General features: G+C 37.4%; 15 protein-coding genes and 2 long non-coding RNA genes across 31 annotated transcripts; 9 read left to right on the top strand and 8 right to left on the bottom strand.

Moving 5' to 3' along the window:
• Nucleotides 1-767: 767 nt before the first annotated feature.
• rxrgb (retinoid X receptor, gamma b) lies at nucleotides 768-18547 on the bottom strand. 4 transcript variants are annotated; one of them, XM_043219104.1, is made up of 11 exons: nucleotides 18377-18505; nucleotides 16629-16699; nucleotides 5982-6214; nucleotides 4223-4367; nucleotides 3936-4115; nucleotides 3342-3502; nucleotides 3066-3195; nucleotides 2104-2236; nucleotides 1908-1999; nucleotides 1370-1475; nucleotides 768-1271 (listed from the first exon to the last, which is right to left on the bottom strand). In XM_043219104.1, the coding sequence occupies exons 3-11, from the start codon at nucleotides 6162-6164 to the stop codon at nucleotides 1124-1126; spliced, it is 1278 nt and encodes a 425-aa protein (XP_043075039.1). In that variant the 5' UTR covers nucleotides 6165-6214; nucleotides 16629-16699; nucleotides 18377-18505; the 3' UTR covers nucleotides 768-1123. The 4 variants fall into 4 exon arrangements, with proteins under 4 accessions (XP_043075039.1, XP_043075038.1, XP_043075037.1 ...); XM_043219103.1 differs by having other exon boundaries at nucleotides 16629-16756; nucleotides 18377-18499; XM_043219102.1 differs by lacking the exon at nucleotides 16629-16699 and having other exon boundaries at nucleotides 18377-18547.
• LOC122324574 lies at nucleotides 18480-22095 on the top strand. 3 transcript variants are annotated; one of them, XR_006247201.1, is made up of 4 exons: nucleotides 18480-18603; nucleotides 19491-19557; nucleotides 20743-20920; nucleotides 21006-22095. It is a non-coding gene; the product is annotated as an uncharacterized LOC122324574 (long non-coding RNA). The 3 variants fall into 3 exon arrangements; XR_006247200.1 differs by having other exon boundaries at nucleotides 20706-20920; XR_006247199.1 differs by having other exon boundaries at nucleotides 19491-20920.
• Nucleotides 22096-23002: 907 nt separating this feature from the next.
• On the top strand, nucleotides 23003-54332 carry atf6 (activating transcription factor 6). 2 transcript variants are annotated; one of them, XM_043219300.1, is made up of 16 exons: nucleotides 23003-23257; nucleotides 23747-23826; nucleotides 24030-24117; nucleotides 24280-24377; nucleotides 25823-25949; nucleotides 26028-26231; nucleotides 28792-28973; nucleotides 37326-37511; nucleotides 37742-37833; nucleotides 38083-38223; nucleotides 39891-40001; nucleotides 40869-40968; nucleotides 43133-43203; nucleotides 44275-44386; nucleotides 48354-48438; nucleotides 52701-54332. In XM_043219300.1, exons 1-16 carry the CDS (start codon nucleotides 23167-23169, stop codon nucleotides 52901-52903), a joined length of 1971 nt encoding a protein of 656 aa, XP_043075235.1. In that variant the 5' UTR covers nucleotides 23003-23166; the 3' UTR covers nucleotides 52904-54332. The 2 variants fall into 2 exon arrangements, with proteins under 2 accessions (XP_043075235.1, XP_043075234.1); XM_043219299.1 differs by having other exon boundaries at nucleotides 43130-43203.
• Nucleotides 53318-61348, bottom strand: olfml2ba (olfactomedin-like 2Ba). Of its 3 annotated transcripts, none has more exons than XM_043219297.1 (8): nucleotides 60870-61348; nucleotides 59628-59891; nucleotides 59385-59492; nucleotides 59140-59307; nucleotides 58243-58426; nucleotides 56995-58014; nucleotides 56090-56266; nucleotides 53318-56018 (listed from the first exon to the last, which is right to left on the bottom strand). In XM_043219297.1, exons 1-8 carry the CDS (start codon nucleotides 61023-61025, stop codon nucleotides 55399-55401), a joined length of 2697 nt encoding a protein of 898 aa, XP_043075232.1. In that variant the 5' UTR covers nucleotides 61026-61348; the 3' UTR covers nucleotides 53318-55398. The 3 variants fall into 3 exon arrangements, with proteins under 3 accessions (XP_043075232.1, XP_043075231.1, XP_043075233.1); XM_043219296.1 differs by having other exon boundaries at nucleotides 56995-58017; nucleotides 60870-61343; XM_043219298.1 differs by having other exon boundaries at nucleotides 56995-58017; nucleotides 59628-59820; nucleotides 60870-61004.
• A 1121-nt stretch (nucleotides 61349-62469) lies between these two features.
• On the top strand, nucleotides 62470-78471 carry fam102bb (family with sequence similarity 102 member Bb). Of its 2 annotated transcripts, XM_043219651.1 has the most exons (11): nucleotides 62479-62975; nucleotides 67512-67632; nucleotides 67728-67757; nucleotides 68740-68856; nucleotides 69365-69411; nucleotides 69915-70018; nucleotides 71369-71464; nucleotides 73023-73227; nucleotides 73331-73467; nucleotides 75465-75534; nucleotides 75971-78471. In XM_043219651.1, the coding sequence occupies exons 1-11, from the start codon at nucleotides 62842-62844 to the stop codon at nucleotides 76011-76013; spliced, it is 1104 nt and encodes a 367-aa protein (XP_043075586.1). In that variant the 5' UTR covers nucleotides 62479-62841; the 3' UTR covers nucleotides 76014-78471. The 2 variants fall into 2 exon arrangements, with proteins under 2 accessions (XP_043075587.1, XP_043075586.1); XM_043219652.1 differs by lacking the exon at nucleotides 71369-71464 and having other exon boundaries at nucleotides 62470-62975.
• Nucleotides 78105-81055, bottom strand: henmt1 (HEN methyltransferase 1). The gene is made up of 6 exons (XM_043219650.1): nucleotides 80862-81055; nucleotides 80643-80758; nucleotides 80359-80493; nucleotides 80083-80265; nucleotides 79806-79977; nucleotides 78105-79139 (listed from the first exon to the last, which is right to left on the bottom strand). Exons 1-6 carry the CDS (start codon nucleotides 80943-80945, stop codon nucleotides 78651-78653), a joined length of 1179 nt encoding a protein of 392 aa, XP_043075585.1. The 5' UTR covers nucleotides 80946-81055; the 3' UTR covers nucleotides 78105-78650.
• A 119-nt stretch (nucleotides 81056-81174) lies between these two features.
• ppil6 (peptidylprolyl isomerase (cyclophilin)-like 6) lies at nucleotides 81175-83554 on the bottom strand. Its single transcript, XM_043219654.1, has 8 exons — nucleotides 83445-83554; nucleotides 83265-83360; nucleotides 82985-83173; nucleotides 82806-82868; nucleotides 82534-82681; nucleotides 82372-82431; nucleotides 82102-82237; nucleotides 81175-81911 (listed from the first exon to the last, which is right to left on the bottom strand). Exons 1-8 carry the CDS (start codon nucleotides 83520-83522, stop codon nucleotides 81800-81802), a joined length of 882 nt encoding a protein of 293 aa, XP_043075589.1. The 5' UTR covers nucleotides 83523-83554; the 3' UTR covers nucleotides 81175-81799.
• A 265-nt stretch (nucleotides 83555-83819) lies between these two features.
• On the bottom strand, nucleotides 83820-95128 carry ak9 (adenylate kinase 9). The gene is made up of 38 exons (XM_043219649.1): nucleotides 95041-95128; nucleotides 94712-94840; nucleotides 94466-94529; nucleotides 94331-94383; nucleotides 94133-94229; nucleotides 93897-94009; nucleotides 93608-93784; nucleotides 93233-93355; nucleotides 93075-93149; nucleotides 92497-92598; nucleotides 92274-92413; nucleotides 91870-92192; nucleotides 91744-91788; nucleotides 91602-91634; nucleotides 91112-91242; nucleotides 90883-91027; nucleotides 90659-90776; nucleotides 90209-90288; nucleotides 89836-89883; nucleotides 89519-89713; nucleotides 89305-89429; nucleotides 88949-89152; nucleotides 88428-88733; nucleotides 88222-88343; nucleotides 87835-88054; nucleotides 87635-87724; nucleotides 87340-87555; nucleotides 86981-87199; nucleotides 86687-86900; nucleotides 86380-86581; nucleotides 86149-86295; nucleotides 85501-85718; nucleotides 85216-85412; nucleotides 84968-85137; nucleotides 84723-84821; nucleotides 84519-84621; nucleotides 84193-84307; nucleotides 83820-84045 (listed from the first exon to the last, which is right to left on the bottom strand). Exons 2-38 carry the CDS (start codon nucleotides 94829-94831, stop codon nucleotides 83822-83824), a joined length of 5373 nt encoding a protein of 1790 aa, XP_043075584.1. The 5' UTR covers nucleotides 94832-94840; nucleotides 95041-95128; the 3' UTR covers nucleotides 83820-83821.
• A 1287-nt stretch (nucleotides 95129-96415) lies between these two features.
• Nucleotides 96416-122213, top strand: rock2b (rho-associated, coiled-coil containing protein kinase 2b). The gene is given in 35 exon segments (XM_043220564.1): nucleotides 96416-96983; nucleotides 100383-100464; nucleotides 100993-101093; nucleotides 101518-101655; nucleotides 102316-102576; nucleotides 102820-102964; nucleotides 103069-103207; nucleotides 103939-104030; nucleotides 106639-106801; nucleotides 107831-107915; nucleotides 108336-108424; nucleotides 108706-108754; nucleotides 108829-108964; nucleotides 109389-109480; nucleotides 110302-110548; nucleotides 111548-111654; nucleotides 112334-112493; nucleotides 112905-113065; nucleotides 113340-113524; nucleotides 113765-113834; nucleotides 113955-114058; nucleotides 115300-115486; nucleotides 115627-115720; nucleotides 115825-115919; nucleotides 116051-116233; nucleotides 116329-116500; nucleotides 116716-116799; nucleotides 116802-116915; nucleotides 117555-117622; nucleotides 117708-117796; nucleotides 118343-118421; nucleotides 118508-118772; nucleotides 119390-119666; nucleotides 121044-121139; nucleotides 121457-122213. Coding segments are annotated over 34 exon segments (4491 nt in total). The 5' UTR covers nucleotides 96416-96884; the 3' UTR covers nucleotides 121123-121139; nucleotides 121457-122213.
• Nucleotides 122214-122512: 299 nt separating this feature from the next.
• On the top strand, nucleotides 122513-124908 carry LOC122325537 (leucine-rich alpha-2-glycoprotein-like). The gene is made up of 2 exons (XM_043220573.1): nucleotides 122513-122913; nucleotides 123843-124908. The coding sequence occupies exons 1-2, from the start codon at nucleotides 122577-122579 to the stop codon at nucleotides 124499-124501; spliced, it is 996 nt and encodes a 331-aa protein (XP_043076508.1). The 5' UTR covers nucleotides 122513-122576; the 3' UTR covers nucleotides 124502-124908.
• Nucleotides 124909-130254: 5346 nt separating this feature from the next.
• On the bottom strand, nucleotides 130255-132670 carry LOC122325536 (potassium voltage-gated channel subfamily F member 1-like). Its single transcript, XM_043220572.1, has 2 exons — nucleotides 132526-132670; nucleotides 130255-132011 (listed from the first exon to the last, which is right to left on the bottom strand). The coding sequence occupies exon 2, from the start codon at nucleotides 132004-132006 to the stop codon at nucleotides 130537-130539; it is 1470 nt and encodes a 489-aa protein (XP_043076507.1). The 5' UTR covers nucleotides 132007-132011; nucleotides 132526-132670; the 3' UTR covers nucleotides 130255-130536.
• A 135-nt stretch (nucleotides 132671-132805) lies between these two features.
• On the bottom strand, nucleotides 132806-135204 carry LOC122325535 (potassium voltage-gated channel subfamily F member 1-like). Its single transcript, XM_043220570.1, has one exon. It carries the CDS (start codon nucleotides 135074-135076, stop codon nucleotides 133598-133600), a length of 1479 nt encoding a protein of 492 aa, XP_043076505.1. The 5' UTR covers nucleotides 135077-135204; the 3' UTR covers nucleotides 132806-133597.
• A 583-nt stretch (nucleotides 135205-135787) lies between these two features.
• Nucleotides 135788-140848, bottom strand: drc1 (dynein regulatory complex subunit 1 homolog (Chlamydomonas)). Of its 2 annotated transcripts, none has more exons than XM_043220565.1 (16): nucleotides 140521-140848; nucleotides 140278-140365; nucleotides 139832-139944; nucleotides 139548-139731; nucleotides 139336-139473; nucleotides 139103-139189; nucleotides 138870-138992; nucleotides 138611-138750; nucleotides 138124-138258; nucleotides 137706-138042; nucleotides 137099-137188; nucleotides 136707-136802; nucleotides 136517-136614; nucleotides 136288-136440; nucleotides 136080-136182; nucleotides 135788-135966 (listed from the first exon to the last, which is right to left on the bottom strand). In XM_043220565.1, exons 1-16 carry the CDS (start codon nucleotides 140649-140651, stop codon nucleotides 135913-135915), a joined length of 2070 nt encoding a protein of 689 aa, XP_043076500.1. In that variant the 5' UTR covers nucleotides 140652-140848; the 3' UTR covers nucleotides 135788-135912. The 2 variants fall into 2 exon arrangements, with proteins under 2 accessions (XP_043076500.1, XP_043076501.1); XM_043220566.1 differs by having other exon boundaries at nucleotides 135828-135966; nucleotides 136076-136182.
• paplnb (papilin b, proteoglycan-like sulfated glycoprotein) lies at nucleotides 137939-149444 on the top strand. 3 transcript variants are annotated; one of them, XM_043220568.1, is made up of 14 exons: nucleotides 137939-138065; nucleotides 142468-144124; nucleotides 144360-144469; nucleotides 144561-144621; nucleotides 144709-144811; nucleotides 145434-145564; nucleotides 145640-145737; nucleotides 146890-147091; nucleotides 147183-147359; nucleotides 147446-147596; nucleotides 148009-148089; nucleotides 148204-148345; nucleotides 148604-148679; nucleotides 148773-149444. In XM_043220568.1, exons 2-14 carry the CDS (start codon nucleotides 144065-144067, stop codon nucleotides 149049-149051), a joined length of 1671 nt encoding a protein of 556 aa, XP_043076503.1. In that variant the 5' UTR covers nucleotides 137939-138065; nucleotides 142468-144064; the 3' UTR covers nucleotides 149052-149444. The 3 variants fall into 3 exon arrangements, with proteins under 3 accessions (XP_043076503.1, XP_043076502.1, XP_043076504.1); XM_043220567.1 differs by having other exon boundaries at nucleotides 137973-138109; XM_043220569.1 differs by lacking the exon at nucleotides 137939-138065 and having other exon boundaries at nucleotides 140965-143978; nucleotides 144071-144124.
• Nucleotides 149445-149826: 382 nt separating this feature from the next.
• erh (ERH mRNA splicing and mitosis factor) lies at nucleotides 149827-151608 on the top strand. The gene is made up of 4 exons (XM_043220607.1): nucleotides 149827-149982; nucleotides 150634-150721; nucleotides 150804-150924; nucleotides 151013-151608. The coding sequence occupies exons 1-4, from the start codon at nucleotides 149980-149982 to the stop codon at nucleotides 151113-151115; spliced, it is 315 nt and encodes a 104-aa protein (XP_043076542.1). The 5' UTR covers nucleotides 149827-149979; the 3' UTR covers nucleotides 151116-151608.
• A 1530-nt stretch (nucleotides 151609-153138) lies between these two features.
• Nucleotides 153139-163483, top strand: smek1 (SMEK homolog 1, suppressor of mek1 (Dictyostelium)). Of its 2 annotated transcripts, none has more exons than XM_043219275.1 (15): nucleotides 153139-154190; nucleotides 154276-154331; nucleotides 155642-155740; nucleotides 155828-156445; nucleotides 157994-158071; nucleotides 158161-158277; nucleotides 158496-158612; nucleotides 158688-158819; nucleotides 158922-159024; nucleotides 159172-159330; nucleotides 160435-160604; nucleotides 160691-160833; nucleotides 161420-161631; nucleotides 161743-161954; nucleotides 162040-163483. In XM_043219275.1, exons 1-15 carry the CDS (start codon nucleotides 154049-154051, stop codon nucleotides 162157-162159), a joined length of 2478 nt encoding a protein of 825 aa, XP_043075210.1. In that variant the 5' UTR covers nucleotides 153139-154048; the 3' UTR covers nucleotides 162160-163483. The 2 variants fall into 2 exon arrangements, with proteins under 2 accessions (XP_043075210.1, XP_043075211.1); XM_043219276.1 differs by having other exon boundaries at nucleotides 153140-154190; nucleotides 161420-161610; nucleotides 162040-163183.
• A 4971-nt stretch (nucleotides 163484-168454) lies between these two features.
• On the top strand, nucleotides 168455-181608 carry LOC122324490. Of its 2 annotated transcripts, XR_006247186.1 has the most exons (6): nucleotides 168455-170202; nucleotides 170423-170466; nucleotides 175330-175452; nucleotides 179261-179962; nucleotides 180118-180237; nucleotides 181519-181608. It is a non-coding gene; the product is annotated as an uncharacterized LOC122324490 (long non-coding RNA). The 2 variants fall into 2 exon arrangements; XR_006247185.1 differs by lacking the exon at nucleotides 181519-181608 and having other exon boundaries at nucleotides 180118-180522.
• The last annotated feature ends 45917 nt before the right edge of the window (nucleotides 181609-227525 follow it).

Genomic DNA, 227525 nt, shown 5'->3' with positions numbered 1-227525 from the left:
ATATGGGGTTAAGCTGAAGCAGTAACTGGCTACTAAATTTATTAGTCAAATAAACATATTACAGTAATCTAAAAAAAAAAAAAAAAAAGAGGTTTATGATTTCTACATGCAAATCATTGGATTATCTGTGATACAACGCAGACAATCATCGAAATAAACCCCAAATACTGAACTGGAGTTCATGTTATATAATGTAGTTACAAGAGGCACCTAAAATTAGTTTATTTGAATGATGAAAAACAATTACTTGTAATTGATGTCTCGTAATTTTTATGACCAATGTATATTATTTTCAAAAACACATATGTTCTGTTCCTAAACACATAACGAACACATCTTACAGAAAGATTTGATGTTTAAATAATTTTAAATTAGCTGAGAATGAAGCAGATTTTATATATATCATTGGGGTAAGAAATATATATCTCTTACAATCTACTTTCCCACATGACACTTATTTATTAACTTATTTAGCTTTAGAGCAATCACAGCCTTTCCACACTGAAAATGAGAAAGCCACCACAGACACACGAGTTACATTTTGGTTTGAATCGTTGAAATGGCGCCATCTAGCGGACAACGTAACGCACCAGCTAAGGAATATAATAGTGTTTTGCTAAATTAATATTGATTTATTTAAAATTGGACAACAAACAATGGCCTGCTTTAAAGGGAAAATACTGCTCCAGTTAAACAAGGACAGAAAATAACAACGTCATTATTTTTTATTAAAAAAAGGAAAAAAGAAAAAGAAAAAGGACATAGTATTTAAATATTTAAATATTTATTTGAACAGAATTCTAAACTTCAACTTTTATTGTTTGGGTTGATAAACACTCCTTGCATAAAATATAATTTCTTTATTGCATTGTCTTGCCACAATGAATACCTGATATTAGTTATTTACAGAAACATTTCTTTTCAAAACCATACGAGTAAAATTAATTTCATCTGCGTATTTTCAGACTCGCTCCTCTCGTTCCCCTGCCAATACGTTTTTAAAAGAATAACAATTTGTGCTTGGTATAAAATATGCAGCGTACTGCAATATCTTCAATCAACTTCGTTATTATATTAGTTACATAAGAATATGTACAAAAAAAAAGGTCCATTGGAACTGGTGTCACGTGATTTGATGGGGTGCTTCCAGCATCTCCATTAGGAAAGTGTCTATGGGTGTGTCTCCAATCAGCTTAAAGAAAAATAGGTGTTCCAAACACTTGAGTCCGATGGATCGGAGGGCAGGAAGACGCAACAAAAGTTTAGCAAACCTGTAAAGCAGGCAGGGAGGGAGGGAGACAGCGGAGGAAATTGAGTATGTATAAGAGATATGATCAGTATTTACAGAACAAACAGTGCGTGACTGTACCTGCCAGGCTGGTCGGGGTATTTCTGTTTAGTGTAGGTCTCCAGTGAGGCGTAAACTTTCTCCCTCAGTGCCTCTACCTCTGCTGGGTTGGACAAGCCTTTGGCGTCTACGAGAAGAAACAATCTACTATCAAAAAACGTATTGTCTAACACATGTGGTTACATCCAATCTAGTAAAGCTCCCATTCACTGCAAAAAAATTATCAGTCAATTGTGACAGAATTAATTTATTTTTGGGGGGTTAAACATGTTGGATCTCTTTAACTATTATATTATAGTATATATTACACATTATATAATATATTACAGTATATATACACACCATCTCTTTAACTGGAGTAATATTATATAATATAAAAATATTATATGGTCTTTAGAGAAAAATCAGTCTTCACAATTTAGAGTTTATCATTATAATCTGTGCCAAGGCGTTCCAAAAATTGGAATGTTGGAATGTAAATAAATGGCAGAATTTAAAATAACTTTGTTTATCAATGCTGCAGCAGACAAGTGCATATAAATGGCAATGAGAGACAAACCAGGGTTGAAGAGGACGATGGCTCTAAGGCAGCCTAGTTCTGTCTTATCCATCTGCATATCCTTCATTTTAGACACCAGCTCAGTCAATACCCTGCCACACAAACGCGCAGCTTTCGTTTGCACACAATAGTTGTAATAAGAATAAGACGCGTATTTTACGATCATTCTGTAAGTGCTGAATGTGGAAATAGTCACCTGTTAAAAATGGAGCCGACACCTGCACTGTGAGCACTGCTCCTGTGGACATGGAGGCCTGTGCCCAGCAAGATGCCGTCTTTAACTGTGATTGAGCGATGAGAGAATGAAGCGATGAGGAGCTCGTTCCATCCTTTAAGAAAAACCACAAATATTATATTCTTTCTTAATTCAACAGTGGTCTTCATTAGCAAAGCTTTGCGATGTACTGTGGTGGCTGCTTCATGAAAGCGTGCAGTGTTTGACCAGCAGAGGGCAGCATTCCCACTTACATAACCAACACAGGTCTTCCTGACCCTTTGACCTTTATCAGACAGAACTACCAAAAACATTTTTGAATCTGGATTGAAATAAAGCTGAAATGTCAGCGTTAGATTAAAAACATAACCTTAAAATACCTATTAACTTTAATACCGATAATTTCTGCTTCGGCATTCAGACTGATATATATTCAGATATTTAAAAAAATAATAATAATAATAACAACAAACTCAAATGAGAATAAAAAGCTAATTTTAAATATTAATAAAATGCAATAATATATAAATAAAGTAACACAACATTGGTGGTAGTTTTATGCATGTTCATAAAGATGATATTATTGTGATGCCACTTTACAAGAAACACAAACACGAAATGTGGCAAGATAAATGGCATCAGCAACAAAAGTTTATACTTCAGTTATGCTTAAACAAAAAACAAAATATGTACTTTATCAGTATTTCACAATTTCTATCTGCGTATCATTTCACAAGGACCTAGTACAGACATTTGGACAATTTCCTGTTTGATCATAGGTCATGTACTGTAGCTGCGCTTTCTAAGACAAAGTCAGCCATTTGAACGGATAAAATCAGGCAAGCTCTTTAAAATGTATCATATTTTGTGTCAGTTCCCAGGTTTTTCTTGGGAAAAACGTACAAACTGCAACTTATCCATGCATGTGTATGAGTATCACATACCTGCTCGAAGCAAAATGACCTGATCATCCAGAGGCAGATCAGAGAAATGAGGTATTCTCTTGGCCCACTCCACCAAAGTAAACAGTTGTTTGTCAGCTGCATGGCAGATATTAGTGACTGGGTCGTTTGTCTGGAGCAGGAGAACAGAGAAAGAATGAGAGAGAGTATTTAAGGTCTTTACTTTCTCAAAAATGCAAAAAAAGGTTAGCATGTATGTACTGTCCAAATAGTATACATAATAGTGATTATATATATACATAAACGTCTTTGTCTTACTGAGTTTCCTGGACTGTTCTCTGTGTATGTCTCAGTCTTAGGTTCTACTGCAAGTTCTGCATCCAGAATCTTATCCACAGGCATGTCTTCATTAAAACTGTTGGTTGATTCCACCTCATTATCACCTTTCTCCTTCCCACGCTGCCTCTCTTCCTGGACCGCTGTGGGGTTGAGCAGAGCAAGGAAACGAGTAGATTATAAATCATTATGTGTGTGTGTGTGTGTGTGTGTGTGTGTGTGTGTGTGTGTGTGTGTGTGTGTGTGTGTGTGTATATATATATATATATATATATATATATATATATATATATATATATATATATATATATATATATAGCAACAGGGCATTATATTTATATTTTTAATTTTATATTTTTACATTGTACTTATATTTTTAAAAATGCCTATATGTAATTACATCTGTAATTAATTTCTGTAATTACATTTACCCATATCCCACCACAAAAACAACTAAAATGTTTAACTATACAATACGACCACAATAAGTGCATAGTAGTTAACGCCATCTAATATAAAGTGTGACCAGCAATTAAAAAAAATGAATTACGGATAAGAAAACTTCGAAACACAAACCTTCCCGCTTCATGCCCATTGCCAGGCACTTCTGGTAGCGGCAATATTGGCAGCGGTTGCGTTGGCGTTTGTCAATCAGGCACTCTTTGCTGTCTCGACACGTGTAGGTCAGGTCTTTTCGGATGGTCCTCTTAAAGAAGCCTTTGCAACCTTCACAACTGTAAACACCATAGTGCTTCCCTGCAAACGCAACCATAAAGAAAATCAGAAGAGACAGAGAAGTATCTTGCATTAACTTCCGAACCAAAAACAAAATGCGACACCTAAAGGTGCGTGTGTTGTCGTACCTGAGGACCGGTCCCCGCAAATGGCACAGATGTGTTTGGAGAGGGATCCAGGGCTGCTGCACTGATAGCTGCTCATGTTGCTCAGCGGAGCCAATCCTGGTGGAGGCTTGATGTCTTCTGAGCTATTCACATTTAAACAGTTCATCTGTGAGACAGGAAGAGAAGTGAAGAGAGAAGGAAACAGCTTATACAGTGTAATCAGGAGTAGACTTTTATGTCACAATACAGCAGCAGACTGTTTTTTGTGTTCTAGCAGCAGAGCAGACACACGCAGACCCAAGAAAACCCTCACAAACGCACAAAAACAGACTCCACCCTTGCAAGGCCATTACACAAGTATCTGTGAGAGCGCTGACATAACATTTAAAAGGGGAGGGGAGATTTGTGCCTCTCTCCCTCTCGGGAGAATTTACCATTTTTCTGTCACATGTTGTTTTCTGCACCGCAGCATTCAGGCTGCAGATGGCAGTACATGGCCAGACCTCAGACATGAAGAAAACCAGTCGAAATGGGAATATAATGCAGCGAGCCTCGTTTTCAGTGAATTAGCATCATATGTGTTTTTATATGGAAGTTTCTTTTGTGAAAAATACATTGACTTTTCACAAATAATTTCCACCACGTCTCAAATGTTTCAAACTATGATGTTAAAAAGTTTTTAGTAATCGAAATTAATCTGAATAATCAAAATAAATGTGAATGTGTGCTGATGCTACAAATATAAAACAAACTTTTTTAAACGTAAATGAAAAAGAGAAATGTGACTTGGCAACTAACTGAAACGATTTTGAGCAATAAAAATCATAATAAATACAACCATAGCTTTATAGAAATAATAAATAAATGACAAAAGCTAAATTTATTAAAAAATAATAATGCATAAATAAAAAAGCTAACTCAATATGTAAAATACTTTAATAGTAAACAAGCATATAAATCATTAAAATAATGGTTGGATATCATTCTTTGACAGAAATTATACTGATGGAAATTGCATTTTAAATATTGAAGTCCTTAACATGGCAGACATGAACAGCTTATGATCTCTTAAACACTTTAAAACACTAAAAAAAACTTTCTCACTTTTTTATAACAAAATTACAGCTTGGTTGGAAATAATACAAAAAAACCATTGTCTGATATGATTTAGTTTTTAACAAGTAAAAATCTGTTTTATTTTATTTATATTTCACTCTATGATCACCAAGTGTTTAGAAAGTCTAATACATACTATTTGATTCTATTCTATTCTAAGATCGAATTCCGCCTGGGACAAAAAACAGGCCAGTGTTAAAAAAAAAAGCACCCATTTGAAGGATTTCAGAATAAGAATCATCGCTATGCACAATTAATGATACCAGCATGTCAATATCATTTCAAGTACATTTAGACCTTGTATGTCTATCATGATTCATAACACACACTCACTTGCCCCATATACAGTAAGCTCACAGTTATTGATGTCCTTTCATTGGACTAAAAGCCTGTAACGTTTGTCTGAGTCAATGGCTTTCTCTGGCCTCCAGGGAGAAATGAGACACACATACAGACGCTCATAAGTTGACCTCTTTTAACACCAGGGCATCCATATAAAGCCGTCACTGGGTCGGCACCTTAAAGTACAAAAGCTAAAAGGTACATATTTGTACCTCACTCGCCTCTATATGCTATTACTGGCAGATTTTGACTGAAGTTTGCGGGACAGATCGCATTGTCTCCGTCAGAGAGAGCATTGAGAGAATTGTGGGAAGCGTCTTACCTGTGGGCTGCCGAGAGTGTTAAAGCCCATACTGGGAGTAGAGGGCAAGGAAATGGACGGTGAACCCAGAGACGGGCCGATGACCGAGTAGGGTGAGGACAGGCCATTCATAGATGAGCCCAGGGTGTTCACGGGCGACTGCAGAGGGCGGGACGAACTGATGACGGACGGATGACCCACCATGGAGCTCAGGGGTGGCGGCTGAGAGGGGGGTGAATTAAGTGCACTAGTGTCTGTGAAGAGACGAAAAGAGAGATTAATATTACACAGGACAGGACCAATTCAAATTTAGCACTGATCATAGACAAACTTCTGGTCCAAAAAAATGATCAATTAAGATATTTAATGCTTTTAAATAAAGAATCTTATCATACCTTGCCACAATTTAATCATGCGATGATGAATAATGGAGTAATGCGTAATGAAAATTCAGCTTTGCATCACAGGAAAAGTTTTATTTAACTGTAATAATTAACTGCATTTAAAAAAAAAAAAAAAAAAAAAAAAAAATCAAATAGCCTTAGTGAACATGAGAGACCTTTAAAAAAAAACACTATTGTAAATGTTAATTATTAAAAACCTGACTCGTAATGTATAAATCAAGCAATCATAAAAGTCAATGTAACAGGTCTCTATAAATATGCAGTGTTTTTATTTAGAGGGTGCGGACAGCAGAGAACAGAATAGAGTTGGAAACAAAAGATTTTGCAGTCAACGATCCATTAACCCTGTTATTAAGGCCTAAAATTAAATAATATGCCATTTAAGTACATAAATGGACACTTCACTAAGTGAACATATTAAGGCCTGCTGCTTCAACCATTGAGTGCGCAGCTGATGCTACATACGAGTACCTGCTAATGGTAGTTTGTACCGGCACAAACACATATAATCTGTCTAATGTAGTACAAGGACACACACAGGGCAAAGGTTGCACCTTTTTGCCAATACTGATAATGTTGCAATCCGCTACCTTGTTTCATCATTCATCAAGATGAAGATCAAATCAAATTAATCTAAGATTAAAGTAGGATGATCACAGCTTCAAGCAGCTGCTGTCATCAAACTTTATCAATAATTTGGTCAGATCTTCTGACAAGGTGACTTTAACTGTTTATCTCTTTATAATGCATTACTGCAAAATAAGCCCAGACAGGGTTAAAAGTGGTTAAAGTGGTTTAGTTTCAGCTAATGAGTCCACCTTATCCTGTTTATTTGTATAGCTGCTTACCAAATAAATAAATGGATATTTAATGTTGCTTTAAGCTGAAATGATTTTAAATGTGAGAAAAGAGACAACAGAGCACTAAAACATATAAGAAACTACCATGTTGTCACAGCACAATAGAATTTAGCAGTAAAAATAGTGCAGTAAAATAGTTCTTTAGCTCTTATTTTATTACATGACTGTCAAGGTAAAAACCTTTTGAATCATTATCTGCAGTTAAGTCATGTGTTTTATTCTCATGCGGAGAATGACGGGAAATGTAGTAGCATGAATCACGCGAACTAGCTAAATGAGAAGTGTTTTACAAATAGGGTACAGGACTGTACATCTTTACCCCTAAATAGTACATATCATTACCTTAAAGGTATATACGAGTACTTTAAAAGTACATATTTATACCTAAAGTGAAAATATAAGGATGTTTTAAGGCGTACTGCCCCAATAACAGTTTTGCACCTTATTGTAGGAAGACATCCACTGTATGTGTCTGAAAATAGCTTCTTAGCTTCTGTAATATAATTCACTAATTTGCTGTTTCTCCAGGATGTATCGATAACTATCTAGGCATAATCATCAATTTCAGCACTTAATCACTATAGTATGTTGTAAACAAACAGTCTGCAATGGATGTATTCTAGTTGTAAGCTGGTTGCATGTGTGTGTGTCCCAGACTCGGGGCAGAAAGGGGAATTTCTGTGGCAGATGGCCAAGATGCCTTTGGTAGGCCGGAAGCACGGTAATACTGTGGTCCGCACATCGCCCTATCCTTAAATGACCCACCTGATCCATTACATTTAAAACAGCCCACAGAGTTCCAATGCTTAATACAGACTCCATAAGGCTACAAACAAAATCGGACAAGATAAAATGACGTAAAGGCTCCAAGTAGTATAACTGACACCCTACACACACACACACACACATACATATATGGCAAGGTTATAGCATCTCAAAAGATTGAAATTTTATACGGTTTAGATGATTCAACCTTTAGCTGATAATTCAGATCGTATTTTTCCTGAGACGTCCATGTGCCAGACATTCATCAGGATTTCACAATGACTCTCGGCAATGCCCATGACCTTTGTACAGCTGTCTGGGAGCAAAGTGCAGCTATTGCTATCAAGTTCAGCGAAGACCACATGAAATCGCACAGGTCAATGCGGGCACAATCACATACATAAACCATCATAGCCTGTTTGATGCAACTGTAATCAATATCCTCAGAGATACTCTGTACACCAAAAACAAAGAAAGCTGTGTACAGTTTTAATGAACAGCGGAATTGGTGCATCAGTTCCATTAGCTGGAACACAACAGGATTTGGTGAAGGATAGTTAAAATCTTTTAATTGTTAATTACTGGTCAGCTGAGGTGTGGCGTCTCCAGCAGGGCTCTAATTCATTAAGCCTCTCACACAGCAACTTGTAAAACATTGTTGACTGAAAGGATGTAATACAGAAAAGGGACAGATCATGAAATACCGTTTCATTTAATTTAATTTGTAATAATATTTTTGCCTTACATACACACTTGTTTTTTTGATTGCTTAATTTGTTGGTTTGTTATTATTGTTTCACTGACCCAACAAATGCAAAACACAAAATAAAATAAAACCTAGTTATAGACAAAATCAATGTTCCCTCCTAAGAGAAAATTACAATTAAATACAGTTATTGACTATATTATTATTTGTCATTCATTTTAGCGACAAACCTTAATGTAGAAGATCAAACCTGGTCTGAATTTTTTTATGATGGACAAAAGTTTCAAGGGTGTGTAGATGTGATTGACATGTGAGGTCGTATTTAATCTTTTAAACGTGTGAATATTTTGGACTTAAATTTCGGACTATGTGTACAACGTGCCTTTATTGCTAAAAAGAAACGTTCAGCATTTTCAGAATAAAAACAATACTGAATCCAAAAACTTACATTAAACTAGACTGTGCCAATAAAATGCTGCTAAATCTCAAAACATACTTTTGGGGATGTCCCACTATTGTATGATACTAAATAACGGAACATCCCTAAAAGTATGTTTTGGGATTTAGCAGCATATTATTGGCTGGAAACACACACCCACTGCTTGAAATAAACAATGGTTATGACAACAGGTTCTAACCCCCCTATTTTAAACAAAATCTCTTAATTCTTCCCTAAACGATGTTGACAACTGATCAATAAAGACACTAAACCCTCTTCTCATCACTGACAAATATTTTCAACCACCTGTCAAGAAGACGGGGGTTGTAGGGAGGGTACCAGACAAGGAAAGGTGGAAGGGGGTCGAAGTGATGAAGAAATGGGACACTGTCCCACTCTATCCCAGTCTGCCGTTGAGAGCTGCAGGACATTAAATCAACCCTGCTTACCGCCATGTGTCTATAATCCTCCAAAGCCCAGGACGGCGCACACACACACCTCACACTTCACTCACCAACATCGCTTAATCAACCATATCATAAACTAGTTTATCAGCACACACTGTCATTATATGTGAATAATTAACTTACACACTAAGAATAAATTACGCAGGTGGCAACAATCTTATCTTTACTACCTACACATCTCATTCACCATGGTTTAAATGAATAAGCATTCATTATGCTACACACATACACACACAGATGTACAAAGACACACAAACTCATGTTTTTCTTATCAGAACTGCTGTAATAATGCAATATGTTAATGCTCATGTCCCTAGGATTGCTGACAGAGGGGAAAATGAGGTGGACTCGTGCAGGCATCAGGAGGTCTGGGATATGTTGGGATTATTTTTGTTTATAGCGGTATGGAGTACTTACTAATGAAATGTAATTTTTTGACTTAAGTGCGTGTTCTCTAGCAAAACACGCAAAAAAGCCTACAAACGCTGCTGTATGTGGGTAACAAGTCAGTATTTGAAAAGGTAAGAGTGAAGTGAATAATAAATAATATAGAGTATCAAGTAAAGAGACATCACTGAGTGAGCTAGGCACCAAGTCGATGAACTCTGAATGTGTCCTGTAGTAACCTCTCTATTACTGAGTTCAAAACAAGCACATTTTGTCACATGCATCAGTCATTTCGAATAACTTACACTGAAGACTGCTTAGTCATGGAGAAAATGAAGTAAAATAAGGACAGACAATACTGTACACTAAACATTACAGTCTACAACTGGACACCAGAAAAATGCTGACTGGGTTGATAAGCTGATATTTGGAAAGCATTCTCACAGGAAATGAAGGAGCATTAATCAGTTTCAGAACATCCTATGATATTGTGATCATATGACAGCAGATATTCAGCACTGAGGATGAACTTGTTAAAAAAAAAAAAAAAAAAAACCTGAGTAATGTTTGTGACATCTTACATTTGTTAATGTCACAATCAGCAGAGATCAGCAGGGACTGTTCCACTGAACATTGCACAAGAGTTTGTGAAGTAACTGTGTTCAACCAGACCTCTTGTTTATCAAAATGAACTTGAAAGCAACAGATTCTGAATACTTTAAATCCTAATTGAGCGTAAAAACGATTAAAAAGCAGCAGCTGAATGCTGTGAAGACAACACTTCTCACGATTCATTGTCTTCACTGGCTGCAAAAATACACTTACAATGCAGCAAAACTGAGTAATAAAAAAACGAATAAAGTCAGTTTTTAATAATTAAGAGCAGCCTTTCACTGGTATAATATTGCTATAATTGGTTGGTCTAACATTTTTTTGTGATCTGTATGAAAAAACTGATTAAGGGTCACACTAGCCAGCTTAAGTAGGCAAGCAAATTACCCAAGACAACAACAATTTCTGTTCCAAAAGTCCTGAAACTGAACTTGTTCATAGCTTAAAGGTTTAACAAAGGATGCATGAGAGAGACAAGAGACATAAAAACATCCACCCCAATACATGTGAACACCTCTCACTCTCAACCTAAAGTAAACTTCCTAAAAAACAAGCTGCCTTGGGATGTTTGAAACCAGCTGTCTCAATCAAAATATAAAGACAACTGATCCTTTCTGTTTTGCTCAGAAAGGCCTCTTAACAGAGAAACCTTAAAATGTAGTAGCATAATTTTTACGACTTAAAGAAAACATTTTTTCCTTAAGGCAACTACCCTACACACAAACAAAATGTTATCCAAGGAAACTAAATGTTAGGTTACAAATGGGATCTAACAGCATAAGACATGTGAGAAACCACAGTGTAGTCAGCCCTGCACATAACCTTCAGCAAAAAAAAAACTGGTAAAAAGAAGAATTAAGAAGAAAAAGTGAAGATGAGGGAGGCTCGGTCTCTAGTGTTCATATCAAATATACAGAACAATGTTGAAAGGCCATCCAGTTAATCTCAGCACTTTCAAGTCTTCAAGTTCAAAAAACATGCCAATACCTACTGTTTTGCAAATTCAAACATGTACAGTTTCCAGGTGAAATTAACACTATATGCAGTACTTTCTGTAAACAGTTTTCTGAAACAAAATATTAGCACAAACTAACACAATATGCAGTTTTCTCCAAAGAATACCATCGTCACTGTTGACATGCGCCATATTGCATGACAGCATGCTTTAGCCTGCAAGTAACTTATACAGAAATGATCCAAAGAAAAAGCAAGAGATTAAACACGCCATATGGATAAAGCATGCAGACACCACACCCGTATGTGCTTCTTAAATCACAAAAACCAGGCATTAATACTTGTCCTCCCTAACGGCTTCCACTCTTCTGGAAAGGTGTTCACATACATTGGAATAAAACTACAGGGAATCACAAGCATCCGTGAGGTCAGGTACGGATGATTGGGTCAAGCTCAGAGTCATTGTTCCAATTCATCCGTAATAGATTTCTCTCTTTTTTTTGTCCATACAAAGTCAGTGGGGTCCAGTGTTGTTTTGATTTTTACGGTGTGATGAAATACAGTTTCTTTTGTGTTCTACAGAAGAAAGAAAGTTCTACAACTTTAGAAAGACATTTAATATATGTCATCACTGGAATTAAGAGGCCTAGATGAACCCGTTAAGGCATGTCCACATAATTGCAATGTATGTTCCAGCTGTAATTTCCCAAACGATATATAAATGGTATATTAAAGACACCTAGATGCACTCCAAATAAAAGTAATCTTATGCAACACTGCTTTCTAGAGTGAGACACAAATGCACAAAACCTTCCATGCAGGCTTCCTTACTTACTACGCCAAGTTTTATTTGTGGTGTCAACATTAACACCTCTTTAAAAAGATAGAAACAGAAAGAGAAAGAACAACGGAGAGTGACCATCAATCGCTTTCTATTGTGTGATCAAATGTCCTTGTCAGTCCAAGTGTTTACACACAGAGAGAGAGAGAGAAAGAAGAAACAGAAGAGAAGCAAAGAAGCGAGTGGGTGAAGTACCGCAAGTGTGTGAGATATAAAGGGATATACTGAAATAGATTGATCCAAGCAGACTTTCTTAAAATATCCGCAATACTCCAGTGCCACCTTACCCTGATCTATAACAGCTGAACAGCATTAGAGAACAGAGCCTAGCCAAGTGCTCTTACTGCCAACGGATGAGAGCAGGGGTTACAGATTAATTACACACAAGCTACGACTGACATGCCAAACAAGTGTTTAAAGTGTCAAATCAACTTATATATTTCATAACATATATAACATTTTTGTTACTTTTGTTAAATTTGTCATGAATCACTTACCCCCATAAATTTTCATGTTGCGATTAATTGCTAATGCATTTATCATGGTATTATAACATAAAACAGTATAACAGGATTAATACCTTTTTTCCTTATAACTAAAATATATGAAATTTAAGTGCAAAAATGAACAAAAAGACCAATAGGTATCAATTTACAGTAAGATATCATTCAATTAACTAATGCATTACCATTATCAATGAACAAAAGCTACATTTGCTACAGAAGTTATTTATCTTTATTAAAAATAAAACCTATTCTTTATTAAACCTAGAGTTGATAAAAAAAGCATTTTATATGTTATGTTTAGAAGATTTTTTTTTATTGGGAGTTTATTTTAACTAATTTATTAACTAAAGGTATTTGGCGCTGTGAATAAACGCAATTTAAAACATTTTGAAAGAAAACCAGTAGGCTTGTGATGGTCCCATTGACTGCCAAGTAGCCTAAATAACCTAAATGTCAAGATACAGAAATGTATAAAAGCAATCGTCAGATTAGTCCAGCCATCAGTGGTTCAACCGTAATGTTTTGAAGCATCGAGAATACTTTTTGTATGGAAAGAACACAAAAATAACGACAAATTCTGCACCGTATCTTCACCGTAGCACCATTTTGGAGAGCATCACTGCATGCAAATAGCATATGCTGCCTGGTTTTCATCCAAAATATCCTAAATTGTGTTCTGAAGACTAGAGTAATGGCTGCTGAAAATTCAGAATTAACACCACAGTAATAAATTCGATTTTTAAAAAAATGCATATTTTACATTACAATAAAAACAAAAAAATTAAAACAAATATGGATGCGAGCGGTGCATTCCCCTGCTTAGAAATAACAAACAATATAACAGCTTCTTTACTCCTCAGCCACACGACACACCAACACATCTCTAAAATGCACGTATCCATGTATAATTTTGAAATCGGTCAAACTTTTTTCCCCCAGTTGATTCCAACAGCACAACCGTCTCATCATCCTTTACGATGCACCAGCTTTGTGGCTAAGTATTAAAGGAATATCTTGCAGGGTTGCACCAAAATTTCGGCAATTCAGTTAACAATACATTTATTACAGTATTTATAAATCTGTCTTAATGTTAGTTAATGATAATAGAGTTGTTCACCGTTAGTTCCTGTTCATTCAGAGTGCATTAACTGCTAACAAGCACAACTGATTTTAATAGCTAATGCATTAGTAAGTGTTGCAATTAACATTAACCAAGATTAGTAAATTAATTAATAAACTATTGTTCATTCTTAGTTCATGTTATCCACAGCAGTTAACTAATGAACCCTATTGTAAAGTGTTACCATTATTAATATGAATTCTGTCGAGTTTTGTTACTTCAGTAAAAGTGTGGTTATTTTATAGGCTTGTGTTTTTTTTTTTTTAATTATTCAGTATCATACAAACTGTGTTAAATTACAAGATTTCTTTTCTATATATTTAATTCAAATAAATAACAATTACAAAGAATTTTCGGTTTCGGTTTTTGGCCAATTACATCCGTTTCGATTTCAGCCCAGAATTTTCACTTCAGTGCATCCCTAATATCTTCTTATCGGATACTCACAGTGGCTGTAGTGACTGCCATCTCTGCCGTGACTCTGACCATGAAGAGGTAACATCGCCGGATGCCACATGACTGCGAGCACCACTCGACCAAACCTCGCCAGGCACAGCAGAGCACCTGTCCGAACAAATACCCGCTCTGCTGATGGAACAGATGGGATATGAGCGAAACAGGACAGCCGTAGGAGGAGGATCCGCAGGGAGGAGTCTGCTCATTTATGGGATTACTCGGATTATCAACGATTGAATCCAGCAGGAACCGTTTACTGCCACAAAGATCAGCCTCTCTCCAAGCTTTGACAAAACTCCTTCTGCAAAGACCATGCTCTGCCCGGACAGAGGCTCTGAGTGTCATTAAACCTATCAGCCCAGACGGGCCACCTGTTGCACGCCCAGAGATGAAGCATGTTTGAGTGTGTGAGGTTCAAAATAAAATAACAGTAAGATGGGCACATCAGTGCTTCTATTAGAGCAGTATCTCTCACACACACACACACACACACACTATAAGCACAGTTTACAGCAAAGCCTGGCAGCTTTCGCTCACACACCAGCATGTGTGTTCATAATGCACTTTCAGCTTCAGACACTGCTTGTTGCTGCATAATGCTGCATAATATTATAATTAGCACTGAACCGGTTACAGTCAATTAACCAAAAAGGAAATATGTTGAAAATTAAAAAAAGATTATATTACTAGATACTACATACACACTGCTGTTCGAGAAAAAAATTCCAAAGTATCATAGCTTCCACCAAAACATTATGCAGTTTTCAAGATTAAAAATAATAAGAAATGTCTCTAGAGCAGAAAATCAGCACATTATAAGGATTTCTAAAGCATCATGTGACATTAAAGATTGGCATTATGGCTGTTGAAAATTGAGCTTTGCCATCACAGCAATTCTGTAATTTATTATTATTATTTTAAATATGTTCAAATAATGTCAATATCAATGTGGGTCAGCTCATCTCTGCGTCAAGGGGACTTTGAGCCAAATGAGATATTGCAATATGCCTTAAAAGCATACAATATATCAATCCTGATTCCATTACGGTTTCATTGAAAGCCAAGCAGTAGAGAGAGCTGACTTAATGACAGAATGCCTTCAGGGTGAATCTAAAAAAGCCTCTTTAATATGTCATCCTATAAAAGCAATGCCCCACATGGATCAGTCAGTATGAAATGAGAGTTGCGATCACACAGAAGATTGACACAATTGGAGCTGCCTGAAGAGATATTAAGAGCCTCATCACCAAAAGAACTGTATTAGATTTTCTGTCTTCATAAATTTATTTTGCTTATCTATAGTAACTTATCTTTTTGATGAGCCTAACCATGTGTTCTTCGAGAAAATCTATGCCAGAAAAGGTTGAAAAAAATAACGTTATTATCATCTTTCATCTATAACAAGCCTTCAGGCTCAGTATCAGAAGTAACAGTAAAGTCTTTGTTGCAAAACATTTCTATGTCACATAAATGTTGTTCTGAAGACTGGAGTAATGGCTGCTGCAAATTCAGCTTTGCCATCATAAGAATACTCAAAAAGAAAACGGTTTGTTGCTTGTTTGCTGTATGTTTGATCACCTAAATGCACCTAAATGTCTTAATGAACATACCAATTTATTAAATCCGTTATGTTAATGTTATACGACATATGCGTATGTGTATATGGCAGCTGACTTGGAGGATCAAAGATGTGACTCTTAGCCAGTGTTGACAAGCATGTGAACACAGTTCAACCCTGCTACTGTGAGGGTCCACATCTAACATTTCAAAGCAGGATGTCCTCTGAGAAGCAGTCAGGGCACAAATGCATCCATAGATCAAAATAGATTTCCACCCTTGCCCCAGTCTACTTTACCCCAGACATAAATTACACCAGAATGACTATAAATCCAGCTAGTACACAGCCCAAAACAGCATCTCTGTTAGCTCATTTATCTACAGCCGTTGTAGTAGCGGCTCCACTGGGTTATTGCTTTGTGTAGGAATTAAAAGTGCCGCTAAAAAGGACAATAATCATTTAATTTTAATGGAATAAATACATACACCCGATGACAAAGGACCATGACAAAAATACTTTTTTTTTTAATCACCCTAAAAGGTTGGGCCATCTAATGACCAACAGGCTAACATTTGCGAAAAGTATACACTCACCCTTCCAATATGTTCTTTTCACACGGACTACATATCCTCTGTTTTCTCCTGGTCGGGCTTCTCTGACTCTCCTTGTCACGAAAGTGATGGTAAGGGCAAGGCAGCACAGTGAGTCACATGTTGAAATCCTGAAGCACATATAGGAAATCTACAGAAACCACCGTGTGCGGTTTGAAAGCATGTGTACCGCCGGCAATAACAAAGGTCTCAAAGCCACTCCTGCCTGATGACTGAAATAAATGAGTTTTTTTTTTCTGTGTCTTCGGACTTGCAGAGTGGGTTTGCTTTGTTAAAGGTTGAGGAATGTTGTCAGCTATAGGCACTTCTCAGAAAGCCTATATTTCAAAGAGCTGAGAACGAACGCTCAATGATCCCTTCATAGACATTAAAAATTTCTGCAGTTTTAACAGGAGCACATGGCGTAACACCAATGTCATGGGCTCGACTCCTAAGAAAAAGACCAAATATTCAAATGTGCACACATTAAATGCATCGTAAGTCACTTCTGGCAAAAGTATTAGCGTACCGTGAATATAATTGAAAGGAACTGAATGTGTATAGCTGTTCGCTCCAAAAGCAAAAATGTAATTAACTGTGATTAATCTAACCGTGTTAATGTTCAAAGTTCAAAACTCTTAGCACGTCGGTCTGATTCTACAAGCAACCCAGACATCGTGGTGGCATATGAATAAATCATACGTTTACAGCATAAATCTACTTTTATTAATGATTATTTCCTATTTTTACTGCATGATACGCAAGAACACAGCTTTATATTATTCTCAGCTTTAACACTACTTATTAACACAAGACATTATTGTTGTGTTTGCACTACAGAACTGCTGACCAGGAGTGAAAACGCATTGTATCGGGTACATATTGTTCATCGACAATACGTAATACATCTGATATTAGTTCTAAAGCAAATGTACAGTAGGCTGAATTCTTGCTCTGCAGGAAAATCCAGCTTAAGCTAGTAGATGTGGAACATGGAAGATAAGATTGAAGCCGGTCATTAGCTGGTGTAAGCTGGTAAACCATATTGGTCACATTAGCTTAACACAGTCCAACTATGTTTCTGGACAAGCTTTTAAGTAAAAATCGTTAATTGGATTTTCCAGCAGAGTATAATGCAATATGCTAATTCCAGGTAATGTTTAATTGCAATAATTAAATACAACTCGACTTTAAAATGTCATGTTGGTCTGAACAGCATCAAGCACTTTAAATAGGGGTGACAAATGGGCAACTCTTTATACGAGTCTTATGACTTACGCTCAACTTATGACTGCAACGCTACAACTTGCTAGAGTTGTCTGTGACTTCGCCTAGAATAACATGCCATTCGCACTCACTCCTGAAACGAGTCGCAAGCGTTCAAACACAAAGTTTGTGTTTAAATACAAGCCTATACGCACACTCATTCCCACTCGAAGCGTACGCGCTATACCGGGCTGGAAGCCGCCTGAAAAGCAATAAATAACGATTCCGACACAACAGGCGTGCTTTGAAGGCGATCGATTACATAAACGCAATTAAAGTGCCAACCATGCCTGTAAACCGCGGCGCGATCACCTGACCGATGTCAAAGCACGCGGACTGATAGGGACTATAATCTGTCTGAAGTTCACCAGCGAAGTTGTTTCAGCGCTTTCGAGGCACGCACGCTTCAGTCAAACTACGCGGACAGCTGCGAAAACACGACACGGCGGAGCGGCAGCAGGAAATTAAGAAAGACGGCGACTTACGGAGATGTAAATACGTGTCGTGGGTATCCATTCCGAGTCAGTTTGCTGTCGGCTCTCGTCCTGGAGGCGCGCGGCACCCCTCTCGATTCCTCTCCCCAACCCAAGTGAACTCCACTCTGCGGCGCTGCTGCTGGCTCGGGGCCCAGCTCAGGGGGAGGCAGGAGGAGGGGTTTCAACGACGACAACGATCAGATAAGACACAGCGCAGGCAGATGACTTCAGCACATGTGTGCATGTGTTTTTTTTTTTTTACACAATAACATTCAGGCGGTAATAACATATATTAACAGTGTTTTTTTATAATTTGACCTGCACAAATAAAACAACGGACAACAATCTGGATTACATTTACAACTCTGCATTTGACAGATGCTTTCGAACAATTCAACGCATTGCATTTTTTTATGCATTTTAACTGAGCCTAAGACCTTGGTTATAGCTATGGAACCATTTAACTATCAAAATGAACAATAACCAACTGGGATAATTAAACTATTTCAAAGAATTAGCATTTTGTGTTTTCCAAAAGCGTTGTGAGACTTGGTTTTAAATGGCTATGCTTAAACATTCGTGCAGCTATCGGTAGCAACAAGCACAGGTAACACACTAAAATGTTTTGGCAGACACCTAAAAATGTGTGACAAAAGCGTACAAATTTTATATAAAGAACTTACTATGACTGAATCAACTAAATTAAGTTACACTAACATAAGTAATTCTAAGTTATATTTTTCACAGTGTGTGCCAAAATGAACATCATTCATTCATAGCATAGATTTTTTTAAAGTATGCATGACAGTCTAAACTTGTGTGAGCAGACGTATAAAAGTGTATGAATGTGACTGTACAAATTAGTCACTAATTTGCCAGTGTAATACAATGTAAAAAAAAAAAAAAGCAAATTGCCATGCGAGCATGTTGCAGTTTACTTTACTGTGTAATATATAATTGGCAAAATATTATGCTTATTTTAAGTTCACTATATTTAAGCGTATTTGTTTGCATTCACCGTAATGGCTGTTAATGCAAACCTCTATTATGTCAACATTAAGAGCTAAAATAGAAAACAAAGATGAATAAAATTATATCTGTCTGTTTGCCTGTTTACACTCAGTGTGGTGGCTCAAAGACTCCTCGCGATTCCCCCCAGACTGTTTCTCAGAGTGTGGGGTCATACAAGGGTGAGCTCTCACTACCTCCGAAGGTTATTCAGAAGTCACCAGCATTCACCAGTCTTGAACTAGTGTGGGGTTAGTGCTCAAGATGACCAGTGACTTCACAAGGCCCCTCCCTGTAGGTTTGAGGATAAGCCCACCCCATCCCACAACCCCCACATACTCTGTCCCCTCATTGTAAATGACCTATTAAAGAACACAACACCACGGTAAACAAGATGAATGGCTTTTTTTCCAACCCATCTCACACCAATCAAGGCTTTCTGTTTAAACCCCCTTTCTTAAGTCTATTAGATCATGTTAATTTATTAAAGTCAAACTGAAGAATTAAAATGGTCATTTGTCACTGCTGTCTTTGTGTGGGCTTAATGGTGGCACATGGTGTAAGGCCTGCAATTTGTTATCCTCTCCTTTTTGTTCTTTTTTAAGCCTTTTTTTTGGGTTAAACATGAAAAGAAATCAAGCTGCACTCAGTTTCTTGTGGCATAACTGTCTGCTAATCATACATTTTATACATTTTTATACTTTGCTCAGTCGTTTCGGTGTTATTGACGGTACACCCAAGTACACCAAAAATTCTATTTGTGTCGTCCTTGTTCCAAATCTATATTAATTTCTTTTTTTATGCACACAAAACAAAATATAATGGATGGTCAGTGGCAATATGGGTAAATGGGAATATAAACGGTTTGCTTACCAACATTCTTTAAAACATCTTCTTTCAGGTTTGACAGAAGAAAGTAAGCCATACAGGTTTATTCATTTAATTGCTGGGTAGACTATCCCTTTAATTTAATTTGTTGTTATTTTTTCTGCCTCTTTCAACCTCCATCATGTTTCTTTTGCCACCTTATCTCTAAGATAATCAGCCACACACTCTTTCTTACACACTAACAAACACACTCACAGTCAGAGCTGTCAGTGAGCCAAACCGTATGCAGTAATCCCTTTGTATTCACAAACCCATCCAGACAAACAATGTGTCCCAGCCTCGTCCCACCCCCAGCACACCAGACCTAGGCCACCTGCTAACTCTACATCATCCACACAAACACAAACCAAAGGATGAAGACCAGCAAGTTTGTGTCAGTGTGTGATTTACTGTAACATATCTCTCTGACACGTGTGCATGTTATGAATGGTCTTTCTATTAGGAAACTGGTAACCCGTGTGCAAATACTCTCCTTCCAGTCTGTTCTTCTTCTCTCCACTCCGCTCATACGTTCTCCAAATCCTCCACAAATCCCCCTCACACAAGCTGAGATGATAAGTGATCCTCTTCTGTTGTCGCTCGGAGGAGACAATGCTCAACAACTGTGTTCAACATCATCAATCTCAGAGGACATCCATCACACAAACAAAAGATGAAGTGAGCAGAGGGCTATGTTTGTGAAATGTCTGTTTGCTTACTCTCTTCTGCTCTTTTCTATCTTTAACCTCCATTTTTTGTTCAGACCTCTGCTTTCTCTCGAGTGAAAACACCCACAGAGATGCAAGTGCAGAACAGAAACTGAGGGGTGGGAGTGATTTTATGGAATTTTGATGACAGGAATCCTTCAGCATCCTTCATCCTACATCGCTCTTCATATGTTTTCCAGCAGGAAGTTCTAAAATGTTGCAATATGCTTTACTTTTATTGCATAACTCTCTGCTCGTTTTCTGAAATCTCTCACACTAACGTTAAGTTGGGTTAAGTTGGGTGCAGAAAGCCTGATTTTGAACAAACATGTTCCCGTGGTGACAAAAAGACATGGTGGTCGATGCTCTAATCCGTTCCGAATGGATGTTCTTGACGTGAATGTTACATTAACCTGTTAATCCTCAGACTGTTTGTGGGAGGGGGCTGCTGGGTTTACACACAATTAACCTGAATAGACCATACTGCCTTATGATTGGACGAAAGCCTCAAAACCCTCTTACTCGAATGAGTTCATGTCATTGGAAGCTTTTACCTTAAAACACTCTAAAATGAATGACTTTTATATTGCTTAACATGGCTGTTTTTGCCATAAAAACCTAACCTATGTTCACATAAACCGATGAGTACAAGCAAAAAGATAATATTATTTTAATCTGACGCTCAATCTATGAAGGTTTTGTTTCATTTTTAGTAAGCAACTGCTTTATTTTAAATAAATAAATAAATGTAGGTTTAGGCTTTTGAAAACACAAGAACAGGCCATGGGTAAAGTGTGTAAAAGGGTCAGATCCAGCCGAGATTGTTGTAGACCACCTCAGGTTAAGCTGACAATGTCCTGGGAAGACCAACAGGATTATAGCTATGAACACCTGTTACAGATCTTCAAACCAGCTAGTGTGACCTGATGCTTGACATTTAGAAACTTAACAAGGAAGATGAAGAGCCAATGAATATGCAACCTGTTCTACCTGTTCAGATAGTTGGCTTTGCAAAACAGTTTTATTATTCCTAGAATTTTTTATTTCATGCGTTGTGCAGTTTCTATTGTCAGTTTGACGTTGGCTAACTTCTGTGCCTGTTAATTGTTTTATTGTGTTTGGCTGTCACTCAAAAAGCAATTACAATTATTCTTCTTACCGTGTGAATTCATAAGCTTCATATCTTGTATCATTTATTCAACACTGATGCTTAAAATATAATATCATGTGGCCAGGTTTGTCTTAGTAACACATGTCAGAGTGCCATCTTTAAAGCAGTGATTGCATATTTGCAAACAGACCACACTATCTCTAATAGGTTTCAGTGATTAACATTTTTTTATTTTTTAACGTTTTTTGCAATTCAGACGTAGCAGTGTAAAGATTGAGTTTAAAAAGAGATTTGATATTAAAATAAATCGATCAGGCATAATTTAATATGAATCTTACTATTTGATCATAACTAAGGATGGCAAATGAATCGGTTTTTTTTGTGAGCCGATTCTTTTCGAATTGATCAGCATTAACGATGAACAATTGAATCAAGAGTCGGTCCGAGTCATTGTATCGAATATGAATATTAGAGCAGAAGTTACAAACAAAACAGGCTCTGTTTATATCAGGTTTGCAAACGCGCATAAAAAGATTGGTTTATGACATTTTGTTACAATGTGAAAAGGAGATTATTTTACCGTTTAACCTGAATGCAAATTATGCCTATCATTAAGTTCTAAATTGGTTGAACATAACTGCAACAAACGGAAGTCTATACAACAATGTCATTAATAAACAGGGGCTTTACTGAGACGTTTCATAAACGTAAACATGCTAGAAATACGGAATATAGTCCTCTTGATGGCTTAAAGAACAACTTTTTAAACCGACCGGCTCTTTACATTAACTGTTCAAATGAACCGATTCGGCAGAATGAGACGAGTGAAGTAGAGTGAGAACATTTGCTGGGAGACCGACTGTCTACTACCACCGTGTGGTGTAACGTTATAGACGAAAACCAGCCGTTTAAAAGAAGGCCTGCGTATGACCCACTTCGGCATCCGTAGAGTTACCGTAAAACTAGACGTGTACTTGCAGCATTGTTGTTATGTAGTTTCATCAGAATCGGGAAAGGCGAGTGTTTACAACTTCGCAAAAACTCCTCGATAACTAGCGTTCCTCACCCGACTCACTTTTAATCCTCACTAATGTGTTCGTGGCACGATGTCGTCAAATTTGATGTTAGATTTCGTAAATCCATCGATGATGAATAAGGAAGCGGGGGATATTTCCATCGATCAGGATGGAGAGTGGGGTAAGATACGCTTTCTAGAAATATCTGTCACAGCGCGTTCTGCTCGCGATAAACTTCTGTATTTACTTGCAGTGAAAGTGTTTGTATGTGAAGAGTGTCTGACTTACATGTGTATACTCTTTTTTTCCCATGTGCTGTAGATAAATGACTGGTGAACCTGTCTCTCGCTCATCCGTAGTATTTTTATGGCTTCAACTGTAAAATGTAGTTGAATAAAACATATATATATATATGTGTTCGTATTTATAGTTCATGTCGAATTGTGAATGCGCGCATCTAGTTATGTCAGTTAGGGTTTGGTTAACATATAAAAGAAACTGTAATTGAAACCAAATTAGTTGTTACATAACACCTCAGGGTGAATGGTTGCATGTAGTTTGACCTGGTTACCTGCAACTCCAAAAAAAAACAACAACTTTACTTATATGTTTTGTATCAGTCTGCCTTTGTTCGTTCTTCACTTCACAACTATGTCTTTTACTTGTGTAGATATCAGTTTGTTTGATGAGCTGGAAGATCTCGGGGGTGCTGACGAGTTTCTGGAGGCTCTGGTGGAAAGTGTAGGCTATGTAAGTCAAGCAAAGACAAACCCGTCAAAATATGCTACGTTTATCGCACATTAGTTTAATTCTCTTTTTTTTAGAACCGCATTTTTAAAATCAGATTGCATCTTTGGTTTTTTAGTTTGAATGTGGCTCTTACCAGAGATTTGTAGAAATGTGTAAGCAATTTTAGCATACATCAAAAGCATTTTGGATCCGTTCTCTGTTAGGACACCTCTGTTCCTGACCTGAACTTTGGCATTGAGCCCACTGCGTGGAACTCCGATGCCTGGAGAGAAAACGGTAGCCCGCAATCAGGTATTAGTTTTAAGTTGTCAGTGGACTGGACAGTCCTTTCAAACGTTCCTGTGTATAGCAGCAATCAATTCATAGTAACGTGATATTTGTGAGAATGTCTTGAAGTGTTACAAAAGGAAAAGCATTACGAAAGCATTTCTATCTGTTCATCTGCTCTCACAGATGGTGATATAACCGTGGACTCCCTGTCACCAAACCACACGCTCAGTTTCGTGTCCTCGCCAGCGTCGGTGGAGCCCCACTCACCGTGCTCCACACATGTGAGTCAAACTAAACCTTAAAACAAATAGTTTTTCTACCCACTGAAATTTGCATCTTATTTGTTAGGGTGTGATTTGAAAAATTTAGTGTTTTTGGACTACACACTGTTTGCAATCACAGAGAAACTCACCTACACACATTTATTTATTTTTATTCATTATTAATTTAATGAATTTCATTATTGATTAATGTTAATTAATTATTAACATTTTATTTATTTATTAACTATTTGTATCAATATACAAAAAGATATGTAGTGGGTAATAAGACGCATTTTATTTCAATAAAAATCAAAGTGATTAAGTCACTAAGAATAAATAAAAAGATTGTGTGTGTATATAACAAAAAAGACATTTTATTTAAACATTTTATTTAAAATTATACAAAAGTTACATTTAATGTCTTAGAATATACTTTTATAAGATACATCAAATATCATTTTGAAATAAAATTGTAAAATTTTTGTTATATACACACATTCTTTAATTCTTTAAAATTATTTATTGACTTAATCAGGCAGAGGCGCAGATGGAGTGTGTTTGAGCTTCCCTGATCCTGCCAGCTGCTGTAGTTCAGAGATCAAGAGGGCAGACACGCACATACACCCACGTGAATTAGGTGTCTAATTAAGACTCCAGTGTGTTAATGAATGTCTTAATCGGCTCTCAGCACATCATCAAACTAATTAATCAGTCTCATGTTGAGAAGTGTCCGGTCTTATTTTTCAATGTGTGTCGACTCAGTTAGTGTCCCTTTCAAGGTTTAGAAGCACTGAAATGTCACTGACAAATAGACGTTGTTTTCGTTAAATCCTAAATACTTCAATCTTGATAAAAAAAATCTGTGTTATTTAACATGCCATATATTATGCATGCAATAATGCAAACTGTTAATTATAGTTTGCATAGCATACACTAAATGTTTACTTGTTCTTCTGTTACCGAATGATGCAACTTCCTGAAAAGGAACGTATAGGAAGCACGTTATTGTTTTCTGAAACTAGATGGATGGCCGAAACTAAGCACTGGGGACTAAATGCATTTACTAAGTATTTTCAGTATTAAGTATTTCAGTTTTTTTTTTTTTTTTTTTTTTTTTTTTTATATTTATATATACATGTTTGAAGAAATGACACACATGACTGATTAAAGTCATTTAAAACATTAGATAGTAGTGGGTGGTATCACAGTTGTTCAGTAGGTATTTATGCATTTAATGATCAGTTGTTTAATACGTGCAAAGTTTGCAAACCGTTAAATAATGACATGTACACTTAATCTAGACCATCTGGATTCACACCCCACTATTCATAAGGTTGTGTGCACTTTCAGTTCTCTTTTTTTCTATGTAAGGGCACTGACGGCTTTTCATGATATTCCTACCATATGCTGGTATACTCAGGTTTTTTTTTTTAAACTTATTATTTTCTTATGCTTTTTTTAAGGATGAGGCACTGTCTCCAGTCTCCTGGCGTTCTGAACCCTCTCCACTGTCTGTCTGCTCTGACTCGAGCGGCTTTGCTGAGGTGTCTGCTGAGAAAAAGCCTTCCAAGAGGACCAGTCAGTCAAAAGGTAGGTGAAGTACATTAATGTGCTCATTTGAATCATTCGCCTTCAGTATGTAATAAAATGACACTTTTGTTTGCACAGCCAAACCTCTCCAGCCAGCGAAGAGGCCCATTCAGTTCAGCCCCAAGGTCTCCATTCAGCCTAAACCGCTCATCACGGCAGTACCCATGTCCCATGCTGCAGCTCCCCTTCAGACTAAGACCATCATCATCCAGCCTCTTCAGACTACAGTTCTGCCTGTAGTAAAACCTCCACCAGTCACCATTCAACCAGCACCCCCTGCAGGTAACGAAGAAACCACACATACATTTCTGATATGTAATAGAAAGTCTTGGTATGTTTGATCACTTTTTATTTTATTTTATTTTTGTTGAACACCATTCATTTCAACTTGCAACAGAATGGTGGGCTTTTTTTTTTAGTTTGCATTACAGCCCTTGATGCATAGTTACCAGAAAACCAGCAGATGGCACTAGACATCAATTTGTTTGTGCTATTGGTGGGAGTCTCATTTTAGGCAGATGTGAATTCTTCTTGAACTGCTGGTGCATCCTTTTGTGTCAGTAAAGTCTGTTTTGCTGCTTGTTCTTTAAAAAAAGTAGATGTGAATGACCTGATTTTTTTTTTTTTTTTTTTTTTTTTTGAACCGCCGATCACTCTTGATCATTTCTTGATGCTTGTTTTATGTGATTTACTTGTGTGACTGGTAGTTGTAGAATTTTCGCAGATTTACGTTTTTTTGCTCTAGCAAAATACATTATCTTATAAATTATTCAGTACCCTGAATTTTGAGAATTGCTTTTTGTTGTCTAAAATACTGCTTTATGCAAGGACATGATAAACATAGTACCTTTATAACAAAGTGCAATATAATTATTTTATTGAAATTCATTATACAACAGCAACAACAATAATAATAATAATAATAATAATAATAATAATAATAATAATAATAATAATAATAAAAGAGAATAATTATTTTGATATAATATTATGCTTTAAAAGTTATGTTATAAAATATATGCATTAGACCTGTCAAAATTATTTATTGTGATTTAACAGTTCACAATATATATGTATTTATTTTATTTATAATTTATGTATGTACTTATATGTAAAAAACACTCATTACACTACGAATGAATGCACTCATTCAAACATAAAAATATACATACTAATATATTATATGTATATAACATGTGAATTCTTCTGGCGACTGTTAATTAATCTTTGTATGTTTACATTAGCACATTCATTTTTAGTGTAGTCAGTGTTGATTTATTTTGATTGAGTGTGCTAGGAAAAAGATCTCCGAGTTCTCTGATGAAATAAGTGACTCTGTTTAATGTCTCGAGTGTCAAACTGTGGCTGTCAGGAATCAGAAAGCTTCGGGATCCGTTTCCTTATGCGTAGTATAAACATTTACCTCACACACCTGGAAACACAAGTGGAGCAGAAAGCTAGAGCAGACTGAACTGAAACATTATCCTGTACTCATCTTATATGAAGCGCTAGAGACTTGGTACTCCGATGTGTCTAAACAATCACTTCTCATTCTTTTTATTTTTTTGTGTGATTGTATGACCTGTTTCTCAGAGTAAGTTGTCTGGTTTATAAATAGTGCATCACACATAAAAGCACAATTTCTCAGTAGGAGCCTTTTGCAAAAAAGAGACAAGCTGCTTATATTATATTGTATCGTATCCTTCTGTGCAAAAGATTGTGGAAGTGCACTTTGAACTGATTGCGTTCTGCTACAGTAATTATTTTCTGGCTAACCGCAGAGTTTCGATGCGAGGTTAATTGTAGTTTGTTGGGAGACTTATGGGTAAGTCAGTGGGTGGCTGAGAGAATGGAAGTCGTTCAGAATGACCCCTGCCGGGGAGGCACTGCGAATTCCTTTCATTTAACTCAACACCAACAGCAACCCATCACGCCTGACAAATTGTGTTTGTCCGTGTTACCTGGAGGTGACGTGTTTCGCTCTGGGTGAAGGGTTTTCCTTCTTTTTGATTAAAACCGGTGGGTTATTGAACCAGCTTTTGCTGTAAAACCTTAATTTCAGAGTGTTGTCATTTAATCGCTCGCCCTCACGTTTTTCCAAATCCGTAAGACCTTCATCTTCGGAACACAAATTGAGATGTTTTTATGTAATGTTAATCAGAGAGCCATCTCATCTGAAATGATCTCGGATCCAAAGACGTAGTAAATGCTTCCGTAAAACAGTTCATGTGACATCAGTGGATCATTTTCAGTTTACTAGGAGAATACTTTTTTTTTTTTTTTTTTTTGCGCAAACAAAACAAAAATAACATGATGTACTCAACCATTCTTCCTTCCCAAGTTACGTCTTCCACCGTTTTGGAGAGTATCTCAACATGCACGCTTTAACATGTTTGACGTAATTAGCCTTGTTTTAAGTTCTGGGTGGAAAGCACTCGTGTGAACGTAATCTGCTATCTTGATACTCTCTAAAATGGATAACATAAGAAGAATATTTTTTTTTAATAATAAAGTAATAAAATAAAGTATTCTCGTGGTCGCAAAACTGAAGTTGAGCCCCTGATTTATCAATGTATTTAGTTTCTGGATCTGGGATTGTTTTGGTTGTATTGCTATCTATGACTCTCTGATTGCATCAGAAATATCTTGTTTATATTCCCCTGTTCTGAAGATAAACGAAGGCCTAACAGGTTTGGAATGACATGAAGGCAAGTAATTAATGAAAGAATTTTAGTTTTGAGGTGAATTGACCATTTGAGAAAATAGCAACAAGTTGCACTCAATAGATTTCTGGCTTTATTTGAGTTGTGATGTGTATAAGCAGCGTATGTTTCTCTTGCAGGTCAGCGAATGCTGCTATCTCAGCCTACTCAGGTGGTCCAGCTTCAGACGCCTCAGGCGGTGCCCACGCATGTAGTCACAGTGCCAGCACTGGCTCAGGACCGATCTGTCTCTGTTGTTGCACCGGTAACGGCATCTCCTGTGGTTGCCATGACACTGCAGAATTCCACCCCTGAGGATGATGTAAGTTTCTTCCTGACCGCGAAACGCTTGGTATCAAAGAGTGCTTTTTGATGTATTTTGTGCATTCTAAATCATCACTGCATATGGTTCCAATCAGCTTTCATTCAGCTAGTTTAACGGTGTTCAACAGGCTCAGTTTCGATATTTTTAGCAGCGAAGCTAATGTGCTGACAGCTTGCCTTGTTTTTTTTTGTTTTTTTTTTTTAAGACTGCACCATCTCTAAAAAGCTGTGTAAGATGATTGCTTAGCCAATTCATTTATGGTAACTCGCCAACTAGTTATTTAAAAAAGTATCCAAATTTATTTCTAGATGTTCTCCCATGTCCAGATCTGCCTCACGATATGGCTGTTATGAGGATTTTTTTTTCTTTTTTCCAGATATCTAGGTGCTTGACAGTGAAAGTAAAATACTTGGTGGTATTCCATGTAAAATGATGAGATCAGAAGAGCATAATTTTTGTTGAACGCCAGTGGACTGATGTACAAGCCAACATGCCTTGGTTTGTAGATTAGATGGCAAGTGTGGTTTGCAGTCATAATAAACGTTCATTGAAGTATTTGCAAATATTTAAGTTTTAATAGCAGTAACTGTTGCATGGTCAGATTATGAATTCTTTAATCATTAGGAATTTTAAATATCACCTATCAATGAATCGTATGACAATAAAATCCGGAGTACCTTGTTGCACAACATTTTTGGCCTAATAATTCAATTTGTGCCTACATAAAAAATATTAAGTAAGCTAGTATTTTCTGAAGATACACTAATGTTCGTGATTTAATAATTAAATAAAACTAATGTCTGTTTTTAAAATGAACTCTCTTATTCTCACAAAGATTGCATTAAAAAATGTTGAAATATTACAATAAAACATTGTGTATGTGTATATAAAAGTACAGTACAATCACAGTATTTAATACAATATTTAAGTAATTTTTAGCTTGGCGTATTTTCAAAATTATTAATAATATTACAGAAATCATAAATATTTTTGTTGCTTTTGATCTGTGTAAAGCATATATCAAACAAACACACGCACACACATGTGCACACAAAAATTACTGATCCAGAAACTTAGGTAGTTTAACTGGTAAAAAAAAATCTCAAACTTTCCAGGAATTATATTGTAACTGTAACATGTAATTGTGATGAAACATTATTTTTCTTTGGACTTTTAATGTGTAATTTCATTATGGAAGAAACCCAGTAATAGTGCTGCATCTTAGTAATGTTTAGTATAGCATCAGTCTCTAATTCTAGTGTATTTGCACGAAGACTTGCAGCTGCTGCTGTGTTATTTCCCCTCCCAAAATTTTTAATTGATTGACGTCCCCAAAAAGTGTGACTGCAGTACTTTCCACATTGCTGTGTTTGTTTGGGTGTCTCAACATGGCAACACTGGCTCGACCAATAGCGCGAGTTCGGGGTGTGGCTTTCCTGTTTTCTGTACAGTAGAATGGGGTGATTTTTGGAAACCTGTTTGGTAATAATGATTATAGTTTAATAGTGCTGGTTTTGTGAAAAGCTAACTGTGTCTTTAAATAAATATGGAGAACAAGAAAGAGTGGGAACCTGAATGACCATGGATCTGGTCTTACTTTGATAGTATTTACTCATCAAATGGTTTCATAATCAGAAGCATGTGTTTTTCCATATGTGCTGTCCTGACATCAGCGAAAAGCCCTACCCAGATGTGAGAAATTAGACTCCGAGTTTATAGTTCAGAGAGGAGAAAGGGGTGTTATTGTAGAAATAGGAGAGAGACGCATATTAGGACCTCTAGGTGAGAAGAGCACATATTGCTATAGTAAGATTAACATTGCATAAAAAGGCAAAGAAGGAACCCCTGTTACATATCTGGCATATAATGTACTATATAACGGTGATTATTGTATTTTGTCCCTTTTTCTTAAATGATTTGAGATCAAACAATAATTGGCAAACTCCCTAGGGGTGATGAAGATCTTGTTGAAAACCCCTTTACTTTGACATTAATGGTAATTTTAAAATGGAAAGCGGTTATTTTAAATTATAATAATATTTCAATATATTATTGTTTTTACTGCTTCAGCCCCTGTTTCCTAAGTTACAGACCAACAGTGAGCTCATTATTTTCCATTAAAGTATTTGTTCCGACATACTGTAGATTCAACTGACCTCTGATTAATTAAATAGAGTTCAGGATTAGTCCCAAATTCCTGTGCATTCAGTGCTGTCTTTTCCACATTGGGGGTTATTACAGCTTTCATTGCCAGCTCTTTAAACAAAAACAGAGCACCTGTGTGTACATAAGTTTGGTTAATGTGTTGGGTGGCACTGATTGGGAGAGAACGGTGAGGGAATGAACCTCCATACTGATAAACACAGACCATGTAAACATTGCTGGGTAATGTCAGGAATTACTGCAATCAAGTGTCAGGCAAATGTCAACAGTTGTGTGAGAAATCACAGTCAGCCAGATAAAATGAAATTTAGCCAGTAGACCTATTTCACCGTGTAATATTTGATATTATTATTATTATTATTCTGGCTCTTCCAACTAACCTCTATGCCTTTGCGGGGTTATCGCATGTCTTCTGAAGCAGTTTGATGGTTTTTTTTTGTTACAAAAATATTTCTAGTCTTAAAATTGTACTGTAAATAACTGACTGATGGACTGTCATATACACCTATGATGGCTTCAGGGTGAGTAAAATATGAGAAAGTTTTCATTTGTGGGTGAACTATTCCTTTAATATAACTCAAGTATCATAATCACCCTAGTATAAACTTTTTTAAAAAAAAAAAAAAATACATTTATTTCATACTAGGTATCAATAGTCAACATTTGAAGAGGTTCAAAAAAGTAAATAAAAGTTGTCCTAAGACAAGAATGCATTTTGGTTTTAGGACCGTTTTAATGTAAGGTTTAGATAAACTTCAAATGTTGACTACTGTATTTTTTTTCTGGCATATTACTTGAGAATTACTGATATAAAAAGTACTACTGGAGTACTAATTATGCACATTTGTTAACATTAAGCTTGAAAATTGTTTTAATGTTAATACTGCATTAAAATGTACATGCATTTAAGTAAAAATTATTTTATACCAATTTAGCATACTTATGTTTAAGTATACCAGTTCATTATACTAAAAGTACAATTGTGGGGGGTAGCTTATATTAAGCTCATAAATGTAAATGTATTTATAGTATACTTGAAGTAAATGTATTCCAAATGTTTATTTTTCATTAGGGGATGCAATGTAGTATGTTGTCTACATTGTACACCCCGATAATGGAGTCTCATGAATACATTTATTGGCGTGATAATACTGGACTTAAATGATATTTACATTGCAATAATTATGTAGCACTTGGAAGCACCTTAAAGACATATGGCAGAAAAAAACAGGATACTCGCATTGCAGCTGCCTGTTCCAAATCACCAGGAGCATCCATCCATAACTAATTTTATTGCATGCACAGAAGCATTATTCAGCATATGCCGTTAAAAACGCAATGTGGGGTAGGACAGTTGTTGTGAATGAGCGTTTAGTGCTCTGGTGTTTCTCAACTGAATGGGTCATGTATATAAAGTTCATATGTTTAAAACTCCCTTGGTGCCCCGTCCTGTAAGTTCTGTTTCCGAATGTGTTAAAATATGACACGTTGAGTAAGATCCATATTTTATCAATATTTAGTGGATTAGTATCAGCTATCTAGCAGCCCCAAGCATGTGCATTTCATTCCCATCTGCACATTTATAAGGCAGTTCATGGCCTGTGTGATTTTAATACACAGTGTTCAATGTATTCAGTTCACATAAGCTGTCATTTAGACTCGGTCGTGAATGTCTGGGCAGAAAAAGAAGCAAAACAACTTCACACATTTATAGCAACAGTTATTGTCTCCATATACACCAGTGGTTTCCTTGTAAAATCCACATTTTCTTTGCATGTTGCAATTCTTCAGGTTTCAGATTTTATCCTAGTCTGTAATTATAAATCGTCTTATGTAGTTTTAGAAATATCATTCTCCAAAATAAGTTTAAAATGTGGTCATGTGATATGTTTAGAGGTGTGAATAGGTTAAAGAATATCTAATGTTTTTAGTATGTAAGCAATGACTGCATTGGATTGATCTGACGTTTATGATGGGGAATATGATGAAAGACTTGCCTCTGTAGCCTCAATGCCTGTCAGCTTTCAGAAGGAAAAAAAAACTTTTTAACACAGCGCAGCCACATGTTCACTTTCTCTCCTGCTTCTGGTTTTGTCCTTTATTCTGAGCTCCAGACTCTTGGTTGGGGTATTGTACTCCTACGTGGCAAACACACACACTATGCATGAACTGTCACACTCAAACAGGCCACTATATGCAGAAAAAAAGGAAACAAGTAATATGCTTTTATTCATTTCATACGTGTATGTATGTGTGTGTATATGTGTATGTCTGTGTGTCTGTGTGTGTGTGTATGAAACAATCATGATTATTTCTTTTTTACACACTGCATTAAGTTAAAATAATAATGTCGACCCACCCATGTCACAGACAGTGACGTAAGGATTGTCATTGAACTGTTTTGTAAAAATATTTATTTAGTGGATTGTATCCCTTGGTTAAAAGCCAACAGGTTTCGTGGGAGAAACTGTTATCTTCAAAAAAAAAACTTGAGGCCAATAAATTAATTTCAAGAGAAGTATATTAAAATAGGTCAGTCTATGTTTATCTTTCCTGTCTTTTTTTTCTTTTCTGTGCTAATGTCATGATCATGCAGTGGTAAAATGTGAAGGCCCATTGAAACTGTCACAGCCCATAGAGAGCTGTTGAGTGTGTGTGTGTGTGTGTGTGTGTGTATTTGTGGAGAGTTAGCACAGCTGTGGTTTAACTAGGGCTTGCTTGTGGTTTGGCCTCAGAGGAGGCTTTGGGTTTGAGGGGGTTTAGGAGAAATTGCAGTGCAACAGTAAAACTGGCAGGTGGGGCAGGTGTCTTTGTGTGTGTGTGTGTGTGTGTGTGTGTTTATGTATGGCTGCTTGTGAGTTATTGCGGTGTGGGATGTTTGAAACAGCTGAATGCTGATGTCGGTGTAGCAGATTGTATGTAATGCTTTGTTATAGCAGTTTAAGATTAATGTTCTTTGGCAAAACAGTCTGTGCAGCATCAAGCAGATTTTAGTTCCCTGCACTACAAGACTGTAGGACTTTTCTTTTACACATTTATTGGAAAAAAATATATATTACCTGACCGATTAATTGACCGATATTTGTTAATTGCTCACCAAGTCTTGGTAGTATATAAAAATATATGATTTAATAATATGATTTATTAATGTCATGGCAAAGCAGCCATTATTACAGTCTTCAGGGTCACATGATCCTTCAGAAATCATTCTAATATGATGACTGGGTGGGCTGGCTAACTGTAGTGTATTTTTTAGGAAGAATAGAAATTATATATTTTAAGGAATAGAAACTTCAAAAGAACAGCATTTATTTGAAATGGTAATGCCTTTGATGTCAGTTTTAGTCACTTTAATACACTAATACTGACTGAAAGTATTAGACCGTTATGTTGTAAATGTAGTAAATTAACACTGACCACTCTTCTCTCTAGATATTAAATAATCATAGTCTTTCTTGATTAAACTGGCAGCTACATAGTAATAGGAAATGACAATGATCTGAGCAAATGGGTAATTCTGGGTTACCGCATCATCAGGTCTTTACCCTCATCATCAGACTGTTAACCCAATAAAAGTTATATATCACCTACTTAGCTCTAATAGATAGTTACATACCAGCCAAGACATAAAAAGGATGGACTACTTTTATGGCACTTTAATAGTACTTTTTGGTCTGTGTGAACTATGATTGTATGGAAAAGGATATGTGAGAAGATTCTGTAAATTTTCTGTATTTGTGTTTGATGGAAAAAATAACAACGTATGGGTTTGGAACAACATAAGGGCGAGTTAAAAATGACACAATTTTCATTCCTGGTTAAATTGTTCCTTTAATTATAGCTTTGGTTGTCAATGTTATCTAGAAGCTATCTGCTCCAGAATGCACATTTAGAGACTATTTGATCTAGATGATGTTAAAATATTCTTGTGAGTTAGACACAGCAGGCAAATGTATTTGACTTTGTTCATGATTTTGGTATTTTTTTTCTAAAGCACATAGAAATGAATAGTAAAATATTTTTTTCCTTTGTCTCACAGCACTCAGCGTTACGAGTAACTCATTTTAGCACATCTTTCCTAAACAGAGGATCCCTTAGGGTAAAATAAATTAATGTGTTTCTGAAGGCAGTGCTAAAACAAACAGCCAGTTTCAACAGTCATTTTAGTGTAATACTGCTATATAGGCTTAGTGAATTTTTGTTAGCTCATGGTTATTACCCAAAATCACAAAGAATGTGTCAGAGACTTTGTTAAATTGGTTTGACATGTTTTGAGCCCACTTGGCTTTGCTATTAAGGTTCCTTAAAATCACTCGTATTTGTAATTTATCAAGTGGCTGCCATTAGTCTGAGTGTTGGGCGATTGACGTTTGGTTTGGATATATTGAGGTTTTGGTTAAAGGACATTTCCTCAGTCATATATGGGACTGAAATGTCATGAACATTGTTTCTACACAAATCCTCAGTAATGCAAATTTTTTTTTTTTTTTTTTGGTTATTCTGTGCCAACATCCACCAATCCCTGCCCTCCCACCAGATTCGATCGCCATGGTGATGGAACCCCACTCTCTTGTAACCAAACATGTTATTCATTCCCAGGCCCTGGCCATGGCCCGCTTCCCAGTTTTAGGAGCGCTTTCTCATGAGATGGGAGCACAAACAGACACATGGAGATCCAAGCGGTTTAATCACCAGGACTATTAGGCCACAGTCTTAAAATGGTGTGGCTGTGAGAACGGTCAACCCCACCCCACTACTGCTGCTGATTTTCCTTCAGTCTATTGCAGTAAAGTTCTTTTGTGCACCTTAGTCTTTCCCCTTTCTTTAGGGTGGGGTTTGTTCTCAGACATGTCTGCTGCTAGCATCTGACCCCTGAGTCTTGTCAGGTCTGGTTGGTGGTTTGATTATGTGCAGACCCTGCTTATGTAAGCTTAATTAACTATGTTTAATTGGGTAGGAGTTTTAATCCTGTTCCAGTACATTGTTAATGTGGAGCACACATAAATTAATCACTTGTTTAAAGGCTCATTGTTATGTCTGTGCCTGGAAAATGTAGTTGTTTTTTAAACTTTTGGCTAAGAGTGTAGCAGCGATATCCAATTACAACTGCTGTATACTTGGAAGAAAGCTGAAAAAAGAAAGGGAGCTTATTTAGGTAACACTTTCAATGACCAATAAAATACATACAGTTTTGTTAAAAGTTTGGATTTAGTAAAAAGAAATGTCTTATGAATATGAATAACAATGTAAAACAGTTTAGTTTTTAACGCATCTTAATTTAAAAAAAAAATTTTTTGTGGAAACAATGACAGTTCTTTGAGTATTCAGGTTTCTTTGAGTAATAGAAAGTTGAACAGAACAGCGTTTATTAGAAATATAGTTTTTGGTTACGCGTCTATTTTAAGGTGTCTTTGTTACACGTTACATGTACTTACCTTTATGATAAATTTAGAATATGGTTATTAGGCATATATTATGTCTTTTATTCTACATAAGTACTAATAATCAGCCAATATGCTAGTAATACGCATGCTAATAACCTACAAGATAATATGAGAAGAAATGTAAGAGAGAAAATGTAACTATAGTGTGTCATGAAGCTATGTTTTTGTATGCCATTATTTTAGACTGGAAATATTATACTTATACAATATGTTATTTGTTTTTTATTTTTCCTCTTATAATTCCAGCCTGTAATGAGCAACAGAAACATTCTTATGGCTTTGAATGGAAAATAGAACATGAGGTCTGTCTCTGTCTTTTCACATTCCTCTATACTGGACAGTATGCCAGATGGTCCTGTCTGCTATTATCTTTAGGTGGAGTGTGTGTGTGTGTGTGGATAGGGGCCACAGGCACATATGGATGTCCAGCCATGCTCCATTTGTCTTGACAAAAGCTAGAACTAGTGCAAAAATAGATCCTAGTCTTAATGACTTTTTTTATTTGCTTGCATTATAAACAACCTTTAGTATGACTCCGCCATGTTGCCTAAAAGTCATTGTGACCGTTTTCCTGCAAGATTGGTTAGTCTTTCTCTGGTACAAACGCCTGAAACAAAGATCTCATTTGTGTGATGGAAGGGAAGTTCAACAGCGAACTACCTTGCCTGTGAGTCACAGCTCATGAGCAAAGACTAGCGTAATTACTAGTTTTGACCTTTTTTTTTTTTTTTTTTTCTTCCAGTCAAGTGCGTCTCGGAGACAGCAGCGCATGATAAAGAACAGAGAGTCTGCTTCTCTCTCCCGGAAGAAGAAAAAGGAGTATTTGTTGACATTGGAGGCCCGTCTGAAGGTGGCGCTCTCTGAGAACGAGAAGCTGAAGAATGAAAATGGCACATTAAAAAGACAAGTGGAAGGACTGATGAGTGAGGTTAGTGTTCATCTACCTTTTGATCTGCTAATAATCGAAGATCTTTTTTTAAAGTCAACATAAAATGAGAATTCACTGTAACCAAATGCATTCTATTGACCATATTGTGAACGGTTATTTGTTCAGATTTTTTTATTTTAAATTATTTCTAATAATGTGTATTAATGTCTTAATTTGTACTTGTTGTAAAATTACATGTTAACCTTCACTAATATTGCTTTTCTCTTAAGAACACTGTGCTGAAAGCAACTGCTCCAAAACGGAGAGCTGTGTGTCTTTTGACGGTCATGGTCTTCTTGGTCTTTAACTTGGGTCCAATGAGGTAAATAATTTATATATTCAATTTCTGTGTTTTCGTTTTTCTTGAACTGTAAAATTACTGCACTTTTAGGCTTGGTAAAGGAATATTAATTTTAAATGAATCTGTATAGGAAAGTATATGGTAGCACAAGGAAAACTTGGTGGTCCCATTGCAGCCCATATGCACCTGTTCTGAAGGATCCAGAAGGAATGTGTTATATAAAGGTTTATTTAATATCCTGACTTGTTTCCTTTTGTTTGTCCCACCCAGTCTACTTGGAGGAGACAGAGGGTCTACATTTCCTGCTGCCCCTGCTTTCAGTGGCAGACACCTGCTGGGCTTTTCCCCAGAGTCAGAGAGAAACTTTGAGTCAGACAGGCCTCAGACTGATCCCTCTAACCCTGTGAACAGGTAATGCTATTCTGTAGTTTTCTACATTGCATGAACACTAGTCGTGATTATTGCTCTGTGTTTGGCTGGAAACATCTGAGACCCTTACCCTTCAAATCTTGTAGAGTCCATTAATGTTTTGGAAAACACGTCAGCACTGGTGCTAACTGACTCTGTCCAAATGCCTGCGGAAGAGAACAGGGCTCTTGTTCTGCCCCACACATGAGTTTACATGCTATGACTGGATAACTAGCTAAGTTTGTTATTTTTATCTACCCAGGGCGATGTTTTGAAAGGCAATACTGGTTTCTCACATCCAAGAAATTGCTTCAACAACATAAAATTCGCAAGAGTTCAGAAAACCCACATGAAAAGACAGATATTTGAAGTCATGATTACATTTAAAAACCTGTATCTGTGTTTTCTCAAAGATATTTATCGAGCAGCTAGTCAAATTTAAGTCACTTCACTCCGAGGCTCATGTTTCCAACCTCCCAGGCTAGACACGATCACCAGCGTTGCAAAGACTGTGAGAATTTGTTTGGGGGTAAAACAGGTGGTGTTCCACGAGGATCGATTTTGGGTTCATCATTATTGCCTTGCTTTGTGACAGAGTAGTGTTTCCATTTCTGCAGTTTTTTCCACTAACATTCGTTTCTACGCAGTGCTAAAGTTTTCTTTTCCATCTTAAACTGCAATAGGTTCTTTGAAAGGAATCCTAGGATTAGATTGTTTGAAATGGTTGGTTTTTTTTACTGTCTAGAGAGCAAAGAAGGAAATGGAATTATGTAATTTTTGCATCAAAGAATAAATGAAAGCATATAGATTGAGATCCAGATGTTGGTTTTCCACAGGGGCTTCATAAACACCTGCAAGAGTTTTAAAATATCCTGTGAAATCTCTTACTCCTGGATCATTCATAATGTGTGTCACATTCCTAAAGGGTTGTATCCTCGGTTTGCTGCCCGTGTCCCAGTCTGAGTTTGGATCTGTGAGGAGACTGTAATTCTAATAGCCCAGGATTTGTCCTATGTAAAGTATTTTTATTGTTGAGTATTGAATATATTAAAAACAATTTAGTCTGCTGTTTTAATTTATGGCCTTCTTAAGACCACAAAGTAATCCAGACTTCCCTTCTTCTGTGAGATGAGCTTCTCTATGTCAGTAAAGATTTGTGAGACATAGATCCAGCTTCCCAGAGCTTTAGTGTCACTCATCTCCAACCAGATGTGCTTGAGATGTCCACATGTTTCCTATTGCATTAAACTGTAAATGACTACATCATGGAGATTTAGTATTTTGTCGTTCATGACGTCTATATTCACTGTACCTGTGCTAAGCATGAACTTGGCACATGTTGCTGGCATCGTTGATTTTAAAGATCCTGTCTTTTCCTCTAGACAAGATAAGGAACTATTTTGGCTTACACACTTGCACATGGGTTTCTTTTAGATGTTAAGCCAACAGCGTACCAAGAGATGATTTAAATCAAGAGCCTTATAAAATTCTTTGTTTCATGGGATTAAAACATCCTTATAAAGATTCTGTAGCCCATTTTCAATTTTTCCTTTGTTACTTACACTTTTGACTTTTTTTTTTTTAATTCTGTTTTATTCTCTCTCTCTCTCTCTCTCTCTCTCTCTCTCTCTCTCTCTCTCTCTCTCTCTCTCTCTCTCTCTCTCTCATAGGTTAGAGGATGTAGTATCAGAGCAGAAGGCACTGATGGTGGTGAAGAATCCTCTCTATTTAAGAACCCCACCACCCTGCCAGCCACCTGTCAACAGGACCAAGTGCATGAAGTCAGTACTGAGCATGTTTTACATGAGTATATATTTAAATGCTGTTTGGATCTACATTTAATAGTGTTAGTGTTATCTGGAAGTCCTGTGACAAGCCAGTTCTTCTCAGATTTAGATTGCAGAACATCTGGTCCGCAGTACCCTAGATTTGTCCAGTCTGATCTGATCTGATCTGATCTGAACTGAACCGAAAAGGAATTTTTATTACAATAGCCCTAAACAACAGCTCTGGTGCATAAACATCTGAGGTCTGTTGTGATGACCGTAAAAGATAATTGTAGCAGTCTTTGAATCAACCAAAATCCTTTTATGAAACAGTTCCGCTCATTGATTATGATTGGCTGAGTCATGTTTGAAGCTGTTGTAAAATGCTCCATAAACGCACACCTGTGACCTCATTAATCAGTATCATGCACAAATTATTTGAATTATTTTGTTGTTAAAAATTAAACATTTTTGTCGCTGTGTATTTGTAGTAACTATAGAGCAGGTAGGAAAGTGTAAACCACAACTTCTTTGAGTTTATTACATTAATAGGCACCAACCAGCAATTTTTTTTAAAATTCTGATTACAGTGCAAAACATAAAACAGAACGTCAAAAATGATAACGGCAACAAAATAAACTACATGTAGTACAGAAAACAACTACTATATTTTCTTGTTCTGTAAATTTTTTTTTTTATGTAGTTTGCTTACAATTTCATATCCAGTGTCCAGTCATTCATTACAAAATTCATGAGACCACAAAGATACATTAACCATACCTTTTTTATACTAAACAGTTTTGGATGATTGATGATGAATTTTTTTTTTTTATTATAATGCAATAAAATCTAAAATGTTGTTTCTGCTCTTCATATCTATAGGATAGCGCATGAGCTTAGGGGCTGGGTGCATCGTCACGAGGTTGAGCGGACCAAAACTCGCCGCATGAGTAACACTCAACACAGAGGCAGAACCATCCTGGTATGACCTAACAGCATCTAGATTCTAGATTGTTTTTCTTTCTGATATTGTTGATTGTCTGTCCTAAAAAAATTATTTTTGCAAACCACATCATTTATGCAAGCGAGAGACACGTAGGGGTCTTGACATCTTCCAGAGCCTTGTTTCTTTCTCTTTCAACTTCAGCATGACATCTGTTTTGGTGTGGCTCAAGTGCAGACACTGATTTGCATACCTCCAACCCAGATACAGGCTGCTGAGAACCACCAGGATATAAAGCTGTTTATTTTCTTTAAATAGATCTTCAAAATGTTTACATTAGGGATGAGACCCCTCTCTTTGCACCCTTTTCTTTCACACTGCTCATCTCTTTCACTCCTTTTTAACCCAGTCTAAGAATAATCCAGTAGTCTTGGGAAAGTAAACAGCCCCTGCCCCTGTCTGCTGAATCTACTTTCTCTCTGACTTATTTATTTATTTATTTATTTTTTATAGTAATTTCCAAATTAATTATCTTCAAAGTAATTATCAGTCTGTCAATTTATGTTCAAACCCTCCCAGTAATCAAAAATCAGAGGTCAGTACATTTAAAAAATGTAAAAGTCTGTATTTATTTGATTAGAAATACAGTAAAAAAAAAAACAACCCTAACAAAATTTAATTCTATAAGGCAAATGTAATGTGGTCATTCTAAATATGTATTAATCTTATTGACTCCAGACTTTTGACCAGTAGTGTCTCAGGCTGACTATTTAATACACAGAGGGAGCTTAAATTTATTAACATTCAAATTGGAATTGGTGGGAAAAGATGAATGCATTCAATTTATGTGCTGTGAGTCTCATGCACAAAAGACAGAAAGTGCTGAACGTCATGGCAACAGCACAATGTGGTCTTCTACTTCTGTTTGCCTAGTTGTCCAGGTTTAGTCAAATTGTTAGCTTACACTCGCATGAAAAGTCAGAGGTGACAAGGTGTTGTAAAAGATGTCAAGAAGTCAAAGAATGGTCCTGAAATGTGTACACGCTCGCATTTTGATTCCTAGCCATACAACATAGAGCCTGCTATAATTTATACTAAAGGCCACAAATCTATGAGACACTGTAAGAGCAGAGTTTAGCCACATGGGTGAGGGTGGAGTAGCTAGTAGTTTAAGATCTGGGCTGGAAACCCGAGGTTTAAACCCTAAAATTAGGAATTTGTAATCTAAAACCATTGTTCATTTTAGCAAGATGCTTAACCACAGTGTTACTCCAGAGAACCTGATCCTGCAAATTATCAAGATGCCTTTCAGTGTTATAACATCACATAAATGTTTCAGAAACTTTGCCAGCTTGGGTTGTGCTATTAATAATTTTACTAAACTGGATCCAGAAACCTTTCTTTTAGCCCCATTCTGGCTTATTGTGGAGCTGCATGATTTATGCTAGCAAAATTAATCAGGCCGTACTTGTTTGCGTTAGTTTCTTATCATTTATTTTATCAGATAACTAATAGTTAAAGCAGTTGGATAGACGGCTTGTTATGCTTTAGAGAAACATAATGTGCAGCAAGTTGATTGTTTGAAAGGCTGCTCTGTTTTTGAAGTGTCTGCCTTATGTTGGGAAACTGCTTTGACAGACACAAGCTTACACACAGATCCACTGATAGCCATTTTCCACAGATAGGTTCCCATCGCCCAATTTGGAATCCTTCCATGCATTTCCACCACATTAAAGACTTTCAGGTCAGGAAAAATCTCCAACCTGGTGGTCTCAAACGGGAACTTTTAACTCCAGAAAAATAATGTCCTCACCATAAACAACAAAAACAACTCCAAGAAAACAAAACTAGATTGCTTCCACTATTATGCTCCGGTACCACCACATTGTTTGCTTTCCGTCACCAGGATCGAGGCTCTATGTAAATACTGTCACGCAGGGTGCTGAGATGTTGGGTGATTGAAGATGGATGGGTTTGTTGACGGATGGCTGTTTCCAAGATTCTGTACACTATCCACACAGAGCACACAACTAAACAAGTTCAGGGAGAGATGCTGTTTATCAGCATAACACACAATGACAGGAGCTCAAGTGCAGAGATATAAAAGCGAATGTGAACTCGTGCACGTTTCCATGTGTTTTACTGTGCGTGGTTTATCAAATCGGTTAAAGGAAGTGACATTTTTGTTTTCTTTGTTTAGCAGAAAGCAGCAGATAAACGGGCTGAAGTACCACAGATTACAACACAGATCCAGTACACAGATTCCTCTGAAAAGTAAGTTGTGTGAATTTCTTACGCCATCCAGGCCTGTATATAAAAACTGTATATTTAGTTCCAGAGAGTCAGTCATTGGTTATTGAGTCTGCTGTTTTGGATTAGTCCTGCAAAGCCTTTTTCATGGGGCATTTGCTTATGTGTAAAAATATTTGTCTAATTATTTATAATGCAAACATTGTGTAAATGTTGTAATGTTCACTGACGTGCGTTCTGAGAAACGGTCAAAGGACAATTTGAATTTATTTATTACAAGTTTGAAGCCCAATTCATGATCTGCAAAAGTCGGAGGTAGGTTTTGCAAAAGATAGTGTAGTGTAGAGCTACGGAATGTGATTACAGATTTCTTTCTTTTTATTTTTTTGGTTTTTTTAGGTAATTTCAGTCATGCTTGAGGGCTGTTTCAAACTATGCCACACGTAATTCGATTTCTTTTCTCATCTTTTTGTGACGTCACAAAAGATTTCAAACTGCACCCACTTTCAAAATCAGTCTTATCAGTTCCAGATGTGTAAAATCAAGTCACCTGAAAACGTCACATTACAGTACAATGAATTAAGAATGGCTTTCCTGTTGACTCAAAACCTATCCCGGGTTAGACGCAGACATATCCTCCTGCATGTCTTTTTGTTTGTTTTTCATTTGTTTTATCTTTTTATTTAGTTTTTTTTGGGTGAGCCACTTGCCGTCCCTCAGGGTAAATCATATTTCTGGCTGCTGTAGTTAGGCTGACCTCAGCAGTGCATTGGGCCAGAAATCAAAATGGCTGTCATTCCATTGCTTCACACTGACAACCGGGGAAAAGGCCACATTCACACAGGAAAGAAAATGTTTTATCAAGAGATTCGTGAGAACTGTAATTAGACTTTTCACTTGCTCTGGGTTACATGGTATTTTATTACTGTAGGTATGCAGAGTAAATTCGATACAGCTTTTTGAAACGAACATAAGCTGTGTGTATAAAATTTCTCTTATTTTTTTCTTTTTTACCCGCACCAATAGCATAACAAGCGCATGCAGTTGCTATCAATGGCAAAACGAGTGTAAAAAGTGTTTGTGTTCTGTTTTCAGGACTCCCAGCAGCGAGCTGCAGGTGTATTACGCCCCTCGCCGCACTTACAATGACTTCTTTGATGAACTCAACAGAAGAGGGGACACGTTCTATGTGATCTCTTTCCGCCGGGTAAGTTGACCTCCCCGTCTATCTGCTTTTTATCTGCCTGTGGCCACACACGGATGTGGTTAATTGGTTTTAGAGCCCACACAGCATCATAAAGGGACACTTGAGACTCTTCCACCTTAATGGCATGTCAGAGAATCTTCTAGCATGTGTTAGATCTTGGGAGGTCTTTTAAAAACTTCAGTTTTTTTTCAGTTTGTAAACGATTATTCTTGCACAACATGGTTCTTGTAATACCAACTCCATTAGTATCTCGATGATATTCAAATAAATATATACAAGCTAACAAGCTGATCTTTGGGAGGGGGGGTTTCACCTGTATAAAGTATAATAAAAATAATTATATTACAAAATGTATTGCACTAATGATGCTGTCTGCTAGGTTTGAGGACAATAATAAATTAACACTTTTATTTGACCAGTATGCATGTAATTAAAGGAGACAAAGATGTATAATGTTGCAAAACAAATGCTTTTTTTATCATCGATAAGAAGATGAGCAGCAAATCGGGACTTTACTGTGCAGCTTCTGAATATTGCTTATTAACAATATTGCAGCTTATGAATTTAACTGTGAAATGTGCTACAAATGTTCTATTCCTACTACATTTAGCAATGAACTTCTGAGTTTGACATTCTCGGGGCATTTATGATTCAGTGTCTGCACAACCGAACAATTACTCTGTGGGTCTTGCCAAAGTTTGTGAGATTCATGGCATAGAATCATTCAGATCTATTCAAGAGATTTGTTTGAGGCTGTTCGCACTTTTTGTTATTATTTTTGGGCTCGTGTGCATCATTTCTTTGCTGTAACCACTTTGCTGTTAGCATTATTTATTGTTAGTGTTTTAAATGTCAGTATCACGAACACAATACACAATACATACAAAAAGTGAGCTGTGATTTGGCTATTTTAGTGCACAGTTATGGTTTGTTTTATATTTAAAACACTTTATTTTAGTCCCTTATTTGCACTGCTAGTTTTCATCTTTGGGAAAGACGAAAAGACTTTAGTCAGCTAAGAATTATTCAGATGACTCAGGCCTAATTTTTTGTGCACATGTTCATGATCTCAAGCTGGGTGTCATTTAGTGCCAGACTGTATTTGTAGTAATCTGGTCATTTTTTGCTGTCTAATTGCACATAACTCATCAGTTCCTTCCTTATTCTTTGTATGTTTAATCTTGTCCCCTATACTCCCAGTACCTGTTTTTGATTATTCACTCAGAAGATGTGAATAATATTGGCCGACATATATGAAAAAGAATCTTAAATCTCTTTAGTTACGAAGAGAACATCGGATAGGCATATCCACATTTAGACGAACCACAGTGGCCCAAAACAAAAAAGCTAAATTGGTGTAATGAAACATTTTACCGGTTTGCATGGGATGTGAGAGTAAATGGTTATCAATTTCTCTTTTCATCTTGATTTTTTTTCTTTTTTTTTCTTTTTAATGGCAAACAGTTCTTCACTTTCTTTTTTTTTTGTTTGTGAAACTTAAACAAAGAAATGACTCATGTCAGTGACTCATAATCAGAAAATAAAGATGTTTTTGTAGCAGTTTTGCCAACTGCTTGTCCCCCATTTTTTCCAAACTAAACTTGATTTAAAGACTCAAAAATCAAAGTTGTCTTTTTGTTTTTTGTTCATTAATCTCAACCAAACAAAATGAGTCCCATCATAGATGGGTTGAGCCAGAAGATATTTGATTGGTTTAGTCATATTCGGACACGGCCCTGTTTTATGTTTGGTTAAGTTTGTAGATTTATCCAGTCTTTTGGGGAGTTAGACTTTCACAGCATTAACTCGGCTCCTCCAGAAACTTCCTCAGATGTTACCTAAAAAAAAGTCAAAGCTTAACATAAAGTTGCAATTCTAGCCATCGAAATGCATTAACCTCCAATATATGACATTGTTTAGTAATAGACGGATTAAAATAACTTCTTGTTTTGGACCCTAAGTTTTCTTTTGAAGAAAAAAAATATTGTAGAAAACCTCAGAAGTATAATATATTGGTATTAGTATTGCTGTTTATCTTAAAATACCTTTATTGAGAGATAAAGAGAAAGAATTCAGTTAAATAATGTTTAAAATAATAATTTCTATTTTCTTGTTTTTGTTGATTGTTTCAGTAAAAAATGAGAGCATCAAAACATCACTGATGTATTTTGTTTCCTAGGTTGCGTTTTGATTTGAGATTTTTGCTTGTCCTGTTTTGTTTTTCTTTTCTCCCTTCATGTGAGTGCCCTGCATCTCTTTCTGGACTGTGTTTGCAGTCTAATAGTGTTTATTTCATTGTTCTATTGAGCCAAGCTCTCTGATCTCCTGAGTTGTTTCAAACTTTTAAACTGTTTCCATTGTCATCCTCTTGTAAGCCGATCGTAATATCCTTTCCTTGCAGCTCCCTTTGAGCCTATCACACCTCAAAGTTGGCGCAAATTCATATCTGTCTGATGAGATTAGTATTCCTCATCTCATACTCCAGTCACTTAACCTTTTGCTCTTTTATTTCACTCTCTTTTTCCACCTTCCCTCTCACCGGCTCTAGAATTGCGCCCACTGGTTTCAGAGATGTTCAAGGTCACCTGCTGGACACAAAGAAAGAACTTGGCAACTGCTAAAAAAATAAGCCAGTATAAGGTGTAACACAAATGTTGTAATCTTTGTGATATTTAATGACATCTTTGACGTGGCAAGCACATCTTTTTAATCAGGAACAGGACTGAACACCCAAAAGTAAAACTTTTGTCTTCATTTACTTACCACGAGGGTTATGTGGGTCTTAAAAGGTTTTAATAAATCTTAATTCAGCCTTGAATTCAATTTGGACAGTTGAATTGGAAAAAAACAAAGTTCTCAAGAACAACACCGCTTTCTGTAGTATTATCAGAATGTACAGTACAAATTGTCTGTTTATTCAATCATTCTACTGGTCAGGAACAAGCATTAAACCTTAAAAAGTCATTTAGATCTCTTGGGAGTAGCAAAATGTTGCCAATTCAACTCATTGTATGCTCCTTTGACATTTACATTTAAATATTATGTATTGTGTTGCCTATTGTGTTCCTTCAGTATTTTAGTATTAGTCTCAAAAGAGTCAAAAATCTTCAATTAAACCTGAAAACTGTTAAAAAGGCCATTTTATTGAATGGGGAGCTTGACTCAAGAACTGAAAATAATACTGATTTGGAATGACATTAAGACGTTTAATTTAATTGCAGAATTTTTCATTTGGGTAAACTGTTTGAGTTCCTGCACATCTTTAGTACAGTGACAACAGATGGTATTAAGCTCAAACACATTTGCTGAAAAAAATGTCACAAATCTATCACCAGTTTCGCATCCATAGCACAGACATGAGTGTTATTATAATCTCATGCTCGTGGGCTTTCCTTTCCATATGGTTTCTGTCTTCAACAAGTGTGTGTCCTGACTGGAGAATGTCTCCAATTGGTACAACTGAGTTGTGTTCTTTGACAGATTTCTGGTCTGATTCTAGAAGTGTTAAATAATAATCTTCAAAAATCAGTTTGCTTGCACTGAACAAACTGTCTGCTTTCTTCAGCGAATGTTAATTTATATGTGCATCAGAACCTAAACATTTGGGAACATGGGGAAAAAAAATTATAGTGGCCTTTAAGCAAAAATATTAAACGGCACAACCGCTTTGTCCATTTAATATTAATAGAGGTTATTAAGCACCAAATCAGAATATTAAAATGATTTCTGAAAAAACATGCAACACTGAAGACTGGAGTAATGTAACAGTATTTAATTTTTTACTGCTTTTTTTTTTTTTTTTTTTTTTAATAGTGTCTCACTTTCCATCACAGTTAGACTTTTTCAGCAACCAAATTGATGCTACACTTAAATAGTGACCTGAGCAATTTACCAATGTCCTCAGCAATGTAATAAACTGCATGTGTTTTTTGTGTCTGTCTGATGGCTGTTCCTCTTTTGCTCACAGGATCACCTCCTTCTTCCCGCCACCAACCACAATAAAGGCAGCCGCCCCAAGATGTCTGTGGTCCTGCCAGCTATGAATTACAATGGTAAGAGAAAAGAATCGTTTTCTAATGAACTGTCATGCTAATAAAAATCATTATTCCTTAAATTTATGTTAAATCTTGCCTTTATTGTGTTGATTTTGACTTTGTATTTATCCAAAACCTTTGCTGTGGGGGGCATTATTGCATATTCCATTTTTGTTTTATGAATTTAGTATAAAAAAAGAGACGTATTCATACGTGACTAATACATTTTTGTTTTTTGTGTCACACAATGAGCAATGCTTCTTAAGTTTCCTTGTTAAGTTAAACTTGGAAAGAAACCTGTTTTTTTTTTTGACTGGCAAAATAGATCTCGTTTGATATTTCAACACTCATCCTACACTCAAAACCACCATAGCCCAGACTTGCCCTGTTCTCAGACCGTTGCAGTTTATGACTGTGAGCTAATGAGATCACAGTCAGATCCTTGTCCTTAAAACCAGAATGGTGTCTCCACTCACAGCAGGCCTGCAGCCTCTGATTACAAAGCTGCTGGGTGAGAATGTTCCACTCAGAGTCTTGACAGGGGACCTGCACAAAAGAGCTCCCAGAGTTAATGACACATTAATGAGCCCTGCAGGAGACTGAGTTCTAGCATCTGATTGATTTGTGTACTTTGTGTGTTAATTTATTCACTATGTCATAGTATTTTTAAATCATTTGCATTCATATTAATATTATACTTCCTATAATTTAAATGTATAATTTAATAATTTACTATAATTGTAATATTACAGTAGTAATATGATAAATCGGCAATTATTGATAATAAATAAAGACTAAGGCTTTTTGTATGTTCTTATGAAGGTCAAAGAGAGAACTGTTTAGAAATGTTATGATTGTCATTTCTGTGTCCAAATGTCTATGGATGATCCGAGTATCAGATTATATTAGCCCATATTGAACTCAAGAAGGGAAATGTGATATACTGACCTTGCAGTGTGAAGTGTAGTGTCTTGTGAGAGCTTAACAGAGTAGTGAACAATTCTATCTGTTAAAAAAACATGTTAAAGTTCTCTTAATGCAAGAACCCATTATGGTGTTAGGTTTTAGGGCAACTTTGAAAGGGTTTAATTCACTTTAAATGCTAACTAGTATAGTAATCTCAGTTGCTTTATTTGAGTCTCTATTCCAGTGTATGCAGTCATGAGAATAATCGCAGATAAAAGGTCGGTTTGCAAACCTGTTTTTATACGGATTGAAATCTTTCAGACCGGTCACCAGGTGTGCAAACTGTTTTAAGTTATAGAGCCACAGCCGATGTAACTGTGAAAAAGAGAAGTATTAGGAAGCAGGGTTAAAAAGAAAAAAAAGTCTCCAAAAATGAGGGCATGTGCTTACGTTGTTTAATGACAAGAATAAACATTTCTAGTTGCTATGTGCGTGAGCTTGTGTGAGAATGCGACGTCTGGGAAGAGCTTGATCTTGTAATTGACGTACACAGTCTGCGATTAGTTGTGCAGTTTGCACACCACCTCGACAGAAAACAAGAAACCTGACATATTTTAAAGATCTTAGACTTTTTTTTTATGTAACCCAAATGTAATATTCTCTCTTGCGAGGACGGACGAGCAGAGTATGCTCTGCATGAGTTTTTTTTTCTGTCTCCATCCTGTGTTGATTTAAAAATGCATGTTGAAAGTTGGGTTTCACATGGTTTCATTAAAACGGCAACTTTTGGACAACTGCGAACAGAAGTCTAGTTTTTGAAATTGCCCCCAGCTGATTCCGTTTCCAGCTTGTGTTTTGGGGTCGGGTGTTTTCCACAGCATGTGATGCTTGGGTAGAAGAAAAACCTTTGTTATTCATCAGCGTTTTCAAGGTGGTTGATTTCTGTCTTGAAAACAACTTGAATAACAAAACAATATATATTTTTTTTCTTCATCAATTTTATGTTTGGTTTGGAAACTATTGTTGCAGTGCCTGGCAGTGTCAGTACATATATTATCTGTTCTCGTTCGCTATCTTCCCTGTGGGAGTTCTGAGTCAGCTTTATAATCGTTTGTGAATGTTGGAGATGATGATCATCATCATATTCCCTTTTCTTTGTTTGTTTGTGCACTGAACACATTTCGAAATCATATCATGATCATTTTTGCTCTTTCGGTCCTAGGCGTTGGTTTACAGGCAAAAGCCTAGTGAAAAAAGCAAAATTAAAAAATGTTCAGCCAAAAATGGACACAAAAAGAGAATTTGTCTAGTTCATAGTGAAAATACAAGTCTTTTGAAGTCGTACTATAGCTTTAAATTTCCTGAAATGTCAGAAAAGATATTGATTTACTCATAATCTAGTCGTTACCTCAAGAACCACTGATCAATGAGTCTTGAAACCAAATGATCGTTAGTTTAAAGTAGTTTTTTATTAATGACCTGGTGTATCTGTTTCATGAATAATTCGTATTGAATCAAAGTATGAGTTCTCATTTTACATTTGGTTAATTCTTTTGTTTTTGGACATCTTAAACTGTCAGTTACGGGGGAAAGTGAGTTTGGCTGGAATCTCAAAGCTTCACAACCACAGCCTCATCAGGAATTTACCCTTGAGTCCACATGTTGCCTTAATCAGTATTTTAAATGGCGTTTGGAAAGTCGGGCACGGTACCAGACATATCTAAAGGGAATTCACCTAACGAAAAGACTTCTGTGAGAATGGAAAATGACATTTCTGACATATTGGAAACTTAGTGTATATATAGGATGGAGAAGATTGTATTTTAATATGCGATGACGTGTACAGCTCAGCAGTTCGGTGTCATTTTAGTGCTTGCAGTGAAATACAGTGAGATGATTGCTGTAACCCATCATCTATGATGATTTCTGCAGCACTGCTGAGGTTTTTTCTTTTTTTTTAAGCACCTGTGAAAATACACATTTTGTGAGATATTGAAATTTTATCCCATAACATCGACTGTTCAGTGGTGCATTAGAGATAGATCGGGAAGATTTTGGTTTCAGGAACAGACCCTGACAGTTGGGTTTACTATAAATCGCTGGTTTTGAGTTCATGATTGTGGGTGTGCGGCTGAAGGTCTCTTAGTCTGGGATGCGTAAATGTATTCACCAGTTAAGGCTGGAAAAGCGCTTTAGATTGACCTACCGTGATGCTCTCCAGCCTATAAAGTTTTTATCAGTGCTGGAGCGCAAGTCTGCCGTAAAAGTTATTTTTCTGCCGCCCATATGCTGTGCGTGTATGTGAAGTATAGAAAGCTGTCCAAATAGAAGATAGACCATTGAACATCTGTAGTGAGTGTAAACCATCATGCTTTTAATGGTTCCTTACAAAACGAGTGCTTTTATGAGTTTGTCAAAACATGTGAAATTAGGTCACGGCCTGACCTTTGCTTCCAGGGAATAAGGATGATGGGGCATCCCACTGTGTTAGTAAAACCAAAGCTAGATCTGTATTATCACATATTTTAGAACACAAGCTGGTACCAGTAGATTTGGTAGTAAATGTGTTATTGCTATTTAACCTTTGTATGGTACTGCAATATTATTATTATTATTATTTTATTATTATTATTATTATTATTATTATTTTAATTTATAATTTCTCTTCTGTATTATCTTATTACTTTTTTAAAAAAATAATTATTGTAGTTTTTAACTATTCAAGGTTTCTTTAATGTTGCTTTCAACCTTTTATGATCCCTACATTTATGGAAAACCTGGAAATTGCCAATATTTTAAAATTTAGGTTCCAGGCCTAGAAAATCATACGTAAAAAATTTTGGGTTTGTAAGATGATTAGTAAGTTCAAATATAATATTAGGTTGTATTTATTACGTCAAAAATGGTGTAGAAAAAAAATTATTATTATAATAACTCAAGATATTTTAAAAAGTGATTTATTCCTGCTATGGCAAAGATTCATTTTTAGCAGCCTTTATTTCAAGTCCCATATTCCTTCAGAATTGTAATATTCTGATTTGATGCTTAATAATTTTTTTTTTTTTTTTTTTTTTTTTTTTTTATGAGTCAACAGTGTCATCATCTGTTGTGTTGACTGCTATGTGAAGATGAAGGCCAGTGTTTGACTGACCTCTGTAAACCCTTTGTGTGAAAGAAGCTCAAACTTTTGAAATGCCTTTTCATAACCCCCACAGGCATCATCCTGCCATGTGAAGATAAAGGCCACCTGCACCTCTTTAAACCTTAGCATTACTTTCACAGAACTGAGATATTCCACCCGGCATATCACCTTTAGCATTTTTATATATTTACATTTTTAGTACTAATACATTGACTTTTGTGTCTCACCGCAGAGAGCATCATTAAAGACAAAGAGTTTGAGGTGATGATGCAGATCGACTGTGAAGTCATGGACACCAGGATACTCCACATCAAGTCTTCTACTATTCCACCCATCTTGCGGGTCAATCAGACAGACACAGACTCTTTCTATCACACGGCCCCCAACAACAACCAGCCGGCGGCCCCCGTCGGTGTCCTCATGGGTTCTTCTTAGTCTCAGCTATATACATCTTATCAATTTCGTTTTGTTTGGACTTACCTGTTTTTTCACCAACATCTGTTTTGTTACATAATAAGCATTTTGTTAATTTTTGTGACTTTTATTCTAGTGGCTAACCAGTATCTTGGCAGTCCACTACCAAATCACCAAGATACTTAACAATAGTCAAGAATTCCACTTGAAGGCACTTCTTCCAAACGCACCATGTAAGCCATTTAATACTGATAAGCCATTCAATACATTACAATCTTTATTACAGGATATTGATTTCACCAACAACAGGCATTTACACTTTATGCAAAGTGACTTGAGTTTGTTTGTGCTCTACCAGCTGAATTACAACGACTAGGTGCAGTCTGACTCGATTTATTGAACATTTTTCTGCTATATGTGGTAGCTGTCAAGGAGTTGTTTTTTTTTTTTTTTTTTTTTTTTTTTTTTTTGCACTTTGCTTGTTTATTAAAATGAATTCAAATGAATATTTATGAAGGTTTAATATTTGTACCAAGCTTGTTTTGGTAGACATTTAATGGTCGTGTTCAGCGACACATTTTTTTTTAATACCACTATCCTCAAACAAACTGCATTGTCAGCGAGTTTTGTTTTTCTGATTTATGATATTGCTATTGAATAGAAAAGTTAGAAGATTTATTATTTACGCTTGAGTCTATGTAATTGACTTTCCATTTGACTGATATTATTCAGGACGGTGCTGTAAATGTATATCGAAAAATATATATTTGAAAGTATTTAGATAATACTTCTGCTCTATGCTGGGTCTTTGAAGGGTAATCATTTTAGACTAATTCTAATTGGAATAGCAGTTTGGGGTTGGGGGTCTTATGCAACATCTGTCAGTTCATTTTAATGTGTTTCATGCCTCCGTGTTTTTCTTAGTGGCTTAATTGCACTTTAAATGAGGTGTGCTTGACATAAATACAGTTGTTAACATATTACTGGCTGTTCATTTGAAGTTGTAGAAAAGACCTAATTGTTATTTGTAATTTGTATCCCATCTGTCCTTGTTCACTGTATGTCTGTCTCTATTCTAGCTTATTTAGAAGTGCACTTGTTTCTTGTCCTGTTTAGGATGACGATTAGTCAATTATCAGTCAGTAATCTGTGTGATCGTTAGCTTATTCTTTCCCATCCGTCATCACCTTTACCGGAAAAAAAAAATATATTTAGAATTTTAGTTTTTAAACTCAACTCAGGTGAATCTTTGTCAAAATGTGGATGATTTATTAGTATTTTTAGTGAGAATTTCACATTTTGTCCTTGGCATCACAGTAGAATTGTCTCGTTTATTTTTCTTTCTGGCAGCGTTTTTGTTTTTTATATAATTAATTTCTGCATTTTCGCAAAGATTGATGGCGATGAAAGCCGTTTTGTTACAATGCAAAGAAATAAACACTGGACTCAAGGTCGTGGGTGATTCGTGTGCATCTTTTGTTTTTAGGACAGAGCCTTATGTCAGTCTGAGTTTGCTCTCTGAAATTGAAGGTTTGTGTAAATGTGGGGTCTGAGGCGCTGTAAAGTGCTGATTATAGGTCATTTCAAAGACTGGGGTAAACAGTGTTTTAGGGTTAAAGTATGGCTGATGTGTTTTGTTTGTCCGGATTTAGCTCTGCGGATCAAGGGGTTTACGGTGTAGCACTTTGCTCTCATCTACACTAAGTGACCAGTAAGATCTATGCTGATAACACACTTTCACTTGACATCTTTACTATGAAAGGACAACCGGAGCCAAATGTCTTATTTCAACCCATTTTATTGCAGCCGTTTTCTGAGATTTGAATTTCTTAAGTTCTAAAAGATGAAATGAAATTGCAATAAAATATGCATAAAAAGATTACATTGATAAAACGTATCAAACTTGTTGCTGAAACAAACAACACACTGAAAATGTGCCCAAAACACTGTCTACTCGTTTTACTGAAAAGATGCAATTGCAAATGTTTTTACAATTTAAAATTTTATCACATATGCGAGTGACAGCTCGTAAAATAAAAAAAAAACAGCTTTGCGATACGTTTGAAAATACGAATTGTATTTTTTACATTCATCGATCCAATGTTTTAGCTTTTATATTACAGTATATACAATGTATTCTACTGGATTTAAGAATACGATGCCTCAAAAACTCTGCTAGCCTTAGGAGAGGTATAGCTATAAACATTAAGAGGTTCATTTTCATAGTGCAAAAGCAAGCGACAATGTCTAAAGAAGTGGGCCTCAACGCAACCTGCAAAGCTTGTATAGCTGCAGCATTTGGGTGATCAGAAATCCCGTTAAGGAAGTTGCTTTTCTTGGTTTTCAGCATAAATGTAACAATATGGGTCAGTTTTTACATTTCGAAAACATAACGGCACATTAATAAGTACAATAAACTAAATGAAGTTAAGAAAAGCTGAGTGAACTGATCCACAATCCACTTGAACACGTTTACGGTTTATTCTACTTTGTGCAAAGGACGCACTTGCTCTGGTCTACAGTGGGTCTACATACGCAAACTGAATATTATACGTGACCTGATGTCCGTTATCCCAAGCGTACAGGACCCTCTCTTTAGGGTTGTAATCGATCTGAGTGATGTATGTATAGTTGTTGCTGAAAGGCAGGTGAGGGATCACCTGAGTGTTAGTGTGGGTGTCGAAGGCGTAGGACAAATTGGTGTCCTGCTGATTGTAGCTATCCGTCGCGTACAGAACGCCGCATACGATGAAGCAGTTGCCGTACCGATTGCGTCGAAGCCCGGTCCTCCACGTGGTTTCACGCTTCATGCTTAGATCAATGGGGTTCAGGCGGCTCAACACGATCATTTCCTGCAAGAAGCCTTCGTCGTCCAGCGCTGGGTAGATCACCCAAAGTCCGCTTTCGTCGACGGCCAGATCCATGTCAGAGTTTCCTCTCCATCTCCACTCGGACACGTCGTCATTATCGAACACCGCATCATGCAGCATGTTCCAGGCAGCCACGTAACGCAACCGTAGGTCGTACTTAATAATATCTCGAGAGAATGCGCGGTTGTAATAGAAAGAACCATTGTAGACCACGTGACCCGTGCCGATCCAGTTATAAGGCAGCTTGTAAGAATTGGTGAAGCGACCTTAATTAAAAAAAGACAAAACCAGTAAAATTGCTTATTTATAATGATTATCTGAAAAAAAAAGCCATTACCTTGTTTGAAGACCTCCATGTTGCGGAATTCGAGAAGGTTGTTGCCATAGTAATAGTTTGTGACATAGATCTTGTCATCTCGAGCCAGTGGATCCTTCATCCAAGCGCCCTCATTACGACCGTATGTATTGTGTGTGATGGGCTCTGAGATTGTGGCCAAAGTGTCTTTACACATTCCTGCAAACAAAACCCAGAATTATTTTGGTGTTTTATTAATTTTTGTGCCAAACCATGCAAACATTTTTTTTAAGTTTTATAGCTTCATCAGTTTAAAGGGATAGTTCACACTAAAATTTTTATTCTGTTGTTAATTACCCTAATTTTGTTGCAAAAACGTAAGACCTTTGTTCATCTTTTAAACATAAATAAAGATATTTTTGATTAAATATAAGATAGTAAGGAGAGTAGGATTTTAAACAGACATTATTCTTGTAGCTTCGTAAAACTGTGATTGAACCATTGAATGTCACATTTGAACTATTTCCTTACTATGTTTCTGGCTCTGGAAAGGTTTCAGTTGTGCTGCTGCCTTAAGATGGTCAAAAAGCTCATGGATTTCATAAAAATATATATATTTTTGTTCCAAAGATGAATGAAGGTCTTACAAGTTGAGTAATTAATGACAGAATTGTATTTTTTTTTTTTTTCCATCATCACTTAATGGAATAGTTCACCCATTTTTTATTATAATTAATTAGAATCATACTATTCGTAAAATATATATATTCACAATTTTTTTTTTTTTTTAAAAAATATTCCAAAAAAAGTAATTTTTTATACATTTTGCATAAACGTATACACATAATTCATTTACATTTATTTGAAAATTAATAATAAAATGATAACAAATAAACAATAATAACATAAAAAAATAATAATATAACAAGAACATCATAAAGCTATACCTGGCTTCTTTTGAGGTCCCTCCACCACTTTCTCTTTAACCAGAGTTTTTACAGCTTTCTCTCTTTCCATTTCTTCCGTTTCTACCGCTACCTCTTCCTCTTCATCCCAGCTTATGCTATATTTACGTTTACCAGGTTTGCTTGTGGTTGTAGTTGCCATTGTGGAAGTTTTTGTGGTGGTCATCACAGACGGCACTGAGGTCAATGTCTGTTTAGGAGTCATCTTGGGTAAGTGGGTAATTGAGCCTCTCTTGCTTTCAATGACATGAGGTGACATCACAGTGGTGGTAGCGGCTCTCGTCTGAGCAGTTGATCTCAACGAGCCTTCTGTGACCGTTATAGAGTCTGAATGAGGAGTTGGTGGTAATGATGTTATCCTCCTAAACGTGCTTTGAGTTAAACTCTCCATTGAAGGCGCTGAAGCATTTTCTTTCAGATTTTCCTTGGTAACAATTCCATTTTCTATCACAGGAGATACAGATGTTTTCTTTTCAACAGTCCCGTTGGTGGTAATCTCTGTCAGGGTTGGCTCTGCACCCACCACTTTAGCAGCAGCTGCTGTGACTGACTCATGTGTTTTTATGTGGCCCAGATTGGATGACCTGACCAGCATGTTTTGAGCTTGTCTTACAGATGGAGTTGAGGGCTCCTTGTTGCTTCCCTCCTTTTTTTTGATGATGGTTTGAGGTATAACATGCTCCTTGTGGATGGTGACCTTCAAATTATCCATCACAGCAGGTGTCTGTGTGGTTCTTTCATCTCCTGTAGAGTTGTTTGTGGTGGAACGACTGGTTTGAGTCTGAACGGATATTGGTTCAGTAGGCGTTTTAATTGGCAAAGCAGAGTCCAACAGTCCAGTAAATGGGGTTTGAAAGTCATCTCCCATTTTTGAGACTTCGCTCTTGGGTTTTGGGCGGACAGACCACGCTTTGATGACCGGCCTAAAGTGGCGAGCTTTGTGATGAAGAAGCTGCTCGTCAGCAAAGAGATCGATTGGGCTGTCACCGCTGTGATTTTCATCTACTGAAATGAAAAACGAAAAAAGAGCTTACACAGCAACCCCATTGAAGAACCAATTTAGGTTTTTGTAATCTAAAGAACTATTTTTGTTCAACATAAAAGTTGTATAGGTGTTAAGCTTATTCATGGAACCACAGTTACCAATAAAGAACATTTTTAAGAGTGCTTTTCCAAACTTCTCCATCCGGGATCTTTGAATGCAAATGGTGAAATCAAAGTTAAACTTACAGTTCTCCTCTGTGTCTGGCTCATCCACTGGGTCAGATTTATAGTATGTGATCCCCCTAACAATTATTTTCGGTTGCTTCTCCCTTCCTTGGCGCTCTTGTTCTTGCAAAGCTGCAACAGCCTTGTTTAGATCTGATCTGCTGCTCTTCAGGAGATCCCCCACAAACTTTTCCTCATATTTACTCTGTTAAGTACATCAGATGATACTGTGATAAAGCAGCCTTTGAGTTATGTAATAAAAAAATAAAAAAATAAATAAAATTCTGCCATTATTCTGCCATGAGCTTCTGTGTTTACCATGTGATGTGCTCTACATACATACTTAAGTCAATTATTGTTAACATATTAAAAAAACCCAGTTCATTATATAAAACAACTGTATTTTTTACTGAACTTGGATTAAACTGCTTGATTCATATACAGTAGATTTATTTTACAGTGCTTTCATGTTTTAAATGCCTGGACTTTCAGTGAAAGGGACAGAAATGTTTGGGATTTCATTAAAATACTTGTGCTATGAAGATTAGCCAGAGTCTAACAGATTTGGAATGACATCAGGGTGAGTAAATGCTGACAAGAATGAATTGTTTTGGTGAACTATCCTTTTATGGTATAGATCATCTGCTTTGGATCTCCAAGCTTATAGTCCAAGCTTTCTGGCTCTTTTCATGCCAGCTTATGTAAGAGTTGACAGTGGGATAAATTAGTGAGAGTTTCAAGTCACAACATGAGGTCACTTTTGACTCTGAGACAGCGATCCTAAGTAAATAAATAAACGCTCGCAGCAGGTGGGCCATTCCGCTTCGTGGCGTAACATAATGTTTGGATTGTTCCATTGCTACGTATTAGCCACGATACTTATGTAATTCAACATTTGTTTTAAATAGCACCTCCCACCTCTATGTGTTGAAAAGCAGCTGCCTCGTCATTCTGCTCCCTCAGACTGGTCCTCTTCTCCTGCGTTTGTGGAGGCAGTAGAGTCGTAGAAGAAGATGTGGGCGGCTGCGGATTTGGAGAGGTGCTGCTTGTGTTCGGCTTCTCCTCGGTCTGGTTGTTCAAAACCATCTGTCAACAATAAACCGCATTAATAATATGTTTAGCATAAGATACAAGATAGGAAAACAAACAAAAACACCACTTACTTTTTCTATTGTTTCCATGCGATCCAGAAGCTTTGCGGTGACCGAGTGCAGTTTTAATAGATCCATGCCATAGAAGGAACCCTCCAGCAATTCCAGTACAGTTGACAGCTGTAACGATGAAGTAAATTCCGTCATGGCAAGAGCTGGTTTTATTTAAGGGGTATGTAATGTTATGCATTCATATCCTGCCATATTCTGAACTTATTCTGGTCTATGAGATCCAACTGCAGATGATCTGGTCACCTTGATATTATCTTTCCCAGCCTGCTGCAGCTTCTTCAAGCGGAAGTCGCCCTCGCAGGGGTTTAAAGCCGACGGCGGCGCGACGCATGCACATTTGCAGTGGGGTCCTGAGGCGATGGTCTCCACCGTGTAGAAATCCTGAGGCGTCGCGTGACCGTCTCGAATCCGCTGGCACGCGCTCGCGCTCAGAGGTCTGACAACACATTTACAGCCACAGTCAGAGCCTTCCGAAAGCGCTTTCACTTTGTCATAATCACCCAGCAGCTACGAAGAAAAGAGGACGGATGCATTTTCCAGCCAGCCAGCTTTTTGCATTGTTTGTATATTGATGTGCATTTTAACGTTTATTAATGATTTTCAGTTACCATGTCTATTGTTTTGTTTCTGGCACATTTTTGAGTAACTTTCATTAACAACATTAACAAATTTAGCCTATCTAAATTAAAAAAAATATGCGAATTGCACTGTTTTAAAAGGCTTGTGTTGGTAACACTTTGCTATAAGATGTCCTTGTTACACATGTACTTTCTATTCCTAGCAATAAGTATGCATAGCCTAATTACATGCAACTAACCCCAAACCAACCCCAAACCATAAACCTATAGTTACATGTTGTCAATTAATATTAGCCTACTCACTTAAATGCATAATTACATTTTAACAAGGACCCGATGTTTTCCCAAGCCTAATTTTCTGTGCGTTTCACTGAACATATATATATATATATATATATATATATATATATATATATATATATATATATATATATATATATATATATATATATATATATATATATATATATATATATATATATATATATATATATATATTTTTTTAACAAAACACAATTGTACGTGATGCATGTGATATAAATCACTTTAATGCATTAAATAATTGTCAGAAATTTTATTTTCGTTTATTTTTGTTTCGTGTACGTCCGCTCCAGCATTCCATTATCGCCGGTCACTTTCTCGTGTCTATTCGCGACCGTGTATTCATGCTCTGAAATTAATTTTCTTTCAAATCTGTGCTATACGCCTATTTAAATAATATATATATATATATATATATATATATATATATATATATATATATATATATATATATATATATTAAACGCTATTCATATTTGAATTTACTTGAGAAACGCATACGTTAAGCATTACGACCGTCGATAAGTTATTAATGAAAGTTACTAATAAAGAAGCTACACAGACGTAACCGTATCGAGACTCTTACCTGACTTAATATATTTTCTTGATTGTCTCTTTCAACCTGCAAAGTGTCGTTCTGTTCATTCGTGTTCTCCACAAGCCGCTGGTGCGATTTCGGAGCGGCTGAAGCGAGGGCGAATGCCACGAGCCACAAAACGCACCAAATCCCCGTCGCAGTCATCGCGCGCAAGGTGTGTGGATTAATCCTGTTAAACGTGCGCCGGTGTAGCTCGCGCTCGCGGATCGGACTTTTTTTCCTCTTCAAAGACGACAAACAGTCAAACAGATCTCCATTCGCACTGCCCTCCAGGTGAAATGACCGAAACGGAATGAGGTTTTTTTGCAAAAGTCCAGAAGAGGTGAAGTCCAGATGAGGGCAGGTGCCCGGTCCTCAGCGTGAAACTGGTTTGAGGAGAAGCAGGAGTGACGTGACATTTGAGCTGAAACGAGAGGGCTGGATGGAGAGACGCACGCGGAACGTTGCGCGCACGCATCCATAGCAGCAAACGCTCACAGGAAAGCCAAAAAGGACCATGTCCAATGAATTTTATTTCTAGCCATAACTATGATTTTCTTTTAAGAAAGCAAGAAAGTAAATCCACATATAAAAAATATTATTCATAGCAAACTCCATTTTTAAACTATATGTGACCTTTATTAAAGTTATATAAATTATTTACGTGGAACATCGTAAATGCAGCTATATTGCCTAATAAAAAATATTTACATTGACAATACGGAGCTCACCTGAGCAATGACGGCATATTGAGTCAATGACCCCCAAATATTTTGTTTGAATTTGTCTCAGTAAATGTGTGCATTTTATGCGAGTATGAATTAAACGTTTTAGCATTCAATGCATGCATGCTGTTAACTTTTGTGTGTGTGGCTGGATCAGAACATGCATTGCAATTGAAATGTTACAGCGCCACCTAGTGTGTTTTAAGACGCAGAAGAATGCAAATACTCAGTACAAGATCCAGGTGTTACACTAATATTATCAACCAATAGTGGTCAGTGTTGTTCCATATTACTGTTGTTACTGCACGACATAGAACCAACCAACTCTATAGGGTCCTTAGTGGATAAGTTTAATCTTTTTTTTTTTTTTTTTTACCTCCAGAACTGGTGGTAGTAAACTAAGTATAGGCATAATATGTCACTAAAACAAGTAACTTAAAAAGTAACACCATAACAAACAAACAAACAAAACAAAAAGAAAAAAAAAGAAAACTATTCACATTAATCAAATGAACCAAACTGTTACAACAAAAAGCTCCTTTATGAAAGTATGAATTATATAATTATATAAAGAAAGAAAGAAAGAATAATAATAGTAGTAATAATATTATTTTTTACAGCAACATTTTATTTATTTATTTATTTATCATCTAAAAGTCACAGTGAAAACAAGTGGTTATCATGCAACCCAGTGCAACGTCAAAATAAGTACTGCACCTTAAAGTCACAGTGTTATTATGTTATACACGGGAACATCGTAATGATTTCTCTTTTTGTGTAGTATCAAGCTTATATACAATCCTTAACTCATTTATTACATGTATTATGTACATACGAGTTGTGCTTCGTCCCCTTCTGCACTTGAGCTTTATGAACTGACTGGCCCTTTAAGAAGCGTCGCTTGTGTCTTCACTACTACACGACAACACAAAATACAGCAGCACTACACAAGCCTCCGCGGAGCGGAACAGACTCTCACCCACAGGCTACATATCCACGGACGAGCATATCCATTTTCAGGAACGTTTTTGATTTAAACGATGTAGTTCGTGACAGAGGAATCCGTCAAGACTGTACCATTATCGTCGTTAGCGTAGCTTTCTATCACGCGAAGGGGATTCCAGCAGTGGCTAACGGCTATCAGCTCTAACAACAGAGGTTCAGCCGAGATGAGCAAATAAAAGTAATGCTCCTCCACAGCGTATGACCGAAGGCGTTATCGAGCGGTAACAGGACTGCTGTGAATCGACGTCAAGATGATGAAGAAAAAGAAGTTTAAGTTCAGAGTTGATTTTGAGCTGGACGAGTTGTCGTCGGTTCCGTTCGTCAACGGAGTTCTGTTCTGTAAAGTCCGCCTGCTTGACGGCGGGTTCTCGGAGGAGTCGTCGCGGTAAGGAGGCTGTGATATTCAGAGGGATGGAAATGGTTTATTTTGTGCTGTTTTTATCCTGGATTGCTTTTTAATAAAGCGTAACCAGAACGGCATATGCAATAGCGCGCGTATGTAGAGCTGTGGGATGAAATGTTCAATTTCTTAAAGATTATTCGTCTTCTACGGTCACGTTTAAGATGTATAATTTAGTGAAGGTTGAAGCAGTTTTTTGTAGTTTCGATTACTCCAAAGCAGACTTTTCATTTTATGCGACATGTCAAGTTATTACACAGAGAATGTTCATCTTATAGGGTGTTTACTCAAATTGAATTAATTTCATAATAATATCTAGGCAGAATGAAACCTCAGCTGAACTTCAGGTGTCAAAAACATTGCCCAAGCTACCTGAAAAACAGAATGACATTTTATTACATAAGAGAAAGTTCAGACATTTATAGCATATATATACAGTGCATGCATGCTTGCCCTACATGACTTAATTTTTTATTTAATAGGAAATGACCCAGTGCTCTAGAAAGCTGACATGTCATCTGTGTAAAAGATTTCTAAGCAATTATAGTATATCAGAGGCCATGATCATAAAAGCATGATCATGAGTAAGTGGACTGCTCTTGAAATTTGTCAGTGTGCAGATGAAGATGTCACTGACGCTGTCAGAATGTAACACTAAAACCTAAACTAAAAGCCAACAAAATGTTTGGTCTAAGCTTCCTTACTGTGATCATTTGTGGTTTATCAATAACTGCAATATATTAAGCATATCCTGTGTGCTTTTTGCAGTTCACTTCATAGCAGTTCATATGCTGAGTCACTTAAGGCCACACGTTATAACTTTAGATATGTGTGTCTGATGTGTAAATGAGCCGTGCTCAGGTTGACCTGTGTGCAGGATGTTAATGCGTCGTGTCTGAGGGGGTGGGTTTAAATGTAGAGCAGTGAAGAGAACTGTGCAGTAATTCAGATTATTACTGTCTTTTACGATGCCATCAGAGGTGCAAATGTGTCAGTCAGTCGCTGGGCCTTCCAGAATTACTCTACATTTATTTATGCATTTGGCAGATGCTTTTAAGCGAGTTCCGTAGCATTCAGGGCATTTATCAGTTTGTGCACTCCCTGAGAATCAAACGCTTGAGCATTGCTAACATCATGCTGTTTGCGCTTCAAGACTTTTATCTCGCTCATGCATCTAGTCCCATTTTAGTATCCCAGTTCAAAACAGACTGGATTTTTAAAAAGCCCCCGGGGCATTGAATATTATGGCTGAACATTAGCACCCAGCAGAAGGGAAAAAGGGCTGCAAAATCAATTATGAAGCTGACTACAAATTTAGTATTAATTAGTCGGATTTTTGACTTAATATTGTAAATGTAATATTTTGACACTAGTAGTATATTGCATATATTTAGTAGACTCATACATGCATTGATCAAGATGCTGAATATCTAATAATAAATAATTGACATATTAACCAAGGCCTAAAAATTGTCTTCCCTTCTCTGTGTCTTACTGCAACATTTGTCATTCACTCTTTTTTTTTTTGGAGCTCCGCAATACAAAGGCTTCCCACAGTTAAATATTAATATGTCAGGCAGTGAAAGTGGGCTGTCAAACCTCACCGTGACAAATTCCTTTCAAACAACTCCCTGACAATGCATAAGCAAGTAGCTTATTCATCCGAAAAGAAAGACAACTGTAGACCAAAACCACAGCAGCTTAGAAGATCAAGCTCGGGTTTTGCGTGAGTGCTTTTCCTTTCCGTTATGCAGTTTGCAGGGAGTGTCTAAGGTTTGTGAGTTCATTCTCCCTCCAGACCTGAGTTTGCTTCCATCTGCCTGTGGTGATCCTTTTGAAGAACTCGTGTTTCATTGCAGACATCCTGTGGGAGAACCTAAGGAAAGAGCACACTGAACCAAAGCACTCCTGCTCTCTTTCGCTCAGCTGACTTTACCATGGCAACGGCATATATTCCAAATACGGAAATCAGACCGGTGACTTGTCGTGGTTCTTTATTACAATATTAAGCCTGTTGCACATTTTGGCATAGGCATTGCTTTAACAGCTCGTTATTCCAGCGGGATCAGTGATGCTAATGCCTCTAGCACATGCATGCTGCACTAATTGTCTGATGGACCACTGGAAAAAAAACAGTACTTTGCCATTTTTACAGGAAGATAATGAGCACAAATATGGTAGATTGTTTTCATTTGTGTCGGTAATGCATACCATTAGTATCTAATGCTGCCGAATTCATTATATCCTTTGTGTTTTCGCATCATTAGGGCTTTGTAGGGAAGGTATTAATGAGTCATTGTAAAGGCTGAACTGTTCCAGTAAGCCAATAGAGCTTATTAGATCTGAGAGTCAGAGATTAAACATTATTCATTATGAGATAGCTGGAAAGCAAATGTCTGAATTTGACCTGCGGTGCAGTTATTACGAAGATGGAGGTCTCCTGTATCGATCGGAGCTCTGGCCTTGCTCGGGTTGTGTGTCTGAATTATGAGTCTGCCGCTTTTCGTTTATAGTCTCACTGCCAGTAATTTGCCTATAATCATATTGGTAAGGAAAGGAGTTATATTACTTGCCATTATCATCTCTTCCTATTATTATAATTTGCAGTGCCACCTTTGTGTTGGGGAGAAGCAGGAAAGCAGGACTTTGGATTGATAATGGAGCTGATAAAAGAGAAATAACAGTTCAACTCAACATGATATCATAGTGTAATATGATTTGATCTTGATTTGACTAACAACTTGATCCACCTTGAAATCACTTTTGTTTTTAGCAGACATCACTATGTGAGTTATTGGTTATGGTGTTAACCATCAGCCAAACAGCTGTTTTGACTTAATTTTTTTGGCTACTGTTGCAGATTCTAAAATGACTTTTAATATCAAAAATATGATATTACAAGTAGTTAAAATTCAGTTTAATTTACATGCGATTAAGCATACTATTCAAGATATTAATATCAATGCTACAGTTTGTGTTATTCTGTTTACTGTAAAATATGTCTCATAACGGAAGTAAAATGGCTTTCAAAATGCAAATGCATCGCACATTGATTTTAATCATTGTTTGTTTTCAGTGTTTTTATATATATATATGCATGTCAAGAGCTTAATTCAAGGGGAAAGTTGCTCTTGTTTACAGTGAGTCAGCAACGTTTTGTAGTTTTTTTTTTTTTTTTTTTTATACCAGTCTAAAATACTTTTAAGTCCTTTGTGGTCTCTATTACACAGCAGGTTTCTATTCCCTCTGCCCATCTATCGCAAATAAAAAAGTGTGATATTTTGAGCGTTTACAACCCTTGCAATTCAGCTGAACAAGCTTTTGTTTGTGTATTTGTGTTGTGAGCGTGAAAGAAACTTTCACACTGTTTATTTCCTTAGAAACCATGTTCAGAGGAAGGAAAATAGTTTTTGGTTGGTAGGAGATATACGACAGCATTGTTTAGAGAAGTCATAGGCCTCTGCTGCTATGGTGACAAACTCAGACTTGAAGGTTTCATCCAGCTGTGGTTCATTCTGGTTCATGCATTAGAAACAGATTTTTATTTTTTTCACCCAATGATTCACTCGGCACGAAGCGCGAGCCTTATGGAAGGGAATCTCCCCATCTGGATTGGGAGGTGCCCGATTATGTGTTGTTTTGGCTTTGTTTTCCTAACATGTCATTGTGGACCATTAGGAGATGATAGAATATAAGGAGAGATTCTGTGTGTTTATGTAAGGACATTTGTTTTTTTTTTTGCATATATATAAATGTATTTTTGATCAAATAAATGCAGCTTTGTTAAGCAGAAGAGATAAAAAAAATCACAATCTCAAACTTTGAAGATTATTAAGTATATGTGCTTTTAGTGAAACATTTATTAATATGATACACTTCCTCCATACCATTCATATTAATTAATTTAAAGGGCACAACCTTGCATTCGCAACATGGCAGATTTTTTGGGATTATAACAGGGGAAAACACTTTATTCTGAAATGTACACTCTTGCAGCGTTGTTCACTGTCTTGGATGTGCATACTAGCGTCACAATTTCCCTGAAGTCCATGTTATTGCCTTGTATCTCTTCAAAAGCCCTCTGGGCCTCGCTCGTCTGCCCTGTCTGCAAACATCTGTCTAATTAGGAAGCAGAACACCTGCATAGGGAAGTCCATTTTCAGATGGGAAATTAATTAAACTTCTTGTCGTCAGTGTGGCCTTCTGACTCCAGGCTCTAATTAATCACAGAACGTGAGTCAGAGTCTTTTAATGCAGTCGACTTGAAGTGAATATTAAAACTTGCTATGAGGCTGGATTATGTGACTCATTCTGTTGTGAAATCATTGCAAAATCTCCCTGAGGAGCAATACTGCAGGAACTGTCCAGCCCGTTGGATTTTGCAAACGCAGATCTGATGGGCTGAGAGAGGATTCACGTTGTTTTGGACGAGTGATGTTTGTTTTAACGTCTTGAACCACGTTTGTGTTCTTCACAGTGACGCCTTGCATTAACAATCCGGTGCATGTTTGCTTTTCACAGCGAGACGGTCCAGGCAAACTGTGTACGCTGGAGAAAAAGATTCTCCTTTCCCTGTAAAATGAGCGCTAATGCTGGAACCGGAGTCCTCGACCCCTGTGTGTGTCGAGTTTCAGTCAGAAAGGTGCAGACTCACTCGTGCACACTTTTTGGTTTACAACAGTTTGGAGTTAAAATACTAAAAATAATTTTTATTGTTTGTTGTTTTTTTTGTAACAGGAACTGAAAGGTGGAAAGACGTATGCAAAGGTACTTCCTTTTACTTTTTTGAACGATATATACAAACACTATTCAGTTTGTTTGTGTGCAGTTGACAAAGAACAAAGTGTGACATTCCTTAAGTCATTTAATATTGCATTAAGACTAACATGACACCTTCAGAGTCACAATATGAAGGAGGTTTCATGTAAGTTTATGACAACTGTCATTAATATTATTCACTTAGTTGTCATTTTTAATGCAAAGATGACATTATTTGACCTAACCCTTCCTCTACCCCCTACCTCTTACCTTAGCCAAATAAATAAATAACAATAAAGACATCTCAAATAATGTCATCTTTACATTAGAAATGACGTAACTGGGTAAATGACATGGAATGGCAGTTGTCAAAAACATGCATAAAACCTCCCTCATATTCATGACACGTGTCATGTCATGATCTTATGCACACCCCTTCAAGTAAAGTGTAACCAAACATGTATTCATTATTATACATGTGTTTTTTTATAAAGTGATGTTAATTTTGAGCCTGTGGATTAGAAGATTAAATTACTCACTCTGCAGGACTGTGTAAATAAACTACATAAAAATCTAAATTGAAAAAAAAATTAAATAAAAAAACATTTATATGTACATTCATGTATGTTTTAAAGTAAAAAGCTTCATCTTGCAAAAAAGAGAATCTAAATTTAGCTTTTATGAATAGAAACAGGGCATTGGTAATTCATCAAGTAGGCAGTTCTGTAGAGGATTATAAAATATTGATAGCAAAGGAACAGCTGAAAATAGATCACTCTGGAACACTGTGTTTGGATTTTGTTTGTCTATGAGTGGTGCACTTCTGTTCATGAAAGCATTAACTTTATCTTATTTATCTTATTAGATTTATTACATAAATCATATTTTGTATTATTGTTGTTGTCGTTATTATATAAAGCATCAATGCCTTTTGTTTTTAAATGATTGTTCTACTGGCAAAAACATTTTTTCTTCCTGAATGTCTTTCCAGCTGGGTTTTGCTGATCTCAACCTGGCAGAGTTTGCAGGATCAGGTAGCACCACACGCAGGTGTCTGCTGGAGGGTTACGACACCAAGAACACTAGACAGGACAACTCCATCCTTAAGGTTCAAAACTACTCAGACTTTCTTTCAGGGCCTTCGAAGCTATTTCTTTTTTATTCCTAATTGCATTCTCATTGAATATTGAATTGTATTATTATTAGTGGTGCTTTTGTTAACTATTAGTCTTACTCAAAAAGTAGGGAGATCAAAATCAATAATTCTTATTTTTATGCAATATTGTAGTATTCATTATACATGCAGATTTTGTGTGTGCAGATCATTCTCTTTTTTTTTTTCTGATGACGTGTTTACTGGTGCAAGGGCGGCAAAACCTGGCCTTTTAAATGAGTTGGCAAACAAAAAGTCATTCAGTCAGATTCAGTTTCCGATGATAAATATTAAATCCTGAAGAAAAAGACTATTGCAACTTCTGTTCATCCCTTTAATAATCTCTGCCTTGCAACACCCTGAAAAACCACCCAAAACACGGATGTGAATTTTGCACGATCACATTCTCAGAAAATGTAAATAAATAAATGTAGTTATTTTTGTCATTTGCCTTTGCCTGCAGGTGATTATCAGCACACAGCTGATGTCTGGGGACCCCTGTTTCAAAACGTGAGTGCTTTTGAACGTGTTATAATTTGGTAGAAGATACTCCCGAAGCCAGAGAATTGAAGTTGGATTGCACTAAGGACCTTTTTTTATCTCTCCACCGCCATAGCTGCATTTTTTTTTAAATTTAGATTTACGACCCGCAGAGACCTTTTCCTGTTAAACATTTGAAGTCGCTATTAAAGTATTTTCTCAGAAATGGCCCGTGTGTGTGTGTGTGTGTGTGTTGGGAAGGCGTGTGAATGAGCGCTCTGGGGAAATCAGAGCTTTGAACACAGATTTGCATACTGGAAACCAACGCTGTCCACCCACACATGTACACAGTGTGCGTGAAGGCAAAAACCTGCTAAAAACATTCATGTGGGTTGGAGTGTGGGGAGAGTATGGAGTTCGGGGATTCTGGGGGCTGCTTTTGCACCACCGTCAGTGGGTGGATTCGGGTTTAGTTCTTTAATTCGGCATTTTTCAGTCTGTTCTTTCCTGATTGCGTGTTCTCCATGTAATAGGCCTCCATCCACCGCAACGGTAATAGGCATTCAGGGTGATGCAGAGAGCTTGCTGGAAGACAGGAAAGGAGGAGACACACAGAAACCTTTTCTGAGTCTCTCAGGTAAACCTCACACTGGTCAGTGTTTGCAGTGAACCATGCGCGTTTGTCTTTTATGTTTGCTTTAAATGTATTTGCATTTCTTGTATTTTTATGTTGGGTGCTCTAATCAACTGTCCAAATCAAACACACTTTGAGAAGCTTCTCATTAATTCTGCATCTAGTCTTGCAGCAAAAAACAGGACTGTATGTTTGATTTGATGCTGCTGAACTAACGGGAGCTTGAAAGAGTGCTCTCTCTCTTCCCCCACTCTCTCTTTTATCCTTTCTTTGCCCTCATACATGCTGCGTGGCTTTTCTGTCCAGAGGCCAGCGAAAGCATCAGTCTTTAATGTATAATTTAGCCATATACTGCTCTTGAATTTGCTTTCATATTCATTCACTATGACTAACTGCTTATGATGTAGAGCAGGCGTGCAATTCATAAAATATGATTGGCTTACCAGTCTCGGTGCCGCTTCTGTAGTGATTTTTATTTGCGATAATAGAACAATATTAAAGCAGTATTAAGATTCATATTAGGCCATTTAATATGAAAGGTTAATGACATAAAAGACAGGATGCCAAAAGTGGCTTTGTGTTAGAGGCGGCTGATGAATTAATAAGTATCGCCATTTGTTCAGAAGAGTTATGAGTTTAATATGAGTTGGTATGGGATTTTAGCAGAGAAACTAATTTGATTGGTCAGGATGGGTAACTAGTCTTGTAACATCTGAGATGTCTGTTATTGATGCAGATATTTTTATTGCTTTTAAAATAGTAAACATTTTAATTGCTTTCAATTTCATCAACTTTAAAAGGATTGTATTGAGGTTTTTCATTTATTAGTTTTAAGGCCATGCATATGCTAGTCAGTATACTATTGTTGAATTTATTATTGTTTTGATTTTGAATTTCCATTGTAATTGTAGTTCAAGATTTAGTTATTTTATTACATTATTTAATTTTATATATATATATATATGGAATAATTTCTTATTTTTAATAATGTCTTATTTTTAGCATTTTTTGCATTTTTAACAACACTGAATCTAAATACTCTGAATATCATATCATTAATATTTACATATAATATAACATTATTTTTCACATACGACCAAAATGAGTAATGACAAAAAAGTGATTTATAACAAAATAAATAATTATTTTTCTAATCAGCAGTCCTAATTTAAATAGTTAAATCATATTAAATGCCTTAACACTTCAGTGTTTGAAAGAATGGCTACATTCGGCATACAGTATAGTATATTTCAAGGTTGATAATAGTAGAAGAACAGGTTTGATTGGTGTTGAATCTCATCAAGTGATTGAGCAGGTTTAATTAAGACTGAACTGAATCCCTTATGTCCACAGAGACATCAGGGAAGTGTGGTTCTCTGCCTGATGAGCTCGGGCTTTGCGGACACTCTCGAACGTCCAGTTACGCTAGTCAGCAGTCCAAAGTATCAGGTAGGCTTTTCCTTTCCTCTGTTTCCTCTCTGATCACTTAATCGTGAGTCAGTGTGATTCTACTGTCTCGCTGGACTAGAATGCATGCCTGATTAGTATTGTCTGTAACCCTGGCTGTAACATTATCAGGCTGTCAATCAACATGGTGCCGTGGTATCGCAAGATGATTAACAGAATTTGTAATTTTGCATGTTGGCTGCGCATTACATGTCTCTGTTCTGTGCGATGGAGTGAAGATGTGTGATATGAGAGAGAGAGAGAGTGTGTGCAAATCCATTAGCTCATATTATATTTTATTACAGTAGGTTGCACTTTCCCGCATATAGGGTACAGTGTGGTGTTCCATTACTTTGATTAAAGCATTAGAGACACAAATCCCATGTTTTTTGGTGGGAGAAATATTAGATGTTTGGTCTAGTATTATCCATTGTGGAAACACTGACCTAAAAATATTTTATTGATTTAAGTTTTTATGTAGACTATTGTTTAAAGATTTGGAGTAATTAAGTTTTTATTTATTTATTTTTTAAATATTATTATTTTATTTTATATTTAAATATACAATTTAAAATATTTTTTTTTGTTTTAATATATATTTGAAAATGCCATGTGATGACGAAGCTGAATTATCAGCAGCCATTACTCCAATCTTGTATGATAATATGCTGATTCGGTGCTCAAGAAACATTTTTATAATTATCAAGGTTAAAAACAGTTAAAGCAGTGCTGCTTAATATTTTTGTTGAAACTGTAATAGTTTTATCTGATGAATAAAAAGTTTAAAAGAACAGTATTTAATTATTTTACTCCTGATCAATTTAATGTCTTTGTTGAATAAAAATGTAATAAATTTAACTGACCCAAAACTTTTGTTTGTAAAATACCTTATATAGATTGAATAAAACGGTTCATATAATATTTAGTTTGACTATCAACTGTTTAAGCGCCTCCTGAACATTTTCCTGAACATAGAAAAAGATTACATTTTTAAGCATTCCAGGCCCTGTTTTATTCCCTTTTATGGAAAGTGCTATTTGCTTTATTAAATAATCTGAAATTAGGCTTTCAAAAAGATTCGGTGGCATTGCAAAATAGCTGGATTAAATGTCCCAGATCTAATTTGATAACACTATTTCCTCTAGTACTTCCAGAGACGAGACAGCACTCAGTCCTTATTTCATTAGGCCATTCTTCTAAATTGGGTTACACATTGCTCACTTTGACCTTTTGCGTTAGATCATCACAAAGTGTAAAGTTAGTTTTAAAGTCCCACAGAGCAAACAGAAGTGTTCATTACAAATCCGTCTCTGACTGGTAACCGGAGTCGTTGTGTGCGTATACATATTCTCTTTAGTGGCTGCCCATACTAGAATGATCACTTTTATAAACCTGAATAGCAAGTGTTTGATGGTAAATGACCATTACATAAAGTGATCGATTGGTTAATCTGAAGGTTTTTAACCTTTACATTACAAGGGTAGATCAACTGTTTTCCTTCAGAGAAAAAAAAAACAATATTGCTAATATTAATTGAAAACAATGTTTTGTTGTTTCTCAGGCTATAGTACAAGTCACTCACGTTCCTCCAGTCTGTCGGAGTTCTCCCACAGGAGGAACACTTCGATTGGGAGCGCTTCCACCGGCATTGCCAGCATCCCTGAGCCCAGTGAGGAGAGTGACCAAACTGCAGCGCCCCCTACAGCCCCGGGGGTCTGCGCGGCTGTGCCTGAAAACCCATCAACCCCCGACAGAGCTGCCAGCAGGTCAGACAGACACTGCTACTTCCTGCTCTATATTTGTTAAAGCTTTAGATTCAGGATATGAAATTATTGTGGATTTATGCGGATTTCCTCATTTATATACAAGGTATCCAGTGAAACAAGACTCTATGGAGTCTCAACTGAAAAGGGTGGATGCCACACGAGTAGATGCCGATGATGTGGTGGAGAAGATTCTTCAAAGCCAGGATTTCACCCACAGTTTGCTAGATTCCAGTGCTGAAGGTAATAAAGTGTTTATTAACAGACGTCACTCGTGGTACTAAAAGCACATTTCCATTGGAGTATACGAATAGCGTTTATAAAAGTTTAAATAAATGCTGCTTTATATCCATGAATTCAAACATCCTTAAAAAATGTATTATGGTTTCCACAAAAATATTAAGCAGCTGTTACCTTGAGCACTAAATCAGCATATTGAAATGATTTCTGAAGGATCACGTGAAGACTGGAGTAAAGGCTGCTGAAAATTAAGCTGTGGCATCACAAGAATAAACTAAATTTACTCCTAGAAAACAGGTATTTTAAATGGTCACATTAAAAAATGTTGCTGAATTTAATTTTTTATCAAATAAACTCAACCTTGCTGAGCATATGATAATTATTATTATATTTCAAAAATGTAACATTTTAGCAACCCCAAACATTTAAAAAGGTAGTTTAATTCATGTAAATACCCATGTAATATTTAGTTTTCAACAATTTATGAATCTTTTCGAACCTCTTATTACAGTAAATTTAACATAAGTTTTAAAAAACTGTGTAAAATGCTCAAATTCCAAATGAAAAACTAAATATGAAGCAGGCAACAACAATCAGAGAAGCTGCTGTTACCATAGTAATGAGAACTGCAGTGAGTGAGCTGTCATAAAGATCTGCAAATTATGTAATCAAGTTAGTCTTTTTACAACCTTAAACATCTTATGTTACTGTTTTGCCTATTTTGCAATAAACTTGAATTATATTGCATTTTATGTTTATAATAAATGGCTAGAGATGAATATATTTTATATTGTACCAGTACCACATTTTTTAATCGTTTACTTCAGCTTCATGGGATTAAAGTTTATTCTCTTATTTAAAATGACTAAACATTTCAAATTGTTAGTCATTATATTTCCATAATACAAATGACATCTTTTTTTAATTCTGACTGCTATTGATAGTTTTCATGTGACGTCACAGTCTTGTAGGAACGCCCCTGGCTGGCGAAACAAAGCTTTTCTCCACTGACCGCCAGTCATTATGTAATTAGTAATAATCTAGTGAAACGCAGACATTAGCATCAGCAAACACCTTATTGATGATATATATTTTGTACAGGCGAGCAGAATATAAACGCAACATGCAAAGTTTCACATTAAGTGCTTTCCCATAGAAAACCATTGTAAGGAAAACACAGAACCATTAAGTGCATTGTGTTCATATTCCGGCCTCATCGGCTTTCCTTTCTAAACGACTATACAGAGATTACTGAATTTGATATTTAAATATTAATGTTTTAAATATATAATGGCACTTGAAGTGTTTCCACAACGTTTTGTCGCACTGTTTAGTGATTGAAATATTTCTGTGGGAGCTTAATATAGATTGCAAATGGTCAAAACTTGAATTTTTTTATTGTTTTGAGAGGTGATCTGAATATTTGCGGCTGTGAAACAGATGGAAGATTGACAAGCTTTTGCAGCAGGATGGATATTATATATTCTGCTATTCTTCTTATAAATCATTTTAAGTGTTTAAGTGTTGTTTTTCAAATTATATTTAATAAATTCCATCTTTTATTCTAATTACTAACACTGAATTTCTACTGCTGTGAAATTTAATTTTGGGCCACTAACTTGCTTGTGATGAATGGGCATCAGTGCAGACTTGGAAGTTAGATTGAGAGCAAACTAAAACAACAGACACAGGGCTAGAAACAGGTTGTTTAATTGGTGGCAGTGTTTACAGGTAGCTTCTGCATCTCAGTAGGTTTATTGAAGTGTCTCTGTGCCAGAGCACGTCTCTGTGTGTGTGTGTGTGTGTGTGTGTGTGTGTGTGTGTGTGTGTGTGTGTGTGTGTGTGTGTGTGTCCTATATTATTTTTAGATGACCTGGCGACAGGTTCTCATTAGAAATGGACCAATTTGGTTTTTGTATCCCCAGAGAAGAGTCGTGACTTTGTTCATGCAGAATGGAGGCGATATCTATTTCAAGTGTGTGTGTGTGTGTGTGTTTCAGAGGAAGGTCTGCGTTTGTTTGTGGGTCCTGGTGGGAGCACAGCACTCGGTAGCCATCACCTTCCTGCCAGGTGAGGAAAATTTCAGGCAAATATTAAAACTCTGTTATTATTCATTTACTAAAAGCTTATTTCCTAACCACATGGCTTTCTTGGAGCACAAAAGGAGACGTTTAGTATAATATCTAAGCTGCTCTTTTCCATGTAAAAAAAATTAATGAGGGCATAGAGTCTGTTAAGTTTTAAAATATTACCAGAAGGCCCTAATAAATGTTTTTGTCTTTCAAAAAAAACAAGTATGATGAAGACATGAATTATAGAGCATCTCTTACTGCATTTTATATTATTCAGACAAACAGGTTTGGACTATTTCAACTATTTTAACATTTGGGTTACTGTCTCTTTAAATAACAGCAAAATGAACAGTGGTATTCCCCCGTGGTCTATAAAAATATATATCAGTGCATTGACCGGGATGTATGTAAATGCCTATTTCTTCTCTTTTCAGGGTTGGAGCTGGTGCCTACGAACAGGTGGTGATCAAACGCTAGAGTTGGGAGATGCCAGAAGGAGAAGTGTCAAAAACCAAAGTCTGTTTCGTGGGAGGAGAAAGGGACGAAGAGCTTTTAGACATGTTGGTCTCCTCTCACTTTAGGAGTGTTTGTCACGAACCAGTTTCATCGTTTCGATGAAACGGTGTCCTCTGCTGGTCACATAAAGAAGTGACAGCTGCTCTGTATGAGGCTGCCATTATAGGTGTCTGTGTTTCACTGTGAGGTAAAGTTTGTCTCCTATTACGTCTGCATTGAAAATCAAAGAGCTTTTCTCTACTTTCCTTGCTGATTTTTAAGAATATATATATATATATATATATATATATATATATATATATATATATATATATATATATATATATATATATATATATATATATGTTGTTTTGTTTAGTAAGATCTCTTTATTTTTACCTATGTTTACATGTTTATGAGCCCTTTTAGGGGTCTGTCAGTGACATATTGATGGATTGTATACATCTTTTACAATACGTATAAGGTGTATACTGTCTCTGCAGATGAAGGTGACCTCTTTACAATTTTTTTGTTGTCATCTCATTACTGTCAGATTGGAAATCAAACTGTCCTCACCCACCCGCGGCATCTCGCTTGGTGCGTGTGAGAAGTCGTGATGCATTTTGACAGATGGAGCCGACTTGAAAAATTCATTCGAATAGCACTTTGAATTGAAGGACTTTACACGGGCTTTCTGTGCATCTCCATCATTGTAGGAAGTTTTAAGGTTGAGCTGTTGATCGAGGTCATCCATACACAGAAATGTTTATTTCTTCTTTATGCGTCGCCAAAAGCAACTTTCGGTTGGAGAACTTAAATGTAGATGAAGCTCACACAGCTGAATGGGACTCCTTCGCAGTTCAACGCATGGACGCATTAGCTACCTAAAATCCGAGCAGCTGAATATCTAATTAGATGAGTACATATCTGGCATCATTAATGACATCACGTAAATGTATTGGCTTTCATGCGAGGACAAAACGAGCCAAGATGTTCTCAAGCTACAATTAGTAACTTGGCAGCACAGAATGAAGCATTTAACTGTTTCAGCAGTGCTTCAAACGTTTAGCACAAGGCTCTCGAGCAGCGTGTAGCTCTTCATATCCTCTCCATAACACTACGAAAACTTTTTACCCACGTTTTTGTAGTTACTCGGTGTATCACTAAAATGAAGGTATTTTAACGATTACTTTAATGGTATCTCTGTCAGCTCTAAAGCATATCAGAATCGTACATTAGTGCTTTTCAAGTTTTATGTGACCGTATGCCCATATCTACTCGGAAGCCATTCACTGTTTTATTAATATCAACTCACTTGCCTCTGCGATTTAAGAGTGTGTGAGGATTCGCAGCTGAACAAGTGTGTATACAAACTATTTGTAGCACTCGATCGTCTCATAACTGTCTAGAGTTTTAGTGTAGAAATGCATGGGTGTCACACCTACTCAATGTGTCCGAAGCATTTTGTGTAGTCTTTGCTATTTCCATCGGATCGATCCAGGTCTGTCGATATCCAAACACTAAAAAAAAAAAAAAAAACATTGACGGGAAGCTTGGATTCATCTCGGCCACACGTCTCAGGTTTATTATTTTATCTTGCGCATTTACTGCACAAATATCAAAGCACCACACTGCAAATGCACAGAGCCCTTAAAGACCCACGTTGATATGTATAAATATGAGATTGGAGCACAAATTATGTATCAGTGCTTTTGCGTTCTCTAGCAAATGTTTTGGATCGCTTACAGAAACGTAAACAGAGCGCTAAAGATGATTTTTGCATGCAAACAAGTTTCTTGCAGAAACGCAAAACATTTTGCAATAAAATGCTGAATGTCTTGAGAATTACAGTGTTTTTGAAAAATATTTTGACTTTTGTGAGAAAATACAAAACCATTGATACACTTTTTTCCCCCCATCTCATATTCTTCATCATGTCCCTTTAAGAGCTCTGTAGTGAATGTTTTCAAATACCAGTATATTTAGAGATTATCTGCGATATTTCAGCTTCATTACTTTTCATCAGACACTCAGCAATGAGCGAGTTATTTTAAACTTGATTTTTTTTTTTTAATTGATCTACTGCCAAAATGAAAGTCTATTTTTATGTATTTGAGCTTTAGTGATACTGAAATTGTGTGAAGACTCACTTCCCCCCTCCCCCTCCTTCCATGTTTCCTTAACTACTCTTACATATCCTGTAAGTAGGTCCTGGTACTTTACATGTTGTAAAAACATGGTGGCTTTTATCTCTTCTGTGAAGTTTTTGGTCCTTGTAATTGTACTGTGTCTGACGTTTAAAAGTGACATTGCTTTTTTTGACTGTCTTGCAATGTTGTGTTCTAACTTTTGACCAACGGTGGCTTCCATGCCACGTGTTCTGTTACGATGCTGGTAAAGTATGAACCATGCACTGTTAAATAAAACCGCATTTCAAAGGTGGTGTCGCACATTTGCATTTTTATTAATGACATGCTTTATGATCGTCTCTTCCCATCAATCACAGTTTCGGAATTGAAATGTGTCCTTGCGATTCTACACAAAAGAAAAAACATCTTAAGTGCATCTTTCTTTCTTTTATTTTGCATACAAAGCTTTCTGGATCTGTTATACATTTCACTAAGACCCGAGCTCCCCATCCCAGTCCTCCTCCACGTTGTTTGCTACAGCTGATACTGCTTTCACATCTTCCTCTTCCTCCTCTACCACCACCTTCTCCTCCTCTTCCTCCTCCTCAGCAGGCAGGTTTAGCACCGCTCCATCAGGGCTCATCCTCACTCGCGAGTCCACCAGCAGTTCCTCCCTGAGACGCTGCACACTCCCACACAGCGCTCTCACTCTGGGACTGGACCACACACATGTCAAAGGAACGCAAATAGTGCCACCTTGCTGATAGACAGGCCGCCAGTCACGTGTACCACCTTCAACCCCATGCTGGAGTACGTCCATTAACGGAGGAGCACAGAAGTGTGCGTTATTGTTGGAGCCCATGTTCATTCTGCGGAACCATTCCTGTCTCAGGTGTTGTGCCTCATACAAGACTTCATTAACTAAAGTTCTCTGGTAGATGTTGTTATCACTTAGGCTCGGATACACAACTTTGTATATCTAAAAAAAGATCAGAAAAGAAAGAGAAGAGACTAGTTTTAAGAAAAAAATAACTAGTTTTAGCTTAAATCTGTGAAGTCAGGATTATAAGAAAAGTTAACCATATTTTCAAAAATGCCATATTATTGATCTTACTGCCCAAAATTTGTGTATGTTTTATAATTTGACCCCAACCTTTCAATTGACAACTAATGGGCACAATAAAGTTACCATCCTAGATTTTTTATTTTTTTGTAGTTTTTCCATGGCTGTACTGAAACTACCAAAAGGCCTTTGCTTCCATTTTGTAGTGTTCATCGGAGTTAAAATGAATGATGGAATCTAAAAAAAGTTGAATTTATTGGTTCTTGATTGAATGATGGAAGGAGTTGAATATTGGTTCTTGATTGAAAGAATATCTGATCACACTTCTTCGGTCAGGGTCAGGTTTTAAACTGACTTAACGAGGAGTCTGTCACCGGAAAATCAAGTTACAAGCCATTTTAAATTAAAAACTGCATGGATCAATTCATGTCAACTTTACGCCAAGATTGAATTTAAGTGTTTTCTGCACTTTTTAGCATTGCTAAACTGAATTGTGACTGCTTAGTACAAGTTATAACCATTTAGAATATACAATGTGACTCCTTTAAACAAATATTTCTAATAAGAAAAAGCCAGTCTCACCAGTTTATAGACTGAGGGTTCCATGCGTTTAGCATTGCTCATGGTTTCATGAAAATTCCTTTGGAACACAGCAATCTGGGTGCAGAATCCCACGGCTCTCCAGTGAACAGCAGCTTCTCCAACTCCTGTGAACTGCACGGAGTAGCCATAGTCTCTACAAACCTGGTGAGCCCTGTTAGAAAAATAAAAAGTAATTTTTAACATGAACACACCTATGAAAATCCAATCCAGATCACCACCGGAATGCGTTTTCACTACATTGGTAACATTTACTTACCAAGTTTGAAACTCTGCTCTGGTCCATTCGAACTTGTGGTCATGGTTTCTGAATCCCCTCAGGCCCGGCAGCAGTGGGTTGAACTCCGCGTTTGGTGTGCTTACGATCACGGCACCTGGTGCCATGTAGCCAAACACCACCTCAGAAAAGCTTGCCACCTCCACAAGCTCCAGGTGTTCGATTCTTAAAATGGTAGACATGTTTGCGTAAGCTCAAGTTGAGCATAGGGTTTGAAGGTAACTTTTAAGTTCATTTGCAAAGACGCGACACCCTTACAACTCCACACAAGTCACAAGGTCAAATCCTCTGGTGCAGGGCTCCCTTTCTGTGACAGAGCCTTGGTATAACTCAATGGTCAAAGGCCCATCGCTTGGCTGTAGATAATCGCTTATAAGTGGAGCCAGCGTGTGCCTGGCAAAAAATAAATAAATCGCACAAAATTAATAAACAAAGGAAGCCTGATTTGCACATTGTGCGGCAAAAACCGTTGGCCTTAGAACTGTCTTTTTAATACCATCTTCACAACAATGCAAGGTTTGCAGGTAAGATACTAAACTTACATTCTCTTCAATAGGACGACACTATTGATATCAACTCCCACTAGCAACTGTACACCATTGCGATGAAACTTCAGCTTTTTTAGCAGGCAACATTCTGCGCATCCGAAATCGATAACCTGCGGTAAAAAGCCACTAGATTAGCACGCTAACGTTAGTACAAGAACAGCTTCTAATGCCATCGCGGCTTATCTTTACAACGCCATTCGTATGTTTATTTACCTTTTTAGGTCGGTATGTTTTCACATAATCGATAACAAACTGGTATCGCTGCATATAAAGCGGAGGAGAAAACGGCGTGGCCATGGTGAGTGTGTCGGGCAGGTCTGCTCGGCTCTATGCTCATTAAACACATGCTCGAGGAGACGGCGCCAGAAATCTGTAGGACGGTAGTAACAGTTAGCTCTTCAGGAAGAGGGAGACCTCGGCTTTAAAGTTTACGATTCAAACAGCCGTTTGTATTTCAAGAATTTTGAGCGGCGAAACATTTGCTTTATGAAATTGTATTAATAATCTAATCTTTATTTTCTCTGGGATGACCGACAGCCCACTTATAAGACAAATACATGAATGGAATTACATTTTATTATTTTGAGATCAAATTATTTTCTTCAGGTAGCAAGTTACATCTACAGTAGTCACCATTTGAAGTATTAAAAAGTTGATCAACGTTATCCTAAGACAATAACTCATTTTGGTGAAAGGCTTTGATCCAAATACAGCTTTGACTACTGTATTTGAATGTATTTAATGTTCTCCAGGTTTACTCTGTAGACGTCTAATATCCAAAACATACAGGTCTGAAGGCATTAATTGTTCTTCAGATTCAGGTGATTTCTAAAAATGTCTCTCTTCTGTAAAATCCTCTCCAGTAATCCTAAACTCTTCTATTTCATACTCTGGACAGCATTTTGGCTCTTTTATAAACCGCTGTATCAAGGGAACCAAATCCAAAAAGGCAGCATAACAGGATGCTGACATCCAATTGCCATGATGGTGCCTCAAAAAGAGCAGTACAGGCGGTGTATAAATTGAGGTGTTTATTGCCTTTATTTTTAACCTTTACATAGAAAAGCATAAAAGTATTTCTACATATAATGAAATGGTTATTAAAATGCTTCTTGTATCGCTGTCTTGATCTATAGCCGGTGTGGGATTACTCAGGGCTCAAATACTCCACATGCTGATATTTTGCAGTCCTGTTTGGGTCTCTCATTGTAGGTCGGCAATGCCTCTAGTCTCTTCAGAACCTCTGTGCCCTCAACAAGTTGCCTGGAGAGAAAGAAATGGCTATGATGGAGATTTAAAATTTTGTAAGAACGGTAAATAGCAAAGATCTTAATTAAGCTTTTACCTTTTGGATACTGTATGCATTATTAACGCAAAGCCAAATATCAAGACAAGCTCTCATAACTTGGGCTTTCTTGTGTGTGTATGTGTATAATCAGTATGGAGTCGTTACCCAAAAGCGACATATTTGTGGTCCATCCAGGAGGCTGGCTCCAGTGTGATGTAGAATTGAGAGCCGTTGCTATGAGCACCTCGATTAGCCATTCCCAGAATGCCACGCTTGTTGTGGGTTACCACAAAATTCTCATCTAGAAGTCACCAAGAAATCAAATTGACAGTTATCATTTTAATGCAATATTATCCATCTTGTGAAAGTGTTCACGTTAATTAGGCCTTTAACGACCAAAGTATGCAACACAATTATGTGGCACAAACTCTGTACCCTGAAATATTGGGCCATAGATAGACTCCCCCCCAGTGCCTTTCCTTTCAGGCGAAATATCTGTAATCAAAATCATCAATATGTCAATGAATTACATTACATTACATTCGCAAGGTTTTTCTTCCTACTATTTCGATACAATTATGATTATTATTATCTTACCTCCACCTTGCAGCCAGCCATTTGGGACAACTCTGTGGAAAATTGAGCCTTTATAGCTCAACTCAAGATTACTCTCGGACAAACCTGCCTCTCCAGTGCACAAGGCTTTAAAGTTCCTACACGTCTTTGGACACAAGTCTGAGAACAGCTGACAGGTTACATTTAAAACACTTTGAGGGTGGAGAACAATGAAGTGGAAACGCATTTCCACAAGCAATCAAATGATCAATCACCTTACATTTACATTATCAAGAGGCATAACATCTATTTACCTCAAACAACAGTCTGCCAAATGTCTCTCCACCGCTTTCAATATCCATATAAACAAAAATATGCTGCGTGGAAGAGAAAGCAGATGTTGCACACCTTGTAGCTATTATGTGAAATTATAGATAGTTCTAGTCTAATTAAATATGATGTGCGTTTATTCATTCGCTGGATTAACATTTACCCCTCTGCTTCTCAGGTTGCTGGTGTAATACTCCTCAGCCAGGGCTTTATAAAGCGCCTGAGGTCGATGGAAAGAAAACTTCCACTCTTTCTCTGCCCAGCTGGACAGTTTCCTTTCATCCCCGATCAACTGACCGTTTGCGAAGGCCATTAGACAGCCGCTGTACTGCCAAACCTCCCCTTTCAGCTCCTTGACGAGTCATCGTACGCGATTATTACTAAAATAATAAGCTTCGGGAAACAAGCGAGCGGGATATAATTGAAGTAGTAAAGTGCCTTACCCTCTTTTTATTCGATAAATATTCGTGCCAGTCGCATTCCAGCAACGGCCGAATAGTTGGATCATCAAATGACTCCGAGAATTTATTTTTCAGTCCCTGTAAAGACGTTATGGATTTTTAACAATTTAATCACGTTAAAATAATACATATAAAGTGAGTTAGCCTCTTAAAAATTTTTACCTCGACAATGCTTTTGGCTATTTGAAAGTTGTGTTTATTTAGAAGACCGACGATCTCTAAATGTACAGTGGATGCCATGTTGTGTGTGTCTCGTTGTCAGGGTAACCGAGGCGAATGGCGCACAACGATGACGAATCGTTTTGCATATTTACTCATGCATTCAAGTATGTGTGTTTTTCCATTATCCATTAAGTTCTTAATAATAAAATCAACAACACCAACACAAAAATCAAAATCAAATTGTCCATTGAAATAAACACTTTAACAAACTTCACTGAAAATGTATATGAATTTTACTAATGTAACATCAACCAATACTGTCAAATATTGTGATGTGCTGAGTCTGACTTGAGGTTTTTATTATTTGAAGCTATGCTCTAACTTCCCCCAAGCTGTATCAGCCCCGAGGCTGTTTTGGTGGACTTCTCTAGAGCCAGAAACCTGTCCAGCTTCTGTGCAAAATCAGGGGGCAGGTTGTGAGGGGATTTGTATGTCTTCATGGTGGTACTCAGGTATGAGATGAGCTCACAGCTTTCCTCAAACTTTTGAAGTTTCTTTTTGTACTTCTGACGTATATAGTCTGGATTCCTGCTGTTGAATGCTGTGGGTGTGGAAGGGTAGAAAGAAAGGGTAGAAGAAAAAGTGTTTACTTAGACTTGAAATACCATACATTCAATGAATGAGTTTATTAACAAATTCTCGTTTTAGCTATTCTAAAAGCAAGCTAAAATAAGAGATTCAAGGCCACCTTTCAAATGAAAGGCCAGGTACAATATAGCAGATTTCTTCACACTGAGAAAAGGCAACTTTGGCTTCAGCTGACCAACAGCAGCCATGGCTTTGATTATGGGTACTGCCACACTCTGAAAAAGAAAACAGAGATTTTTTAATACATGTACAATAATAGCAAAATGCAACTGTGATGAGATAATTCAATAAATTTTCACAAAAAAACAAATATTAAAAATATTTTACCACTCGTTAAAAAATGGTTTACTGATGGTTATACAATTATGTGACCAATATTTAGAGTTAGACGAAAGCAGCAGATTGTGTGCTTCAGTGTCCTCTTACTTGTTCTAAATAGCCCAGGATTGGTAAAGAGGTTAGTGAGACTGGATCTTCCAGTGGAGGTAGTTTGTGTGGAAGTTTTTGCTCCCAGTAAGTCTCAGGAGACCTAAGAACAGTTCTTATGTTTTTAAAATGTATTTTATTAATGTAATGGCAAAGTAAATGCATTAGCCAATCAGAGATCCCCTCTGCAAAACGAATACTCACTGGAGAAATTTTTCTCGTTTCTTGTCATTCTCAAAAATATAGATCTTATTTCGGTACTCAACAGCATACTCAGTGTTTCCACGCACCAAGGCCTCGTACCTACAGGCGAAGAGAATTCATTTGCAGGAATGTGTTTTTACTTGGAATGAAGTAAAAATGTAGCGTATTAATAATTGCAGTGAGCAAAACTGCAGTAAAATTAAGGTCATTCATTCTGTAAGTGTTGTAGTGTGTCTTTGCTGTACCTCTGTTGACCATCCAGATAAGTGACAGGGCAGAAACCCTTCATCTCTACCTGTTGAGGGAATCTACTCTTCACCTGGCCTGCATTGAGTTTATAAGGCAGGAGTGAAGGAGGAGGTAACGGGTATGGGCAACCTGGAGCCACAAACTGTTCCGGAGATTCTAGAAATCTCTTATTAAACACATAAAGAGAGTTGTAAGTCAGTTAAACCAATATTTCTGTCAGATGCTGGACTTTCCGATCCTTTACCTCTAGAAAATCCCTGCTGGCCATTTTGTAGAAGCGGCCCCTGAACTCTGCAGCCAATTCCAGTGAGGTATTATGTGAACAGTCCTCCAGATGGTGATGAAGAGCTAAGCTAACTGGACAGTACTGCCCAAACTCCCCTAGCCGGGACTGCAGCTCTCGTGGGGTAATGCACAGTTTGTCTATGCAGGCTGCCCGGCCTGTGAGAATGACAGAACAAAGTCACCTTACAATGGATAACACTAGTAATTCTTGTTCGACGACTGTGTGTCATTTGCATGCTCTCACCTTTGTGAATCTTTTCCAGGTAATCATGAATGTGTCTCAAGCTAATGCGAACCTCATCCAAAACTCGCTCCCACACCCACCACTTGCTCTTGTGAGCATCAACGGGAGTCCAGTTGTGATACTGTTGATGAAAGTGTAGCCTGAGAGCTTCAACTTCCCGCCTGAAGCAAGAGTTGCGAATGTTTAAGACCTGGGGGCTGTCATGCATTGGGTAAGACCTGTTGGAGAGAGAGAGCTGCCATAAGCTTACAAATTTTGAACATTTGCATTTAATATACATGATATGCCAGACCACAATACCACAAAATTTGTATCACTGTCCACGGTAAAAAAAACTAAACAAAAACCTTTACACTGTACACGTTGTTTTCAGCAGGTGTGTATTCTAGAAAGCATATAAAAACTGAACTCTCGGTTTAATAACTCAAACCTTGCTTACTCATTTCAAAAACTCATACAAATACAAATAATTTTCATTAATTAAAAAAATCTATATTATGAATAGAAAATGCTAAAAGGAAATAAAAATTATATAATATATAATAATGTAAAATACACATACATATATTTCATAAAATTACTAAACATGAGCTAAAATTTAAAAAGCAAACTGAAAATATAAAATCAAATAAAAAATGTGCTGGTGACCTGTTGTTTTTTTCTCTGTCCCTTAAGCCTCTCCGCAGCACTTCCGCAGTGTCCAGTTGCAGTTCGATCACTAGCATAGGAATAATGCTGCACGATTCCAGCAATTCAGCCTGATGCTTGGTCACAGGAAAGCCGTCCAACACAAACCTGAGAATCACAATGTATAGTGACACACATGTTATTTTCTTGCAGGAATATATTCTTTGATTGGGATATAGCTGTGGTCCTCACCCACGTGTGCTGCAGACCAGGCTCATTACTGCCACTTCCAGGCACTGGATGGCTAGTTCATCAGGTACAGTCAAGCCCTGGTTCAAATGCTTTTGCACTTGATTAGTCAGCTCAGTTTTGGCCTGGTTGTTGAGTACCATACGTATTGCATCCCCAATTGAGAGGCGAGCGAGACCATACTCGCGTGCAAATACCCGGGCCACTGCGTGTACACACAGTTAAGAGGCCATTAACTACTACAAAAACAATTGCCTTTTATGTATTATATATTTTTGAGTGCCTAAAAACACTCAAAGTAATGACTGACCTGTGGTTTTGCCTGCTTTGGGTGGGCCAATGATAGCCAGTTTGATGGGAAAGGAAGGATTTGGCTTTGGTTGACGAAGATATTTGATTGGGTTGAGGATAAAGGTATTGCATGTCTCCTTGGATGAAAAAAAGTAGATGAATTGGTGTAGGATGACAGGGAAGGTGGCGTTGAAAGGGCCCTGCAGAGGCTGGATCAAATCCCCTTCTGCGTACTACAGAACAGAGATTTCCTTAACTTTATTTTTAAGCTGTTTTATTTCCAGTCATTGAAAATTTGTATATCCACCCTTACCTTAACAGGATCCCAGCACCCGAAGGCACTGGGATATTTATAGGATCTGTACAGGAGTCTTCTGGCAAGACTGTAGCTGATTGGCTGGCACATTTGAAACAGCGACTCTCTGTTAACAATCAGTGGTTCGATTGCCTGTAGGAGCTGATACCTCACAATCCGAGGCGGACGGCCTGCACTTATAACCAGACGGGGTATTTGGTTGTCTGTTAGAAAGTCCTAAAAAACAATCCATACTTTATTTAATTGAATTTAGTTGAACAAATGCATAAAAATCTTCCAAACAAGAAAAGGCAATTTCCTTAGGAATTAAGTGGCAGAATCATTTCTAAAATGTCCTTTCAGCATCTTCTCCTTACCATCATACTGGTGAGGTTGTTGTCATCTTTCTCAAACCTCTGACTGATCTCCATTTCCAGCCTCTCTTCTGCACCAGCTTCTGTTTCTTCATCCTCTGCCTCCTCTTCCTCCACAGCAGGAAACTCCTCTAGCAGCATGGCCTTCATCTCCTCCAATTCCTGCTGTTCTTCATCCATCGCCTCTGATTCTTCTTGCACCTCCTTGTCATCCTCATCCTGATTGTGGAACAAAAGTCCAGTCAGAATCTGTCTGTGCCATTCATCGAAGCAAGAAACAATGGCCGCAATCAATGACCTTTTCTTTGGGCCTCAGAGTGAGTGGGCTGTTTTTTCTGGGTGTACGTTCAGCCATAAGCTCAGCTCTTCTCTGTATGATGGCCCGCTCCTGTATTTTGACACAGACCAATGAATATTTAGTAAAAATGAAAAGTTTCACCTGCTTTACGGTCCATATGAGCTATTTATTTTGCCTTTTTGTTTCGGATAAACACTGACCCTGAGTTCCCTCCTCAGCTTAATGACCAGACGCAACTGTTCTTGTCTGCGGTCTCGTCTCTCTTTCCAACATGTGAGCCGCGAAGGCAGGAGACGCTTGACCACGTCAGAAACCTCTACCGACATCGTTGCCACTACATCTGGAAACAAGTGATGCTCCACCATGAAGGACACCTCCTCTTGGTTTTGGGGAAATCCCTCCAGAATAAACCCTGTGGATCTGAGAGAGAAATTTTCATAACTTAAAATATTAGAAAAACTAGCCACGAGAAAGCACATAATAGTGTAATAATGTGTCAAATTGATTTTTATCCTTTGTTTCGTTTCATTGTTAAGCTACATTTATTTAAAACATTATAGGCAGATAATGTGTGAATGAGCAATTACTTGTAGGGTTCCTGGTTCCACCACTGTAATAAAACCATTTCCAGTATCTCTGGTGGGAGAGGATCTCCATCCTGCAGGTATGCCTTTATGGCCTCTTCATCTTCAGTCAATGCTTGTTCTTCCTACAAAAATACAATTACAGTTACTCAGTGGAAATTGCTTCAAGATAAAAATATAAAATAAAAATAGAAACATCACTCTTTTACCTTTGTGTCAGGATCATCAGACACAGTATCCTCATGACTGGGCTCATCGTTCTGGTCTAGAGGGGACACTGTGGTCCGACCCTGGGCCTGAGCCTCAAGCAGGCCCTGCAGCTCCTCTGGAGGTTCCTCAGGGGGTTCAGTGTCATCTGCGTAAGACACATGTTTCTGGGTCTTCCGTAAGATAAGCTCCTGCAACCGCTCTCGGAACTGGATGTGAAAGACTCCCAGCTGCTCTGCAAGCCACTTCCCATAGGTGGTCTTCCCAGAACCTCTCACTCCTAGCAAGAAGACCCGCAGCACAGGTTGCTGGTGGCATACAAATGTGTTATACATATACATTATTTGCACATATTTATCATTTTCTATTTGTTTTCAGTTTTCACTGATACAACTGATCAAAAGTTCAAAAGGGTTAGGGTTAGGGTTAACCCTTCAAAAGTACAAAACAAAGTCAGAGTTCTGTCGTCACTTGCTAACATTTTTGTGTGTTTTTATCAGTTATCTTAAAATGCTGCCTATACCTTTAGTAGTTGTGTGCTAGAGATGTAAAGTTCAGGATTCTGTAGGAACTTTTCTTGTGCCTCTGTGCTGGAGAAATAGTAGACTTTGTCTCTGTACTTTGCAGCATATTCATCCAGACATGGTTGTAGCGTACCCTTCTCCTTTAGCACCACTGGACAAAAATTCTTGGTGTCTCCCAGGTGTCTCTTAAAGCTGGTATCCTCCTGAGACCATCATAAACAATAGAGTGGTATGATATTCTGAGAATAAGCAACAGGTGTTTTTATACTGTTTTTGGTCAAATTGTTGGTCATGGTTTCCCAAAATGCTAATATATACTATATATACAGGATACTTCATTAATAATGGGTGCAACCTCTGCTTCTTGCTCCTCCTCTTCATTAACATCTGGTTTCTCAGCCAGTGTCAGGGCATGTAGGGCCTCTTCCTCCTCCTCCAGGTCTGAACTAGATATGCTCAAAGCTGTGTACTTAAATGGCTCTAAGAGAGAAAGTAAAGATATTGTTAGTGTCTGGAAATATGAAGTGAAAGAAAGCGCTTAAAACGGTCAGATAATTCATTCCACATACTCTCCATATGGTAAATCATCTCTTGGAGTGTGTCCTGGGTTGTCTTGTTGCTGATGTCCAGTATAGCGTAGCTGCAGGTAATTGTGTGCTCCATATTTTCCCAATCTGCCAGAAATTGTTTCAACTGTACACTAAAAGCCTCCATCTCTGGGCCGTCAGGATAACCATTTTCCCACACGGTTTGCAACACCATCTCTGCACGGCCAGATATATTTAGAGATGCACAAATAAACACCATGAAGACATACAATTAAGTAAAGGTTAAATAACACTACTGAAGAAAAAAAAGATATATAATAGACAATACGACTACAAACCTTCATGGTTTACAGTTTTGTCTTCTTCATCAGACTTATCAAAACTCTCTGCAAATACAGAAATTACTTTAAAACAAACTTTAACATTTATGTGAAAAAATAGAATAAACTGAGTTTTTTTTCTTTCAGGTAGTGTTGAAAGAGATGAGATAATATGTTGATCTGCTGCTTCAATTTTTTTTTATTATGTTATTATCAACAGTGCTGCTTAATATTTTGTGGAAACTGTGATGCATGTTTTTATTCTTTGATTAATTTTTTTTTTTTTTTAAAAGAACAGAATTTATTTGAAATAAAAATAACTTTCGTAACTTTATTGTGGTAGTTTATGTCTAGTGTATGTGGATACTTGAGAGATGTTAAAGAGTATTACCTGACTCCTCATGCAATGTCTCTAGTTTGGACTTGGTGTCAGTAGGCTGTGAACCTTTTTTTGAGTCCTCATTTTGTTTCCTGCAAAAAAGCATAAAAACTGCTGAAAGTACGCTAAGAACAGGACTTTACCACAATTTTAAAACATGTAAACCACCACTTTATAACTTTCCATTATGAAATTGTTTACTGTTTCCTAAACATTGTTTTTCTCTACAGGTTTTTGAGATCCATTTACACACAACTTGATCTGAATGGATATCTAATTTAAATCTGGAAACAGATTTTGAACATTTGAACAGTTCTAGGATTTTGAACATTTTGTTTCATAATATAACTGCAAAGTTATTAAATTAGAAAAGAATAAAGATTTCTTCCCGTGATTTAATTTTTTTTTTATTTCTCACTATATATTTTCTGAACATTTGCACTCAGTCATTGCCACACTCACAGTCTATCATTGATGTCTTGTGTCCTCTGCAGTTTTCTTTCTCTTTGTAGGCGAGCCAGCACAGCTCTATCCACCTGTTCTTTACTCCGTTCATACATCCTGGTAAGTACAGTCCTTCCTTCAATAGATAGCAACAACTGACCATCACAACTAAGTGGACATAATGGCCTAAACCGCCATAGGATATTGTTTATGCATGTATACATGAAAAGTCTTTTTCTCACCCTCTCCATCATTATCTTTCAGACAGAATAGGACTTCTGGTGTTACAACACTATGTAATTCCTCAATAGTGATCAGCTGTGATCTACTGCTGGTAACGTTGTCCAGTATCCATCCCCTTTTACGTTCAGCATCTTCAGCCTCAATCTAACAACACAAAGGCACTCTTAAACACAAATAATGCTATGTACAATAAGTATGAGAGCTAGAGGAGGAAGCTTAGCAGTCTACCTCTCGTATGTGCTTCTCAAAGGCCTCCAAAAAAAGCTCCCGTGGAGCTGTGGCTGGAGACTCTGCTGCTTTCTTTATAGCTTTCTCCACAAAAGCTTGAACATCTGGGTGATCTTCTGTCACCTCCATTACTGTAAAAAGGCACATTACCAATTCATTGTTGTTTTATTATTTATATCCTATTATAATGTTTATTAATATTTTGAATTAGCTTTTATAGTTTAGCTGTACTGTTGTCATTTTATTCGTTTTTGTTGTTTTTAATATTTCTATTTAGCTATTTTTCTTTTGTAATTTCAGTTTTAGTTTTAGTAATATTTTTTAGTAATTCAGAGGTTTAGAGATTAATCTACTTTTTATATTTAATTGTATCGAATGAATAAAAACACCTTTTTGTAGATTTATCAATAATAAATAATTGTAGCATAGTGCATTCAAACGTATTTATAATTTATAGTATTTTAACACTGTTTAACTACTGGATTCATACCTTTTTCACTTACTTCACCGACTGGGTGTGTATCTGGAAATAAAGTGAACGATACCAGTTAACAATATGTTAAAGCACAGAACATTGTTATCAATGAAACCGAGGAGGTGTAAAGTCCATGTTGTGTGTGGATTGACCTCACCTGTGTACGTTTCACCAGACTCTCCTTCATTAGTTGTCACATTACCTTCAAAATGAAAGAAATACCATCATAAAGATGTCTAAGAATATCTTCAATGTTTTAAAATTATTGTTGGTGTTTTCTAACCTGATGCATTTGTAGCCTCGAGCTGCATCTTGGTCCTGACCTTCTCTAAGCCTGCTAGCGTGGCATCTTGCCGCACTTTGTCCAGCATGTCTTTTGTGAACGTACCAAGCGTACGCTCCATCAGCGCTTCAACATCTACCACTACAGCCCCGTAATACTCAGCCAGCAGTGTACTCATTGTGCTCTTTCCTGAGCATGGAGGGCCGATCACAGACACCTTGCAAGGCAAGTGGGGTATGCATGGCAGCAGGTAGCGTCGAGGATTCACCATGAAATTCTGTAGGGCTTCTTGGGATGATAGGATGTAGAACTTATCCATGAAGCTGGTGGAGAGAAAGAACTGAATTTATAAACAATCCCTCAGGATGAAAAAGTTTATTTATAATAAATGAGTTTTCACTAACCCAATGGCAAACTCTGGTTTGCCCTTGATGATCCTGCCCTCTTTGAGCGCCACCGGACAGTTGGCGGACCATCGACTCTTTCGCCAATGAAAGCCTGGTGCCACATTTCTACAGGAAGACAGAGTCCGAAACAGCTCCTCCTGAAAAAGAAAACAACAGACAAGGTGAAGAGGCACATAAAATGAAGGTCAGTTTAGAGAAGTGTGTGCTTACATGAACTGACCGTATCCATCTGATCAGCAAGCTCTGCTTCCTCTGTTGGCATTAAACGCACAGGTACAGGTGGACATCTCACAGCCATGAACTCCAAACGAGATAATACTGACTGTGCACATCCACACACAATTGTTAAGTTATGTGTTTAAATCATACTGTTTTTGAATGCTTTAGTGATTTCAAGACAGAAATATATCTTAAAGTGACAGTTCACCCAAAACTGAAAGTTGTCAACATTTACTCATCCTCTAGTTGTTCTAAACCTGTATGATTTTTTTTTTTGTTTTTGAACACAAAAGAAGATGTTTTTAATGAAGTGGGTAACCAAACAGTTGCTGGTCTCACTAACTATTTATTTTCCCAATACAACATTATTAAAAATATATTTCATATTTCACAGAAGAAAGAAACTCATTCAGATTTGTGATGAAAGTTTAGGATGATTTTTCATTCGAACACTATAGTTCCCGTTCTTTTATCATTATAATTGTGATATGGATTAAATTACTCTAATAGAATTTGAACATTTATTAAAATGTTATACTTTACATCCTTACTCATTACAGTTTGACTGAGTTCACCCACCTCAAAGAGATCATCTGGATCCTTGTTTCCATCCAGCTCAAACAAAAATGGAGGATTGTGTTCTGCCATGTAATCCTATACATCCAACATAAGTATAATGCTGATTGTTTCTGTAATAGTAAGTGTTTATAAGTGTGCGATACTATAGATGCCATTACCTCTAGGGGTCTTAGGACGGTGTCCTTATAGCGCATTATCCTGCTGTTGGTGTTCTCTGGGTAATTTTCACACAATCTTACTAGCTGTGTGATCATGTCTTTCTGGAGTTCTAACTCTTCCATCTTGAACAGATTTTCAATTAAATTTAGTAATTTGTGCACAGAAAAATACACAATAAACATTTAATAAAAACCGCAGTGGTAGGCTACTTCATAACAATCATAACAACTGTTGTTGATCAAATTAATATATCTATCAGTTTATTAAACATTTACCAATTTTGTTTCAAAACATTTAAAAAATTAGAAGAATTACAAGAATAAATATTTTCTAGAAAGGTCAAGCTGGTTAAGAAACCCGGAATCTGGTATTACCTCTTCCCCCAGATCTTCTGTTTCTTCCTCTTCCTCTTCCTCAATCTCTCCGTTGCTGCTTTTCACGAGTGACTCTTTCTTCACATCAGGGTCCCACTTCTCCCTCTGGAACACACGACCTGTCTCTGGATGCTGACGCTCATCTGATAGCCTGCGGATCAGGTCCTTGTCTGCACACTGCGCGCATAAACACAATTATTTATTATCCTCACCAAGTTTGAAGTGAATAACACAGTGCCAGCCTTATAAAATTAGGTAGAGAATAGTCAGTATTAAGATTATGAAAAACCTTGATGTTGATGATAAAGTCTGGTGGCATTCTGAGGCTTTTAATCAAGTCTATTTGTTCCTGTATCTGCAGATATTCTTCCGACATTGATGGCAAACAGGCCAGAACATAACCTGCTCAACAAGTCATTACAATATCATATATCACCAAAAGAAAGGTTTATATGTTTGTTTATTTACTTAAGTAGTAATTTTTATTCAGTAATGTTATTTCAGTTGGGTGTTATTTTTACTTACCATAATGTTCTACATCCGGTGCCTTGAGCCGGTCTACAATTAACTTGAATATCATCTCTTCTGGAACAGCTTTTCCTTCAGCCAAAATCTTAAAGAGCTATAGCAAAATGTCTTATATGAAACAACATAGTTTGCATAGAAAAGTTATTTCTATTGTGGCCAAGTAAACAACTAAACATTGATAACAGTGATACACACCTGTAGACCTTGTTCTGTCTCATCACTGATGTGTGTGTTGAGAACATCTGTATCTAAATAGGGTTTAAAAAATATTAATGAACTCTATAAAATGCAATAATGGCAACGTGACATCAAAGGCACTTGATCGTTTACCATCAATGAGGATGCAGTTCCACGTTTTGGCTAATCGTCTAGCAAGAGTAGACTTCCCAACACCCTGAAAAAAAAATTAACACAATTTTTAATACCATTTATTTTTTGACTGAATACTGCTGTGAATTCAGACTGATTTTAGGATATATTTTTGCCACTAAAATGCCTGGTAAAAGGTTTCCCAGTCAACCTGAATTCATCCTTAGTTTCACGTTTAAGAGAAAAAAATGTATATTGACAACTCACTGGTTTTCCAAGGATGATAAAACATGTAGGTTTGGAGAGCAGTATCTCTTTCTCTGCTTCATCCTCGATAAGTTTATCCACTAACGGGAAGTTAGACGCTTTAGGGACACTGCGTGACATTGTACGACACTGAAAAGCCAAAAATACAGAGCTGTTAATCTATTCAAACTAATCAAGAAGTCAAACTAGTTAAATATCAAATCATCGCTAATTATCAGCTGCCATTGAACTAATGTTTTGAGTATACGATTTAATGTTCTTTTGTGATCATATATGCTTCTATTCCTCAGTTAAACAAAATACTCTCTTAGCTCACTGATTTTACTCACTTTAATAGTGACTGCAGCAACAGACTGTAGCCTCCATCTCTATCCGCTCTTCATTTGTTTAACGCTGTCATGGCAACCTGCCCACAACAGAACTGACAGGAAAGAGAGAAAGGTTTGCCCATAGATATGTTTATATACCTATGTCTATGGGTTTGACGAGCTATTTATTTCGTTGACGGTGGTATTAAAATATTTAAAAAATATAGAAGACATTTTCCTTAAAAATTAACTCATTCATTAGAACCACCAGAGGTCAGTGTTGAGCGTTGCCAAATGGCTATTTATTTACTTGTTTATTTAAAAACTACACGCACGCGCTGGAATTTAACTCTGCACCACACAGGGACACACTCACAAACACTCACAAAATAATAAGGAAAAAAACACAAAGACAAAGATTACAAATATATTATTATTGTTTTTATTCATTTTTTGAGTTTGGATTGCCTATGTCTCAATATTCCACAAACTATAGCTATCCCGGGGCTGTCTAAACTCCAGGATCATTGTAGGAGCAGTGGGAAAATAAGGATTAATGTAGCTGTTTTAATGTCATTTCATGCTGGCACTTCTCTCTAGTTTAGTAAATAGAAATTAATTAAGCAAGCTAAACACCGTGGATAGTCTTCTGAGGCATATAAACCGCTTCCTCATTCCTCATTCAAGAGGTGGGCGTTGTCTGACGAATATCTACTCTGTAACAAAACAAAAAAAATTCTGTCCCTCAGTGTCTTCAATCTGTGCTGGTGTTTTTTTTTGTTTGTTTTTTGTTTTAATCAGTGTAATCAAAGGTTGATAAGAGAGGTCATGTGAAGTAGCCTACATGATCTGCAGTGTCAGGCTGTTTCATAAATTACAACCCTTGTCAGCTGTTTTTCATTGACACAACACTACTTAATATCTGTGTCCAATCCTCATAGAGGGAATCAAGTAATACAGAGTAACAAATTAATGAAATATTAGCCAACGCATCAATGTGGGCCCCACATGTGTTTTGATGCATACACAAAAATGAACTGAATAGATTTGAAGAGAAATGTATTCATTTGTTGTTGCATACATAATCTGCCTCTAAAAACGAAATAGGGCAAATGTTATGTTGCCCCTAATATAACAGTTAACACAGTTTTTACATAAAAATAATTACAATATCCTATTAATCCATTAGTAACGCCGTTCACTGCAAAGATGTCTGTGATAATTGTAATCAGAACAGATTTCCAGTGCCGAATACAGCATTTATGAAAGTAGTCGTCCATAATAAGCTTGTTCGTGGATTCATCGATACATGTAATCGTCTAAATATATCTAGTGTAGTGCACGGGGTCGTATTTAGAGAGTGACGTTTGCCTGGTAAAAGAGATGGCTGAGATAAGATCCGAAGAATTCCTCTGGCCCAGGGGAGGGACGCACAAAGAAACACGCCGCGTGCATTCACTTGCATGTACTCGAACCCCTCTGCTTCATTTGTCCAAAAATAACAGAGGAAGAACGAGAGTGTTTTTTTTTAACACAGGCTGGGTTTTCCCCTGTAATTTTTGAACCGGAGCGGGAGAGACGCTCGGCTTCCTGAACGCGTGGGTCCGTCTAACCTTTGATTTTACGCCGAACGCCGCTGTCATTTACGCAAGAGGACGAGACGCAAAACCACGGTGTCCCGGTCATTTGCGTCGCGTGTAAGGTCTTCGGCCTGAGCGTTCATTCATACAGAGCCGGCGAGCTTCGAGAGGCGTCGCGTTCAGTTACGACAGGTAGTGGCAAGTTTGATTCGGACGTTTGAAGTCTCTCAATCGCGGCTGTCTAGCTGATGTCTACCTGGACCTTCACGACACCGAGCCGCCGCAATGTCGACCGGAGCAGGAAAGAGACTAGAGAAGCGGGTGAGAGTACTGGAGTCGCTCATCAAGGACCAACGATCGCCGCTGAATTTGGAGAGTTTGCTGGTAAGGTTACGGGATAATGGGATGCTATATAAACGCGTTTGTTTTCTCGTAGACCTTCTAACTAAAATACATCTCCGGGAGGTTTTGGTTTGGCATATATATATATATATATATATATATATATATATATATATATATATATATATATATATATATATATATATATTCAAAATATTTTACAGACATTGTTAGACATATCTTGGCCAACGTGTCACGTGTGACACTTATTTTGTCAACTTTAATGAGTCGGTAAAATGACTGAAGTGTACAGTAATAGCAAGACCTTGCATCTCCAGTAACAACCGCAGGAAAAAAAGAATGCATGATCATTCAAAACAGAATTATTATTTGTGTACGTTATCGTTATTTTTTTAAGATGTGTACGATCCATGTACATGAATATCATGCATAGAAAATTAATGCACCTGTAAATCATTAGAGATAGGCCTACATTTCAAAAAGGGGGAACAAGGTCCATTTGTAAAACAAATAATAATCAAAATAATCACATTTCAAAACATAAGTTGAATGTACTTTTTTGATTATGTACTTAATAATTATCCAGATGATCTACATAGTCCACATTGACTGTTGCAAAAAAAAAAAATCTAAAGGTTTGCTTGTATTTTATGTTTGTAATATTATTGTTAATATAATTTATTATATTATATTCTAATAAGACCACCCAGCCAAATAATGAAAATACCGGAAAGCTCTTCCTACACATATAGGTTGTACAACATAAACTGAATTATATGTTGAGGGTGTAAACAAATGAGCGGACATTTGTCCCAGAGGATTGTGGTAATGTTCCTGTGTCTTATCTCTGATCAGTGTGTTATCAACACGCCCTCCTCCACAGAAATGTTGCTGTCTTTTGATGGTAATGTTTTCCCTAAATACAGTTCCTATTATTGTCCTGGCCTAAAGCACCAAGCTTCACTTATTTTACGTGATGCGCAAATCATTAGAAGGCAGGAAGTAGCCTATAGCTTTACGAAATGTGCAGATACCAAACGTGTTTATTCAATGACTAGGTTAAGGTGAAACGTGAGGACTTGTCGAGCAAGCTTTGCAGGGTGGGAATTTCTACAATGTGTGCTCCTATTGTCTCTATCAATCAAAGACCGAAGTCTCTTACATTATTACACAGCACTTTCTTCAGCAAGAAAAAACCCTCATTCCAGACAAGAACTGCATTTTTGAACAAGACTAAAAAATGGCACACCCTCTCTTCTCTGGCTGCTTCTTTACTGTTCAATAGGCCTCAACTGGTGGTTTTATTAGTTATTTCGCACATACTTTTATGTAATGCATCTTACAGTACACTTACAGGGAAGTTGTCTGGATTTAAGTGACTTGCTCAAGGGCACAATGGTGATGGTTCGTACAATGACTTGTTCCTTTGTATAGTAGCTCTTTCTTATGCTAAGGATATTTCTAAAATATTTTACACCTAAAGCAACAAACAGTAGTATTTTTCTGTAGATACTAAGATGTGCCTTTTATATAACTATGCTAAAAAAGTGGTTTTATTTTACATGGAGTAGGTTGCCTCGGGGGGTGGCCATTTTGAGATCACATGACAGCTAAACACTTCTTATTTTGTCTTAATAAGGCTCCTATTGTCGTAAACTTTATCTCATAAAATAAATGCATGAATTCTGACTAACAGTAGCATATTTTTTACAATGTTATCGGTGCATGGATACGTTTTTGGGCAAATAGTACAAGACAACTGCTGTATCAGCCAGTGCGAGTGCAACTTTTATTAATAAACATGTTTTAAAATGAATAATTGAGCACATGCATCCAGAAATATTTATATAGAGACAACCCCTTTTAAACTTGTTGCATGCTGATCTGTTCCATCGAAGGAAAATGATAGCTGTCTATGAACAAACGCTGGAGGTATTAGGTGGTGTATTTTTGGTGTGTGTGTGTGTGTGGGTGTATGTGGTTATGGGAGGCCCAGGGAAAGACCTAACTAAATCCCTGCTGGTTCATTTTACAGCACGTTACCTTAGAAACATTTACTCACTACCTCACCTGATAAGCCATTCATGCTAGGTCAACTCTCAGTAACAGAGTTGAAAATATACACAGCCTATGTTGAGTTGCATTTCATTCCTCTTTTATCCAAAGGATTAAATCCCGTCTTCATTCCCATGATCTTTCAAGTCATGCTTGTCAGACAGAGCTCCGTTTTAGTTCATGACATGGACATCACAACCCCTTTCTGATACCCCAGTCATATTAGTATGGTGTTTATTGTGATATGTGTGATGCAACTAAACTATGGGCATTTTTTTAAAATAACTAATGAGTCTCATGACTAATGATCTTTTATTGTATTGGATGCAGACTCATTGTATCCTGCTGCATTGCTATCAGAGGAAATGTCATACAGGAAGCTGAGGTCATATCCTCGAATTGAGTAGAGAGATAGCTGCCTCCAGCTTCCTTTTGAGTGTATGTTTTTGTTTTTTAAACGCTGTATTGTGGATCGACTCCTGGCGCAAGAAAAACAGGATTCTGTCATTGTGACTGTCCATGTATGCGTTTTGGCTTGTTTGCGAGTGTTAAGGAAACAGAACTTTGCAAACTTAAAAGTTTGAAGGCATATAACACATTTTTCAGTCAGTTTACCAAAGCAGCATTTTTCATAAACGGTGCAGGACAAAATAGGAGTATTAAAAATATTATTGCAATTTAATTTAATAAATCATGATCAATAAATGATCAATTTAATGTGTTGTAGTAGTAGTAGTAGTAATTTGTTTAAAATATTACATATGGGGAGATAAGTGACAGTTTTTATCAACTGGGTTAAAACTCAAGTTACCTCATGTGCTCTTGAGCCCTGGATTAACAGTCTTTCTTGTTCCAGCTGCAGCAAAACACTGTTATTAACCTTTTATGTTTGGCCAGCTAGTTTAGATTGTTGGCCCGACCAAATGGAAGTGTTTGGGCTGGGAATGTTGGGGGTGGGGGTAAATGTGTGTGCTGTATGTGTCTTCTATGTATTTTTAGCTGTGCAGTGTCACTGTGTGTGTTTGGAGGGGTATATGAGGTAATTTCCCGGATCATCCAGTGTCATTCGTATCATTAATTTCCTTCCTTCCTTTTATAAACTCATTTATAAAAATACAGCTACTTAATTCTCGCTTTAAGGGGACAATACAAGCCTTAAACCACTCCTAAATGTCTTTTGTTGGTTTATATCCAAAGTTCAATAATACAACAAGACTGTCTGTCAGAGTGGGCTTAGATCTGGGATTAGAGGAGAGTATTGAAGTCATTTTTGGCTGTGAATAAAGAGAAAAGCCAATTGTAGCACTATTTGAGATTATAAGAACTATGTCTTTAAGTGTTTTTTTTTTCTCTTGTCTTCTGCAGGATTCAGTAACTGCTCTGGCCCTTGATCTGAATCATCCCGCGCTGAGAAAGAACAAAAACATAGATTCTTTCTTAAACAGATGTAAGTCTCTTTGAAAGTGGAAAGATTATCATTTTTTCCCTCTTTTTGCTAAATAAAACTTTGAATTAGTGTCAGTAATCATAGAACTTTATCTCAGTAACTTAATGCTTAAATATTTTCTGGGATATAAAATTAGGAGATCATACTGTATATTGCTATGTTGTCATAGCAATATATGGATATATCAATACGCATCCAAATCCTACGGTCAGTGCATGCAATAGACATTTTACAGTTAAACATTTAGTTTCTTTAAGTAAATGTTAAATGTCTAAAATGTCTAAATATTGTGCCACAAAAGTAACCGAGCAGGTACACTATTATTTTAGTAAATTTCCAATACCTAACACGAGTCACTATGTATTTATACATAAACATATTTTTTCTTATAGTTTCTTATTTTTTCATTAGTTCATAATTTTTTTTTTATTAAATAACTGGGGAATGTTTTTGAGACTTGTATAGTGTACGTGAGTTTGTTAATTATTACGTGATAAAACGTATTAATGTAAGTGATCATCTCTCTAGATGAAAAGGCTGTGTGTCGCCTCAGGGAACTACAGGTGAAGCTAGATGATTTTGACAGAGTCAAGCTGATTGGTCGTGGAGCGTTTGGCGCAGTGCAGCTGGTGAGTGAGTGTGTGCCAGAGAGTGTGCGAATGTGTGGGTGTGTTTGTGTGAGAGTCTGCCCATGTTATCTGCTGTTTGTCTTCAGGCATAGCCTTTTGTCTGTGTGTGTGTGTGTGTGTGTGTGTGTGTGTGTGTGTGTGTGTTAATGCCAGTGAGGCTTGTACGCACATGTTCTGCCTGTTCCTACTTACCTGCAACAACACAGTGTGCGCATGATTTTGTCCTTGTTGTAGGCACATATTGTCTTATTCTTTTAGTTAAGAAAAGACTTGTAAGTCAAACATATTTCTCAGGCTTTATAAATAATGTAAATATTTACAAATTCAGTTATAGATACATTTAACCCATGAAATAACATATTTCAGAATGTGTGTAGTTTCATCAAAGGATGTTTATGATGTTTATGCACGTATGTGCATGTAGGTACGACACAAAGTATCCCAGCAAGTGTATGCCATGAAGCAGCTCAGCAAATTTGAGATGGTCAAGCGCTCTGACTCCGCCTTCTTCTGGGAGGAGCGTGACATCATGGCATTCTCCAAGAGTCCTTGGATAGTTCAGGTGGGATTTTTATATAGATACTCTAGTACACAACACAAAAAGTACCATATGTTTGAGATCTGCATTTATATCTGGCAAACAAAACAAAACAAAAAACATATTACAATGCACATAAGGACCAAGTGATATCTGATAGGCGGCTTGAACCTCACAGGATGCACCTGCACATGCAAATGTCAGATGGGCTTATTAGACCTTAAAACACAACTGTTGTTGTAATGTTGATTTTTTTATTTTTTTATAATATAAAATAACAAAATGTGGTCATTTTGATGGACCGTTATGACAATTCATATTCTGAAAAACCTGGATAATAATTAATTGAGACACTTGAAGACAATTTTTTTTTCTTTTTTAATTTTTAGAATAAAACATTATTTTAATATAAATATAATATTAAAATAAATAATATTCTAATATGTACAATAATTAAATGAATATTGTCAAAAATACGAAATAGACATTAAAATCATTAAATCATCATTAAATTAACAATCATTAAATAAAGCACTGTGTTCAATAGCATATTTATTATAGACGAGGTGTTGCAATTGTAATAAAGTGTCGTGAAATTTCACCATTGCTATCGACTTCTGAAATTGTGAGACCTTTTCACAATTTCACCTTTCTGTCTCTCTCTCTCTCTTTCTGTCCATGCAGCTGTGCTGTGCCTTCCAAGATGAGAAGTACCTTTATTTGGTGATGGAGTTCATGCCCGGTGGAGACCTGGTGACTCTGACCAGCAACTATGACATCCCAGAAGAGTGGGCTCGATTCTACACAGCAGAAGTTGTGCTGGCACTGAACGCCATCCATTCTCTAGGCTTCATTCACAGGGACATCAAACCAGATAACATGCTGCTCGACCGCAACGGACACCTGAAACTCGCTGACTTTGGAACATGCATGAAGATGGACTCGGTGTGTTTTGTGATAAGTGCTTTAAATAAACTTTTAATAAGTCTAGTAAGATTTGCACTTGCAGAAGTCCTCCATGCTGTTTTAATATCGTTCAGTGCTGCCATCTAGTGGCTAGATCATATAGTACACCATAAATTACTATATCCTGTCAATGGGTATTTTTCCCAGCTTCATAGACAACATTGGCTCAGCCAGTCTATATAATGGTTATATTTATCCATTTGCATCTGTATTTGTGTTTAGTCTGGTATGGTCCGCTGTGACACTGCTGTCGGGACTCCTGATTACATTTCCCCAGAGGTTTTGATGTCTCAAGGAGGAACGGGTTACTATGGCCGGGAGTGTGACTGGTGGTCTGTTGGAGTTTTTATTTTTGAGCTGCTAGTGGGTGAGTTGCACCAACTTCATCAGTATCCTCCTATATTCTCTCACTGTTCTTACACTCCTGAGACTGTTCACTTTACAGTTGTTAACTCTCGTCTGTGTCGACAGGTGACACACCGTTTTATGCTGAGTCCCTGGTGGGCACCTACGGGAAGATCATGGATCATAAAAACAGCTTAACTTTCCCAGATGATATCGAAATGTCAAAGGAGGCCAAAGACCTCATTTGTGCTTTTCTGTCTGATAGGTAAGAGAGAAAAAGAGTTTGGATAGAGTAACCTCTTTTAAACGTCAGTCACTTGCTGTCATGGGATGTGACATCAAAAGCAGCATGAAAAAATATTAATATATTTCCAGAGATTGGGTGATTTTTTTTATTTAATTTTTTTTTTTTTTGATGAGACGTGACCATCAATGATACAAATTTAAAAAATGCTGAAAATGATGGACAGTTTCACATCTATTTATTTTATGTTTTTAATAGCCAAAAATCAGTCACTGTTAAAACATCAGCTTCACGTTCCAATGCTTCTACTGCATTTCTTTTTAATGCCAGGTCGCTCTTTCAGCCTGACAACTTCAATTTGTTTTCCTATGGCTCTCTCCTCCCCCTCAAATTCCTGATCAAATGTCCAGAGAGGGTTTTATGTTTTCAAATAAAAGCACTACAAACACACACACACACACACACACACACCCCTCCCTTTGCATTCTAGCTACAGGAATGTCCCACACGTGGCAGTCCAAACTGCTGCACCCCTCTGATCCAGATGCAAGGAATGGGAGGGGATCGACCATTTCTTATTTTTGGATGTTGTTTTGTGTGTCACTTTCACTCCTCAGCCCATCCATGCTCTGCCACTCGCTGTTGGAAGTTCCAGGCTCACACACACACACACACAAACGTCACGTAACGGATTAGTGCGCGTGGTTGTGGTTTTTTGTTTGGTTTGCTGACCAGTGTTTTGCTATGTTCAGGGAGGTGAGGCTTGGACGGACCGGAGTGGATGAAATAAAATGTCACCCCTTCTTCAAGAACGATCAGTGGACCTTCGACACCATACGAGACAGTAAGCCTCTGAGTGTGAGTGTGGCTGATCTGTGATCATGACTTGTGATAGTCTTGACCATTCATGAATTATAGCCAATTAAGTAATTATCACTATCAATATTACTAACTTAATATAACATTATGCATGTGCAGAATAATACCGGTGTACAGGCGATGCATATGCTGAAGTTTTGTATCGGTACATGAGTCGTTCTTGTCTGCTCAGATCATGAATATGGGGTTTTGCAGTACATCTTTTAATTTGAATGAAATTCCTGCTCACATTTTCTCCTGACAAATGCAAACATTCACTTTACACCCTCATGCTGTTCATCAGAAAGCAATTTCAGTCATGTATACATAGTCTTGAATTCACTGTAACTTTGTGTTTTCTTCCCACTGTCCATTTTATTGATTTCTAATTATACAGTAACTAAAACAATTAACTTGTCTAGATTTTAGGCTTGTTGACCATAATTTATCTTTGCTTAATTAATGGGAAGTGTTCACCCAAAAGTGTAAATTCAGTCATCAATTACTCACCTTCGTTTTGTTTCAAACCTGTAAGACCTTCGTAAGGTATTTTTGATTAAAATCTGAGAGGTTTCTGATCCTCAAAGACAGCAAAACAACTAAAATCTTCCTGAAACACCAAAAACGTCACTAAAAATAATCCATGACGTTCAGAAACTGGATTGCTTTTTGTGTGTAAATAAAACAGAAATAACGACTTTATTCAACAATTCTTCTTAATTTTTCAGTTCTGATTCTTGTTATCATGCGCATGCGTTGTTTACATGAAGCGGAAGCAAGAGCAAGCATTGTGATACTCTCCACAATGGTGGTGCGCCGCAGCAGATGGGATGAGGAGGAGAATTGTTGAATAAAGTCGTTATTTTTGTTTTCTTTGCCAGTGTCGTAGCTTTATAAAATTGCAATTGAACCCCTTATGTCAGATGAGCTGTTTTACTGATTTCCATTCTACATTTCTGGACCTGGGAACGTCTCAGCTGTATTGCTGTCGACACAGGGTCTAAGAGCTCTCGGATTGTAGCAAAAATATATCTTTTGTGTACTGAAAATGAACAAAGGTCTTCCAGGTTTGGAGCAAAAAGAGGGTGAGTAATTAATGCTTAAGGATTCATTTTTGGGTGAACTATCCCTTGTTAGTTATGTCATGTGATAAAACCCGCACCTTTTGCTGTTTTATGCTATTAGGACTTTATTTCTGTTTGATTTGTTTAGTTCGGTAACTTTGCTTGTATTCTTGCTGTGATGTGCTCCTGTTGGGGGTGTGGTGTTTGGGACAGGGTTGCGGGGGTATGGGGTTGGTTTCAGTAAGGGTGGGACCCAGCATTTGGCCCGTACACAGTTACTAATGAGAGAAGAGCCTCTAAACCACAGAGTTGGGCTCGGTTTCTGCTCCTCTCGCTATCCCTCGCTCTAGTGATGCCCAAATGCACATTCTGTATTTGCTTTCCATCTAGCTTTCTCTCTGCCTGCACACTAGTCTGTTATTAGCGGTGCTATCAAGGAGCACTCTGGGAAACAACTGCATCTATATATCTGTATGGTGTGGTGTTGCCATATGGCAACATGTCATTTTCTTACTTTTTTTTTTTGCAATTCAGAATAAAATCCAACATATTTTGTTGTTGGAAAGCAACTAATTAGATTTTCTCTTCAAGAATGGTTTTCTTGCGTAAATGTGGACAGATTTTTGGGGGTACATTTTTGGTAAGTTTAATAGATGTTTATTGCCTTAACAGTATATTAGGGGGAAAAAAGGATATTTCAATTGTGCAGAGAAAGACAATCCTATACAGCAATGAAATTGCACTAAATAATTTCCTCATTGAGAATTTGTGGCAGTTATTTATTTACTTTTTTTTTTAATTATTTGAATTAATACATTTAGAACTGTTCATACATTAAATGGATAGCTCACCCAAAAGTGAAAATTTTGTCATTAATTAATCACTTACTGGCACGTCGTTCATTCTTTGTTCACCTTCAGAACACAAATTAGGATATTTTTGCATATTTATATAAAAATATTAATTTATATTAAAATAATGCAACCTATATAGCAACCCCAAAATTTTATTTTTATGTTTGGCATTAAAATGAATGAAGAATATTTTCTTGTGTGTATTAAATCCTCCTCTAATTCAAAAGTTGAACTTAAAGCAGAAAGTTTGAGCATCTCTTGCCTGTTTTCGTTTGACTGTGGAGAGTTTGAATGCAGCCCATCCCCATTAGATGTTTGACACATGTTTTCCCAGCGTGCTGAGCACGTTCGCTCCGGAGGCAGGGAGTGTTTTGGATGTGTAAGTGAGCGTGAGTGTGTGTGTGAGCACAGTAGGTAGTGAGTAAGCACCGGCCAGCTTGGCAAGTCACACACGCCACTCCTCCCTTCAGTACAGTGTCTGCTTTGTGTGCTACACACACTGAGCCTTTCACTCCGAGACTCTCTCTCTCACACACAAGTACTCAAACAGGACACACTATTTTTGCTTAAATCTTTTACAATATTCTCTCAACCCCCTCCTCTCTCTCTCTCTCTCTCTCTCTCTCTCTCTCTCTCTCTCTCTCTCTCTCCCTTTCTGCCTCTCTCTTTCTCTCAGCCATGGCTCCAGTGGTGCCAGAGCTGAGTAGCGATATTGACACCAGTAACTTTGATGATGATATAAAGGATGATCCGTTAGGAACCGAGACCTTTGCCCCTCCCCGTGCCTTCACAGGAAATCAGCTACCATTTGTGGGCTTCACATATTTCAGGGAGGACCAGTAAGTTGTGAAAAAGTTTTTTTTGTGTGTGTGTGTGTGTGTGTTTGTGGTGGAAAAGATGGATTTTGACAATGCAATAGCCACTAGTGAAATGTTGTATTACTGTATACGTATTGTTGGATTTTATTACAAATATTTAAAATTTCGTCTTACATAATTGATTTGTTGCATAATACGGCAATGTAATATAACTGACGTGTGTGGAAAATGAATTGAAAGAGTCCCAGCGGGGTTCCCACACATTTTGGCTAATGAATTTCCACTTTTACAGGCGTTTGTTCCGATTATTCCGATAAAGATTTTGCACTCAATGCAATTTCTAGCATATGAAATCATTTTGAGCATAACTACAAAATAATATATTTGCTTGATTTTCTATGAGGTTTTTTTTTTTGTTATTGTTTTTTTATGCCAGTTTGGATTTTATAAATGTATATACTATATAATAATAATAATAATAATAATAATAATAATAGTATGTATTTTTAATTTAAAGCGTTTCTAGGACTGTACGAAAATGCTGAAAGTTAAAAGTCCATATTTCAGACACTGTAGCACTGTTTGACTTTTACACAGGTATCTTGTTCTCTTTCACGCACACTGGCACGCTCTTACGTGCTGTAAAAAGCAGCAAGCTCCTGTTATGGATTGATAGAGACAGGATGTACAGTATTTTTGCATGATTTTGCTAACCGTGAATGAGTGCCGTATTTGTTTCATTACAATTCCCTCCTTTTTCCCTTTTCCTTTCAGTGTTTCCTTCCTCGCTTTCTCAGTTTCTCCAGTGTGGATGAGTGAAGCCACATGGGCCGCTGGTTGAGATTGGCTGAAGATTGAATAGTTGCTTTGAGATTTTCTTCCTTTCATTTCCTCTCTCTTTCTTGTTCCCTTTCTTTTTCTAACTTTATTCTCCAAACTGTCTTGAATTGATTTATGAAAGCTCAAAGTGTGTTGCTGCGGAGTAAACAAGGACGAAGCTTGCCGAGAAGAGTGGAAATTTTTCCATAATGGTGTTTCTGTCTCTTTCAGATTGCTAAACCAGAACAATAAGTGTTCAGAAGAGGACTCTAATGCTGATAGCGTCAATGAGGATCATAATTTAAACCAGGCAGAGGTGAATATATTTTTGAAATACTGACTTTTATGATGTTAATGATTGTTAAATTATAAAAACTATTAAAATGAACATATTTATAGTTTTGTTGTTGATAACGGGGCATTTGAACCTTACTCATAGAGCTGTGAATGTCCATGAGGCAAAAAGTGTGGAGAATATTGCTCTGTAATTGCGGTTAGCACAAAATTAGCACTTAGATTTCTAAAATAGAAGCTTATATGGCTTGTTCTGCAGCAGAACTCACCCCAGTCGTTCGGTGTCGTTACTCAACATAAGTGGAGTGTTTCTCTTACATTCTTTAGATAATTGCTGCTTTTAATAGAATGGAAAAACAACTGGCATCAGGTTTGGTTTTTTTTTTTGCTTGACTTTTAACATGTTTTTTTTTTTTTTTGGTTTGTTTTTGCATGTTCCCAGTCCAGTGACCTGCAAAAAAGGCTGAAAAAGTTGGAAGACAAAGTGAAACATGAAATGCTAGCAAAGGAGGAACTGGAAAATAAATGCAGGTACAAATGCTTGTAAAGATACAGTGGGATGCAAATGAGACGTGCGTGTGTTTTTTTTTTCTATTTCATTTAATGCAATTTTTATTTTATATTTCTAAAATAATGTAAATGGAAAGTTTAATAGAAATTCAGAAATATCAATATTTAAGTGTCTAATTTTTTTTTTTAATTATCTTATAAATCTTTCTTAAATAAAAAATTTTGACCACTATAATTCTGTAAGTTGAATTCAAACATATGGCAAATTTACAACAAGTTTAATCTGTATTGTGTCTCAACAGAACAGCAAATCAGCGGCTAGAGAAGCTGTCCAAAGAGCTTGAAGAAGAAGTAAGACATTAAATTGTGGTTCGAAAGCATTCAGCTTTCTTCAAGCTCCTCTAACCGTTTCTGTCTTGTTGCAGGTGAATGCGAGGCAGGTGGTGGAAGACTCTCTGAGGGAACTGGAGAAAGAGAAAGCTTTACTGGCGCACCAGCGTTCTGCGAGCATAAGAAAGGCTGGCCTAGAAACAGACAGAAAGCGTCAGCTTGAGAATGAGGGTAAAAACAGACAGACCTGACTGACCATTAACAATGACATTAAATTAAATACAGTCACAGAATCCATTCACTAATACATCCTTATTAAATCAGTCTACAAAAACTTGCAAACATAATGTGCTTTATATCTGTGGAAATACTCCATCTTAACCCTCAGTGTTACTCAACATTCATCAAATTACATGAGCTTTTCTTGAAATATATGCTGCTTTAGATTGCATCGTTAGATTGATGTATATAGTCTGAATTTATTTTCTTTAACACAATATTTTGCTGACATTTTCGTTTCACCAAAGCACTGTCCCAAATTTTCTACCCGGTTTGCTCAGTACTAACCTCTGACGTTCTCCCATCTCGAAAGTATTAGTTCTGCTCTGCTGATGTTGTGATGTTAACATATTTTGCATTTTTCTTTTTCTTTCAGTGAGCAGCCTGAAAGAGCAGCTAGCCGAACTGAAGAAGAAGACCCAGAACTCTCATATCTCTGCTGAGAAGAACATTCAGCTGGAAAAACAGGTGGGTCCCCGAGCAAAACTTTAGCAGACTATTAACCTTGGGACTGTTTAACAAATATCCACATGCAACGTGAATTCCATTTTTAATACATAACAAATGTCTATAGAAAATAAATTAGGTTTATTTGCAAAAACTGATAACTTTCTATGTTTAAAATCATTTTTATTTTGTGTTTTATCACGTTAGTTATCTTTTTTTGTTCAAAAATAGTCGAAAAAGAGACTAATGGAGATTAATTGTAATACAACTCTTAAAACATTAAACTTAACTAAAACTAAAATAGTTAATTGTTAAAATACGTTCTCCTATCACAGACAAAATATTTTTTAAACGTTTACACGAACAAAAAAACCTTGTAAAATAAGTATTAGAATTTTTTTTTTTTTTTTATAAATGTAAAATTATTATAAAAAATATTTGCGCTTCACCTTATTAAATTAATTGAAGAAATATGCAAACTGAACAAAATACTGTTAATTTCAATTCTGCTTGTATTCTTATACATTTCTGGATTCCGTCAATTAGGGGTTAGTACATTTTTGGATAAAAATTTGGATCATTATAGATGTACTGTCAATACAGTACATCTATAATGATCCAAATTTTTACTAAATTTTAAATAAATGCTGTTCTTTTCAAACGTCTTTTCATCAAATAATCCTGGAAATAAATGCAGCCTTGAAGATCACTAGAGACTTCTTTCTAAAACAAAAAAATCTTCCTGTCCTCAAACCTTTGTGTTTATAAATTAGTTTTGATTTTAAGGATATAAAAAAAGTACAAAGGAGATTCTGATAGTAAATGAAGTAATGTGTCTTTAGTTGGAGGAGCTGAATGCTAAGTACCAGGCGGAGGTGGAGGAGTCTGAGTGGCTGAAGAAGGCCCAGGGCGAGGCATTGAGACAGTCCCAGCAGCTGGAAGTCTCTCTCAGGGAGCTTCAGGAGCGTCTGGCCCAGCTGGAGAGCAGCCGGCTGGGTCTGGAACAGGAGAGACTGAGCCTGCAAACCTCACTGGAGCTGGAGAAGCGAGAGAGAAGTCTCAGCTCAGAGACCATCAATGACCTACAAGGTGAGTATGTTGCATGTGTGTCTATGCCTGTTTCTGTTCATCGGACAGATGTAGCTGTGAACTGGCATCTACCAAGCTTCCTAGAAGGAGATTGCGTTACATTCTAGGGATCACAGTTGTGTGCAGGTCTGTGTGAGTGAGTGAAAGCAAATATTTATGTTTGAGTGTGTAGTGGTCAGCTCCTCGCTGAAGGACACACTGGGCTCTTGTCTGCTGGGCAGTGTTGTTGTTTTGGGGTGGAGCTTTCCGCAGCGAGGGTAAACATGAAAAGAGCGTTATTTTAAGGTCAGAGGCAGGTAGTTGACGTTATTTCGCTGTACAGAGAAAAACAGGCACGCAACAAATATCTCTTTTGTGTTCTCAGTTTTGTCTTGTTTTTGTGTGTTTTTATTTAAATAAACAGATTTTACTCTTCAATAATTTTATTTTACCCCAAACAAGACTTTTTGATTTAAATATATGAAAATTCCAAACTAAACAAATAGTAAAATAAACAAGCCGTAAACTACAAAATATTTATATTGGGGAAAATAAATTATTCTTTATTAAATTACAACTGTCTCTCATTCTTTTTCACTATGACAAATGGTTTTGCCAAGTTTATAAAAAAAATATTGGATTTGAAATTAAATATTTAATAAATATTACGAAATCTTTTTTATTCATTTTTTTAATATACATTTTATTATTATATATGAATAAAACTTAATATAGAATTTCCACCATAAAATAGTCATATTATGACATACAATAGTCACATACAATAGTCAAATATTCATTTGAAAAAATATGTGAGAAAGAGACAAAGAATTTTAAGTATTTATGAGCGTTTATATTTTAAAGGGCAAAATGTGCCTAAAGAAGAAACACTCATTTATGTTTCTTTGGTTTGAGGTTTAACATAAATATTAACCTGAATTCTGGACCTTTGGCTTCTTTTTTGAGTTTTTGTCATTTTTTGTAATATCTTGTTTATTTCTATGTTCCTTACATTTACAGGCCGTGTCTCTGGACTGGAAGGCGAGTTAAAGCACATAAAGAGTTCTCTATCAAAGGCTGAAGCAGAGAAAAGACAGTTGCAGGAGGATCTTACTGCCCTGGAAAAGGTGTGTGTGTGTGTGCATATGTTTTAGCAAAATGTTTTGTGAAGATATGTTTTTCAATTAGTCAACCATTGTTTAGAAAATCACTTCAATTTTTTCCGTCAAAAGGAAATGGGGCCAGAAAGGCACCTGAGCCTGATAATGATAAGGGGGTAGTTTACTTAAGGAATGTACCTAATATTTTATGAAATTTTTGTGGAAGCAGTCTTACAGTGATTCCAGTGCCAAAAAAGAAAAATGTACAGGTATTGGATGACCTGTGGCACATACATTCCTAGTTAAACAATTAGTAAAGGAAGTAATTATGCAAAGGACACAGAATTCTCTAGACCCCTACAATTGGCTTATAGGTCTAAGCAAGGAGTAGAGGATGCACTCTCTTACACTTAGTACTTCAGCATTTGGATAAGCAGAAAACATTTCTTAAATACATTGGGCAGAGAATACAGAGAGAAATGTTGTCTGAATGGCTGGTTTCATTTTGGTTACATCAAGGATTTGTCTTCTCTACTTTATTTATTGAAATGCTTGTGTGCTGCAACCAAAATGCCTTCAGAAAATGAATAATGATGAACTGAACTGAAATGAAGATCCTAAAGGGCTCATGTTCACAGCATGTGATGTGTTTGTGGGTATGTGTATTTTTTAATTTGCCTATTAATGTTGTCCCCTTCACCCACAGGAGAAGAGCAAGCAGGAGATTGATCTTTCTTTTAAACTCAAAGCCATTCAGCAGAGTCTAGAGCAGGAGGAGGCAGCGCATAAAGCCACTAAATCCAGATTGGCTGACAACAACAAAATCAACCAATCCATTGAGGAGGCCAAGTCTGAGGCCTTGAAAGGTACAATTACACAGTTTTTTTCTAAAAAAAAAAAAACACATTTACAAATTTTACTACAAATAAAAAAAAAGTCAGTTTAGTGAAAGGGGAAAAATAGTGGTTACCTTAGGTACCCATTCATTTACATTACCATTAATGAATACATTTAAAATAATTATTCAAGACATACTGTATGTGGGACTCTCAACAAATAACATGTGTATTTAATGTTTACTTTGACACCAGAAACTTGCCTGTCAAGATTTACACAATTCTTTTAGAAATGCCTTACACTATCCACCCATCTATGAAAATGTTTTCCTCATTCTCTCATTTTGTCATTGCTCTGGCTGAGTAAATCTTTCCAAAGTCTGTAGTACAAGCCTCTGGCTCATTCTCCGTTTGGTCATTTTGTGTTTGTTTGTGTGACAGATATGGAACATAAGCTGCTGGAAGAACGATCTGCGAAGCAACAGTTGGAAAATAGACTGATGCAGCTGGAGAAAGAAAACTCAGTGTTAGACTGTGACTACAAGCAAGCCAAACACGAGCTTCAGGAGCTCCGCTCTCTCAAAGAAAAACTCACCGAGGAGGTACACCTATCTGACTGTCCTTCTTGCCTGGCATATGTTTGTAACATGTTGTGTTTTCTGCACATGTTTTCAAAACTTTAGCACATATTTGTAGACTGCACTTCATTTTAAACTTATAATTAAAGGCATTTTAAAATTACATATGTTCTTCACATGGTGTGTGGAGAGTCCCAGATATTAAATCCAATTGTGTGTGTGTGTGTGTGTGTGTGTGTGTGTGTGTGTGTGTGTGTGTGTGTGTGTGTGTGTGTGTGTGTGTGTGTGTGTACAACAGGTGGAGGTGCTGAGTGTACGTGTGCAGCAGGAGACTCAGAGGAAGACTCTGTTTCAGGCAGATCTCAATGTACAGAGGCAGGAGGTCAGCACCCTGCGCTCCTCAGAGAAACAACTCAAACAAGAGCTCAACCATCTGCTAGAGCTCAAACACAACCTGGAGAAACAAAATCAAGAACTACGCAGGTTATTTTTCATGATAGATGACATATATTACAATGATATTGTAATGTGGTGTGAACGTCCCTATACTTGTGGAATTAGAATGATTAATAAAACTTGGTTATAGCCGTAGTTATCACTCTTTGTGTGAAAATGATTTTTGGCCTGTTTTTGTAAACTTACAACGCAAAGCACTAATAAGCATAATGTTACATGGCACACATATATCGTGCATGCAGTTGAAAGCTCTCTTTGTCCTCTCAGGGAGAGAGAAGATGCTGACAAACAGCTGAAAGAGCTGAAGGACCAGTTGGAGTCGGAGCAGTACTTCACAGTATGTCTGAGAGACTTTAACATATTTTGTCAGGACATTTTGGAGGGATGTACTGGGGTTAGTTCGTGTCTCTGCACCCTCGTATTTGATTTAAATTGAAACATTTTCCCTTGATTTCAGAAACTGTATAAGACTCAGATTCGAGAGCTGAAGGAGGACAGTGATGAAAAGGCCAAACTCTACAAAGATGCTCAGCAGAGAATAGAGGACCTGCAGGAAGAGAGGTGTGCATTTATTTATGTTTATTTTAGTTTAAAGGCAGTACAAATGAAAATGAGTGTATATAAAAAAAAAAGTGTGTGTGTATATATATATATATATATATATATATATATATATATATATATATATATATATATATATATATATACATAACTATTTTCGTTTGACACTATCATCTATAACAATCTAACGATCCGTGCTAATTAATGTAATGACCAAAACAGTGTTTTTTAACAGATAACTTGTAGTTTCAATTGCTTCAACTGCTTGAGTGCCAAATGTTATAAAATGTAGCTTTAAGTTAATAAAAATTCAGCTTTGATGCCATCTATATTCTAGTGCAGTGGTTCCCAACCTTTTTTAACTCACAGCCCACACAACCAAACACATATGTTTTGCCCACTGCAAAAAATTTAAATGAACCTGTTATTTGTGTCGGGTTAGTAACTGAGTACTTGGAAGCATGACTTTTAACTGTCTTTATTGAATAAACGGGTAATGTTGAATAACCAGAAAATGTGCATAATAGGTCATTAATTTTTAATTAATTATGATATTTAATTATTACTACACATTTTTACGTACATTAGCAATATTATTATTTCTATTGATAATAACTGGCGGCCCCCCTGCAATACCGTTGCGGCCCACAGGTTGAAAACCACTGTTCTAGTGCATTTCACGTCAAAGGCAGAGGGCCTCCTAGTGGTACAGAGGATGAACAACATAGTTAATAAATTTAGCCACAGCTTTTTTCCAATAAGAAACACAAAATTAATATTCAGTAGCACAGGTATATTTGTAGCAATAGCCAAAAAGACATTGTGTGGGTCAAAATTATAAATCTTTCTTTTATGCACAAAATCATTAGAGTATTAAGTAAAGATCATGTTCTATGAAGATATTTAGTAAATTTCCAACTGTAAATATATTAAAACTTCATTTTTGATTAGTAATATGCATTGGAAAGAACTTGACTTGGACAGTTTTAAAGGCCATTAGATTCCAGAGCAAGTCATACGTTAAAGGAAAACATTTTTATTCTGCCTTTTAGATGACGTATAACTCTCAATTTTGAATACTGAATTTTGATACATATGACCGGTTTTGTGGTCCAGGGTCACATATGCATGTGAAACCATGTCAGTTAGTGCAAGGCTATTATGGTAAATAGATGCAAATACAATGAACAGATAACATTATCTATGCTCATATACAAACTGGTTCATGTGTGCTTCTGTAGGGACTCATTAGCAACACAGCTAGAGGCGAGCCTGACAAAAGCGGACTCTGAAGAGTTGGCGCGCATCATCGCTGAGGAGCAGTACTCAGACCTGGAGAAAGAAAAGATCATGAAGGAGCTGGAGATCAAAGACATGATCGTCAGACACCGGCAGGAACTCAGCGAAAAGGACAATACCATCAGCTCGGTGTGTAGGCTATAAGAATATATTTAATTAAATAATAAATATAGAATAAAATATCCTAAATAATATTTTGCCTGTACACACAACATAAAGATTCATTATTATGAATTAACTACGTTTTTAAATATTTTATATAATGCAAGCTGGAGGAATCGAACCGCACGCTGACTGTGGATGTTGGAAACCTGGCTAATGAGAAAGAAGAGCTCAACAATAAGCTCAAACATATACATCATAGTGAGTAGGCTGCTGATTGCCAGTCATCGTTATAATAATGTAAATGAATTTGATGTTATAATGTTCATACGTGTGCCTTAACGTTTATAAATGTGTGTACACAGAGCTGGACAAGGCCAGAGAAGAAGAAAAACAGACAAAATCTTTGGTCCTGTCCTTCGAGAAGCAAATACAGTCTGAGCGAACCCTCAAGATTCAGGTGTGTTTGGCTTATTTGAATCAAGTCTTGATAACTGCTACATAGATGTATGTTACACTTGTACTTATAGCTTAAAATAGGTGTTATTAGCATGTCTCGGGGTAAATTATATCAGTTTGTTTGTATTGTAGGCGGTGAACAAGCTGGCGGAGGTTATGAAGAAGAATGATGTCAGAACCCCACAACTCAACAACACAGACGTCCGCAGGAAGGAGAAGGAGAACAGACAGCTCCAGTCGCAGCTCCGCACTGAGAAAGATAAACTCAACAACGCTATCATCAAATACCAGAGAGAAATCAATGAAATGCAGGCTGTAAATGACATTTAAATGCATACATTTAAAAGAAATGCAACTACCAGTAAACAGCTGTTCTGCATAAATATATAAATCTGTTGTTCTTTTTGCAGACGTTAGCAGAGGAGTCTCAGGTGCGACTGGAGATGCAGATGGCCCTGGACAGTAAAGACAGTGATATTGAGCGTCTGCGCTGTCAGATCACTTCTCTGAGCATCCATTCTCTGGACACCACCAGCATCAGCAGCACCGGCAACGACCTGGAAAGTGATGACGCTTATCCAGGTAACTATCCAGGTTATGACCCCTCAAGTGCAAGACCACTTTATGTGTCCATCCATCCATCCATCCATCTATCCATCTATCCATCTATCTATCTTTTGTTTACTTGTTCCTATCTTTTTATGTTTCTCTCTTCCCCACTGGCATACAAAATTTATGCATCTTTTGCTTCTTTTCCTTCATTCTTCTTTCACTCTTTCCGACTCTCACCGCTGCAGTGCGCATCACACACTCACACACCTCGGAGTCTATGTCCTTCACATACCAGCGAAGCTCCAAGTCAGTGTGTATTGATACCCGGCCATGCCGGATCGTACCTCGTTCCCCTCCGACTCAGAGGAAGAGGAGGACGAGGAAGTCGAGTGGGGGCAAAGGCCCGCCATCACATATGAGAAGCCTAATGACCAAGAGTCTGCAGGTGACCCTGCATGGAAACAGATCAGCACGCATGCTCTCCTTCTTTCAGTGTGGATTTCAAACACTAAACACCTAGAAAGCTTTTTGGGGCAAAAATGAGACAATGAAGTCTTAAAATGCTCTCTAGGTAGCTCTCTAGGTCAGTGATTCCCAACCAGGTGTATGCAAAACTCAAGCAGGTCATTTCTTTATTGTTGTTGGGTTTTTTTTTTTCGTTATTTAATCTACAAAAGACATTAGGAATATTTTTTTTTTAATTTTGTAATTAATGGCTTAACACACAGGGATATTAAAAACTTATAATAATAATAATTGCCCATAGCAAAATATATTCCCTCTACAAAAGTTCTTCTCTGATGTTTATACATATAAAACAGAAATGTTGGGAACAACTGCATGTTTATGGTGTGATGCTTTTTTTTTTTTTTTTTTTTTGAAAATCCATTAACACTACTGAAACCTTTTATTCCAAGACACCAGTACAGTTTTTCATTCTGCATTTAGCAAAGGTATATTTAAGGCCCCTCTTTTGAGGAAAAAATTGTCTGCTTGGTCATTTTCAGTTTAACAAAAAAAAAACCTGTGTGACTCTGTAATGTCAAATAAAATTGAAACTTTCCTTTTTTTGTCTTTATCACAGATTCTAGTCTTGAAGGATGGCTCTCAATGCCTACCAAAAATACCAAACGGTTTGGATGGGAAAAGAAGGTAAAGGTTTAAACCTACACTCACATGTCACAACAACAAACACTCTCTGATCATCCGTGTATGTTTTTTTTTGTGTAAATTGCAGTATGTGGTGGTAAGCAGCAAGAAGATCCTGTTTTATGACTCGGAGCAAGACCGAGAGCAATCCAGCCCCTTTATGATTCTGGACATAGAGTAAGTTAAAAATATTTAAGATTGAATTGTATGTATAATTTCATGGTTAGGTGTTAAAATGCCACTAGTTTATTAGCACTATTATAGAAATTCTCTCTCTCTCTGTGTTCTATATATAATCATTTACAAAATAATATATATTATTGTTATCATTTAAATATCTGAATATGACTGCTTTTTAAAAGATTGTGGTCAGTTAGATATTTTTGTATATTTAGACTGTGTGTGTGTGTGTGTGTGTATATATATATATATATAATATTGAGAAGTATTATTACAATTTAAAAAATATTTCAGTTTTTATGTTGTAAAAAGTAAAATGCACACACATGCATATGTGCATATATAAATGTGTGGACAAATATGTATATATGTATACGTTTGTATGTGTATATGACAGATATACACCACATTAAGTTTATTAGTTTAAACAAAGTAATCCAAATGGATTGAAATTTTAGATGCAGTTCACATACATATAATCTTAAACATTTATTGCACAGCGTTAGCCAGCCCATTTATTTTTATGCCTGTTTTTTTACTTAGCAAACTCTTCCATGTGAGACCTGTCACTCAGACAGACGTGTACCGTGCAGATCCCAGAGAAATCCCACGCATCTTCCAGGTAACATGCTTAAATCGTCCCCTCCAGGAAATGTTCTATTCTTTGAGATTAACCTGACCAAACCTTTCCTTCTGTTCTGTTTGTAGATATTATATGCTAATGAGGGAGAGAGCAAGAAAGAGGAGCTTGCTGTGGAACCCTTATCAGCAGCTGAAAGGTCGTCGTTTATCCCACACAAAGGTCATGAGTTCGTGCTCACGCTTTACCACTTCCCCTCAAGCTGTGAAGCATGTCCAAGGCCTCTGTGGCACGTCTTTAAGCCCCCACCAGCCTTGGAGTGCAGACGCTGCCGAATCAAATGCCATAAAGACCACATAGATCACAAGGAAGAGGTCCTAGCTCCTTGCAGAGGTCAGGAGGTCACACTCATAAGAACTGCACATACAGATTTATTTTACTGTCTGTAGCTTGTTAAACACATTAGAATTTAGCATTTTTTATACTGAGGTGAATTATGAATTAAGGCATAGAAAAGATGTCATTTTGATTTATTTATTTTAAATAGTTTAAATGCTCAATTAATTTAAATATTTTTTATGTTATATTATGATTAAATAGAAATAATATAATATTATTATTTCTGTTTATGTATGTATTTATTAATTTATTTACCATTGCCTTTTTAAAAGTTTGTGGTCGGTAAGATATTTTAATATAAAGGCTGTATGTATTTTATTAATAATGTTTAGTAATATTCTGAAATGTTATAAAAAATAAAAAAAAGCTTCTATTTTAATATGTTGGAAAATGTATTTTATAGATTAGTTTAGCTACTAGCTTATTACTCCAGTCTTTTAGTTTTCATATTCTCAACATGATTAAGATTTATAAATTTCTTTGTTTTTTTTTTTTTTTTTATTTAATGCATCCATACTGACTCCAAATGTTTGTTTATTTACTCCAAATATGAACCTCCACATTGTGTACTTTATACTGAAACTGACTGGTTTGGTTTGTTTCTTCTCCAGTGAACTATGACATGTCCACAGCAAAGGAGCTACTGCTGCTGGCCAACTCCACAGAAGAGCAGCAGAAATGGGTTAGCCGCTTACTCAAGAAGGTTCCACGTAAACCTATAGCCCACTCCTCAAGCATAGCCATAGCTTCTCCTTCCTCCGAGACATCGTCAGCTGGCCTGTCTCCTCAACCCTCTCCTCACCTGTCAGCCCATTCATCTCCCAGACCTTCACACAGAGCAGCCATCAAAATGCATTCCACCCGACAGCAGCCCTCACCCAAGACCAGGTGAGAACCGAGGAGGAGCTTGAGGGAGAATAATGTTACATGCAGTCAACTAAAGTAAAAAAACAGCCATTTATAAAGCAGCGGTTTTCAACTAGGAGTTGAGGCTCACTATAAGGGACATTTTATTAAATTATTATTAGATATATAAAATGTGTGCATATTTAGTTTAAATAATAATTGATATTAATGTTAATTTTAACAGTTCTTGAAACGTCTCAAAGATCTGAGATTAATTGATCTATATTGTCACTCCCAGTTTCTTTTAATAATATAGTACCGTTAATATTATTATGTAGGGGCCAAACTCTTGCCATTAGTTTTTAACCTACAATTTTGTGTTGAGGCTGATATTTGATCATTCTTTGACAGTTTTCCATGAACATTTGAACGTGTAACTCATATCCATTTATACAAAGTCACTTTGTACAGTCATTAAAATTGTCTTTACTGTTTCCAACTTACACTTCTCTACTAGCTCGAACTCTTCTGCTTAACCTTCGAGAATGAGTAGTGGAGCATTGCTTATGTTGTTGCTCCTTATATTTGTATAGAATCTTATTTGCAAGTTGCTTTAAATAGAATCATTTGCTCAATTAAAAATTAAAATAAAAAAATCACCCCAAAATTAACTTGTGGTGACTACTTACAGTGATTTGGAAATTCTTACGATTTCTCTATTTGTTTTCTTGGAACAATATGAAAGCGCATTTTAATTTTTGGGTGAACTGCAAGGTAAATGTAGATACTGCTTATGTTAGCTTGGCATAAGAAGATTTGGCTGTGAAATTGCACAGGTTCTCAGTAGCTTATATTTATACTGCTAACCTTTTATAGCCCTGGCCCTATGCTCCGTATCATTCTTCATTGACCTGTTCACCTTTGACCTTTCACCTTCCCCACTTGTGCTTACATGTGGACAGTAAGTACACTGCATCACTGCTTACGGCCCAGGTTTCCTGCTTGTCTGTGTTGCCCTAAAACAGATATTTGGCTGTCTATTCTGGTCACTGTATGCATCTAAAACTGAATAGATCTTCTCTGCTTGAGTGTAAATACTAAAAAAATCATCCACTAACAATGTAATCTCTCCATAATATTGACATCTAATACTAACTGAGCACAGTATTTGATTAAATATCAGACTTTCCAATAAAAAAGGTTGAGGGTCATGAGGGTTATCTGCCAAAAAATACAATGGTAAAATCCTATTTTCATTTACGTTTAACTGTAAATAAATAGCAGCATCCAACACTCTTATATCTTTGCAGAACATAAACAAAAAAAGTTTATCTGTACACCTTCGGTTAAACATAGGTGGCCATCATTTTTTTTCGTTGATATTTTTACATGAGGCCGAATGACTCGTCTTTGTTCCAGATTGCTTGAGTTGGGCCTGAAGGACTGGGGTTGGTCTCTTGATGTTGAAATGGATGATGACGATGTATTAGACTTCTGAGGACTTGAGTTTGTGGGGTAACCTCAGTGGTGCCTTAGCATGTTTTTGTGCTTTGGATTTAAAGCTTCTTTTTAAGTGTTGCATTCATAGTTGATATTGATTTTGTGGTTGATGCACTAATATGAGTGGGCATGTTTATGTGTGTTTGGCTGAATAAAAAAAAAGTCTTCGTATGATTCAATGAGGCAGATATATAAAAAAAACAAACGATGGTGTGGTGGTAAAGCTGTGTGGTTGAATAGAGAATGGGATGTGAAATGTCTGCCATATTTAATATATATGTGTATATATATTGCTTTGACCTGAAACTTCTCTCCTCTCTTTTTAATTTCAGCTAACCTTGGTGAAGGTTGGATAGGCGATAATGCATCTGGGAACTATGAAAGCGGAGAATGTCATAGTGTTCATTTTGGCAAATGGCAGGACTTCCAAGTGCCAAACTCCACAAGTATAAATGACTGGGGAAGGAGGAGGGAGGTCTAATCTTTAATACAGAACAAGCCATAAATCACCTAAAAAGGGGGTAATTTAAAAGTGAAGCCATTTTATGAGTGTTTTATGTCTTTGTAGACTACACAATTTTTCAAAATCATTTTCAAGTTAAAGAACCTTAAACTTTCTGGTCTTCCTGCAAAGTTGTCAATAAGTGTGAGTGCTTGCCTGAGTGTGTGTTTGAAACCGAATATATACCTTGGCTCTGCAATTACATGATCATCTGAATTTCTATACTCGAGTATTATATCTATTTTTGTTAGGAAAAACAGATCAATATTTAGTGACAGATTATATTTTTATCATGCATTATCAAAGAACACTTTTGAAAACTGCTTTTCAAAGAGTTGTTTGCCAGAACTGTCTGCTCAAAATATATGCATTATTAAAGACTGATATTACATGATGCAATCCGTAGCACATTTTAGCATTTTATTAATTGCTGTGACAAAAAAAAAATACACAATCTGTATACATAGTGGAACATGAAGGCCTCTGGTCCAAACATTTTCTGTTTTATCATTTTGCCATGTTGCCACTGACAAAGCATTGAAAACATTGTGAAATTCTTAATAAAGAAAAAAGCTTTATTTGATGAACTACTTTGTGTGATGATCCAAAACTTATGTGTGTTGTTCATACAAAAATGTGGAAATATTAGATGATATTCACTGAGGCACTGTAAAAATTCACATGAATACGTCAAAATATTTTACTTAAGATATAGCGCCATTGTTGTTTACAAGAAAAAAATGCACACTGTAAATGATTCACAAAAATTGATTAATAAAAGTCCAGTGTTGCACAAGCATTTAAACCAAATGTTGACCTGGAAAATCCTCGATTGCATGTTGACCAATATAACATGTGATTTATGATATAAAAGCACAATCAGTTCAAGACTGAGACATCGAGGTTTCTATTAAGATCCTTCATGTGTTCTTACTTCTGTTGTCATAAATATGTACCACAGTTATTTTCTAACACTTGCAGTGCTACACGGTTGCTTTGATTCTACGCAGAGTGTTTCGCACCCAGGAAAATGCAGACATGACTTCGGATCTGATGAGGTCCAAGTCAATTGTATGTCTGTTAACTTCAAAGAGTTACCCAGCAAGGCCTTCCCAGGTAACACTACAGACCTCAGTGTCCGCTTCAGCAATTTAAGCTCAATAACATCCGATGACCTGAAGATCTTGTCCCATCTGAGGCAGCTCAGTCTGATCAGAAACCAGCTGCCTGTACTACCTGCGGACCTGCTTTTGGGCCTGTCTAACCTTCAAGTGCTTGACCTTACAGGTAATGAGTGTGTGTTTAGTTTTTACCTAGTTAAGGTGCTCAAATGTAATACATTTGTCTGTGTCTGTGCAAGTTACAGAGACCATCAGTCTGACTGTGCATTAGTCTTTTTAATAGTAGGGACTCTTTCTAAAGGTTACTTTGTTAGGACAGTTAGGACAAAAAGCTGGTTTTACGAGCGTCATGGATTTGCTCTATCAGGAGCTAAACAAGTCAGACTTTTGAGTTATCCAGTCGTTCTCTGATTCATGCCAAACTCTTTTATATGGCTGAATCTGTAAAAGCATACCAGCATACTACTATCTCTGACATAATATAAATAGTACTGGCAGTACACTATTAAGAATTCAGTCTTTCTGGTGAGTCGCTGAATCGCTAAATTTACATTAGTGATTAATTACAAATGCTTAATTAGAATGAAACGAGAAGTCGATGAATAGTTTCTACAACCTATTAGTTCAAAACCACTGACTGGAACAAAACAAGTAAACCAGTCGTTAAAGCTGAATCCTTCAGGAACAATTATCTTGGAATCATTTCCCCAGCTGGTCCATTAAAAACGAAAACGCGGACAACCCTGAATGAAAGGCGAGTAGGTTTTTTGAAAAGAAAAAAAAAAAAATCTATATTATTATCTTTTCATATGAAAAAAATATATATATATATATATATATATATATATATATATATATATATATATATATATATATATATATATATATAATGGACGTCACTCACTGGAACAGGTGGGACAATTTAATGAAACATTTTATTTTAATGTGAACTGTACCTTTAAATCGTTCTCTCTTTAAATCTGTCAGAGCAAATATCTCAAATGATTTCTTTAAAATGCAGACTCCGAACAAGCGCGCTTGTTTATGTGTGTCTGTTCATGCGTGTTGGTTAATAATATGATCCTATCCTAATAGGTAACAAACTGACAGCTTTATCGTCGCGAGTGTTTCATCATTCCCCTCTTGTGGAGCTCGCGCTCTCAGATAACCTGCTTTCTGAGATAGATGCCGACTGTCTGCCTGTAAACAGCTCTCTCCGGAGGTTAGATTTATCGTCTAACAGATTCACCCAGCTGCCCGTGGCCTTCCTGCAAAGACTAAATGATCTTGAGAGCTTAGATTTAAGAAACAACCAGCTGGAGGAACTGGCTCCCGGAGCCCTGATCTCTCTGCCCAAACTTGAGGCTCTGTACCTGGAAAACAACAGACTGAAGTCTTTAGATGCATCAGCTTTCATTGGTAACCCAGCCCTTCGCCAGATGTTCTTGAGTGGCAACCGTTTGGAGAACCTGCCTGCTGGAATCTTCCTCAAGCAGGAAGAGCTCGTTTTCCTTGACCTCAGGAACAACTATCTGCAAAACCTGACCCCAGGTGTCCTGGATGGACGCCTGTATGCTGCGCTGTCTGGTAATCCATGGCACTGCAACTCTAGTTTGGCGTATCTGTGGCGCTGGACGCGTGTGAACGGAAAACGGATTTTTCATGCTGGTAAAATCGCTTGTCAAACACCTGAACACATGAAGGGTAGAAATATCAGTGAAATTGCTGCCACAGAGCTCGGTATCAGGGACTAAGAAAATCATCTAATCAAATAAATACATATATAGCTATTTTGAAACCTTGTAAATACTTTAAAAACCGTAAAAGAAGAAATATTTATTTACAAAATGATTAGAAATTCATATTTTTTGATTGTATTGTTATAGTTTTAAAAATTGTTGTTTTTTTTTTTTTAATTTTTAATTTCCTTTAGAGAACTAACTTAATCCAAATAGCCTATTTTGATACTTATATATTTAAAGAAAGAAAGCCTGGTGTTGGTCAGCAGAGGGCGCTAAACTCTTATCAAAATAATTAGAGGTACCTACTGCATGTCTTGAGGGAAGTGTGGTTTCACACTTTTATTTTTAAATGTGTTCTCTTTTATAACTGTTCTGTTTTGTTTCTGTTATATGTTTTTTTTTTTTTTTTTTTTTTTGTTCATCAACATGATGTAGGCTCAGAAACCTTGATAGAATGTCTTTGTGCATTGTAGAGATTTATAACTTCTGCATACAAGGGCCATTTCGAGGAAGTCTACTTATGAAAATTAAACCTTTTCATGGATCCTTTTAAAGAGAATAGAATCAGTGCTGTGATCAGATTGCGCCCTTGTTCCAACTTCTGCCCCCAGTACCCCTCATTCATCCATATATATAGAGAGAGAGACATTATGTTGAGGCTTCCAAAATGTAATTGATTCTGCATTTTTATTGGTAGGACATCACAAGCACTTAAATGTATTTATTCATGCAGGAAGACAGCATGGTGAGGTATGAATTGGCATGTAGAGTCCACATAAAAAAAAAAAAAAAACCCTGAAAATGATATATACTGATAGAATATTAATTTTTTCTGATATTGAAAGTATGTGAATAATCTAGTGTTAGGTTACACCTTGAAACCTTCAAAAATGCAAAAGAATGTGTCTGACCCTGTTTTCACCTTCTGCATTGCATTAAGGATGTGAAGATTGGTTCAGTGTTCAATGCAGCGTGATGATTTTTATAATTCCTCTGAGAGACTGACCATTACCTGAACCGTCTTTAACAACGCTTTTCAGGCCACAAATCCCATCCACTTTTATAGCCAGAATAAACCCTTTTAGAAGGTTTAAAGGGCTCGCAGAGACTCATATAGATGCTTTGTGACCTTGAAAAACTGAAGTTGACCAATAATGTTTAAATGCCACTGATCATATATCATTGTTTAGTTTTTACAACAAACAGAATTTCCCGTAGCAATTTATTTTAAATTGACATGAGATGTAGCATAATATATAATGATAAGGATAAAAGTTTGTGTATTCTCTTAGGAGAAAAGTATGATAATTCATTCAAAGCTACTCCATACTACTACTTAATCGTTACTAAACGCATTAATGCTAATGGAATTATTCAAAATGAATTCTTTTCCATTTGCTTCCAGTCCCACAAAAAAATCCATCGTGGCTTGTTTTGATTCTGATGAGATTTATGAAACATGACTCTTATGAACTGATTCTTTTGAACAATTCAAAATTTAAACAGTTTGAATCGGTCAAATGAATCCTTTACTTCTAATTCTACTACTGAACTTGTTTTGTGTTTGTAGGCCTTATACAAAAGTGACAGTGACAGTTAATGCATGTATAAAGTTTTTTGGTAACACTTTAGAATAGGTAACATTAATTACATTTTTTTCATAGATAAATTCTTAATTTGCTTCTTTAGTAAAGTAGTGGTTAAATGTAGGTATATTGGGTATAGGATTAAGGTCATGTAGAATAAGTCATTAATAGGTATTTAAATATTCTAGTAATATGTGTAACCATAAAATAGTGTTACTAGTTTTTCTTAAATATAACAGGAGGCTTCAGTGTCACATAATACTTCAAAAACAGCGATGTGGACTGTCTTAATTTTAACACTAATAAGAGGTTAAATGTTTTGAATGATTTCTGAAGGTTCGTGTGACACTGAACCAACCATGGAAAAAGATCTCTGTCTGAAACACTGCTCCATCAGTCAAAAAGCTTTAAAAAGGTCACGCTAGCTCTTTATGAACTCTTTGCCAAAAACATTGTGCTCAGAATATTGCCCATATCCTAAAAGAAATATGATCATACGTCTACTTTATACCAGTAATTAATTATACGGAGTAATGGACCTGCTCCGCTCTGGACCCAGCTTGCTCTGCCACTCATGGCCAATTTCCTTAATTAAGCGTCTGCTGATAATGTAAGCGCACTGTGTGAAATATATCTTCAATAAAATTGTGTCTTTTGTGGGGTCTTGCTCGACTGAAGGGTGGGGATGTTGTAGACGGAGTGTGCCGCCATGAGATTTAAGAGCAGCGATTTACTGGGCTTTTCAATCTCAGCTTGTCTGTGCTGCTCTAAGGATGACCTTGCTGTTGTGAGTAGACTATAGTGTGACTGTCACTTCCTGTAATGTGGAGCGAGTCCTACCGGATTGAGATTCCTCACGGCAGCTGAGATGACATGGGCTGGTGAGGAATGGCTCCCTGAGAGCCACGTGTGTTTTTCATGCACTGAAGAGATATTGACGGCTAAACGCTGCACATATAACCTTAGCGGCATCATTTATATATGACATGATGCCTTCTGTCAACAGGAAGTCAAGTGTTCACCATCCAGTTTATTTATATTCTCCTTCATGCGCTCATTCTCATCCTCATTTAGCAAACACGGTGGCACAACAGTATAGCTGAGTGTGGTTTGTGTGTATGTGTGTGTGTGTGTTTTTAATGTGGTTGTGGCGCCCAGCCATCTTCCCAATAACCTGCACTTAACTCTCAGTATAACTCATTTTTTTTTATTGATTTCAGTCGAAGGTTGCTATTTGCTAAATCTGCGCTGAATGTTTTAAGAGCTTATTTCACGGACACATGAATGCCATGGGTAAGGAATGTTTTGGGAATCCAAACGATGGCTTGGTTTGATATTGGCTGGCTGTAGTGTAGACCTTTACGCGTACATAGATCACTTATTGTTTTGTGTATAAGTAATGAATTAAATATCTCATAGATAAAGATATACAGCTTTTTGTTTCCAGGAACCCCCAAATATATTCATCTGCTTTTACAATAGACCTCCTACTTATATAAAAGAAATTGGTCCCACTTAATATTGTGGCCCTAATAGTAACTAGATGTGTAACTACTATGTAACAACATTGTAAGTACACATTGGTATCTACAGTTGTAATATTTCTGCAACTGCATATGAAAAAGCTTATAACGTATAACTACATTTTCTAACAACAATATGTGTATTGGAACAATTTGATCCAGGGCTGGAGATGGGTAGGTTTAGGGATATGTAAAGTAGGAGGGATTAGATGTGTAGTTGATGGAGTTGGTGCACCACTACTAGTGTACTTACATGGTAACTCAAACATTAGAGCGGTAGATACTATGTACCAATGTGTACTTGCACTGCGGTTACATACTATGTGCATCTAGTTACTATGTAAGTACACAGGCACTGGGGCCACAACTTTTACACTTCAAATATAAAAAATAGTTTTTGAAAATATAGATTAACTTAACTCAATCTTCACTCAAAAAATGACCCTTTAAACTAGCTTAATTCAATTGTGTAATTAAGGACAAAACAAAGCATTCAGCGAAGCATTTTTTGTGCATAAGGAGAAAATCACAATTTGTATGTCACCATTGCAGTGGTCAGTGGTCAGCATTTGTTTGGATCCTGAGCCTTATGTAAGTTAAATTGTTAAATTGTAAAACACTTTATGTAAAAACCTTTGTCTTTTCTCTGGAATTTGCTTCTGACCTCCTAGCACTCTTCCCTGGCCTCTCAGTCCTCAGAGCCTATTTTGAAAGCTCCATTTTAAACAGCAAACTTTAAACCCATGAAAAGTGAACAGGCCTGTTATTTTTTGTTTTTCAGGCTTTTCTTTTTCCTCTTTCCTTTCCCTTATTTCCCTCCATCAGTAAAGGTCGGTTTTGATCACTGTGATCACTCTTGCTTAGGTTTAACCACAGTGTGGCGTGCACTTTTTGTGAAGAAATAGTTTGTTTCTAAAAGAAAAAGAGGGGTTCTATACAATACTTTTAAATATCAGTTGCATATGCAACTGTAATTTTTCTCAAATTTTTCCTCTGAAAATTACATTTGATGTAGAGGAAGGCCTCGTTCTCTCACTTCATTTAAATCAAAACAGTTTCTTTTCCCTCTTCATACTTTTACTGTAAACAAATCTGTGAATTGAAACAGTCTTTTTTTTTCCTTTTTTCCACATAAACTATGGAAAATTATAAGCTCACACCTGTTTGTCTCTCGAAAACAAATCTGTACTTTCAAAAGGTCAAGCACAATGACCTCTGAAAAGCAGACAGCTTGTAAGAAATGCAGAGGCTTGTGTGCAATGCCTGATTTTACCCCCTATTACTCTTAGAGGGGAAACTTATTTTTAGATCTAAAAAGCGGTAGGCTTTGAGCTTCCAAAATGTGTCTGATGTGGAGGGGGGGTCTGACTATGTGCTCTGGTTACAATGTAGTGTATGTAACATAATACTGATCCACGTGCAATTGAGATTTTGGATGCCGTCAGCTGCATGGAACATGTGCTTTCCTTTTAGCTGGACAACAACATGACGGTGTGAGAGTTATAGAGGTCCATTTTGCTGTTATTTATGTTGTAGATGCTGATATGTGGCCATTTTGTGTTGTGTGATGCTGATTTAGTTGTGCTTGCGGGGTCAGTGATTACTGCCTATTAGCACCGGCTGCTCTTTTGTCCACCCACATGCCAGATCTAAGCCATATCTCAGTGTCCAGCCATCGGTAGAACTACACACACAAACACAAAGATCTTTCCATGTGGGCACAAACACATTCATTGCATTAATTCACTCAAACAGAATGAATAACACCCACACACAAACACTCCCACATCCACGTCCACCCATGTCTTTCTGTAGCCAGCAAATGAGTGTCTGACACCCAAGGGACGCTCGAAGCACTGCTGTAAAATTCAAACTCTCTAGAGACACATCATTCAAACTCCCACAGAGGGGGGTGGTGGTTCACACTGTGGTTTAATGGGCAGGTGAGATTAAAAAAAAAAAGTACAGGTAATTTCATATATGTCTAGGATCAGATCAGTATCTAAAGCACTATAGGTTTTAGACATCCACTGGTACATCATAGCGTTCACATTCAGTCACAGTTTTGAACTATTGCTCTATCTACATAGTAATTATAATTTAAGCAATAATTAGTTTTTGTTTAATGCCAAATGGCTACGTAAATGAGACAAGGGAACTATTTCATGTGGAAAGAAAAGTAATACAGACATAGTCGTTTTATTTTAAAGATCAATGAAAAAATGTTACAAAATGTATACAAATTAGGTTGAAATTCAAAGTCATTTTTCTTCCTTCAGGCTTGTTCAGTTAAGAGAGCAGTCAGATATTCTCATTACTGTAAGATGTCTTCAGAGACAAGGAGTCTTCAAGCCTTTGATGTGTGTAAGATTTAAATGATTGATTTCAATACATTCATTTTTTAATATAATTTATTTACAATTACAACCATTTTAATTGACTTCTCTATTGTTTTACTTTAATGTCTCTTGATGAACTGTTGTTTTGAAGGTTTTACTGACCAGTATTAATACCAGTATTATTTAACTGTTTTCTGAAAAGAGACTTGGGAGTGTATAAACTTGCAGTATAGCTATTAGGCAGGTATATCAATGAAAGGTGAATAAACCTGATAAATAGCAATTTTATGTTAAAAACTTTGACCAAGATTTGATTACTGACATGAAACCATTTATTGTTGAGCGGAGGGTTAGAGTTACATCAACTATATATTTAAACATTAGGTAGATAGATAGATAGATAGATAGATAGATAGATAGATAGATAGATAGATAGATAGATAGATAGATAGTTTAACGATTATTGAACAAGTTCAGCCGTATTCCAGACTCTAATTACAGTGTACTGTTCATACTAATTATTTCTGTTTAATATAAAATAATCAAAATAATCATATATTATTCTGAACTAGTGGCAGAGGCCAAGCGCAAATCACTCTCTAGTTGTTCTTGCATTTGTGGGCAGGTTGGCCTTTGGACACATTTGTTGGATCACCAAGTAACGGGATGTATGTGTCACTCTGTGACGCGCTCACGGCAGCGCTATCCCACACCGAGCTGCTGCCAGCCGAAGCCGTTCTTCCAGTCTCCGGACACTCCAGCGCTTCCTCCTTCGCGCGCAACGCCATGAGTTCGATCTCATGCTTGGCAGCAGTTTCTAGCACACGCTGCTTACTGTAAACAATGACGAAGTTGTTAATTATCGGGTGGATTGGCAATGCTATAGCTATTACGCCACACAGAAAACTTACGGCGGCGTTACACCTGCCCAGTGTTGTTTTAGGGTAGATGTCTCCGTAACCCACGGTGGTCATAGTAATGATAGCCCACCAGAAGGACTGTGGGATGCTGGTGAACATGGTCTCCGGGTGGCTTTGCTCCAATGTGTACCCCAGCGCGGAAAACAGGAATATCCCCACACTCATGTACATGAGCAGCAGACCCAGCTCTTTCAAGCTGCTCTTTAGTGCGAATGTAAGAGTTTGCAGACCTGATGAATGGCGCGCAAGTTTAAATATGCGCGCAATGCGCATGATGCGCAACGCCTGAACCGCCTGCTGGACGTTGGCGAGCTCCATGATAGCAGTGCCCAAATGCGTAAGAATCAGCACCACGTAGAACGGCATGATGGCTAGAAAGTCTATTATATTCATGAAGGAAAACACAAAGCGCACCTGGTTCGAAGAAGACAGGAAACGCAAAATGTACTCCACTGTGAACCAGATGATGCAAGCCGTCTCGATGGACTCAAGGGTCGGGTGTTCCACGTGGTTACCCTGAGCATCTTGCACTTGCAGCTCGGGGATGGTTCCCACGCACATGACCACAGAGGAGAGCAGGATCAAGGCGAACGACACCACTGCGATTATGCGCGCGGCTAAAGATGACTCTGGTTTCTCCATGAGATTCCGCAGAAACGCTTGGCACCTCTGACCTCTAGTGACCGTCTCATCATCCTCCAGATCATCCAGGATGGTCTTGACCTTATCTGCTATTTCCGCCAGCTCGGTTTGCACCTCATTTAAATTGCTTATACAGCATTCATCCAGATACTCCGCGTCGATCTCCCAGTAGTCCATCTCTCTCATGAAGCACATGGGACAGATTCCTCGCTTAATATGAATCTCTCCGTAGTAATACAGCTCTAGGATGCATTTGAAGGCCTCTGGGTCTCTGTCGAAGTAAAACTCTCGCTTTAAGTCGTCGTAGTCATCACAGAGCGCACAGAGATCTTGTGTGGAATCCGTGGATCGGTTCACCAGCTCCGCCAAACGTGTCTCGGGATATCGGTTCAGCACGTCCCCGTAGAGAATGTGCTTGACACCGCCGATATTCACAGCAATCTCCGTCTCCTCACTCGCTTCTGACCCGTTACAGTCCGCGTAACGAGTCCTCGGGAACTCCCACATGTTAACTGAAACAATCCAGAGTTTTAAACAAAAGAATCAATTTTTTAATCTAGTGGATAATAAAAAGCAACAGGTCGATAACTAGTAGCTCTACTATGAGAGACTGACACAAAATTTCATACTGTGATTTTTAGAAAATGAGCATATATTCTGACTTTTTGTGACAACATTTGAAAACAATGAAAACTGCTTTATTTTAATAAAAATGTACATTTACAAAGGTTTTGATTTTGGCATTAGCTTTAACAGTTGGTTTCACCTTCAAGGTTAGCAGGAAAGAGGACAAAACACGTTTTGCTCACTTTAAGATGATAGGTTTTTATTTATTATAGCCTTTTGAAAAACATTTTTTTACAGAGGTATTACATTATTCGAACATTAGCCTAAGCCGTGTTCACACTAATAAAATCGAGTGCTCCACGTTATAAATAATCTTCTAATGCAAATGGTAGATTGTAATAATAATAATAATAATAATAATAATAATAATAATAATAATAATAAAAAAGAAAAACTTACATATGTTTGGATCAAAACCCTATGAAGAAAGCGTCTGGTTTCAGCTGCATGATGTCCGTGTCTAGAGCAGAATGAATCCGAACGAGCGCAACATGAGTATAGACGGGTGACAGGAGCAGAACCAAGGTGTGTTGAGTGTGTGTGTGTGTGTGTGTGTGTGTGTGTGTGTGTGTGTGTAGGGATGAAGCAGACGTGATGGGAGGGGTGGAGAGTCATAAATTGTTTTCAGATTGAAGGACCAGGGACAGGCTGCAACTCATGCAGTCATAAAACATATACTATCTTACTGTGATTATAACTGATAGCGGTACATTTAAACAATGTAGACCTGCGACATCGCATGGCTCTCGCGCTTTCTTCAACTTTTTTACACTCTTACAGCTTTTATAGTATATTATTTAATTATATAACATTTCGAATTCGACCAAACGGAAGCTTTTCTTTTGTAAAACTTTGCTTTCTCCACTCAGTACAAATAAATGCACGCTAAAGCGCTTTGGGAAGTTAGGCGCGTCGTGTCTGTCGAGCAGCGGTCGTCCAGCGGTGTGTTAGCGCGCGCAGCAACTCGATTTTATGTTGAAATATCTCACTCTAGTGTTGAAATATGGAAACTGCAAGGCAACAAGTTGTGCCACGTGATAAAACTGGACAACCCTGATTTTGCAGTCCGCACTCTGCTCGGTCATTTTTAATACAAATATATTGTCACTATTGAAAATGCCAAAAAGGTTCATTTTATCCTAACAGGTTCAACATAAAAAATTCAAGCAGTGTTTGAATATTTTTTTTTGTCATGCGGATTACAAATAAATCACTATTTTAATGTATGTATTAAAATAATTACATTATTTGTTGATTTTGTGATAACGACTTTACATGTCAAAATTTTTGATTACTGGCATTAAATTATATATTTACTTATAAGCGGCGTTACTCTATAAAAAAAGATGTATTACATTAGTCACTGAATGGATGGATAGATAGATGGAGTAGGCTACAAGAAAACCAATGGACGATATATAGATTATAGATTGGTTTAATCACCTAAGAAGTTTATTATTTTGAAGCTGAATCACTCTGTGGTTGATCTCGCCTTTGTAGACAGCTGGTCTTTGGGAGCATTTGTTGTGTCAGGGGGATACACAACAGCACTATCCCACACCGAGCTGTTGACCACCGAAGCCTGTGATGGCTTTTTTGTAGACTCCGGACACCCCTGTGTTTCGTCCTTCGCGCGCAACGCCATGAGTTCGATCTCATGCTGTGCACTGGATTCTAGCACGCGCTGCTTACTGTAAACAAAGACGAAGTTGTTGATTATCAGGTGAACCGGTAACGCGATCGCCACGATTCCACACAGGAAACTTGCAGCGGCGTTACACCTGCCCAGCGTCGTTTTAGGGTAGATGTCTCCGTAACCCACGGTGGACATGGCAATGATGCCCCACCAGAGGGACTGTGGGATGCTGGTGAACATAGTTTCGGGGTGGCTCTGCTCCAATGCGTATCCCAGCGAAGAGAACAAGAAAACTCCCACAGTCATACTCGTGACCATCAGACCCAGCTCGTTCGAGCTGCTTTTGAACGATACGGCGAGAGCTTGCAGACCTACTGAGTGGCGCGCGACTTTAAAAATCCGCGCAAGGCGCAAAATGCGCAACACCTCCACTGCATGCTGAACGTCGGCCAGCTCCATCTGAGCGGCGCCCAGAATCAACACTAAGTAGAACGGCATGATAGTTAGAACATCTACTATATTCATGAAGGAAAACACAAAGCGCAGTTTGTTCGAAGAGGATATGAAGCGCAAAATGCATTCCAGGGTGAACCAGATGATGCAAGCCGTCTCGATGAACACAAGGGTCGGGTGTTCCACGTGGTGTCCCTTGGCGTCTAGGACTTGCAGCTCGGGGATGGTTCCCACGCACATGACCACAGAGGAGAGCAGGATTAAGGCGAACGACACCACTGCGATTACGCGCGCGGCTAAAGATGACTCTGGTTTCTCCATGAGATTCCGCAGAAACGCTTGGCACCTCTGACCTCTAGTGACCGTCTCATCATCCTCCAGATCATCCAGGATGGTCTTGACCTTATCTGCTATTTCCGCCAGCTCGGTTTGCACCTCATTTAAATTGCTTATACAGCATTCATCCAGATACTCCGCGTCGATCTCCCAGTAGTCCATCTCTCTCATGAAGCACATGGGACAGATTCCTCGCTTAATATGAATCTCTCCGTAGTAATACAGCTCTAGGATGCATTTGAAGGCCTCTGGGTCTCTGTCGAAGTAAAACTCTCGCTTTAAGTCGTCGTAGTCATCACAGAGCGCACAGAGATCTTGTGTGGAATCCGTGGATCGGTTCACCAGCTCCGCCAAACGCGTCTCGGGATATCGGTTCAGCACGTCCCCGTAGAGAATGTGCTTGACACCGCCGATATTCACAGCAATCTCCGTCTCCTCACTCGCCTCTGACCCGTTACAGTCCGAGGAACAAGACCAATGGAATTCCCACATGTTAACTGAAAATGAATTAATAAATGAATACATAGTCTATTTAACAATAATATAAAGAAGACCTGGGGCTAGCTGTCATTAGAATCTGCTGTGTCGATAAACAATAAAACGATTATGATTTCCAAAACTATTCAAAAGGCAAAATATATGAGTTGTTTGGACAAAACCCTAATTAATAAATCAATACTATGAAATGTAATGTTTATATTAACATTACGTAAAGTTTTAGGTAAACCTGAATGCTTGCTAAGTCTAATACCAAAACAAACAAACAAAAAAAAAACCCAATGCAATTTAGTTTGGACACGTTCAATTTAAAGGTTAATTTGTGATAAAAACATACTTATGTTTGGACTGCAGTGTGTAAAGAAAGTTTCCAAAGTCTCCTCTTCAAGCCTCTTCTGTGTAAATGCGCTAAACCGGACGTCTTTGACCGTTACACCTGCGTCTTTTGAAGTCTTGAGACTGCGTTTCCATCATTCCAATATCGCTTAACATAAAGAGTAAGACTGGGGGGCTCTTTTTTTACACTCATACATATAAACGAATTATGTTTATTTTACAAATTATAAATATAAATAAAAGCGGTCAACTAAAGTTATGCTTGTGGCAACATCCCCATCTAGTGTTGAAAAGTGTAACCTGCAGTGCTGCGTCTCTTTGTTAAACCTGCCAGAGAACAATTCGTTTTGCAGTCCATGCACTGCTTAGCAATGAATATTTTCAGATTTTTGTGTTGAAAATGGTTTATTTCGATACCCATAATTCAAATTAAGTTGAAATTTTCAATTACAGTGTTGAAATGCATGTTCCTCATAATTTAGATTGCATATACAGATTTGTTCATTGTTTTATTTTTCTAAAGTACGTCACATGTTGAACTGCCTCATCCTGGTGGGCTGCATCTCCGGCTCAGCACTGGCCTATCAGAAGAAATCAAGTTATATGATTTGAGAACAGACAAACTGAACATTATCATCATTCACTCACACACACACACACACACACACACACACACACACACACATACACCTACTTTGGAGGATGTATAAAGCTGCAGCAGCTGTCTGAGCTCAGTATTCTGTTGTTGAACATTTTGTGTTTCCGCCAGAAGCTCAGTCCTTTCAGTCAGTACAGTACTGGGAATAAAACATCATTGTTAATGTTCATTTCTCAAGTCCAAATCAAGGTTTTAATTGGGCTGTAGCATGTTATAATTACTGACGACAAAAAAGCACACTTACTGGTACTTGTTGAGAGCTGTATCTAGAGCACTCCAGAGCCTGAGTTTGGACTCTGGGATGACATTAGCTATACTTTCCCAGTATGCTGTATCTTCAGAGTCATCTCTCTTATCCAAACCCAAAATACTGCTCTTCCCCGAGGCCCCAAGATCGCTGGGCATAACAACAAATAGTTGATTTTAGGGAATATGTATGAGAGCAGAAACATTGAGGTTTGAAATGCACTTACTCGGGTCTGCAGTATTGGGCGGTAAAATCTTTCAGAGCCACTAGTAGATCATTAGGATGGATAAAGTCAGAGGGTTGGTTGTTGGTTATCTCCTGTTCCTAACAAACACATAAAAGAGAAATGCAACATATTTCATTTTGTTTTCAGACTAGTATAGTGAGAGTTTAAGCTGTGATGGATCCATCTTTACCTCTACCAGTTCCCTCTGCTCTCTGCCATGCTCTCTGTAATTCATTAAGAACTCAGCCATTTTATGCACACCCTTCTCACTCTCAATCCCTATTGCCTGTGTGCATAAAAGAAAGAAGAAATCAACCGAGACATCAGGCTTTCTGTTTTTTCAGTGGTTCTCGACCACATTCAATGCCCCTTCTGTCTAAGCCGATATGTACCTCCAGTAAAAGAAAAAAAATACTCAAAAATAAGATGTCAGATCATTTTAGAATTACGTTAGAATCTAAATTATGCCAACACAACTTAAATTGAAAAATTTAGACATATTTGGGGCCCTCCTGGAGGTTTGCTGAGGCCCTCAGCTGCTCCTGTCCCCCGGCTGAGAACCACAGGTCTCATTGTACTTACTGTGAAAATGCAATCTAGCTTTATGAGGGACTGTTCATTCTTCTCCAGGTGAGACACCAGCTTTAGCAGTTTACTCTCTACAAGAAAACCCTGAAAGAATAGGAGAATGATGTTGCAAAATTAAAGAAAAATGTGGTGATTGAGCATATATAATTTCACTTTTACACACACGCTGGTGATTTAGTTTTTGGGGGGTTTTGCTGTCTCCTAAGAGGATTTTGAAAAGGAAAAACTATTTATTGTGTCTCCTCAATTACTTTTTAATTTATTTACAGCAGTTTCTTTACAATGGGCTTGTTCTGGAGCATCAAATGACCATTTTTAAATATTTATAGTGTTTTAATTGTTAGAATATTTTGCACTTTTCAAAAAACCCCAAAATAAAACATTGCACCACTCTGACTTTAATAATGTGGACAAAATAAGTTATGCATCATAAAATATATTCTTTTGTGGTCCACAGAAGAATGAAAGCCATACAGGTTTGGGACAACATGAGGGATATAAAATAATTTCAAGAACAATTTCTCAGTGTATAATTTTTCAAGATTTCAAACCGTTAACATGATTTCAAACTTAATGAAATCAGCCACAACCACACGCTCACCAATTCATCACACAGTAGCTCCAGAATTCTCTTCACTGTTCTCCTGTTCACTCCATTACCAAAGTCCTCCAGACTCTCAGATTCCTCCAACGAATCTTCTCCTGTTTTCTCATGCAGAGTGTCTGCAGGTGCCCGTGAGTCAGTACTGAGGGTCTTATGTTCGATCGGACCGGAGCGCTCCATGAAGGGGAGTGGAGGAGACACCCAAGCCAGACCCAGCCGCTGCTCGTGAATAATTCTGTCCGTCTCCAGCGACCTGTGTGCCAGGGCCTTTAATTCACCTTCACTTATCAACCATATCTTCTCAAAACGCTCGGCATCCAGTGCTGCAAAGTGTCTTTCCAAACACACAAAAACAAGGTTTGTCCTGGGACTGTCTGAACGCTTTCTAGGTCATGATGAGAGTAAGTGCACCTACCTTGCTTTCTTCTGCATATCTTTGTACTGTTGTTTGATGCGTGCACAGTCATTTCTCAGAGACTGTTCCTCTGCTTTCGACTGCTTCTCCTGATTGGTGCATTTAGACTTTAGGTTGTTGAGAACATCTTGCATTCTAAAAAAAAAAAAAAAAATCAGGTCAGTTCTGATTCAGGGTGATTACTGATATTGTTAAATATTATGACAATTTAAAATAACTATTTTCTATTTTACTATATTTTAAAAATAATATATTCAGCAACCATTCCAGCCTTTATTGACACATGGTCCTTCAGATATGATTTTAATATGATTATTAAGAAATATTTAGTATTATTATAATGTTGAAAACATGAATCATTTTGATTAATTAAAAGTATATTAATTAATTTAATTAATTTAAAATATATTTATTTTATATTTTATATTTTTTAAATAAATCTGACTAATGGTAGTGTACCAAGATTAATCTTTACAAAATATAATACCTTATAATTTTCCTCTTCAGTTGGGATTTTAAAATGGCGTTCTCTTCCTCTCTTTTCTTCAGCACTTCATATTTGTAATCAAGTTTTTCTTCATTCAGATGGCAGTTGAACTTCACCTCTTGTAACTTTTTTCTTAAATTCTACACACACAGACAGACACAAATGCAGTTTTTACTTTTTGCACCTAGAGCATTACCGTCTCAAGCATATAGTTACAGTTACAGATTTATACTCATAACTGAGTGTGTATTAAATTCACCTGTACTTCTGTATCCATTTTGATTTTGTCTATGTTGAATTCTTCAGCTTTCTGCACCCTCAGCTTCTGCAGCAAGTCCTCATGTTCCTCCAGGAGGCTTAAACCCTGCAGCATGTCCTTTAGCTGGAAAGAAAGATGCTGTTGTCAAAGCGGTTTCAAACGTATTCACATAAAAATCGTTTTCGATCCAATGTTTGTTCTGAAACCGTTTGTTACTTTTTTACATATTACACCTCTTTCTCGCTTCGTTCCTTCATCTGATGTTCCCATTTCTTCCTGTGTTTGGTCAGCATTGTTCTCCTCTCCTCATCATACGCGTTCTTTAATGTTAATACAAAGTAAATGACACAAAATAATGTAATTCACAGCTTTGCCGTTATGTGTAGTGTAGCTGCTCATTTTTTAAACCAAACGAATAAGAAGAATATCATGAGTGGCCTCGAGCCTGCAGGAGGCAGTACAATACCTCAATCTGCTTCAGGTTCTCCCTGTATGACTTTTGCAAACTTGAGATCTGCTCTTCCATCCTCTCAATCAGCAGGTCTATGTCTTTAGCCTGTTTTTTCAGGTCCTTCACATACCGATCATCACTTGCCTTCAGCTCCTATACAAAAACACTCTTTAATTTCCTGCGATTTACAGTCTGCTGCCACGTGTTTGTTGCAGACCGAAGTTCACCTGCTGTAGTTCACTGATTAGTTTATTCTTGTCTGCTACAATCTGTTCACAGAGCTGTTGCTGGCTGTTCAGAGCATCTCTTAGATCCAGTGGGGTCTGTTTCATTTTAGCATCAGTCCATTTGCGAGTGATCTCCTCAAACTTTTCCTGGCTGGACTTGGCCTCGTTTTCTAGCTTATCTCTCCTAATACAATCAAAATATAAAATTTTATTGTAAATGCAAATTTTACAGAGACAATTTCGAAGACGTATCGTGACAGAGGGAAGTGTTTCATTGCATGTACCTCAGTCGACATGCCTCCTCTAGCTCTGTTCTTCTGTCAGACTCTCTGGCATCTACAGCAACCTGAACGTTGGTCACCAACTCCAGACCATCGCTTTGTAATTTTGTCATGTGCTGCAAAAAGGGCAGAGAAAAGTGAAAATCCTGATCTACCTCACACGCTATATGCACGATATTCAATTTGCTTTCTTATCAATATCATATGATATGATAGAATTTATCATAAAATATAACATAATATAAACCACCCTGAAATGAACAAATTACAGTAACTGTGATTTAATGACAATTTTTAGTAACTGTAAATGATTACAATTACTTTCATTTTGCAATTCAATTATGTAATGTAGTTACATGTAATCAGTTACTCCACGATACTGTAATATAATATAGGAATGAAAGCAAGACGTTTCATTTGAAAAATATATTGAAATGCAGTCGACTGACCCTTTTACATTTCTCCACTTCCTTCTGACTTTTCCGTATCTCTTCTTTAACATCCTCCTTTTGCTGGGAATCTTCGCCGAGCTCTTCACTGCAAATAAAATAAATAAATATCATCAAAAACTGAATTTAAGCGTTTCGGTACGCATATTAAAAATGGAATAAGTTACTTAAATATCTGAAAATGACACGTTTATTGCTAACTAATAAAAGAAGGTACCGAGCTAATGAACTCGAGAGGTTTACCGTGTTTTGGCCTCATTTCGGGCGGCTATGCGGAGGCGACGGGCGGTGATTCTCTCCTCTGGGTTTTTCGACTCGACAGATGGTCCAGATTCGTCTGCCTCTTCCCCTGCTAAAGGTTCGGCTTGCTGCATTTTCAGCTGCGTTAATAAGCACTACTCCAAGAAATATACCACATGCGAGATGAATAAGAGAGTACTGTTTACAATAGCGTTGCTATGATACAGCGCAAGTGGCCGAGTACTGGTACTGCAACCACTGATCTATGATAGAGAATATTATACATCAGTGACTGCCAAACCTTTAGCACTGAAATGATATAATGTATATATGATATATACATCTAATATATATATATATATATATATATATATATATATATATATATATATATATATATATATATATATATATATATATATATATATATATATATATAAACATTGTATGGAATCTTTTGAATGAAGTTCGGAAAATAGGCTATTTATTGTATTTTTTATATGCTTAAAAGAATTAGATAGGAAACATGTATATATTTAAACATATATATATGCAAAACAAAAAAATATATATTTTTTGTCAACAAGAACAAACAGCAAGAATTGCAGGGCCATAACTCACAAAAAAGTACTACATGTCAGCATCGTCTCAGCAGCAGCAGCTTTTTTTTTCTTCTTTTTTTTCTCTTTTTTTAGCAGCAGCGGTGATGTTTGCGTGACGAGCTGAATGTGGCGATAATTTAGGCAAGCTGTTTTTATGGCTTTCTCTCTGTGTCTTTCTTTTGTTTGCAGTCTCTGATTCCTGATAACTTTTGCTGGACTAGTTTGTGTCTAGCTTTACTTGTGCCCCTGACTGTGCCAACAGATTAAAAGACTATGCAGGAGACTAATGTTGCATACTTTTTTTTTTTATAGTTGCAAGCTCAATTCTCTTGCTCTCAAAATTTGCATTTCACTCATCCATTACAATATAAATCTGTTTTATCAGATTAATCATTTGGATCCATCTATCTTTTGAATATTAGCCTCTAAAGTGAGAAGAGCGTAGACTGGAAGTGTACTGAATAAGCAGTCAAACAGTCTGGGGTTAAAGTATTTGTGTTGGTATGGTAATCACATTAGGGATTTTAGTGGCTTAACGTTTAGCAAAGTACACTTTTACCTTTGCTTGACTGATCGTTAGGCATTATGAAGAGAAGATACTGTACATAAATCATCAAAAGCTCTCTTTTTTATGTCTAATATACATTTTTGTGTGTGTGTGTGCATGCATGTTTTTTGGGATGTATTTCTGTTTAATATAGAGTATTACTATCTAGAAACAGTAAAAGAATGTCCTTTGGATCAGCCCAAAAATCACAATGGACATAAACAATACTAAATACAATGCAAAGGGAGGAGAAAATGCTTTTCACATAGTTGTTATTAATGATAACTAAGGTACTTGATTCATTCAATTGTTAGTTTACTTTTCATTTTAATTTAAGTTTAATTTTTTTAATTTTGATCATTTTTGTCATTTTTATTTAGCTTTTTTTATTCATTTTAGCATTTCAACTTAAAATTAGTTTTTCAAGGTTTTATCTAATATGTAATACCTAAAATAACATTTTATTCTAATTTTATATATTTTAATTAGTGCAATTGTTTTAAGAAGTTTTAGTTAACAAAAACAATACAGGTATTGGATGGACTCTTGAAGTCCACTGTAAAACCAGTACCATGAAGCAAAATCAGTCGAAGACCACTGATGTCTATATAGAAAATAGAAAAGAGAGAGATTAGCAGGGAGCAGGACAAAGAGGTGAGACAGGGAGGGGATTAAACAAACTGGATTTGTTTAAAGCGGACACTATTAGACAGAGAAGCGAGGGAGGATTTCAGTCGGTGTTTGCCTGTGTCTGTGTCTTTTTCCTCTCGCTTCTTTTATTAATATTATACAAACCCGAAGGGCAAGATCAACAGAGCAGTATGACGCAGCAGAAGGAGAAGTTGGAGTCTCTGATGAGGAGCATGGAGGTCCTTCTGAGGGAGGTGGAGCAGCTACGTGAGCACTGTGGTCATTACAACCTGGAGCTGAGTCGCCACATCATGGAGCTCCGCCTGGAGAACAGAATACTGACCGACAAATACAACTCCCTTGACAAGGAGCTGCAGGAGGCCTTGGAGACCATCGAGGACCTCCAAGACACCAAATACGCCTTGGATTCCAAAGAGAGACAGGCTGACAAGCTCAACCGACAGCTTTGATAAAACTACAGGAGCAACAATTTTAAGGTTAATCAACGTACGTGCGAATGACTGACTTATAAGATATTTGTCCCTGCATAGTAAGACGATACACAAGTAAAGATTTTAACATCCAGGAAATTACACGGCTGAAATTTTATCGAACTCCCTTATGAAATGTTATAGGCACATAAGCAATGCATACTGTCGATCCAAGTTCATTGTCTCCATAAGTAGTATATGTGGTGTCTGGATCTTAATTGTTGGGGTGGAAGTGAAGCCAATTCTGTAGGTAAAGTTGGAACAGTGAGTCTGCATTCTCCTTCACAATGACAGCGACCATCTGTCATTTTGGTTGTTGAAAAGTGACAGGGACTAAAATAGCAGCTTAGAGGACGGAGTGTTAAAACACTTCCACCCCTATGATTTAATACTGTATGTTTAGCGGCACTAAGCGGAACATCAGTGGTCAGAACATTGAAAAGAGCCTCACTGTGAGATCTCTCACACAATGCACACTTGCGCTTATATAATAATGTTCTCTCTCTTCTGTTCTGATTAAAGGAATATCATATCCAAAAATGTACTTTTGCTGCAACCGTACAAATTCTGTAGTGCATTACTTGTTGGATCCACTGCAGTCAATGTGTCCCGCCAGAATGAAAGATCAAACGGCTGATAAAATAATCCACAAGTAATCCGTATCATTCGAGTACGTCAGTTAATGTATTGTCAAGCCAAAAGCTGCATGTTTGTTAAAACAAAACAAAATTTCACTTTATTTTCATGAAATGTTCCTTTACGCAACAGCTAAAACTGTATATTTCTGTTGAACTGATTTGAAAAATGCATGGTGAAGAACACTATGCAAACTTGACCTTTGACCTTTCTTTTAGAAGACTGCAAAATGATTAAATAAAAATGTAAATAAAATCTAAATAAACATGTTGTGTGGAACTCAATCTGTTTTTCATTTTTAACAAACAGCGATCGCTAATTAAGTGTGTTGAAGGTTTTGTATTAAATTTAATTAATTTCCCTTTTATCATGATAAGATTCCTGATATTGTCCCAGGAGGGGTTAATTGAAACCTGAGATGAGTAGTGTGTATTGGTAAGTGTGTGTACGTGTGCACAAAGGGAAAGCTGTTGAGTCCTGAGTGAATCTGTGTCACAACTCTCTCTCGCTGTGACTGGGAGGACTTGGGATATTCAACATTGACACACTGAGAAGGTAAGTGACCATTCATAATAGAAGTCTAAATAATTTGCTGTCAGCAAAAATTTAGAAATATATTAAAATAAGATGTGATTTGTATTATGAAGATGATGCTCCACTCTCTTCTCGGGATCCTGAGCTTGGTCTCTGCAGTTCTCTGTGTGAGTAATAAAAACCGAAACACATTCTTTAAAATTAGTTTAAATAGTTGCAGAAATGACTACTATGGTCAGATTTTAGATCTTTGGTAAATCCTCCTAATTTTTTGCTCACATCTTGTGCTTATGTGTTTTCTAAAGCAATTTCCCAGTGGATGTTTAGGTGATTCATGCAAAATAGTGTGAGCTATGTCAGACTGAAATTGGTCCCCACCATAGATATTGTGTTTGGTTGTAGGTGAGGCAGCCATCTAATGATTACTGGGGTGAATATGGCCCGTACGGAGCATGCAGTCGCACCTGTGGCACTGGAGTAGCAGTGAGAACCAGGATCTGCAACACTATGAGGTCGGTGAATGTGTGTGTTTAGTACATTTACAACCTTTACTTTATAAGAACACCTCTCTTCATAACTCAGCCTCTAATTTTCAATATTAAGGACCGATGGTGGGCACAACTGCGTTGGACCATCCAAGTCTTACAAACTCTGTAACATACAGGTAAACAACTAAACACAACAAAACTGCTTAAACACTGTTTTTTAGTTTTAGTTTTTTACATCTTTATCATTTTTGTGCTCTCTAAAGGAGTGCCCTGTTGGATCTATGGATTTCCGTGAAGAACAGTGTGCTCATTTTGACAGAATGGATTTCAAGGGAAAACGTTACACATGGCAGCCATACTATGGAGGTAGAACATAACACAAAGCATTGACTATAATAAACATTTTATGGATGCAGCTTTTATATGAGGAACTAAATAAGTTTGTGGTTTTGCGCTGCAACAGCTACTGTTTGTAATGTAGCTGAATTAAAAATTAAATGATAAATATATACATTTTATTTCTGATATTTTTTTATTTTGTATTTATTAGTGAAATAAATACTACATCTAGAAGATTTTTTATTTACGTAATATATGTGTGTGTATATATTTGTGAAAAAAATTACGTTTATATGAATTTATCTCATTCCATTGCCATTTTCTTGTTTTAATAATAAACCTCATTCAATTTTGTCTTATTCACACAGAAATATTTTCACAAACTCAAAAATACTTACTAATTAAGAAGAATTATTTGTTTCACAGCAGCTTAAATTGGAGATTCATTTTCTTAAATGACAACCAGTGACTTTGGTGCAGAAATTAAGCATATAACATGTAATTAGATATAATCAGTGGTTAAGTTAGAAACTTCTGGAAGCTTTCACATGTTTTTATGGTCAAAAATCTTCCCCAGGCAGTTCAGTGCACTGGTGTCCCAAGATGAGGCTCTTCATATAATCACATAACCTGTTGTGTTTTGGCCTAGCTTCAAACCCATGTGAGCTAGTGTGTGTGCCCAGAGGAGAGAACTTCTACTACCGTCACAGACCCGCTGTAGTGGACGGCACACCATGTTATGTGGGCCGCAGAGACGTCTGTGTGGAGGGAGTCTGCAGAGTACGTGTACACTGACTATAGCACAAAACCACACACATAAACAGTTCATTCTAACACCATTATCTTTGCCGAAAGGCGGTGAGCCATGGGGAGATTGTGGGTTTTGAGGATCACTCTCTTCCTGTTGTGTCTAGACATGGCACTGGAGCTGCAGCCAATCTGGACACCTACAGGTAATGTACAGTTTTATGCATGCGCGATATGTGTATGCATGCATAATGAAATATACTGTATGCATATGTGTATACTTGCATACTCCTTAAATTGTCTGATACGGCTTTGTTTATATATTTTCATGAATTTCTATTGTTTTTGATTTGCTTGTTTTTGTTTATTATTTTGTATTATTTTAGACACTGCAGGTAACACTGGTATGTCTGTAGCGGTAGAAAAGTGACCGTCTTTATGACTACCAACCAGTTGTTTTAAAAAGCTGGTTCAGTCATGCATAGGTTAAAAAAAGCATTAAAATTATTATTTCAAAATCACATGAACTATAACAGACCGTAGATAACATAACAGATGTTTAAACTGAGAACGTTTCGAATTTTGTGCACCAGATGAGCTCATTTTAAATTGATGTCGGCTGCCTATCTCAAAATAGTTCATACAAAAGCATATTTACCATGGTGTAACATCTCCTCTTTATTTCAAAATGGTTTGAAGATGTCTGGGCATCGAGGTTATGGGTTTCTGGAGTTTTGGTGTTGGAATTTGGTCCCATTCTTGCCTGATATAGGTTTCCAGCTGCTGAAGAGTTTGTTGTCATTTTTGGCATATTTTTTTCTTTAATGATGAGTCAAATGTTCCCTATAGGTGAAACATCTCGACTGCCGGCAGGTCAACTCAACAAGAATTTCAAATTTGGACTCATCGTAGAATCGTAGAACACTTTTACACTTTGAAAAAGTACATTTTGAATGAGCCTTGGCCCACAGGACACGACGCGCTTCTGGACCATGTTCACATATGGCTTTCTTTTTTTATTATATAGTTTTAGTTGATAGAGTTAAATATTCCACAATCTGAGACAATACAATAAACAATACTTGTTCTCCCAGCTGAATGTCTTGTTTTTCAGCCATTTGTTGCCCACGCCTCAGCTTTTTTGAGACCTGTAGCAGGCATCAAACTTGAAATGACCTCATTGAGTGAATAAAAGTGTAAAATGTACATTTACATGCAAATATTTACAGTACACACACATATTATGTAAACACAAACTTTTATTCTCGATGCAATCAATTGTGATTCAGCAATTCTAAAACAAATTGAAAAAAAATGAAAACTACATTGAAATAAATTGTGACTGATTGTGTTTGTAGGTACACATACAGCACTTTTTCCGAGTGCTCACTTCACTGTGGTGGAGGAGTGCAGACCCGTAGTGTGTACTGCATTAATGAGAGAACATCAGCAATGGTCGAAGAATCTCACTGCACTGCATTAGGCTTCAGCAAACCAGCTTCTCAGAAGGCCTGCAACGAGCACCACTGTGCTGAGTACAGTGTCGGTCCCTTTGGTGATGTATGTAGTTATTTCATGAATAGCGACATGTTCTCCTGTTTCTGTGTTATTTCTAACTTTGATTATTGTTCTATTCTCTTGTTTCCTCCAGTGTTCGATGACGTGTGGTGAGGGACAGCAGACACGAGAGGTCTTCTGTGTCGGGGGCAGAGGAGAGCGCATCCCTGAGCACCACTGCAGGGGTCTCACACGTCCACATGATGTCAGATCCTGCCAGAGACCAGCTTGCCACCAAGTTTTTAGATACTACATCAATGACTTCAGCCTGGTGAGAGGAGGAAGTAGAGGAAGGGCTTAAAGCAGAAATCCAATAATGTAGTTTACAGTATATACCTCTCTCCCTGTCTCCTTCAGTGTTCTCGTAGCTGTGGAACTGGTACTCGCGAGCGCAGAGTTGTTTGCATGGATTTGGATCGCAATCATTATCCGGACGAAAGATGTTCCGCTTTCTCCAGACCTCATGCTGTGGAGAGCTGCAACACACAGCCCTGCCCTGGTGTACAACGTGAGTTTCTTCATGGTCACTGATTGTGTTTGTATGCATGTTTTTGGAAGAAGAATTCATGTTTTTATATGCTCACTCAGGCTGTCTTTGTTTGGCCACAAATGACAACAGTGAAAACTGTCATATTGTGTAATATTATTTCAGTTTAAAATAACTGCTTTCTATTTTAATATATTTAGGGGTTGATTCTAAACAAACATACAAATGGAAATCAGATCATAGGTGACACTATAACTGTTAAAAACCTTTAAAAATGTATTTTTCCTAAATTTCCTGTATTGGTTGTAACTTGTCATGTCCATCTATGATCTAAGTGTTAACATGATTGCCTGATAAAACATAACTCATTTTCAAACATGTGCTTAAAAGTTCTTTAACCTGATCATTCTGCATTTGTGTTACATGACTTCAGTGGTGCCCAGTGTGCAGGACTCCAGTGGATATGAAAGCTCCTTGCGTGGATTTGTACCTTACACCCTTGATGCAACCTCAGGTTAAAAAGCTCAATATGTAGATGATTTGAAAGTAATTTCCGTATGCAGTTGTTATTTGCTTATTTTTTATTGTGCATGTTCTGACATTTGCTCTAAATTTGCTCTGTTAACAGTTCACAGACCAAGTGATCCATACCCCTCGGTGACTGGACCGCACTGTGCCCAGTCATACTATGGCTGCTGTCCAGATGGCCACACTGCTGCCTCAGGGCCTCGTGGGGAAGGCTGTTCTCACGATGACTGTCATAGGTCTAGGTACATACATACAGTCAAATTATCTGCCCACAGACACACTTTAATCACTGAAAAGATAACAATAATAAATGATAAAAATATTAAATATGAATGTATACAATATCATGTAAATGAAATATACATAATGACATAAAATAGAAAATTATTTACAGTCTAATATATTTGATCCATTTACATTAATGAAAACAAACTATGAACTGACCATACTACCAATATTGCACTTTATTATTTGTGTTGTGCGTGTCTGTTTGTTTATAGATTTGGCTGCTGCCTTGATGGAGTAACAGCTGCTGTTGGTTTTGGAAGAGCAGGATGTCCTGACTACCCCTACAGAGTAAAACAGCTCATGGATTTACACTCTTCGTCTGTCATTATATAATATTTTTTTTCTTGTATGAACACTTTTACAAAACTTTTCTGTTTTCAGGATAGTCCAGTCCCTCAGCCCTCTGCGAGTGTGTGCGCTTTGGCACAAGACGTTGGGTCCTGTTATGAATGGACATCTCGTTTCTACTTTGATTCTTCCTCCGGCTCTTGCTCACAATTCTGGTTTGGTGGTTGTGAAGGGAATGGCAACAACTTTGTCTCCAAGGAGGAATGTGAGCGGACATGTAAGGCCTCTGCCAGAGGCCTTGCCCCAAGAGAACCAACATCCAGGAGAGGGATCAACGGAGGAAGAGGATATAGAATGAGATCCCGTGCATAAAGGGGTTAAAAAGGGTCATTGAAATCCCACAGCTGCTGGGGTGGGATTTCCAGCTGTGCTGTAAAGGTGCTAATATCCAGCTCACATGTAGGCAAAAGTCATTGATGCTGATATCAAAGAAATCTTTAAAATTTTGAGGTTTAAAATATCTTAATGAGGAAAATAATCAAACTTTTTTATTATACATTCATAGAAGCACATTCACTTTATCATATTTGTCAGACATGACAGTATCAAAGCAGTAAGAACAATTTTCAGACATTCCAATTTCAAGAGCTGTTTCACTAATTTCATAAAAATAAGATTGCTGTTGCTGAGAACTTTGTTCTTCATTTGTATTCTTTGTGCACACATTGTACTTCAGTTGTCTTGCTATGCTATTAAAATGTTAACCCGAACTATGAACATTGATTCTTGATGATTCCACCTATAAATTTACATTTCAAATGCTCTTGTACAAAATGTGACAGTCTTGGATGCAGCTTTTTAAAAATATTTTATTTTAAAGGAATAGTGCACATTAATAAGCATGCTACATGTGCCAGAGTTAGCCTAAAATGCTATTTGTTGTCTGTAGTCCAAGAGAATGTTACAAAGTCACGCTAATAAACAAATAAAAAATTACAAGGTATGATATTAAAAAACATAAGTCTACACAGTACACATTGGCTATATACATCCAGCACAATTCAATGTTGAAATGGTTGCAAAACAACAAACAAACGCATAATATAGCTTTTAAGGGAACAAATTCTGAGAATTTCTCCAAATTTGTCACAAGACTTTAATTCTGAAACGGCAACCCGTCACCGCTTAAACCGGAAGTGGATATTCGTTGCACATTTCTGTTCTTTCTGTGCGTCTTCTCCGTGATTAGCCGTCAGCGGTTACCAGTCTTCATCGCGATTTTTACATACCAGAACCAGATATGGTAAGCATTTCTTTGCTGTATTTTGTATTCAGTTGTATAATATAGATGTTTGCCTGGTCTAAAAGTCGTCTTTCGTCGGCTGCGCTGACACGTTGAAGAAATATTCAAGTAAGTGAACGCGCGCAGCTAGCAGCGGTGTAGCGAGATTACCACCGTTCACGAAATGAACGAGTTGTGATGCCTGCTGGAATATTTCTAGACTTTCCTCAACAAAGTTAAGCACTTAATATAAATATGACTTAAATTTGTGTGTACGTCTTCCCGTCGTAGTAGCTGCATTTGTAAGAAGCGTTTAGGCTGTTTTGCTTTTGGGGGAGGGTTGGAGCTCAACAGCTGTTGTTTTCGGGGTCTTACGCCAGAGATTCCGTTTGAGTTATCTTTAAGTTTACTTAGTTCATATACCAAACAGGGACGGCTGGATTGAATGTCAGATTAAGATGCCATCCATTTGAAAATATGTATGCTCTATTAATCTCACTGTTAGAAGTCAAAGCTGTGTTACTGGCAGTAGGGGGCTCCACATAATTGGGTCATATCTAGTGTATGTATTCATGTTTAGTGGTTTTACGTTTTTTGTTCTCTAAAATGTGTAAACGAGTCAATATGCATGTAGTATTTATTAACACTTGCTTTTTTTCTTCTGATTTTCAGTCTCACACAATTCTGCTGGTGCAGCCCACCAAGAGACCAGAAGGCAGAACGTATGCAGACTACGAGTCTGTCAACGAATGCATGGAAGGTAGAAGAGTTAATCTGGTTATAAAAGCCAACGTTAATGTTACGAACAGTTCTAATAACGAGTTCCTTCTTTTTAATAAAAGGAGTGTGTAAGATGTATGAAGAGCATCTGAAGAGGATGAACCCCAACAGTCCCTCCATCACATATGACATAAGCCAGTTATTCGACTTTGTGGATGATCTTGCTGACCTTAGCTGTCTTGTGTAAGTAAAGCATCTCGTGGATCATGTACAAGAGCATAAATGCTTTTGACAATGTAGTAATTTTCCAATTATCTGGTCGTTTTAACAGGTACAGGGCAGACACACAGACCTACCAGCCCTACAACAAAGACTGGATCAAAGAAAAGATCTACGTGCTGTTGAGGCGCCAAGCCCAGCAGGCGGGAAAATAAGGAGTGTAAATGGCTGAATTATTTCTGATGCTAGTCCCCAACTCTGTCAGAACTACGCTACATCACAGGACAAACCTAGATGATCCAAGTGGTGAAGTGATGCTGCTTAGTTCAGATTTTGTTGAATGCATGTCTATTCAGTCAGTACGTCAAAGCATAGAGTGAAAATATTTTGCATTTTAAATCGCGTTTTGTAATCGGAGTTAGGGACTCGGATATTTATCAGACTAAAGGGTAAGATTGGGGGAGGGAAATGGTTAAGGATTTTTTTCAATCCCTCTCAGTTGATGTATTCTTGTTTTGTTTTTTTGTTGTTTTTTTTAAATTGTGATTTAATTGTTCTTTAATTCAGTAAAGTAAAAATACACACATTTCAGATTATGGAGATGGTTCAACTTTTTCCTCGGTGCTGTTACAGATTTTGTTGGCCCTATCTGTTTTGTGTATGTGTCCAGTAGTCACCACTGGAAAATAATAAAAATCTTCTCACACATCTTGTCAGTTTTTTACTGTTTTTTTTTTTCCCTTTTAACATACACTAATGTTCAAACATTAGGTGTCAGTAAGATTGTTTGAAGTAATTAAATGCTTGTATTCAGCACAGATGGATTAGATTGATCTAAATTGGCAATAAAAACATTTGAAGTGTTACACAAAAAGTTCTGCTTCAGAGTAATACTAAAAAAGCTATTTAAGTAATGTATGTGAGCATACTGTCCTGTTTTTTAATTCTCAGTCAGCAGCACACTGTACTGTGGCATGAATGTCCTGTTTATCAGCTACAATGTTAATTGTTCTAAAAAAAAAACTGGTTGAACAAATGCTTCTCTGAAATCCTTAACTATTTTCCTTCGTTTTGCATATAGAACAAAATCGTTTCTAAGATAAATGTTTTTCCTAGGGCTTTTGATATGGTTTGTTAAAAATGATCAACACATGTAATAAAATATTAAAGTTGGCATTGGCAGTTGTAGTGTAGTTATTGAGACCAGTAGGTTAACAATACTTTTTGAAATGATATATTTTTGGTGCTGGTATTGGAAACACATGTTTGGGTTACATGATCCACTGAATAGTTTCAATGTTATTGGAAACTACTTGCCAACTTGTGAGGAAGTGCATTCTGTTTATTACAGTTACTGGGCAACTAAGGAAACAGCTGAGGCTGATTACAAAACTTCAAATCTTTTTAAAGTGACACCTTTTTTTTTTTATAAAAAAGGAAGTGAAATCAGTCCATTAACCCAACCATCGATAGAGTGAAAGCAGATTTTATAAAAACATTTTTTTTCAGGTCAGTTGTGAGAAAGGGGCAGGATTGTAAATCAAATTTGGACATTTTCAGTAAAAAATCATGGGGTTAAAATTAACAAATAGATAAATTAACAAACCCATCAATTAAGAAATAGTTCACAGTGAGATCATTAAGGTGAATTTAGTAAACAAGGTGAATTTTAGTTTCATGCTGACTTTAACATTTCCAGGTCTTTTTGCAAATGATTTTTTAACATGATAGATAAGCTTATACTGTTAACAGAGGCCTCAATCCAGAATCACGCAAATTTTGCATGGATGAGCAACACAAATAAATGTAGTTAGTAAATCAGCTAGTTTTACAGTTTCATAATATTTAAGCTGGTGCATGGCTGGTTGACCACACTGGTTATGATATAGGGATTTCGTCACCTGTTAACCCTATTCCAAAGCTGAGACTAGACTGGTTGAATAGAATAGGTACTTATAATGACTGGAGTTAATGAAAATACAGTACACTGTACTTTGTTCTCTGCATTACATTCAAAAGAATAGCAAGAAGAGTATGGGGTTTATGTTCTTTACTTGTGCTCTAGCGTTCATTAGTTCACGTGTTTTCGCGATTACTTTAACCCTCAGTCCCATTTCTCTCCATGACCCTTTCCATTTTACCAGTAGTGAGTGTTTGGTGTTACGAAACACCAGTGTGTTTGTGCTGGTCATTTTGGCGCACTGTTTCTTTAAACTGTGGCGGCCCTGCGCCTGCAGCACAGGAAACCCCGTAGCGGCTTTCTGAGGGGACCCAAGATGGCCGAATCTTCACAGTGGGGCTAATAATTACTTTTCGTCAAGACGCTGCTATTTCATGGTGCTCGACTGTCGCGCTGGCCATTCGCCGTCCCGGAAAGTGAAACGAGCGAGTCTATTCGATTAGTTATATCGGGGAATGTTTATCTCTGTGTGAAGAGACTGGCTGGTCCATCCGCGGCCCTTAGCCAGAATATGGCGGAATACTTGGAGAAAATATAGCTTAGCTTATTATGAACGCGCCGCTTTATACACGAGCCTTCCCGCCTTTTCACCGACCGCTCGCAAGTATAATGATCAAATAGCGTTATCGGTACGTCTTTGGAGTCCATTCGCGCGCGTTTCCAACGTTTCTGGGTTAAAATGACTCGCGCGAGGAGATAGCCTGCTAGCTGAGGCGCTAGCTACGCTAACCCAGTTTGACTGAATTAGTCGGAGCGTTAGCATAGCCTAGCTAGCTTAAAGTAAAGGGGCACGAAGGAAAATAAACTCATTCTACGTTCGTGCTCTGGCTGCATGTTTTAAACTAATTTCTCACTGTCTCACGTCCTTTAGAATCGGAGGAGTGTTTTTTCGTCGTTCCGTTCATAAAAAGTAAAAAAAATATCGAGTATGTTGTGGAGAGTCTCGGCTGCACACAGCAGCTAGCTGACCATCGCTAGACTGGTCAGAATAATTCTTCTGGACTGCATAAGTTTACTGTGATAGATCCCACAACAGCATACTGCATCAGATTCGCGACAGCTTGCCAGTGAATGCCATATATTTCAGCTTGAAGTTGACAGCAGATTCTGTTGCACCTTGCAAGCCGCCGAGGACGTTGAGATTTACTGAATCAAGGGCAAAAGCCTACTTGAGAGTTACTTGCAAGGATGACTGACACTCGTAGACGAGTAAAAGTGTACACTCTGAATGAGGACCGCCAGTGGGATGATCGGGGGACGGGACATGTGTCATCCGCCTACGTGGAGAGACTGAAAGGCATGTCTCTCCTGGTGCGCGCCGAAAGTGATGGTAGGTTTACAAACATTACAAAGACGGAGTACAGGGCCACTTTTCGTTGACTATACAAGTAAGATGTGCCCGTTCTTTAAAACAGGGTCACTGCTGCTGGAGTCCAAAATCAACCCTAACACCGCCTATCAGAAACAGCAGGTGCGTTTGAAATGTGACATCATTTTGTTGACCGAGCTCATGAGTGTTTTTGTAAACCTAACGATGTGCTTCTTAATGTCTGGGTTAAAGGTCAAGTACATGTTTGTCTTATAAAGATGCAAGACATCACAGGTTAATTGTGAAAAGTACTGAATTATAGATACCACCAAGCCTCCATAGTTAGTCAATGTACAATAACCCGGTAAAGCTTGATATATAAATTAATAGTCAGAAAAGTCTAATTGTTTAAAATAAAACGGTAACGTTTGAACTTTTTGATAAGGATTGCAAAAATCATTCATTCAGAGGCTCAAACTTGCAGATGTTATGTATGCAACGTTTATATGGACAAAAAGTAGATCCCAGTCTGATAGCTTACAATCTAAATCAATGAGATGCTTGTATAATGTTATTGCAGACTACTTGCATAAATACTTTTGAGTTTACTCTTTGCATCTTCTAATAGCATGTCTTTGTAAGATGTTTTTTTTTTAACGCTTAGTTTTATTACTGGAGTTCTATATATTTGTTTGTGGGGTGCAAACCATAATGCAATGCAATGAACATTTGAGAGATGCATACAAATTTCCCCTAAAAGCTTGAAGTATCATGTTTGATACTTTTATTTTAACATGGTTTTTCTGTAAAGTTATGTGTGGGTAGCAAAGTAAACCTAAGTTGCTTCAGTTCAGTAAATGTTCATATTAAAATAGTACAAAAAAGCAAAAGACACAAAGGTGAATCACGGCTGATGGTTTTAGAATAATGCCAAAAGACCTCTTACCTGCTGAAAAGTAAATTATCAATCAGGTGGCATGTCAAAGATTGTGGACAGCAGTTTTTTTTTTTTTTTTTTTACTTTTGTTCCTGTTCATTTGGAATCTAATATGATACAGTAGGCTTTTAGGGCTAAGACTTGTTTAGTATTAAGCACTTATTTTAACTACATTTTCAGAAAGGTCTGGAAAAAGTAAATTTTTGTAGTTTTTGGTGTATGTAGATTAAGTCAGGTGATTAATATGTAAATATATATATATATATATATATATATATATATATATATATATATATATATATATATATATATATATATATATATATATTAGTATAATAAAAAAATGTGTTGTCATAAACACTTTTTAAATTTTTTTTAATGTTTTCTTTTTACTAAAGATGTTATGAAAGCAAAATAGCTCAATGGTTTTTCCTGTGGTCTCTTGCATTAAACTACAGATCTCTGTATGATAGTGCTTGTATATCACTTGCTATTTTCATATTTGTTTTATGTTTTTTGTGTTTTGTCTTTAAAGGACACATTGATAGTATGGTCCGAGGCTGAAAACTATGACCTGGCCCTCAGCTTCCAGGAAAAGGCTGGTTGTGATGAAATCTGGGAAAAAATATGTCAGGTGATGATGTCCGTAATGTACATTTATAGTATTTTCTTTATGTATGTTCTGCTTTATTCTGATATCCTTTTATTTTTGTGTCTACAGGTCCAGGGAAAGGACCCCTCTGTAGACATCACCCAGGAGCTGATAGATGAGTCTGAAGAGGAGCGCTTTGATGACATGTCCTCTCCTGGTCTCGAACTTCCACCATGTGAGCTCTCCCGGCTGGAGGAAGTGGCCGAGCTGGTGGCGTCATCCTTACCTTCTCCGTTAAGGAGGGAAAAACTGGCCCTGGCACTGGAGAACGAGGGCTACATCCGCAAACTGCTGGAGCTTTTCCGAGTGTGCGAGGACTTGGAGAACCGAGAAGGGCTGCATCACCTCTACGACATCATCAAAGGCATTTTCCTCCTCAACCGCACAGCACTCTTCGAAGTCATGTTCTCTGAAGAATGCATCATGGATGTGATCGGATGTCTGGAGTTCGATCCATCGCTACCACAACCACGGCGGCATCGAGAGTTCCTCACCACCACGGCGCGGTTTAAAGAGGTCATTCCCATTTCAGATCCGGAGCTGCGGCAGAAGATTCACCAGACGTACCGGGTGCAGTATATTCAGGACATGGTGCTGCCCACCCCCTCTGTCTTTGAAGAAAACATGCTCTCCACCCTGCACTCCTTCATATTCTTCAACAAAGTAGAGATTGTTGGCATGCTGCAGGTGGGTTTTTGTATTCAACCGTGTATATGTGACCATTTGTGAACTTTGCACTTTGGTGGTTGAGTTGAAATGCTGTTCAGGGGTTAAACTAGGTGAAGAAAGCTGTAGATTAACTTTTCACATCGCCTTCTAACATCATATCTTGCAGGTAACGTACGCTGACAGGCATGCTATGTGTAACTGTGGCTTTTTCGACAGGCCAGCATCAGCATTGTCTCTGAAATTCATTGCATCCTCAGCAGAAACCCCTGTTTACAGAGAATGCTCTGAATATTTTTGCACGTTTGTGATATGGCTGCTAATATTTCCCTGTTTGCATTACCTGAGACCACCTAATTTCTCTTGATGGGATGCACATGGTGGGCTGTACTTCGGTTCGTTTGTTTTAAAGGTCATATGTTTTCCACACTGTAAATAAAGGTCTGCAGATCTAGATAACAGTGCTTACTGCTTGCACTATGCACATTTAAGCAATTAGTAGAAAATCGGCAATGGTATTTGCCTCAATGACGAGTTATTTATTACTGCATTGACAAGTCAGAATATTTGAAATGACCTTTTCATTAGATTTTACTTCAGTTGTGGCTTTTAAAAAGTTGTTTTGTGGAAATGGTTTGATATGTGTTTCTCACCTAAGCCTTACAGTGGATTTGTTTGATACTGGGATTGGAGGTAGGGGAGGGGGCTTGTTGCCATGGAAACAGCACCATCATGTTCTTTAGAGCCATATCATGTGATGTCACAAACGCTTGGCAGGCGTGCTGGATGATTATTTTCTCCAACCTCCGGACAGCTTCAGTTCAGTATGGTGGTTTGTCCATTTTTGCAGATGAATGTGCTTATGGCACAATATTGTTTTAATATTACCATATCTCATTAATGCCTGGATCCAGTCTCATAGATGTTTAATAAACCAACAATAGATACTAAAAGTTTTTTGTGTTGATTGTCTGAGCAATTACATGTACTTTCCCAAGGCAGCGTAATCGCAAACTGTTTTGATTCGCTTGACTGGTTTCCCTTTTTTTGAGGTGCAATGTTTTATGTCCATGACAGGCCGAAGCAGTAAAATAGAGTATCAGTCACATGTCTAACCTTGGTGTTGACATGCATTTATCAAATACATGTCACCCTCATTTAGCTAGAGGTCAAGTAATGTTGCGAAACCATTTTAAGCCTCTCTGTGATTTACAGCTCAAATGACATTAGGATAATGTATATAGGCAACTACTGTATAAATGAACGTTTATCAAGAACCAGGTTTATTGTGCCGAATTTTGCTGAACAGAATTATCCATGGTTGCAGTTCTCACAGTTTGCTGCATGGATGCATCATACTGTTTCTATAGAAATAGTTTATGAAAAGATTAATGTGAATAAACATTTTTTTTTTAAGTATTTGAATATTCAATTTAATATTGTACAATTTTATCTATTATGTACATTCACTTGTAATTTTTTTTTTTTTCCCCCCACAGAATTTATAAACTAGTTTTGTGTGTAACCAAAATGTAACCAGATCTCTTTCTATGATGCTTTTATTTTAAGGACGATGAGAAGTTTTTGACTGAGCTCTTTGCACAGCTAACTGATGAAGCCACAGATGACGATAAACGGCATGAGCTGGTATGAAGCAGCATTACTAAATGGACTTGTTAACCTCCTACTCAAAACAATGGTTACAAAAAAAAAATGATATTGTTTGTCACATTCAGGTCAATTTCCTGAAGGAGTTCTGTGCGTTCTCACAAACGTTACAACCACAGAACAGAGACGCATTCTTCAAAACGCTGTCCAATATGGGTATCCTGCCAGCGTTGGAAGTTATTCTTGTAAGATTTTCTTGCTATTCCAAAGAACAGATTTGCTGTCAGTTGTCTTTTTTTCTTTTTATAATTTTAACGTGTTTACTGATGATGGTATTTCATGGAGAATGGCTGATGCATTTAGATACACTGGTCTCTAACTAACTTCAGCTTTGCTGTCAATGAAGACTGTAACTTTGGGTTGCTTTGACTATTTATAAATGCATGTGTGCATTGTTTTAAAGGGCATGGATGATGTTCAGGTGCGTGGAGCAGCCACTGATATCTTCTCTTACCTGGTGGAGTACAACCCCTCCATGGTTCGAGAGTTTGTTATGCAGGAGTCTCAGCAAAATGACGATGTAAGTCACATGCCTACTGACTCTTGTGAGCCTTCCAGCTACTTCTCTTTCTCACTGCTTGTCTATATTTTATAGGACATTTTGTTGATAAATCTGATCATTGAGCATATGATCTGTGACACGGATCCAGAGTTGGGTGGAGCCGTACAGCTAATGGGGTTGCTCAGGACACTAGTGGACCCAGAGAACATGCTGGCAACTGCTAATGTGAGACATTTTTTTTAATATCAATAAATATTCGATGCTTAGTATCAGATTTTCATTGTCAGAATGTAGCAAAACATGCCACTTCTGTTCGATTTCTTGCAGAAAACCGAGAAGACAGAGTTCTTGAGTTTCTTCTATAAACATTGCATGCATGTGCTCTCTGCTCCACTTCTTGCCAACACCACAGAAGAAAAACCCAGCAAAGGTAATAGATTTTTTACAAGCTGGTGGGATGCTTGCAGACTGAATGTGTAGGCAGCCTTTTGAATCATTTCTCAATTGACATTTTGCATACCTATTTAAAGACGTGACCTCTGCAGACTTCTCACTGTGTGTGTGTTTGTCTTGTCAGATGATTTCCAGACGTGTCAGCTGCTGGCTCTGATCGTAGAGCTGCTCACTTTCTGCGTGGAGCATCACACGTATCACATAAAGAACTACATCATCAACAAAGACATCCTCCGCAGAGTACTGGTGCTCACTGCATCTCAACATGCTTTCTTAGCCTTATGTGAGTGTACACACACACACAACATTATCCATGTTAAACTAAACATTCAGCAGGAAATATTGGAGGGTGGGACTCTTGGTTTTGTCTATCCAGATCTTATTGAAATGTGAAAAAGGGGCAGCCAATATTACTGATTAATATTTTTTTCTAAAAAGGACTTTTTTTTTTTATGCACTGCTGTATCTTGAATATAAAATTAGGGAATAACGGAAATGTGGTCTTTAATTGCTAACAGAATGAATGTACTCATTTTTTTTGCATACAATATTTAATGATTTTTTTCATTTTGTTTTATTTTTGTAAATTTATAAAAACCATCCATAACTGATGCATTCATCCATGGTCTTATCCATTTAAGAGAAACATTTTGTTCTTAGATCAAGTAATTTTAATGATTTTTGAAAATATTATTTATATACTATTTTAGTAACTAACTATTTTTTAGAAATGTTGTACTTTTAAAAATAAAATAACATTTTAGTATTATTAATTTTTTTTGTTTATAATTTTTTTGAACTTTTATAATTTTTTACAATATTATTAAAAAAAATAGTTTTTAGTTAGTAATTTCAGTAGATTGTCAATTTTAATTAAATGCAAGCGTTATCTTGTTTAGAATTTTAGATGTTTAATCTAAATGTAATCATTTAAAAATATATTCTTTTTGTTTCAACTAAAAAAAAAAAAAAGATTTATTTAATGATTACAACACTGTTTAGATAAACCTAGTATTTTTGATACTGAAAGTATGGAAAAATGTGGAAAGACTATAGACTTAGAGAAGTAGGACTGGACAAATGACAGATTATGGGGAGTAATTACTTTCCACCATCACAGCCTTCAAACTGCATAATCGATAACACTGAACATTCTGTGATGCTGATCCATTTCTACTATGAATCGCTCTGTTGATAATGACTGCCCTTACACTGTTATTTCAACACATGCCAAAGAATTCTGCATTCAGGGCCAGCAGCATTATTAACAAGCACTAATTTATTTTGGATAAACACCAAGCATGCAGTACTACCCTGCTGACAGACATCAATTATAGCTTGGCTGTTAAATCTCTCTGTACCTTTCCCACTCATTTCTCTTGTCCAGGTGCTTTGCGTTTCATGAGGAAAATCATTGGGCTGAAGGATGAGTTTTATAACAGATACATAATGAGGAACTTCCTATTTGAGCCAGTGGTCAAAGCTTTTCTCAACAATGGATCCAGATACAACCTCATCAACTCAGCCATTATAGAGATGTTTGAGTATGTTAGAGTGGTGAGTACATTTATCTAATCATCAAACCTCGTAATGTTCCTGAACACACGTTTACTTTGTGTGTAATTGCTGTGTTCTGTGTGTAGGAGGATGTGAAGTCCCTGACGGCTCATATTATAGAGAACTACTGGAAGGCCCTGGAGGACGTAGACTATGTTCAGACATTTAAGGGACTGAAGCTTCGATATGAACAGCAGAGAGAAAGACAGGACAACCCTAAACTTGACAGGTTAGTGGTCATGTCAGACCATTATTGTCATATGCATCTCCCTCTTTAGTAAAATAAATTCCCAAATTTATATCGAACTGTTTACAAATATGATTTAAAGTTGTCTTGTGATTTTTAGCCAAAATAAAATGTTTGGCCACTATACTATTAGTATTATGATGTTTTTACTAGTTCTGTCAAACGATTAATTGCGATTAATCGCATTCAAAATAAGTTATTTTTACAGAAAGTGTGTAAGGTGTGTGTATATAAGTACACGTAAGCATATATTATGAGAATATATCTATAATATAAATTGTGTATATAAATATTTAATATAAAATGATTTAAAAAAAAAACATGCATGTATTTGTATTTATATGTACATTATATACTATGTAAACAATAACTTTTTGGATGCAAATTGTTTGACAGCACTTGTCTTTCTATCCATTGTCTATTGGATATTTTAAGAATGTTTTGCTAGGAATAACCCTTGCTGCTTATAATGTTTTGAATTTATTGCGCATGTAATAGTTAGGCCTACTTTTATGTGGAAGTACTGTTTTTAATGAATATTTTTTTGTGTCTTTATGCTTGTCTCCAGTATGCGGTCGATTCTGAGAAATCATCGTTTTCGCCGGGATGCGCGGACGCTGGAAGATGAAGAGGAGATGTGGTTTAACACAGACGAGGAAGACCTGGAGGACGGTGAAGCTGTGGTGCCGCCCTCAGATAAGATGAAGAGTGATGAGGACCTGATGGATCCTATCAGCAAGTTCATGGAGAGGAAGAAACGTACGTTACCGCTACACGAAGGTGGCATAATGTTAATGACCAACTACTTTGATCCCATGTTTGACTGAACAGTGCTACTGACATTGCTTGCTGAGTTCTGATAAATTTTTTACCCCCTTCTCCTTTCTCAAGTGAAAGACTCAGAAGAGAAGGAGGTGCTGACAGGGAAGGCGAGCCTCTCAGGACGACAGAGCCCCAGTTTTAAACTCTCCTTCTCCAGCTCCCCAAAGCCCAGTCTGTCCTCTCCTCCAACCGCATCCCTCCACCCTGGTTCGCCTGGTTCTCCAAGTTCGCCCGGGACAGGAGCCCGGAGCTCTCCCCCTACGGCAGCTGTCACCACTAAGGTAATTACCCCGATTCCAACAATGCTCTGAGAAACTCCTTTCTTACCGGTTCCTTATATTTTATGGGGTCTCGCTCCTATTCCAGGGAGGTCTGGTGGGTTTGGTGGACTACCCCGACGACGACGAAGAGGACGAGGATGAGGAAGACGCAGAGAGTAAAGAAGAAAGTCCTCCGCTGTCAAAGAAGTCCAAGCTGAGCTCCTAAAGCACTCCCTCGTCAATCAGCACAGTCATGCTCAAAGGGAGCTTCATCCAGAGACTATTGCAGCGCTCAGCCTAGAACTCAAAACTGAAACAAAATGAATGAATACACAAATGAATGGATAAATGAACGAATGCAGCCCCCCGCAGGAGTCCAAGGGGTGCCATGTGAGGAACAGAGAAAGGGAGAGCAAGAGAGGGAGAAGATAAGGTCACGGAGCGAAAAGGTGAATGTCTCCACGTGGAGTTTGTCCAAGTGCCAATCTGCAAGAAAGAGAGAGAGACTCGTGAAACGGATGGAGAGATCGAAGACGAGATGAAACTGTGGTCTGGACAAAAAAATAACAAAAATGGATTTAATAAGACATCAATTTCGACAAAGCTAAAAGTACTGGGGGTTAAAAAAAACAACAAAAAAAGACCTCACACAGTCAGTCACTCGCAGACACTCAAACTGTTGCCCCACAGAGCGTCCCAGGCTTGGACCAGGACACACTGCCCCCCCTCTCAGGGAAGGACCTCACATGACCCGAACTGGGCCAGCCAATCCACAACCACCACTCACCTTTGCTGACTCCATCTCCATTTCTTTCTCTCCTTTCTCTCAACCATTTTTTTCTGTTGCTCTTCTTTCTTTCTTTTTTTTTTTTCCCCCCCTTCTCGATTCTATTTTTTTGTTTTTCTTTTTTGTTTGAGTTTCTAGGGCCAGACGGGACACTAGAGAGCAAAGAAGTCTGGGTCATCATTGTTTAAGATGTCACCGTTGTTCTCGTGGCTCAGCGGAAGTTCTTCCTCTTTCAAAGCCAGCAGTTCCCTCCTTTTTCTTATTCTGTTGTTCTCCTCTCTCATTTTTTTAAATGACATAAGAGACCTGCCTTTAAATGTTCAGGACGTTTTCAGCCGCACTTGAACAGGTTTTTAAAACCTCAGTGGGGGGAGATAGTTTTACCCTTTTTTTGCCCTTCAAAACTGCAGATTTTTTGGAAAATTTGTAAGCCCGTCTTGATTAAAGATTGAGTGGAACTCTAGATGTGATCGATTTTTGTCATATCTTCATTTTCTTTTCTTTTACATGAGTGTACTCTTAGTTGTTCGGTATATTTGGGACCATTAAAAAGATCTTTGCTGTAGTAGATCTCTCACGGTTGTGCTGGTTCCCTGTATCATGTCAACTGTGCTGATATTTTGTCTTTTGAAATGGGATTTCATCACTGAAATGATCCTCCTGTCTGCTCGTCTGAATACGTCAGTGGAAAGTCCTGCCACCTCTGACGGAGGCTTTCTAAACAACCTGCACACAATTAAAGATAAGTTTTTATTTTCTGAAATATCATCTGTTTCCCTTTGTACTTGAATACCATGAGATTGGAGCATTCGGGCACTAGAGGGCATCCTTCACCTTCACTGACATGCAAAGATAAAAGCCTCGAGCAAGGAGCCAGAAAGCAACTTTCAATCTATACACTAGCGGTCAAAAGTTTGAAATGACAAGTGTACAGTTTAACCATTGTCAAAATGTTTAGTCATGTGATGGCAAAGCGTCTTCAGTGTCCCATTTTTAATATGCTGGTTCAGTGTTGTTCAATAATTTGATAATGGTTCTTATCAATTGTGTATTCGTTCATTTTGTTAAATGGAATATTAGCAAAAGCTGTATTGCCGTGAAGCTTTGCCATCACAGGAATAAATTGAAACATGCCAAAACAGGAGGTTATTTTAAATTACTGTTTTACTGTGTCTTTGCTGAAATAAATGAAGCCAAGTAAGTGGTAATGAAAAATTATTCCAAACCTTCGACTGGTAGTGTATTGTTTGAAGTAGTTTTATTTACTTCAAATCTAAAGATGGCATATGACACGCTGTTAAAGGCATTGTCATTTGCGCAAATGAAAGCAATTCTCAGCTTACACAAATCAATCCTTGTCTGTTGTAGCTCTTCTCTATTTATGATTTCAAACATGTGTTTTCCGCTTCATCTCTTCTCGTTGTTGCCTGAATGCAATATGTCTCATCTTTGGAGAGATTACGCTCTCATAAGCAACACGCACCTGCCGGTGTCCTGGCACTGACATGCCTTTTAATTAGAAATTTAACCATGACAAATCAAGCCACACAAATGCTCTTAGAGTTCAGCTCATCCCTGTCCTCTGCCAGTCAAATCCAAGAGCTGCTGGCAGTTCCTCAAAGGAGACGCCATGCCAACATCTCCCCACGGGCTGAAGTGTCTCCCTCATCGTGTGTGGTGGTCTGTGCACATTAAAGCTGTGTTTTATTTATTTGTTGAGGATTATTGGTCCTTTCCATTGGCATGTGGTAGTGCCAGTGTGCATGGAGCCGTTAAGATGCCAGTGGAGAGTTTCTACAGATGTGCCTTTTGATGTGAAGCCACCCAGCAACTGAGAGATCCAGGTCAGACCAGGATCTTTGGAAATGGTATACAACACATCAAGAAAGGCTCGATGGTTTAACCGATTTGTTTTTACTACGCCTTCTGAAGAGACTGGCTTAAACCAGTATAGTGCTGTCCAGGAGAACCAGCATGTTTTTCTGAATCTGGATGACCTGGTTAAGTGTATTGTAAACAGCCTAAGCAAGCGATTGTCAGGTTAAATTAAATTCTGGTGATTTCTGTTGGCACGCTAAGATTCAATGTATGTTTTTAATGCTATATATATATTTGTATGTTTACAAGGAGTCCGCAACTTAAGTTAATTGCATTAAATTGACCTAAAGTAATAGTAAAGACATTTATATTCAATCTTTCTATTCATCAAATGATCCTGAAAAATATACTTAAAGAAAAATATATATATATATACACACACATTTTAAACATTTCATAGTGATGAAAATATGTTTAATTTTTAAGTTATTCTGTTAACTACAACCTATGTTAAGTTATCAGTTTTAGTAAATCTTTGTCTCCCTGACAAAAAACTGACTATAGTAACTATGCTTTTTTGGGGTATTGATTAATATTAAAACCATAGTTACTACAAATAGGCTTCCATGGATAATTTGTGGTAACCATGGTTTTATCTGTAGTAACACAATTTATTTATTTATTTTTGGTTTAATTTGTAATAAAAGCATGGTTAAATTCCATAAGGGCCGGCCTTTCTGCTTTTTATATTTTGTCTCAACCTGCAATTAAAGTTCAGTGGCATTTATTCTTCTTTACTTGAAATCTATAGCAGTCATTTCAAGAGCGCATTTTGGTTTCAGGTTTTAGAACAGCTTTGATCCACTTCAGATGTTGACCAATGTATTTGCTCCTTTGTGTGTTGAATTTGAAGTGGAGTCACGTGCACTACTTCTAGTCCAGCAGTAGATGGCGGCCGATGTCCACACACTCCCCTTCTTCCTCAGGAGAAAGGCTTTTGTGACAGATTGTATAATCGTTTAGGGGCAGTAAAGTCTGGCGAACAGGAAATCCTCAGCGTCTCTCGACGAGGTTGTCAAAACAGCCGCACAATGTGCACTTTCATGTGCACAACTGGACCCTGTCGCCCCGACCAACAATCGCTTGTGTTCGCTGCACAAAGTGGCCTCTGTGTCGGCCGGGCCGCCTCCTTATGGCCCGGCGGCCGCTGTGGAGGTGATCAGGGGGCATGTTCAGCATAGCGTGTCTGTTTGTGTGATTAATCACCGTGTAAAACTCCAGCGTATCCGTTTCGGTGGGAGCGAGGAGCCACGGGCGCCTCTCCGTTTATGCGTCATTGTGTCTAACGGTACCCGGTAGCTGAAAGCAGAGGGCAAAAGTTTGAGCATATGGTTGAGATTAGGGCGCTAAAAGAAACTGACTGATTCACATGATTGGGATTTGTTTTATTTTGAGTTTGGCTGATTACTGAATAAACGTCTTAAAAGTGACTGATCTTTGGGAATACTCTCTAAAGCCTTTTGTTCAGCGTAGCATGATCGTAAACATCCATTCCACATCCAAAGTGTTAGTTGCTTCCTATATGTGTTTACATCTGTTCGGTTTGGTTTTAGGCTATTTGCGTGCTGTCTTCATGAACTGTAGATGTTTTTCTGATCTTAAGTATATATGATCATCTCTTCTTACCCTTGGTAACTTTCTTGCAGTAGGCCTTAATAGTAGGCCATATATGCTAAAGATGCACATTTTCTGTATGCACAAAATACTAGAACACCCTTCCAAATTTTCAGTGCAGGCCTACACAAAAAAACACAATTTAGAATCTCAGTAGACAACTGGGTAGAATTTGCCTACTTATTAATATCTACTGCATATATTTAAGCATACTTTTAGCTTACTGCTTCATTGCATATTATGGGATAATATTAGGGAAATACAGATATTTGGAAGCATTGTTGTCTTTTATACAGTGCTGTAGAAATTAATCCTAAAATCTGGAAAGACGTTATATTTTTTGAGCTTCTGATACCATTGTTTCAAAGTCAAGTTTTGTTTTTATTGCTTTTTGGTTAAATGCCTGAAATAAGATCTAAGCACAAGATATTCTTTTTTATTCCTAAACATAAAAGGCATAATGAATGTCTTTGTAGTTTATAATTTTTCAGCCACTGTTTTAAAATTGCCTTTGGATGTACTCTTCACGTGCCTTTATAATTTTAGACCTATAGCCTAAAACAAACCTGCAGCACATGGAACGAATCTCAAAATGAATCTCAGCTCTTTTAATCACTTGATCATTTGATCATTCTGTCAAGTTCACCTATTTTTTACAGAATTTTAGATTATGAGCTAAATGTTGCTACAATACTAATTTCTAAGACGATAACAGAGTAAAACATGAAGTCATATGAATTATTTACCCTGCCGTATAAAGACATTTCTGTCGGACGGAAAATTATTTCTGTTTTCTCTGTTTTATTTCAGCGCAGCTTTAAAATGAATGATTTCATGAGCAATGTTTTCTCTTGTGAATGCTAACCAAGGCTGAACCCTGTGGCCTCAGCCTCACGGACCGCCCGCAGTCTAGCCTGCTTGGCTTCGCATAGAGACTAAACGAACCCCCGATTAGACAGACAACAAATTTGAGCAAGCTTTATTAAATTCACATATTGCTCTCTAGTGTGGGCTAAACAGTGCGGTCTGCATAGGATAGCGGGATAATCTACCATGTTAAATTTACCCTATATAATGTTACATAAATGGACTAGAGGGTGTTTTCATTCTCAATCAATAAACACATTTGAGCAGGCATGAAGAGCGAATGGCTTTACCATGTGGAAATACACACATATATTTGGATCCTTGCCTGCAGTTAATGTTCAAGTATGAATACAACCTGCAGTTCTTGTTAGAGTGTAAATATAACCTGTACAGCTGCGGATCTGTGCTGTTCTTGGCAGCTCTATTCGGTTTTTAATGTTAAAACATCACTATTAAACTTTTCAGTCTTCGCTATTAATATATTTAAATTGGGGGTCTTTACAACTTCTTCAGAGATCTGGATGGTGACGGCGTTTAGCGTCGTCTGTGGCACTGTGTAAAGGGTCACGACTGTTGCCGTCTCTCTCTCAGTTGCCTGGGCGAGAGATAAGAGAAGCATGTCAGTCTCTGCTGATGTTCAGCATCTCTCTTTCTTTCTCTGCTGTCAGTAGCCTGGGGGTCTCGGTTAGCCTGGGCACGAGATAAGAGAAGTGTGTCAAAACTGTACTGCTGTTTAGCACGGTAATGCTCCGTTCCATTCTCTCTCTCTCTCTCTCTTGACGCTTTAGACTATTTCAGGCTTGAAAGTGGGTGGATTATCTGGTGACAAGTCCCAGACCAGCGTTCTCTCATTAGCACATGTGGCGTTCCGTCACATGGTACCTTTGAAATGCTTCTAGATCTGAGGCCACAGTTGGCATGTCAAACACCTAAGTCCCTTGACAGAGGTGTCGGAGCCCCGTGTGTTTGATTTACACACGCCGCTGTGCACATGCCGTGTCATTTAGCGCTGGGCATGGTTAAAAAAGTGATTAAATTTAATTAATTGCATGAAATAAATTTTTTTTTTTTTTTTAAATACTGGCATGTAATGTTATCAACATCTGTTAAAGAGCTGTAAAATGTGTTTTTGCAGGTTGCTGCATTTGCAGCACGAATCTATTCTCTTTTTCTCTCCCTCTGTTAATTTTAAGAGCTCCTTTGAGTGCATCATAAAAACAACAGCATGAAAGACTAGTGTTGCTCTCAGTGCTCTCATATCTGTCTCATAACCCTTAACACACACACACACACACACACACACACACACACACACACACACACACATAAATTGATGCTTAAAACAGGCTGTTAACGTTGCCTTGATGGTGGGATGAGGTATTCCACTGATTGCATTGGGAAATATATGTTAGACAAATGCAAAATGAATGTCTTTTACTTTATTTGAAGTGCAAACAACTAGGCCAGTTACCATTATTTAGGATAAATGTATATTATATAGAATTTATTTTTTGAACATTTTTTACATTCTTGAATAATTTAGTGCATCCTGGGTCAAATATTTAAAGACACTCTATAACAGAGACGGCCCACTTCTAGTCCTAATTAAGAAACTACCACCTTCTAAAATAGAGCCAAATTAACGTTTTGATGACCTTGGCTGAATCCAAAATCGCAAACTTTCCAACAATTTAGTAGGTGAAAAACAGTATTTGCCAAGAATGTATGTCTGACTTCACAGTATTCATTAAAGATGGGCAAAAAATCCAGGGTCAACTACTATTTCTGATGTAGTAGGTCCAGTGTTGTTTTGGTCCCTTCTGACCTTTGATCTCCAAATGTCTTATTTTGTGTTCCATGGAACAAAAATAAGTCACACAGATTTGGGGGAACCCTTTAAAATAAACTGTGGCACAATGCATACTATTCTTTCCCCTCTCTCTTTTTTGCATATGGGTTAAATCTACACGACTACTTTAAAAGTGAGTTCGGAAACACGGTTAACGTGTGTCGATTTATGCGTTGAGGGAGAGAACAGAGTCATCTCTGTTAAAGTACATCAGGGGCATTGCGATCTCTCTCCTGCTGTCCATAAAGCCTACCGCTCAGATTGTAAAATGGCCTTTCACAAGATGACACAGGAAGCACTCCCTAGCTGAGGCTCAGCCGTTCCCCACCGACCACAAATCACTGCGCACCATTCAGCTAAGCTGACAAACCCTCTCTGGGTCAGAACTGGTAGAGTAACAGCTGGTTTTGAATTTAAAGGTGCAGTAATATATTCACAGATTTTATGGATGGTTGAAGATCAGTGATTTGTTGAAATGCAATTGTCTACTGTCTTCGCTGGTGGTCACGGGCTAACAGGTCAGTGTGGTCTCAGAGGAAGAGCACCGCTGACAGTCAAATCCAGTGTGCAGGTCTGCTTCAGTTCATGTGTCTCACTCTGTCAGGACTTCACATGCTAATCAAAAACATGTTCAATTTCAGTCTGTTCATGGCCTGAGGAAACATGTTGTAGGACCACGGCATGAAAGGCCTTTTCTTGTGCCTTTTTTACCATCGTCTGTGGAAGGCTGCAAACCTTGTTATTGGTTCCTAAGTGGTCTTTTGACTTTTTGAACTTAGATAAGATGCTGTTGGTGAAAACATTTAATTAGTTCTAGATTTTTATTTATAGTTTTCCATTTTTAGATATTTTAAGGAAGCCTATTCTTAATTTTGCTTTGCTAATATGTTTAAAATATATTTAATTTATAGAATATATAGAATATACTCCCCCCATGCTCAAGTACACCAGTCGTCTTGATCAATTATGGTCATTATGATCACTCATCTGCAATTTTGTTTTTGTTTATATTTTAAATAAACGCTGACTCGTGATTTGTTGTTCATACACTCATTCAAAAAGGCATTAGCTGGTCGCCAGCTACTGGTGTAGTGATGTAACCTACATGAAGATTATTTTTAGTGAACTTGTTCAAAAGATTCATATCGACTGGATGAACCAAAATAATGGTAATGGACACAGTATTCGACTCCCTCGTGTGGCGAATCAGTTTTTGATTCAGACTACAAGGCTATCTGATCACGGTGCAGCATGAAAGCTAGCAGTTAAAACGGGTAAAGTTACTGCAAAAACAAAGGCACTCTATCACGGAATGCACATTGCAGAGTAGAATTAACTTAACGTTAGTGGCTGAAGCATTATTTTTTCAGAGAAACGGCTACGCATCATACACGTTTCCTAAATAAAAACACATCGCTGTATGATAGGCCCACGTCAAACTTATATATAACGTTAATTATTTTTACTCGCTAACTATCTTTATTGTCATCATAGATTTTGTATGGCTCGAGACTGAAGAAAACATGACAACATCACCGGTAAGTTAAAGCTCGTTTGTTTTTCTTTCTGGGAATATTTAAGATAGGACGGCGTTAGAACGAGCGAACTCGGACTTTCTGTTAGATCCAGCTGATTAAGACAGGGCCTGGCCTAGTCATGTCACACATGTCCGGCCCTTCAGTCGAGCCCCCAGAGTGGAACCGACTCTACCTTAGGAGTACTAAGTAAAATACACAAAGTTTTCAACAAGCAGTGAAGGCGTCTCATTTCACTGTTCTGAGAAAACGATGTTTGTGCTTTTTCATCGTCGTTGCCCATTTTTATATGGCTTTCCCAGTGACGCTCATAAAGCGTGAGAGGCGGCTGTTAACGGATTTCATGTCAGAGGCACAAGGGTCAGCATTTCACTAGACCTACATGACGGATCAGTTCCTGCTTATGAGTGAATATGAACACTTTCAGTCATCACCGTGTCTGTCTGCACTGCATCTCCCAGTGCGTTTCATATCAGTTTTTTTCTCTCTAATAGTTAAAGGTGTTGTACACTTATTCCTTGCAGCTTTGTGTGGAATTGAGGGTTGTTTGGAAGTTCATTGTACAGTACAGTAGAGTATAAAAATATCACTTGCACTGTCTAATTAAGTGTTCATGAAATATGTCTTACATCAGTATCTATAAATCACACCCGTACCCATATACAGTATAATGCCGTATTTGAGGAAGACGGCCGTTTAAAGTGATGCCAGGAACCAAAGTGGATGTTATGGAGTGCACTCGTTAAATCCCATAATGCACAGTAACAATGGTTTTACAACCGATGTGCACTCAGTGGCTGATGAATACCCATAATGCACTGTGATAGTCAGCGACAGTAAATTTAATTCACAATGGAACCATACAGGCGTAGGTTCTTATTTAATAGATTCTTGTTTTTTAAATTCAACTTAAGTTCTATGAAGATCAATGTAATATTGTTACTACTAGAATTTGAGTGTCAGATGATTGTTAAACAATAAGCCCAAAAAAAAGTCATTTTCTTGTTTTCATTCACTCCCTGTAGAGGACTGGAGAGGAATAATGTATAGAATAGTAAATGAGGGTATGTGGGGGTGATTGCTTGCAATGGCATATTAAGTGTGCTGCTTACTGTATATCCATATAAACTATGCCTATGTAAGTCTTGTAAACCATTGGCTCTAATTTGCTTTGTAAATAATTAGCTTTCAGTACTTTTGGGATACAGCGTCCCATAGTTTGTTGTATATATAATGCTGCACATTTTCTCCAGTTGTTTAGTTGTTGCAAGTCTATAAAAAATATGCATACTAAACCAACCCCCCACCCCAATTGTATGTAGTATGTCCTTCCAAACGTACTTTTTTTCCCCTGTGTGCCTTCTGTTTTACTGATAATCGAACAGATCAAAACATCAATGATGAGTGATGAGCTGTTTTCTTATAAGCGCCACCAACTGTTGTCATCGGATGAACAGTCCAGTGACTGGATTAAACTAAACTCCATGGCCAGTCCTGAAGGTGAGAGGTCACTGGTATTATGGGACCTCTCTTCAACCTTTTGGGATAGGAATGTCAGTGACCACAAAAGACTGCTTTGGCCAGATGATCAATGAAGTCCAAACGCAATCCTTTAAGGTCAGGGTTGAAATCCAAAAAAATGATGCTGTAGTGGATCCAGGTCAGAGGTGCCATGAGGCCACATGCTCTCTGCTCAGTCATGTGTGAAGTTTTGAGAGTCGTGTTTCCTTCCTTTTAGTCACATTACAAAGAGATATGCTGGCTTGCGTCACACACAGAAGACAAAAGACCCTGAAGAGGTGATCGAAGACTGATGACCCTGTCAGGATTTATTTTGTGTCAGTGTCTGCCTAACTGTATGTTATGCATTATGTCTGTTATACTGATAAGCACCTAAAAGTTCATTTTTAAAAGTAATGCTTTACAATATTGGGTTACTCCATAAAAAATAGCAAATTGTGAGTATAGTTACTGTTTATTTAAATTAATGCATTTCGTTTTCTCACCTGAGCTCGACTTGCTTGCTATTTTTAATAAACAACCCCCGTCAGCGTCAGCATCGATAGCCTTGTGGGCAGCATTACGCTACCTATATGTTGATTCAGGGTCATATGACTTTTATTCTTCTGTGGAACACGAAAGAAAGTATTTTTGGAAAATGCCAATCCAACTAAATTGAGATCAACGATAAAAGAAAGTCATGCATGTTTGAAACTACATGAAGACTGATTAAATAATTTTTTTGGGGTGGCTATCCTTAAAAAGATTGTATTTGGTATAGTAAAGTGTATGGATGTATGTATTGAACTACAGCAGGTGGTCATCAGTCAGGTCAGACAGATGTCCTCTGGCCTGTGGAGGTCATAGTGAACAGACTGAGCTGCGACCTCCTGTGTGCTGAGAAAGCGAAATTCTAGCGCAGTCTCTATCCTCATTGATCGGCCACACTTTAGCACGCATTAGGTTGCATCCACACAACAGCATGCTCTAATGAAATCAATCTGCTGTGGAAATGCCTCACCCAGGGTTCCGGAGACAGGAGGAAGATTTACAAACCTGTTACTGTACCATCAACATCTATCATTTAGGATTTTCATGTTTAGCTCTATATGCTAAGTCAGCGTATATAAATGTGCATTTGAAAGTGATTTATGTACGAGGAAGAGAGTTCACATCCTATAGGAAGGGAAAAAAGCATGAAAGGAGAAGTTCACCTAAAAGTGAAAATGGGCTGAAGATGTACTTACCCTCAGGCCATCCAGGATGTGGTTGAGTATGTTTCTTCATTGGACAGATTTGGTGAACTGTTCCTTTGAGAGTGAAGTGGGAGCGCATAGGAATGTTCAGAACAGCATTCAGCCAATACTAATTTGCCCCGTCCATCGTGCATGTATGTATTTAATAAACAGCATGAAGATTTTTCTCTTGAAATATATCCGGATGACCTACTACATTTGCCTAATTATACAACAAAGTTCATGAGATATATCCCGCAATGTAGTGCACTTATTATGACCTTTTTGTTTGACCTTTTTGTGATGAATGATCTGGAAGCTATATTAAGTATGGTTTTCTAGGAACACTCCACTTTTTTTTGGAAAGAGGGTCATTCTCCAACTCCCCCCAGAGTTAGTAAGTTGAGTATTACAGTTTTGGAATCTATTCAGCCGATCTCTGGATCTGGCGATAACGCTTTTAGCGTAGCTGAATTGAAGCATTTAAACAAATTAGACCAATAGCATTGTGTTCAAAAATCACCAAAGAGTTCTTCTGTAGTTATATGGTGTACTAAGAACTGCAGAAAATGATTTTCTAGGTCGATATGATTAGGAACTATACTCCCATTCCGGTGTAAGTTTGCTGCAGTAAGATGGCCGCAGCAGGAACAGTACTATCACACAGCACCTGTGGAAAATAGTCTACACATCTGTGTTACCTGCACCCAGATCTCCTGGTTGGGTTGTCAGCTTAATGTTTTTGTTAAAACTACAAATTCCCACCCACGGTCAGTTGGAACCCTGAGCATTAAGAATGTTGAGATTTCCCTGCATTATTGGCAAAAGGGAATTTCATAGCCCATTTTCTCTGTTTTCTCTAGTCATGTTACACATTCTTTTTGTCCTACTACTTGCACAGACAGCCAGGTTTTATTAAAAGCCCATCTTTCCAGCAGTGAATTACCTTTTCAACCTTTTGCTAAGCTCCACCCCATTGGTTACTGTTGCCAAGTCAGACTTTACAGAATATCCCCTAAAAATGAACTGGACATTTCTAAGAAAAGTGTTTTTTACATTTAAAAAAAAGAAGAAGTGAAATCATACTGTGGTGAAATTGATTGGATGTTATTCTGATGTGGGCTAGACTTAACCATTTCAAACTTTACTCTTCAAATCACTTTATCTGCCTTTTTATTTTATAAGGAAATGGTTATTTGGCGACACTGATATATAGAATAAAGCAATTTATGTATAGCAACTATTGCTAAAGTAGGATTTTTTAGTAATGTTTTCAAAGCAGATCACAACCAGAATAAATTTTAGTGTGAGTTATTGGTGCGTCATTATTATTTATTCATAAAACGCAGATTTCATGCACAAATTTGCACATTGAATGTGCTTTAAGCTCATTTGATTGTTTTTACATACTGTTTCTCATACATTTCTTGCTCTAAGTTAGGATTCCATTCTGAACATACCCCGTAGCTCAGCTCAGTGACACACAATCTCCGCTCTAGACAAAGTAATAAATATCTCTTCTGCGAGATAAAGGGAGAGTGTGTGTGAGATGATTACCCTCAGATGTGCCATATGTGTGAGTTTACCCACAGTACATACGGAGCCGAGAGGATGAAGGGAGTAGAACGTCCCCACACTTGTTCTTTTCATCCCTTTATTCTCGGAGGAAGAGGCACATGTATATTTTTTGGGGGGCTGCGAGCGGTGTGTTTTCTCTCAGTAGGGATAATGCTAGTCATTAATCATCGTGTCTTGTGCTGAAACGGCCTCCCGCTTGAAATGTCACCGGGATCCGCTGCGCCCAGCGCCCGCTACCGTTCATCCGCTCCGTTAACTGTTCGCTGGGGGCCTCCCGCTGGTTCACACACCTGGAGCAGAGCCAGCCGACCGGGATATTTTTAATTCCGCTTCCCCTTTACCTCAACTCTCAGGAATGCTCTCCCACCTACACAACGTCTGCTCGCCATTACTTTTATTTGAAATTCAGATCTATATTTGCTCATCAGAAACACATGCCGCGGCGGGTAAAATGCACACGGAGCGCTCGCAATGAGGAACATCTTGGGGCCCATAACTTAAGCTCACTGTTAAATTGCCCCAAACCATGTGAATACGTGTGTCTGTGTTACAGGAACACAGGAAATACCATCTTATTATCCAGGTTTTTGAGCTATATGTCCACACATGACCTCTCGTATAAAGGCCAGTGCTGTGAAGATAAGTTGGGACCTGATCCAAGGCGTCTGAGAACCAGGTCAGTTTCATTCAAGCTCACACACAATACTCCCATTTACAGTGAGTCACAAACACTCTTGTGTGACGTTCAAGTGGATCCTTTTTGTTGGAGTGATGATGTGTGGCATCTGCACACTTCATAAAGGCCTCATGCGCACGGGGGTCGTGTTATTGTTGTAGTGGGAAGTTCTTCACATCATAAATACGCCCCTGGGAAACGCGACTTTGAGGAACTGAAACGTGCTTTCGAGGTAACGCGTAATTTACACACCAAACATGCCCAGAAGCAGATGCCTGTCTGACTGACTGGGGCAAATTGTGGACATAATGGCTGCAGGCTTGCTTCACCCCCCCTTTGTTTGAAACCGGAATTTGAACTGCATAAATAGGACAAATCTACCCGGTTCTCCTCCTGGACCTCATCTCAGTCCAGGGTTTGGGGGAAGTTTCTGTGATCAAAAGCATTGTAAAATGGTTCCAGGGCAAGATATTTCCTCAGTGTGTTTCTCAGGTTTAGATGGACAAGGAGGAAGAAAGGTTTCCCTTCCTTTTTACTTTCAGGTTTTGAGGAAAGACCCCAGAGTAGTTTTTTTCTCGTTGGGGGGGGTAACGCTACATTCCACAGCAGTCATGACAGTTGGAGTGGTCTCATATGTCCTCATGCTTGTCTCTCTTTCACAGACCCAATAAAACGTCTTCAGCAAAAAGTTCAACATTTTAGGCTAATAATATGTTATTAAAGTCTATTAACATTTTATGTTTTTTATGTGTGACTGGGAGGGAAAATTGTAAAATTTTGGAGTTGGTATTATTATTATTATTATTATTTATTTTATTTCATGGTTACTAAAGCTGTATTTATTTGCTAGAAATACACAAATTTTGTGAAATATTATTACAATTTGTTTCCTATTTTAAAATGTAATGTATTTCGGGTGTGTTAAATTTTCAAGTAAAATTTTCAACAGCCACTCTTCAGTGTCACACGATTCTTCAGAAATTAATCTAATATGCTAATTGTTAACTCAAGAAATATTTTATGTTATCATAAATGTTTAAATATTTGTACACTTATTTGTCAGGAGGATTAGAAAGAATTTCTTTCGAAAATACAAATGTCACTATAATAATACTGTCACTTTAGACCAGGGGTCACCAAGTTCAACCCTGGAGGGCCTGAAGCAGCTAATCAATGTCTTACTAGGTGTACTTAAAACTTTGTTCATGTTATCTGTGACATTTTACAGTAATCGTGATCAATATGTAACTCTGAAACGCATTTCTGTGGTGTGCCACAACAAACAGGCCTTTGATTGGCCGACAGCACTCTGCTCTAATTAGGATAGCTTTAACAAAGTGCCCACTCCTCCCCCTGTTTTACATATGTACTCTTTATTTAAATTGGCCCTGTCATATGCAGATAAGTGGCTCCATTGTTGTGCAAGGCCCAGCGAGTTTCACACTCGTGCGTTGAGGCAGATGAGGCTTTCCTTCCTCTCACTGCACAAAAACAAAACGTGTTAAGCAAAGGGAGGAGGAAGCTGCCAATTAGAATCTACAGGCCTGCGGAACCGTGGCTGCTGATTGGCTAATTGGGTGTCTGAACAGAGCGCTCTCCCAAGCAGCGATGCAGATCTCATGCCTCAACATTAGCGTCACGCTCTCGATGTGTCTTTTGTGGTTTGATTTATGGAATATTGTTTCTCTTTATCCTTTTTCTGTCTCTCTTTCTTTAATTATTTTTTTTGTCTAGCCTACAAACATTTGGATCATGTCCTGTGATAAGGTGATGTTGTTTATCATGATGTCACCCGGTATGAATCGCCTTATCCTAGAATAGAATGACTTGAAAATGACTAATGTTACTCTTTATATTTTATTTTCGTTTAGCTTATAAAAAATATCCAGAAACTTTATTTGAAGTGATCACAGCCATAGCAATAACTGAAGTGACTGGTATTTTAGTGAGAGCTATGGTAAGGAATGCAATGTTATTTTTTTTTTTTTTTTGGAACGTTTGCATTGAATTGCACCAGAATATGTGAGCTCTACTTTGTAATTATTTATCATCTGCAGTGATGTAATATTTCTTCCACATTATGTAATCAAATAATGGTGTTTCTCCTGTAGAATGTGGATTACTGCATGTGGAACATGATTATGGGATTGACAATATCTGCAGCACAAAAGAGTCAAAATATTAGAGCAGGTCAGTGACTGGGTGATTATATAAGCTTTGTGATGACATCTTGGAAAGGGAGTTGGGATGTTCTGTTAATAGCGACGGTGACGATGGTTTCTCTCCGTCAGCATGCACTCACTCACCTCTGATATACATAATGCAGATGCACACTATTTTTATTCTGATGCATTATGTATGTCATCGTCTGTGACGTGCTGATGAAGGTTGAAAGGATTTGCTCATAGCTGTGATGGAGGGAGACTGAGCTGGCTGAGGTTTTGCACATTTGTATAGTTTTGTCATGTTGTATCTTACCTGTTCTTTGCCTGCTCAGATTATTTAAATGGATGGTTCTCGCAAAAATGTAAAATTTACCATTTACTCATCCTGCCATTTCAGATGTGATTTTTTTTTAAACTAATATAATGAAAGTGAATAGCTGTAAAGCTCCACATTGGCAAAAAAACACCATAATGCATATGACTTTATCCCAAGTCTTCTGAATCAGTACAATAGTTTTGTGTGAGATACAATCTTAAAGTCTTTCACTCAGATGAGCTGTTAACCGTTGCAACCAGATCATTAGATATGTTTTACGTACACAAATGTTCCTCAATCTGATTTCAGATTGCTGAAATATTTATTATTAAACTACATTTAGTCATTTAGCAGACATTTTATATGAAGCAACTTGATAAAGAATTGAAAAATTCTTTATCAATTAGTTCTTTATCAAGAACTGCTCATTCCGATTGATTGATGTGTTCAGTCTGTTTTAGCCTTAAATTTAACTGTTTAATCCAGTTACTAACTGTTATTAGCAGTTACTTCAATTACAAACTAACATTATTACCAAGTTTGGTGCATGAAAGCATAGCTCTTGATTTAACTATTTAACTATTGTCACCACTTGTCTAATGTAAAGAATATTGACTTCGTATATCGATCACTTATGATGATTTTATGTTTCTTCCTTGACATTGTAGAGCTTGACCCAGTTCTCAATTACTTTCATCATCAAAAGAAAAGCGGAACGTTCATTCAAAAAGTATATTTTGTGTGGCAATACGAGAGTGAAACTATTCCTGTAAAACCTGAACCATGCTTTATCCAATTCAAGCGAACAGAAAGTATAAAAGAGAGAGGGGTAGATGACCAAAAGAACCTCCACTGAAAAAAGAGAACGGAATTTAAAAAAATGGGTAAAAATGCAGCTCTATAGGATTTTGTTCGAGTTCTATGCTTTATATTGAGATCTGATGGCTTTTGACAATGGTGAGCCTCTCCTCCCCCTATCCAGATGCCTCTACCCCTGAGGGGGATCTCGGGGGCCCACGGCGCTCCGCTCCTGGGAACTACCATGGGTGATTGGCCCCCCCCTCCTCACCCACCTACAACGCTGGCCTGAACAGAGCTCTGTGTGTAGGGCAGAGGCAAGCGGGACGACCTCAGGGCCTCTTAATAAGCAACAGCAGCCATGGAGCCGGACCTCTGAAGAGATCCAGCAACAATGATTGTGTAATGATATGGAAACGACAGCAAAACCTGAGCTCGGCTACCAAACAGCAGCGCCGTGAGGGGAAGCCTTGTCCAAACTCATTAGGGTTCTGTATGTATCTGTCGTCTTTTTTCTTTTTTTTTGCAGGCATTCCCACTTCTGATCGGACTGATGCTTTTCAGTGCGCGAGGAGCTTCGAACCTGGCAGGCTCAGTATATGCGGTGGGCTATTGGACGTTGGAAATACCCAAACCCAACTGGGCCCCTTATCATGTACAGCACACAAATTACGCAAAGCAGCATCCATCTGCCGCACAAATAGAGCTCCAACCCGAACCGGCGCTCTGCCATTGTTCTGGCCGTTCGCCGCCCCTCCCGGGGTAATTCATGTGCCCCGCTACTCTGCTCACCCGTCACTGGCTATTCACTTAAACCTGAAACATTTCCATGCGCACAAAGGCTTCAAACATGGCCGTGACAAAGGAAAGGATTTCTGCGTTCCTATTCTTTTCCTCCTCTCTGTCTTTCTCCTTTCTTCAAGACATTGTGTTGTTTAATTGGTTGTGCTTGGTAATTTTGTCTCTTGTCTTCTCCCATACTGAGTGATTGTGCGGGGACGGACGTTTGCTTTGACTGGATCGGACAGGAGCGGGCTCCCTCCCGTATGCTGGGAGCCGTCTACCTTTGTTAGGTACGCGGAGTTCGGTTCGGGCTCTGTGTGTGGTAAGGTTTGGGAATCCTGCACGGATGTCGTGGGAATGCCGAGGAAACGTCCCTCCTCATGCCGCTGAATGACTGAGATGACCCCTCCGTGACGTGCTCAATGAATTCATATCTCCGGTCTTGCTGGTGATTAATGATTCCTGGCGCTTTCATGTCGAATCCATTGAAAAGCCCAGCAGTGAGCCTGTACTGTACATTTTCTTTGTTGCCGAGGCTGTGTGTGTCCTAACATGCCTTTTTTTTTTTTTTTTTTTTTTTTTTAAATGAACTCCATACTGTAGTGCAGGGCTGCTGGCTGAAAGAGCATCAAGGTTAACAGTCTATGGAGAGAGTGGAAAAGCAGAAGAGGATGAAGGAGAGTAAGGGAAAACGACGGTGGCTTTGTCTGTACACAAGAGAAGGTGTGTGTATGTGTGCTTCAGTGCATGTGTGTGCATTTGAGACAGAGAGGGAGGGAAAAAAATAGGTTCAGTGGGTTTATTACCTGGAGTCAGACATAAGCTCATCTCAGCCAATCCTGTAGCGCCTCTTTATTGTACAGCTCTGAGGTTGTGTAATACACTTTTCAGCCAGAGCTGGGATTCTTTGTTCACTGCACCTGGGATTCTGCAGGCTTTGTTCTACACATTTAATATATGTTTTACAACTTATAAAACCCCCCAAAACCCCTATTTTCCATCCTTATTTTCTTAAAATGTAATTTTTTTAAATTGATTTACCATATATATATATATATATATATATATATATATATATATATATATATATATATATATATATATATATATATATATTTCTAACACTGTAATTTTTGTAATCTGTTTGTGACCTGCCTGGCAACCCATTGTTATTATTTTATTTTCTTGTGATAGATGAAGAAAAACTGCAATAAATCATCTGAAATTCGTGTAATTATGCAGGACGTTAAAAATTGAATGTTTGGCAAAGCACATTTGTTATTGTGCAATCTAAAATAGATATGTAATGGATTAAATTTTAATAAATGTATTTGTTATGGTTTTGTTTTGATTGTAGACATCAATCACACAATTAGATTCTGAAATACATTTTTTTATTAAAATTATATATGCATATACACACACATATGTACATTATTATTATTATATACCTATAAATGTATATATAATTGTAAGTTTTATTGTGTATGTGTGCATCACATATATAATAAATGTAATTATTCTTAATTGTTTAGATTTATATATATTTTTATGATTGTTCCTGGAAACAAAGTAATTTTAAAACCTGTGAAAGGTTTTTCCCTAAATTTGATAATTTCAAGAAATTATTTTTTTTTAACTGCTTGCTAGTCTTTGTTCTTTAGAGCCATTGTCTGTAACTTGAGGTGACTACGTGTGTTCTGTGAAAATCAATATTTATTTCAATAGCATGAGCTGAATGTGCATGTATAAATGTGAAAGCATATGAAGCATTCCAGACACTGCATGTTTCATGTGTCCTTGTAAAGCCCCGCAGTACCCTGACTAGCCTCCACCCCCCTCGTCTGTTTCCCGCTTGCATAATGGCAGGAGCGAGCGAGCGCGTGTGTGTGTGAGGCTGGATGTATAGAGAAATGGGATGATCTCACTGTACAGTTCGTTGCTGAAAAGCAGCCAGGATTTCATCATCCCTCTCTCCTCTCTTTCATTCTCTCCACCCCATAGGATGTGTAATACCACCATCTGCCTCACAGGGGTGCCATAGACCTATGATCAAAGCAGGGTACCACACACACACACACACACACACACACACACTTGCTTTCTTGCAACCCTTTATTGAAATAGACTGGCACCAGCTGAAACTGCCAAACTGCCTTAAGCCCTGGTGCATACTGTGCGTTTTTTTAACACCATTTTGCCAACTGAGACACATTTTGGTATCATAAAAGAATCCTTTGATTTGTAGGGTAAAAATTATCCACCCAGTGACAGTTGATTAATTGAATTATTTGCAGTAAATACTAGCCCTCAGCATTGTTTAAAATGCATTAACAGCCTGTAATGTGAATGCTTCTATAATGTCTGTCTTATTATATTATTTCAAATTTATTTTCCTTTATGTTTTGACCATATCTCAGCACTCTCATATCGTACAGTCTAACAAGCCGCAGTCTTAAAGGACAGAAACAATTGCACCGTGTACACAGAGACTGAGAGGAAGAGGGAGGGACCGCCGATGTAGAGGTATGATGACGGACAGCTGGAGACTGCAGACAAGAAAAAGAGGTGTGGTTAGGTGGGCTGCATTGTTAGAAGCAGAATAAATCAGTCTGGTCAGTGTCTGCAGGGCTTCAGCGTTCTGGGATCCGGTGTGAATCTGTGTGTGTTCTGTGTATGCTTTGTTTCAAGGTCATCCTGCTCCCCCAGCTTGAAGGTTGAATTATGTAACCCAGATATTAATGCCTTGAGAGTATCTCTGCTCTCATTTCTGGCATGCTGGGATTCCGTGGTTGAAAAGGATGTATGCGACAGTGTTGTTGCCCATAAGAGAAAATAAAACTATTAAAATAAAATGTAAACTAATATTTGAGAGGAAATAATATGCAGTTATGGGATGTGAAGTGAAAAAGATCGGAAAAAAGCTTAGAATGCATAACTGAACAACAGAACTGAATCGGTTTCACCTTAAATGGAAGTACTAAAATAAGTAACTATAAAATAAAACTGAAATAAAAGTAAAAAATAATCAAATATAAAGAAATAATCCAACATAAATGAAAATGATTTAGAAATATGGAATTTGGAGAACAAATACAAAGGCCATAGCACATAACAAAAGCACATAACATTAAAATTAAACCTAAATGAAAGGGAATACTGAAAATATAAAATAAAAGCTAATTTAAAATATTATTAAAAACTGGTATTGTGTGTCTATATGTACATAATATAGATGTTTTATATATTTATACATTATCCTGGAGTAAATATATATTTATTTAAATTTAAAAGGGATGATTTTATACTGGAACAAAAAAAGAATATCCAAAAATATTAAGTCCTTCTGATACCACACTTTAATCATTCTTTAATCTAAAACTTTTGCAATGAGGAAGTTGGTTACTGAAGGTGAACGTTCTTTAAAACATGTGTTGTTCGCACACAGATCTGAGGCCTTTTCTGCTCTTGACCCGGGTGTGCAACATTTTGACCTGTCAAAGTGTCTGGCAGGGGTGGCCCATAAACCAGCGGGGTGTCCGAGAAACCCTCACGTCTCTGCACACTTCAAGCCTTTATTAGAGGAACAGGAAAGAAACGATGGATCAAGAGAGGAAAAGGGGAACCTTCACTCTTTAGGAGGCCACATATCCATTTTCAAGAATGAAAGTCACGCCTCAAAACCTAGTAGAGAAATCACGAAGGCTCTTCGCTGAACCCATTGCTCTGCAATTACCTCCACACTTTCTCTCCCGCTCCCACACACACACCTGGTTCAGTGAGTCCAAACCTGGCTAATCTGTCTGCCAAACCCTCCCCCCCCGCCCCTTCCTCTGCACCCAGCAAACATCTCATCATCTTGACTGAAGTGTCATTGTGAAATCCCTAAAGTCATTAACAAATAATTAATTAGCAGCCCCCTGAGGGAATGGATTAAGACCTCTGCAACGATGTTTTGTTGCACTCCTGGGAAGAGAAAAGGGGGAAGTGGAGGAAGAGCTTTACAAACCAGGTTGATGATTCAAGTCATCACCTCACACATAAAACCTGATTCATGCTTAAATCTTATGCTCTGACGTGGAGACATTATTACATCCTCTGATTTATTTTTAGTTCTTTTAAAGGATACTTTTTGATTTTATATGGAGAATCAATTTCTGTGTTTTCCCAGTTTATTACTACAATTGTTTACTACTACTACTACTGCAATTAAATAATGCAATTTATAGATTATAGCTGTTTATAGAGTTTAATTACGCAGCGTGTTAATAAAGATAATGCCCGTTTAAAAGAAAACGCAAGTAATTTATAAAATACATATAATACAATTATAAAATAAAATATTTTACAAATTGGTTTTAGAAGACACTGTTTACGTCAGTTTTACTTATTTAAATAAATATGCTTCCAACCCTTTCAAGGACATAAATGTGTCAGTTGAGAAAGATCTGAGGGTTAATATTTAAACTAATCCCTAATTAGACACATTATTGAAATGAGGCAGAAAAGCAGCAGTAAAGGGCCGTTAAAGTTTACAAGTGGACTTTTAAAGCCAAACGTCGTAAATGCACAGACACACCGATAGGCTTGGCTTCAGGGTCGCCAGGTTCGCTCTTGACCTTAAAGAAAATCACATGTGTTGATGAAGCCATTAGCTCCACGGCCCATCTTTCTGTCTCTCTCTCTCTCAGACAGCTGAAGAAACTGCCCTTGTCTGTCTCGTCTCGTAACGATGACCTTGTCCTACTCGACCTTGACTCTGCCCACTCATCTTGCCAGTGTGAGTGACATCATCACATGGCTGGATTACAAAGTTTCAGCAGCTGTCGCCCTTAAATCCTTTTAACCTCCTGTCATCCCTCTTTTCCTCCTCTTTCTTCCTTCTCTCTTCCCTCTAGTGCTTTTGTTGGATTTTGAATGACGGCCTCCTGAACTTGCCTATATGAATCTTTTATTTCTGTTCAGATGAGTTTGGAAAACAGACACAATCCGTTCAGATACAGGTGTGTGTGTGAGTGTGTGTGTGTGTCCTGTCTTGTCAGTCTCTCAGCTGTTTTTACAATGAGGACTGACCCTGGTATCGTGGTGATAGTAGTGCTCTAATGAACACTAATGAATCAGACGGTTGACAATGCTGGCACCAGGAATCTTTTGTGTTCATGTCAGTTCAGTCATGATGAAGAGGTGTGTGTGTTGTGCCTCAAGCTATACGGCCAAATCAATCTACCAGGAGATAAAAGAATCATGCGTCACACAGGAGTCAAGGAATAGATGCAGATTTAGATGATAATGCTAAACCTATGCTAATTCTCAGTAATTGCTCTGATGAACCAGTTGGGTTTTGTCTTTCTTCTCTTTGTATGTGGCTCTGTTCTGCAGTGGTTTCCTTTTGAGTATTTTGGTATTCTTTTGTTCAGCGTCGTTGTTGCATATGTTTCCATTAGTAACATTTTTACCATAGTGGAAGCAGCATCTTAAGTTAGCTTCAGACAAATGCAGTTGTTTGCCATTAGATATATATGCATATACTGGCTTGTTGTGGCTGATAAATAGACATTAAGATTCTATTGTATTTTGTAAAAAAAAAACAAACAGAATTTTTAAATAATTTGAATTATTGGAGCTAAAAATAAATTATAGCATAATACTCTGCTAATGTTTACATTTGATGGTATTTAAAAAAATATTTTTCAAATTAATATCCAGTAGCAATTGATAATTATTCAATATTGATAAAATAAAAAACAACCTCCATTATAAACCATTAACAGATATTGTGCAGATAAACTGAAATTTGGGCAAATGTACCTGAATTTTGTCATATTTTTAAGATTTAATTTATGAAAATTGGGGAAATGCACATTTAAATAACAAATATTGTCTGACACTGCTTAATAATAATAAATCTGTAATATCGGCAAATAACCAATATATATTCAAACTGCTTTTGGTTTAGTGAAGATATAATTGAGAAACTCAGGAATTTTGTGTTATGGAAGTTTAAAACTTAAGTTATAAAACTTTTCATTTGTAATATTTAGGCAATAACTGTTCTCCTTTTGTTGCATAAACAGAGCAATTTCTGTATGATTAGTAAAACGACTATCAAACGATATACTGAGCAATGCTCTGAACCGTTATTTCAGAGGGAAAGAGAGAAGCGAGTGTTGACGTGTTCAAGGTGATCGCCAAAGCATTTGAGACCTGGAGTTTGACCTCCCTATTGTAAATGCATTCATCATTGCTAACGACGAGAGTGGTTTAATTTGCATATTTGAACAGTTTGCCAGAGCTGGTTAGACAACATGCAGTTCCTCTGGGTTCTTATGGAAACGTTTTGGTAATTGTTGTAATGACAGATCTGGCATACAATAATCTGAGTCATTTTAGCTAGCCAACTGATTTGGTTGATTCTGGGCTTATGTGTTCCATTGTTATGTAACCAGGAGCACAATGCTGTATGAGTAACCTCTGTGTGTATCACTGTAGCTTAAAGCCATCACACACACAAGCTAATGATGCCAGTGCACACCCTACACACTCCCCTAACAGTATGACTTTCACATCCAATGCCATTCAACAGAGGAACAAAGAAATTAATAAACAAAGCACAAAGTAAATAAGGACGCTCATGCTCTCTTTGCATGAGTGTGTGCTTGTGAGTCAGTATAATGGTTTATTTAATGAGGTTAGAGTTATGTCCATGAAATTAAAGCAAATGTCACTCCTAGCCGTTATGGCAGTATTCAGTCACGTGATCCTTCCGAAATTATATAAAAGTTCTTCTTTCTATTGTTAGTTATGCTGTTTAATATTATATTTTGGAAAGCATGAAAAATTTTATTTTTAATGAACTTTATTTGATTCATTTTTAATATTTTTTGTAACATTATACATTTTAGTTTACTTATTTACCCTTTTATTATTGCGGAATAAAAATATTACTTCTAATAAAGGCAAATCTTACCATATTTTATGTTTGATTACTTTTCATGTAAAACTCATAATAAACAAATAATTTAATAAAACTGGTAAAGGGATAATTCAGTCAAAATTAAAATTCTGTCATTAATTACTCACCCATACATCATTGCACTGTCATGGATGCGCATCGGAGACTGACATGGAAGAGAAAAAACTTGTTAAATATAGTCTTTTTGTTTTATGTACAAAAAGTATTCTTGTAGCTTCAGAAAATTATGGTTGAACCAGCAATGTTACATGAACTATTTATCAGTGTCTTTACCATGTGTCTGGACTTTGAATGTGGTAATTTGGTCTGAGAACTCTCGGATTTCATCAAAAATTTCTTCATTTGTGTTCTGAAGAAGAACTAAGGTCTATTGGGATTAGAAGGCTAAGAGGGTGAGTGTTTACTGACATAATTGTAATTTTTGGGCAAACTATAATTTTAAATGTTATTTGCATAAAATGTTTAATGCTATGAAAATAACGGAGCATCTTGAATTTGTGGTGTTGTAGTGACTATCAGCATGTCTGTGACTGTGATAGCCTGTGGTGGCCTTGCTCTTGCTTAAATAGCTGCTGTTGCAGTGTGGTCTGTTGGCACTTGAGGTGGCAAACGCACTGGAGGCAGGTTGTATTTTAAGAGTTCTGTCAGAGTCACCTTGTACTTTAAGTGCCCCTCTGTGCTTTATACAGCAGCTGTTCCTTATAGATCCCTCTCTTTGCTTCACACACACACAGACATCAACGAAACTGATCTGCCACCCTGGGCAATCAGCCAACACAACCCCCCCCCGGTACCACCTCAGAAAACACACACTCACACACACACACACACACACACACACACACACACACACATCATAGCCCAAACCAACAGAACATTCCATTGGGCCAATGTTTAGCTTTAATCCCATAATAAGACCCTCAGCTGTCCAGGAAAAGAAAGAGGACTTTCCGCTGCTGAAGTCAGACACTTCAGTCTTCTCCTCTCTTATGCACTTTCTTTTCATTTTACCTTTGTTCTCATCTCTTTGTTTTAATTTGGAGCATTTGGCCCTCTCGAGTTGACTATTGTGCTCTTTTGGTTTAACTCTCTTTCTTTCTGTGCATCTTGCTCTTTCCTTTACCTCTCGTTTGCAGTGACTTATAGAGAGTCATGGATTTGTACAAGACCACACACAGACAAGGATGCTAGACCAGTATAAGCAAATGTCTTGCCTTCCAAGTTAGCATTTAACATAAAAGCCTTCTTTTTTTAAACAGTCTTTATATTGCCAACACTGACTATACAGTGTATTGTACGGCACTACACTAAGCTAATTATATTCTGCTTTTGGTCATTGGGTCAGTGTGTCAGGATCTCTTGAAACTCAGGGCACTAATGCATCAGCTTGAACTAAACTACTGAAGAGCAGAGCTAACTGTCTTATGTGTAATCTCTTTAACACGATTACAATCAGTAAACCATCATGACTGAAAACACTTATAACTGTGCTTTGGAGGAATATCAATGCTGCTTAATGCTTTTAAAAATAAAGGAACTGTGGTCATACTCTGGTACAGTAATGTTATCAGATGGTATACCATAATACCATGTTATTTAATACTGCCATGGCACATAACCTAAAACATGGCATTACCACTATGCATGCACAATATTGGATTTTTGTCCAAATTCAAAATGACAATATTTTTTCAACTCAATTTGGTCAATACCAATGCTGACACTGATATATTAATTTTATTTGAGAGTAGAGAGCCACCATTTGTTGGAGTCCACCCATTGTCATTTGTGCCTACGAGCCGAATGGCAGTACAGAGTACCCGTCATTCTTGGGGCCTCTGGGAGAGGTGCTGTAAAGCGCTTTGACCAGGGACTCTGTCATTCTGCTGGGGGATTTCAACGCCCATGTGGGTTTTGCTAGTGACACCAGAGGTGGGATTGGGAGGGACACCCCCCCCACCCCAATCTGAACCCGAGTGGTGTTCTGTTGTTAGCGTCTGTGATTTCTGTGTTACACAGTTTGTCCAAAACATAACGACATTGTGGTGGTTTCATCTGGCCTTCGGCCATGTATCCTGGACGCTTGGGTAAAGAGAGGGGTTAAGCTGTCATCTCATCATCACCTGTTCTGTTGGCGTGGGAGAAAGCTAGACAGACTTGGCACGCCCAAACGTACTGTGAGAGTCTGTTTGGAACGTTTGGAAGAGCCCCCTGTCATAGAGGTCTCCAACTCCCACCTTCGACAGAGCTTTGACTGGATCCTGAGGGAGGTTGGAGACATTGATTCTGAGTGGTCTATTTTCTTCGCCTCCATTGTCGATGTGGCCGTTCAGAGCTGTGGCCGTAAAGTCTCCAGTGCCTGTTGTGGTGGCAATTCCTGAACCTGGGAATGCTTTCAAGCTGTCCCTTCGAGCATGGCCACTTGGCCCACAATTACCTATCGAGCTGCTTCAGCTCATAGGTACCAGTGGGCCAAGCGGACTACAGACTTCTCAGAGAAATTTGGTGAGACCACGGAGAAGAACTCTCAGTTGGCCTTGAAGAGGTTCTGGCAAACTGTCCAACATTGTCGAGCAGTGGAAGGAATACTTTGAGGATCTCCTCAATCCCACCAATGTGTCTTCCACTGAGGAAGCAGAGGCCAAGGGCTCAGTGGTGGACTCGACCATCAACCTGGCTGAAGTTGCTGAGGTACTTAAGAAGCTCCTTGGTGGCAGGGAGGTGGATGAGATCCACCTGTATTTTTTTAAAAAAGAGGACTGAATGCTATGTTCCAAGTACAGGGGGATCACACTCCTCAGCCTGCCCGGGAAAGACTATGCCAGGCTACTGGATAGGAAAATTTGTCTGATAGTTGCACCTTGGATTCAGGAGGAACAATGTGGTCATCCTGGTCGTGGAACACTGGACAAGCTCTATACCCTCTTCAGGGTGCTCATGGGAGTTTGCTCAGCTGGTATGGGGATCTTGGCTCACAGGATCTTGTCTCCTGCTTTTTGCGTATGATGCTGTCCTGTTGACTCCATCAAGCCAGGGCACTGGAGTTGTTTGCTAGTGTGATGTGGCTTGGATGAGAATCAGCAGCACCAAGTCTGAGACCATGGTTCTTAGTCAAAAAAGGGTGTCTTGCCCTCTTCAGGTTGGTGGAGAGTTCCTGCCTCAGGTAGAGGAGTTTAGTATCTTGGGGTCTTGTTCATAAGTGAGGAAAGTGTATCCTTGCTTAGACTGCTGCCCCCGCAACCCGGCCCTGGATAAGCGGATGAAGATGTATGGTGTCATGTCTGTAATTTTTTTCACGTACTCTATAACTTCTGACCTTCAAATCAAAACATACTCATTATTTTATGACTTCAATTACTGCTTTATTTAATCAGAAACACTGCCTAAATATTATTTGTGAAGGGTATTTTACTTTAAATTCGACTAGAAGTAGGCAAACAATGCCCCCTAATGTATTAAAACTCCTGACCGACTGAGCATTAGGACCTGAGGGAGTCTGCCGCTGCACATGCTATTACTCTATACTCTCTAATACACCAAACTCGTCTTTCTGTAAAGTGCTTTCACAGATTAAATGCAGCGATCCAAAACAGTCAGTCAAACTAATCTTTTAGACAAAACTTTGCTTCAAGAATAAGCCAAAATGCTGATGTGATCTAATCACTAGCACCCTGAGCACATGTGAATCAATGTATTTCTCTTATCGTCGAGACATAGTGGCATAATTTTTTCGAAATTAGGCCGATGCCTATGTTTAAATCCCATATAGACTGAATCATGCTTCCGTAATTACCCAGTACATTTGTGTAATTTTTGTAATTGGAAGTGATGGCATTTGTATTGCACTCAATATTTAAAAGAATTACTATTATGTCAAAACAAAGAGTTTTTTTTAATTAGGTGTGTAGGGCAATGACTTAAATAGACTTTTAAATTGTAATAATATCAAGTTATTAGTGTTTGAAATGGAGCATGTGAATGGGCACAAGTTAATTAGTAAGAGACAGCTGCTTTGAATGAACCTCAGTTCAGAAAGGAAACGCAGACAAGACTTTGCCTGAAGATACAAATCCATCAATAGAGAGATCGCATCTAAAGATTACCCGCCACACACCTGTGCAGATAACACATGCTTATACCACTGTGCATCCCATTCATATTACTCAGTGTGTCACTAATAAAACTTGCAATAAATTATATATGCAAATGAGCATGCCAAATGAGTTTACAGTAGCTCTTAGCTGAAGTGACAGAAATGGATTGGCAAACCTGTGCTTTAGATCAGTTGCCCATTGTTTTATGTATTAGTCCAGGTGGTGTTGAAGGGATTTAACAGGTTAAAGAGGAATAAAGCAGCAGATGGACCCGTCTACTGTCTGTAACCTAGATTCAACTGTACTAATCCACAGTCGCACACACTCTCTGAAAGAATGTTAAACCGAAACATTGGAAATGTATAAAGTGTGACAAGAAATTTTCCAGTGTCACAGCATGCTGTTATCACTTTGATTAAATTTACTGCATTAGCACAGGGGTCGTTGGAGATTAAAGGAGTTTGGTTGTGTTTAGAACACAGTGGAAATCCAATCGCGAGAGATTTCCGTTTGGTAACGTTGCAAGTTTGAAAGCAGGTTATATCTTGTGTTATGCCCTGCCCATGAAAGGAGCAGATGAGTTGGGTGAGGTATCAGCTTTTCATAAATTAGTTAATTACAAATCTCCTAATTACATTGTACAAATCTTCCTCTGAATGAGAGAGATTAAATTTGCAGGTTAAAAGCCTAGCTGCTCTTAAGTGTTGTGTTTAGAAGAAGGCTGAAGTGTGCAATTTCTTTCCCCTGGCGGCATGAAATGAAATTACAGTGATGACAACTTTGCAAACAGGCTTCAAGAACTTTCCCTTGTCTTCTATTGGTTGGCCAAACAAGCAACTCAGCTACAAACACACATCATTGGTTTGCGCCAGCTTTGCCATGCTAAACTGTAAAATAAGTTGCAAGAACAAGCTGTTCATTCTATTTTGTACATCTCTCTCTTTTAATGGGTGGGAATATGTTTCCAGCACAGGAAATAAACAAGCTATAATTTCCCCTCTATTTGGAGAACTGTTGTCTGTCATGTGTTAATGGTTTGCTTCCCACCAAACTTAACTGACCGTGTTAATGGATTACTAGGCACTGAGAATTAGACTGAGTCAGTCAGACAGGCTTTGGGGGTCCAGAAGGTCAACCAGGACACCTTTGTCTATCATGCAGTGTGAAACCAAAAGGTCAAAGCCTTGTCTCTTTCCTCTTGAACATTAAAATATGCTCAATATTGAATCTGATGGCTTGAGAATGCAAGTTGCTAGTATAGTCATCAAAATTCACTTCCAAAAATTGCAGCTTTCTCCTTTATGTGTTTTTGTTGCCTAGATATTAGTTTGGGTTTATCAACACACACTTATTCCACTGAATCAAGCTGCACTTGTACGCGTCTCTGAAGTGAATGAGAGAGTGAAAGAAAGAGTTTTGTGATGGGGAAACCCCTTTTTAGATAAATCAATAAGTGAAAGAGGTTCTCTGTGGTTGTAGAGGACCCTGGAGCAGAACTATTAGGACATCTTCAAAGCACACAGCTAATAAGAGCTTAGTAACAGATAACACAGGCGACATAAAGACCGCTCCATTTCAGTAATCTAAAACCCTTAACTTCACACATACACAGCGATTCATGTATCTGTGTTTGCAGGTCACACAGCCTGGCATCTATTGCCACACAGTGTAGTACAAATTCCTTTGCTTACACAGTCTCTGTTTACTTCTTATCGGGAAGGTAAACACACACTGATAGATTTTTGTGATGCAGTCAAGGTGAAAGCGGGTTGAAGCCTCTCTTGTCTTTGTTTTACGATGTGTCTGATTCTGACATTGAAGGTCAAAGGTCACTCAGCCCCTCCTGTGCACCATGTCACACTGATTCTAAGAGCTCATACACGCATACATGCCTGTCGCAACACACTTTTGAAGCTGTCACTTTCTCACACAGTAGGACATACTCATTCGCTCTCTCGCTTGAGCACACAAAAACAGGGACGTTTGTATAGTATTGTAGAATTATGAGAGATTTCCAGTGTAGGAGTGGATATCAATAACCTGATTTGATTCAGATTTAATTCCAATTTATCATGGTGTATTACAATCCATTTTACTTGCATTTTCTTTGTTTTCTATATAAATTATACAGAACAGAGAAGAACTGGCTCATAAGAGTCATTTGTTTTGTGAATCAAACTAAATTGGTCAACCTGTGTGTTTTTGGAGCTAAATTGAGTAAATTTCCATTTGAATCAGTACACTGGCCACAATTTTTGTTTTTGATTTATAAGACTTTATGCAATAGGTTACAACTGTGTGAGAATTAATATTGGGATCAATCAAATAACATAATTTAGAAAATTGTTATATTCATACAACTGTTTGATTGTTAAATAAATGTTAAAGTGTTGGAAAAATAAAAAAGCAAGAAGCAAGACCAGATGTTTTACAATGCCATTCTTCTTATTTTGCAAAAAGATATAAGACTTGCATTAGTAGATCACCAGAATGCCCAGTAGCAGAGACCCAGTTAAAACTGGGACATGCCTGCACACACACACATATACATCCAACATGTAATCTCTATGGGAAAGCTCGCATGTATCAAAAATGGTCAGCGATGGCTAAATTTAGGAGTGTGTGGTAAGTAGGTCTCACGGTCTTATCTCTCTCTCTTTCTCTCTGTGTCTCCTTCTGTTTCTCTCTTATGCAGTCGGGAGGGTCAGTCGGTGCACATGATTTCTGTGGTAATCATTAGGTGAATGAATGTCATTGAACACGGCCTGCCATATGAGGTTCCTGTGGACTGTGTGAAGGGCTGGGTGTGTGATCATCCAGATTGCCGCAGGGCTGGGTCAGGTGATTCTACATGTAATTAAATGGCTATAATGTAGCCAATACCAAATTTCAAAGTAATTTCAGTTATTTGTAATTTTCATAACTTGGATGTAACTCCAATTATGTGGCTCTGATTGTAGAAATCTATGTTCCTCAGTTGATTAAAGGGGTCATATGACGATGCCAAAAAAAACAATTTATTTTGTGTATTTGGTCCAATACACCAAATCTGTAAGGTTAAAACAGAGGTTTTCCACATTCCATACATTACTGTTGCTCCTCTCTGCCTTGCCGCTCATTTATGGGTGAATGGGTGTGCTCTGATTGGATAGCTATCTAGTGCATTGTGATTGGCTTATACCTAAAGCATGTGATAGAAATGTTACACCTCTTACCATATTTGGAAACACACAGCATGTCCACAACATTGCGGTGGTGGCAACAATACTACAGCTAGAAAGTACGTTCACACATTTCTTTGCATAAACATTTTGGAGAAGTAATGCAAATCTTTCCACACAGTGACTTATACATTGAATCGTATATATATACAAATACAATCATAGTTATATTAATGCATGCACTGTCTTTTCCAAGCTTTGTTATGACAGTGAATGGTGGTTGAGACTTTGAGGCCTGAAAAAGTGCATTGATCCATCATAAAAAGTATTTCACATGGTCTAATGGAAGGTAAATATAGGCCTTCTTAAAGTAAAAAAATATCCATATATTTAAAACTTTTCAAACTGTAAATTAAATGTAATAAAAAATGCTGGAGGATTAAATAAACACTCGCTTTATGTAATTAGATTATTTGAAACTGTAACATTCTTCTAGATTACTTCCTCACTAGAGTTCATTGTAAGTGCATTGTTAATATTTTGGACTGCTATTTTTTCCTGTTATGGTATTGTATGAATCACAGCTCCCTTTGTTCAGCAATTAAGCAATAATGCTAATACGAGCAGTTGCGTTCTTTACATCGAAAGCTGCAGGCATGTTTGTAAACGCGCATGTTAGTCAACGTCTCTTGAGTAAAGAGATCCCTAGGCTAGAGAGCAGAAATGGGATGTTGAAAAGAAGGAAATAATGAGAAACAATTTAAAGTCGGATGAAAAGCATTGGGTATTCCTAGAGGGAATGAAGACAGATAGTAGCTAAACGTATCAACCAAACAACCAACTACCTGAACGTGCCTAACAGTAATACTGGCAGAAATGATTGAAGTGTTTTCACAGTGACTGACATGGTGTAGTTACACGATTCCTCTGGGATGTTCAGATCAAAGCTGACAGGATAAAAGCAAGGCAGTTTCCTTTTAGCCGTGTCAGTAATTGCAATGATTCCCTCCAGGGGAAATTCAGGAGAAGCTAGTTGCAAAAATCCTATGGTATAACATTTACAGGAGAGGTGAGCGCAGATGTTAAGCCACCTAAAGCCGTTTATGCTGATGCTGGTGAATAGTCACTAAGGTATTATTTTTAAAGTCAAAATAGCGCACAACTAAAATGTCTATACTGTCACTTTTGAACAGTTTAATGCAACCTTGCTGAATAAAAGTATTCATTTATTAAAAACAGAGCAAAACTATTATTATTATTTATTATTGAATGTTAGCGTATTCACCTTCTTCCCCTAGTAGCTTGTTTAAGTACTATCCTTATATAAGGAGTGTTAGCTTGGGAAGAGCATTTGTTCTTGAGCGCACCCTTCCTGTACTTTTTAAAATATGTATAATCTTTTACCGAAACTTGGTCCTTTTCCCACCTCCACCCACAGTGTTTTAGAGTGATTCAGCGTTAAGCTTGACAGTCAAGCTCAAGTACGGACAGACAAAAGATGATCTTGCATGAGACAGGAATGAGGATGTTTAAAAACTCCTGCCATGGATAAGGAAAGGCAGATGCCAGAAGTGTATTGTTGAGTTTATTTAATTACGGACTTCACAAAGATTTTGGCAGAATTCCATGTGAAATACCATTGCTTAACATTAACCTCTTTGTAGTTTCATGGCCAAGAAAAACATTTGCAGTAGACCGAAAGTATGGCATTGAGAAAACTTTTATGTAGATGTGCTCTGTAGCTGGCACTTTAGACTTATAGACTTTGATTATTCTGTTGTGAGCTGATAAATCATGTGTTAAAACAGCCTTTCATCTCACTTTAGCAGTGACAGAGATGCTTCCAGTGTCACATGATCTTTTAGAAATAATTTGAATATGCTAATTTGAGGATTTCTCTCATTCCCTGTTGAAAGAGATAGGAACAGTAGATGCATGTATATTCCCTCCACTAACAAGAGCATAGGGATGATCACTATGATTTGGAAAATTACCATGAATCGTATGATACATGATTTGTGAATCATTCCACCCTCCATCTATCTATTTATCCATCTATCTATCGTTCCATCTATCTGTAGAATTTCTTTCATTCCATCTTAAAGGAGATAGGAGCAGATGATATATGCATATTATGTACATAGAAAATAACTGCCTGGGGGTGTTTCCAATATGGCTTCCTAGTGAACTGACTGACTTGAAGAGACTGATTGTGTCCCATATGACTTGATAATTGATTGACAGATTCTAAATAGCCTTTCCCTAGGATAGTCATTGGTGATCTTGGGAATATCTTTTTTTTGTTGTTTTTTGCAGATTCTTTAACCACGTATTAGATCCAAAATGATCCCAATTTGGCCATGTGTGGCAAAATCACAAACAGCCCGAACAGAAGCGGTCCCTCTCAATATCTGTGCACCAAAACAAGCCTAATGAGCTGGTCAGGGTGACCCTTGTTCAACATCTGGTGTTGTAATTGGACGCCCAGGACTGACCCCTCCATGCTTTGATTAAAATGGGCCTTGATTTTTACGGGCCAAGCTAACGGAATCCAGACCCCCAGCACTACGGTTCCTATCATCGTGGGAACGCCAGGTTCCCTTAACGACATGCGGATTGGCTGCTATCAAGGGGGTCAGCGTGGGTAATAATGACCCAGCTAGCCCCACACTACATTTTTGTCCAATTAGAGCGCAGCGCACTTCAAAAGGCCATACCTTCAGCACAGCAAGATGCACATGAGAGAGGAAGAATGGGATAGACAGGAGAAAAAAAGAAAGAAATCCAGAGAAGCCGCCTTTTGGAGTGTTAAGGACTCAGGAGGAGGGTCCATAGGGTCTTTATAATGGAGCCGTGGCCTGAGTGTGTGAGGCTGGGTTATTGTCAGAGCGCATATAGAGGCTAATGGGGTTTTGAGGGTTGGAATTTGTAGTTGGTAATAACTGAGGTCAGGAAAGGTCTGTCTGAAGAAGTGAACTGGACAATAGGGAGGAGAATTTTTTTTTGTTCAAATACAAAGAATGTGTTCCACAACTTCCATGATTTGTCATATTCTTTTTTTTTTTTTTTTTGTAGATGTGGAAGAGGAAAATGTTGAAGACAAGTTGGCATCTACATATTTATTAGGGGTGTTATGATTTGCATATCATGTATTTTATGATTCATGTTCATTTTCCAAATCATCAATGCAATCATCCTTATCCCTTTGTTAGTGGGGACTTCGGAATGAAGTCGTTTGGAATGCACTTGTCAAAGGGAGCGATGTGAATTTTAAAATATAAAATACATGTTTATTTGCAACAGTTATGCTAACAACAATAAAAATTACATTTTTATGACATTAAAACATCTGCTGAGTCATCATGTTGCGTTTGTTGCCACAGGAAATGACATTATCTTTTGACAAGTGCATTCTAAATGGCTAGATAATGACACGCACATTCCCTGCTATCTCAAGTCTCCACTAACAAGGAGATAAAGATGATCCCTATGACTTGGAAAAATGACCATGAAATGTACAATACATGATATGCAAATGGTTACACCCCTACTTTCTGTCTATCTATCTTTTGTTCCATCTAATAGTTCTGTCGTCCTTTCTTTAGTTCTATCTATTATTCTTTACCCACTCACTTTTCACATTGGTCTAAATGAAAATGCAAATAATTCCTTGCTACTAGGTGCTGCTATTGCTAAGTGACTTTTTTCTTTTTTCTTTTTCTTCAGTTTTTCAGATTTAGGTGCAGGTTTTTGCATGAAAATCATGGCCTCATTACTCTCTAATCATCAGCTTTTTTTAGCCATACTCTCATTCACTCACCTGGAATCATCAGTTTACCTTCAGGCAATCCTTGGCCCCTCACCCTTGCATCCACTTCAGCAGATTACCAAAGGATTTCAGTCTGTTTATTATGCAAAGGATCATCCCATTAGTGCTTAATCCAAAGGTTTAAAGTGTTTTAAAACTGCGCCTACATTATTACAAAGTCCTTTTGCAGGGAATTGCGTAAGTGACCATATCTACATGGCTTTTTGACTGACAAACACCTGTATTTTTCAGTGCAGATGCATTTAAGTCCAGGAACCAGTGTTCTGTGGTGATGCTGAGTTGCCTTCACTCTCTTAAGGGTCTTTGCAGAGTTAACTCTACCTTTGAGGCATAGTTATCATAGATCTGGGGTCAGTTAGGGGATGACGGGAGTTCATCTCCTAAAGTCTGCATGTTGGTAATACCTCCTCAGGCTTAACTGTGACCTGTCGGTCACACACACAGACATACAGCTGATGCGCTAAGGGCAGTCCGTGCTTCAGTGTATCAGCCCCCTGGTGTTCTCACTGACCCACTGACAACGCACATACACATACTCTATTTCTTAATCCTCTGATAGGTCACATAGCCCCCGGTGTGCTTTGACACCAGCCCATCTATCTATCCATCCATCCATCCATTCATCCATCAGAATTTCCATAACTATCATTGTGACCCTTGCCGTGCTGATTACATATTGCTTAAATAAACATGGATTTAAATTTCAATTTGTAAGCCATTCCTAACTGACTTAAGAATGTGGTAGTGCTTTATTTTAAGGTCCAATTCTCACTATTATCTAGTAAAGTTTTATAAGGTAGTAAATTACTTATAAGGTAGCCTACATATTAATGCCTTATTCTGCGGTCTAGATCCCTTAATCTGACCCAATACATAAACTTAACAGCTATAATAAGCAGCAACTTAGGAGTTTATTGATGGAAAATTTTAGTTAATAGTGCATATGTGTTCCTTAATATTAATGCTTTTTAAATTCTTCAATTTGATTTGTGGTAGCAAAAAGGTTGCAGAATTACAATATAAAGTTTCCCTTTAAGTGTAATTTTTAACTAGAAAAGGAAAGTTTATCAATACAAACTTTAAACGATGGCTTGATGAGGCCATGTCTGAAAGTTTAAGGAATTTAAAACGGTCTTGAGGTTTGAATTTACAGACGGTACAGACAGACAGAATTTGTTTGTACTCTGGCCCATATATTTAAGTAATATATGGGCGGGCCAGAGCTGAAAAGGAACTGAATCTTCTGTTCTGACATTTTCCTAATTGTTATAATTATTTTTTAATTAAGGGAATTCATACCCTATTTCACTTTTTAAAAAGATTTTTTTTTACATACGTTAAATATATGTAACACGCAAACCAGTCAAATTAGTCATTTTAGTCATACTGACTAAGGGTGAGAAAATACCATACATGCTTTTGTTCATTACATAAACTTCAGGTAATTCATGGTGAAAAGGCATAAATGTTAGAACTAGCCTTACCACATTCCACCAAGTGTTGAAATGCATATGTTCATTGATAAAATCACATTTGTCCTTTTTGCACAAACTGCACATGTGCACAAAAAAACAGTTTGAAATCGAACAGTCCACACCAGTTCTTTATGGGAGTAATTATCAGGTCATTTTCTTCTAAATTTAAAGCAAATTGCTGAGGTTTCATCAAAGGACGAGTCCTCATAATGATTCTCTGTGTGTATCCATAGAGACGGATAATTTTTAGAGCTTGACCTGTGATCTTCACCTTTCACCCACACTCAACCAGACCCCTTAATACCTTCCTGTCTCCATTAGGGCAGTGCTGGGGTCACAGGCGTTAGAGGTCAGAGTGGAAAGTTCATGTTGCCACTCAGGTCACGTCACAAAATAGGTGCATTGTGATATTTTTAAGTCAGCTTTTGAGATGGGGAAGACAAGAGTAAAGAGTATATTTTTAAGTGTGAGAGTGTGTGTGTGTGTGTGTGTGTGTGTGTAAACAATAATTGTTTTTGCCAATAGGGGCAATTAACTATCCATCCAGTCCATTGAATTTGAAGAATTAAAGGGTTACTTATCCCCAAAATTTAAATGTTGTTATTAATTACTTACCCCCATGTCGCTCCAAACCTATAAAATGTTTTTGTCTTCGGAACACAATTTAAGGTGTTTTGGATAAAAACCATGGGGCTTTTGACTGTCCAATTGAAAGCCATGTATAATGTTGAGGTTTGGAAAAGTATGAAAGACATTGACTAAATGCTTTTTGTGTGCAAAGTAAATAAAAATAATGACATTTATTGAACAGTTTGTCATCATAGTGCTAAACTGGAGAGTGTTTTTGCATACAAAACGTATTCTTGTTGCTTTATAAAAATTTTACAATTACAGATTAAACCACTGATGGCTGATGGACTATTTTGATCATGTCTTTCATACTTTGTTGGACCTTAACAGAGGTATTTACTTGGCAGTCAATGGGACAGTCAGAGCCTTCCGGTTTTCATCCACATATCTTAAGTAGTGTTGCGAGGACTGACTAAGCTTTTACAGGTTTTGAACGACATGGGGGTAAGTGATTAATGACAAAATGTTCATTTTGGGGTGGAGCAAATCTTGAAAGCTTCTTTTCAAGGATGACTGAGAAGAGGAGAGTGTGTTGAGAATTAGTGTGACTGAGGGTCAGACTATTACAGGGCTGAGGGGCCGACAGCAGTTTTGTGTGTTTTTTTTTTTTTTTTTTTTTTTTCCTCATTAGTCTGACAGAGCAATGGAGGCAGTCTGACAGACAAGAGATAACAGTGAATATACCTACATCCGTACAGATGAACTCTGTATAGCACCTGCTTTTACAAAATTTTCAACAGCTTTAAATCAAATACAAACACACTTTGAGCTAGCTGGCTAAATGGGGACATACCATTTGTTTCTATTGTTTGTATATACTGCTAATTATAAATGCCAAAATTACATGTATGAAAACATCCCCCGGTTATTTATTACAACCAGTTCTAAGTAAAGGACAAATTGTAGTCCATTACTGATTACAAATTGCATGATAAAAATTGAGTTTAGTAATGTAATCTAGGTTACTCGTTTTAGGTAATGTATTCTGGCTACTTTTTAGATTACTTTTTTTGTCTAACTTGTTTTAAACTTACTTTAAACTTACATTTCAAATTGAAGGCATCCTGGGATAATAATTACTACAGTTAAAAAAGGTTAGTTTAAAAACATGAATTTCTGAAAGGAACCCAGAGCTTTATCTCTCCAGGCTGGCCTACAAATTTGGACTAGAACTGAACCTCGTCAGTAACTTTTACAGTTTTGTTAAAGCTCTTAACACAATTTTTTAAATTTATTATCAAAAAACGAAAATGCACTTATTTCCAACGTGATTAAAAAAAAAATTTCCATCTCTTTCATTGTGTGACATTTACTACAGGTTTACTGAATCCCCCGAATGCAGATGTAAGTTCTCGAAATATCTTAATTCAGTAGTCTAAAACAGGACTGACAACAGTTTTTAGCTGCTGTGTGAATGTAACCAGTGTGAAATCGGGCTAGCTTTTTGCTGAACTTTCATGGGTTTATTGCTCTTCAGAAAAAGGGGGGCTGTATTTCATTATCTCTAACACACATCTATGGATATGCATGGTTCTAACTCCATATAATGGTAATATTTATCTTACTGTGGCCTTAACAGTCTTCTAACCACCCACAGACTGTATCCACATACATGCAATGAGGGCACTTAAGGACTGGCTGTGTATGTGTGTGTGTGACGTCCACCCCTATATCTCCTATACACTAACTCATTTTATCTTAGAGCCAAGTGTGTATTTCCCCACCATCTATAATGTTATGTTTCATCCTGTTCCTGCCCCTCACTGAAGTACTTCAGAGATAAAAGCTCTTGCTCTCTCTGTGTTTTATAAAAATGATTATTTAAAACTTGCCCACAGTGCTGTCTGCCTCCATAAAGATTCCTGTGTGATGACATGGCAGAACAGACTTGTAATACAGCCATCGTAGAAGGTGATTGATCGACCGGCACTCACCCCAAACCAAACTCTCACATGCTGGATCTGTAGTGACTTGCCAGGGCTGAGAGAGGTATTAGGGTGTGTGTGAGAACCACAGAAGAGAGCGAAACAGAGTAGGAAGAACAAGTCTTTGAAGAAGGTGAAAAAAATACCTGCAGCCAGGTGTAAAGTGGGACCTCTCTGTCTTTTTTTTCTCTCTCTCTTTTTACCCGCTCCTCATTTGGAGCTGGTCTTGCAGTGTTTCTGAACACACAAGCCCACCCCCTCTCTCCTGGGTTCTACTGCCTGGTGTGATTTATGTGTTCTGCATACAATAGCAGTGAGGCTAGAAATAGAGAGAGACATATTTAATGTACTGTTAGACTAGTTCACTGTGACGGTTTGCCCAAAGCACCTTAGGTGGAAAATCCTTTATTCCTCACCTTGTTATCCTGGGACAGATCTTTCTCACTGGGTTCAGATTGAATGGCGTGTCAACATTAGGACTGTAATGATACTGCAATTCAAAACTGCAGTGATATGACAGATGGAAAAAAGTAAGGCAGAGAAAGAAGGAAAGAAGGTAAACAGAAACGAGGAATAGTAGGAAGATAATAGAGAGAGCAGAAAAGGATGGAAACCAGAAGGAAGTTAGAAATACAATGGTCCTTTTAATAATTCTCAGGAAGTAACAGGTCCAGCCATGGAGTTTGGTCGATAGAGAAGAGGGAAGAGGCAGAGGAAGGAAGAGAGACGAAATAAATGAAATCAACAAGAAGGAAGTCAGACAGGAAAGAGGAACTCAGACAGGAAGTAGAAAAACGGTAAGAAGGAAGATGGACCCCAAGAAAGGAAAATAGGCAGACAGAGAAGAAAGTAGGAAAACAGACAAGCAAGTAAACAATAAGGAAGTTAAACAAACAGGTGGGAAAAAGGAAAGTAGAGAGGAAGAAGTAACCGGAAAAGAAAACATACAGAATAACAGATAGGAAGAAATTATGAAGGCAGACAGAAAGGAATGAAACCAGACAAACTAAGAATGACAAACAGACAAAAAGGAAGTCACAGGATGGATGGATGGATGGATGAAAGTCAGACAGAAGAAATGGACAGGAAAGAAAAAAGAAATGGAGGAAAGACGAGAGAGCAATTTGTTTGCACAGTATTTGATGTGTGGTTTTTGGTCCGGTTTGTTGAGCGTTTGTGAGTCTATATCTGTGTGATTGATGATCTTGAGAGCTGCTTCTGCTTGTAAAGAGTTACTGATTGAAAGAAAACCAGAAAAGAGCTAAACTCAGATCATTCCTCAAATACCAGCCTGTCATAAAACCACAGACTCTATTTCGACAATGATCTCAGTGTAATGCTGCACTCAATGACCCCACGTTCACAAATTCACAAATAAAGAATCGTTTTAGTTCGTGAGAGTGAATATGAATTGAACTGACCACAGCACTTCACAAGTGGCATTAAAATTTGAATTAGAGTGACCAAAAAAAGGAATTTCGCGAAAATCCTAATGTTGAATTGGTTTTAGACCCAGAAACCTGATTAAAGCTTTTAATTGAAACTTTAAACGAAGCTCTTAGGTTAAATTAGAGCATTCTGGGAAATGAAGTTCCATCATGGTCAATAAAATTAAAGTTCATTTACTTAATTTAATGAAATGTATTGCTGCATTACCAGAACTCCAGCTGCCTGTACTTGAAACAACAGTTCTGCCATCTCTGTTTTGTGGACTATGATTCGTTCACAATAGCTGCAGTCAATACACAAAGAGCTCAATGAATGAGTGCTGAGAGCAGAGAATCACAAATCAGATTTCCTCTGTGGATATTGAGTAATAGTGCTGGCCATGAGCAGTTCTGTGACTGAGTCAGACGAAAGCTTTGTTCACACTGGCAGCACAAATCTAATTTATGTTGCATGTTCAATTCAAACCTGATTATTTATACTCTGAACGGCAGAAAAACACACAGAATCTGATTTTGCAGAGCTTGCAGGGCAATACTGTATCGATTCTTCTCTTTCACAGATTTCATCAGTTCATTTGGCCTGAAACATATTATGTCTCATTATAGCCTCATGTAGCGCTATGTTTTTTTGTTTACGTTGTCTTTTATTAACTTTATACATTAGCCTCAAATGTTTAGGATGGTGTTTGCGATAGTAAATGTTTTATACGACCTGATCATATATATTTCTAGAATATTTTTTATAAAATATTAAATTTTACTATAAAATATATATATATATATATATATATATATATATATATATATATATAAAACAAATTTTTACATCAAGAAAAGGTGAATAAATTGTATCAATAATTTATTTCGACTAGGATTTAGCTCTTTGAGGCTGCGTTTACAATTCAATTTGGGGGCACCATGGAAATCTTATTTTTAAGTTTTATTTAAATTTATTTAAATTTTTAAATTATTTTATTCTCCTTTAAACTTAAAGAACAACGTATGAACAGTCAGCTATGCAATAGTGAGTGGTACACAAAACAACAAAAATACAAATAAATAATTAAATGATAAATAAATAGGTAAATCCCCAAATTTTTTTCATGAAAATGTACATTTAAGGATATTTTCATGCATACAAAATTGCAGTTACTCTTTTCTAACTTCTGTTTAAAGCACCAGCGTTTACCTGCTGAGAAGGCAACGCTTGTTGTATAAGAAAGCCCTACAGCACCCATGCAGTGAAGGACTGAACAGACACACAAACACTTGATAACAGTAGTATACAACAGTAGAGTACACAGACAGCATGTTGCAAACTTGATATGAAAAGCTGAATAATAAATAAATAAATAATAATAAATGCCTGTGTGAGAGAACAAATGAAGAGAGCGAGTTAGAGTAACACATAAAATACCTACGTTTCACAGCCAACCACACTATTTATCCCCACCAGCATGCAACGCTTGTGAAAATAACCCGCTGCATAAAATCACACTCATTTGATTATGTAAGCAAAAATCAGTAATTACTCTACTTATTTAAATGCTCGTTCTCTGTGTGGCGCCTAGTTATTTCCAACAGTGAATGCGAGCGCTTTCATTGCATTTGTGTATTATTCAATCAAGCCTCCATATGCACTCATTTAGGAGCCATTGAGTCTGATGTATTGACACGCTGACTGCTGGCCTCTTTGGCTGCCTGTACACGTTGAATGGGTCTGCTGGACACTGAATGCATTTATAATGGAGCTCTAGATGTGTGGACAAAGACACTCTCTCTGTCTCCATCGCCTCTGTCTTGTGCAATTACAACATTACAGTAATAATGTTAGCAGCTCTAAGCGTGGAGACACAATAGGGGAAGGAACAGTTATAGCTTCTTAAATAGATTTAAATGGTCGTCACAGTAAAGATGGTGAGGGGAATTCTCTAAAATTGAATTGCACCCGCTGTTTATTAGTACATGCTGTCATGTTGGTTTGTTGTTTTACCACTCATAAATGAATTATTTAAAATGCATGAAGTACACTACCATTCAAAAATGTAGTAAGTTCAGTCAATAAGATGACAGAAAAATAGCATTTTTGATGCATTAAATTGATGAAAAGTAATGAGAGGACTTTTACACAGTTTCAAATGATTTCTATTTTTTATTATTCATGAACGGAAACTACTAAGCAGAAAAACATATTTATTAAGCAGCATGGCTGCTTTTAATATTGATTAAAAGATCAGGAATGTTTTTAGCATCAAACCAACATATTAGAAGGATCATGTGACGTTTAAGACTGGAGTGATGTCTGCTGATATTTCATTTGAAAATGTTACTAATTATTTTAAAGTGTAGTAAAAAATGTACAATATCACAGTTTTTAATATAATTTGATTAAATGAATGCAGGCTTTGGAACAGGACCAGGATACCTAAAATATCTAAAATCCTTACAGACCCCAAACCAAACGACACATTTGGCTTGCCTTATTACGTTTCTCTTCTTTAATATTTTTTCCGTTTGGTGAGTTAGTGCCTCCATGGCTGATTGAAACCGAATGGTGAAACGCAAAACTGTTGCTTTCCACAAGAACTAGCAAATATCTTTTAACATTAGCATTTTATTTTATTTATTCGCATGGAAAAGAATGACAGTGGGATAGCGCCTGACTGTGTACTGCTGGATTGAATAGAAAACAACAAAAAATGGTCTAATTATTTAGCGAGTAACTGTTTCGGATCAGTGATTGTGAGTAGTTTGTGTTTGTGTGTGTAGGTGACATTCAGTGTGGGTCACTAGGGAAAGGAGATGCATGGAAAATGTCCCGACACAGTGTTTTTTTCCGCTCTGCTCCACCGTGAGAGAGAGAAAGAGAGAGAGAGAGAGAGAGAGAGAGCATAAGCTGACTATGGCAAAAGTGCAGAAACACACATGCAGGCTCAATTCTGCTGACACTTCGGCTTCTGGGATGTTAGTTGCTCTGACAAAAAGCCTGTACTGAGTATAGACCCACACACACACATTCACAGAATGACCTCTATATGTTTGCTAGATGGATAGCTCTATAAATCTCATTTAGCATTTTCTTTCCACATTTTACTCTCAAAGCTTTAATCGCAGCTGTGGAATGATTTTGGGAGTGAGTCTGTTGCTTCCTCACCCAGCTGCATTTAAGCGTCCTTGATTAAAGGCCTCTAATTTTCCATTTAAAATATTTCAGGATCTTGTAAATTTGCGTGATGGAAAAGCAAGCCAGCCTCAGGGGACTTCAGTGTGTTTGTGTGAGTGTGTGCGGGGTGACAGAGTTCAGGTGTGTTTCTGTGTGTATAGGTGTGTGTGTGTGTGTGGCGTCTCTTTCAGATCTAAGGTAAGGGAAGGGCTGAACTTTTGAACTGACTCAGTTTAACTGTAATTTATAATTTAATTTATAAAGACCATTAAAAATTGAAAGACATTTATATTTTATTTATATATATCATGTCTATTTCTAGGTCTTATCTTAAACTTGTCTGATAATGTGCATGCATATTAAAGAAGAAATAAATAGCCAATGCCTCGTTCAAAAAGGTATTTTTAACAGAAAATTGACCATTTCCTCCTTTCTTTTTTGGTTGATTGGATTTGATTGGGTTAGATTGGTTTGTCTCTGTTCAGCCGTGGATGTTTTTGACTAAGGTTTATCAACCAAAGGGTCCAAATGCTTTTTGCCTACATTTGTTTCAAACACAAAGCGTTCACTTTTTCACTTGCTTGCAGGTATGTTATTCACACGTTTACTTTTTTACAGTAACATCGATATTTTTTAATCTGTACTATTTCTTATCTAGCTTGTTGGACTGGTATAAAAGTATCCTTGAGCATTTGAGTGTTTTTCCTTACGGATGAGAAAAATTGCAGATTTGTTTTGAGCAAATCTTGCTTTAGGGTCATTAAAGCAGGGGTCGCTGAGGTCAGTCTCAGTGTCAGCACGTTAGAAGGGTGTGCCGTTCAAATACTTCCCCTCCTCGAGAGAAAGAGCCCATAATCTTGTGTGCGATTAGCCTATCCTCAATTTAGACAGGCACGCATAAAGCCAACCTGTCTGTTTTGACAGATATGTCGTGATATCGATCAAGGAGCATGTCTGACTTGTAGCGCTCTGCCATTCGGAGAGGAAGTTCAGTCTAATCTCTCTCTGCCTTGAGCAAAAGTTGATCTGAACCACACACAAACAAACACATTTCTCTGGTGTCTCCTCCAGACAGCATTCATTTTGAATTAACAGAGACAGACTTTAGGCCTGGCTGCCAGTTCGTATTGTTCATGGCCAACTGTCATGTGGCATCTGGTGAGAGTGGATCTGGCACAGCGACGAACCACCATCATCGCTGATCAAATGAACTGAACAGAATCGGCCCATCTGCAGTCCCTGTCTCTGATAAAACTCAATAATGAAATCAATTATGGGGACTGTGTGTGGGATTCGGTTTAGTTATGGAGACAGTGACATGTCGAGAGAAACAAAAGGAGAGACTGAGAGAAAGCTGGACGCTGTCACATCACAGTTAACATCACAGTCTGATGTCTCTGTCTCTCACACACATTCACAGACTCTGATTTAACACTCTCAGATTCAGTTATATACTTCTGAAAGTTATTGATAAGAGATTTTTACTTATAGCGTTTTCATCACTCTAAATCTTGGAAAACATTATTGTGGCAATGTATTTTATTTTGTATTTTAATGTGTTTTTAGATTTTTTTTTTTTTTACATTTACAAAACTAATTCCTTTCAATTCATTTAGTGTTTATTTTGTACAGTTTTTTTTATAACAAATATCACTGTCTACATTTTAGAAGTCGATATATTTATTTTAGCATTTTATGACATTTATTTTACAGTCATTTATCAATCCATCTGTTTTTTTATTTTCTTTTATGTCATTAACGTTCAGTATTTGTGAATTTGATTTAGAATTTTTAGAAATTTGATTTTCAAAAATTATATTAACGTGCATCAAACTTGCGCATCTTTTATTTATTTATTTATTTATTTATTTTTTGTCAAAATTATGGCCATGATCAGTCCCAGAGTACAGGAAACAGAATCCTTGAATAATAGCATATATAGAATAAGAATTGTATGTTGTATTTTTTTGTATTTCTGATCACAAATTCTGACAAAATTGTCTTACATTCATTCACATCCATCAAACGGACAGCTACAGACAGATCTCACTTACTCAGAGCCTGATTATGTTATCCACTCGTCTTTGTTTTCACATTAAATTCCAAATTGAGTTACCGTCCTCTCTTTCATTGGAATCCTTCACCTTTCTATAGACAGGTCTAGTGTGTGTGTGTGTGTGTGTGTGTGTGGTGGGAGGTTCACTGCGTTGTTCTCTGGCAGGGGAGGTTTTGGAAGACTCCTGTGGACTAGAAGAAAGAAGCTTATGCCCCTCTGATCTGTCAGGCAGAAAGACAGACACGGGGAAAGATGGAGAAATGGAGTAGGAGAAAGAGTGAAAGATAAAAAGACAGAGCGACGGGCAGAGAGTCAGACGAGTGGGAGGCTGAGGGAGTCATTTGCAAGTTGGGGGAGGGATGTTGATGGAGCAGAAAGAGAGAGGAATGGGTACAGTGTGAATGACAGTGAGAAAAGCAGACAGGGAAGAAAGAGATGAGAGGATGGGAGTGTTCTTAAGACACATTGACAGTGGGAGAGACGAGAGGAGGGAGAACAGCGGGAGAGGGGGGATCAGGAGCCACGAGGAGGGAGGAGAGCCGGCTCAGGGGGGAGGCACCACCCTGCGGATTGAGACGTATCCCACATTGCCCCTCTCTCTGGTGGCGCAGCAGGCAGGGCGCAAGGGCCGTGGTGTGTGGTGGTGTGAAGTTGACGTGGCGCTGGCCCTGGCACAAAGGAGCGGAGGAGGAGGGCGCCAGGCGCTGTGTGGCAGGGTTGCCCAGATACGGCCACTCAGGGTTGGCATGTTGTTTTTGTGTCTGTGATGCGCTTCCAGCCTGACACACACACACACACACACACACACACACAGAGTCAGAGATGGCACGCTCGCATTTACATCCCCATCACTTTTTGTCTCTTTATGAACCAGCTTGCAGCATTGCTATAAGATTGCTGCCGTTTGTGAAATACTGATGTGTCTGATAATGAGGAATTTTGTATGTTTGAATTGTAAAAAATTGAACTGTTCTGGTCCAGTTCATCTTAATTAGTTTTTTTGTGATTCCAATAATGATTCTTGTAGTACCTTGAATTCTGTTTTAAAAATTTGTATTAGAAAAAAAAAAGAATACTTTTATACAGCAAGACTGACTGAACTGATGAAAAGTAAGATTTGATATTTTACAAATTCTTCAATTTCAAATCAAGGTTGTACTTTTAGACTTTCCAGTCATTTAAGAATACTCAAAAATATTTCATGGTTTCTACAAAAAATATTAATAAAGCAACTTGTTTGGTAATATTGAGTACCAGTTCAGTATATTACAATCATTTCTGAAGAATCATTCTTTATCTGAAGATTGGTGTAATGGCTGCTGATTTTAAAATGTATTAAAATAGAAAACAGTAAGGCATATTTTAAATTGCATTATATTTGACCTGTGTTTTTTTTACAAATAAATGCAGCCTTGTTTAAACACATTAAAACGATGCGATTTGTTCAAAAGATGCATAAGAGCATTCTGTTCAGGAATGGGTTCAACTACACTTTGATTCACTAATTAAATGACTCTTAGAGTGATCTGTTCAGGTTTTTTTTAATTATGCTGGTCACATTATACATGTTTTTGATTTATTTAAAAGAACCGACTCAAGTCGTCATTTCAAGAATCAGTCAGAATACATTGGGGATTTGTGTGTTTTTAAATCACTAAAATGAACCGTGCTGGCCATGTTATATTTCTGATTCTTTACAAAGAATTGACTCACAAGAGTCATCTGTTAAAGAATCAGTTAAACATATTTAAAAAGAGTTTAAAAAGTGTTTTAACAGTTCTTAATTCCCAGTTTTGTGTTAAAAATAAAACATAAACATAAAGTCATTTTCTGATGTCACAACCAGTACAATACACACGCACATGCATTTTTCCGCATGCACTGTGTGTTAGTTTTCTGTGTGTGTTTTGCATTAAAGTCTCGTCAGACGGGATTGCTTATGCGGTCAGAATGATTAGTCTTCTGTGAGTGCGTCTGAGGCCCGAAAATCTCATCTGTCACTCACCAATGAGAAAGCCATTCTTGCCATGATCTCTTTCCTCTCCCTACAACTCTCTCTCTATTAACCGTTGCTCGGTGCAATCAGTGCATTGGTGCTGTCTGTTGACCTGATGTGTAATGATTACAATCCAAAGCTTGGGGAGATAAAAGGCAGTGCAGGGGGAAAAAAAAAAATCAGACCCCCATCAAATTCAGCCCCATTTCCTCATGCCACAGACAGAGAGGTCTGAAACGGCTGGCTGATTGGCGACGGCGCTTTGAACGGCGCTGTGTGAAGGAGGTTCCTCTTACTCACAGTAACGTGATACATGTCCTAGGCTTCAGACTGACACACGCCGGATCAAAAGACATGAGAGAGAAAACACAAACTCACTGGCGTAAACACACAGATGCCAACTCGTCAGCAGACAAACATCTCAATTCAGACACAGGTGTACACTTAACACATGCTGGGTGTAGCTCTAGCTTCTGTCTTTCTCCAAAATTTTTTACATTTTATAGCTTGTCTAGTGATTAGGAGAGCTTTGCTGTTGTTTTCTGACTTGTGTTTATATGTAGCACGAATGCTGTGATTTGGAGTCTTTTTGTCATTTGTAAAAAATGGCTAATTTCCCTTCAGCCGAATGTGTATGTTTACTAAGAAGAACTGTATGTGTAAAAAGGATGGAATCTCCCACATTTAAATCAGGCTTTTGCATGTTGTGTACTTGTGTTAATCACAAAGATGTGTTTTTCGACGTTTTTAGATTTCAACTGCTGTTCAGCAGGACTCTGTTTAATGCCTATATTTAGATCGATTTCAGATTATCTGGTTTAAATTCAGACATTTGTAAATCTGATCCTGACCCCCATTTGGAGGGAGTATAATCGCATGTTGGCCACATCACATTTGTAGTGTATATGCACGCTAATGCATCCTGATAAACTGATAAACTAATGTGTCCCAGACAAGAGACCACCTACTTACCTGTCAATCAACAGTCGCACTGAAACAGTTGTTTTCAACTTTGCTGGTTGCAAATGTCTTTAAACAATCTGGATAATGTTTTAAAGACAAACTAAATGTTAAAGATTGTGGTTGTGTGATTTTTTTTTTTTGACTGTAGCTAATATGATCTTTTGACACATGCCTTTAGTAAATCAGTCTGTGAGAATATTGACTGCTGAGGTATTAAACCATTGACGTGCATCAAAATCAGAAAATCTGAAGTCACAGTCATCGCTTCATGATCTTCAGTTTTTGCTTCCATGTGTGTTTGTAGAGAGAGGGTGAGATGTCCCATCTTAAAATGAGAGCTGCCAGCGGACACACACACACACACACACACACACACACACACACATGCATACATACACATAAAGACAGACAGACAGACAGACAGGAAGGAGGTAGATGAGCATTCATCCAAAAATAAAGGGATGAATAAATGATTAGGAGATGAAAGGCGCAGTGGAGGGAGGCGTCGTCTTCTTTTAAAGCATGCAGAGTCATTGACTCTTCCAATTACCACATTATCCACTCTCTCCATCTTGACTGCATCCCATCCAGAAGCTCAGCATGTGTGTGCGTGCATATGCCTGTAAAATTCTCCATTACCAATACATTTAGATGTTTTTCATTAGAAAATAGTTATAATAGTAAATATTATTATTATAATATTATTATATATTATATAATTCTTTGTATCATCACTGTGTGGTAATAATAATAGTAATTATGTTTAATAACAAGAATTCATTACTTTAATAATGTATTCATATTATTACATTAATATTATTAACAATGTTCAGTTTATTTATATTCATTTATTTAGTATAATTAAAAGTAATAATTAATAAAATATATGTAACAACAGCATAATAATAATAATAATAATAATAATTATTATTATTATGAATACCCCAATGTAAAATGGTGACTATAAAATTTATTAAACATACTAGATAATTAAATAAAAATTTAAATGCAGGAAATATTTCTGAGTGTTAAGGATAGGAAACTTCGTGAGTTCAGTATAAAAACAAAAGAAACCAAAGGGCAGTTTGTGTTTAATTAACAAGTACTTCAGTAAAGAGTCATTATGTCTTTCTCGGTCACGTCACTTTCTCCTGCTTGTTGAGGCGCTGTCTAGACACTGCTGTCTACACATTAGACACCTGCCAGTGTGAGCGTACAGTACCTATGTGCCGAAGTGCAGACCAGTTATATCTCTCCTGCTTAGGTTTTTCTCTATTCTTGATATTAGTTATGGGAAACTAATTTGCTTTGAAGCTGATCTCAGCTCAGTGCAACTCTGTGTTCTTTGCCTAACCTTTTAAGAGTAGCTAAAACAGCTATGTTTACATACAGGATAAAGGCATCATTCTCATTCAGCGTGCGTGTATGTGTGTGCGTCTAACTATGTGTGAGTCTTAGACTCCCAAGCAGATTGTCTAGTTATGTAATGCTAGATTTGCATGTGAAGGGAAGGAACCCGTTTTTCATGCTGCACTGGATGTGAAGTGAAGCCCCCTTTTCTCCCCAACCCCTCTTTTTCAACCGGAACGAGGGACTGCGCCGTCTCAGATGGAGGGATGCTGAGAGAGTGACAGGAGTAGAAAACATGAAAGGCTTTAAGTGTGAATTCATTAATAATGTGCACCAGTGTACCGGTGTACAATGCATAAAAAAAAAAAAAAAAAAAAAACTCCAAAAATATGCTAACAGATTATTCTATCATTTTTTGTAAACCGTAAAAGAGAACAAGATTTAATAGATAAATCCTCAACATATTTCTCATAATTTGCACAGTATGAGATATGTGATATATATATATATATATATATATATATATATATATATATATATATATATATATATATATATATATATATATATATTTTTAAAATCTGCCAATAATTTTTTCCCTTCCTAAATTCAAATGTAAATTTAAACTTCCTGTTTCTCGTGGCATTTAAATTTTGATTAAATTTTTTTTTAGGCTTTAAAAACATTTTTATTGCATGATATGTCAATTAATTACTTCAATGAATTCAAACCGAATCAGATGTATTAAAAAAATTTTCAACAAATTATGGAAAAACTGCTTTTGACAAAAAATCCCATGACAAATGTACATATCCAAGCAATTAACAGTAACTTGACAGTCATGCATAATTCATAATGCATTTTCTCCTTTCTTGTACCTTTCTTGTTCTTGACTCAAAAGCACAGACAATGACAGATTCTGTCCGGTTTGAGTGACATCAGTCACTTATTGAAGAGCTTTGTGTCTCTCCGCCTCGTAACAACAGTCACACACAGATATTCCGGCACATTCCGATGCACATTCTTGAGTTTCTTTAGCAGGTTGACTAGCTTTGCCGAGGGCAAGTTGAGGGGGAGTTTAGATAACCCAAACCCCACGGATCACCCCCACACCCCACGGGGGTCACACAATGCATGTCACGCATATCATTAATCCTGGGGGTTGTTTCCCCCAAGGGGGCGCCCACTGACCCACGCATAAAGGATAAAAGTGTTCTGGCCTGGGATGGGGCGTTCTCAACAGTACGGCCCAGGAGCAGCATCCTCTAAACTCGTGTAGGCCTGCGAGCTTCAAATAATGTGGCCGTTTCTGTGCATGGTTTGTGAATGACCTTCTCTTTTAAATGCCATTGAAGAAAGCGGAGGAGAAGGGTGAGGAAAAGTTAAGGAGGAGAGCAGTTTTGTTTTGCTTTCCTTGTTTTGGTTTGGTTGAAGAAGGTGAAAGATCAGGTTTTGTTCTGTGGTACCTGAAATGATGCATAAAAAGCGCTGTAGTGGTAAAAAGGAAGCTTACCCCTTTGTTTAGTACTTTTAAAAACACTTTTAGCTTAATTGTATTTTTTATATACTGTCTGTAAAATGGGGGTCAGTAAGATTTTCAGTAAATCTATCTAAAATAAAATGAATGCACATATATATTATATTGGTGCATTCAATTGATCAGAAATTACTAATAAAATGCGTACAAAGCACTTTCCAGAAATATATATTTTTAAATTATTATAATGAATAACAGTTTCATTATTGTTTGAATTAAAATATATTTCTTGAAAGTGCGTTGTAGGTATTTCATGTGGTGTTTCAATGATTTACATTTTCCTTTTTATTTATTTATTTTATTATATAATAATGAAATGGCATGCTGATTAATCAGTGTAGTGTGTAAATATGTTTTTCGCACCTGTTTTACAGCATTAATTTTGATGACACATTTTATGCTCTGTACATTACAGAAATCTGTTGCTTATTTGTTTAATTAGCGTCTGTTTCTTACATGGTTTTTAACAAACCCATGCTGTTATTAAAGACTTCGTGTGGTGTAGACCGTTGTGTCAAGTACCTCCCATCATGCATTGTATATGTGATGTGAAGTGTATGAGATGAACACACACAGTCCTCCATCCTCTCCGTGTCCTTCCTACATTCTTTCTCTCCATCTCTCTTTCTCTCTCCTTACGGTGAGACCGGTCTAATCCTATTCATTGAGGCCACTCTTTTCCTCTCCTCCTCTCATTATCCTCTTTTCTCCTCAACATTCCCCTTTTCCTTTCCGAATCCATTTCTCCAAATCTCCATTTCCCCAGCGGACATTTACAAACCCTTGGGTCCCACCCTCGCCATTCCTCTCTCTACCTCTCTCCTCTTTATTCTCTCTCTCCCTCACCCTCTCTCTCTCTCTCTCTGTTTCCGACTGGGCTTTGCTATTTAATCTTCTTGAAGCGTTCAAGATGTCACTCGCCCCTGAAGCCAGAGGGACAAAGGCCTAAATCCAGCCCTCTCTCAATGGGCCACGCCCCTCAGCTGCCGGTGTGCACTTTGAAGAAGAACAGGATGGGGGGGCGATGCGAAGTCCCACAAAAACTCCCATGGTCCCAAGTTTCTGCATTGGTGGCCCTCTTTTTTTTGCTTGATGTGTTGAGGGCTTTGTGAATCTCATGTGCACCTCTACTAAAGTAGACCCCCTCCATGCACATGCACTCAAATGTATGCACTGAGGTTAGGTTGCATGTACGGTGAGGCCCATGTGTGCTAATTGAAGTATAGGGAGTGTATTTGCCCACCGTTTGATTATGCTCTACCTCATTCTATGGGAAAATGTTTAGTATGTTATCAATACCAAGTTATTGTTTTCCCTCATTATTTTATATTCCCTATTTTCCCCTTAAAACTTCATCAAATTAAATTCTAATTTAATTAACTTAAAAATTCAGTTTCATCCATCCATCCATCCATCCATCCATCCATCCATCCATCCATCCATCCATCCATCCATCCATCCATCCAACTCCATCCATCCATCCATCCATCCATCCATCCATCCATCCATCCATCCATCCATCCATCCATCCATCCATCCATCCATCCATCCAAATAAGGTACATTTATATATATTTATAAACTAAATATCTTTTAACATCATCACTTTAGCTGAACCAACTCACCATTTTCAAGGCAATGTTGACATTTAAAATCTTATATATCCATTACATTCGCTTGAATCCTTCTAATCAACTAATTTCCTGTGTAACAGCAACACATCCTGTTTCTCACTTTGTCAAAATTGAACTTTACTCGTCAGTTTTTTTTCACACCTCATTCTGAAAAGCATTCCAAAATTTCAGTGAAAAAGGGTAATAAAAAAAGACCATCACTTCCAGGGTCTGTAACTGAGGATTGTGTTTCGACCACTGCTGGAAAAAGGATCTCACTTCAAAAGGATTACAAACCACAGTGGTATCAAATCTCCCTAATGCGGTTATCCCACACATTCACTCACTGCGCTCTAGGCTGATAGCGTCTGGCCCACTGTCTTGGTATTTCCCTTTTAAAGGTAGTGCTGGTTTTGCTTCAAGACATTGGGTAGACCTGTTAGATAAGACCATGTGAAAGTATCAATGAACATTTTTCTCAGTCGAATATTTATGAGGTCGATAACATTGATTGGATGAATACAGCAGACAACATTGAAGCTGCTTAAGCATCTAATAAAATGTCATCTTATAAAATGTCATCTGCTTGAGGTCTTTTTATTCAGAGGATTAAAACCAAATGAGACTTCAGTTAATGCTTCTCATCAATATTTCAATTTCTTTCCTCTCAGATGCTGAAACGAAACGGCACATGGAAGTTTCTGACAGTTCAAAGCTCATGAATATTTAATGAGGTAAGCGCTGAAGCAATTTATCATTGGTTGTCGGTGGCTAAACAGCTTGTTACGTTCTGGCATTGTATCGCTTCACACTGTATACCTTTGGCACTGTAAAAACGTCTAATAACCTGACCCAGGGTTAAACACTGTTACATGTCGCTCTCGGCATACTAATTTCATTTTAAATGATAATCTTCATACTTTTTTAGCATCAGCTGAAGTGTTACATACAGGTCAGGAGACTGACAAACAGGTAAAATAAGGCCACTAACAGTTGTTATAATCAGGATTAGAGAGGCTTGTTCAGGAATTGTGTGAACTAGAGGAATGTGTGGCACACATTTCTGTACTTTGGTATAACATAATGCTTCTGTAAGGGATATAGCTTAATTAAATGCATGTAATGGAGATGACATTTACGTATGTGAAAGCTTCTGTACATTAATGTAATATTTATTTAATTTTATTTTTTTTTAGAATTCTGATATAACAGAGCACTGGGATTTTTTTACTGCTTCTTTTGAATGCTTGTTTGAGCGTCTGTCAGTGGTAGAGACTTATCATAGATTTTTTAAAAGTAGAAATGTAATGAATTATTTATACTCACAATTTTGATGAGTGCGTTACATTATAAAGTTAATAATTATTAGTTCAATTATAGGAAAAAAAAAAATCCACACTTTTTATTTATTCTTTTTTTTACGCAACATACATATTTTGTAATTTAAGCATTTATTTATCATGTATTTTGTACCTTTTTTCATTGTTATAAATTGCATCCATGCATGCACTTTAGTTCTCCATATAGTACATGAATGTCACAGTATAGGTTGTGATGACTGGCTTCATTCAAAAACACTTGATTAATTCATTTGATTAATTCACAAAGGAAACAAGTGACCTGAGTCAGTGATTTGTTAAATTAATTTTTTCACTGAAAATTAATTCAGGAAATGAGTTGTGAATCTTGAATCATATTTTTACCCGCTCTTCCTTGTGCGATATTGCTTAAATAGGCACGAAATTGTATTTTGTGACTTTTTAAATGCATGTGACTTTTTAAAGACACTCTTACTCATTGCCTTTATGCACCATATTGTCTTTAAACACACACATGCTGCCTTAACAGATCGCTCATGCACTCTAACATATGACATTAGTGTGCGTCCATTGTGTGAACAGACTGGTCCTCACTCATAACAGAGGCAGTAAAAGTGTCAGAGTGAGAAATATATGACCCTCCTGCTGTTTTCCTGTGTAGGGGAGAATAAGAGTGGACCCCACTGATATATCATCCCCACCTGCCCACTGTTAAAAACAATGTGGGAGCTCCTTTATGGGTGAATGAGTCCGTCCCCACAGTCACTATCTCTCATAACCTGCAGGACAAACAAAGAGCCAAGCACTTCCTATTGCTTGCTTTGGTGAAGGTGCGCCTTCTGAGTCTGAAGCAATTTCTCAAAGAAGGAAGTTGCTCCACAAAAAAGCTGAATGAGAAAGTATTGGCTTGTCCGACGAATGTTTTTTTTGTTTGTTTGCTTCCCTCTTGAGATTGTTGCATTATTTTATTTTCAGTTAGTAATATTAGTAGTGATTATTTAAAAGTTTGGGGTCAGTAAGATGTTTTTGGGAAAAAAAAAAAATCTATTCCGCAAGGACACATTAAATTGATTAAAAGTGATAGTAAAGAAATTTGTAATGTTACAGAATATTTGATTTCAAATAAATTATATTTTTTTTATTTTATTGTTTTTGAATTAAAGGAACTTGAAAAATGTATCATGGTTTTCTCAAGAGAAATGATAAAATATTAAGCAGCACAACAGTTTCAAATGGATTTTTTTATATATAATAATTTAATATATAATGCTATTTACAGTTCTTACTGTATTTTTAAACAAATAAATGCAGCCTTGGTTTTTGGTAAACACAATATATATATATATATATATATATATATATATATATATATATATATATATATATATATAGTATTTATTTATTTATTATAGTAATTATAGTAATTCAAATGTAACATCTAAAAGAGTAATCATTAGAGTAAGAGTAATTAAATGTGACCCTGGACCAAGTCACTGGGGTATATTTGTAGCAACAGTCAAAAATACATTGTTTGGTCAAAAATATGCATTTTTCTTTTATGACAAAAATCATTAAGATATTAAGTACAGATCTTGTTCCATGAAGATTTTTGTAAATTTTTTGTATTTTTTTTGCACCCTAAATTCTAGAGATTGTCGAATAGTTGTATCTCTGCCACATATTGTATATCCTAACAAACCATACATCAATGGAAAGCTTATTTATTCAGCTTTTGTGTGATCTTATAAAACTCAGTTTGAAGAAATTGACCCTTATGCCTGGTTTTGTGGTCTAGGTTCACAAATATGATGCTATTGGTTGCCTTTTGATAGTGTTAGACAAATGCTGGTCTATCTGTAGAAACTTTACCTCCTTTTTTTAAAAGTTCAGTCATCCATGTAGACAATGCCTTAAGTGTACAATAAAAGCACGTTATGCGGTCTCAGTGTGCATTAAACCGTGCACATCCTTTTAGTGATGCGGTTCCTAAGATGTTGGGATCGAATTGCAGGTATATCAAACTAAACAGAATGTGAGTTTAATGTAATCTGCCTTACCAGTTGTTCTTTTGTATAAGTATTCAAATACGTTTTTCAATGTAATGCAAGACTGTAGTGCAGTGAATGTCATTTCCAGGTGCTGTTTGGCAGGGTTCGGTGTATTTGGATTTGTTGCTCTCTTTAAGCACAGCTAAAGGAAACAACAGAGCCAGTGGAACAAAAGTCCATCTGCAGATGCTTCCTCTAATATTATGTAACTGGAGGATGTTTCTAGATTTGCTCTGTGTATAGCTATGATGCAATTTGTCTCACAAGCTTCACTACTGTAAAAATGCTATTTTCATATTTTCATATTTTCTGGCAGGCAGCAGATGTGTTTGTATGAGTGTGAACACGCTGACACATTTTCCTGTGTGTTATTCACAGCTTAGCGGTCTGTGAAGGTGTGATGAAGCTTAAATAGCAACCGACAATAATAGAAGTTGCTTATTAAATATATTTATGTGGCTATAGAGCAATGGGTCTCTACCTTTTCACTCCAGTGCCTCCCATTATCAAGGCAAGTCACATTTATTTATAGAGTGCTTTGTACAATGCAGATTGTTTTGTAGTAGCTTTACATGAATAAACCGGAAATAACAAGTGTTAATGTTATAAAACAGGTCATTTATTATTTACCAGATTCTCTTGTCAAACATATTTGCAAAGGGCATCTTAGGAACCGCACTAGAGTGGTAGTGGTTTGAGTCTTAGATCTCACATAGGTCCTTTTAAGATACCTTGGAGAGAGGTAAGGTGTTCAAGTCGCAACATTTAATTACTGGGGTGCCTCAGGGCTCAGTTCTTGGACCACTTCTCTTCTCGGTCTGCATGGCATCACTAGGTTTTGTCATTCAGAAACATGACTTTTCATATTACTCCTACTCTCACGCTCTCACTCTACAATACCTGGAGTTATGCTTGATGATCAGCTGTCTTTCTCAGACCACATTGCTAAAAATACCTGGTCCTGCAGATTTGCTTTATTCTACATCATGGAGATCTTTTTTTTTTTTCTTTTGGAACATTCTTTCCACCTCCGTATTCAAGCTGTTCTGCTGTCCATGCTGGGCTATTTCACTGAAATAGAATCTGTCTTCTGTCTATTTTTTTTATAATACAGTTAACAAAAGCAAAAAATTCCTAACACTAGCTTACTCTTCTTTTTCTATTCTATTCTGTTTTTTTTTATTATTTTAAAAAAACCTTTGCTATGTGTACTGCATTAAGCTAGCTAACACTTGTTACAGCACTTGCATATGATTGCACTTTTAGTAATTTTGATTGCTTCCATTATCCTCATTTGTAAGTCGCTTTGGATAAAAGAGTCTGTTAAGATTAGATTAGATTAGATTCAACTTTATTGTCATTACACATGTACAAGTACAAGGTAACGAAATGCAGTTAGGTCTAACCAGGAGTGCAATAAGCAGCAAGTGCAGGATATAGGTACAGATATAAATTACAAGTGCACATATAGGTAATATGTACAGGAGATAAATATGTGATAAATATGTACAAATTAAATTACAGATGAGAAGGGGAAATTTACAGATAGCATGTGTAAACAATTTGGCCAAATATAAACCAAAATGACCAAATATAAATCTATTAAATTAATTCTATTTCAGCATTAAACCAGAATGCAATAGTGTCATTATCTAGCTCAGTTTAGTTCAAAAAGCTGTTCATAAATTATGAAAACAATTTTCAGAGGCCTTGTGACTTTTCAAACTATAAACTTTCTACCCAATAAATTATTTTTAGCTTTGGTGTAACAAGAAAAATGTATATTCATTGTACGATTTTATGATTTTACGTTTTGGGGGTGAATTGAAGTAATATCTTAATTTTAGTTGTTTGGGCATGTTTTACATCCTTTTGAGTCATCTTGTTGGGCTCCTGTACCCTGGTTGAGTAATGTTTATACTCTATATTGATACGTTTGATGGATGAAAATGAATTTGATGGTGTTTTGGTTAGCTCAGGTACTCTAAAACCCTGAAGAACAGCACATGTGCTGCCCAAAAAATGTTCACACACATCACATGCCTGACCACCATGCAAATCCACACCTCTCTTTTAATTTATCATCCCATGGGTGAAGCCATTCATTCTTACAGCAACACATATGAGCACATTTTCATGCCTCCATTCTTTAATGTCAGCCTAGGGCTTTCATTAGTCTCTTGCATTCGTTTCAGACTTTCTCTTTAGGCGCTGGGCATAACCGTGGTATTCGATGGCCCATCTAAACCTGTTATGTATACAAAATCAGAGTTAAATGCTAGCGACCTAATCTCTGATATTTGCATGAGGCGAGGGTGATAATTGCAGGCTGAAAGCACAATAACGGGACAGTGCGCTCTGCGTTTCCCATATCAATCACCACGAGTGGGGGAGAACCAAGCGGGGTGGCTAGTTAGCGCTGGTCGATTGTTTGCAGGCCCTGACCGCGGCGCTTTTCGGGCAGGCCTGGCGGGGGGTTGGCCGGTCCCTCGCAGACCTGAGCGCAGCCCCCGTGTTCATCCGTCCATTCGGATCTGTCACCCCAGGGCTAACCCAGCCAATGGCTACCCTTTGTCCCTCTCTGCATTCTTCGGGCCCATTGTGTGGGCCAATACCGGTTAGGCTCATCCTTACAATTCTCTTTGTCATGAGGACCCACAGCACAGAATCCAGAGAGGGGGAGAGAGCAAGCTATCGGACGGAGAGAGAGAGAAAGGGGAAAAAAGTTGCTATGTGGGAGAATTAAAAGGACAGAAGAAAGAAAGGGATGTGATGGGCTGTTTTTTGATGCTCTTTTTCAAAGATGTGGAGTGGCCGGCATTCACAGTGTCAAGTGTCAGTGTCTGATCATGTGGGGAGTCATGAAAGCCGTTCACTTAACTTTGAGGCCCCAAACTGAGTTGATCCAATATATACTCTAAACGCAACAGCTTTGCGCAAACATATGTAATTTGTCAAAAAAGCTGCATTTTGCACAGGTTGATCAGTGGTGGAAAGTGACCCGCAAAGAGGTGAAACGCAATCAAATGCTGTTTAATGTAAGCAAGATATTTCACCCCCCCAAAATTATTTAATAGCCCTAATGTTGGTCCAAATCTGACTTCTTTCTTTTGCTTAAAGTATTCCCAAGTATTCCCAAATACATTGACTGATGTGTGATTGATTAATATTTGCAAGAATTTAAATTTTTGGGGCAACCTCATTAACCAATCTCTCATCTTTCATAGCATAAAAGTGTGAGTCATTCAAATGAATTGGTTGGTTCATAAAATGACTCAAGATTCAAATTTGTTTATTTGAGAAATACTGGGTTTTAGTTTGGGTTAAATACTGCTGTTTATTGCTCAACTTAGTAACCAAGCTATATAAATGATTGCTTATTCTATTAATTTATTTTCTGTATTTCGTGTAAATGTAATTTGCTCTCTTTCGATATTTATTAATTGAAAACCTCTTGTATCTTAAAATTTTTATTTTATTATATATATTTTTTTCTTTTCTTTTTGTCTATTGATTGCTTAATTGTTTTAAAATGTACTTATTTTTTATTTTATTTGTTTCTATTTTGTACAACATTTCTGTTCAACCTATTTTTATATTAATTTAATTACTTTCAATTAGTAGATCATAACTTGGTGAACTAAAGCTTCAGTATTGATTATACTTTTGTACTCAACTTTCTTAATGAATCTCTATAAAGACCTCTTTATAAGGGGTAGTTTACCTAAAAATGTAAATGCTGTCATCATTTACTCATCCTCATATTGTTCCAGACCTGTATATCTTACTTCTGTAAGTAATATAATTTCTTCTGTGAAACAAATTGATGACAGAACTATCCCTTTAATATTATCAGCAGCGTTGAAGCGAGTGTGCTATATTTGAACTATGAACCCAAAACATGAACATGTCCATGTGTGTGGTATTAAAGCATGGAAAACATAAGTTCTGTGACCCGGCGGGAGGGTGTCTGGAATTTCTGCGTCAGCTGAATCAGTGGCAAGCATAACAAGATACAGCCCTCTTTTACTCAAAGCAAAACAGCTTTTTATCGCAAGCCGTGTTTGAAATATTTAATCTGTTGGCTTCTACATTATTCCCAGCCAATTCCCATGTTGCATGATAGGATGGCTTTTGAAGAATGTTATCTGCTGTTATTTCGTAATGTTTGGTCAATGCTCTGCACATTCCGATGACATCATTACCGACTCCGAGTATGCAGAAATCCCGGAGGAGGGATAAGTCGTGTTGAATCTGTAAGGTCACCAATCAAATCAATGTGTAAACAAAGAGAGAGCACACAAACACAAGCACTGAGCAAATCTATGACAAGAGTTAATCTTACTTTTGTGCTCAATGTAAATAGCACTTTCTCTTTCACACACTAATCTGATTGGTTTATTTGGCCTGCTAGTTCCCACAGCTCTCGGTCGTAGCTTTTGTGTGCATTTGTTGCTATTTTATCGCATCGTGTCCTACTAGCACCATGACACGGTGAATTCCATGGCTGTTTCCTCGACACACTGCGTATAAAAACATAAATGTGATTTATTGATTGATTGGTAATTGGGTGATTGATTGGCTGGCTGCACGGTTGACCAGTTTAAGAATGCTCAAGGGTTCATAGCCTCTTTCTGGGCCCTTCAGCACTGTGTGTGAGTTTCGGTAAGGGGTCTTCGCTCATTGCATATGAATGAGCCGGGCCTCAGGGGATCTAATGCTTACAGGCTAATCCTCAGTGGTGCTGAAGATACTTAAGGCCACTTTATGACTCTTAAAACACATTGTTATCATCCTGAAGAGATTTATGACGTCTCACTGCTGCATTCCACTTCACTTCACTGTTGTAGAAAGTAAAACCCAGTGAGGACAATAGAACTGACTGAAGAGTATGAATGAGGTTATCTCATGGTGTGGCTTGATAAATAATGAGACTCAGCAAGGGTTCTGTCTGATTGCATATTTTCACTTTCTGTAATTCCATTAGATATTCTTTTTTTTTTTTTTTTTTTATTTCATCTTAGAATACCAGTAATTGTGATTTTGGTTTCTTTAAAGCTAGGTAAAAATACAGTCAGTTATACTCTTCATTTTTGCGATCTTGTTTACGCAGCTATTGCTGTATCTGCAGCAACCAATTTAGTCTGATTCATTAAGAAGTGACTCTTATGGACTATTTCTTTTTAGTAAATCAAAAACATACGTACAGTGCCGCCAGAGTAGTCTGATTCACTAAGAAGTGACTCACTTGTGAACCTGCTCTTTTTGGTGAATCAAAAACATACAATTCAACCTGTGCACCTCTGATTTATCAAATAGATTTTACTGCTGTGATTTTTGGAAAAGATCTATGGAATAGTCTAAATCCATTACTCTAAATCTAAATTCAATAAACTGAAATTCCTGAAGATGTGAAGGCCAGCGTGGATTCTGTGTGGGCCTGGTGAAAGGTCACAGCTCCCATCACAGGGGTCAAAGTTGAAACGACATATACAATAGCAAATGGTGTTGAGGAAAGGAGCAGGGTGATGTGGGTTGTCTTGATGGCAACCAATGAGAAAACACTGCATTTTTTGAAAATGTCAAGAGCAGGAACTTCATGTGTCTTTGGCCAGTTCTGTACATTTATTTAATCTAATTTAAGCAAAATTTAAGCTAAGAGATAAACTTTAGCTCTTATATGTGTGAAGCTATCATCTTTGACATGTCTCAGAAAAGAGTAGAAGCCCATGTACTCAACGCAAAGCTTACAATGACAGTAAAAGTTAAATAGAATCCAAAAGTTTCCAACCAGATCCATCTGGATCTGGTCCCACGTAATTAAACCAAGTACACCCTATCTTCCAGGAAATAATGACATGTCGGACTGCACACATCTCGCCCGTCACCTATTGACCCTGACATATCCTCACCCCCCCGTTGTGTCGGAGAGAACGCAGTTAAAACATTTGAAAAACGTTTAACCCGCACACCCCAGCCTCTGTTAACTGCGCTACTGCTGCTTTTCATTTACGGCCTCCCCCGTCATCCATCTCCCTCGCTCCCGTTAACCACAGGAAGTCACTCACTTCCTCATTACAGCACATCAAACGCTTGCAGTGACCATAAACCCGCCCCATCGCTGCACCAACACATGCCTCCAATTCTGCCACTGCGCCCTGGCCGCAACCGTTTCAAAAAGCCGCCGATTTACACAAGAGCACTTTGTCTCAGTAAATCTCACGTTATAGACATGAGCTTCATCCAATTCTTGTTTCATAGGCTCTTGGCCTGAACCGAATCGCTCGTTCATCAGCAGGTATATGTGTCAACAAAGTGATGGAGTGATTCAGGGTTAGTGAGCGGAAGTGTGGTTTTATGGCTCGACTCTGTGTGAACCGCAATGACTGTGTGTGAGTCTGGGATTAGTTACCATGTGTATGATCCACACTCAGGCCATTCGGAGGTGCTGCTACAGATCAGCGTAATAAACCATGTCATTGATCTCAAGTGGTTTTAATCATGGGCCCCAAATCATTTTTTCCCTTAATGTTTCAGACGAGCGATCTACAAATGTGCTCCGACTCGGAACAAGAAGGCTGTGAAATCGAAGCATTTGCTGAAAAGTGTTTCTGATGGTCTTTTAGAGCGATTGAGTTCACAGTGGTATTCAAGATCAGAGAAGTCGGCCTTTCAGAAGCATGTAATTAGAGTTAAACCAAACTGAATCTTGCATCCAAAGCTTCTGTGCAAGAACCCTTTGAATGGGTTCCCAAATAAAAGGCTGCATGCGCATTTACATTTATTCAGTTAGAAGCGGCTTTTATCCACACCGAAGTGAGGAACAACATGCATGTACATTTGGATTCAAGACGTGCATCTGAGGCCTCTGTGAATGCGCTGTTTGATTTTGTTATTTATAGAAACCGACCACCATAAGAGGATGAATTAATCTCCATTACTCTAATCAAAGAGAGAAAGAGAGTGAAGGGGGTGATTTAGATTTACACAACAGCAGTTTTGCCTATTGTAACTCTCATCTCTTTGACTGTTATGGGATTGAACTGCTGGCCTTTCGAGTTTGGATGCAAATGTAGCCGAGTCGTTGCTAAAGCAAGCGGCCTACAATAAGCACTATGTGACCTGTGACTGTCATGTGATTGAGATGAATTAACGGGGCATTTTGGGAAGAAGTTGAACAGTAACTTGGGCCAATTAAATGCACGTTAGGCAAATGAATATCTTTGTTTTCTTAGAAACAATCTTTGGCATCAATGAGTACCTATGGCTATTGAGTGCCTCAAAAGACCAACACAAACGCTCCTCAATTCACAGTAGAATAATGTGAGCAGATGTTGCTTTCTGATCAACACAAACATATGCATACCCCTATACAGTCTCGTATACATGAGTCAGTTATGTTCATTTCCCCCCACTAATTCTTATCTATCTCACCTGTCTGTCTGTCTACATACATGCAATGCATTGTTCTCCTAAATATGTATTTATTTATATTGACACAACATGAGGTTTTTAATGTGCGAAAATGTCAGATTATGAATCTTAATGATTAAGGTTCACATGTACGTTCAAGTGTAAAGTATGACAATGTGTTATTGCTTTCTGCTTAAAACACATAAAATTATCCATTCCTAAGAACACTTGATTTTTAATTATTTTTCCTTTTTTTTTCCCATATCCGCTCTCATATGTCTTTGACCATCATAAAAAACTCCATAGGGCATGTGAATGAGTGAATGAATGGAAAGGTGGATGAATGAGTGACTGCATAAATGAGAGGATTGGACATATAGAGGGAGGGAGAGATGAAGGGGAGGTATTTAGAAAGTTATATTGAATCAGGAATTTCCTAGAACTCTCCAGGAGGGAGGGGAAGGGGGCGTGGAGAGTTAAGCTGGACCCCCGTCCCTCTCCTGCCCCCCTGGTCAGGCTTAGAAGAGGACTCATTCTGTAGCCTTAGTCAGCATGCTCATAGGGGGCCCTCACAATGGAGCTATTCTGCGGACAAAGAGTAGAGTTAATGCCGCCATTCCACTGCACTATGCTGCTGGGGGGCTCTGCTCAGGGCCGGCGGTAGCGCTGGCTTGTGTTAGCCATAGCGAAAGGTAATTTTCCCCTCAAACATGGGTCAGAGGTTAAGGTAGATGACAGATCAGAAATCACGCATGCAGTAGTGTAGCAACAGGGGGGAAATCTATTATTAATTTTTAAAAAATCTATTACTAATATAAGCTGCGCTTTAACAGCTTGATTGGAATGAAATGGGCTTTTTCTCCGTATTGTGAGAAATAGAGAGAATTGTGAGATGTTTTTTCGTTCTCCATAGCTTCCGTATCTTATTAATTTGATTGTTAACAGCATATCCATGCATATAATTATTTTCTTCTTCAGCCCAACTTCTTCATGCCAATGTATATCCCTTGTAGACAGCT

The sequence above is a fragment of the Puntigrus tetrazona genome, chromosome 20, assembly GCF_018831695.1.
Source record: "Puntigrus tetrazona isolate hp1 chromosome 20, ASM1883169v1, whole genome shotgun sequence".
Taxonomy (NCBI): domain Eukaryota; kingdom Metazoa; phylum Chordata; class Actinopteri; order Cypriniformes; family Cyprinidae; genus Puntigrus; species Puntigrus tetrazona.
The sequence above is the reverse complement of the archived record's forward strand: the minus strand, read 5'-3'. Positions and strand labels throughout refer to the sequence as shown.

What these genes read in the sequence shown, in the direction of transcription:
- LOC122325536 (XM_043220572.1), bottom strand. Translation starts at nt 132,006, where the DNA reads ATGTGGGAGTTCCCGAGGACTCGTTACGCGGACTGTAACGGGTCAGAA.
- LOC122325537 (XM_043220573.1), top strand. Translation starts at nt 122,577, where the DNA reads ATGTACCACAGTTATTTTCTAACACTTGCAGTGCTACACGGTTGCTTT. An exon ending in TCAAGTGCTTGACCTTACAG is followed by an intron (nt 122,914 to 123,842) that starts GTAATGAGTGTG and finishes CTATCCTAATAG; the next exon opens with GTAACAAACTGACAGCTTTA.
- ak9 (XM_043219649.1), bottom strand. Translation starts at nt 94,831, where the DNA reads ATGTCACGCAGTGTCCCTAAAGCGTCTAACTTCCCGTTAGTGGATAAA. An exon ending in GTCTGGTGAAACGTACACAG is followed by an intron (nt 91,635 to 91,743) that starts GTGAGGTCAATC and finishes CTTTATTTCCAG; the next exon opens with ATACACACCCAGTCGGTGAA. An exon ending in CTCTGAGGCCCAAAGAAAAG is followed by an intron (nt 87,556 to 87,634) that starts GTCATTGATTGC and finishes TTCCACAATCAG; the next exon opens with GATGAGGATGACAAGGAGGT.
- LOC122325535 (XM_043220570.1), bottom strand. Translation starts at nt 135,076, where the DNA reads ATGTATTCATTTATTAATTCATTTTCAGTTAACATGTGGGAATTCCAT.
- atf6 (XM_043219299.1), top strand. Translation starts at nt 23,167, where the DNA reads ATGTCGTCAAATTTGATGTTAGATTTCGTAAATCCATCGATGATGAAT. An exon ending in AAACGGTAGCCCGCAATCAG is followed by an intron (nt 24,118 to 24,279) that starts GTATTAGTTTTA and finishes CTGCTCTCACAG; the next exon opens with ATGGTGATATAACCGTGGAC. An exon ending in AACAGGACCAAGTGCATGAA is followed by an intron (nt 40,002 to 40,868) that starts GTCAGTACTGAG and finishes TCATATCTATAG; the next exon opens with GATAGCGCATGAGCTTAGGG.
- henmt1 (XM_043219650.1), bottom strand. Translation starts at nt 80,945, where the DNA reads ATGGCCACGCCGTTTTCTCCTCCGCTTTATATGCAGCGATACCAGTTT. An exon ending in CTTGTGACTTGTGTGGAGTT is followed by an intron (nt 80,266 to 80,358) that starts GTAAGGGTGTCG and finishes TACCATTTTAAG; the next exon opens with AATCGAACACCTGGAGCTTG. An exon ending in AGAGCAGAGTTTCAAACTTG is followed by an intron (nt 79,978 to 80,082) that starts GTAAGTAAATGT and finishes TTTTTCTAACAG; the next exon opens with GGCTCACCAGGTTTGTAGAG.
- fam102bb (XM_043219651.1), top strand. Translation starts at nt 62,842, where the DNA reads ATGATGAAGAAAAAGAAGTTTAAGTTCAGAGTTGATTTTGAGCTGGAC. An exon ending in TTCTCGGAGGAGTCGTCGCG is followed by an intron (nt 62,976 to 67,511) that starts GTAAGGAGGCTG and finishes TGCTTTTCACAG; the next exon opens with CGAGACGGTCCAGGCAAACT. An exon ending in CCCGACAGAGCTGCCAGCAG is followed by an intron (nt 73,228 to 73,330) that starts GTCAGACAGACA and finishes TTTATATACAAG; the next exon opens with GTATCCAGTGAAACAAGACT.
- smek1 (XM_043219275.1), top strand. Translation starts at nt 154,049, where the DNA reads ATGACTGACACTCGTAGACGAGTAAAAGTGTACACTCTGAATGAGGAC. An exon ending in CCGCCTATCAGAAACAGCAG is followed by an intron (nt 154,332 to 155,641) that starts GTGCGTTTGAAA and finishes TTGTCTTTAAAG; the next exon opens with GACACATTGATAGTATGGTC. An exon ending in AGTCTCAGCAAAATGACGAT is followed by an intron (nt 158,613 to 158,687) that starts GTAAGTCACATG and finishes TATATTTTATAG; the next exon opens with GACATTTTGTTGATAAATCT.
- erh (XM_043220607.1), top strand. An exon ending in TGTCAACGAATGCATGGAAG is followed by an intron (nt 150,722 to 150,803) that starts GTAGAAGAGTTA and finishes TTTTAATAAAAG; the next exon opens with GAGTGTGTAAGATGTATGAA. An exon ending in GCTGACCTTAGCTGTCTTGT is followed by an intron (nt 150,925 to 151,012) that starts GTAAGTAAAGCA and finishes TCGTTTTAACAG; the next exon opens with GTACAGGGCAGACACACAGA.
- paplnb (XM_043220568.1), top strand. Translation starts at nt 144,065, where the DNA reads ATGAAGATGATGCTCCACTCTCTTCTCGGGATCCTGAGCTTGGTCTCT. An exon ending in ATGGCAGCCATACTATGGAG is followed by an intron (nt 144,812 to 145,433) that starts GTAGAACATAAC and finishes GTTTTGGCCTAG; the next exon opens with CTTCAAACCCATGTGAGCTA. An exon ending in GCCAATCTGGACACCTACAG is followed by an intron (nt 145,738 to 146,889) that starts GTAATGTACAGT and finishes TTGTGTTTGTAG; the next exon opens with GTACACATACAGCACTTTTT.
- olfml2ba (XM_043219296.1), bottom strand. Translation starts at nt 61,025, where the DNA reads ATGACTGCGACGGGGATTTGGTGCGTTTTGTGGCTCGTGGCATTCGCC. An exon ending in AAGAAAATATATTAAGTCAG is followed by an intron (nt 59,892 to 60,869) that starts GTAAGAGTCTCG and finishes TTTTCTTCGTAG; the next exon opens with CTGCTGGGTGATTATGACAA. An exon ending in CTGGGAAAGATAATATCAAG is followed by an intron (nt 59,493 to 59,627) that starts GTGACCAGATCA and finishes TCATCGTTACAG; the next exon opens with CTGTCAACTGTACTGGAATT.
- drc1 (XM_043220565.1), bottom strand. Translation starts at nt 140,651, where the DNA reads ATGCAGCAAGCCGAACCTTTAGCAGGGGAAGAGGCAGACGAATCTGGA. An exon ending in AGAACCTGAAGCAGATTGAG is followed by an intron (nt 139,190 to 139,335) that starts GTATTGTACTGC and finishes TTAACATTAAAG; the next exon opens with AACGCGTATGATGAGGAGAG. An exon ending in AGCTACTGTGTGATGAATTG is followed by an intron (nt 137,189 to 137,705) that starts GTGAGCGTGTGG and finishes CTATTCTTTCAG; the next exon opens with GGTTTTCTTGTAGAGAGTAA.
- ppil6 (XM_043219654.1), bottom strand. Translation starts at nt 83,522, where the DNA reads ATGGCATCCACTGTACATTTAGAGATCGTCGGTCTTCTAAATAAACAC. An exon ending in GCAACCTGAGAAGCAGAGGG is followed by an intron (nt 82,869 to 82,984) that starts GTAAATGTTAAT and finishes TCTTCCACGCAG; the next exon opens with CATATTTTTGTTTATATGGA. An exon ending in TTGGCAGACTGTTGTTTGAG is followed by an intron (nt 82,682 to 82,805) that starts GTAAATAGATGT and finishes GTAACCTGTCAG; the next exon opens with CTGTTCTCAGACTTGTGTCC.
- rxrgb (XM_043219101.1), bottom strand. Translation starts at nt 14,538, where the DNA reads ATGTGGCATCCGGCGATGTTACCTCTTCATGGTCAGAGTCACGGCAGA. An exon ending in AGAACAGTCCAGGAAACTCA is followed by an intron (nt 3,196 to 3,341) that starts GTAAGACAAAGA and finishes CTCCTGCTCCAG; the next exon opens with ACAAACGACCCAGTCACTAA. An exon ending in CATCGTCCTCTTCAACCCTG is followed by an intron (nt 1,476 to 1,907) that starts GTTTGTCTCTCA and finishes TTCTTCTCGTAG; the next exon opens with ACGCCAAAGGCTTGTCCAAC.